Here is a 288,358-nt window from a genome sequence, read left to right on the forward strand (position 1 = left end):
TCTGGATGGTTGTATGGCTGGATGATGTCTGGATGGCTGGATGGTAGGTCCTGTTGTGCCAAGGTCGAGTCTGCCCGGGTCCTTCACCTGTGATCCGCTTTGTTACATCACGTGTGCCGCCCTCACCTCCTCCATCACCTCCTCCTTCCATACCTCCTTCTCCAATACCTCCTTCTCCAATACCTCCTTCTCCAACACCTCCCCCAACACCTACAATACACCTATCCTACACCTGTCCTACATTTTTCCTACACCTCTACACCTGCCTTACACCTCCACACCTCTGGGCACACACACACACACACACACACACACCTGCGCTACGCCATCAATGAATAACAATATATTCTTTAAGCTGTCAACCATGAAAACCTAATTTAATCGAGAGGCAGGTGACCATGGGCGCAACTGATGCATAAGTGAAGAGTTAGGAGTCAGAAAATGGTGTAGGAATATTTGTAAAAGGTGTTGGAATCTTAAATCAAGGTGTTTATACGTGTTTTGAGTCGTTTTTATAGATGCAATTTTGTTTGCGTTTGTATATCTTTGTGTCGTTTATACCGATGCGATTTTGTTTGTATCTGCTCGAGTCGTTTATACCGATGCTATTTTGTTTGTATCTGCTCGAGTCGTTTATACCGATGTGATTTTGTTTCTGTTTATATTTATTCGAGTCGTTTATACCGATGTGATTTTGTTTCCATGTGGTGATCGCTTCTTAATTAAACGCCATTCATAATAGACAACACAAACATGTTTAATTGATGAGTTGAAATGCATTGTTATGAAAGAGTTGTATGTACTTCATGGCAGTGTTCAGTGGTTCATTAGTGAGGAGAGTGTGAGGACAGGTAAGGACTGGGCCTACCTGTCCCGAGCCTTACCTGCGTCATCATTAAAATAAGGAATATGGAAGGTAATAAGGGTAAGGTATAGTTAAATTGTGGTTAGGGAACGTAAGCCAATTAGATACGTTATTTTACCTTAGAGAACGTGAACTACCTAGACAGATGTTGTTTAAGAGTGAGGAGACGAAACGTTCCTCCCAAGTCCGTCTGTAAGTTGGAGAGAACGACTACACAGGTGTGAGAGCTAGTGGCAGGACAAGGTGTGTGTGTGATGGGAGGTGCTAGAGGTGTCGGTCACTGAACTGTTGATGTTTCTCTCTCTCTCTCTCTCTCTCTCTCTCTCTCTCTCTTCTCAGGTAAGTATGCAGGTATTACACACACACACACACACACCTGTTCATAAGGACCAAATAGTATGTATGTATGTGTGTGTGTGTGTGTGTGCGTGCGTGCGTGCGTGTGTGTGTGTGTGTGTGTGTGTGTGTCGTCGGTTATTATGATAATTAACTTGACCTTGTACACCATAGTGAAGGTAAGGTTGGACCCCCATAGTGTGTGTGTGTGTGTGTGTGTGTGTGTGTTACCCTTAATTTATCTACACCTTCCCTTATCATCATCATCATCATCATCATCATCATCATCATCATCATAATCATCATTATCATCACTAATTTTGTTATTATTGTAATTATTATTTGTTATTGTTGTTATTATTGTTGTTGTTATCATCATGTCGTGATTCTGATTGGTAGGGAAGGACAGTGAATTGATCAATCACCTCACGTTATATTAACTCTTTAGTGATTCTGATTGGCTGAGACATGAAGCTTCTGATTGGTTAGGAGTACCAGTCTGCATATTACAGCTGACCTTGAAGCTTAATCTTCCTCCTCTCTTGCTCCCTCTCTTCCCCTCCTCTATTTCCTTCCTCTCCTCTCCCTTCATCCTTCTCTCCTTCCCTTCTCCCCTCTCTCTTTTCTCCCCATTTTATGCCCCATTCTCCCCTCCTTCCCCTTCCCTTCTCCCCCCTCCCCTCCATGCCCTACCCATTCCACGCCCCCTTTATCCCTCTACCCCTTCTCCTCTCTCATTCTCCCCTCCATGCCTCCTTCTCCCCACTCCCCATTCTATACCCCCTTCTTCCCTCTCTCCCCCACCCACTCCTCCCCTCCCTGCCCTCCCCCCATACCCCATTATAACACTAATATCGCCTTATGATAGGGACCAGTTTACCTATGACTTGTTCCTACAGGTCAATGAACCACGGCACTGCAGGCCCGCCACACGACCACTGCATACCTGTATAGGGGTAGAGTGGGTAGTGAGCGTCTCTAGGGGGTACAGGGGGCTCCTTTATGTAGGCATATATAGGGGTACAGGTAGTCTTTATACGGGAAGCGCCTTTATACAAGCACAGGACCCCATTGTAAGAGGACTGGGTGCTTTTATAAGGGATCGTGGGACCAACCTCCTCCACCACCACACCATCAGAAGCTATGTGGGTCACCATAGGCATTTCAGGGGCATGGCGCCCATCCCCAGCACGCCTATGATTACCCCCCACCCTCACGCCTACTCACTCACCCCCTCTCCCCACTCACCCCCCCACCACCCCCTCTCCCCCAATTAATTCTCTCCCACCCCCTCTCCTCCTCTCCCCCACCACCCCCCTTCCTCCCCCACCACAGTTTGAGGAAATAATCAGAGCCGCTGTGGTAATATATCCGTTACACCACCCGGAATTAACCAGCCAAACCACGTAATGTAATCTGGAAATAAAACCCGGGGAAGAATTAGTGAGTATTTGAATATCTCCGCCTCACGTAATGGATTTTTTGGCCACTGATATATTTTTCGTTATTGTTAATTTTATTTCTTCTTCTTCTTGTTCTTGTTCTTCTTGTTCTTGTTCTTCTTCTTCTTCTTCTTCTCCTCCTCCTCCTCCTCCTACATCTTCAAGGGATAACTTACTGAAGGTCAATATAATGTGTACTCGTATATAACCTGTCTGATGCAATTGAGTTAGGTCAGGTTAGTGTTAGGTTAGGTTAGGTTAGGTCAGGTTAGGCTTGGTTAGGTTAGGTTAGGAAGAACTATTAATTAATGCAATAAACAATCAGTAAACAAGGAACATAAACAAACACACAGAATAAACCAAAGAAAAACAAACAATAAAACAAGAACTAAAACACCGGAAATACAACAGTAAATAACGAAAAAAAAAATAAATAAAACACTCAACACTCGATCGGTTTTCCAAAAATCACGATGCGAAATTTGCTCATTAAAAAAAAATCATGAAATTCGAAGTAGTGGTTTTCAAAGGGACGAATTTAAAGTGGTGTTAAAAATAAGGTCACGAGGCACAAGCGATGAACCTTAACGAGCAGTTAGGACCAATTCACCCCCCTTCCACCCTCCGTCTCCTCCTCTCCACCTCCAACCTCCTTTTTTTTTTCTTTTTAGGAGGGAAGGAGGAAAGAAGGAGGAGGAGGAAGAGGAAGAAGAGGAGGGAGGAGGGGGAGTAGAGGAGTAAATTAGAAACAGCATCCTTTACTCTTCACACACACACACACACACACACACACACACACACACACACACACACACACACACACTGGTGGTAAGACGATACAAATACATAATAGGTGGTGGATACAAGTTGTTACAGGTGGATACAGGTGGATAATACAGGTAAATACAGGTAGATTGAAGTGGTGGATAGAAGTGGATACAGGTAGATACGGGTGGTGGATGCAGGTGGATAATATAGGTACATACAGGTAGATTGAAGTGGTGGATACAGGTGGATACGGGTGGTGGATACAGGTGGATACAGGTAAGGGAGTGAGAGGGGCAAGGTTGCGGTCATTGTACCTGCTCACACGACCCTTGTACACTAACTCACTACCCACACCTGACACGACCCTCACACCTGACACGGCCCTCACACCTGACACCCTCACACCTGTCCTGGCCCTCACACCTGACACGGCCCTCACACCTGACACCCTCACACCTGTCCTGGCCCTCACACCTGACACCTGACACCTCCATACCTTACACCTGTGTCTGTCTGTCTGTCTGTCTGTCTGTCTGTCTGTCTCACATCTTCTGGAACAAGTGGGAATATTGTACTCTCTCTCTCTGTAAACATTAATCGCTTTGAAATGACACGATAATGACGTGACACGGTAATGACATGACTTGCAGTAATGACATGACACCCCCACAGGTAACATCACCTCCGCGACATGCAACGGTGAAGTGGCTTCAGAGTCTGTCACACCTGGCGAGCATAAAATGGTGATTCTTACGTCGTTTGTACTCTCTCTCTCTCTCTCTCTCTCTCTCTCTCTCTCTCTCTCTCTCTCCTCACAAGATAAACTAATTCCCCAACCTGTCAAAGAGGTGCTGATAATGTACTAAAAGTGACTAGCTGGCAACTCCAACATTCATTAGCGTTATGTTATTTTGACCAATACTTTCTTGTCTTGGTCTAAATGGAAAATAATAATTAGTTACTCTCTTACACGCTTTTAGATCGTCATTTGTTTGAGCTCATCGACACATTATATACTGAACGTCACTGGCTAAATTTTCCGGGAGAATCATATCAAAGTTATTATTATTATTATTATTATTATTAATGTTATTATTATTATTATTATTACTATTATTATTATTATTATTATTATTATTATTATTATTATTATTATTATTGTTATTATTATTATTATTATTATTATTATTATTATTATTATTATTACTGTTCTTGTTGTTGTTATTGTTGAGTTTGTTTACATGATGACGTCACCCAGTTCATCACCGACCACTCTTCATTTTAATCTCTCTCTCTCTCTCTCTCTCTCTCTCTCTCTCTCTCTCTCTCTCTCTCTCTCTCTCTCTCTCATTCATCCAACTTTCTTTTTAATCTACATTCTTCACTTTCTTCCTCCGCCTATTGTCAGTCTCCGTTACTCAATGCAATACCATGAATTTCCTCTCTTCCTCCTCCTCCTCCTCTATTTGTTCTTCCTCTCTGTCATTAGTTTCTCTTCCTCCTGCTCCCCCTCTTCCGCGTACTCCTCCTCCATCCCCTGCCTCCTCCTTCCTTTCTTTCCCTCTCCTCCTTCTCGTTCCCTTTCTCTCTTTCCTTTCCCTCTTCCTCCTCCTCCTCTTCTCTCCCCTCCTTCTCCTCCCTCCCATTCCGCCTACTTCTGCTCCTTCCTTCCTCTTCCTCCTCCTCCTCCCAGGCGTATGGGATGCATGCTTCACCTTCCCGCCGGCGTATATGAAAAGTAGAGCATTGTAAGCCTTCCTCCTCCCTCCTTCTTTCCCCCCCCTCCCTCCTCCCTCATTCCTCCCTCATCAAGCACCATACCCACCCCCTCTCTCCTCTTCCCCCCCCTCCTCCTCCTCATTCCTCCTCCATCAAGCACCACCACACCCCTCCTTCCCTCCCCCTCCCCTCCCCCTCCTGGCGTACCTGGCCCCACTTGTGGGAGGGGTCATTGGCAACAGCGTTAGCCGCATGCTTCTCACTCTCGACTATATCTGGGCCAACCTGTGTACAACTTTCTGCAGCAGCGTCTCCTCCAGGTGTCCTTCCTCACCCAGACGCCTCCTCCTCCTCTCCCTTCACCTCCTGGGTCCTCCTCCACCACCCCCACCCCCCCTCCTCCCCCCCACCCTACCTCCTCCTCCACCCCCACCTCCTCCTCCTTCACCCCACCTCCTCTTCCTCCTCCTCCACCCCCACCCCCTCCTCCTCCACCCCCCACCTCCTCATCCTCCACCCCCACCAAACACTTGAAGGAGAATAGAAAGTTATCATTCTATCACGATCTATCCACTTGTTGGCTCAGGTCTATTCCCCTGGTCATTGGTTGAGACTTGTATCTGTTGTTGTGGGGGAGGAAGAGGAGGAGGAGGAGGAGGAGGAGGAAGAGGAAGAAGTGGAGGAGGAAGGAGAAGAAGTGGAGGAGGCTCTCTCATATCAATTATTCTCGTAAACAAACATTAAAACTCATCTTAAGGTTAATATTTACCTTTCGTCTGTTTGTCTGTCTGTTACTTCTCTGTTAAACGGAAGTAATCCCCGTTGTGGTAGTATAAACAGAAGGTTCTATTTTGTGGGGGAATTACCGTTTTGGTCATGATCTGTTTAGCTTTTATACTGTTAACGGGAGTAGCACCAGGTAGCTTCAACAGGTAGACAGGGTAAAGTCTGTCTGTCTGTCTGTCTGTCTGTCTGTCTGTCTTGTCTTGTCTTGTCTTGTGTTTCACGTTACTCTGTCTATAACACGTAACAAAAACGTAGTCCGTCACGTGACAATACATCCAGGTAACACGTAACACCTTTTCTACATCACGTGAGGAGGTCCCGTAACACGTAACACTGGCTGGACTTCACCTGTAACACACCTGTAACACAGAGATAAGAGAGAGATGGAGAGATACATACATACATACATACATACATACATACATACATACATACATACATACATATACTCACCCATCACTATCTCGTACTCAAGGGGTTAAGTCATCGTACTCAAGGGGTTAAGTCATCGTACTCAAGGGGTTAAATCATCGTACTCAAGGATCCGGTAGTGTTGTTGAGCAGAAGTTAGTGCAAGTTCTCTCTCTCTCTCTCTCTCTCTCTCACCCTTATACGCGTGCATTCTACCAAAGTGGATGCGGTAAAAGGTGGTGGAGGTTGGTAGTGTTTTAATGGGAGGAGGGAGGGGGGGCTGGAGGTTAAGGGCTGGTGGTGTGGTTTTTCAGGGTTAAGGGAAACGTCACCACAATAACAACAGCCCCGCCCCTTCCCCCTTTCTCCCCTTCACCCCTGTCAATGTTTTCAAAGGGCATGTGGATTTAACCTACTGCGGGCTGTCCTATAGTGATTATAAACACACACTGTCCCCATAGATTGAGAAAGACACCTGTTAATTGTTTTCCTATATACTTTAATTAATTAGTCTGTTACACCTGTGCCGTAGAGACTGATAATAACAACAAAGTGAGAGAGAGAGAGAGAGAGAGAGAGAGAGAGAGAGAGAGGTTATTACAGCTTGTGACGAAAGAAAGGAGGAAGGAAGACTAAACCGTTAACATGGTATTGGTGTTGAAAGAGAAAAGTAAGAGAGAGAGAGAGAGAGAGAGAGAGAGAAATGGGGTGAGTGACATTCAGAGTTCATTTCCATGGTGTTTGTGATGAAAGAGAGAGAGAGAAGAGAGAAGAGAGGTTCAGCAACAAGGAGGTTCCATAGTAGAGAGAGATGGGAGAGGGAGATGGAAGAGGAGAGAGAGAGAGAGGAAGGGAGGTGAGGGAGAAAGGGAGGGAAGAACGAAGGGTAATGGAGAGTGAGGGATGGAGAGAGGAAGGGAGGGAGGGAGGGAGGGAAGGTGATTGTGTGTGTGTGTGTGTAAGCAGGGAACCTCCCCTCACTCCTCCTCCTCCTCCTCCGTCCTACTTTTGAGGTCACTGGCGTCCGTTGCCCGGGCTGACACTTGACTACCTCCCTCCCTCCCTCTGTTGCTATACACTGAGTGCTACCGTTGCTGTACGAATGCCGTTGCTATAATGTACTGTTATTAGTAGTGTTGTTCTGCTACTGTTATTGCTGTTCTGCTACTGTTATCGTTATTATAGTGGTACTGTTAGGTTAGGTTAGGTTAGGTTAGGTTAGGTGAGGTTAGGTTAGGTTAGCCGCCAGTAGGATCAGTATCTGTAAGCGTGTGTGTTGAAGTCTCCAGCTCTGAAATCACTTGTCACCCTCGAATTCTTAACTCCACCTTATAATTACATGTCTGGTTATTTTAAATTTAGGACGCAGATCAAATATTTCCCACATTACTCCCAGATTTCCCACACAAGCTTAGAATAACGATTAGAAATAAGAAATCGACTGGGGAGCGAGGTAAAACGAGTGTTAGAGTGCGATAATAAAGTGAAAATGTACGATTTCTTTACTAGGCGTCACGGTAGTGTAAACAAACCCGGACTTGGAAGGTAATACGAGCGTAAATTATTTATAGCTAATGAAATATTAAGTCCGCGCCCAAAAGAATTAATAGTTACCTTATTTTTATATTCGGTTAGATTTTTTTAAAGTTAGATTTTCTTGGTTAATTGGGTAAAACTTTTAAACTTGTAGCAAGAACATGATTGTCTCTTCCGGGAACTTAATCAATGTTTTATGTCCGATTTTACCGGGAACGAACTACACCGAATATTTATCCAAAACTTTCATCTATTCCTGTTAAAATGAGACGTAACTCGGAACGCGGAAGCAGTGGCGTATTTCCCGCCAACCTGGAGGTTAGTTTAGTCGTTCGTTGCTAAGGTTGATTTATATACGTATCCCCCCTTTCACTCCACCGTGTTTACATGACTGCAGCATTTGGTGGAGATATCGTATATACACTTTCATCTTATTTTCATACTTTTATTCTCGTTTCTTCCCTGATCCAATAAAGAATTAGTTTTTTTATCTTATTTTATTTCATAACGAAGAAAAATATTACATTATCAGACCAGAATTATAGTTGTCTTTAAAAAAACGGATTTTCATTTTCATTTTTTGTTCATTACATTAAAAAAATCACATCAATTTCTTTTGATTTCAAACGTAAATTTAAAAAATAATTATTCATTATACAATCAGACGAAAGGAAAAAAATCAGAGGTGAGTCATTCTTTTCGTTCAACATACAACTCGAAAGATTAAAAATAAATAAAAATTCTACTCACGCTGACTTCCCACTCGGCCTCCTCACACTAGTTACCGGCACAGCATTTTTACACATTCCCGCACAGCACAACACAGCACCTTGATATAAGCCTGACGTCACAGCACATCACCTTGAAAATAGCAATACGTCACAGAATACGACTTTTAACAGCAATATGTCACAGTTTAGCATTTTTCACAGCAATACGTCACAACACAGCAATTCCTAACACAGTAAGCCACAGCCGCGAACTTTTTACTAAATTACTAAAGATTACAGCATATTACAGCCCATGACAGCCTGGTACAATACAGCACATGACAATACAGCCCAGTACAGCACAGCATCTAACAGCACGAGTGAGAATGAATATCACAGCAGAAATCGACAGTAAAATAATGAATAGATATACCTGACGCTTTATTTCCCCCTCCCTCCATCTACCTCCCCCTCCCCATCTACCTCCCCCTCCCCATCTACCTCCCCTCCCTCCATCTACCTCCCCTCCTCCATCTACCTCCCCTCCTCCATCCTACCTCCCCCTCCCTCCATCTACCTCCCCTCTACCTCCCCTCCCATCTACCTCCCCTCCCTCCATCTACCTCCCCATCTACCTCCCCTCCCCATCTACCCCCCCTCCCCATCCACCCCTTAACAACCATCCACATCATTCCACTTTCCCTCTTCCTTCCATCGCCCCAGCCCTCCACTTCCAGGAACTCCATCCACCTATCCATTCCATCCACTTTCTCCATTAACCTCCTCCACTCCACAATGTCAAGTCAGAGGGGTAGGGAGGGGGTGTCTCTTCATCCACCAAGTATTAATGTTTAGTCCACGTAAGAGTATGAGGGGAGGGGAGGGGAGGGGAGGGGCTGAGGGATGGCCCCGGTTCTAGTCGACGAGGACCTGAATACTCAGTTGGCCCCAGACCGCCTTAGTGAGCACACGCGCCGCCGCCGCCACACGATCACTACCCCCATACGCTCTCCTCTCGGCAGACACGTGAATGGTGTTTGCCCTTCCTAACCACCACGACTACCCATAACAAATCTCCCTCATTTACGTGCTGACTGGGTACATCTACGTGCTCCCGTACCACCACTACTACTACTACTACTACGTGCAAAGATTGTGGTGTTGTGTGTTGTTACGTGGCAGCAAAAGAGACTCGTGGTGACTCGTGGTGACTCAACTGTGTGTGTGTTTGTGTGTGTGTGTGTGTGAAGGTGCTGTCCAATGTCTGTACCGCAGTGAAGTGCTTTACGTGCCCCGGGATTCTTGGGACTTCCTTATGGATATTCTACAAACTCAAAACCTTATCCACCAGCCATCCACGTAAGTACAATCCATGTAATCTACCTTTATTCTACACCCTCAAACTACCACCCCTTAATTACCCAACAAACTAGTTCATCTAAGTAATGTTTTGGGGGGACGTCTATTTTTCCTTCCTAAACTTAAATCTTAAACATTACAGATTAATGTTTATAGAAAATGTTTGTGTTTTGTGATGTTTGGTAGAATCAGGGAAGGGGACCGGTGTGTTGCGTGTGTTATGTTGTGTTGACACCTTGAGAAAAACTCAAGTCTTACATATTAAGTCGTATAGTAACTACCGTAAACCTGTCACATCTCTCTTATAACACCTCCTCACCTGTCTCACAACACTGATAAGCCAATTACCTCACCTGTCAGCCAGTTCTCACCTCTCAGCCAGTTCTCACCTCTCAGCCAGTTCTCACCTCTCAGCCAGTCCTCACCTCTCAGCCAGTTCTCACCTCTCAGCCAGTTCTCACCTCTCAGCCAGTTCTCACCTCTCAGCCAGTTCTCACCTCTCAGCCAGTTCTCACCTCTCAGCCAGTTCTCACCTCTCCAGTCCTCACCTCTCAGCCAGTCCTCACCTCTCAGCCAGTCCCTCACCTCTCAGCCAGTCCTCACCTCTCAGCCAGTTCTCACCTCAGTTCTCAGCCAGTCCTCACCTCAGCCAGTTCTCAGCCAGTTCTCACCTCTCAGCCAGTCCTCACCTCAGCCTCCTCAGCCAATTCCTCACCTCTCAGCCAGTTCTCACCTCTCAACCAGTCCTCACCTCTCAGCCAGTCCACCTCTCAGCCAGTTCTCACCTCTCAGCCAATTACCTCACCTCTCAGCCAGTTCTCACCTCTCAACCAGTCCTCACCTCTCAGCCAGTCCTCACCTCTTAGCCAGTCCTCACCTCTCAGCCAGTCCTCACCTCTCAGCCAATTACCTCACCTCTCAGCCAGTTCTCACCCCTCAGCCAGTTCTCTCAGGCAGTTCTCTCACATCTCCTGTTCTCCCACGCTGTCTGATACTGTACACACACGGTGCCGGGTCCCACTGAAAAATTCCAACAGGTTCTAGATGGAATGTGTAGTGTGAGTGTGTAGTGTGAGTGAATGAGGAGGAAAGAATGTGTAGTGTGAGTGAAAGGGGTAGTGTTTAGTATGAATGAAGAGAGAGAGAGAGAGAGAGTGCATAGTGTGAATAAATGATAAAGAGTGAAAAAGAGGAATAGCGTATATAATATAAAGTGTGAGAGAAGTGCGTGTGTGAGAAGTGCGTGTGTGAGGAGTGCGTGTGTGAGGAGTGCGTGAGAGTTGGAGTATGTCACTGGTGGGGTGGGTGGGAACAAGGTTGACAGAATGAGTCAGTCAATGTCAGTGAACAAACTAAGGTCAGGTAACACGGGGAGGGGAGGTAGAGGGCTGAACAGTGCTATATCTGGAGCTCTTATAGGCCTACGGGTCCTTATATGCGTTTTACAGGTCACAGGTCTTTACATACGTTTTACAGGTCACAGGTCCTTGTATAGTTTATGTCTACAGGTGTTAAGGTCATTCAGTATATACCTACAGGTCCTGCGGTCATACAGGTACACTAACAAGGCTCCAGGTCGTGACTGGTACCTGAAGGACATTGACACGTTACCCTGGTATTAAGGTGATGTTGTAGTGTTGATGTTTGCTGCCAGGATGAGGCCTTTAACACCGGACCTCGTGGCCTCTTGTGATGTGGTGCAGACTCCAGGAGGTCACCCGTTATGTGGCCATTTATCCAAGAGGCCGCTCGAACTGATTTTGTGGTCGGTGTTTTCTGTTGTGGCCACTGTATTTCTAGTGTATTGTGGCCACGGCCTTCTCAGTCTTTTATGGCCACGGGTACCTATGTTTGCTATGGCCACGGCCCTCTCTGTAAATTATGGCCACGGCCCTCTCAGTTTGTTGTGGCTACGGTCCTTTCTCTATATTATAACCACGACCTCTGTATATTATGGCCATGGCCCTCTCAGGCTATTGTGGCCCAAGATTTTGTTTACTGTATCCGGACTCCAGCGCCAACACGGCCTAACATAGATAACAAACAGATCAATATTTACCCTCATGGTGTTGTGGTTAGGTGAGGGCGGTGGACAGTGACCTCGGTGTGGTGGACGGAGGGGAACTCATGGTCAGGGTCAAAGGTTACGTGAATGACCGTAACCTGGGTCAGTAACCTGTCTCTCCCGGCTCCTCCACCTCTCTCCCTCTTCTCACTCCATTCAGTTATCTCCCCTCCACCCCCCTCCCCCCCCCCCCCCCCTCCCCCGCCCCTCTATCTCGCCGCTGGGGGACTCCAAGACGTACCTCTCATGGCAGGAAATAACATGATAGGACTCCCGTAGGATCATTAAATTAAATATATTGTTTTGGATCTTGGTTGAAGGACTTGACTGATGTAAGAAGGTGGTGGTGAGCGTGTTAGTGAGGCTTCCTGCGTGTGTGTGTGTGGTCAGGGTCTTCTCCTCGACCATTATAGGGCCCTAGATGCCTCCCGGGCTATAGTGGTTTACGGTACTTCTTCGGCGCCAGCTCGGTTAGTGGCCGTTAAGAGGGATGGGGTTCGCGCGCGTTCCTTAGCTGTTACTGTTACCTGACACACCTGTTGCTCCCCGCTCCCCTTCCCCCCGACTCTCCACCTGTCTCTTTTACGGAACATTAAGTAACCGCTCTTCCTTGGCTACTCCCTGCTACAGTAACACCACAAATTGTATTAAGAAACTTGTGCTTCTTTTTCTCTAAATATTAAATAACTAATATTACTTTGTTACTTAGTCATCCCCTGTACGGGACATTAAGTACCTGGTTGGTGCGACTTGTCCCCCCCCCCCACTCTAGGTAACCCTCAGGAACATGCTAACTAGACGTGCTACCCTTCAGGAACTAATGCTCCGTAACTTCTACAGTAACCATTTAAGGAAGAGCATCTTAGCCGCCCGGAGCATTGAGGAGGGATTGTTTGAGACTTAGCTATGTTCCTTGGCCACAGTGTTTCATGTTCCTTGGCCACAGTGTTACATGTACCTTGGCCACAGTGTTTCATGTACCTTGGCCACAGTGGTAGACAGGAGTGGACCAGAACGTAACTCCGGGGTGAAGGTTGCAGCAGAGTCTTCCGGGTGACAGCTTAGGTTAAATCCGTTCAGCTCCATCCACACACATCCACACACACACACACACACACACCCCTCGACCTTCTTTTGTTTCCCCTCCACGTTCATTGTCCCTTCCTCCTCTCCCCCCCTCCCCCCATCCTTCGTTAGGGGTCACAGGTGTTCGTGTGTATAGGAACAACACCTCTTTATACACAGGTGGGTGACGTCAGACTGTTACTGTTGCTGTGTCATCACTGTTCCGTGTGTTGAAAATAAGAGTAATGGCCACAATAACAGTTATTCCTACTTCCTGTCCCTCACCTGTGGCCACCCCAGCCCCCCAACTTGGCCATACCGTTGAGTGCTAACATGGCCACCCCAGCACTTCAGTCATGGCCATACCGTTCAGTGTTAACATGGCCACCCCAGCACTTCAGTCATGGCCTCACCTTCACTACATCCGTCCCCAGAGTCACACAGTTACCTTGGCCACATCATGACCACCACCTTGGCCTCTTCATGACCACCACCTTGGCCACGAAGAGAGAATGTAAAGGTCAGGTGAGTGGTGGTGTGTGTGTGTGTGTGTGTGTGTGTGTGTGTGTGTGTGTGTGTGTGTGTGTGTGTGTGTGTGTGTGTGTGTGTGTGTGTGAGAGTGGGGTGGTGTGTGTGAGTGGTGTGTGTGTGTGTGTGTGTGTGGTGTGTGTGTGTGTGTGTGTGTGTGTGTGTGTGTGTGTGTGTGTGTGAGTGGTGTGTGTGTGTGTGTGTGTGTGTGTGTGTGTGTGTGTGTGTGTGTGTGTGTGTGTGTGTGTGGTGTGTGTGTGTGGACGAGGAAAGTGTAAAGTTTTCCTGTATTTGTTTGTGTGTGTGTGTGTGTGTGTGTGTGTGTGTGTGTGTTTTGGACAGGGAGAGTGTAAGGGCCACGGTGTGTGTGTGTGTGTGGAAGGCGTGGCCGGCCTGGACGGACGGATGAGGGCTGCTACGGTCCCGTTAGCCGGGTCGGTCGGGTCGGCCACAGGTCCCGCTACCCGCCGCATCGATCGCTCGTTCTTACCTCCTCCTCCTCCTTCGTGGAGTAGCGCCGCCTGGCCACGCCGGCGGCCTGGCACGTCAACGAGCACCGCTGGTCACCAACCCCAGGTGTGTCACCCTCACACTGTCACCAGTTGTGTCCGACAGTCACCAGTTACCTCCGACAGTTGTATTGCCACGTGTCTGACAGTGTTCCCAGACACCGTGATCCCTGAGTGTTAGTGAGGACAGTGTTACCACGTCTGGTGGGGGGCCGTGGTCGCCAAACCTCACATATGGTGACGTCACCTTGACTCATATTGCCACATGACTGACAGTGTTACCAGAGTCGTCACACACACACATATGTTGCCACACACCGCATGGTACTATGGCAAGGTTGTTCATAACTTTTTAGATGTGTTCACCAGATTTCATAATTGTTCTGAATATTCCAAATATTTACAATGATGGAAAGTGTTCAACAAGATACTGTAACGTTCAGAAGATTATGTTGATATTCATAATACTCTAAAAACATGTTCAAACTTCTTACTGAACATATACCAAACCTCCAGACTTTGTTCAGAGTCTCGTACAATTGTTCCAAACTCTCCCCCAACAATTAAAAGATGTTCACCCGGCCGTGTGCGTCACTGTGGAGGGAGGAACACCCGCGCTAAGAAAGTAAGTCGAAAGGTGACTGACCGGGAGCAGCCACTCGGCCACCACCAAAACACGCGGCTACAGTCCTCCATAACTTTCTCAACCACTGTCTTTATCAACGGTCTTTGGGTTCGACTCCAAGGTTATATGTCCCTGTTGAGTAATTATTGTATATACTCCCCTAAATAGTGGTGGGGAGGGGAGGGGAGAATACCGGCTGGTCGACGGTGCGGAAGTGGAAATTCCATCACGGCCACAAGTAGTTATCCACCCCGGCCTCCACAAGTAGTTATCCACCCCGGCCTCCACAAGTAGTTATCCACCCCGGCCTCCACAAGTAGTTATCCACCCCGGCCTCCACAAGTAGTTATCCACCTCGGCCTCCACAAGTATGTGCTGGTGGTACACTCGTTCTCCTCCTCCACCACCCCCTTCCACTACCTCCCTATCCCTCTACTACGTCCCCATCCCTCCACTTGCTCCCCATCCCTCCACTACCTCCCCCTCCACTACCTCCCTCCTCCAGTTAACATGATGTCTGCTTGTCAAGGTGAGAGGGAGGGGGGCCATCTCACCTTGCAGTCACCAACACCTGCCTATCAAACAACCTGCCATTATCACCACAAACACACTGAATCACTTGTAACATCGAATCAATTGACGAGTCATTACGATTCACAGGTAGACAATGCAGTGTGACAGGTGGACAGTGCGGTGTGACAGGTAGACAGTGTAGTGTGACAGGTAGACAGTGCAGTGTGACAGGTAGACAGTGTAGTGTGACAGGTAGACAATGCAGTGTGACAGGTAGACAGTGCAGTGTGACAGGTAGACAGTGTAGTGTGACAGGTGGACAGTGCAGTGTGACAGGTAGACAGTGTAGTGTGACAGGTGGACAGTGTAGTGTGACAGGTGGACAGTGTAGTGTGACAGGTGGACAGTGTAATGTGACAGGTAAGCAGTTTGGGATTGATTATCATTAAGAGTTTACTAATCGACAGGTGTGTGAGGGTGGCAGAAGTCTCTGATCACAAATAAGTAATACAAGTTTAGCCACTAAGGGTGTACGTATACTGAGGGAGGGGGAGGAGGAGGGGGAGAGAGAGAGAGAGAGAGGAGTAAGAAGATAAGGAAGGAGAGAAGAGAAAGAACACGAATTGGTGTAAGTGTAAATAAACTTTTGAAGAGACGAGAATTGTGGGAACACGACAACAACAATGATGAAGAGAGAAAGAAGAGGTAAGGATGATGGTGACAGGTGTAAGGAAGGAAGAAGGGAGAGGGGGAGAAGAGTGGGGGAGAAGAGTGGGACCAGAGCGGGACCCAGCTAGGTCGTTGACTCTCAAGCCAGTAACAAAACCCTCACAACACTCCACTCCTCCTCCTCCCCCTCTTCTTATTCTTCCTCCTCCTCCCCCTCTTCTTCTTCTTCTTCCTCCTCCTCCCCTCTTCTTCTTCTTCCTCCTCCTCCTCCTCTTCACTTATGTTTCTCTTCCTAAACACAGACGTAAAAACACTTATTCCACCAACCACTTTTCTGCCTCCCTCTCCAACTCTCCCTCCTCCTTCATCTCTCTCTTCCTCCTCCTTCATCTCCTCTCTCTTCCTCCTCCTTCGTCTCCTCTCTCTTCTCCTCCTTCTTTCTCTTCTCTTCCTCCTCCTCCTCCTGTGGTGTTGTTTATATCATATATGACACCAAATAACGTGTGAGTGTGTGTGTGTGTGTGTGTGAGTGAGTGAGAGAGAGAGTGTGAGAGTGTGTGAGTGTGTGAGAGAGAGAGAGGGGTGTGTGTGTGTGTGAGTGAGTGAGAGAGAGAGTGTGTGTGTGTGTATGTGAGAGAGTGTGTGTGTGAGTGTGTGTGTGAGTGTGTGAGAGAGAGAGTGTGTGTGTGTGTGAGTGAGTGTGTGTGTGAGTGTGTGTGTGAGTGAGAGAGAGAGTGTGTGTGAGTGTGTGTGAGAGAGTGTGTGTGTGTTTACAGCTTTATAACTGTAAGTCATCTGGTATGAGAATAACTCGCAACAAGACAGTCATTTGTTTTGTGTTTACATTCTACGTTACCATGGTGATGTAACTTTTGCATAATAATGACAGACAGACACACAGACAGACAGACACACAGACAGACAGATAGACAGACAGACAGACAGAGAGAGAGAGAGACAGAGAGAGAGAGTAAAAAAGTCAAAATCAGTGGAAGCATAGAAGAGAAAATGAATAAAAAAAAGATAAAAAGAACGAAAAAAATCGAGAATAGGAAACACAGATAACGAGAGAGAGAAAAATCGTGAAGAAAGAAACTTGAGACGTCGAACAGGTAATGAGAGAGAGGGAGAGAGAGAGAGAGAGGGAGGGAGGGAGGGAGGGAGGGAGGTGTCCAATCCCACTGCCAATGTCAAGGCTTCCAGAATCTTACTGAGCGGGGAGGGAGATTTAACTCATTGTCTCGGTAATATAAGAATTTGGTGTGTAGGGGTGAGTGTAGTGGCCATGGGCGTGTGTAGGGGTCATGGGCGTGTGTAGGGGTGAGTGTAGTGGTCATGGGCGTGTGTAGGGGTGAGTGTAGTGGCCATGGGCGTGTGTAGGGGTGAGTGTAGTGGTGTGGGCGTGTGGGGGTGAGTGTAGTGGTGGGCGTGTGTAGGGGTGAGTGTAGTGGTCATGTGGGCGTGTGTGGGGGTAGTGTAGGGGTCATGGGCATTGTGTAGGGGTGGTGTAGTGGTCATGGGCGTGTGTGGGGGTGAGTGTAGTGGTCATGGGCGTGTGTAGGGGTGAAGTCTTAGGGGTCATATGGGCGTGTGTAGAGGGTGAGTGTAGTGGTCATGGGCGTGTGTAGGGGTGAGTCTTAGGGTCATGGGCATGTGTGGGGGTGAGTGTAGTGGTCATGGGCGTGTGTAGGGTGAGTGTAGTGGTCATGTGGGCGTGTGTGGGGCAGGTGCTTAGTGGTCATGGGCGTGTGTAGGGGGTGAGTGTAGTGGTGTGGGCGTGTAGAAAAGGATGTCCCTCCCCCACATGAGGGGCTGTGCATTTCTGGAGGGAAGGAGAGTGGGACAGAGGGTCCCGAATGGCGTAGGAGGGAAGGAGGGGAAGGGAAGGGGAGGAAGAAAGAAAGGGAAGGAATTATATATCTCTCTGGTCTCTCATTAAAGTTTCTGGTGCAGTGTGTGTGTGTGTGTGTGTGTGCGTGTGTGTGTGTGTGTGTGTGTGTGTCTATGTCAGTATTATCCATGGATGTTATGTATACAACCATACACACACACACACACACACACACTCTATAATGTTCCTGTGTTTGGTATGCTTGAAGGGCCACACCTGTCTCATTAATTACCTGTCTTGTATTCCTGTGATTGGCAACGATGAGAAAGAGAGACAGAAAAGTGAGAGAGAGAGATACTGAGAGAGTGAGTGAGAGAGAGAGAGAGAGGGAGACAGAGAGAGCGAGTGAGAGAAGAGGAGGGTCGCTTTAAGAAACTACATTCCGGGGTGTGGAGAATGACGCTCGCCTTCAGGACCCGTTGTGAGCTTCCGATCTCTAACAGCAGGTGAACAGGTGTAATAATGGTGGTAGTTGACCAATTGGGGGGGTGAAGGTAGTTGTGGTAAGAATTATTGGGTGCAGTGATTGTGGTTGTTGTTATAGTGCATGGTGGTGGTACTGGTCAACTATTACTACTCCTACTACTATTACTACTACTACTACCACCACCAGAGCCACACCACTACTACAACCATTACAATCACTAGGAAGAAGCCATCCACAACACACGCGCCACACCCCCCAGAGCCACACCACTACAGCCGCCAGAGGGAGCCACACCATAACAGCTTGAACTAGCCAAGAAGTGGAGCATCGCAGAGTTCAGTGACCGGCCACACCACCTCCCACCAGCTGGGGAGGGGGGCGGAGGTGAGAGAGGGGGGCCGATGGTGTTGATAGAGAGAGAGAGAGAGAGAGAGAGAGAGAGAGAGAGAGAGAGACACCTCACCAGGAAATACCACCTTGACAACACCGAGTCCTGAGACGAGGCCGGCACATTGGCCGTGACATTGGTCTCAGTAGCCGCTGGAGGAGGAGAAAGGTGGTACAGGGTGGTGAGCGAGTGTACAGGTGGCGTGAGACAGACACAGAGAGAGGGGTGGGAGGGGAAAGAGAGGAGAAAGACAGAGATAGCGAGAAAGGGGCAGAGGAGAGAAAGAAAGTGAGAGAGAGAGAGAGAGAGACAGAGAAAGCCATAGATTGAAGAATACGAGAGAATACGAGTGTAAGAGAGAAAATAAATCATTAAAAAAGACACAGAAAGGTAATGAAAGTGAGAGATAGAGAGAGAGCAGAGAAGATAGAGGAGGAGAAGGTAGATGATAAATGAGAGAAAGGGCGGAGGAGGAAGTTGTACAAGGTGACATACTTAGAGGTCAAACAGTCAGGGTCTTCCTTATATAGCCTTATTACACACCAGACAGGCAGACATGAACAGCTTCCTACACCAACCAGACTGTCTCTTTTAACCGGTAGTTATGACGGGGGTATTGTATATAATACCCCGGTTTAACAGACACACAGGTATCCCCCGGTTAACACACACTCACACCAGTACAATGACCGGGACGGCTCTGCCAAGTAGGACAGTCGCCGGAAAGGGAAGTGTGTGTGTGTGTGTTTTTATAGACATTCTTGAGGGTGAGGTAGTCCTCCAGAACTCCATCTCTGTACTCACACTGCCTATCCATATTCCAACTGTGACGTCGTGTATGCACTGGCCAATCACGAGGCGTCGACTCTATGAACTCTTCCGTTATTGGTACTTTCTCCACGACGTCATCGACCTCTTCCCAGTGATGGAACTCTCTTCCTGTAAATATTGAAAAGTTGTTTTAAGAATTGTCAACATTTCCTGGAGTTACGAACGCCTGTAGTTTTGTAGACGGCACCAGGAATGACTAATCGGGGTATCTGAGGTAGTTAGAGAAAGTTATATACCGTAGGAAGTGTAGAGAAGGAGGTATTAACATGTGTGTGTAGAGGCGGGAAGGAGGCGAGTGAGTGTGTGTGTGCATGGGAGCGATGCGACTGAGAGACCCAGTAACCTACCTAGAAGTTCTGCGGCCATCTGCGGGCATTGATCCCCTCTCAACCCACACTATCTCCCATTACCTCTCTCTCTCTCTTTCTCTTCTCTTCATTATCTCTTTCTCTAATATATCATCACTCATTATACCTCGCATTGGTGTTTATTAAATATTTGTTACGTTGTGGTCTTTGGGATAATTGTTGCTTCTCGTGAGTCATTTGTTTTTCACGAGCCTAGTTATATTTTGGGGGGTATTTCCTGTGTTTATTATTTTGTTTATTGTTTTATATGGTGTTTTATTTCCTGTTTTAATTTAGTTGTTTATTGTGGTATTTTTTATGACGTGTTTACTTGTTTGTTTGATGTTTCATGGAGAAAGTTTTAGCCCAGGTGACAGTGTATCTCTCTCTCTCTCTCTCTCTCTCTCTCTCTCTCTCTCATCAATACACATGCATCCACACACACACACATGCATTCATACTTACACACAGACACACACAGTCACTTTCACACTTACATACAAACTCACACACACAGATTCATGCTTACACACACACATCCACTTCTTACACACACACATCCATTCATTACTTACACGCTCATTCATACTTACACACACACACACAGTAACACACACACACACACATAGTTACACACACATAATTACACACACACACACACAGTTACACACACAGTTACACACACACACACATAGTTACACATAGTTACACACATAATTACACACACACACACACACACACACATAGTTACACACACATAGTTACACACACACACACACACACACACACACACACACACACACACACAGTTACACACACACACAGTTACACACACACACACACACACACACACACACACACACACACACACATAGTTACACACACAGTCACACACACACACACACATATTTACACACACACACACACATAGTTACACACACACACACACACACATAGTTACACACACACACACACACACACATACACAGTTACACACACACACACACACACACACACATAGTTACACACACACACACACACACACACACACACACACACACACACACACACACACACACACACATTACACACACAGACATACACAGTTACATACACACACACACACACACACAGTTACACATACACACACACACACACACACACAGTTCGCCAGTACAACAAAATTCAGCCCAGAGCCTGCACCGATAGATATAAGAACAGCACCATCCCATCTATTGTTAAAATAATAAACAACTCTGATTTATGTACTGTACAGCCCTGTAAATGTATTCAACATATTATATCATTATGTCTAAATCAAATGTAAAGTCTGTATTTTTCAGCCACTGGCTGCAACTATATTGATAAACCGTTTATTATTATTATTATTATTATTCATTATTACACACACAGAAAAACTGGCACCGCGTACAGTAAGCTGGACTCACCCCCCGGACAGGACAGATGACCCTGGAAGTCACCTTGTGTTAAGGCGTGGCCCCCCTAGTGGTCCTTCATGGTCCTCTCTGGTCCACCTGCAAGTCTTATCGTCTAATGGTCTTAGTGGTCCTGATATCTCTCTCTCTCTCTCTGTTAATACCAGTACCTAACACACACACACGCACACACACACACACACACACACACACACACACACACACACCATCACTAATATATTGCGGGTTTTTTGGTCACGTCCACTCAGGGCTTCTTCCCCAGCAGGAGTGAGGCGCCCCCACTCCCCCTCCCCCCTCAGTAGCGTGATGGGTGTGTCCTGCCCCTGGGAACTTCAAGGACCCTCAACCACACCCTGACCAAGGCCAATTGTGCCCCCTTCTCCTTCCCCTCCCAAGGTGCCACACTAGAGAAGCCCTTTACCCCCTCCCCACCCCCTCCCCACCACCCCCCCCTGTTATCTCTTAGTATCTCTCCTGGTGAGATACGAGACGAGAGAAGTGAGAAGTCGGTACTGAGAGTCAGTTATTTTAAGCTACTTATGGAAGGAGGTAGGTGTGAGGGAGGGGCGTGGTGGGGTCAGGAAGGGGGAGGATGGGGGCAGTGGGTGGGGTCAGGAAGGGGGAGGGAGGGGGCATCACGAGTGGTCAGGGCGGGTGAACGATGACAAACTTGTGAACGAAAAATAGAGGAAGAAATTGCTACGGTTTTTACCCTTGTCTTCTCAATGCCATCGTCTGGTGTTTTTCTGATGCATCCTTGTTTGTCACTGACTCTCACTGCTAAAAATTCGTAAGATGTTACTAAATCCATATTGCATTAAGGCAAGCAGATAATTCCTGCCTCTTCTTCTTCCCCCAAGCAGGATGAACAGCGCAATAAAATTCTTTTCCTTATTTAGTGTATAATATGTTCCTATTTTAAGCTAGTAGTAGTTACATAAAGTTCTATTTTACTAGATAAGTACATCTCAACATCATAAACTGGACAAGCGTATACGCCGGCCAAGTGTCGGGTCATTACGTAACATAGTAACTGGATACTTTAATAATTACACTCACTTAGCCACTCATAAAAAAGTGTTGTTCACTTGCAAGAAATAATCGTCGGTTTATATTACTTTACATTAAGTAGCAGTAACACTACCGCAACTACGCTATCCGGAAGTGTCAACAGTCAACAAACTCAACACCACACACCCGGAAGATAATGTTTCTCTCATTACCATGTCAATATTACATACTTAAACACATTTATAACACTCAAGTACTTTTTATATGATGTAAATATTAACAAGTAACACTTCACTATAACTTAATAAAACTTAAAACATGATCATCATTAACTTAAAAAGAGTCTGAACCGTTAATTAATGCGTTATTTACAAACCTCTCTCAATTATTTATGACTTAATATTTTAGGCTTTTTTCCCCTGGTAGCCGTGATGAGTGAAGACCTCGTACCTATTGCACAAACATTTTTCTCATGGTCATTACAGTGACATCTTGCGCGCGCTTTTTGTCTATTGTGTGAGGATGAGAGAAGACGACGCCAGGCAGTTGTTGTTAACCTTGAGGCGGCGCAAGTAGAGCATCGTCGTCCCTGCCAGCCGTACGATGCTACCCACCCTATTCTCATCTTACACCTGATTCACCTCTTAAAAATTCATTATAATTAAACCTCAACACCTTATTAAACAACACACGATATATTTTTTTCTATATCCTTACACAAGTCTTGAAAATACGTAAAATATTCCCTAAACTATAATACGTCCAATGCCAGGTGTTGAGAGATGCAAATTGTAAACAAAGAATTCAGGGCAAGATCGAGTAATGGCGTCGCGACTAATAAGGAAATATTACCACCAATATGATGACAGTTGGAGATGGGAAGGAGGAGGGTGGGGCCAATGGGTTTTAATTATCTCGTTTACCTTCTTGGTGTTAGTGAGAGGTCACACCCATAGCCACACCCAACACGTAGTACATGTCCCAGGAGCGTCCACACCATGTCCAGTTATAAGGAAGTTCACAACGTCGGATCATCTGAAGATTCACCCCCCTCCCCCCCCAGCTTATTTCACCTGAAGATTAACCACTTAAGCTTTAATCTAACCTAACTAGCTAATAGAACTCAATCCTTTACCACCGTCTTGTAATGATGGTACCAGGTGTTGACTCTGTCCGCGCCACTAACAACAAGGTCCTCAGAGCGCCACTAAACTGGATATATTCTGACCACGAACAAATCCCCCCCTCCCCTCCGCCTGGCCGCCCCCATAATCTTGTCAACCCATAGAAATGTCTCCCCTCATCTCACCCATTACTCTGCCCCACCCATCACCCGAGCTTGTTTATGGGTGTATTTGAGGGCGTGGTCGGTGGCTGTCGCTATAAGAAGTGGTTTACCCGGGCGTTGGGCATCACCGACCTTGCTACAGCGGGAAGGACGTGCACACACACACACACACACACACACACCCTTGTTGTATTTCTTTGTTTGTTTTAATGTGTGTTTTATGTATATGTGTGTGTGTGTGTGTGCGTCTGTAAGCGGATGTTGGTGTGTGTTTTATATGTATTCTTTTGTGTACATGAGGAGCGCGGATGTGTATACCGGGTCATAGTTGTGTCTCTACACTGTCATAGTGGTCCCGGTGCGCCTCTATATGGCTGGGGTGTGTCAAGGTTCAAGTAAATCCCAGCGTCTGCCTCATCCTGCCCTCCAAAGTCACCTTTACGCAATGCTACGGTGTCAAGTGGGAGTGAGGGTGGAGGAGGACGTCTACCTCACTTCTCTGTCTTCGTCAGTTTAGTGTTGAGGTACAGGACCAGGCTGTGTCCCTCACGCCGTCGTCAGGTGAGTTCCTGAGGTAGAGAGAACTAAGTGTCCATACGACGGTAGTGATGGGGAGAGGGGCGAGCACCAAGGTGTCTTTTTGTTGTGGGTGGAAGCAAGGCTCTCTGATGCCAGATTTCCTGTGTTAGTCCTTGTGACCTTGAACAAGCTCAAGAGTTTTCCAGTCAGCCTTGTTACGTAAATATCTAAGTTGTGAATATATTTGACTGTTTTCCTGTACACGTTGGCGAGGCCGACCTGGTGAGTCATTTTAGGAGTAACACGAAGACATCGGAAACGCCGCGGCGTTATAACCTGCGTCTTGGGTTAGCAAGATGCCAGATGCATGCAATGCTTCTTTCCTCACGGTAGTTTGTCAGAGTGTGGCGAGGTACAGTACAGGTGTGTGGTGGACACTTGAGCCATGAGGAAGGGGCGCTGAAAGGCGTGTGACAGTGGCACAGTACTGGGTGTTCTACCGTTCCCTGCCAGGTGATAACACGGGTGGTGGTGATGCGCGTCCCAAGGTGACCTTCAGCTCGCCCGCGGCAGCCCAGGACCTCCTTGCTGCGCCGGACGCCAGGAAGGAATGGTGAGCCTCGAAGGTGCCGTCAGGACCTCTGACACGAGATGCCTCTGGGGGTGAGGTGGTCAGCGCTGGTGTTGGTGTTGTCTCATCCACTCCACAACTGGACTGAACCGCCACACAACTACTTGACCTGTCCGTGTTGTTACGCCACACTCCAGCACCCTTGTCTCAGTCACACACACACACACAGTATTTGTAACATCCTGCTTGATGCTGTGTAACCTTGAATACTGTCATACCAGTTGAAGCGTTGGCGTGTATTGCTAGGCTGGAGGGAGCATTGCGTGGGCGGGTGGGTGGGTGCAAGGCGGTAAGTGAGGTATGTGGATGGGCGGGTGGGTGGTGAGTGAGGGTTTCAGGTGAAGCAAGGACTTGACACAACAGGAAGACCTCAAGCAAAATACATCAATATTTGCTTTACCGAGTCTTATATGTTGCATCATTCTGTCATTAATGGCGCTGGACAACTATGCACCATTATTATATCCACTACAATATAACATTCATGCTTAAAAAACTAAACCAGGTGTTATGGATATGATTTTTATTCATTCCCAACACAAGGACACGAGCAGGAGGTATCAGTGTGTAAGCGAGCACATTTTAACCCCATGAATGCTCTTGATAACAACTCAGTATAGTGAGGGGGGGGATTCTGACGTCACTCCTTTCCATCAGGTAAACACAGCACACCTGGAACACCTGATTAGAGGTTAGGTTAGGTTAGGCCAGGTCATAGCTAGTCTCAATATGTCTAACACAACTAGTAGACTCACAGTGCTCCACTTAACGAACAGTCACCCAAAAAAGTCCTGTAGCGAACCACGATACATTATTCCGTCCATAAATGCTTCGGATTCAAGAGTCTGAATCTCGGGGTTCATGGTTCGCGACAGAACTTTTTTGGGTGACTGTACGTACAATCTGTTTACGTGCATCCAGTTTAAGTACTATAAACGGTTAACCTACATTCTGTTAGCGTACATCCGTTTACGTACATCCGTTTACGTACATCCGTTTACGTATATTCGGTTAACGTACAGCTAAAGAAATGGTTGTGTCTCCCACCTAAATAATGTGTTTCAAGGACCAACTTTTTTTTTCAATATCTCGTCTTGGCCATTCAGTTTCCGCCACCGTCTGAGTGGCTGTGTGTCTACCTGGCTGAGTGACTGGCTGTCTACCTGGCTGTCTACCGAGTGACTGGCTGGCTACCTGGCTGAGTGGTTACCTGGCTGTATTTCCGCGCCCTGGACCACGACGGCCTCCAGGGTTCTCCTCGGGCCGAAAAATGATGCCATGCTCAGTGGAGGACCACCCACGCTCCACTACACCTCCACCTCTTCCACCTGGACTTCCTCTACCTCCACCAGTTCTCCTCCACCTGTCCTCCTCCACCTCCCTCCACCTGTCCTCCTCCACCTCCACCTGTCCTCCTCCACCTCCACCTGTCCTCCACCACCACCTCCACCACTTAGCATCACAGGTTCTAGTCCAGTGGGGTAATACAGGCTACAGTCCAACACAGATTTGCTACAGGTTACAGGCCAAGGTGCAGGTTGGGGAGGTGACGTGTTCATGGGTGTCCTTCGGCTTTTCTGAGGAGAGTAAAGTGTGACACAACAGAACACTGACGGTGTAAAAAACGATATCCCAAGGTCGTGTGTGTGTGGTGAAGTGTGGTAGTGTGTGGTGAAGTGTGGTGGTTGTGTGTGGTGTGTGTGTGTGGTGTGGTGAAGTGTGGTAGTGTGTGGTGAAGTGTGGTGGTTGTGTGGTGTAGTGTGTGGTGGTGTGTGGTGGTGTGTGTGTGGTGTGTGTGGTGTGTGTGTGTGTGTGTGTGTGTGTAGTGTGGCAGTGTTGTGTAGTGTGGTAGTGATGTGTGGTAGTGACGTGTGTAGTGTGGTAGTGTTGTGTGTGGTGTGATGTGTGGTAGTGACGTGTGGTGTAGTGTGGTGAAGTGTGGTGGTGTGTGTGTGGTGGTGTGTGGTGTGTGTGTGTGTGGTGGTTGTGTGGTGTAGTGTGGTAGTGTGTGTGTGGTGGTTGTGTGTGTGGTGGTAGTGGTGTGTGGTGGTAGTGTTGTGGTGTAGTGTGGTAGTGATGTGTGGTGTAGTGTGGTAGTGTTGTGGTGTAGTGTGGTAGTGATGTGTGGTAGTGACGTGTGGTGGTGTGTGGTAGTGTTGTGGTGTGGTGTAGTAGTGTGTGTGGTGTGGTGTGGTGTGGTGGTGTGTTGTGGTGTAGTGTGGTGGTGATGTGTGGTGTGGTAGTGTGTGTGTTGTTGGTGTGTGTGTGTGTGTGTGTGGTATGGTGGTAGTGGTGTGGTGTGGTGTGGTGTGGTGTAGTGATGTGTGGTGTGGTGTGGTGGTGTTGTGGTGTGGTGTGGTAGTGATGTGTGGTTGTGGTGGTAGTGTTGTGTGTGGTGAGTGTGTGTGGTGTGAGTGGTGTGTGTGTGTGATGTGTGGTGTAGTGTGGTGTGTGTGTGTGTGGTGTGTGTGGTGTGTGGTGTGGTGTGGTGTGGTGTGTGGTGTACTTGATAGCAATGCTAAGGTTGATCGAGTAGGTGAGTGCTAAGGCCACACACGCACACACACACACACACACACACGCACACACACGCACACACACACACACACACACGTAACCTAACCTACCCTCACTTGTACTGTTGCTCCTGTAGAAGTAGCAGCAGCAGCAGGTTGAAGATACAGTAACTCACGACGAGGTTTCCTTTCCCTGTTACTGGCAGTCCGGACCTCCTCAAGGGCGGCGGGAAACAAGATCAAGTCATACCGAGACGTGGGTGAGGGGGGGTGGTGAGGTGAGGGGTGAGGGGGTGAGGGGGGTGGTGGATGGGTCAGGGAGGGAGGTGGTGGATGGGTGAGGGGGGGGAGACAGGTGAGGTAAGGAGGGACTTCGCTATGGATAAAGACAGTTCCAGCACGGGCATTCATTCAAACAGCAACATCCGCCTGGCGTTCACCTTCTGTCTAGTCACACACACACACACACACACACACACACACACCTTAACTTACGATCATGAGAAAATCCCGGCTAAAAGGTTATATACAGGTTGTTCCCAGGTCAGGTTAATTAAGGCCATCACCCACATTATTGCACCTGAGAATCCCGACTACATGGACACGAGTGGTACAGCTTCTTCTTGACCCTACAACCTCTGCCACCTGTCTGTCCGGATTAACTTGATTTTAGTTTTTAGTTCTTTATTTTTACTTTTTTATCTTAATTTTTTTTTTTATGGGTTATTCATTTTATTCTTTAATTTATTTTTTTTTGTGTTTCTCTCACACCTCACTCCGCCAGGTGAGGGAGAGAGGGGAGGAATGTTTGCTCCCCAGTCAAGGTTTTCGTTAAATGGGCGGGGCGGGGTGAGGGTGAGGATGAACCATGGAGGAGCTTAGGAGGAGCAAGGATGGGCATAGGAGGAGCAAGGATGGGCATAGGAGGAGCAAGGATGGGCATAGGAGGAGCAAGGATGGGAGGGGCAAGGATGGGCATAGGAGGGGCAAGGATGGGCCAAGGGAAGCAGTTTGAGGATGGTCTAGGATGGTGACGACAAGAAAGGGGTCGTTGGGGTGAGAGGGAGGGCAGGGTGTGATGAGATTAGGGGGGTGAGGGGTGTGTGGTGAGGGGGGTAGGAGGTGCATGGGCGTGGTGATGGGGTGGAGAGGAGGGAGGGAGGGGTGAGGATAGAGAGGGGGTGAGGGGTGGGGATAGACAGGGGGTTGAGGTAGGAGAGGGAGGAGGGGTGAGGGTAGGAGAGAGGGAGGGAGGGTGAGGGTGGGAGGGGGAGGGAGGGTGAGGGTGGGAGAGATACAACAGTCTGCTACATCTGACCAACATCAATCTGAACAACTGTCAAGGTCATGTGTACATTTTATCATCATGAAGTAAGATGATTTTTGTGCCGCTTCTAAACCTTGACCTTTAGTATATGCCCACTCCCTCCTTCTCTCCTCCCCTCCCCCTCCCACCAAAAACAACCACTGGGTGTGTGTGTCTTTCTGCCCCTGTGATGTTCCTCCCTGTTTGTGTAGTCTCCCCCCTCCTCCCTTCTCCTCTCCCCACCCAGAGTTCATCCTCACTACCCCTCAGTGACCCCTTCCCTCTCCCTCCTCCTCCCTCAGTGACCCCAGACCCCCAACCCTCCTCCCCCTCAGTGACCCCCAACTATATCTCGTCATCATTATCACCCCAACAATCTCTGGGTCTTTTCTTCAGTCTGTTCCTCCTTCTGCAGTATTTCAACCCCAAACAGACTTCTTCAGGGTCTCACTTCCTCTTCCTCAATCCGTTCAATTCTTCCTCAGTTCGTTCAATTCTTCCTCAATCCGTTCAATTCTTCCTCAGTTCGTTCAATTCTTCCTCAATCCGTTCAATTCTTCCCCAAAGCCACAGTTCCTCGTCCCCTAACTTCCTCTGCACCATCCTCCTCCTCCTCCTCCGATTCCTCTTCCTTCTCCTCACCTCTTCCTCCTTCTCTCCCGTAATCCCCGCCATCTCTTAACATCAAGTCGTGAACAACAAAAGAGAGAGAGAGAGAGAGAGACAGAGAGGGAAAGAGAGATTCCTACTCGCCCAAATCACCAACATCAACATTTATACTCACGCTCCCTGAACCCAAATACTTTCACTTGTCTTTTTCAATATAAATGTTCTATCTAAATGCTTGTTTGTGACTAATATATATATATATTCTAGTACGTTATTTTGTGTTTTATCTTAAGTTAATTGGTTAGGTGTTTTCTTTACAGATTTTAATTACGATCTTTTGTGAATCTGGTTCGTGGTTACTGTCTTAACATTGCACAGGACTCTTAATGTGTAAACAACTTCTGCCAACGGACGTGTTTATCGTCTATCAATAGTCTCGTATTATTAATCTTTTCACCCTCTCGGTGCTCAATTTTTGCATAAATTAGAGAATATTTATAAATTTAGTTTTGTTTTCATGTTGTGTTTGTGTGACGTAGGAGTTAATGTTGGTAAGAGAGTCGCCTCACCTGGCAGCGTTTACAAGGTAGTCATCATCATCGTCGACCTTCTCCCACCTGGTTCCACAATGCTTCACAAATCCCTAGTTATCCCCTATAGAATCCTAAAGGCCCGAGCCTGTTCTATGAGATCCTCGTAGATCCTATAAAGTCCTCTACGTTCCCAGTGTTGTCCCATAAGCCCCAACAGCCTCAGGATTCAGTGTGTCAGTATATTTCCATAACAAAAAGCGCGGCTGCATTCACCTTGATCTGCATGTGAATCAGCTGTGTCGGGTGATGACAATACCCAACCGGTAGGGTGACTAAGGCCCAGAATCCTTACTTAAAGACGAGGGAAATTGGTCCTTGAGGCAGTACAGATATAGGAGGCCTCTTCTAGTGACCAGAATCTGCATTGTCAACCTCCTCCCCGTCCTCGCCCTGCAACACAAAATGCTTCTCTTGTTGCAGACTTTGCCTCGCGAGACAAAGGCAATGCACCTCAACTTTCCATGAATGAATCCCGTATGCATCTGCGCCTCTGACAGTCACTGCAGGTCGGTGAGCATCGCGGCCAGAACACCAATGCAGATCTTTATTGTTAGGCTGAGCGAGATTTTGTTGTGGTGGTGGGAACGGTACACAGGGGACGGATGGAAGGAATGATGGGGGAGGGGGGTGAAGGATGATGGGGCGGGAGGGGTGTGAAGGGATGATGGGGGCGGGGAGGGGTGTGAAGGGATGATGGAGGCTGGGATGGGAGAGGTGTGACGGTGATGGAGAGGGTAGGAGATGAGGCAGGAGAGATGAGAACTGCATTATGAGAGGTAACAGTGAGAGAGGGAAAACTGAAGAGAGGAAGGAGGAGGGGTAAGGTATTGCGTGTTAGCTGTGAGAAGGAGGAGGAAGACGAGGTAGTGGAGAGGTGAGGTGACGTAACTACCCTGTGAAGACAAAAGTGGGAGAGACAGGTGAGAAGTAAGGGAGGGCCTCGAGGGTAATACCAGGAACTCGAGGTGTGAGGATGAGGGCCACGAGGCCTTAACACACAACCACACTCACTTTCTCAGTCCTGTATTCGTCTTGCTGCAGAAATTCCTTAAGTGGAAATATGTTGTGTGTGTGTGTGTGTACAGGTGAGCCCAAGGCGACCCAGACCATAAAGAGAGACTCCTCCGTGAAGACTCCAGAGCCTCCGTGAAGACCCCAGAACCTCCGTGAAGACCCCAGAGCCTCCGTGAAGACCCCCAGAACCTCCGTGACTACATACATCACCTGCCAACACGTAGGTAGTGGCCACGCCTCCTCCTCGCTATCACCTGGAGTTCCCAATATGGCGGAAAGGACATCAGGGTAGGATGGTCGGGGTGTCCTTGGAACGGATGCTCCAGTTTGGCCGTGCAGTAAGGACCTATACCACCAAGGGACAACACACAGGGAAATACCGCCCTTATTCTCACCCACCACCACCAATTCACGTCTTCGCGAACTTGTTTTTGTTAATATTTTTTTTCCCCGCATAGATTATCCCCCATCGTTCCTTTTACCCCGCCATTTTATACTTATTCCAGATGAGAACTATTGCCATTATAACCGTGGAGCTAAAATGACCCTTATTAGTGAGATGCATAAGAGTAAATATCCCATTGGGTTGGGTCGTGTTGATAGAGGCCATGTTTGTGTGTCTGAGGGAGGATGAGATCAGGGAGGGAGGGGGGCGCAGGAGGAGGGGGGAGGGGGCGCAGAAGGAGGGAGGGGGAGGGGGGCGCAGAAGGAGGGGAGGTGTAAAAACTGGTTTGTGAGTTGTGAGCAAACTGTGGCTCCCCCCCATCACACTGTTCATCACTTGTTCTCACTCACACTCGTTCATACCTGGCGAGTTAATCAGATCCACCTTGAGGCAGCTATATGGTACCAGCAGGCAGTGTGTCCCAAGGCCTCACCTGGTTACCTCCTTCTTGTTCACAGTAATAATATGAATGACGTGCCACTCCTACTCTCCCCTCCTCCTCCTCACTACTCGAGCTATGTTACTCTCTGATGTAGTCACTCTTGCTTCTCTACCTCTAATATAATTTTTTTCTGGACGGTAAATCCCCTCTCTCTCTCTCTCTCTCTCTCTCTCTCTCTCTCTCTTTCGTGTTTACTTTTTTATCGCCAATTCACACACACGCATTTATTTATCTCTCCTCCCCCCCACTCCTGAATGAGAGCTATTACTATGCTCCACTACACGCACACGGGACTAAACATGCACACACTCACATACACACACTGTAAGAAATGTACACCACAATACACGCACATGTACGATAATCTACTGTGTATCGTACGTCTGGCATCGTCTATGGGTGCGACGGTAGGAATACATCGATGTAACTAACACTTCAAATACTCTTTAATAACTCTTCTTATGAATCCTTTAAGCCGTATTTATCATGTCTTATAAAGCCCCCAGACTGTATATAGGTAGATAAAGGAAGAAATGTGGGAGGAGGAAGCGAGCAGGACACACACCCTGACCTTGATCTTGAAGTTGCTCAACGCTGCCGGCGACGCTGGGAAAAATGTCGTGTCAGGGTTGCGGTGTCGACATTGAAATCAACAAACATTAATTTATATTTTGGCTGTTATATATTACAGGAGGTGTCTTTAACGTGATGCTTTGATAACAGTTATTGTGTTTAGTGTTTTATTTGATGTTGTTTAAGTAGAGTTTGTAAAGATATGATACGTAATAGAGTGTACCCAGCTTGTGAGTCCCCGGGAACAAGATAACATTCCTTCTTCACAATATTTTAAATCCGGATTCCATAAAAGTTATCCATTAGAATTGTTTATTTTATTATTACGTTATTAAAGATAAGAAAACGTATCTCTTTAATGGTATTTTTAATTTAGAAGAATTTTTTGAAGGGGTTGTGAACGTCGTCATTAAATTATAAGTTAGGATTTTTTTGAGAATATGGTTCCACTATTGACTGTCTCTGGCCAAACACTCAAGGAAAAGACGAGACGAGGGCGCTATCTTGTACACGTATATCTTAAAATAAAGAAAAAATTAACTTACTTTTCGACGAAGAGAGAAAAGAGAGAAAAGTTCCACTCAAAGATAAGAAGAATCATGTGATATATAAATACGTTATCCTTTATCGACGCCATTATCTGTGTTTATCAGTCGTTCACCTCTATTTGAAGGATAAACTCAGGGTGAAGTCAATGTACTGTACTTTCTCCTAAAAATTCCCTCTATTGATAAGCCAACATCACTTGATAACAGCAACACAGCAACACACCGCTACTGGAGATATTTTTAACCCAGCACCAGCTTAGTGTTATGATTGACGTCACCTAACACCAGCTTAGCGTTACTATTGGCGTCACCCAGCTTACTAATTCACGGTTTCAAGCTGATTCCAACTTCCCCAAGATGTTATAATTGAAAAAGACTTAGAAAAACAGGTTATATGCGCTTTTCTATGAGTTATTTCTGCCAGTGACTGACTTGAGGACAGTTGGACTTCATTACTGGGTCAAGGAGGAACGTGAGGTCAGGGGGGGAAAGGGGTGTGGCTTTGACCTATATTGGGTCAAGGGAAGGAGGGAGTAGGGGAAGGGTTGGTGGGACAAAATGTAAACAAGAGAAGAGGAACAGATTAAAAATGGAATCACTCGCAACAATTTGGTCATTTAGATTTTTTTTTAAGATGAAAAACATTTAAAAAAAGAAAGATAATAAAAATAAAATATAATAAATTAGATAATGATGATCACCTGAAGATTAGTCACCCCCATTTTACCTGATGATTAAATACCTTAATGGTAAATGGAGGAGGTTAGGTTAGGTTAGTATTAAGGTATTTAACATCAGGTGAAATAAGCCTCTTCCTTTTCCACCTCCTCTTCCTCATTCACTTTCCTCTATTGCTCCTCTTCCTCCTCATAGACGCGACACACCAGGTCACACACTGCCTTGTTCCAGGTCACTCCAGTTTTCAATAATCCAGGCTGTGACCCCCGACCTCACATGACCTGACTGAGCTATAAAAAGTAACAGAGGAGAAGGTCAAGACGTGAAACTGAGGTCACTTATATACCGCAAGGTTGACCTCTCATGACCTGACTGTTGCCATGGCGTCCTTTGGGTCAAGTATTGGTTGACCTCTGTCGCTCCATCATTCCTTCCTGACCTGACTGGTGGAAGAATGACGCGCGGTGGAAGAGGGAAACAGAGAGAGAGAGAGAGAGAGAGAGAGAGAGAGAGACAGACAGACGGAGTTAATACAACTATACGAAGTTATTCTTAGACCCCCCCACACGCACTCACCCCACACGCACGCACTCACCACACACACACACACACACACACACACACACACTCACACACACACTCACACACACACTCACACACACGCATATCCCCCTCACCCCCACACACATGGTATAGTCTTATGTACACACGGTTGGTCTGGTCAGGACAGCACATGACTGTTGCCACACCTGCCTGGGGCCTGACCCTGCCTCACCTTGGCCAGTAAGTCAGCGAGAGAGAGAAGTGAGAGTGTGTGTGTGTGTTGTTATAACCCAGTCCACCAGGTGTTAATCTACCTGTGTTGATTTTATGGCCAGTAATTAGCAGAATAACTTACCTGGTGACCCAAATTGTAGATCACCGGAAGACTAACCTAACCTAACCTAACCTAACCTAACCTAACCTAACCTAACCTAACCTAACCAAACCCAAGCATTTTAGTTGCCAGTGAGAGTGTTGACGAGGTGGTGATCAGGAGGCGTGTACCTGAGCTGCGGCTGCGGCCTTGGGTGCTACGTCAACTTCCCTCTGACCGTCATTACACATGCGGCCAGCAGAGCGTCGAATAGTTTATCTGTGGCGAGGATAAGTGTTAACAATCTGTGCCGCTGTTTGCCTCCGTCCATGGCTGATGATGCAATGTGTGTATCCTAACGCTCTACTTATACCCCCTTCTCTCTCCCCTTCCTCCCTCTCCCTCCCTCTCTCTCTTCCTCCCTCTCTCTCCCTCCCTCTCCCTCCCTCTCTCTCCTCTTCCTCCCTCTCCCATTCCCCACCTCAAGTCCATTCCATTCTTATTCACCCTCTGTCCGCTCTTGCCCCCCCTTACTCCCTTCACGCCTATCCTCTCCCCTTCTTTCACCCATTCTTACTTCCTTCCTTAACGCCACCCCCCACTTCACCTCCCCTCCTCCTCCCCACCCTATCACCTCCCCCTCCTCCTCCCCCACCCCCACCTCCCTCCTCCCTCCCCACCCCATCACCTCCTCCTCCTTCCTCCCACCCCATCACCCTCCTCTCTCCCCACCCCATCACCTCTCCTCCCCACCCCATCACCTGCCCTCCTCCTCCTCCCCTCCTCCTCCCCACCTCCTCCTCCCACCCCATCACCTGCCCTCCTCCCACCCCATCACCTGCTCCTTCTCCCTCCCCACCCCATCACCTGCCCCTCCTTCTCCTCCCACCCCCATCACCTGCCCCCTCCTTCTCCCCCTCCACCTCCTCCTCCCCACCCCCCTCCTCTTCTCCTTCCCCACCCCCTCCCCCACCCCCCTCTCTTTCTCGCCACCACCCCATCACTCCTGCCCCTCCTTCCTCCCCACCCCATCACCTGCCCTCCTTCTCCTCCCTCCCTATCACTCCCCATGCTATGTCCTCGGCCCTACAGTAACATAACACAGGTTCACCTTTGAGTGTATTTGATTCACCAGGCTGAGTGAGGCACTACCTCTGGCACCCCTCTCTCAGTGCCAAGGTATGCCACGTCTCTCGAGGCCTGTGTTCTCTCGCTTTATTTGGACTCTGGTGCCATAACAAACATATGGAAATATTTAATAAATTTTCTTAGGAAGTCTCGTGAGATTTATGGTGTGTGTGTGTGTGTGTGTCTGTGTGTGTGTGTGTGTGTGTGTGTGTGTGCGCGTGTGTGTGTGGAGTGGTGTATGAGTAGTGATGATGCAATAATATTGTTATTGTTATTATTGATCAGGTAAATGTTCACTAACAAAAAAGAACAAATATAGAACACGGTATGATGCATCAAGTTGGTTCTAGAACAAGGTTAGAACACGGTGGTTGAGGTAGTTATCTCCTGTAGGGGGGGTGGGGGGCAGCAACAGCAGGAGGGAGAGGTGGTAGCTGGCACCTTCACCATGACTGAGGCGCGATGACTGCCCTCCACTCCTCTCTGACGTTCCAACACTGGGATCACTCACATACACACACTGGCCGGGTCCTCTCACAACAGCCGCGCCCCTCACACCGTCTCTCACTTCTACCTAGACAAAGTTCTCCCTTACTACGACGAGGAATTAACCCTTAATCTCCTACTTGTCTTAAGGATAATGTGATAACTTTAATGCGACTGAAAACATTAATGTGGTTAAAGCTATTGATGGCGGTGGTTGTGGTGGGTGGGAGTGTCGAGGTGCTGAAGTTGTGTTATGGACAGAAGGAACGACAGAACGACACTTTACTGGATCTGTAGTGATGTGATATGTGACGGTACGTGACGGAACAACGGTACGAATTTATGAGTGACGGAACAACAGTACGGGTTTTATGAGTGACGGAACAACTGTACGGATTTATGAGTGACGGAACAACGGTACATCTCTATATAAGTGACATACTACGGTGCAGCTTTGTAAATAATGAGTGCCACTGTAAACACCAAAATAAGTGACGGGTACCACTGTAAACACCATAATAAGTGACGGGTACCACTGTAAACACCATAATAAGTGACGGGTACCACTGTAAACACCATAATAAGTGACGGGTACCACTGTAAACACCATAATAAGTGACGGGTACCACTGTAAACACCATAATAAGTGACGGGTACCACTGTAAACACCATAATAAGTGACGGGTACCACTGTAAACACCCTAATAAGTGACGGGTACCACTGTAAACCCCCTAATAAGTGACGGGTACCACTGTAAACACCATAATAAGTGACGGGTACCACTGTAAACCCCCTAATAAGTGACGGGTACCACTGTAAACCCCCTAATAAGTGACGGGTACCACTGTAAACAACAAAAGTGACCCTATTTCTGCCATGTTTACAACTCACACAGGTAAGGAGAGAGAGAGATCCAATCACCTGTTTGTAAATAGATCTTTGAGATAGTGTGTCATGTGTACGTGTGTGTGTGTCATGTGTACGTGTGTGTGTGTCATGTGTACGTGTGTGTGTCATGTGTACGTGTGTCTCATGTGTACGTGCCTGGTCGCCATCTGTGTGTGTGTGCCGTGCATGTAAGGTCTCATGTGTACGTGTACTATGTGCATGCATCTCATGAACGCCTGTCATGCATCTGTGCGGTTATGTACGTGTTCCATGTACGTGCCTGTCATGCATTCGTGTGTGTGTCATACACGTGTGTCCCATATGTGTACGTGTGTCTCATATGTACGTGTGTCCTATGTGTAATGTGCCTGTCATGCATCTGTGTGTGTGCCTATGTGTACGTGTGTCCTATGTACGTGCCTGTCATGCATTCGTGTGTGTGTCATGCGTACGTGTCTCATGTGTACGTGTGTCTCATGTGTACGTGTGTCTCATGTGTACGTGTGTCTCATGTGTACGTGCCTGTCATGCATTCGTGTGTGTGTCATGTGTACGTGTGTGTGTCTTGTGTACGTGCCTGTCATGCATTCATGTGTGTGTGTGTCATGTGTACGTGTCTCATGCATACGTGTGTGCGTGATGTGTACGTGTCTGTCATGCATTCGTGTGTGTGTGTGTGTGTCACTCATGCACTCTCACGCAAACACCCATTCAGAGTTGGCATTCCTTGGCACCCTCTTCAGTGCCAGCGTCCAGGAGTGGAGTCAGAAGCAAGGGGGGAGGCACAGTGTATGTGAACTCGTGTGTGTGTGTGTGTGTGTGTGTGTGTGTGCGTGTGTGTATAAGGGCACTGTAATACCTACGGGTCATTAAACTGAGAGAAAGAGAGAGAGAGAGAGAGAGAGAGGACATCTTACGTTGAGAAAAATATCAACTCCTTTTATCTTTTTCTGTGAGAGACTACTGACAGCGAGGAACCTCTCTCACATACAAGAAGAGGGTGGCAGGGTAGGGACTTAAGGCGCGGCAGTCTCTGGGTGCAGGAGGGCGGCGAAAGTCTGGGGTGTAGTAGGAGGGCGGCAACAGTCTGGGGCGCAGATCAGGGGTGGAGGTGCCGGTGCCAGGGGCGGCAGGGCACGAGACGAAGGGAGGGATAGGAGGAGAGATGCCAACCTGAGTGCCAAGTCAGGCAGTCTCCTCCTCCTCCCCCCTCCTTAGTGCATGTTCTGCATCACATGGGTGAAATGGACCCCCCCACACACAATAATACTGACACACTGCACCTGGCCCTGAACTGCGTAGTGATGATCCAGGTGAACACAGGTATATAGTCAATCAAGGCCACTCACCGTACTCTGCGTACATGTGGGCGTGGAGGTGGGCGGGAACAAGCAGTCGCCTCACACTGTTTACTGAGGCACAGGTCATGGCTCTCTCTACTGACCTAACCTAACCTGTAAATCTAATAAGTTCAGCAGGTCAGGTGTTCTTAGTAACAATGGTGGGTGGAGGTACACACGTGTGGTCGTATACATAGTCCTCTTCCTCTTCTTCCTCCTCTTCCTCTTCACTCTCACTCTCTTACTCTCTCTCTCTCTCTCTCTCACTCACTCACTCTTCAACCAAGGAAATATCTACTTTAGCTGAGATATTTCTATTTTGTTGTTGTGTGGTGATGGTGGTAGGTGGTTGCTTGTTGTGATGGTGGTGGTGGTGGTGGTGGTTGTTGTTGTGATGGTGGTGGTGGTGGTGGTGGTTGTTGTGGTGGTGGTGGTGGTGGTTATTGTTGTGAATATTGTTATTATTATTGTTGTTATTATTGCTATTGTTGTTGTTGTTGTGGTGGAAACATAACACCCTACAACACCTTCATTGTTTTGCTATATCCCTGCCGCCATGATAGTCTGTCTGTCATGTGTAGCCCAGGTGTGTAGTCCAGGTGTGTAGTCCAGGTGTGTAGTCCAGGTATGTAGTCCAGGTGTGTAGTCCAGGTATGTAGCCCAGGTATGTAGTCCAGGTGTGAGGTCCAGGTGTGTAGCCCAGGTATGTAGTCCAGGTGTGTAGTCCAGGTATGTAGTCCAGGTGTGTAGTCCAGGTGTCTGTCTTCTTTTCTGTCACTTTCTGTCAACAGAACTGTCCAAGAAAGGATACCGGGTCGTCTTGTGTGGTTTACAGGGGCCCCAGGTCGTGGTGTACAGGGGCCCCAGGTCGTGGTGTGCAGGGGGCCCCAGGTCGTGGTGTACAGGGGGCCCCAGGTCGTGGTGTACAGGGGCCCCAGGTCGTGGTGTGCAGGGGGCCCCAGGTCGTGGTGTACAGGGGGCCCCAGGTCGTGGTGTACAGGGGGCCCCAGGTCGTGGTGTACAGGGGCCCCAGGTCGTGGTGTGCAGGGGGCCCCAGGTCGTGGTGTACAGGGGGCCCCAGGTCGTGGTGTACAGGGGCCCCAGGTCGGTACAGGGGCCCCAGGTCAGGTGTACAGGGGCCCCAGGTCGTGGTGTACAGGGGGCCCCCAGGTCGTGGTGTACAGGGGGCCCCCAGGTCGTGGTGTACAGGGGGCCCCCAGGTCGTGGTGTACAGGGGGCCCCCAAGGGTTGTGTGGCACCGTCCTGGAAGCAGAGGAAGTATCGTAGTTGAAAAGGGTTACTTTACTCCGCCCCAAGATGTTATCGTTGTAGAGATAAGAGAAGATATCGCAGGGGTTATATCCACCTGGCCAGATAACAACAAGAACATCACACACACACACACACACACACACACACACACACACACACACACACAATGCGACCGCGAAAATGATAATTGAAGTCCTGAGTCTACATCACTACCTGAATGCCGCCCCCCCCCCACCTTTGGTAATATGTGTCGTGTCGTATCGTGTTGGACTGTCGTGTCGGTTTGTGGCCTTCGTATCATTAAATAGATATTATCTCAACTATCTGACCATTTTTTTACATAATATATATATATATTTTTTTTTTTGAAGCAATTTATTTATCATTAATAATTATTGTATAAGTAAACACAAATGCAACTAACAACAACACAAGCGTACAACGACAAGCATTATGCATGCAGTCAAGCGAGCTACACTTGGCGCGCATCCCGCCGAGGTCTGTGCCAGGTGCGTGGGTCGGGACGCGCTGGCACTGAGGGGTCATTCACCCAGTGGCACTCGTGTCTGGTTTTCAAGGTCTCACGGCAGACCAGGTGACGCAGTGCCACTCGCTTGTGTAATCATCGACTCTATCATCTTATTCCGCTGTGAGGGCTGCTGGTAAGGGCCCTGTGCTTGTGGTGGTGAGGGCCTGTGCTTGCGTTGTAGGGGCTCTGTGCTTGCGTTGTAGGGGCCTGTGCTTGTGTTGTAGGGGGCCCTGTGCTTGTGTTGGTGAGGGCCCTGTGCTTGTGTTGTAGGGGCCTGTGCTTGTGTTGTAGGGGCTCTGTGGTGGGAGGGCCCCTGTGCTTGTGTTGTAGGGGCCCTGTTGTGTTGTAGGGGCTCTGTGTTGTAGGGGCTGTGGTGGTGAGGGCCCTGTGCTTGTGTTGTAGCCCTGTGCTTGTGTTGTAGGGGCTCTGTGCTTGTGGGGTGAGGAGGGCCCCTGTTGTGGTGGTGAGGGCCCTGTGCTTGTGTTGTAGGGGCCCTGTGCTTGTGTTGTAGGGGCTCTGTGCTTGTGGTGGTGAGGGCCCTGTGCTTGTCATTATAAATATGTTAATCTTTCATATTTGTTACACCACCGGCAGAACGATCCTGTGTGTGTGTGTGTGTGTGTGTGTGTGTGTGTGTGTGTGTGTGTGTGTATGTGTGTGTGTGTGTGTGTGTGTGTGTGTGTGTGTGTGTGTGTGTGTGTGTGTGTGTGTGTGTGTGTGTGTGTGTGTGTGTGTGTGTTTTATCAGTACTTGGCGCCTCGTTGGGTCAGTTCAGGTTCTGGTGACCACGAGCGAACCTGGTGATCTACTCTGTGTTGACGTGGATGGAGTGATACAGGTTACATAACATCCCTGTATCCTGTACCTCACCTCACCTCACCTGCCACTGTACCTGCACCTCACCTTACTCCGCCGCCACCCACCACCCCACCTGCCAGCTGTACCTCACCTCACCCCTCCTGCCACTGTACCTGTACCTCACCTCACCTGCCGCTGTACCTGTACCCCACCTCACCTGCCGCTGTACCTGTACCCCCACCTGCCGCTGTACCTGTACCTCACCCCACCTGCCACTGTACCTGCACTCCACCTCACCTGCCGCTGTACCTGTACCTCACCCCACCTGCCACTGTACCTGCACCTCACCTCACCTGCCGCTGTACCTGCACCTCACCTCACCTGCCGCTGTACCTGCACTCACCTCACCTGCCGCTGCTGTACCTGTCCTCACCTCACCTGCCATGTACCTGTACTCCACCACCTGCCGCTGTACCTGCACTCACCTCACCTGCCGCTGCACTGTACCTCACCTCACCTGCCACTGTACCTGCCTCACCTCACCTGCCACTGTACCTGTACCACCCCACCTGCCACTGTACCTGTACCTCACCTCACCTGCTGTACCTGCACCTCACCTCACCTGCCACTGTACCTGCACCCTCACCTGCCGCTGTACCTGCACCTCACCTCACCTGCCGCTGTACCTGCACCACCACCTGCCGTTGTACCTGCACCACCCCACCTGCCGCTGTACCTCACCTCACCTGCTGTACTCCTGCACCTCACCTGCCATTGTACCTGCACCTCACCACCTGCCGCTGTACCTGTCACCACCACCTGCCGTTGTACCTGCACCTCACCTCACCTGCCGCTGTACCTGCACTCACCTCACCTGCCGTTGTACCTGTACCTCAACCTCACCCTGCCGTTGTACCTGTACCTCACCTCCACGTGTAAAAAACCTCCAGTCAAAGGTGTTTCAATTATCTTTGAGGCCATGAACTTCTATAAGGTGTGGCGTTGAGAGGACACACACACACACACACACACACACACACACACACACACACACACACACACACACACACACACACATGCCCTTCCGTACCATGAACTGGGCTATCCAGGTCGTTGACTGTTCAGCAAACGATTACTGTAGTACTGTATCTGTTGAGGAGATACTGTTCTCCTCTCTCTCTCTCTCTCTCTCTCTCTTTCTCTCTCTCTCTTCTCTCTCTCTCTCTCTCTCTCTCTCTCTCTCTCTCTCTCTCACCTAAGTGTGTGTGTTCTGTGAAGGTCCTGCAGCGTTACATGACATGCTTCTCCTCTGAACACCTGTGGAGGCTCTAGGAGGGGCACCTGAGGATGGAGGAGGAGGAGGAAGAGCACAGCTGATGACGGAGGAGGAAGAGGAGGAGGAGGAGGCGACACCTTATCCTCTCTGATATTTACCCTCACCACCTCCCTCAAGCTAACACCTGTGTGTGTGTGTGTGTGTCTGTAGGTCAATCGGGCGCCTTGTCGATGGTAATTAAGGGTGCTGTGTGTGTATATAGTGTTGTATGGTGTTGTGTGTGTGTGTGTGTGTGTGTGTGTGTGTGTGTGTTGCTGGTGCAAGCAAGAGTGAGATAAGCAATGAGTAAACAAAGAGGGACCCTGAGTATAAGACCCACCTACTTGTAAACAAAGAGGGACCCTGAGTATAAGACCCACCTCCACGTGTAAACAAGGGGTAAGAGGACTGAGTATAAGACCCACCACGTGTAAACAAAGAGGGAAAGACCCAACTCCACTTGTAACAAGAGGACCTGAGTATAAGACAACTCACTTAAACAAGAGGGATTATAACCGTTTACATCCACCAGAGTACTATGATTAGACAAGTGGGACTCACGGACGGAGAGTACGAGCGAGTGTAGGAGAGAGAGAGACGGTGCTGGGGAGTAGGAGGGAGAGAAAGGAGGAGAGGGAGAAGGAGGAAGGGGGAGAGAGGAGGGAGAGGGAGGGAGGAGAGAGGGAGAAGGAGGAAGGGAGGGAGAGAGGAGGAAGGGAGAGAGGGAGGAGGAGAGAGGGAGGAAGGAGAGGAGGAGAGGAGGAAGGGAGAGAGGAGGGGAGGAGGGAGAGAGGGGAGGGGGAGGAGGAGGGAAGGAGAGAGGAGGGAGGAAGGGAGAGAGGAGGAGAGAGAGCACAGATGTTCAGTTTGGTGGCAATGAACTTGGAACAAAAAAAAGCCTCTCACTCACTGACTGTGACATACAACCCAAGGTGAATTTGGGTCACCAGATGACGGCAATGGCGCGCGGGGATGATGACCTCTCTCTTTTATTTACTTCATGACAAACTGGAATATGTTTTTTGCCATATTGAGACAAAGATGATGTGAGACTTTAATAATGTGGAATTTGTGTATGTATGTGTGTCTGTCTGTGTAAGTATTCGTGTGTGTGTACAGGTGTATGTCCATAAGAAGACACCGCATAGCTACAGTACAATAAAACCCCAACACCTCTCAATCTACACCAAAATAAACAAACAGTGGAATGCTCATCTCTCATCCTTAAATTGAAGAAGATTCCGAAACAGTTGGACGAGTTTCACGCGCGCGACATGCGCCGCCCTCACCTGAGCTGTGTTGCCGCCTCCCGCACCTGGGTCTGTTACGCCTCCCGCACCTGAGCTGTGTTACGCCTCCCGCACCTGAGCTGTGTTACCTCCTGCACCTGAGCTGTGTTACCGCCTCCCGCACCTTAGGCTGTGTTACCTCTCCCGCACCTGAGCTGTGTTACCGCCTCCCGCACCTGAGCTGTGTTGCTGCCCACCTGGGCTGTGGCCACGCCTCCCGCACCTTAGCTGTGTTACCCCTCCCGCACCTGAGCTGTGTTACTGCCTCCCGCACCTGAGCTGGGTTGCTGCCTCCGCACCTGGGCTGTGCACCCCTCCCGCACCTTAGCTGTGTTACTGCCTCCGCACCTTAGCTGTGTTACCCTCCCGCACCTGAGCTGTGTTGTTGCTGCCCCACCCAGCCAGGCGTCTGCACTTTCCAATGCCTTGGTGAACAACAAGTGTTCTGATTGTTGTACCATCCCAAGTGTAGCGCCTTCACGGTCATGTTCAAGTGTTCACAGTAAGACATAGTGTTGTGTTTGTGGGTGTAGAATAAGGACTGTGGGTGTAGAATAAGGACTGTGGGTGTTAAATAAGGACTGTGGGTGTTAAATAAGGACAGTGGGTGTTAAATAAGGACTGTGGGTGTTAAATAAGGACTGTGGGTGTAAAATAAGGACTGTGGGTGTTAAATAAGGACTGTGGGTGTAAAATAAGGACTGTGGGTGTAATACTAAAACTGTTTACAATATTGCGACTATTTCTCAAAACCACGATGTTATGTCCGTGTAAAAAAAAAAATCCTTTACAATATGTACACCAAAAAATACACTTTTAATCCCGCAAGGTTATAACAAATTAACAAATAATAAACACAAAGAAGTATATTATTCACCATTTAAAAGCCACATCTGTATATATATATATCTGTTAAGTATTTTTTCTTCACGGTTCTAATAATATTTTTTCTTTTGCCCCACCAGGAGTGTTTGTGTGTGACGTCAGACCAACACCTTCCCTCCGGCATGTGTGATTGTCGCCTCTAAGACCAAGACAGATGGTGAGAGCAGTAATACTCTTTATAATTATGACCCTTTATGTAGATGGTATTAATTGTAGTTGTGACCTTTTATGTAGATGTTATTAATTATTGTTGTGGCCCCTTGTGTAGATGATATTAATTATAGTTATGACCCCTTATGTAAATATTATTGATTATAGTTATGACCCCTTATGTAAATATTATTGATTATAGTTGTGATCCCTTGTATAAAAACATGTTTATCATACGTAGACAAGACAGGTATACAAACAATATTCATAGACAGTACAGATATACAATGATAAACAACAACTCTACCTACCTATATCACCCATAACACACTCTTGTCTACGTAAACAACAACAATAACAACAATAAATTTTATCTTCCCTCTCCCTTTTTCCTCCCTCTCAGCCAGCCAAGATGGGTGAAGAGTGGGATTTGGACTCCATCAAGGAGGAGGAGTGGGAGGAGAGGGCAGTGTACCTGGTGCCAGATACACCCACGGAGGAAAGTTGTCCTAACCATGCTACACTCTCCCTGCCTCGCAACCTTGTACTCAAAGCTTCCCAGACTATATCCGATGTAAGTACCTGACAGTTTTATTAGTCAAGCTTAAGTTATTCTAAGCTTGAAAATGTTATTGGTTAGGCTTAAGTGAATCTAACCTTAACAATGTTATTGATTAAAGGTATGTGAATCTAAGCTTGACACATCACGATTATTAAGCTTGATAGTATTATTAACTTACGAGTAACTACTGTGAGTAATGAGTCATTATCCTTCATCTTCAACAGGTAATGGGCATATGGAGTACAGATTATATCCCCAGGGGCACACGCTTCGGTCCTCTGGTGGGCAAGTGTTATGCCAAGGATCAGGTGCCCAAGACAGCAAACAGAAAATACTTCTGGAGGGTAAGTTTCTATAACGTGTAATTAAACCATATAATTACCTCACTCTGTTTATGTTGGGTGATGTGTTTGTTTGTTTGTTTTTTCATATATCTGTATTGATGACGATATTGTTATTGTTAATGTTATTGTTATCATTTATTCTTATTGTTGTTGTTATTTATTGTTATTGTTATTATTGTTATTGGGTGTCAGTGTAGCAGAAAAGTTACTGTTAGATATTACCTGGTGATGGTGCTCTATGGGGCTCTAAAGTGCTCTGTGGGGCCCTATGGAGCTTTATAGGGCCCTGTGGAGCTTTGTGGGATTCTATGGGTGCATCTATGGTGCTCTGTGGGACTCCGTAGTGCTCCTTAGGGCCCTGTGTAGCTCTGTGGGGTTCCTTATGCCTCTGTGGAGCTCCGTGGGGCTGTGTAGGGCTCCGGGCTCCATCTACTTTTTATACTCAGGGTGTTGGTAATGTCTTGCTGGTGACTGGGCTTCTCTCTCTCTTGTTTCCTAGGTGGATCTTGGCGTGGGCAAACGTTTAGAGGTAAATAACTTAACCCATCTTTAGTTGATTTTACCTGTGCCTGCTTGCTTATCTTACCTGTACCTGCTGCTGCTTCTTACCTGTACCTGCCTCTCTTACCTGTACCTGCTTCTCTTACCTGTACCTGCTTCTCTTACCTGTACCTGCTCTCTTACCTGTACCTGCCTCTACCTGTACCTGTACCTGCCTCTCTTACCTGTGCCTCTCTTCTGTCTCTTACCTGTACCCGCCTCTCTTACCTGTACCTGCCTCTCTTACCTGTACCTGCCTCTCTTACCTGTACCTGCCTCTCTTACCTGTACCTGCCTCTCTTACCTGTACCTGCCTCTCCTACCTGTACCTGCCTCTCTTACCTGTACCTGCCTCTCTTACCTGTACCTGCTTCTCTTACCTGTGTCTGCCTGTTCCCCCCACCCTCTCTCTCTGCACGTTAGCATCACACACACACTTCCTCCAAGGCGCTGTTCATTCTTACTTTGTCCTGCCAGTCTACTGCTATGCACTCTATTATTTATGTAATTTACTCTAATAAATTCGAACATTTTATGATTTATTTCTACTAATTAACTCCTTTTGTAGTTTATTGTATTAGTAACCTATAGTGTAGACTTGTTTTGATTCTTCATCTTAATCCAGGAACGTATTGTACTGACCCTAGAGAGTTCCAATAATGTGTGCTTAGTGTTTGCTTATATTCATAGCTGAGTCTAACATTCTTTTAAAAAAAATTTACCCTGCAGTAGATTTTATCACATGGATCCCTTTTTGAGTGTTTTATTTGTATTCTAAGCCTCTGTTAATTATTTGAAATGCCTGTATATTCAATCTGATGAGGCGATCTTTACGAAAATCCAAATAAAGTTGTTTTTTTTTCGTCTCTCTTCGTCCTCCCCTTGAACTCTTGACCAGCGTCTTGCATGTCATCTGGGTAAATAAAGTGCTCGTGTGTCTCAGGTATACCGCGGGGATGAGCTGTACTACTATATTGATGGTTACGACACTACTAAGGCCAACTGGATGCGCTATGTGAACCCTGCCTACAGTTCAGAGGCTCAGAACCTCATCGCTTGTCAGTATAAGGTGAGTGTCATCTCCCTGATTGTTGTTTTTCTTCTTTTTCTCGTCTTCCTCTTCCTCCAGGTCACCACTCTCTGTTATTGTGTGTTGGCTGACTCTTCTAATGCTCTCCCTGCTCACACACACACACACACACACACACACACACACACACACACACACACACACACACACACACACACACACACCACTCATTACATGTTTCTCTGTCCTTATCACCAGTTTATTTTATTCATGTTACAGACCATCAAAGAACGTTTTACTTTACGACCTTTACAGTTTATTAACATCTTTGACTAATATTAGTGGCAGTTGTGTCTGTCTGTGTGGGTGCGTGAGACATGTGAATGCTGGTTGTATGAAAGATATCTAAGAGGTATATAACAGATGTGTGACAGGTGTGTGTGTATGTGTAACAGGTAAAATTAAAGCACCACTAATTCTCTCCCTCTCGTCTCTCCCTCACCAGTCAAACATCTACTTCTACACCATCAAGCCCATCCTACCCAACCAGGAGCTGCTAGTATGGTACTGCAGGGAGTTCGCTACAAGACTTAACTACCCGCTAACTGGAGAACAAATGTTACTCAAAATACGTAAGTTGGTTTTAGCAATGTTAGTTTTCATGATGTTAATTGTTAGAAAGAATATTGATGTTAGATGTTTATTGTAGCTCCTAAAGGTGACTAACTCGTGTCCTCTACAACAGGCCAACAAGTGGGTGACTCAGATGTGAAGGAGGAACCAGAGGCTGTCCCGTCCAAGAGCTCGACGACTCCCCCTGCAGCCTCCACGACTACTGGTTCGCTTCCTGTCGCCTCACCCACCCAGTTCGAGACGAGGAACGGCCAGTTGACTCCTACAGAAGGGTCAGTGAGGTCAGATGAAGGCTATGACAGCAACGGTTACCATCATGACTTTAATATGCCCGAGGATTCTTCTGATTCTGAGGGAGATAATAATTACGTTCTCGACTTTAGGTCAGTTTGTTTACACTCTTTTATTATGGTTGGTGTTAATATGTTAAATACGTTGTTTTTGTTGTTTGTATAGATAGTTTAAGGTTAATTGTGTGTCTTTTGTTTTGTAGTAAGAAGAAGAGAAAGGAATTCCCAACAGAGGAAGAGGAAGTTGAGCTTCGTAATGAATACCGGAAAGTGAAGATCAAGATGTCCCGCGCTTATCACTACCGCTCCAAGTCCACAGGTTCTGACACCTCGGAGAAGGAAAAGTCAGTCTCGCCCCCGCTGGAACGTCAACAGGCGGCCGCTGAGCCCCCAATGACGCCTTTGCCTGAGACCCTCCCACAGCCCCTCCTTCAACAGCACCCACAGCAGCCCCTCCCACAGGCAGCTCCCCGGCCCTCCCCGACCCCCGCCCATCCTGCTAAGCGAAAAGGTCCAGAGTCGTCGCCCAGTCGTCGGTCTCCGCCATACTTGCCACCAACACACTACACCACCTTCAGCGAGCAGACGCCCCGGGTGGACTCTGTTATGGAGAAGGAGCAGCGGCCAGAGAGTACACAGAACCAAACGGCTCGGAGGTACCCCTTGCCAGACCAGCCCCTACACCCAGCCCATGAGGTACCCCGCCCCACGGAGGTGTCCCGCCCCGTAGACATGCCTCGTCCTACAGATATGCCTCGTCCTGATACCCGCAATGCCCCAGTGTTCCCGGACTCGCGTATGCCGGTCCTGCCAGACACTGCCCTGCCCGGCATCACCATAACAAAGCAACATGTATCTCCAGACACACGGCAGCCACCCATGCCGGACACACGCATGGGTCTGCCACCTGTGGTCCGTCTCCCACTGCCTCATGACTCTCGTCTTGCCCAGGGGCGCCTCCCTCTTCCACCAATGACAAGACTGCCAGGCCTGCCACCCAATGTCACCACCATGCCCCCACGCCTCCCTGTCATGCCACCTCAGGACCCCCGCATCACCGTCGCCCCTGATCCACGCCTGCCCATGCCACCTGACACAAGACACTCTGTACAGCCTGACACACGACACCCTGGGCCACAAGACACTCGACACCCTCTCTCAGCCGACACGAGACTCTCCGTGCCACCAGACACTCAGATGGTGTCTCCCCGCCCGTCTGGCTCTATCTTAGAAAATATTCTGTTAAGACGACTGGGCGGGAAGGATGAGGCGGACACCACTCAGTCAGCCGTCACCTCACACAGAGACCTGAAGGAGCCCGTCCACATCGCCGTGCCCAGCGACGCCCATTACAAGCCTGACAGTGCCACCAGTAGTTCAGGGCCTTCTCAGGACTTCTCTTACAAACGCAGTTATTGTAATTCAGATTCAAGTCAACAGATATCGCCTGACTCCTCCTCGACGCACCAAAAGCCTGGGTCAGCGTGTTACACCTCCTCACACCCGCAGCCCCAAGTGTCCTACGCCATCCAGCCACCTGTCAGTAACTCCTCTTACCGCACACCTGTCACCCAGATGTTCTCCTCGCCCCACTTCAACATGTACTCCTACAGCGGCTACAACGGCACGAACACTAATGGGTTCCCTCCCGTGAGTCAAGGTTCCATGCCGATGGACCACCGCCTGACCATCTCCATCCCCACCACGGCGTCAGGACACTCTCCTCCCTCCAGCAACTCCTCTCACTCCTCTCAAGGGTCACCATCCTCCCAGGGCTCCACCTCCCCCACCAATGGTAACCGGGGCTACCGCTCCCTCCCTTACCCTCTACAGAAGAAGGACGGTAAGATGCACTATGAGTGTAATGTATGCTTCAAGACGTTCGGTCAGTTGTCTAACTTGAAGGTGCACCTCAGAACCCATTCTGGAGAGCGACCTTTCAAGTGTAACGTTTGCATCAAGAGCTTCACCCAGCTGGCGCACCTACAGAAGCACCACCTCGTCCACACAGGCGAGAAGCCCCACCAATGTGACATCTGTAAAAAGAGATTTAGTTCCACCTCAAACTTGAAGACTCATATGAGGTTACACTCCGGCCAGAAGCCTTACGCCTGCGACCTGTGTCCTGCCAAATTCACACAGTTTGTCCACCTCAAGTTGCACAAGAGACTGCACACCAACGAACGACCCTTCACGTGTAAGACTTGCAACAAGAAGTACATCAGTGCCTCTGGACTCAGGTAAGACACCTTATGCCTTCATCTGTTACATTATCTGGCAGTACTTCACAATAAGGCTGGAATCAAGTCATACTAACATAAATAAACTCAGTGTAATGTGCCAAGTTATCAAACATAAAGTAAATCTTACAAATTGAAGGTCAAACTCGAGTATTAATCCAATATTAAATACTGTGGTAGTGTGGTCATGACTGGTAGTGTGGTCATGACTGGTAGTATGGTACTGTAGTGTGGTCATGACTGGTAGTGTGGTACTGTAGTGTGGTCATGACTGGTAGTATGGTACTGTAGTGTGGTCATGACTGGTAGTATGGGACTGTAGTGTGGTCATGACTGGTAGTGTGGTCATGACTGGTAGTATGGTACTGTAGTGTGGTCATGACTGGTAGTGTGGTCATGACTGGTAGTGTGGTCGTGACTGGTAGTTTGCCATGTATAACGTTGGTATGTTTTGTCCAGGACACACTGGAAGACCACCAGCTGTAAGCCCTCCACCCCCGAGGAGGAGCTGGCAGTAGAGCGTTCACCCACGGGGTCCTCAGGCGGCTACGACTACTGTCCCTCAATCGCTTCAGGTGAGACTCTCTTCCTCCTCTTCCTCTCCTTCCTCTTCTCTTCCTCTCATTCTTCTTCTCCTCCCCCCAAGTTTGTTTCAGCCTCCTCAAATAAGACTCACCGTCCCTTTCTCTCTTCCCTTTCCATATTCTCATTCTGTTTATCACCATTTATCTTACGTTTCCTCGCCGCTCCCTGGTAGAGATGATCATAACAGGATATACTGATAAATATTCACTGTTTTTCGACTTTTCTGAACAAGATGACCAACTGTATTGTGTGTGTGTGGTGTTAACTGGTGTCCGTCACTCAACAGGGAGCAGCCTAGATACAGTGGACACCTGCAGTATGGATGGTCTGCAAACGTCCCCGAGACACGACCTCCATGACAGCGGTGACTACGACCCGAAGAGCCCCTCCTACATGATACCGGAGGAGCTCATCAAACAGTCCCAGGAGGAATTCAAGTCCTATAACCAAGATATTAAGTGTGAGTCAGATAACAGACCTTCGGTGATTGAGTCCTCAGCCCAACACGCCATTGAGTGCACCTAAAACTCTGTGATAACAAAGTGAACAGGTTTATTATTGTTTGTGTGTGACCTCTCGCTTTGATGTCAAAACGAGTGGGGTGAAATCTCATGGAAAACACTCAATTTCATTTGTTTATTCCTTGATATGGAAAACACTTGGCAATATTTGCTTTATATACGTGTGTGTTTGTGTGTGCGTATAGCGGAAGATCTTGTCGCTTATCTGAACTCTGAGAACAGGATAGAAATGTATTGTATTGGTGTCACCTGGACGTCCTTCTAAAGCATTTTGTGAGGACGAGAAGTGGCCATATAAGGTCTTGTGAGGACGAGAGATGGCCATATAAGGTCTTGTGAGGATGAGAAGTGGCCATATAAGGTCTTGTGAGGACGAGAGATGGCCATATAAGGTCTTGTGAGGACGAGAGATGGCCATATAAGGTCTTGTGAGGACGAGAAGTGGCCATATAAGGTCTTGTGAGGACGAGAGATGGCCATATAAGGTCTTGGCCATACCAGGTGTCGTTGGACCAGCCAGTGCAACACATCGTGGACATGGCAGACTCTTCTACACGCTAAACGACGAGACTGGATTCCATTAATTTTTTCACTGGCTTCTATCAAAACTTCAAAACAAAAACATATGAATCAAACATATCTCAACTTCAATTCCAATATCGGCATTATTTTGTTTTTAATTAATTAGTTGATCTTCCGTGGCATTCATTATTATTATCATCATCAGTAAAGACTGTTTTGATCACGGCTGGGGGGTCACAGCTGGGGTCAAGGATTGGGGGTCATCATACCACCACTCAAGGACATATCATTAATATCTTAGTAAGGAGCTATGTCAGGGGTCTTGTTAATGACTGTAAACTATCATCCACCACCACACTCATCCACCACCACACTCATCCACCACCACACTCATCCACCACCACACTCATCCACCACCACACTCATCCACCACCACACTCATCCACCACCACACTCATCCACCACCACACTCATCCACCACCACACTCATCCACCACCACACTTATCCACCACTATCCACTATAATGACTGTAACACTAGAATGACTATAATACCATAATGACTGACACTATAATTACTGAAACTATAATGACAGTAACACTATAATGACTGTAACACCATAATGACTATGACACTACTGTATAATGACAGTAACACTAATGACTGTGACTCTATAATGACTGAAACACTATAATGACTGTGACACTATAATGACTATCACTATAATGACTGTGACACTATAATGACTATCACTATAATGACTGTGACACCATAATGACTGTGACACTATAATGACTGTAACACTATAATGACTGTGACACTATAATGACTGTAACACTATAATGACTATAACACTATAATGACTATGACACTATAATGACTGACACCATAATGACTGTAACACCATAATGACTGTGACACCATAATGACCGTGACACTATAATGACTGTGACACAATAATTACAGTAACACTATAAAGACTGTGACACTATAATGACTGTGACACTATAATGACTATCACTATAATGACTGTGACACTATAATGACTATCACTATAATGACTGTGACACCATAATGACTGTGACACTATAATGACTGTAACACTATAATGACTGTGACACTATACTGACTGTAACACTATAATGACTATAACACTATAATGACTATGACACTATAATGACTGACACCATAATGACTGTAACACCATAATGACTGTGACACTATAATGACAGTGACACTATAATGATGACTATAATGACTGTAACACTATAATGATGACATGACGTAACACTATAATGACTGTAACACTATAATGACTGTGACATTATAATGATAACAACACTATAATGACTATGACACTTTAATGACAGTGACACTATAATGACTGTAACACTATAATGACTGACAATATAATGACTGTAACACTATAATGACTGACAATATAATGACTGACACTATAATGACTAACACTATAATGACTAACACCATAATGACTAACGCCATAATGACTGGGACACTATAATGACTGACACTATAATGACTATGACACTATAATGACTGTAACTCCATAATGACTGTAACACTATGATGACTGTAACACTATAATGAGCGTGACACGATAATGACCGTGACACTATAATGACTGTGACACTATAATGACTGTGACACTATAATAACTGTAATAATATGGTGACTAACACTATAAAGACTGTGACACTATAATGAGTGTGACACTATAATGACCGTGAGACTATAATGACTAACACTATAAGGACGGTAACACTATGGTGACTAACACTATAATGACTGTGACACTATAATTACCGTGACGCTATAATGACTGTAACACTATAGTGACTGTGACACTATAATGACTGTAACACCATAATGACTGTGACACAATGTGACACTATAATGACTGTGACACCATAATGACTGTGACACCATAATGACTAACACAATAATGACTGTGAAACTATAATGATTGTGACACTATAATGACAGTGACACTATAATGACAGCGACACCATAAGGACTGTGACACTATAATGACTGACACCATAGTTACCGTAACACTATAATGACTGTGACACTATAATGACTGTAACACTATAATGACCGTGACACTATAATTACTGTAACACTAATGACCGTGACACTATAGTGACTGCGACACTATAATGACTGTAACACCATAATGACTGTGAAACTATAATGACTGTAACACTATAATGACTGTGACAATATAATGACTAACACTATAATGACCGTGACACTATAATGACTGTAACACTATAATGACCGTGACACTATAATGACTGTGACGCTATGATAACTGTGACACCATAATGACTGTAACACCATAATGACTGTAACACCATAATGACTGTAACACCATAATGACTGTGACACTGTAATGACTGTAACACTATAATGACTGACAATATAATGACTGACACTATAATGACTATGACACTATAATGACTGTAACTCTATAATGACTGTAACACTATGATGACTGTAACACTATAATGAGCGTGACACGATAATGACCTTGACACTATAATGACTGTGACACTCTAATGACTGTGACACTATAATGACTGTAACACTATAAGGACTGTAACACTATAGTGACTAACACTATAATGACTGTGACACTATAATTACCGTGACGCTATAATGACTGTAACACCATAATGACTGTGACACAATGTGACACTATAATGACTGTGACACCATAATGACTGTGACACCATAATGACTAACACAATAATGACTGTGAAACTATAATGATTGTGCCACTATAATGACTGTGACACTATAATGACAGTGACACCATAAGGACTGTGACACTATAATGACTGACACCATAATTACCGTAACACTATAATGACTGTGACACTATAATGTCTGTAACACTATAATGACTGTAACACTATAATGACCGTGACACTATAATTACTGTAACACTATAATGACCGTGACACTATAGTGACTGTGACACTATAATGACTAACACCATAATGACTGTGACACTATAATGACTGTAACACTATAATGACTGACAAAATAATGACTAACACTATAATGACCGTGACACTATAATAACTGTAACACTATAATGACCGTAACACTATAATGACTGTAACACCATAATGACTGTAACACCATAATGACTGTAACACCATAATGACTGTAACACCATAATGACTGTAACACTATAATGACTGTGACACTATAATGACTAACACTATCATGACTAACACTATAATGACTGTCACTATAATAACTGTGACACCATAATGAATGTGACACTATAATGACAGTAACACTATAATGACTGTGACACTATAATGACTGTGACTCAATAATGACTGTGACACTATAATGACTGTGACACTATAATGACTGACACTATGATGACTGTGACACTATAATGACTGTGACTTCATAATGACTGTGACACTATAATGACTGTGACACTATAATGAGTGTAACACTATAATGACTGACACTATAATGACTGTGACACTATAATGACTGTGACTCCATAATGACTGTGACACCAAAATGACCGTGACTATAATGACTGACACCAAAATGACTGTGACACTATAATGACTGTGACATTATAATGACTGTGACACCATAATGACTGTGACACTATAATGACCATGACACTATAATGACTGTGACACCATAATGACTGTGACACTATAATGACTGTGACACTATGATGACGGACACCATAATGACTGTGACACTATAATGACTGAATCACTATAATGACTGTAACACTATAATGACCGTGACTATAATGACTGACACCAAAATGACTGTGACACTATAATAATTGGTGACACTATAATGACTGTGACATTATAATGACTGTGACACTATAATGACTGTGACACTATAATGACTGTAACACTATAATGACTGTGACACTATAATGACTAACACTATAATGACTGTGACACTATAATGACTGTCACTATAATGACTGTGACACTATAATGACCATGACACTATAATGACTGCGACACCAAAATGACCGTGACTATAATGACTGACACCAAAATGACTGTGACACTATAATGACTGTGACACTATAATGACTGTGACATTATAATGACTGTGACACCAAAATGACCGTGACTATAATGACTGACACCAAAATGACTGTGACACTATAATGACTGTGACACTATAATGACTGTGACATTATAATGACTGTGACACTATAATGACTGTAACACTATAATGACTGTAACACTATAATGACTGTGACACTATAATGACTGTAACACTATAATGACTGTGACACTATAATGACTGACACTATAATGACCATGACACTATAATGACTGTGACACTATAATGACTGTCACTATAATGACTGTGACACTATAATGACCATGACACTATAATGACTGTGACACCAAAATGACCGTGACTATAATGACTGACACCATAATGACTGTGACACTATAATGACTGTAACACTATAATGACTGTCACTATAATAACTATGACACAATAATGACTGTGACACTATAATGACTGTAACACTATAATGACTGTGACACTATAATGACTGTCACTATAATGACTGACACCATAATCACTGTGACAATATAATGAATGTGACACTATAATGACTAACACTATACTCACCATTACACTATAATGACTAACACTATAATGACATTAACACTATAATTACTGTGCCACTATAATGACCGTGACACTATAATGACTAACACTATAATGACTGTGACCCTATAATGACTGTAACACTATAATGACTGTGACACTATAATGACTGACATCATAATGACCGTGGCACTATAATGATCGTGATACTATAATGATTGACACTATGATGACTGTGACACTATAATGACTGTGACACTATAATGACTGTGACACTATAATGATACTGACACTATAATGACTGTGACACTATAATGACTGACACCATAATGACTGTGAATAAAATGACTGTGACACTATAATGACTGTGACACTATAATAACTGTAACACTATAATGACTGTGACACTATAATGATTGACACCATAATGACTGTGACACTATAATGACTGTAACACTATATTGACTGTAACACTATAATGACTGTGACACTATAATGACTGTGACACTATGATGACGGACACCATAATGACTGTGACACTATAATGACTGAATCACTATAATGACTGTAACACTATAATGACTGTAACACTATAATGACTGTGACACTATAATGATCGTGACACTATAATTATTGACACTATAATGACTGTGACACTATAATGACTGTGACACTATAATGATCGTGACACTATAATTATTGACACTATAATGACTGTGACACTATAATGACTGTGTCACCATAATGACTGTGACATTATAAAGACTGTAACACTATAATGACTGTGTCACCATAATGACTGTGACACTATAATGACTGTGACACCATAATGACTGCGACACTATAATGACTATAGCACCATAAAGACTGACACTATAATGACTATAGCACCATAAAGACTGACACTACAATGACTATAGCACCATAAAGACTGACACTATAATGACTGCGACATTATAATGACTAACACTATACTCACCGTGGCACTATAATGACTAACACTATAATGACATTAACACTATAATCACTGTGCCACTATAATGACTGTGACACTATAATGTCTGTGACACTATAATGACTGTAACATCATAATGACTGTAACACCATAATGAATGTGATACCATAATGACTGTAACACCATAATGACTGTAACATCATAATGACCGTAACACCATAATGACTGTGACACTATAATGACTGTGACACTATAATGACTGTAACACCATAATGACTGCGACACCAAAATGACTGTGACACTATAATGACTGCGACACCATAATGACTGTGACACCATAATGACTGTGACACCATAATGACTGTGACACCATAATGACTGTGACACCATAATGACTGTGACACTATAATGACTGCGACACCATAATGACTGTGACACCATAATGACTGCGACACCATAATGACTGTGACACCATAATGACTGTGACACTATAATGACTGTGCCACCATAATGACTGTAACACCATAATGACTGTAACATCATAATGACTGTGCCACCATAATGACTGTAACACCATAATGACTGTAACACCATAATGACTGTAACACCATAATGACTCACCATAACCGACACACCACACATACGACTGAACTCTTGACGTGTTATTTGTCTTATTTATTTATGCTCAACACTGTGGCTATTATTGGTGGATACTGACCTCCGTTGACCCCTGCTGACCCCGCCGTGATGAGTCAGCTGGTTGATCACTTAGGGCTTTTTTCACTTCCGCTTCTGTGCTCAACATTTCCGTGACCTGACTCGTGGTCATCGTGTGTGTGACCCTCCTTGTCGTACCGTCCGTAGCGGTTACTTCACTGCCCTCCACGGGGTGAGGCTGGGTGTACCGCCGCAGCTTGTACAGTACACCCAGTCAGACAATCCTAGTTAGGACTAAAGAGGCGGTCATTCTCACAGCCATATGTCTCCCTGGCTAGACTGACTCTGTGACTTGTTGTGTATACGTCTACTGGAGGCGAGAGTCACACTGTTGCGGTCCTGCCCGCTAATGTGAGGCTCGTCCGTCCATGGGCGCTTCCTGCCCGCCCAGTACTGGGTGGAGGAGCACCTCTGCCCGCCCAGTACTGGGTGGAGGAGCACCTCTGCCCGCCCAGTACTGGGTGGAGGAGCACCTCTGCCCGCCCAGTACTGGGTGGAGGAGCACCTCTGCCCGCCCAGTACTGGGTGGAGGAGCACCTCTGCCCGCCCAGTAGTTAAGCCACCCGCCTCTTAAGTCCTCAACTGTATAAAGTGTAAAGTTCAAACCTTGTATAAATGTAAATATTAACTTAATTTATTATTATTTTCCAAGTGGAAATCACTGATGACTGTGATTTTAGAAGAAGTACAGTACAGACTGATTCAGGATTGGGCACTGTCTATATAGTTACTACACAGAGTGACGGCACTGTTATATTACCCATTATGTTATTAGGTTTTGACGTCTTTATTTGTTGAAAATTATTAGTGGACGTCCTCCCACCGATGACTGATAGTAGTCCCCTGGAGAAAGACGACTATCAATTCAAAAAAGCTTTTGTTATTGTTGTACGTTTGGGAGGGAATGGTCTTAAATATCAAGAAAAAACTTTTATTTTGTTTCTAAGCTGTTAGAAGTTGTTATCTCCAGTTTTTAGAAAGATTTTAATCCATTTTGTGTGTATTTACGGTCTCCAATTTGATGATGTACTTGTTTTATTTCCTAGAAGGGGACGGTCTCACGTATCAAGAACCCTGTAGTTTTTGTTGTTGTATTTATAAACTAAAGACAATCTGAAATCCTCCAACAGGCATTGAAATAGTTTAATAGACAATAATTATTTACCGTCAAGAGATTTTTACCATAAGACACTGCTGCCATGGCAATAATAAAGTGACCTTGTGGCCCTGCAGAGTACATGTACCTCAGGGTCACACAACGTCATTGATGAGTACAAATTCCCTAAGAGTACGCCCTGAAAATAAGAAGAAAAAAAATCATTTATCTGTTAATAGTTGTTCCTAGAGATTATATTGATAAACCTACTGTATGTGATGAAGGCAGTGTAATGATTTTTGTTTAGTAACAGACAGATTTATTGAGTTTATTGGGTAAGGCAAGTGATCTCAACCCTTGTGGCTCTTTCTCCCTTTACAAATAAATTAACTTTGATGCAAATTATCTACATATATTATTATTATTATTTGATGTTTTTTTTTTTATTTGTACAAATTGGTGTTTTTATTATTATTTTCCCATGTTATTAAAGTTGTGTTTAATCAAGGATGCCATTTTAAAGAAATAATTGTTTTTCTACAACGTCTCAGTAATGAACGAAAAAATAGATGATCGATTTATTCATAATTTCCTCTATAAGACAGTGTGAGAAATACTTTATTATTAATCGATATTATTTATTTTTATATGCGTGCCCATCTTCCATCCATCTATCCATCCACCCATCCACCTTGCTCACTCTAGTTGGCATTAGAAAGTGCAAAAAAACTATAAACTGCACATATTTTGTTTCAGTATTAAAAGAGTTCGTAACCCCCACAGTGCAGCGCAACACCCGTGCTGGCATCTATTAAACGATGCTCTTTTGTTTTTACTCTTAAAATTCGCCTCCTTATACTTGCTGTTCCAAGCAGCAAAAAAAAATTGCACTTCCTTTTCTTATTAACAAATTTAATATCATATTGATATTAAAAGGTGGAAGGTGATGGCGCTTGACCTCGTTACACATAGATATACGAGACTAGATAACTGTATAACAAGAGAGATTAAATAAAACCATATACAAATAAAATAATTTGTTTCTGTATTTACCCAATTTCCTGTATTGTTGTATTATTGTAACATAAGACCACAACACTGACTGCCATAACCATAACAATAACTCATAACCACCAGCAACCACAACACTACCACATTCAACCATCACAACTCTCCTCTAATGATCGTCAGTGACAAGTAAACTAGCCATCAACTTATTTATGGCTTTTCCCAGCTCTCTGAATGGTCGTGAGCTTGGGGGAGGAAACTCTATATAAAGGAGAAGATTATTTTACAGACTCAATACAGTGTGGGACCTAGGGGTTGGTGCACTGGTGACGTGTTGGTGACGTACTAATGATGTCTTGGTGACGTGTTGGTGACGTACTAATGATGTCTTGGTGACGTGTTGGTGACGTACTAATGATGTCTTGGTGACGTGCTGGTGACGTATTAATGATGTCTTGGTGACGTGTTGGTTATCTGAACAACAGTATTTCAAAAGACACTTCAGAGTAAACACACTGATGGAATAACTGTATCGAAATTTCGTATTTATATTTTCAAAGAAACGAAATTCTAACTAAAATTATGTATAAAACTATAACTCAGTTTTTTAGGACACTGCTTCAAGTAATGAAAGCGACACAGACTGAAGACATTACATTAACTCATAAGAGCAACTATCGACGAAATAAGGTTAGTACAGTACAAGTCATATGGCAGATACCTCCATATGGATTAATGCACAATAGTTTACCATCAGGCCATCAGAGGGCAGTAGTTATGGTGATTCTCCTCGTCAAAGATTTTAAAATTAAGTTATTTAGGCAGTCATGTGTGTGTCGTAAGTTCGTGTGTGTGTGTGTGTGGCCTCGCAAAGTCAATAGTTAGCCAGTGTAGTTAGTAAGTTGTCCGGTCATCCTGGGTGTCTCCCTTGAGTTTGGGTCCCTTTAACTCCTACGGGACATCCGCCCCTAACTTCTGCCCCGATAAGGTTACATACACGACAATGATAATATAACCTTTTATTATCATCATCTAGTTATAAGGTATTAATAAATAAAATGATTATCTTTGTCAACAATAACAAACATAGTCCAGAAAGTACAGGTTTATATATGGTGACCTTTCCTCCCATCACGTCAGTAGCCGTTTAGGGAAGTACATGTCAGTAGTTGGTCAGGGAAGTTCTGTACATGACAGCAGACTTGCCAAGATTTACTCCCTGTAGCTGCCGTCAGGAGGTTGTTTCAAGTGTCAGTAATACACCCAGACGGACCAGGCAGTGTACACACCGTCAGCAGGCCAGTAAAGAAAATTGTCTAGAGAGGTGAGAGAAAGTTAAAGTGAGTCGACGAAGGAGGACCTGAAGGGGTGGGTGTTGAGAGCTGAAGGAGGAGCTGAAGGGGTGGGTGTTGAGAGCTGAAGGAGAACCTGAAGGGGTGGGTGTTGAGAGCTGAAGGAGGAGATGATAGTTCAGGTAAGGTTCTCTGATGGGCCGAGGGGCGACACACACCCGAATCTCTTGGCGAAGGAAGAAGGGAATCAGAAAGAAAGACTCGATATTTCTGTGGGACGTAAGGATGTTAAGTGTTGTTAATGGCCGCCATATCTCCTTCAGAAGTCTGTGGATATCTGTTTTCTGATGCGCTCCGCCTGTTGCAACATTTGCTGCTGGATACACTTGAGCCACTCCTGCTTGGTGGCCGCACTGGACGCCCGGAACTCATAAGTGACCGGTTCCTTGCCTCCCCCCTGACGAACCTCCAACTTAAATGTTAAATCAGAGTTGGTGGGAGGACCCATGTTGACTTGGTCCAGCCAGATTTCCCAGAGATACTCGTAGAGGGGAGGCCTTTGTCTGGTCAGGATGATGATTTTCTTGAAGAGCAACGCGAAGTAAGTTCCTCCACGACCTTTTTTCTTCGTCCTCACTTCCATTTTGTCGTGTCGGATGATGTCACCGCTCCTGATGAAGTCTACCCGACAGTTGATGATGGCCTCCGTCAGTAGCCTCATCTGTGCTCTTCTTACACAACTCTGGAAATGTTTTAGTATTGTCTCAGCGTCTTCCCGGAAGGTTGGATTCCGGCACAACTCCCGCAGCCAAATGAGGTAGAAGATGAGGTGCTGAACGGGCGAGATGTAGAGTCTGGCCTCCGTGCCCTGGTCCAGCTGTGTGGTCATCTGGCAGCGGATAACAAGATAGTCGATGTAGACGTCAAACAACTCGAGGTTTTCTAAGAAGCAGTTTAAAATTTCCCGTAGAGAATGTGGCTTGTCTAGAGAAGGGAGAATATTTCTGCTGTGTAGTGTATATAACTTCCCTAGGAGAATACACAGACTTTCTGCTGGGGAGAGAGCATCGGGGTTAAGGAGAGACGACAACTGACTTACATACGTCTTCTCCTGAGAGACGAGTTGTTGGCAAATCTCTTCTGTTGAGAATGACCCAGGTGTGCTTAACGTGTCGTGCTGTGCCATGGTGTTGTGAAGCTGTGGGTACACTGTGTACAGGTCCAAAGGGAATAGCTGAGACTGCTCCTTTGTCGCCAGAGTGTGACACTCCCTCTGTTTGAGAGTTGTGTTCTGCTGTACAATCTTCTGCAGCTCACTAACCCACTGATCTCTGAGGGAGGAATTCTTTGCTTTGAATCTCATGGTGACTCGGTGGGACTGTTCCTCCGTCAGCACCTGCAGCAGTACCTCAGTCTCCCCGGCGGCCTCCACCTGTTCCAGCCTCTCAGCACGGTAATGTATTTTGTACTTAAAGAACTCCATCTTGGAGGAGGTAATGACCAGTAAGTTCTCGAACAATATTATGTAGTATTTTCTCTTCTGGAGGCAGCCGCCACTCAAGCAGAAGAGGTCCCCAATTTTCAGGACGTCGCCTCCCAGTCGCAGGTCGACGGGGCTGCTGGTGACGTTGGCGATAGTCATGAGGGTGTTAGCTTTACGCTTCAGTTGGTTCAGGAACTCGATAGCGGAATTTAGGTCTGACTTCTCCTTTTCCGACGCTTGTTTCCTGAAGCTGTCTAGAAGCATAACATAGAAGTTGATCCTCAAGGAAGGCTTAAGTATATTTCTCTTCAAGTCAGGAAAATGTTCACTGAAATAAGAAGCATGTCTCTGAAAGTCTTTCTGAACATTTGGCGTCATCGTCATATAACGGCTGTAAGCCTGGAACTGCTCGTCTTTGAACACCTTCGCCAGCTTCGTCAAGTCTCCCTTAGTGTCTCTTAACTCTGCGTGTAACACAATTTGAAACTGATATATCACTTCCATTTGTTTAAAGAAAACATCAAAATGTTGTCGTATATGTGATGGTGTTTCTCCACACATGGCCCCATAGATCCTTAACATATCCTGAAGGCATCCAATATATTCGGTATCATTTTCTATTAGAAAAGAGAAGTGGTCACGGTGCGGGTCCACCGCCTTAGAGGACTGTTCAGCAGCAGCGTCCAGCCGGTCATCGATGTACTCTAAGACGTAAGGTTCAGCGTCCGAGGAGGCGATGGAGCTCTTCCGATACAAACTAATACTTCTCGAGCTCTCGGGGATCTCGTAAATAGAGGAGAGATTGTCTCTTGGTGATCCAGAATACCTCCTCTGCCGGCTGAAGGAGTTGCTGTCACTACTACTGCAGTTACTGCTGCTGCTTTCACTACTGTTGCTACTGCCGCTGTTGCTGCTGCTGCCGCTGCTGCTGCTGCTTATGCCACAACTGCTGCTGCTGCCGCTGCTGCTGCTGCTTATGCCACAACTGCTGCTGCTACTGCTGATACTGCTGCTGATGCTGCTACTGCTGATGCTGCCGCTACTGCTGATGCCGCTGCTACTACTACTTCTGCTGCTTCTTGGTGGTGAAGGTGTCAGGTAGTCACTGTCCCTGGGGATAAAGAAGTGTGTCAGTTTTACATCACTTGAGCCATGATGTCTGACGAGACGGGCAGAGTTAACTCCAGACTCATATATACAAGTAACATCGCCCCACACAGAGGCCGACGAAGTAATGTGTCCGTCTTGTCACTTGATCAGCTGGTTTTATCCCCCGCCTGACCATGACTGCTGTGGGAAACCCTTTGACTGATCCTGGGATCGAACACGGACCACTAAAGGGACACGGTGAAGTATTAACAGTGACAGTCCCCAACTTTTCGTAAAGTATTTGAATATTCTCCGAAGACGAATATAACTTTGTGTTAATCTGTGTGGGTGTGGAGGGAGGGGGAGGAGATGATGTAACTTGGATCAACACAATGGTTGACCAGGTAATGAGGTGTGGCCACAGGTGACACAGTACACAGGTGTTTCTGGTGATGATGTACTCAGCGACAGGTAGGTTGTATGTAGAGGCGGATCACATGAAGAATAGACACCCTAGCGTATTTCACTCTGATGATCCAACACCTCAATGAGGAGGAGGAGAAAGGGGAAGAGGGAGAAAAAGGGGGAGGAGGAGAAGGAAGGAAGGCAAGGCATCGTACACAACAGGAAGTTATGAACACAATACTAATTCCTTCATGTAATAATAGCAACAACAAAAGGAAATATATTTCCCCACTACACTCGCAGGTGACGTAATAAAGCTCCCTTGATAATCTCTACAAACAGTTTATCTAATATTCTGTCCTCACTGCTAAAGGCGGGGAATGTAAACAAACAGTGTGACTCAGGACTCCTGTACGGGCGGAGAATATGGGCTCGTGACACTTACCTCAAGTCTGTGGATTTCCTTAGCGGTCTCGGTAAGGTTTGAGGGAGGTCTGAGGACGGTACGCCGTCGTTGACTGGGAGGTACAGTCTGGACTCCTGCACCAGCTGTGAGGGCGAGAGAGAGAGAAAGAGGTCACTAACTAACAGTGTTCTGACGGGTTTGTTGTAACACTGACGGGTTTGTTGTAACACTGACGGGTTTGTTGTAACACTGACGGGTTTGTCGTCACCATCATTGTAGTGGCCGTGAACATTATCAGGAAGGCGTTACAGAAACAAAAATATGAAAATGTTCCAAATTGTGTTATAAATCTCTGGGGTGTGAATTATAATCAACATTACTCTAGTTTATATAAAATACTTGGCATTATATATAAGAAGTATAATAATGTTTATGGTAAAGTGAGTATGGAGGCAACATGGCTACTGTAAAGACTGGCCAGAAGAGATTGACTGATAGAAGGTAAACATATATATATACACAAGAGTATAACAAGGTTGTGTCTGAGAGAGAGAGAAAGAGACGGACGAGTGAATGTGTTCCGTTAGATGGACAACAGTCAGTCAGTGCTGTACTTACCGCACGATTCACATCTGAGTTGGTCCCGAAAGGTTGGCTGTGGATACCTTGTAGTCGTGGCCTCGAGGATAGACTACACCTTGATCCTGGGCGGTCCTCTTCCTCCTCTTCCTTCTCCAGAGAGTGAGGATCTTGTTCTTCTGCTGGCAACACCGTAGAAATCGTCGCCACACCTGCTTGCCGAGGTACTGCTCTCCGCTGGCCGTCTTCCTTTCTGCCCCTGTTGAGGGTTGTGTGTGCCGAGTTATTGCCGCCATGATGTTGGCTTTTGTTCGTCTGTAAATCGGTCTCGGTGTAAGGTTTTAGCGGCCACAGCATATATGAACCTTCTCCCCAGGGGTTAGAGGGCCTCACTTTCTCAGAGGTGGATCTTGACAGCCTTTCTTTCGACGGGGAAGTGTCCTTACTCACTCGAGGCTGAAGATACAAGTTAGAGTTGCTTACGGGTTGTGTTTTCGGTATGGGTAGACTTCCACATCTTCTAAAGCTACATTCTGAATGGGTGTCGGATGGGTGAAGAGATCTCCTATAAGTTGTGGAAGAAGGTTGTGAGGCAGTTCGGTGAGGGGAGGGAGTGAGAGACCTCTGCAACCTGCCGAAAAATCCCCTAGAACTGCTTCCAGAGTTATTACTAGTCTGGGAGACCTTAGAGGGTTCAAGGTATGTGCTGGATTCCTCGCTGGAGGGCGTCACTTTTCGACTAGGAGACTGTGAGTTCCCCTTCCTAAACCAATGCTTGAGGTCTTTCCGGGAGTCATTGCCAGGAGTAGGTGACCGTGACGGAAGGCTGTTGGAGGGTGAGGTTACCTTACGCTGTGGAGGCGGGAGTGTTGCAGGCAGCAGTTGACTCCAAGAATCTTTGGAGTTGGTGTTAGAACGAGAGAAATCTTGCGGCAACTGGTGACCCCCAGCACTTGAGATGGTGAAAAAATTGGCATTGCGTTGAGATCCATTGCGTGGCAGCAGATTTGGTGGACGATGATTTCCATAAGTAAAAGATTGTGAATTCCTCGCCGAATCGTGACCTTGAAGCTGGTGGCCTTGTGGGGAGTGAGGGGTGGGCGAGAGTGGGGAGTGAGGGGTGGGCGAGAGTGGGGAGTGAGGGGTGGGCGTGAGTGGGGGGTGAGGGGTGGGCGAGAGTGGCCTATGGTATTGGGCTGGCACTCTACTGCTCCCGATGTTTCCTCCGTAAGCCTCTGAATGTGACTTACTTACCTCAACATACTCTCTGGGTAGGATGTTATCAGTGTGTCGGGGAGGCGGGCGTGGCGGCCTGACCTGAGAGGCAGTGTGTGGTGGACGGTCACTCGGCTGGGTGTGGTGAAGCTCAAGCGGCTGAGGTTTAGAGGTAGTTGAACTGTGTGGTTGGTGGTGGTAGCTCAGTGTGTTGGAGTTATTTAACCTACGTTTGGTGATCCTGAGGTGGCTGTTCCTGACGAAGGGTATGGGTGACTCCTGCAGCAGAGGTTGTTGGTCCTCCTCCATAGCTTCGCTCTCACCCTGGAAAAGATCAAGTCTTTTAAATTCAACAATATAAATAACACTGTTCTTCCTGTACGTTGTAAAATGTTCTTCCATTCAGTCACTAAATACAACACCTTTTACTTATATTATATTAGTGCACAAACCATAGTATTTCCAGGTTGTGAACTATAAATATGTTGTTAAGAGAAGCTTGTCCTCATCACAACCCGGAGACAAACACTCCTCACAACATGAAGAAGTGAGAATGACTTATACACACAAACATACAGTAAAGGACACGGTGGGCAAGGGAAACAGCACATGTCCTACGTATAAACTCTTGGCGGGAACATCAACATAACAGTTTATTCTATTAAGTGAGGATATAGAGGGAGAAAAAGGTAATGATTTATCGTACAGCCAAATCACCAGTTATCGCACAACCAATAGCACAATAGCCTGATGATACACCCCCCTTCCAGTTATAAACAACATCTTTGGGATTTAGAGAACTCAGTAACGAGCTTAGACAAAGACAGTACCGAGACACCACACACACAAACACACGCACACACACACTGAGTCATACACTCCTTTAGCAGCCATAGAGATAAGATTTACTGGGGCGTCAATTAGATATCGTTTAAGGGTAATAATAATAATAATAATAATAATAATAATAATAATAATAATACGTGTGTGTTTAGGAGTCTGAACAAGTAAGGCATAAAATAAAAACCCACAAGTATATGTTATTAAATAGTCAAAATTATGTGTGCTTAGTGTAGTCACAATAAAGGATAATATTCAGTATACTTACGTTAAAGCTGAGGAGTTCTGAGAGCGGTGAGAATTATATAATAATACACCGTCACTTGTCACGTAGTCTGGCCTCTCTACGGTTCTGGTGCACTGTGTACATGATGTATTGGCCAGGACGAGGTAGAAACACCAGACTATAACAAGATACCGTCCACACCGTAAACAGCGAGGAGATGCCTAGTGAAGAGTTGGCACCGAGTGTACACAATATTAAGTGTTTGTCTCGTAAATAAGCAGCCAGAGGTAAGTAAGTGTACATCTGCTGTCAGAAGTTCACCCCACACTGAGGGTAAACTCTCTATCTTATCACGATAACTTATCTCGACTAGTTTATCGTCTTTTTAACCGGAAGAACTATAGACATCGCTTTTATCACAATTCTAGATACTGATAACACGACGCTATGTGTTATGAAGAACCTGTAAGTGATATTAGTTCATTCTCGCGTAATAAAATATTCTTCACCGTTTTATATTATTAATGTTTCATGATCTATCTGTCTGTCTATGGCAACTGAGAGAGAAATTCGTATTAACATTGTGTCTCAAATTGAGTTACTTTTCTGTATTACTAATAATTTAATGTACAGTGAACAAGACACATCATTCTCAGTTTTTCGAGATACAATAAACTTTTTATTACATAAGTATCAAGAGACCATATATTCATTATGTTAATTAACTGGATTAAGATTAGTTAACCCTCACAAGAACAATATCATTATCTGCGGTTAGATTTCATAGTTATCTTTATATTAACGTGTGTATTAGACGACACTTTACCAACCCCTTCTCATATTCCTATAGTTACCCAGCACAATATCTAAGGAGAGATTTTACGTTTTCTTCAAAGATATAAACTTGAGTCATAGAAAACTATTTATTCAAATCGTGGGACTAGCTCTAATATTTATGAAGAATTACTTACGTATTGTGTCACAACATATATCATAAGCAGGGGTGGATCCTGGAATACCAAAAGGAGGTTCCAAGAAACTTAGGGGGGGAGGGTAGGGAGGGAGGGGTGGGCGCTGTAAGCCCCCAGAATTTTTGTTTTAATCTGACCAAATACCATGGGTATTTTGACGCCATTTTAAAGCCATGTGCATTTGATATTAGGAGATATTCTGAGGTCAATATTAATTACATTTTACGATATAAAAACACCTGAGTACAATACTGCATTAAATAAAAGGTTTTGAATTTTCTGATGAAAAGGGGGGTCCGGGCACCCTGGACCTTCCCACTGGATCCGCCCCTGATAAGTCTGTAGATTTTACCGCCATTGTTTTTGTAACTTGTAGATAGTGAAGTGTGTGTGTGTACAGGCGATTTTCTGTAGCTTAATAGTGAATAGTTAATCGCCTTATCATAATCACAAATCCTCCTCCTCCTCCTCCTCCTCCCTCCCTTCCTTCCTTCCTCTTAACTTTTTACTTTTACTTTTATCCTCTTCGCCACTGATCGGCTTGTTAGCCGCTTGGGCGATCGGTCACGTCTCTTTTCCTTTATATTCTTCACCAAAATGTCGGCTCGCTAGCCGCCCGGGCGATCGGTCACGTCTCTGTCACGCACTGTTGGCAAATACTGGGCATGCACCGGCTCCTGAATGTACCTGAACCCGCTCCAGTGTTGGTCAAGTCTTGTCTTGAAAGAGTTCACACTCGGTGCCGTCACAACACTCTCTGGTAGATTGTTCCAAGAGTTTACAACCCTCACTCCGAAAAAGTTTGCCCTCACGGTTTTCCGGATTTGCGGCTTCTTCAATCTTGAGCTGTGACCCCTTGTGGGGCGAGCGTCCGCCAGCTCCAAGTAAGGACACTCAACTGAGTAGTGCCCCCTGAGATGCTTATAAACCTCAACTAGGTCCCCCCTTGCCCGTCTGTAGTATAAGCTAGGCAAGTTCAGGCGCTCCAATCTCTCAGGGCAGCTGAGATGCCGAAGTGCAGGCACCAGTTTGGTGGCCCTCCTTTGAACATTTTCAACCAACTGACAGTCCCTAGCATATCTCGGGGACCAGATGGGGTGACAGTACGGTATTTCCACCACAATAAAAAATATTATACCTGCGTAGAGGTTAATTAACGCTCTTTATATTTCACAGGTGTTGGTGATACAGGTGTTAACTCGCGTATTTTTCACAACCGCGCCCTGGGTTCAATTCCCTCCTCGGTACAGATGTGAGAATGGTGTTGTACAGTATGACCTTACAAAATAACGCAACTAGTTCTCTTATTTTCGCTCCTGTACTAACCTTGGCCAATAAAGGGAGGTGGAATAGACCAACTCCCCCGAACGGTTAGTCAAACAATAAGTGGTGTAATGACCAATGATAAATACGTGTTCAAAGAGAGAAATACCATATATGTGTTTTAACATAAGAATCTTGACTTCAGTATGACGTCACCATTCTCATAATAGTATAATTATAGCATAATATAATCAATCTCTCAGTAGTATGGCCAAGCATCCTTTAAGAAGTATAATGACATTGTAACTTGATCATCCTGGAAGGTCTACTATTGTTATGATGATATACGTGATTTTATATTGTACCACTTAAACTACCGCTTGGATGGTGATGGTATGTTGCATACGTCACCTTGGCAGTAATGTGGATCATGAGACACCAGGGAATATATGTTTTGTTGCACTAAATAACAATATATCAGTCTACGGTGTCCTGAAGTGTTGTGGGGCGGCAGTTACCTCGTCTACTGGAGGAAATAATCATCTGTGGTGTAATGTGAGTCCTCAAGTAAACATAAAACAATATTGAAGGTGTTTGACGAGAAGGTTAGCCACAGAGAAGGAAGAGGATTGGCTGGTCAGAATACTCCTCCCTTACCATGTTAACAGTAATGGCGGGGCAGTCTTGATGCAACAATAAATGACAAAATATACGACATTAATGAACCATCAGATGTGACACAAGATGGCGTCCATGGGGTGTTATCTCTCACGTTATCGTCAAATATCAGGAGATGATAGTGTTCTTTCGGCCAGGTTTGTCGTCAAGAAGGTGGCCTGGACGGTGAAGGGGGTACTACTAGGGACCGTGTTGGGATAGTGACGCTTAGTGTAGACAGAGTAAAGTGACTTACTTGCAGGAGAGAAGGTTAACAGCAGGAGAAGCAACTAACAGAAGCCCACACTATCTTGGGTGTCTTATCTCAGTTTGCACCTATACAGTACCTATCTTGTTATCAACTCTTATCGTGAATGACCTTGCAAGTCGGCTCATCCATTATTATCAAGTGATCTGTGATGGTTGTTTGTGTGTTTGTTGCTATATATTTACGTTTACTTTATCCTCTTCGCCACTAATCAGTTTATTTGCAGCTTGGGCGGTCGCTTACGTCTCTGTTACACACTCTTGGCAAGTACTGGGCATGTACTGGCTCCTGAATGTATTTGTACGTGCGCCAGTGTTGGTCAGGTCTGGTCTTACTTGAGCTCACACTCGGTGCCGTCACAACACTCTGGCATTGTGAAGTTGTACTGGACGTTTAAATTACGTGGACTGTGCAATGGTACTGTCAGGCCCTTGTAGACAGACGCATGTTTCAGGGCCACAAGGGCACATTTACATGTGTCGTTGGGGTGTGGCACGTGCCCCTCAGCCCCCCTCTTCTTGGGTCCAGGCCAAGCTGGTGTGTGTGGGTAGGTGATGTGCATGGATAGGTGGGGCGTGGGTTGGTAGGTGATGTGCATGGATAGGTGGGGCGTGGGTTGGTAGGTGGGTGGTATCATGTCGTTATTTCCATCTTGACATGAAAAAATATTAAATCAACAAGGTGACTGTACTGTGACTATAGTTGGTCTACAACTTTAGTGGCTGCTATACTGCCACTGTAGCCTATGTCTTCTTTATATTTTTATCATAACTTTTTCGCTCCTTCGCTTATCACTGATTGTCTAATGCACTTATGTTTACGGCGTAGATCAATGTGAGATATCCAACACACCACTTTACTACGACTTCCACCTGGCGTCCCCCTGACACATCACATGAAGCTCATCCAAAAAGGACCTAAGAATGGACAATATTTTGAACATTTTTCATGCATTATATATAACTACCAAGTGAATCATGTCTATAATGATCATGTGCATATGTACAGTACTTGAGTTATACAGTACTTACTTGAGTTATACAGTACATGAGTCCCTATATCAACTTGTAAGCTATGTTATCTATCCGTAATCAGGCAGGATGAGTCAAACACTTCCACATTTTACGTTTTTCTATTGGGGGGGGGGCTACTATGTGCCTCCTCAAACAATATTCTCAAAGCTTCTCACCTCACCTATGGAAAGTTTAGTGAGGTTTGACATTATATAAGGCACAGTAGCGAAGTAAAATTGACCTTATGTTAGATATAATTCATATAAACCCATTAAATATTGAATATATAAAGTTGTGCAAGAAAAATACAAGAAAACTGGCTTATGTAAGTACCAACAGCAATATATTCTGCTGTTGTTCAATAGAAAGAAATAATTTGAGAGATAATAACTAAATGAACTCAATATCGTAGAAGTATGTATATTATCTCTGACTAATAACTTAATATTTGTAATTAATTTATTGGTTACTATTTTGAATATAGCTTTTCCTTCAAATTAAATACTAAAAGTAAACTGGTACGACTATTTTACTGAATATATTGCAATACAATTTATCTATCTCAAGTCTATCTAGCTTATATTAGACATATATATCCTTTAAAATAGCCTACCAAATAATTATGATAATTATTATTCGTTTTCTATGAATACAACACAAAGAAAATGAAAATGTATAGACGACGAGGAAAAGAAGGACACGATATAGAATCCAACTCACTATAAAGGATCATAGTCTTTATTATAGAGGTTTCGGATCCTCTTATGTCTCTCTCCCGTCATAAGGTGTGTGTTGTGGTGGTGGGGGAGATAATGTATAGACGACGAGGAAGAGAAGGACACAATATAGGATCCAACTCACTATAGAGGATCAAAGTCTTTATCATAGAGGCCTTAGATCCTCTTATGTCTCCCTCCCGTCATAAGGTGTGTGTTGTGGTGGTGGGGAGATAGTGAGTAATATTAACTAATTTAGGAATGATGAAAAGCTTCCGTAACGTCATTTAATAATACTGTGGTGAAGAGGTAGAAGGTGTATGGATGACCTAGAATCACCTAGTAGTTTAAAGGTAATGGTATGGGTTTAATAGTTTTTGTTTTAATAGTTAAATACAGATGGTTGATAAAAATGGTTAACAGTTAACTCAAGGCCGGATGAAACTACGATCTAATATTGGTATTATTGATGTAATTTATATCTGTCATGGGTTAATATTGGTGTGTTATTAATAGGGTGAAGGTAATGAGGTGAGTAATGAAGTGAAGTGAGGGACATGTGAGGGTTATGACTCATGGGGAGATGATGTGTGTTGTCACTTCCTGTTTTACATCGTCATCTATAATTGGGTTTTATTCTCTTGGTATGTAGAGAAACACTCGATTAGTTTGTTATTTTTGTATTGTTGTGTGTTGTGTGTGGTGAGTAATGAGTGACAAGGAGTGTGTTGAAGTGTGAGAGTGACAGACACACACATGTAGCCACCACACTATGTATGTCAAGTGTTAGGTTATTAGTGGTGTCTTTATATCCTAGTTTTTTATATAGATTTATGTAATTAAAGAGTTTAAGTATCATGGTGTGAATATATTAATAGTGAGGAGGTTTTGGTGGACACTTCTTAAGCACATGGAGTGTTAATGCTGTTACCCGGAATATAATGGTGAATGATGAGAACAAATGGTAAATTTGCAGTAGCTCACTGTTACAAAGTCAAAAGTTATGGTTTTTCTAGTGTTTTTTGTGTGTGTTTTGATTGGTTTTGACCTTGATTTCCGTCGAAAATTGCCTGTTTTTTTTTTTTAGTTATCGGGGGTTTTGTGTGGGGCGTTTTCCAACAAAAATCATGGCCAAGCAAATGCATAATACACAAAAAAAAAACACTAGAAAAACATAAACCGAACCTTTTTTGGGACGACCTAACCTAACCTAACCTAACCCTCACCATATGTTGGAATCACGTTTCTTACCTTAGTGGCCTGGTTCTGGTTTGTCGTTGGATTTACTACAATGCCAGCTATGTTGGTCTTGACAATATTTACACTCATTCTTACACTTAGGACACGTTACTGAGGTTGGAAGAACACCATGAGATCTAAAATATGCTATAGTTTGTTCGTTTTTTCCACAAAACGCGTATTCAACTCCATATGATTGAGAGGGAGGTCGGGTAGGCGATAATGGCGGAAGATTAATGGAAAAAAATAGAGAAATATCTGTCGTGCGCTATCTCCGTTATTATACGTTTGCGACGGTAATGTAATAGATGAAAATTATCTTAAAATTAGACGTCTTTTTTCGAATGCTGATAATAGATTTTGGGGTACAAAAGTTGTCTGAACTACTGAAAAATTATTGTTAATGAGTTATGGTCCAGAGAACACTAACAGAACAGAACATGAACAATGTCTGTTATAATTCTTCAAGATTTATGTCCTAAATTATAGCTTTGTAAGTAAATTCAAAGCCTTTATTTTCTTAATCTTTCATTTGATTTGTATTCAATGTTATAAAATCATTTAGTGAATAAACTAACTAAAACAAATTATTTTGCACTTAAACTAACCTAACCTATTCCTATACATTTCCAACTAATACAGTGTAAATAGGGATCAAAAGACTTAAAATAATGAGATCTAAATGTTTCAGTAGTTTTAAACTTTGGGGCGCGCCAAGTCCGAAAGTACATTACCCTAGTTAGAAGTGGAAAGACCAGGGATAGGTTCAGGGTCAACCTCTGATGCTTGTTCTTTCTAAACTTACACTGCTAGCACTCAACAGACGTAGGGAGAACACCGGGATTGCGTAGGAATTGGATAGCTTGATCGTCTTTCTCGTAAAACTCCGCAATAAATTTAAAATAATCGTAGGAGCCCGATTCACACCCAACCTCTGCCACGGCCATTGTCACACTGGTAATTGAAATTGAAATCCTTCAAATCCATACCTTAGCTCCTCCCTTTGAAAAAATTCAAATTTGATTGATCGAAAAAAATTTGCGTGTTGAGATCGATACATCATTGGTCGCGACTGGAAGACGTCACGAATGCGTGATGTAAATACGCTCATAATTAGCTCGCTTTCACGACAATAACATCTCCTCACATAGATGAAGACTGAAAAGCACGTAAAATCAATTAAATTCAATTGTGTCGCTATTATCCATTTCTGCCAGATATATATGGGGATCAAAATGCTCAGAATAGGGAGATGTAAATGTTTCAGTAGTTTATAACCTTGGGGCACGCTGTGTCCTGAAGTAATATCATACCAGAAAACTTGTAACTAACCTCTCAGGTACCCAGAAAGGGTTGGAGGAAATGCAATTTTTCGACTTTTGTTTTTCCTTAAGTAAAACTGTTGACATGATTCCCATTGCATGATCCTAGCGCTTAGCAACTGAACGCTTCCCAGCGAACTTTCCAAGTTATGTTACGATAAATAAATAAATATTTTTTCATCTCTACATCATCATTTGAGTTCACATTGGTTCAACATGTAGGCTACATCAGGTGATTTAATATTTTTAGTGTTTTAGTATTTATAGATGAGGTTAGGTTATTTTTCATTACATTAGGTTAGGGTTGGTTAGGTTTGGTTGGATTAGGTTAGGTTAGACTAAAGATGTCTTTGTAAACCACACGCTATAGTAGTACCGTTGATTCAACCAAGGACTCCTCGGGATGCATGATCATATTGTACTTAGAGGCAGATCAGTGACAAAACCTTCATTATAGCAGAATTCCCAGCATTCTGGACCATTCAGTGCAATAATTACTCAAGTAAAGTAATGTATTACAGAAAGGTCTTGCTTGACTAGTGATGTGTGTTCCTCAAAGTGTTTATCCGCTATATTCTCTCTAAACAAAACTCATTTTCCCTCTACATTCTGTCATAACAACTGAGATGTGTTCCAGCCCAATGAATTTTGCCCCCCAAAGCTTAACCTAACAACAATATGAAAATAATACTGATATGCAGGGCTGTAGGAATTTCCGACTCTTGTTTATCGAACACGCTGATTGGTTCAAATCCGGTACTTCGTCTCTTAATCAGTAAATTAATGACGTAGTCGGTAAGCCGTGACGTCACTGCTCCGACTGTCGGTAAATTACCGACTTTAGGAAATACACTTGTTCATGGCTATAACACCATATAGAATACACAGAAATAAATTGTAGATGTATTTAATTACCTTACCTACATTTTAGCGATATTTTAGCAGAATTATATCCTGCTGAGTCACACACGAAGCGATATCGATACCATGTTACAATGTGTAAAATAAGGTCATGTATATATTTCTGGTGCTTAGTAATGCTTCTAGATGTTTATATATTTGTATTTTTTTATGTATTGTCAAAATGAAATTGTTGAAATGTTTTGGTTATTTTTGTGTTCAGTATTATCGAAAAGTAATACAAATTACAATTGATAAAATACAAATCTAATGTGATCTCATATAACACTGTGAATGGTGTATAATGCAGTGTTTATTATTCAGAAATTTATAAAACTAAAGACAGGAACAATGAAATTCACTGAGTATGAGGACAACTCTAATATAATTACTGTATCTGGGGTCTTCGTTACCCCTCACCACACATTATATTATAGGAAATAGTAATATTACGTCATGTTCTCGCAACCAATCACAACGCGAGCAGTTGAACCAATCAGCGTGTTCGGTTAACAAGAGTCGGAAATCCCGCCAGCCCTGCTGATATGGTTGTGGGAACTCTCCAGTCACCAGAGGCAAAAGTTTATGCTGCCTGTGTTGTCTTCACATTATTATTATCATCATTTGTCAACACCACTGCTTCCCACCTAAGATATTTTGCTTCAGTAATCTTCAATACAGTGCTGTACTTTAAGTCTTGGTAATGTTTGGTTTCATCTCCTGTTCCTCGCACTGTAAATAAAACAATGAGTAAAGGACAACAGAATTAATAAACCAAAAACTATCTATCATTTTTAAGTTATATATCCTGATTAAACCACTTACAGTTGACAAATACTAGATATAAGAAATATTGAATACACCTGTAATATAAAATAAATAGTCAAGCTGCCACAAGACCAGGCCAAAAGCCTCTGAATTCAAAGCAAGATTATAACATTTGTTCTCTTGTTGTAGTGTGTTGCTTAATTATTTAAAGTACTGCACTGTATTCACTTACAGTACAGTACTGCACTGTATACACTTACAGTACAGTACTCTCCCTTCACAAGTGTTCTCTTCTTTCAGATGGTCCTAAGTGCGTGACCACATGACGATGTACCACATGGCAATGCCTCCCCACATGGGGGGTCCCCATCCCCCCACTGTTCACTCCCCCCTGTTTTCTTCACCCATCCTCCCCCCTCCAATGGCCCATAATTATACTATGCATGCTTTCCCCCAAACTCACATACCCCACCCTCCCCACTCAACTCACCAACCTCACTCCACTCACCAGTCCCACTCAACTTCTGCAGCAGCTGCTGCCGCCGCCGCTGCAAATGTGTCTTTGCCGATAGGTTCTGGAAATTCTGCCATGCTGACCCACCCATCACCTATGTTGTCACAGCCGTCACCAGTGTATCCTCCACAAACCTCCATTTATGTCAACCCTTACCTTGGCCCTCAGCTGCCACACACTCATGCCCACTCCCACCCTCCACACCAACACCCATCCAGTATAGTCTACGGGATGCCCTCGGGCATGCCCGGAGGTCCGCCCCCCGGGATGTTGCCGCCTCAGCAGTCTGGTGGACAGACTGCCGCTGCAGCAATGATCTCGGGTCCAGTGATGTCCATGGATGAAGAGCTGATGGAGGAGATGAACACACTACACCTGGGCTATATTGAAACAGAAGATTCCCCTCACAAACTTGAGCAACGAGAAAAGTTGGAACGTGAGTAATTGATTTACGGTTCTTAACGCTGAAGTAAGATGACTGTAATATTATGTGATGTACTTAAATGCTGTGTGTTTACCCCTTCATTCAAGGTAATTTGTAATTTGAAATGTTTTTCCTTATGCTGCAGGGGTAATAATGGAATACCTGGCCATCACCCCTCATTCCCACAAATTCATGTTCCACCAAATATCTGATGTTCTGGAGACCAGCATAAACACCATCAATGAATTTAGTGCTTATAGTGCAGCATGTGCATTTGATTCCTTGGCCCAGTATGCAGCTAACCTCATCGCACAACCTTGGAGAAAAGAATTCAGAGAAGTGAAGGTTAGTTTAATGAAAATATTTCATTGAAGTGAGATAACTTACAAAGGCTAAAAGATATTAGTAACATCTTGTAATGAAAGTAACTGAAATGAAGAGATGACAAGAACAACATAAATGTGCATAAAAAGTACTGTACTGTACACACAACTTGTAAATATAATACAAATTAATGCTAAACCTTTTTAGTCTCAGGTAAATGGTCCCTGTTGCCTTTATTGTAAGAAATACATTGCTCTTAGAACACAGTCCAGTACCTGTACAGTATATATACCATAATGTTAAAATCTTTGTTATGGTTCTGTCTGCAGCTATACAGTGGCTTTTGGATACATCAAGTGGCTCGCCATTTGGGTGGTGCCGAGTCTGTCCTCTCGTTGATGGGTTATGTTCCTCGGTCCAGCCCTCCTGCCGGCTCATCTGACTGTGGAGACCTGGCTTGTCTGCTGCTGGAAGGGGTGCTTGACCCAGACCTCATCTCACGGCTCGCTCTTGACTGCTTGATTGCTTACTGCGAGTGTCAGGTTAGAAGATAAAACTTACCCATAATATTGCCTGATTTAGTATGGATATATTTCTATATTGTACAATACAACTGTCAGGACTGAGATCTTGCGACATACTTATAAGTTTTCTACTTTTCTCCATAAGATCAGTTGCCATATGTCACCAATACAGTCAACCATTGTCTATTTTAGAATGAATATTATATATGGGTATACTGTACTCAGCAATATACTGAGTACTTTTTCTCAAATAATAGCAGAGATTACCAGTAGTATCAACAATTGATTTTGGTACAGTATAGTCAATCCACACAACTAACTAACTAACGTGCATAACAACATTGTCTACACACCTTCAGTTAACACATACAGGTACTATGTTCAAATCACTCACTTGGTAAACCCTGCAGCTGGTACACCATTATCCAGAGACTTGATCACTGTTTCTCCTGTTATCACCTCAGGCTTCTTCAGGGCTTCTTTACTTGTAGAAAATCTTAAAGCATGTTTAGGGGAGGAGGGAGGAGACATTATCAGTGGCCAAAAGGAAATCCCAAGCTGGTTGAATAGAACAGATGTGTTTACGTACAAAATGCTGTAGGTGCATTCTGGCCTGCAAGATGTTTTAGCATAACGTATATTTGATGAGCTCCGGGCCATAATCTGATGAGTGCCAAAATAGAAAATGGAGGAAAATGCTCAGGTAGGAATGTGTGACATACAATAATCTTTTCAGAGGACTCTCACCCACATGTACAGGTTCTCAATTAGCTCTCTGACTTACCCAGCGGACAGAGAGGTTGAGGAATACAATGCAATACATAACACGCCTCAGCGATGTATGCTCTTAGCAGGGTATGGCCCAGAGCTCCTCATATACAGTACACCTGTTTTATGAGTAAGCCTTAATCTGGCATAAATGTATTTGAGAAATGTAAAAAGTAAATTGTGCAAGTGTGTATCCAGGCGAGTGTTGTGAAGCCAGCATAACAAAGGGGCCTGTATGCATATAACAACAGGATATTCTTTCATTCATTTTCATCTGAATGTTCCTGGTATGTTTTTCTTTCTTTCTTTCTTTCTTAAAATTGATACATCTTCTTTCCTCAGGTACTAAAGAAAATCAGTGAAGGAGTCCGTGAGTTTGGCCTGACATGGCGACAGATTTTACAGTTTCGACAGTTGCACGTTGGGGGTATTGATGTAACAGTTCGTCATCTGCTGTTCACCCTCAGACAGAATCTACAGCCACAGATGCAACAAGAATCAAGTCGTAGACAGGTGTGTTCTTGATCTGCTTTCTGTTATGACAAAAAGTATTCCACTCAACAACTTAACACTTTGTGAGGGAATACAGTTAAGATTTTATTATTTTTTGGGGTTGGGAAGACAGTCACACACATTTATGCACACACACACACACACACACACACTCACACACACACACACACACACACACACACACACACACACACTACTCACACACACACACACACTACTCACACACACACACACACACACACACACACACACACACACACACACACACACTCACACACTACTCACACACACACACACACACACACACACACTACACACACACACACACACACACACACACACTCCTCCACCTACACACACACACACACACACACACACACACTACACACACACACACACACACACACACACACACACACACACACACACACACACACACACACACACACACACACACACTGCATATACAGGTTTTATTGACAAATATTTATGATAATAATGAGCTTATTGTCAGTTTTGTTGTTTTCTAAGGATCACCCTTCTAGTATTGTGAATACAGGTCCTCCTCAACCTACGACATACGCGACTTACGACCACCCGGACATACGACCGCCTCGGTCGTACCAAAAATTTTTCAAATTACGTATTTTCGAGTCCCGACGTTAGTGATTGTGCTTTGTACTGACAAAATTTTCATTTGTAATTCCCTTTAAAATTCCTGGCAAGCTTAAAAGTTAGATTTCTGTGGTGCTGAGAAGAAAAAGAGACACCCATTTTAGATTTTCTATGTATTATTTTCGCATTTTTGACTTACGACCTGGATTTAGGTCCCTAACCCCATCGTAAGTCGGGGACTGCCTGTATATTGCTGGTAACAAGAAGTACTGTACCACATTGGTTACAGGCGATTGGTTACTGCAGTTACAAAATACTGTACCGATAGATTTAGAGATGGATGAATGTGTCACACTTGTTTTAGGTAAATTGAATGAATTGCTCTTTTGTAGACACCATCATCAGCAGGACCTCCGCTGCCTGTCCGTCAGTCATCCACAGGAGCCACATCCACTTCTCCTGCCACCATACCCTCTGCACTCCAGCCAACATCTACCCTTCATTCAGTCCAAGAGAAGTCTGTTGGAGATCAGCGGAATGCCCTCGACCAGCAACAACAACAACAACAACAGCGCACAAACGGAATTGGGATGAGCGGTGGCGCCAGTAACGTGGGAGAGCAGCGAGGAGGCTACCATCATCACCATCATCACATGCACCATCTTCACCATCACCCCAGTAACCAAACTCCTCAACACTCCACCTCTACAGTGGGTTCACCTCACACTTCTGTGGCAGCATCTCAGTCTCCTGGCCCACAGCCTGCACCACCACTCTCATACTCACGTAGTGCTGACACACCCGATACAGGTTGGCTTATTTCTCCTCTACTTTTTAGATGTGGCAGCTGTTTTATTGGTGTTTTACTTTATACCAAAAAGTTCCTTATATGCTAGGGTCTGTGTTAATGGTCTTGAATAGTTTTCACAGGGTTAGCAAATATCATTGGTTAAGAAAAAACATTGTTTAAAATTTTTTTTATGTTTTCATGCTACTTTTCTCACAGTATTGGAATTTAAGGGTTTAACTAATTAAGTACTTCCAGAATAACACAAGGCACCACACTCGCACCTCAGAGACCCATAGTTGCCGAGTGATTAGTGGTCAGGTGTGGCCCGCGGGATGACAGTAAAATTTATCAGCCCGTGAAATTATGAAAGAAATAGATATAATCATGTTTATTTAGTAAAATGAATTTTACATACTTAAGATCAGACAAACCCAAGTGAGGTATTCCTGGTAAGGCAATGTGTGAAGCTGTAAACTTCAATCCTGCAAATATGTGATATAGCACTTGTGTTGGCCCTGAAGAGGGTAACTACAGTAAGAATTGGCCCTCGAAAAGTATTGAGTTTGACACCACTGATTTAGACCCACTAAATATATAGATAATGCTATGGTAAGTATCAGAAAAACACATAGGCATGGCTAGGTGCATTACAAAGTTATGAAAAGGGTATGCTCAATACTGTAGTTCACAAAACATGAAGCTATGCTTTCTTTATTTGAGTCCCCCGTCTGAGGAGTCTGTCTGCTCATTGCTTCAGGACGCCTGAGTCTTCCGTTTTCTGTCAATCTTAAAGTGCACCCGAGACTTCGTTATTCCTTAGTAATGACAGAATTTGAAATTGCAACTGGGGTTGCAATTGTTGAGGCAACTTAGATATGTCTGATTACAGCCAATGTGTTATTGTCAATTTGTAGGTAAAAGATTTTATCCTCAATAGATGTAGGTGAAGCAAATGGGTTAAAACACCTGGAGGCAACTGCGGGATAACAAAATTCTCGGCTTGAAAAATGCGCTATAACAGCAGGTGTGCAGATTTTGATGGAGGCGTTATAACAAAAATCGCGATAACCAAGTGGGCTATTACCAAGGGATGACTGTACTGAGGGGTATGTCATCACTTAGGCTGTACTTGCAAGTGCTGGTCAATGCAGATCAGTATGGTGTTCCAAGAAACAACAATACTGTACTGCATAAATTGTCCCAGCACAAAACTAGGACAGGATTGTGAGTCGGTGTTCACCAGTGCGAACAGAGGGCTGGTCTTCACAGCATCACTAGAGAGGGCGATCTCCCTCATGGCGGGACGGGCATCCCCGCCACCAGCCGAAGACCGTCCACTCGGCAAAACCAGGACTTGTTTGTAAACACTTCTACATCTGGCGAGGTCACAGGTCGAAAGATTTAATGGCATCACAGGCCAGCACTGTAGCTGAAGCCAGCGGCGATAACAGACACATTAAATTTCAAGTCTGAGAGAAAAGGTGTAAGGCTTACCATTATGGCCATAATCTTGATCTCACTGATTTTGTTTAAAGTCTCAACATATGTACGTACGTAGGGCGGTCCTTATTTTGGGGCAAAAAACAAAATTTGCCATTTTTTTGTCACAGACCCTGGCAAAAGTTTTCATTTGGGGTAGAAACATTGCCTGTAAAATATTTTTTAAATATCTTAATAATTAGAGGTTGCTCAAGTCAAATGAAATTTAACAATATTATGCCTACGGTATGCTTAATGTTCATAACACATCATTTCCTAGCCCCCAAGCCTGGGTATTAGCTGCTCAAGGCAGGGGTCGCATGAGGACCAGTCTCACTCTTTGTCACCCAGTAAGGTCTACTTGATGGCATTAGGGAATGATTTCCTGTGGTCAGGAACTGCCTGCAGTACAGTACCACCCTAACGTACAGTACTCCTGAAAAGGCTCATTAAGGATCTGTTGTCCAAGATTTGATATCTGTATGATTACTTGTCCAAATGACAACTCAAAATTTTTTATTGCTTTTCTAACACTAATTACTCACCACCTATGGTTTTCCATTTTTCACCTTATTTGATCCACAAAGTCCACTCCACTGTAATACCATAGTAGTTAAGAGATGCCTAAATTACTTTGTCTTTACACCATAAAGTTGTGTCTTCAGTGTTGTATCCACACTGGTCTGAGTGAGCCTCCAGCCGTAGGGCCTCACTCTCACTTGTTTTGCTTCATTATCATACAAACCACAGTATTTCTTTGTTTTAACCACTACCCACCACCAGTACTTCTTACCAGTACAATATTTACCGTTGCCACTAGTGGATAGTATGTACAGTAAAAAGATAATTAACAGAAATGGTTGTAAATTAGGTTGAGGGAAGGGAAAGAGATAGAGGAATACAGAAGCACATGTTGATGATATTGTGGTTGATTGACCACCAGAGGACTCATAGGCAGTGTGAGTAATAGACACATAAATAGTTCCTTTACTCTACTGTGGATTTTCCTTTTCAGCCAAAAGTGTAAGCAGCTTGGGGGTTGGGATGTCCGCTGGCCAGGTTCCTACTGCCAAACTAATAGACTTAGACTCCTCCCATGAAGCTCTGCCATCCCTGAGAACTTCGCAGCTATTACCTAAGGTTTAAATGTTTGTTTTGTATTGGTGGTAATACAGTAACTGACCTCTCTGATGGATACGAGGAGTTTTCTTCCTCAATTAACCCAGAAAGTGAATTAATCAGGGTCATCATCACTATGTCTGGCCACTTATCAAAATCCTCATTCAAGGTCATTTCATTTCATTTCAGGTGTTGCCACATAAACGAAGTTCTAAGCCTCCCGGAGCCAGCAGTCGTGTTCTACCTCCTTTGGAAAATTCTGAGTCCTGCCCGCCTCCCCCTCCCCCCCCAGAAGTGTTCCAGGCAGGCACCTTAGATGAGCATTTGGAAGCTACTCTTTCTATTGTGAAAGATCCCAACCGGAACTCGGCTAATTTCGGCACACCCAACGATCAGGGTGCCAGCTCGTGGGAAACGTGGGACTTTGTGTATCGGGGTTTGGAAAAGAGGGGATACAATAAAGACATTGGTGATCGTGGGGACATTCTTCACCAGATAACACGACAAAACCTTTACTCAGATGCTCTAATTCAAGGTAAGAACAACAACTTAAACAACAAGAAAGATGTGACAAAGAGTAAGCCATTATCCATCAACCAAGCTCTGCAGGCTTTAGCTCTTAATGAAACCCGAGAAAGAGTAGAGAGACCTTCCAGTTCCAGTAAAAGTTCTCATTCGATATCTCACGGTGCTGGTCTCGATGTCTTCCCAAACCTTACCAAAAGGAATAGCCTTTATGACAATATATCTGCAGGCTTCGAGACAGCTCCCCAGGACAGTGACGACTACGAGGACAGAAAACCCACGTTGAAGAAGACCAGCAATCTATTAAGAACCGACAATAGACTGGACGTCGGTAACAAAAACAACGTGAGCAGTTCGTCGTCTCCGAGGAGCATGAGTATGAGCAGTAAGGGCTCGCACTCCAGACAAGAGCTGCCCTCAGAGACCTCGCACTCTACAACCACAGCCCCTACCCTTCAACCAACTAGCGTCACTACCACCACTTCTCAACCTAGAGAAATACTACCTCCTAAAGACAACTTATTCCACACACCATGGTCTTGCACCACCTGTACCTTCCTAAATGACAAGAATCGCACTGCCTGTGACATGTGTGGAAAGTCGCGCATGCCAGGCCCGGAAGCAAGGCCTCTCATCTCGGGGGGCCGACAGTGCCCTCAGTGTACACTAATAAATGAGAGAGAGGCTCAGGATTGTTCAGCCTGTGGTGTACATCTTGAGGGTTCTTCCACATATATATAAAAAAATTATGGGAAAGAAAATTAACAATGATAGCCAAAGCAATCATATAGTTTCCAGAAATATCTGGGTTTGCCAAATGAACATTTAAGTGTTTACACAGGTTTTTTTATCTTGGTAAGTTACCCACATGAGTGTTGTGTTGTATTACATTTGCTGTTTAATACTAATTATTTTTGAAAACTTAAATTGTGTCTCGTGGTTTCTGAAATAAGAGTTTTTCCGTCGTCGTCGGCATCATTAAGTCGTCTTATCCCAGGTCAGTTGGCATCTGTTGGACTCTAGCAGTGAATGCTTTTGAAAATGCATCAAGGTAAACCACAATGGGCTCGAGTCTTTCATCACATACTGTGTATCTCTTCTGTTGAGTTATTTTTATCGTTAGAATAGTACATGCAATGGCGTGAAGCCAGATGCAACACCACTTCCATTCTTTTACTAAATATTTCAGAATCTTGATTATTTAGGACTCCGGCTTCTACCTTAACTCTACTAGTTGTTTCCTCGTGTGTGAAACTGTGAGGCCGCTTAAATCTTAATAGTTTGTCCTTGATAATGAAGAGTACAAAACTGCGAGAGAATGGAAGCAAATGTTAATTCATAAAAGTAAAGTGGTGACTACATTAACTCCTCTGAGAACGCGAGTCGTCACATTCAACTCGCATTTTCTGTGATGCGAGTTGAGCCGAGTCTAACGCGTAAGAGCTCAATTCTCAGTTATTATGTAAGTGGCAGCACGGGTATAAAACGAGTGCAAATCCTTGTGTTACCTTATTGTAAATTCATCATCTAGATTGACAACCACATATATTTTGGTTCATAAAGAAACTGCTGATTATAACTAGATATATGTCTAATTCTCAGTTCAATAAGTGCCACTCTCCAAAAAGCCAATTTGCTTGTATGAATATCTATTTTTAATATACAAGATATCACATCAAAATATTGACTATATTTTCACAAAATTGTTAGTAATTTGTAGTAAATAGCAACCAATACGAAGATGGCACGGCTTAGAGCCTCTGTTTAAAGATAGTGTCTTCAGCAATACCATTAGTAAGTAAAGTGACAATCTCTCTTCACTAATGTAAAGTATAAACTGTCTTTGTATTTTATGGAGAACCTCGGTCTAGAATCTGGCTTCTTTTATTATTTCTCATTTCTTAAAAAAAAAAAATTGTCATTCAAGGAATTTTGTATTGAGAAGGACAACAGTAGCCATCACACAGTCCTTAAAGTGCATTAACAATGTTTATGAAGTTTTATATATGCAATTGACCTCTGTTCATTCACTTTTTAGAGCCAAGAATTTGTATAGGCTAGGTAGCAACATTAACGCGTAGTTGGTATACCTTCTGACCGTCCTGCTACGTTACGCCCTCGAGTGTAGAATGTTTGGAGTGTCTCTGACCCTCTTGATATATATACCTAACTGATTTCTTATTGAGGTTTTGTTTTATGTAAAATAACTTTGTTCCTTTAAATATACAATGTACAGTACTGTGCTATTAGTACTGGAGGAATTAGAATGTTTAGTTGGTAACTTTTTGTTAAGCCAAAAAGGACATAAATTGTTTCTTTATGAACACTCTCCATTTCTTTCTTTCTCTCTCACATTGAGACAGTCTAATTGTAAAAACTTTGGTCTAACTGCATTATGTTACACTCTAACATAATGCAGTAATGTTTGGAGCTGTGTTTAGGCTGTAGGCTGTGTATTTTTTTGGAGTACTTACTGTACAAAATGTGAATCTTTTTTTTTTCTTTAATTTTTCTGTTTTTCTTTCATTTTATGTTGGTCTTTCTTCAATTCATACCTAACGTAAAGTGAATCATTAATTTTGAACTAGAAACTTAAGATACGTTTTCTGTTTGGTGTGATTTACCAAGACACATTACAGTACTCAAGATGTGCTTTATATATTTATTTATATATACAGTGAAACCTCTATATAATGGACTATATGGAGATAAAAGTACGTTATATCGAGGGACCATTAGATGTGAAACCCCCATCTAACAAACTATATACAGATGGAAGTCAGTTATATCGATGGTCTGTTGGTTGTATAACCCCCCATCTAACAGTTGATATGGAAATAGAAGTGTGTTATATAAAGGCTTCACTGTACAGTATATATATATTGAGGTTGTTGGGTCCTAATTTCTTTTAAAAAAATTCTCTTGAAGAAAAATCTTTTAGTATGAGTGGAGTGTTCATAATGTTATTAACTGATTAATAGTTGAAGCTGGGGATTCAACCGGCTACCTTGTTTTTATTAACTTGTTCTAGCCGTTATAACGCAGTATTGTGAGGGCATGTGGGCTGACTGCTGCGTGGAGTTTGACATTAACGATCTCTTACCACAGTCGTGTTCTTGGCTAATTTCCTGTTTTGTGGGAAAGGTAAAAAAAAAATCTTTCTAGAGGAAACGTTGAATTCTCGTTCTAGTCTTTTCTTAGTTGTTTTTTCATTGCTTATCATTATTATATCACCATATATGACATTATCCCTCACTTGCACACTAGAATATAAAGGTGTTTAGAGACGCACATTATTTTTTAGTATCTTTTAAGGAATTCATTTTTATATTTTTTTATGCCGGAGTAAATTTTAGTAGGTGGGGAGATGACAAGAGGGGCACAGTACAGTACAGTATCAAGAGAAACCTGGAAAAACATCCTTAAATGTACGTCAATGAGTTTACCATTGTAATTATATGTTGACCATCAAAACACAATATGGTTCAGTTATATGGATAATGATTAGTAATTTCATGGCCATTAGTACAGTAAATGTTATTTCTATCTGTACAAACATTTGGGTATGTGAATCATCCCTTGGCATGAACTGGTCAAGATTTACAGTCCTGTGGGTGTTAGTCTTTCTGTGGTCTTAAGTTATTGGGATTACAAGAATATTAATGTGCTATGGACCAACGATAATATCCTCTACTGCATGTTGAGGATTTTTTTTTTTTTTTCTCAATCTTATGTACAGTATTTCTCTAGTGTATAGCATTGTATATGGTCAAGATTATAAATTTGTAGTGTACATATTGGAAGGGGGTAAAGTCTTAATTCGGTGAAAAAAAAAGCCTCATTATTATCAGGAACAGCAGTAAAGTACAGAATTGCACTTTGCTCTACTTCTTAGGCTGCAGCTTTGTTGAGATTTTTTCACCAATATATATATATATATTATATATATATATATATATATATATATATATATATATATATATATATATATATATATATATATATATATATATATATATATATATATATATATATATATATATATATATATATATATATTAGAATTCCTAACTTATGACAAATTGGTTCAATGGAGTTGTTTGTTGAATCCAGTTTACATTGAAATTCTCAACATGTGAACTTACAGATTGTTTCGTCACAAATGCCTTTTTCTTATATCGATAGTATTACATGAAGAGCCTTTCCCATTTTTGTGTACCAAGTGCTTATATCTTTAAACGTAACAAGTTCACCGAGTAAGATGAAAATATTTGCTTGAAAATCTTGCAGGTGAATAGATTTACACTGGACAGTGACAAAGAGTTAAGTGGTGATATATAAGTTGAGTGGGTGTACAGTATTGTGTTCACTTTAGGAGGTGAAGTAGGTGGTGTATTCTGTCATAGATTGATTTAAAGTTATGATGTGGTGGCAGAAATCTGATTTTCCTTTCACTTATTTAGAGATGGAGTTTGAGTAGATGAAACAGGCAGATTTGGCATTACTGTAATTTTATCAAAGCAATATTGTGAAGAACTGCATTTATTTACCAAAACTCTCAGAAATTCTCTAAATTGACAGCATCCTTAGCAATGTGTGTCAAAAGAATAGTGGGTGTTGGTTTGGCTAGTGTGGGACTGAGGGACTGTAAGTTGTTCAGTGATCATTTGCGATATTCAGTAAAGAAAAGGAAAATTAAGAGTTATGGTTATGTTTACACAGACGCACAACACTTACCCCCCAACACTGTAATTGGACACACACACACACACACACACACACACACACACTATTATAGAACTTGCATCCCAGACATGAAGAATATTTTTTGGGTACACATTGTTTACAGTTCTTTATATAATATTGAGAGAATTGAACAGTTTTATGTTGATAGTAATTGCTATTATAAATTTTTCTTCTAACTTGTATACGCAAACAAATGCAAGACTGTACAACTAACAGATATGTCACTCTGTTACCTAGTATGTGTTATATATTTGTCGTGTTGTATTTAATTTCTCCGTAGAACAAATTTCCATTGTTGCAATTTAATAAGCTTCTGTTACCCGCAAATGTATACAATGAAACTGCTTTTTTTATTAGTATTATTTTAAAATTTGGTCAACTGATAGGAATTTGCCTTTGGATTTGAATTGTGGAACCGAAATGCTGTAACATAGGAGCCATGTTTGGTTATGGCTATATTACTGGGCTGTATTCATATCTGTAGCCAGTACAGTAATTGCCTTGGTTCCTGCATGTTTCTACCTGTTTATGGGCTATGGTGTTAAGTGTTAGGAAACTGCCTCTTAAATATTGTCACCATTTACTGTTCAACTCTACAAGTTAACTGTTCCCACCTGCAATTAGAGGCATTGTTATTACCTTTCTGGAGATCAGTACGTGTTAATACCCACAAGTGGTGATGGCGTTTAGAAAGCAGTTTCATAAATTTAATCACCGACCCCAAGACTACCACATACCGTACTCTTTGATTACAACTTGAGTGATATATAATGTATATAACTTCATGCAAGGCCTAAGGCTGTGGGCCAGTATAACAGACACAGTTTTAGTTTGGAGTTTTAGTGTGTTTTTCTAATATTTTGTGAAAATATTTATTTATTTAGGAAAACTTGTCATGAAACTTTTGCTTTTTAATTCATTTTTCCCTAGGGTATTATAACATTAGTTGTATGTAAATAATTGGTAATGAGTCATCACGATTGTTATGTTACGTTACATTACAAGGAAAGTTCAGTTTATTTCCAGCCGAGTGGTGTTTGTTACGCAGCCAGTTCAGGTAACCAACACATTGTATTATAGTCTGATTCAGTATGTATTAATGATTGTTATATATACACACACACAACTATATATATATTATATATAAATTATAGTAATACTGTATCATTACCAAGTGCCCATAATAAAGAGAATATCATGACACAATGGCAGATGCCTTTTGTTCAATTTTCATTACTGTTTAGGGAAGTGTCACAAAAAAATCACACATTGTATAGTTCAAAAGGTTTAATACACTTTTGTCTTTGAGGGTGTTGCCTTTGTACAGTTTGTTGACATTCAAGTGGTCTCTCATAATGTATTTTATATGTCGGCATAAAGTCATTATACACGAACTGTAAATTATCTTATAATCTATGATGTACAATAATTAGGCTTCTACAGTAATCAACTTTTAACTTGCTAAACCATCCCTAATAATACTTTGGTTCTCAATCATAAACAGGGAATTTATGTTCTGATCATATCTTTATGGGTTACATATCATCATAGGATAATGTCTGGGAAACTTATGTTACCAATTCTACAGTGTTTGTTACCTGACTGCTGTAAACCCGTGTGTGATAAACAGCCGTTTTCTAAGTCGTTCGGGAGCTAACTACTGCACGTGACTGGGGTTATTAAACATGTTTCCAAGGCCTATCACACATCAATGATCGGTACGACTGGTGTGAGAGGCCTCGGAAACATATTTTTAATAACCCCAGTCACGTGCAGTAGTTAGCTCCCGAACGACTTAGAAAACGGCTGTTTATCACACACGGGTTTACAGCAGTCATGGTAACAAACACTGTAGAATTGGTAACATACGTTTTGCCACAAGTTAATCCTTACAAACATAATGAAAGAAGAAGAATCATCTAAAGATAAAATATAAATAAATCTACATTGTCTAAGGAAGAGTATTGACTTGTAAACTTTATCTGCAATACAATAGAGAAAATCTGAACTATAATAAAAGTCAAGTGTATTCCCTCATCATTGGCGAGTTAAAATTTCACTTATCAGTATAATTTGGACCTTTGCAAGTGGCAGTTGTGTCTAATATTTATGGAAATAAACAGATATTAAATGTTTTGTCAAGCCATATTCATTGCAAGCTGTAAACACTTCCTTGAATTGAATTAACTGAGAAGCATTTGCACTACAAAATACAGAGATATTCACTTGTGTTACTGGAGAGAAAAAAACTTCACATTTCTCATAAAAATAGACAAGAGACTTTCAAGGAATCAATGTACATTCTCTCCAACAAGTATCATAACGATTTTGTGTAAGATAATCTGACAATGGATGAAGGATTTTGACAACCGTTCCCAGACAACAGGAGTCCCAGTGTTCATTGTGAAATTCATCAAAGCTCTCCATAAATTTACTTTCTGGAGCGAGTGTACAGTCGCTCAAAAAATATCTCTACTGTTGTCTCGGTGAGGCTTTCAAAATCTTCATGTTGTACGGAGTCATCTGTCACACTATCAACTGAACCCCTCATTGTCTTCCTTTGTTTTCTAGCTTCATGTTCTTTTAGATTAGTTAAATACTGGATAACTTCATCCTAGTTAACTTATTATAGATGCAATATAAAGTAAAGCTTGTTATTGGCAATGTAAGATGACTCATAAAATGTTGAGTTGGCTAACAGTACACTTAGTTCTGTTCATCGGTTTTTTCCTTTCTTGCTTCTTCCTGACCAAAAAATTTAACTAGAGATGAGAGCAACTGTGGTGAAACCTTCTCTTCATGTTGACGAACAAAGTTCAAGACATAGCGATCAGCTCCAGTAATGGTGTAGCGCCTGCCCCATGTGTCCAGAGTGGCTCCTGAGGAGTTGAAGTCATACATTACAGCAAGAAATTCTAACATAATATATACATAAAAGAAGGAAATCTAACCTATAATAAAATAGAGATTAGAATTCCTTGTTGTTTTATGTATCAGTGGTCCCTCCATTAACGAGCACAATTGGTTCCACAGACTTCCTCGTTGACTGAATCTATTATTTCATTGGGATATTGGGTGATTGATTCCAACTCAGAATTCCCCCAGGGACAGTGGCACCCCAGCGGCCCTCCTAGGGATGGCGGCGCCCCCAAGGGCCCTGCCTGGGGCGCTGGCACCCCCAGAAACCATGCCAGGAGTGCTGGTGCCCCCAGGGACAGCAACGCTCCCAGGGACGACGGCTCTCCCAGGTGCCCTCCATGGGACAGCAGGGCCCCCAACGGCCCTCCCAGGGATGGCAGCACCCCCAGAGGCCCTCACAGGGGAGCTGGCACAGCCCCAAGGATGCTGGTGCTTCCAGGGGCGCTCGCGCCCCCAGAGGCTCTCCCATGGGCGGCAGCGCCCCCAGGGGTTCTTCCAAGGACAGCGGCCCCGCCAGAGACCCTGCCAGGGGTGTTGGCGCCCCCAGGGACAGTGGCACTCCCAGGGGCCCTCTCAGGAACAGCGGCCCTCCCAGGAACGGCAGAGCCCCCATGCACTCTCCTAGGGACGGTCAAGGCCCTCGCAGGGCCGGCGGTGCCCCCAGAGGCCCTGACAGAGGCGCTGGCGCCCCCAGGGGCTCTCCCATAAAACAAAAGGTAATTCTAACCTATAATATACATAAAACAAAAGGTAATTCTAACTTATACATAAAACAACAAGGAATTCTAACCTATAATATAACAGAACAAAGGGTAATTCTAACCAGCACAACACCCCAACTTATGTTTTCCTGTTGGATATTTAGTCTCCTTTACAGTGTTCGGGAAGCGATGATACTGGAAATGCGGTGGGCGGTGTACTTATTCAATGTCATATCTCCCAGAGTTCTAAATAGTGCAAAAACAACTGCCCCCAGGGGCCAAATAGGAACCGATCCTTGGAGCCCTCCCATTTGCTCTATCAGGTGCGGCACATCCAGGGGCCCTCCCAGGGGCGTCTGCAATGCCACGTACCCTAGCAGGAGCTTTGGTGACCCAAAGGGCTTTTACCGGGGCAGCGGGGACCCCAGGGGCCCTCCCATGGGTGACGGCAACCCTAGGGGCATTCCCAGGGTTGGCGGCAATTCAAGGGCCCTCCCATGGGTGGAGTCGGTACCAGGGGCCCACCCAAGGGCGGCGATGCCCCTAGGGGCCACCCAGAAGCGGAGGCATGTTCGGGGGCGCCACCAGGGCCCATCCCAAAGGCGGCGTGGCCACGGGGGGTATCCCAGTGACGGTGTCGTCCACAGGGCCCCTCCCAGTGACGGTGTCATCCACAGGGCCCCTCCCAGTGGCCGCAACGATCTCAGGGACCCTCCCAGGTGCGGTGGCAACACCAGGGGCCCTCCGAGAAGCAACGGTGACCCCAGGAGTCCTCTCACGGGTGGCGATGATCTCAGGGGCCCTCCATGGGAGGGAGGCTACCCCAGGGGCCCTGCCAATGTCGACGGTGACTCCAGGGGCCCTCCTACTAGCGAAGGCGACCCCAAGAGCACTTCCAAGTATGGTGTCGAATCCAGGGGCCCTCCAAGGACAAGCGGGGACCCCAGGGGCCGTTCCACGGGTGTCAGTGATCCCAGGGGCAGCGGTGACCTCAGGTGCCCTCACAAGGGCGAAGGCGACCCGCGGGGTCCTCCCAAGGGTGGAGGTGCCCCCACAGGCCCTCCCTGGGGTGCCTGCAATCCCAAGAGCGATGACGACCCCAGGGTAGGTGGCGATTATATGGGCCCTCCCATGGGTGGGGTCGGTCCCAGAGTCTCTCCCAAGCATGGCGGGGTCCTTAGGGGCCCTTCCAGTGAAGGAGGCGACCCCGGGGGCCATATCACGGACGCCCCCGTGGCCCTACCACGGGCCTTATAACTTTCTTGGTCGTGGTGTCGTACATATTACATATGTTAAGTAAAGTAACTTTCCCAGAAAGTATATATTTCCCATTTTCTGTGGAAATATTACCTAATTTTCCAAAGTAAATTATCATAGAAAACGGGAAATTTGTATCACAGAAAATGGGAAATATCTACTTTCCGGGAAAGTTGGTTATCTACTTTTCCGAAAAGTAGATTATCTACTTTTTGGGAAAGTAGATTATCGACTTTTCAGGGCAGTAGATTATCGACTTTTGGGGAAATATTACCTAATTTTGTGAAGTAGATTATCATAGAAAACGGGAAATTTGTATCACAGAAAATGGGAAATATCTACTTTCCGGGAAAGTTGTAGTTATCTACTTTTTGGGAAAGTAGATTATCGACTTTTTGGGAAATATTACCTAATTTTGTGAAGTAGATTATCATAGAAAACGGGAAATTTGTATCACAGAAAATGGGAAATATCTACTTTCCGGGAAAGTTGGTTATCTACTTTCCCGAAAAGTAGATTATCTACTACTTTTTGGGAAAGTAGATTATCGACTTTTTCGGGAAATATTACCTAATTTTGTGAAGTAGATTATCATAGAAAACGGGAAATTTGTATCACAGAAAATGGGAAATATCTACTTTCCGGAAAGTTGGTTATCTACTTTCCCGAAAAGTAGATAATTTTATCTACTTTTCAGGAAAGTAGATTATCGACTTTTCGGGGAAGTAGGTTATCGACTTTTGGGAAATATTACCTAATTTTGCGAAGTCGATTATCATAGAAAACGGGAAATTTGTATCACAGAAAATGGGAAATATCTACTTTCCGGGAAAGTTGGTTATCTACTTTCCAAAAAGTAGATTATCTACTTTTTGGGAAAGTAGATTATCGATTTCAGGGCATAGATTATCGACTTTGGGGAAATATTACCTAATTTTGTAGTAGATTATCATAAACAGGAAATTTGTATCAGAAAACGGAAATATCTACTTTCGAAAGTTGGTTATCTACTTTTCGAAAAGTAGATTATCTACTTTGGAAGTAGATTATCGACTTTTCAGGGCAGTAGATTATCGACTTTTGGGAAATATTACCTAATTTTGTAGTAGATTATCATAGAAACGGGAAATTTGTATCACAGAAAATGAAATATCTACTTTCCGGGAAAGTTGGTTATCTACTTTTCGAAAAGTAGATTATCTGGGAAGTAGATTATCGATTTTGAAATATTACCTAATTTTGTGAAGTAAATTATCATAGAAAACGGAAATTTGTATCACAGAAAATGGGAAATATCTACTTTTCGGGAAAGTTGGTTATCTTCCAAAAGTAGATTATCTTTGGGAAAAGTAGATTATCGACTTTGGGAAATATTACTAATTTTGTGAAGTAGATTATCATAAAACAGGAAATTTGTATCAGAAAACGGGAAATATCTACTTTCTGGGAAAGTTGTTTATCTACTTATTATAGAAAACAGGAAATTTGTATCATAGAAAATGAAATATCTACTTTCCGGGAAAGTTGGTTATCTACTTTCGAAAAGTAGATTATCTACAAAGTAGATTATCGACTTTCAGGGCAGTAGATTATCGACTTTGGAAATATTACCTAATTTTGTGAAGTAGATTATCATGAAAACAGGAAATTTGTATCACAGAAATAGAAATATCTACTTTCCGAAGTTGGTTATCTACTTTTCCGAAAAGTAGATTATCTACACAGGGAAAGTAGATTATCGACTTTTCAGGGCAGTAGATTATCGACTTTGGGAAATATTACCTAATTTTGTAAGTAGATTATCGCGGCGAAATTTGTATCTGAAAATGGAAATATCTACTTGGGAAGTTGGTTATCTACTTTTCCGAAAAGTAGATTATCTACACTCAGGAAAAGTAGATTATCGACTTTTCAGGGCAGTAGATTATCGACTTTTGGAAATATTACCTACATTTTGTGAAGTAGATTATCATAAACAGGAAATTTATATCACCAGAATATCTACTTTCTGGGAAAGTTGGTTATCTACTTATCATAGAAAACGGAAATTTGTATCTAGAAAATGGGAAATATCTACTTTCCGGGAAAGTTGTTTATCTACTTTTCCGAAAAGTAGATTATCTACTTTGGAAGAGTAGATTATCGACTTTCAGGGCAGTAGAATATCGACTTTTGGAAATATTACCTAATTAAGTAGATTATCATAGAAAAGCCATAATTTGTTATCTATGAGAAATGAATCTACTTTTCCCAGGAAAGTGAATATTTCTGAGATACAAATTTCAGATTCTGAAATTTCACAAAATTAGGTAATATTTCCCAAAAGTCATTATCTACTTTCCTAAAAAGTAAATAATCTACTTTTTCGAGAAAAAATGAATAACTTTCTAAAATTTATTTTCTGAATTTCCCAAAGTCGATAATCTACTTTCCTGAAAAGTAGATAATCTACTTTTCGGAAAAGTAGATAACCAACTTTCCCGGAAAGTAGATATTTCCCATTTTCTATGATACAAATTTCCCGTTTTCTATGATAAGTAGATAACCAACTTTCCCAGAAAGTAGATATTTCCCATTTTCTGATACAAATTTCGTTTCTATGATAATCTACTTCACAAAGTAGGTAATATTTCCTCAAAAGTCGATAATCTACTGCCCTGAAAAGTCGATAATCTACTTTCCCAAAAAGTAGATAATCTACTTTTCGGAAAAGTAGATAACCAACTTTCCCGGAAAGTAGATATTTCCCATTTTCTATGATACAAATTTCCCGTTTTCTATGATAAGTAGATAACCAACTTTCCCAGAAAGTAGATATTTCCCATTTTCTGTGATACAAATTTCCCGTTTTCTATGATAATCTACTTCACAAAATTAGGTAATATTCCCCCAAAAGTCGATAATCTACTGCCCTGAAAAGTCGATAATCTACTTTCCCAAAAAGTAGATAATCTACTTTTCGGAAAAGTAGATAACCAACTTTCCCGGAAAGTAGATATTTCCCATTTTCCGTGATACAAATTTCCCGTTTTCTATGATAAGTAGATAACCAACTTTCCCAGAAAGTAGATATTTCCCATTTTCTGTGATACAAATTTCCCGTTTTCTATGATAATCTACTTCACAAAATTAGGTAATATTTCCCCCAAAGTCGATAATCTACTGCCCTGAAAAGTCGATAATCTACTTTCCCAAAAAGTAGATAATCTACTTTTCGGAAAAGTAGATAACCAACTTTCCCGGAAAGTAGATATTTCCCATTTTCTATGATACAAATTTCCCGTTTTCTATAATAAGTAGATAACCAACTTACCCAGAAAGTAGATATTTCCCATTTTCTGTGATACAAATTTCCCGTTTTCTATGATAATCTACTTCACAAAATTAGGTAATATTTCCCCAAAAGTCGATAATCTACTGCCCTGAAAAGTCGATAATCTACTTTCCCAAAAAGTAGATAATCTACTTTTCGGAAAAGTAGATAACCAACTTTCCCGGAAAGTAGATATTTCCCGTTTTCTGTGATACAAATTTCCCGTTTTCTATGATAATCTACTTCACAAAATTAGGTAATATTTCCAAAAGTCGATAATCTACTTTCCCAAAGTATAATCTACTTTTCGGAAAAGTAGATAACCAACTTTCCCGGAAAGTAGATATTTCCCATTTTCTGTGATACAAATTTCCCGTTTTCTATGATAATCTACTTCACAAAATTAGGTAATATTTCCCAAAAAGTCGATAATCTACTTTCCCAAAAAGTAGATAATCTACTTTTCGGAAAAGTAGATAACCAACTTTCCCGGAAAGTAGATATTTCCCATTTTCTGTGATACAAATTTCCCGTTTTCTATGATAATCTACTTCACAAAATTAGGTAATATTTCCCCAAAAGTCGATAATCTACTGCCCTGAAAAGTCGATAATCTACTTTCCCAAAATAATACATAATCTACTTTTCGGAAAAGTAGATAACCAACTTTCCCGGAAAGTAGATATTTCCCATTTTCTGTGATACAAATTTCCCGTTTTCTATGATAATCTACTTCACAAAATTAGGTAATATTTCCCCCAAAGTCGATAATCTACTGCCCTGAAAAGTCGATAATCTACTTTCCCAAAAAGTAGATAATCTACTTTTCGGAAAAGTAGATAACCAACTTTCCCGGAAAGTAGATATTTCCCATTTTCTATGATACAAATTTCCCGTTTTCTATAATAAGTAGATAACCAACTTTCCCAGAAAGTAGATATTTCCCGTTTTCTGTGATACAAATTTCCCGTTTTCTATGATAATCTACTTCACAAAATTAGGTAATATTTCCCAAAAAGTCGATAATCTACTTTCCCAAAAAGTAGATAATCTACTTTTCGGAAAAGTAGATAACCAACTTTCCCGGAAAGTAGATATTTCCCATTTTCTGTGATACAAATTTCCCGTTTTCTATGATAATCTACTTCACAAAATTAGGTAATATTTCCCAAAAAGTCGATAATCTACTTTCCCAAAAAGTAGATAATCTACTTTTCGGAAAAGTAGATAACCAACTTTCCCGGAAAGTAGATATTTCCCATTTTCTGTGATACAAATTTCCCGTTTTCTATGATAATCTACTTCACAAAATTAGGTAATATTTCCCCAAAAGTCGATAATCTACTGCCCTGAAAAGTCGATAATCTACTTTCCCAAAAAGTAGATAATCTACTTTTCGGAAAAGTAGATAACCAACTTTCCCGGAAAGTAGATATTTCCCATTTTCTGTGATACAAATTTCCCGTTTTCTATGATAATCTACTTCACAAAATTAGGTAATATTTCCCCAAAAGTCGATAATCTACTGCCCTGAAAAGTCGATAATCTACTTTCCCAAAAAGTAGATAATCTACTTTTCGGAAAAGTAGATAACCAACTTTCCCGGAAAGTAGATATTTCCCATTTTCTATGATACAAATTTCCCGTTTTCTATGATAATATACTTCACAAAATTAGGTAATATTTCCCCAAAAGTCGATAATCTACTGCCCTGAAAAGTCGATAATCTACTTTCCCAAAAAGTAGATAATCTACTTTTCGGAAAAGTAGATAACCAACTTTCCCGGAAAGTAGATATTTCCCATTTTCTATGATACAAATTTCCCGTTTTCTATGATAAGTAGATAACCAACTTTCCCAGAAAGTAGATATTTCCCATTTTCTGTGATACAAATTTCCCGTTTTCTATGATAATCTACTTTGGAAAATTAAGCAATATTTACAAAAAAGTCCATAATCTACTGATTGGTGGACTAAAATGAAGTCCACCAAATAACAACCAATAGGAGAACAGAGTAGTCAGTCAGCACAATACCCCAACTTATGTTTTCCTGTTGTATATTTATTCTTTACATTGTTCAGGAAGGGATGATACTGGAAATGTGATGGGCGGTGCACTTATTCAATGTCATATCTCCCTCCATACCATACCGTAGGGTTACAATTATTTCCTGAGCTAGAGCTGGGTAGAAAAAATGCATCATAATAGCTGGCTCAGGTTTACGTTACTTAAATCAGAATCTACTAGCTCACTTTCCCTTTACTGATATATATTTTTCCCTGCAATGCTGTGATGGCTGCTTCACAATAGTATTTATTCACTCAAGAGCCAATATTTACATAATCAATACGGGCACTTTTTAATTACTCCATGGACACATATTCAGGTATAATTGGCTCTTTCTTGGCTTCACTGCAGATGTCTTTTAGAACAGAACAACCATCAAGAATAAATTTTGAGGTTTGAGAGTCATTATCTTTATCGTCTCCCCTTTCGTATTAATGTTGCTTCTCTTTTTAGTTTTTATTTATTTATTGTGTGAAATGAATGATTTGTATATTTGTTTTCATAGTGTTTTCCAGCATTGTCAGTTATGTAAACCTCAGACTTTGTTAAACAGTATACCACAAATACATAAGTTTGACGATACACAAACTTACCACCTTTTAACATTCTAATGATTCTGAAATAAGAATGCACCAGTGTTTTGGTTTTATTTTAAGGAACAACTTTGTATCAACAAGTTCACACACACACACACACACAGTCTCCTGGTACAAGTGCATAAGGATACTCAGATCCTGGAGGAGGTTCCCTTCAGCTCTCCACTGGGGATAATATATGGATTCATGACCTTAGTTCCATTGAGCAGCCAACCCTAAACACACAAAAGATGGTCTAAATTGGGGAGAGAGAGAGAGAAAAGTGCCATGTGTATGTTAGAGAAAGAGACAGTGAGGTGAAGATTGAGGAAATCTCAGGTGATGGAGATTGGGTGACCGGTAATAAAGTCACAGGAAAAAAGTCACAGGAAAAAAGTCACATTTAAGGTAATAAAACTAAAAATATTTTAAAACAGTTATTAACTGACAATACATGACTTTTACATATTGACAACACAATTTATATATGATGCACGTAGGTTAGGTTGGGTTAGGTGACCTTTTTCTGTAACTTTTTTCTGACTTTTTTTCCTGTGACTTTTTTTCTGTGACTTTTTTTCCTGTGACTTTTTTACCTGGATTCGGAGGTTGATAAAGGTGAGTGAGATAACATTATTTGGATATTAAGAAGAATGAGGATGGTGAGGAATGGTGAAGTGTCATGTGAGCACTGAGGAGATGATAGAAGTGAGACAATGTTATGGGACGTTCAGAAAATAACAAAGTGAAAGTTAATTCTAACCAATAATACAACAAAACAAAAAATAATTCTAACCTATAATGCAACATAAAACAACAAGGAATTCTAACCTATAATATGCATAAAACAAAAGGTAATTCTAACCTAAAATACAACATAAAACAACAAGGAATTCTAACCTATAATATACATAAAACAAAAGGTAATTCTAAACTATAATACAACAAAACAAAAGGTAATTCTAAACTATAATACAACAAAACAAAAGGTAATTCTAACCTATAATGCAACATAAAACAACAAGGAATTCTAACCTATAATATACATTAAACAAAATGTAATTCTAACCTATAATGCAACATAAAACAAAAGGTAATTCTAAACTATAATACAACAAAACAAAAGGTAATTCAAACCTATAATATACATAAAACAAAATGTAATTCTAACCTATAATACAACAAAACAAAAGGTTATTCTAACCTATAATATACATAAAACAACAAGGAATTCTAACCTATAATACAACAAAACAAAAGGTAATTCTAACCTATAATATACATAAAACAAAAGGTAATTCTAACCTATAATATACATATAACAAAAGGTACTTCTAACCTATAATGCAACAAAACAAAAGGTACTTCTAACCTACATATAACAAAAGGTTATTCTAACCTATAACATACATAAAACAACAAGGAATTCTAACCTATAATATACATAAAACAAAATGTAATTCTAAACTATAATACAACAAAACAAAAGGTAATTCTAACCTATAATGCAACATAAAACAAAAGGTAATTCTAACCTATAATGCAACATAAAACAAAAGGTAATTCTAACCTATAATACAACAAAACAAAAGGTAATTCTAACCTATAATGCAACATAAAACAAAAGGTAATTCTAACCTATAATACAACAAAACAAAAGGTAATTCAAACCTATAATATACATAAAACAAAATGTAATTCTAACCTATAATACAACAAAACAAAAGGTTATTCTAACCTATAATATACATAAAACAAAAGGTAATTCTAACCTATAATATACATAAAACAAAAGGTACTTCTAACCTATAATATACATATAACAAAAGGTACTTCTAACCTATAATGCAACAAAACAAAAGGTACTTCTAACCTACATATAACAAAAGGTTATTCTAACCTATAACATACATAAAACAACAAGGAATTCTAACCTATATTATACATAAAACAAAAGGTAATTCTAAACTATAATACATCAAAACAAAAGTTAATTCTAACCTATAATACAACATAAAACAAAGGTACAGTAATTCTAACCAATAATACTATATGTAAACAACAACCAATTCTAACCTATGTAGAAATCGTTCAAAGTGTAGAAGTCTGGACCAGAATATCTTCCTGCTCCTTCCTCGTCTCCTTTTACCTTTGGCTTCGGAACGCGGGTTCTTGATAATACGCGTCCACCCAATCCCCCGGGTCTAACCTGACGAGGAAGGCGAGTGTGGTCACGTGTGTGCTTATATAGTGATATGAATCTATGTAAAGTGAGACTGGTGATACATACAATATTGTTTTAGAAAGTCTGTGATGCATAATTTCATACAGTTATTCATTAAAACTACATTGTGCAGTTTTTCTACAAGTTTGGGCAGTAGAAAGACTAGTTAATAATCCAACCATCAATATTAGTATTTTTTAGTTTATGAGATTTTTCACATTATTAAATGATTCAAAGAGAACAATTTCTGTGTTTTGTGTCAATTTAATCTGTTTAACCACTTCCTTTAAAGTGCATATTACGGAAATTCTGACAAACCAAACGTAAGATTAGGAAAAGCTTTAACATAAAAGAAAAATCTTACTAATTCTGTGAGCTCAAGCGTGTCATCTATGACGTGGTATGTGAAGATGAAGCTACGATCACATTCTGTTTCAAGGGGAGACTCCAGCGTGGCCGAGAACCTGAGAACCTGACACAGTAAAATGGTTTATTCTGTTAACTATTTATACACGTAGAGTCAGGGCCAAAAGTGTGTGTGAAGCAACATTGAATCCAAATGAGACAAAACCACACACCCGCAGCAGATGACAATCAGGAGATGTAACTTCAGAAACCCTTTCTCGTAACACAGTTTCACTGCACCACAAGAACTTTTGACCCTGACTGTATCACATATGAACATTGATCTTGAAATGCCATTCTAAAATGAGCAGCATGAGTTGAGTGACTCATGTACAGAATTAAAGTGCTTACGGTAAGAGGTTTAACCTAAGGGTTACCAGGACCCCCTAACTGCTGCACAATACAGTGTATTACTTTACTGTACTGTAAAACTAAAAAATAATGAAAGGATCTCTCATAGTTCAACAGTATCTCTCCCTGTGAGTTTAGAATGCTGTGTCATAGCACACGCTCTAGTGACCCAATAAACTATAAAATATGTCTCGGTCTCAGTCAACCATCACGCACGCACGCACGCACGCACGCACGCACGCACGCACGCACGCACGCACGCACGCACGCACGCACGCATACGCACACACACACACACACACACACACACACACACACACCTCTGTAACTCTATACAAAATTAACACACTGCCACTAAAGGTGTAAGCCACCCTCCAGTAAGTGCTGGCTAACAAGCCGATCAGTGGCGAAGAGGATAAAAGTAAAGTAAAAAGTAAATGGGCCAGAACCTCATTTCTCACCACATGTGTCCCACCTAACAACAGGTTTGCCAAAGTTTCAGACACATGGTAATACTTTTAATGTCTCACATACTGACCAGTGTAGGCTTGCAAAGTTTAATTTGATTTAGAGAGCAGAAACTGTTCAGCATTTTACAAGATTTGACCACTAGTATTTCCTAATTATTCAAACTTTTAAAATACTTCTGTAAAGACTGCGTGTGAGCAAACAGTAGTTACAGCACAGGAACCTAACCTCATGACCCACCTGGTCTCTATTGCAAATAACACCACCAGACTGAGAACAGACAAAATTTTATACAAAACTAAAATGGATTGATACACCATAAGAGAAATAACTCACTGTGGCGTTCTCAGAGTGTAATAGTCCAGGTCGGGGCTTGGGTCGTGGAACAATGTCTGATTGGGTCTTACCACTGGAGCCTGACTCATCTGGCTGCAAATTAAGTGCAAAAACGAACATTCACTTTTTTCCAGGAGGATGTCCAATATTTATTTGGGATCATATGCAGAATTAAACACAATTATAACATTTCAATATCAACAATTATAATATCACTTGAAAGTAAATTATGACAGTCGTAAATACTATGATACTTGTAAAAATATTTTACAGTCATCCCTTGGTAATAGCCCACTTGGTTATCGCGATTTTCGTTATAATGCCTCCATCAAAATCTGCACACCTGCTGTTATAGCGCAATTTTCAAGCTGAGAATTTCGTTATCACGCAGTTGCCTCCAGGTGTTTTAACCCATTTGCTTCACCTACATCTATTGAGGATAAAATCTTTCACCTACAAATTGACAATAACACATTTGCAGTAATCAGACATATCTAAGTTGCCTCAACAATTGCAACCCCAGTTGCAATTTCAAATTCTGTGTCATTACTAAGGAATAACGAAGTCTCGGGTGCACTTTAAGATTGTGAGAAAATGGAGGACTCAGGCGTCCTGAAGCAATGAGCAGACAGACTCGTCAGACGGGGGACTCAAATAAAGAAAGCATAGCTTCATGTTTTGTGGACTACAGTATTGAGCATACCCTTTTCATCACTTTGTAATAAACCTAGCCATGCCTATGTGTTTTTCTGATATTCACCATAACATTATCTATATATTTAGTGGGTATAAATCAGTGGTGTCAAACTCAATACTTTTCGAGGGCCAATTCTTATTTTAGTTACCCTCTTCAGGGCCAACACAAGTGCTATATCACATATTTGCAGGATTGAAGTTTACAGCTTCACACATTGCCTTACCTGGCTTACCAGGAATACCTCACTTGGGTTTGTCCAATTCATTTTACTAAATAAACATGATTATATCTATTTCTTTCATAATTTCACGGGATGATAAATTTTACCATCATCCCGCGGGCCACATTTGGCCCGCAGGCCATGAGTTTGACACCCCTGTTCTAAATGGTCGTAAAATGGGAAAATTGGGGTTGGGTCTTGGGTGTCTGGAACCAATTATAATAAATCCCATAGGTTCTGTACTTTCGTTATCGCGTTTTTCATTATCACGCACTAGGCGCGGTCCCAATTAGGCGTGATAACCACGGGATGACTGTATATTGTTCTAACCTTAGTCGTCTCAATAATCTTCATGGGTGGGACATTATCGATGCCATAATGGTCCAAAAGGAATCTCTGAGTTTGGTCATCACACCCCGTCACCATCACCCTACACCATGAAGATAACTATTGTTTATGAAATTTAAATTTTGGTACAAAGATCATTGACCTATGTACAGTACAGCATACTGGCAGTGCTATGATTGTGCTGCTCTACATACCAAATAATTTACATGTTACACTACTCCCCAGGTGATCATACTACTGCTAGTACACTGTATTACCTATACATGTATACAAATTTTTTGACCACAGATCATTAATTAGCATGTTCAGGAGTACAGTACTGTACCTACACTCCTTGATAATCTTTTAGCTGATAGACACTTGTCTCTTGAATTTGGAAATTAATGTGTTTAATTACGTTAGTACATCCAGAATAACACAAAACCACCAAAAAGTGTCACTGTAAAATTATAGCTAGCAACTAATTAGTGTTACAAACTAACTGAAGTTTTACAAGAGCCATAACGACAACTCTCCCAGTCTGTTTCCCATACATCATTCTCTCCCAGAATTCACTCTTAAATGAAACATTTTTACATAGAAACTCTCACAAATATTTTATCCTTCGCCACAAATATACTTTTCTAATCCATGTGGTACTATACAGCACAGTATATCAAAATCTGTCACATCAGTTACATCCCATTTTGAACAACACTGACTGAATGATGTCAAGTTGTGGCCACTTACCTCCTTCCAAAGACTGTGACGGTGGTCGGGGGAATTAAGTGACGAGGAGTCAGCCACTCCCTCACCTCCCCTTCTTCGCCTATGTCCACAAACATTGCTGAATAAAGTACAGTATGTATATATTTATTTATTTATTTATTGAAGGCTATTACTTAGTGTAAATTTTCACAATGTGGACATACCCCCCAGGAAAATGTTTTACACACTAAGTGGGTTCCCCATTTAACTACAGTACTGTGTTAAGAACCTGTCACAACTGACTATAACAAGAGGGGCGTCCAGACCTAAGTTTATGTATAAAGTCTGCTATCCACCAGCCAACTTACCTCTCCTGGTGTCCCTAAGAGGCACCTTGACTGGCCTGAGTATAATGGGACTAAACTTCTTAATCTCCGTGTGATCGAAGTAAGATGGTTGACGCATCTCCACGGTGAGATCTGCCGGGCGGTACAACAACACTGCAGGGCTTGCTCTTAGCTGCCTACCCTCCACTTCCTCCACCATAGCATCAAACCTTAAATAAAAGAAGCATCAACAGCACCCAATCTTTTTCTCACCCCACTCTGTCATTAACCCTCTTCAATAAATAGTTTACACTTTATTAATAAGGTAATCCTCATCCTTTCCACTTACTTTCAATACTTTTTTCATACTTAGTTCTCTTTTCTTCTTCTCTTATCAGTCAGTTCTCTTGTACAGTACTCTACTAAGAGTCATTTAAACAATTACTAAACAAAATCCTATATAACTTACTTAAGCACAAGGCCCTTAAACCTCAGTGGGACGGCAGGTGCAGAGTGTGGTCGAAGGTCTGATGTTCTGGTGGGGGATTCAGCACGAGACTGTCTGAGTAAGTTGTATGGGTCTGTAGGTATTGGCAGCGGGTTGTTCAGTTGTGTTCCCTCACTCAGTAGGTATTCCTGAACAAAATAAAGAACTTTGTTAAAACATGATCCAAAAGCCCTAAATTTCTTTCGGGCCATTCCCTTGAAAATTATTATTTAAATGCAGAACCGACCCTGACATTCCTTTTTGTCAGGGTCCAGCATGTAGTGTACTCATGGTTGGTGACTCCAGTACAGTACTCAAGGCAGCTAGAACAGGGGAAGATGTGGGCAAAATGTGCTTCAAGTGCCAGTGCAACACAGTAGATGTGTCCCAAAATGAGAGAGAAAACCTAATAAAAGTTGTTGGAGAAGAAGCAAAGACTTGTCAATAAGTACAGATGTAAAATGTTGTACCAAACACCTACTACAAATTAAACTGGCATAATTGATCCTCATTTCCCCCCTGGGTATAAAATATAAAATTACTGTATATGACTCACACAGTACATATTTACATGCTTTTATTAACACTGTACTGTACATACCCTATACATTGATTAAACGAGGTCTTTATTATGACTGTTTAGTACCTTGGTGAAGGGATCACAGTCACATATGACAAAGTGGCGGCCATAGAGTGAGAGAGTCATGCCAAGGTTGAGATGTGTCCAGTGCCAGAAGCCACCATCAGGGTGAGGCACACGTTGACGGCTCAGGAGACGTCCCTGATCCAAACCCGAATTCTGTGAAGAAGATACGAATAATCTACACCAGAACGTGTGCCGGTGTTGGAATAACATGTAATAAAATCAACTTACAGCAGGAACAGTTACAAGACACAACTTTAATAAACATGAATGAATGAACACGTACCGGTGTTCTTGGTTCAGTGACATACAAGGCATCATCAACCAGGTAATAGCAGATAACGACAGGACGAATCCGGTAAACTTGTGCTGCTCCACCTTCCACGTGTTCGGTGAAATATCCTCGGAACCGCAGAACCTGATAACCACAGACGATGAAAGTAAATTCTTGTTGAGGTCAAACATAAACGGGTGAAACAAGTACAGTATGCCCCTCTACCTGTACATTCAGTATAGAAAACTTCTTTATCAATTTGTTTCTGTGTATGACATGTTTCAATTTACTGTATAGTGAATACTCATACCTGTAGTGTCATTAACAACAGAGATAGCTCAAAACACTAACATTATCACAAAGGTTTCATCAAAATAAACAAAAGGGTAATTGTAATTTTATACACACATCAAGAGAAAATTTTCCAACATCCACTTGTGTTTTCCACCACACTCCCCATCTGTCCAAGTGAGTCATATTAATAAATGTGAGGTGAAGCCTGTTGATACAACTGAAGGAATCCATACAGCATATTCTTAAACCTAACTATCTTTATATGTGTCTCTTAATATATACTACTTTGCTATTTATCCATTTATCTACCTAATAATCTAAAATATTTCAAACTTAAGAGCAATTTAATTCCCTAACACACTCCCCTTTACTGCTAACCTCATGTATGATCTTTTCCTAATCATCTACAACAACTACCAAGTGACCCTCTCCGAACCTGTTAAGTTTCTGACACCCAGGAGCAACACAGACACAATTGATGATAAATTATACATACTATCTAAAAAAAACACAACAGAGAAGCACATCAACAACTATCCACTTTAGGAAAGATAAACATAAGACAAGAATCAAGTTTTGTACCGGCAAGAGAAGACGGGAAGGTCAAAATAGGCAATGAAAAGGGAGAAAAAGAGACCTACTATAGCATTACCATAGATGAACAAAGTGAATGCATTGGCTACCTAAAGGATATAAATACAGGATAATACTATGGAGCCACAGATACTCACTAATAGCTTGAATATCACTAATAAAATAAAGTACAATAAGAGTGTAGCCAGGAAGACACATGCAGTAGTAAGTTATCATCCTATATAAGTCATCACAACTCGGGTTCATCTCAGGTCTCCGGTGGTGGTGTGTGTGTGTGTTGTGGGCAGGAACATGTACAAGAGTCATCGTTCACCTTCTTATCCAACACCGCCCAATCTGGTAAAAACTTGGGAGGGGTTTTTGATCGACGGCGGGTGCTGAACTGCAGTTGTCGCTCCTTCCTACGTGAATGATAGTAATGTGATGATTTGAGACGTGTAATGGCAGCTTGTACTGTATTAAATATCTTCACTGGTGGATTTTAAGATTATTAAGGACATTATATTTATCCCCTTCCTCCCACACACACACACACCTGGTTAAGTCCCTCAAATCTTCCTCAGACAAGAGTGGTGTCGGTGTAGGAGCAACAAGTGGGGCGCCTTTCTTCCATCCCAGGCTCTGACGTATGGGCCTCTGCAGCTTCTGTGACGAGAGGAAAGGGGGAGTGAGTGAGCCTAACCAAGCCTAACCAAACCTAGCCTAACCTTAAACTAACATAACTTAACCTAAACAGCTATACCCTCAAGTCAGGTTAGTTCAGGTTAGGTTAGGTTGTTCAGGCTACGTTAGATTGGTAAGGATAGATTAGATTAGTTTTCCATTAATATATATCAGAGAAGCAAGAGAATGCATCATAGGGGACTGCATTATGAGGGAGGGGGTGTAGAGAAGGGAAAATTACCAATAAAGTCCTCGAATGTGACAAGGGGGGAGGGGGTGTAAGATGCTCTCCCCTCAAGCTATACTCACCGTTGGGTCAGAGAAGGTAAAGCCAGGTATCAGCGGTAGATCGGCCATATCTTTATCCAAGTTAAGCGTCTAATTTATGCTGTCATCTCTGGAGAATAAAAATTACATCTACATTATAAATTGTAGGAGTTTTCTTTTTTAATACAATACTGTCCAGCGTGTAAATTGTGGACTATACTATACATATTTATTTTATTATTGTCAATCAGTTTGTTGTGCAATACTGGCATCAAAGTACTCTGTTGCATATAGTCATTACCAGTACAGTAACACTTCTCCATCCACTCCCAGGTTATTTCACCTAAATATTAAACACCGTAACACTACAGCCGCCTAATTAACACAGTTGTCAGGCTAGGTGTTATGTTAAGATATGTAATTTCAGTGTATGTCTAACACAAGAGCAATGACCTATTAATTTATGATGATATTGACAAGGTAATATTGATATCGTTTACATACGAAGTACTAAGCTGTCCCAGGTGTGAAAATTATCAGAAATCAACAAAGAATAATTATTTTCCTTCAATATATAAGAATTATTACCTAAGTTTATAAGTGGCGAAAATTATATTAAAAATAATGAAGGTTAGTGTCAAGGGGCAGTGTGGATGCGCCTCATAATATTCTTCTATTGATACTAGACAAAACACTAAAACATAAATTATCAAACAACAAAAACACAGTTAATTAGCTACATAGTGTGTACCTACAGGGGGATAGAAGTAATAATGTAGACGTGACCAACTACAGTCCACCTCCTAGTGTGGTCCTCAGGAGACTAAACCACTCTTGCCAGCCACCGTTACCATGGCGACGGTGACGCTATTGCCATCCATACGCCCGTTACCATGACGACGGGGACGCTGCTATCTATACGCCCGTTACCATGACGACGGGGACGCTGCTATCTATACGCCCGTTACCATGACGACGGGGACGCTGCTATCTATACGCCCGTTAACATGACGACGGGGGTGTTATCGCTAGTTATACGTCACACTGGTCATATTTTGCCCTGAATATTCCTCTAATAAATAAATGTAATGTGTACAGGAGCAATTAGGGGATACCATGTTTCTAATCTAACAACCAAACCATGTACATTTATTTAAACCTGGCAGATTATTCATGATTACCATTGTTAGTCATCAGATTTAGTACCATGAATAATAATAAGTTTCAGGGATAATAGTAAATAAATTGGTTCTTTGTTGTCATTCTGGATCACCTGAAGTATCACCACCACTGCTAATTTCACCTAAAGATTAATCACTCGAATGGTAACCAAATCTAACCCCAATATTAACCAACCTAATGCTAATCTAATCTAACCTAACCTAATAATGGTTCCCCTCATGTAACGTGGATGGCCGGCTGAAGGGCCACCGAGGAGTGAATTTGTTTAAGGTGTAGAAGCTGTCGCCAACAAAAAACCACACCGTGAGTTAACGAGTTGCACGACCCAGTGTCAAGGAATAGTCCGAGAAGACCGGACAACTCGCCAACTGCACTGGCTAACCATTACCCCGGACCACGATCCGCAAACCAATTGACATCCAGGTTCCCAATTATTGCTGGGTAGACAGAGGCAAATGGTGTAAAGAAACTTGCCCATAGTTTCACCCTGCCCGGGGAACAAACCCGGGTCCACTCACTAGCGAGGCGAGCATACTGACCATTACACCACTGGTCGCCAACCTATCCTAACCAAACCTACAAAACCCTGACCTATCCTACACAGCCCTCATTAACCTAAACAACCCTAACCAAACCTATACAGCCCTAGCTATACCAAAACAACCCTAACCAAACCTGAACTAACCAAACCTAACCTAACCAATCCTGAATTACTGTAACCAAACCAAACCTACCCAACCTAACCTAAACAAATGTAACTTTCCCTACCCTACCCTCATCAAACCTAACCCTCCTGGAATAAACAGCTGATAGCTTTGTTGACTATTTAGCTTACCTGCACTGTCTCGGCACACAGGTAACTGTATACATCCACTGTCTACCTGCACCGTATACTGTACCTATATTGTCTATATTCGTGCTGCACTGTATAACTGCATAGTTTATACAAATATTTATTTAATTGTAAGCCTATATGACAACTTTACTCAATAAATATTATTAGTATTAACCTAACTTACCCTAACCAAACCTAACTGACCCTAATCAATCCTAACCTAACCTAACCAAACCTAACCAAATGTACCATAACCAAACCTAACTTACCCAAACCAACCCTAACTTCATGCCCCAAATAGCATTAGGGTGGTTAATCTTTAGGTAAAATAAGCTGGGGTGGTGCTTCTTCCGGTGAGCCGGTGAAATTGACCTTGACAAACTTTGCCACATATTCAGATAAATTCAAGAGGCCGTACATACCCAGTACTTACCAACAGTGTGTAAGAGGCCTCGTACATAGAATTTAATATAAAAATAAACTAGAGTACAGTACACTACAGTAAAGTAACACTCACCAATTCCACGTCAGCAGCAGTCATCGTGTGTCCTCTCCAAGGCTGGAGGAGTAAGGGCCCAGCACATCACTCATTCTCAGGGTTGGAAAATGAGGCGACACCATTCAGTGTTGATGCTTTCACCTCCTCCCACAATGCACTGATGTTGTTCATCACCTTCTTAACATTATAGTTGTGCCAAAACTCCTTGATGGTTGGCTTTTCCTTTCTATCTGTTTCTGTGATGAGTTGCTGCATCTCATGTAGCAGATAATAAGCCTTGAAGGTGCCGATGACACCCTGATCCACGGACAAGAACACATCCGATGCACATTAGTTCGGGCTCACGAAGAAAGAGTTTAGTAGCAGCATGCAGGTAATAACTCCCTGCACAAGGAACAATATATATGTTTCTGCAGATGGTGGTCATTTTGGGATGACAAATCAAGAGAAAGTTGCACACAGAGCTGCAGGGGAGTGATTTTTCTTTCAATATTCTGACACAACAAACATGAGACCAGGAGAGTCCAAACATATTAAAAAGAAGGGGTGTTAAAAAACTTAAATCACTAAACTAAAGAAACATAAGTTGGGAAATCAGATATCAAGTGATGCCTGACAGTACTGTACTTCCAAGATACCTGGGATCTTTCTTACACCTTGTCTCACACCATCATCTCTCCCTCTTAAGCACCAACACCTTGCTTGTTAGGATTCATTTTAGCTTCCCAACCTCACACATCTTTCCAAATTCTTAAAAAATATAAAAATATACATTAACAAATAAACATTATGAACTCAGTATGGCAGGTTAATAAAACAAGAAGCTGCTACAGTATTGCTTCAGAAAATGCATTAAAACATTTCTCATAAAGTTAAGATTATCAAGGGTCATTTTTATAACCAAAGACTCAATTAAATACAACATTTTAATAATCTTTAACATTATTCATTTTCCTTTAACAGATGTCATGACTGATAACGCATTACATTAACAGTAAAATATACATAAATATTTAACATTATTTTAAAAACTTTGAAAAATCCCTCATGTGGGACCCTTGAAAAATGAAGACTTGATCTATAAAACCCGCTTATATTGGCACCAGCTAGGCGTAAGCTATAAATATGTTGCCTGGGACAAATGGCTTACAAAATGACAGATAAGAAGTCATGGTTTGATCCAGGACAATAGGCTGTGGCTACCAATTGCCATGGCCAGCAAGGGGGAGGGGGGACAGTAAGTAGCAAATAAAAATTTTATTCTTGACAGCTTCTAAAACCTCCCCTCATACTATATGCATAAGAACTTCAGAATTAACACCTCAGTGGAAAAAAAGGTAAATTAGAGACTTAAAGAGACATCGTGTTAAATAATGTTAAAAGAACGATTACGGATTGATTACAGAGGGATTTCTTTTATATGTAATACTGTACAGGTAGTTACAGTCTCAATAAATCTGGTGAATCAACTTGGTAAACACAGTGAAATGCGATGTGGTGTTAGAATCAGTGTAGAGTTTTCCGATTCACTTCTGTACAGGTTCCAATGTACTTTATATGCAAGTTGAAGATGTGAGGAAATAAAGCGCTTGTATTGTTCCTATTTGTGTATTACGTTAACACTCTACCTAGACTTCCCTCCTGACATCACTTTCTTTTTAAGGTTTATGCTGCCATGAATCCATCATATTGTACACATGTGGGAGTAAAATAAGAGACAACAGATATATATATATACAACTCTCTCTAAACCATACTTGTGTTGAACAATATAACCACTCTAATATATATTACTATACAATATAAAATTGTGTTTAGAATTCCCTATGATTATGCCATAAGGTTTTGGATTACTTTTATATTTCATCGACAAATCGACTTACACCACTTTCCTTTCACTTTTGTTTCCTGTGCAGAAAACCCCCCAAAATAAACAGAATACATATTACTTATTCCTCTTAAATGGAAACTGTTAAGTCACTTTGAATTCCAGATCAGCGATAAGTGGAATGTGGTCTGAGGGAAAAGTGATGCTGGGTAAGGCGATGTGCTCTGTCACTTCCTCGTGAGTAGGCATGGGTATGACCTGAAAAGATATTAATTACGGGTTAAATGGAAGCTTTAGTTTTACATTCTATTCGTCATGTAAATGTTCAATGAACATGAACAGGCCAAAGTCAGTCTATTTCTTCAACAGCTGTACAATATCTAGGCCCACAGCTGTACGGTCGCTACTGATAAAACAGACTGAAATACAATGCCTATAAACTAACATGACAACAGCACTTCTGGCTTCCACCACCTGCCGCATCTTCTGGTCACATGTGAGGTTGGCATCACTTGCAAATCATAAAAGTAATTATCCTAATTCTAGACATAAACAACACACAATTAAACTACTTAATACAACTCAATTTTTATTTCTTTTAAATCTTCTTTTATTTCTTAGTTTTACTTTTCTCTAAATTTTCCTGCTTTCCAGTTGCTCTCCTGCCATTGTATATTAACGGAGGTACAGCTTACACCTCACAAGTGCCTCACTCTCTTAGCTAACAAGTCAGTGATAACAACTACAGTACACTTAAGTGGTAGTCAAGCCAAGATACCTGCACAGTACACACCTGCTTAACCGTAAACTTGTCGGTTTGATAAAATATATAATCTAAACAGCCGTAGAAGCCAGTGGTGTAGTTGGTATATGGGGGACAACCACAGGCACTCTCCAGCTCCAGGTCATGACTCAGGCTAATACCAGTCACATGTTCACTCTCCTCTGAAAAAGAAAAAAGAAAAAATCAAGACTTAAGTGTTGAGTTACTCCAGTCTTAATAAAGCACCAGAATTACCATAAGCTCAACTCCAGACCTTTTTTACTAGGTACCGGATATCTATGCTGGATAAAAATTTGGAAAAAATGAGGGACTGATCCTGAATTCCATTTCATATCCAAGCATGGATCACATAACTCATTTACAACATGAGCAAATCTATGGATTAAAACTCCATGGTCCCAAAGACCCCTAATTTGTGTGACTGGGACTACAGGTACTGCTGTATAATCCAGAGTTACAAAATAATCAGAAACCCACAAAAACATCATCTTTCCCAACAAAATTTTGGTCCCTGAGAGCAACAAAGTGTTAAACAAATACAGGCATCCCTCAAATTACATAATGGTTCTTAAGAGTTCTATGCTACCAGAAAATATAACCTTATCTTACTTTTACTCCAGTCTATGTCATCAAAATCCACAAACTGTGATGTCATGAGACGGTAAACCTCAAACTCGGGTGTACTGTTGAAGTCCCCACAGAAGATTAATGCCACGTCCTTATCAGGATACTGAAGAAAAAAAAATATCACGGTAAATAAAAATAATTGTAAGTGTTGATTTTTGTTCTTTATAAAAAACACATACTGGAACAATCATGTAGTTAACTATAATACAAAACAATAAATAAATAGCATTATACTACAGTACTAATTAATATAACATAACCTACCTTACCTAATCTATATTATGGATACTGTCTATTTATTTATTTTATTATACCTGTAGCAAGATAAAGGATAACAAAAAGGTCATGATGATGATTTGGCAAAAACATCATTCATGTTTTAATATTTAATTGGACGATTATCCCTATTCAGCGTGACAATAATATCAAAATACTGTACGTACTGTATAAATATACCATACCTTGGTCTGATAAAGAGTCATAACTTGCTTTAAAATCTGAATGCAAATGCCCGCCTGCAGAAGACGAATGTGATCAGCATCTGGGTGAAAGTAGAGATGGGTGACACCAACTACAATCACCCTCAAGGGGTTCTCCACACTCTCCAGCACACACACCTGGAGGAAAGACATTTTCTCTTCAGGTACTGTTTAAAGACACGGAGTCTAACACTTTAACAATTCTCCGAACATCATCAACAGTGCTCGTAATAGACCCATCTCTCCTCTAACACTTCAATACCAATTTCATAACTAACTAATATGTCTTCAGCGATACACCAACACTTCCCCATCATATCTTTAACAGTCTAATGCACCTCCAACACTAAACACAACTACATCTTTACATGCCATCCTCAACAACTCTCTTCTATTATCCCTTTAAGTCATTCTTGTTTTCCAAGTTCTCCATCACATCACCTCACCACTGAGTATCTTACAGGTTCTTGGGTAGAGGTTCAAACAGTCACTTGGGTTCAAACACATCCACAAAATTAAATAAATCTAAATCAATCAAACCAAACTAGAAACAAAACAAAACAGTGACACTTTAACATAATTTTAATCACTTAGAAATGGATGATAAAATTTTTGGGAGAAATAAATGATGAAATAAACAAGAAATACATGGAAGTGTTCCCACCTGTAAAGTAGTGCTACGCTGTGACATTTTCTCAGCCATGTCTGGGTTAGTCTGCACCCTCTCCCATATACCGGCAAACAATATGTTGCTCTGTAGCTCTTTACTCAGAACTATGCGAGTCGTCTCTAAAATTCTGAGGAAAAGTGAGATGCCAAACATTAACTCTATTTACATCAGCGGGTATAAATGACTCGTCTAAAATTCTGAGGAAAAATTAAATACCAAACATCAAGATTAATTATGTCAGTCTAAATTAGGAGCAATACAGTACAGATCATCACACTACATACATAATAAACACCTTTTGGTACACAAGGAGATAATACACTATGCCTCCAAAAGGTTTCATTTGTCTGACTCTACACAGTATCAAACCTCCACATAAACATATAATTTACACATCAAGTACCTTTTAATTACTCTCTAGCTACCTTACCTTAGCTTACTTTGCCTGAAGAACACAGCAGCACCTTCAGTAACTTGTCCTCCTTTTGCAGCATAAAAACCCTCGAGACCTTCACTCTTCAGGGCTGGTATCAGGTCTCGATGGAATACCTTCTCATCCACTTCTTGTAAGCATATCAGATCACCATTGTAACCTGAGAAGGAATACAGTATAAAGCTATTAAGTACTGTATTTTCTATATACTGTATATAAAACATACATACACTGTCCAATATTCCTTTTATTTTTTAAGTATGTACAGAAAACAAAATATTTCAACCCTGTGATTCTTACCTAATATTTCTTTGATGAGGAGCTGTTTACGGTAGTCCATATCAACAGCATATGGGGGGCAAGTAGGAAACAGGTAAGTTCTGGCGTGATCCGTGTCAGCGTACAGTTCGGCGAGGATATTGTAGGAGATGACCCGGAAACTGAAATGACAAGAATATCGAGGATTCATCAAGGGGAAAGGACAATCCATACTCAGCCATTTATGTCATAATTAGCTGCCAGTTCAGTTTTGTTCAGTAAAATGGTCATACAAGTTTACACTGATTCAGCAAGTGTATAAGCCATTCAGCAAGTACAATACATGGTATAGAGACAATGCAGATGCAGTACTCATCTGGATATGGTACCTAACCTGTCCTGACCTAACCTAACCTGACTTGATCTAACCTAACCTAAATATCTAGTAGACTGCACACTGCAGTATAACTTATTTTTCTTGATATCCACTTTGCAGATGCTGTACTACCAGTGAGAACCCCTTACCATCACCCATCTGTAATCTCATCGTAAGCTCCGTCTCTATGCTTGACTATACCTGTTTTCTGCAGCCATATCTTTGGTAAACTGATGCCTCCGCTCAAAGGGACATTCTCCGGGGCCGGCAGAAACCAAAACTGTTGAAACCACCTCTGTATCTTCTCCCCTCCGCTCCCCCATCCTGGGAGTAACAATAACCTAAGGAAGTAGACAGAATGATAAATATAGTAATGTAACCTTCATTATAATATTTCAAGATTCATTAAATTCCTGTACCTAAGGAGATAATGTACAATACTATCTTATCCAGTAAGGTAATCTCCAACAGACACAAATTATTGATATACAGTAAATATATAAATCAACAACCATGAAGCTCTCAAAATGACAATAAATTTATGACCATCAGAAATATAATCCCAATATTTACTTACTGGTGCCATCAGGGTTATGTTCAAAAAATATATTAGAATGATCAAAGTACTACACCTGGGCTTCCTAGTTTATTTTTCCCGTTTCTGTCAACTGTACTCTAAAAATAGTATATTACCTGGATGTCTACTAAGTTAATGACCACTGAAAGTTACTATACCTGAAGATTACCATAATATGCCACCTGGACACAGAAACCATTTTTTTTTCTCCAGAAACAGTGATCTGAGATGAGGTCTGGCCTAACCTACCTAACTTAACCTAACCTAACCTGGGATGGAAATTCTTCAGGTGATATTATAACATGACTGAATTAGGTACAACCCTTTCAAACATTTACCAAACTATAATCTTTCATTAGCAAACATAAAGTACAGTACAGTAATTCTTCTGTAACCATTAACAACCAGATATTGTTGGATAGTTACCTTGAGAAGTCTCCCAACATCACCACTTGTAGTTCTGCAGGCTAGTCCTTCACCAATTTCAATCCATTTTATTTTCCCTAGATTAGTTTGAGCAATTTTATCACTTTCAAACTTTATATCACTTTTATACCACCTCAATATACACATTTCCTTCTCTGCAAACATCACCTCAAATTTGTTGGGATAGACAGCATATCCAGCCATAAAATTTTTAGATAGGTCTACAGATTTAACAATAGGTGGGTTAACATCAATTATATACCGGGTGTTACCTATAACTAAATTATGTTTCTCTGAGTTAACAATAAATGAATCATAGCATGTCATATCACCTCTTGCATCTCCTTCCTCATCCACTTGTACCATCCTGACTGAGAGTTCACCAACATCAACATAATTCTTCTTTTTCTTCTTTATTAGAGATTTTAGGATATTCACACTAATCCTGGTTAAGGTATTTGTTAACAGGTCTTCTGTGGACCGCTTCAGGTTAAAACGTCTATCAATACTTCGGTTTTCATCTTTATACCTAAAAGCTAATCCTACCGTCAGTGTGTCACTCTCATGGGTCACCACCATTCTCTCCACCACAGACATGTTGTTAATAACTCTTGGTGACCTGTAATGGCTTAGTCTGTGACCCAACACCCAGATGAGGTGTTCACATCAGCTGCTCAGTCTGTCCTCCTCACCAATCATCCGGATTTATGTTCACAAATATCCGGATTTTGATCATAAGTAATCCACACATATGTCTGGTAAATCTGAAGGTTGTGAACATTGTACTATGTTTTCTATGCACATTATCCACAATATTTTTACTAATAATTCATGTATTTTATCTCCTCCACAGCCCTAAAACAGACTTGTGGTAGTCTTGTGCATCTTTCCGGATATTCTGAAGGGACTAACACTCCTGGCTAAACCCTCAACTCCATGACTTGTACTTGGAGGCCTTGGTGTGAAGAAGACACTTGTGTATAATGAAGAACATCTACTAATCGGAAGCTTGTAACTGGGACGGGTCTCTTATGTAGGACTTAACAGGCTCACCCATGATGTCAGCTGTATCGTATCACCGCCCAATATCCTTCAAAATCTTATTAAAGTAAGATTTTTTAATACGGCGGCTATTACTCAAGATGGCAGCTATTACTCAAGATGGCGGTGATTTTTCAAGCCGCCATCTTGAGTAATAGCTGCCATATTCAAAAAACTTGAAAGTCAAATAATTGCTAGTGTTAATTATATAGAAAAATAATATCCACTCCAAGTTGTTCTAAATCATTCATAGTTCCCTATTAATCTTTATGTTATTAATACGAGTTTGAAAGATATTGGGCGGTGATATAATAAAGTTATGGATGAGCCTGTTAGGTCCTGCCCTTAGTCACAACTGCCACTGAGGTAGAGAAGTGATAGCTGTGGTCAGAAGCTAGTGGGCCATACAGGTCAACACTGACAGTCAGCTCATGTTAGCGGTAGACAGAGTTGACTCATGCAACAGATACACCTTTGCATCGGTCACATTTTTTTGAGCCATGCAAGTGTATCAGTCTGGCCCTGAAACTTGGCAGGTTTTGTCCTCTTGTACTGACCAAAGACATATTGAAGGTGAAATTATGACGTAGATAATACTCAGTGACGCAGTGTAGATTTACAGTGTACGTACAGTGCTCAAGAGACAGGGCAGGTACACACTGAGCTTAAAGACATACATAACCGTATATACATAATATACTAGACAACATAAGTACACATTCCATTTAATAAACAATACGAGTTTAAAAATAATAAATACACACATACATTTACATATAAATAATGATAAATAAGAACTTGACCTGAGCACTAACTAACCTAGAAGTAATTAAATACCAACTATCATTAGATATTTAATAACAAACAAGTCATAAGTAATAATATCCCAGTAAATAGAAGTGTATAAATATCTCCCTAATTAACTAAAAACTGATTAAATGAGAGAGTGCGCATGGCCAGCCTCAGTTACCTCACCAGGGACAGCATTGTAGTGGTTGTTTTCTCCCGCCATTTCCCGGTACATGTAGTTGAGTGTGCAGTAAGCAAATCCTAATTGAACATTTATCTGGCATTATGTCCTCCATTATTATAGACAAAGATGCCTTCTTCCGCCGGATGAATAAGGTTTACACGGCTTGGAAGGTAAGATATGAAGTTTGTGTTAGGGGAGGCCACAAAGGGGACCCAGAGCCTTGTTTTTATCTATTATATTAACTAATTTATGGCTGTATGAAGTAGTTTGTGTACTGTTAGTATAGGTAGACACTATAAAAGGTTATATATATCACCAGTTATGGGATGAGTCTTTAAAGAGGTTTGATTACTGTGGTGATGGAGAGAAAATTAAGGAATTAGATGAAATGGATAATTTAATGAACTTGACAAGCCTCGTAATGTAGTGAGGGATTAATTAGTGTGTAGATATATTAATACTGGGTTGTTATATGTGTTATGGTTACCTGGTGTGTCTATAGAACCAGTAAAGGTCATCCTCCAAGGTTTAAGTGTTAGTACAGGAGACTGGAGTGCTGTAGTGAGTTAAGTGTGATCTTGATATACCTTAAGACGTAATAGTTACAGAATTACTTGGTTTAATGATTATTTTGACAAAGTTCCTGGAAATAAAGGTTAATGTGTTGTAACTGTAGGATGGTTTTGCCCATACTTCTTGTTAGTTACTCTGGTTACTGAAGTTTTGTACATAATTGAGAAAATGGTTGGTAGTACTAGACAAGAGTGGTCCAGCAACCTGATGACATTTGAATTTGTTACCACCAACTGAATCCCGGGAATTTTAATTTTGACGGTGGATATTTTGCCGTGACCAGCTTAGTTCCTATTAATACTATTTTACCGTGAGTGAGCTCTGATTGTTTAAGTACTTTCTGTTTAATATGGCTGGGTCCGCCCCCCGGCTAGGAAGTTGGGTAAGGTTAGGTAGGTTGGTTAGGTCAGGTTCTGTTAGGTTTAAGTAAATGTCGCCTCTTTTATAATGAAAAGTTTCCATGCACAACAGAATTATGGTTAGGTATTTTTACAGCTTTATAACATCAATTCACAGCGAAATAAATGCTTCATGCCGCCAGAGTCACGGTCACATAATTTTTGCATTGTTTGCCAGTAATGGACAATTAGGCTATCTGAGTGCACTCACGGTAAAATAGCGTGGTGAATTTTTCTTTATTCACCGATCTTTCTCTCGCTGTTATTAATATGTATTTCGTAATGTTTAGACAACTCTAAGACATTTTTCTAATATCATTTCCATCGGAAATTAAGGATAACTGAGGTATTAATTTTTCAGTATTACTACATTCGCTCTGTACAAGTATTGCCACGTCTTGCTTACTTATGGTGTAGAAGGTCTGACACCTGCTCATGCATCACTCCAGACCTCCGTCTTCATTTCTTAAGCATCTACAGCGCATGTGCGAAGGGGGAGCGTTGGGAGTGGAGATTCTAATTTTTGGTACCAGATATGGCTGAACAGGGGGAAGGGATGTGCCGACATTGTGATAGATATTATTTTACGTCAATTGCCGATTTTTATTAGAAAATAGTGAGGTAATTTTTTTTTTTTTTTAGAAAACAATGCGTATTTGTAATAATCAGTGTACACTGCGTGAAGAACGACACATTTGGCGGTGTCATCAGTTTTCTTCAGCCGAACAGAAATGGAAGAGGTGCAACCCTGGTTAGGTTAGATGATTCATTTTCGTTTTCTACCCCACCCAAAAACCCTGATTTCCCAGGCTCTCCCCCCATTATTGTTGGGGGGAGACTTGTGCATAAGTAGAAATTGACCAATAGCGTTATTAGGAACCAAGCTGGTCACGGCAAAATATCCACTGCGATTTATTTTTGTAATCAATAGTTTTCCCTGAGGTAGGGAAGGGCCCCATGCATGTGCATTGTTGAACAGCATTGCAACATACGAACGGAAAAATTACGAAAAATGAAATAACTCCGTTCTAGGTCGTATGCAAGGGAAACGTCATGGAAGTATAATGTCATGGAATTATCTAAACAATAGATTGTAGCGATAAAATTTCTGATATTTGGTTGGTGGCAAAAAATGCAATAATACTGAAGTTTTTCGAGGAGAAATGGATTTTTTGTTGTTCCACCATTACTGTTTTTTTTTTTTTTTTTTTTCCGTCCGGGTAGGAGCTGTGTTTACTGTACCATTGCTACAATCTCTAATTTATTGTTCATAAAATTAGAAAACTAACCCATCAAACCTAAACAACTTACTGCAGCTAATTCTTTTTTTGTTCTTTTAAAAGATAATAACATTCCTCTGCAAAAAAGAACCATTCCTATAGTCTAAATATGGTGCTTATAGCAAGGTCGGGTTTGTCTTCGTCCTCCGCCCATATCACACTTTAAAAAAAATTCACACAAAAATTAAATTCCTTCTGCATAGTTTGTACATTTCTCAAGGTAAAACCTTATATCTTCACTGGATAAATCTAATTAGGTTACGACTATGGTGGACCACTCTCGTCAAGTATTACTAAATGATCTTGCCAAGTGATGAATAATATATAACAGTATTGTACTGCTAAACTATACATTTTTATTTTGTGAATTTATTAATAAGATCTTATACTGGTTGACAATCCCTTATCCAAAATCCTTGGGGCCAGAGGCATTTTGGACTTCGGAATTTTTCGGTTTTTGGAATGGTTAGGGTTTTTTTTTATTATTATTATTATTATTATTATTATTAGCCCACCCGGGCATAGGTCACTGACCCACATCGGGGCCTGGGGGGCGAAAATATAATAAAAATTATAATGATAATAATAATAATAATATTAATAATAATTCATAGGTCTAGGTCGTGTTTCTAACTTTTGATCTTTTTTTCATTCTTGTACGTATTTCTTTATTATTATTATTATTATTATTGTTATTATTGTTGTTGTTATCATTATTATTTTATTTTGGTGTATTTTTATTAAAAAAATTTATTTGCTATTAATAATGATAATTATTATTATAATTATTATTACTATTACTATTACATTTTCGCCCCCCAGGCCCCGATGTGGGTCAGTGATCTATAACCGAGTGGGCTAATCCCCGTTAAAAAAAAAATGCCCCACAAAAAAAACTCGGTTTTCAGAGCTTTTCGGTTTTCGGAATTTCGGATAAAGGGTTGTCAACCTGTATTACTAAATTGTGTTTGTAAGCAATGAAACTGGTGTTTGTCTTTATACAGTTCTTGAATACCAAAATGTCCAATATTAGTTTGGTGCTAACCAAACTAATATTGGACATAATATAATTGAAAAGGCGATCATACATTTGGATGGATAACACCACTTGTTCCCTGTGGATGTAGCACTTGATTAAATTTAAAGAGTTGCATTGTACCCGAGACATCCTAAGTTGGCCCAGCTGTGAATGGGTGCCCAACTCTCCGGGCATGGAAGTGAATGCATTCTTTTAGTTTATTAATGAGTGTGCTGCCTCTATGACATTTTATTCCTATGGGACACACATTCATAATACTGTACATATTAATAATGAACTGACGTATCTGTTTCTTTTTGTTCAACAGAAGGCAGAAAGCAACAAGGAAGATGGCATTGGCAAAGTTGATTCTCTGGTCTCACATGTGGGAGCTGACCAGGAAGTTATATATTCAAAATCAACTGCTACACAGACTTGGCTCTTTGGTTATGAGCTGACAGACACTATCATGGTTTGTTGTGAAAAAGCTGTGTACTTTCTAGCCAGCAAGAAAAAGGTAAGAACTCTGTGAAAACAACTATTCTAGAACTGTACTACTGTTTATATGTTAACTTGCACTGATCTCAATTTTGTCATATGTGGAGCTTCTTACACAAACTTGAATAATGAATTAACACCACTCATTAGCTCTCCTTCTTCCTGCCTACACTCGGATATGAAGTTAAACCACTACCAAACCTAACCTAACCAACTGCAGTCAGTTGTTTATTTGTTGTGTTAATGCTCGGGAGTTTTTATCGAAGATTTATTAATTCTCTCGGTTATGCTTATTACTGTTTTTGTTTCAGATTCAAATTCTTGAAGGTTTGGAGAAGAATAAGGATGAGAACAGCATAGTACCGCCAGTTAAGTTACTGGTCAGAGATAAAGTAAGTCGCCATAACTCTTGCTGGTCGATCAGTTAGGTTACTGTGTCTATGCCATAATATTGTCGGGGAAATGATCATACAGGCAAAGCTTTCCTTTATTACTGATAAGATAATACTGGATGTCTATTATTTCAGTTAGTAAGTGGCTTAAAATATCAAACCTTTGTTATATTTTCTGCATGTTTGATTTTTTGTATTTTCCTTTCCAGAATGACAAAGACAAGGCCAACATCAGCAAGCTTATTGAGGCCATCAAGGGTAGCAAGAATGGATCAAAGATCGGTGTGTATGCAAAGGACAAGTTTACATCAGACCTCATTGATGCCTGGAGAAAAGCCGTGAAGGAAGGGAACTTTGAACAGGTGCGACATTGACTTTGTTTTGTTGATTTAACATTTACATAAGAGAGAGAGAAAGTTTTATGGGTGTATCTTGACAAGTTTAGGGAGGGGAGGCGGACCTGTACAGTACTCTTATTTGTTACATAATGACCTGTCCTATTTACAGTTTGATATGAGCTCACACATGGCCATTGTGATGTCGGCAAAGGAGGAATCCGAGATCATCACCATTAAGAAAGCCTGCAATGCAACGGTGGATGTGTTTTCAAAGTACCTCAAGGAACAGATCATGGATATTATTGACAGAGATAAGAAGGCAAGTGAACGATAGTCTTTTTTTTTCTACAGGTGTGTTACTCTAGGCAATACAGTGTTTTTTAATTGATTTAATTTAATTTCTTTTTTTCCACATCATAAAAAATGGGATTTGTCTTAGTGGATGGTTGAATGAGGAGGTAAATAACTAAGTTTAATGTATCCTGGATTGTTGCAGGTAAAACACGCCAAACTTGCAGAGGGCGTAGAACAAGCCATGTCAGACAAGAAGTACGTGGGAAATTATGATACGCAGCAGATAGAGCCGTGTTATCCGCCAATTATCCAGTCAGGAGGCAACTATGCTCTCAAGTTCAGTGTGTCCAGGTATGAATGGATCTCGTCTTGTAGTTACTGTACTTAACGTTTAATATTTATGAGTGACCAAATTACCATAATTTCTCTTTGCTACTATAACGTGCGGTCTACAAGATATTTAGGTTAGGTCAGGTAAAGTTGGGTTAGGTTTTGTTAGGTTAAATTAGGTCATTGTCAGTTTAGGTTAGGTTAGACTAAAGATGTGTTAGTAGACCACACACACTATAGTAGCACTGACTTCTTCCTCTGGGATAAAATTAAAGAAATTGACTATTTGTAAAGAATATCCTGTACCCTAATTATCTGTGGAGTTCATCAACGCACCTTGTTTATATGTGTATCTTTATCATTGACACACCCTGTTCCTTTAGTCACACCATATTCCTTCAGTCTCACACACACATCCTATTTCTTCAGTCACACACCTCATACCTTCAGTCACACACCCTATTTCTTCAGTCATACACCTCATACCTTCAGTCACACACCCTATTTCTTCAGTTACACACACTATTTCTTCAGTCACACACCCTATTTCTTCAGTCACACACACCCTATTCTTCAGTCCTCTCCTACAAGCATCATAATCAACTTGTACTTACTTGTTGCAGCGATAAGAGTCCCATGCATTTTGGTGCCATTGTGTGCTGCATGGGTGTACGCTACAAGAACTATTGCTCCAATATTTGTCGAACGTTTATGGTCAACCCGCCGGAGAAGATGCAGAAGGAGTATGAGCTGCTTTTAGAACTCTTTGATAAGCTCATCAGTACCCTCAAGGTAAGTGGTTTCTTTCCCGCTTACGTTCATAGAGGATCTTCCGTAAATTCTGTGGAATACATAACGGATAAGACAAATTTGAACTCGATTTCACTTTTCTCAATGTACTGGAACCGTAATAGATGACTTTGTTGTGTAATATTAATTATCTTTTTTTTTTTTTTTTCTTTCCTTTACTGTATGAGATTGAATTTATGTATTCTTTCATATAATTTCTATGTCATGGGGAGAAGATTGGTGTGTGTGTGTACGTGTGTAATGATGAATGTCACGTCTCAAGATCTAACTCCTCCTCCCTCGTGTTCCAGGCTGGTGTCAAACTGTGTGATGTGTACGAAGAAGTCTATAAGCACGCCAAGAGCAAGAAACCTGATTTGGTGGATAGGCTAACGAAGGCAGTTGGGTGAGCACCTTGCAGACTGTTCCTTTAAACTATGAGAAGATTTTGGGGAGACATTGAAATTTTGGATAATGTTTTGTGTCTTGGAGATTAAGGTTTACTGGGCTTCTTGTAATTTCCTCTCGGTAAAAGATCAGTATGTATGCCGGTCACCTAAGATTTTAGTGTTACGTTTGCAACCTTGCTGGGAGGATGACCCACAATTGGTAATCTTGCTTATTTCTCCATTCTGTAGTCTAAATAGTTTTATCATCAATTGCTAATGGTATCATATGGGTTAGCAAGAAATTAGCTGTAATAAATCTCCGTACATAAGAGCGTAAACAAGCATGTCTATTTGAATAATATCTATATACTGTATTTTTATTTAGATTTGGTACTGGTATCGAGTTCCGCGAGTCTGCCCTTCTCATTGGCCCAAAGACGACAATTACTGCGAAGAAAGGACAAGTGTTCAATGCAAATCTTGGGTTCTCTGACCTTAAAAATAATACTGCCAGTGACGAGGGAAGCAAGAAGTACGCTCTCTTCATCGGCGACACAGTAGTTGTAAATGAGGTGAGTTATACGACTGCAATATTTTCCCAGTTTTCATAAATATTAATTTTTATAACCTGACAACAGTACTGAGGAGACTGGTTTATTGTGTCTGTCAGAGTACAGGTCACAATAAGAGTAAATGGGAAAGAAAGTGAGACATTTTAAATAAATAATTACTTGTCCAAATGACATCTCAAAGGTTTTGATTACTTTTCTAATGCTAATTACTCACCACCTGTGGTTTTTCAGAGGTGTTGGTGGTGATAAAGTATCTAGAGAAAGATAATATTTGTATTTGAGTGAAGTGAGCAAGAGAAGGGCAGGTGGCTGACAAAGAGGACAGTTGTAGGACAGTGTACATGTGTGAGAGGGAAACTAGTTGGTAAACCTGATGTTTCGTAGGAGAAAACTATCAAGAAATAGTCAACTTACTGGAAACTGAAAGACGTGTTCCTTTATTTCCTTCAGGATCTGCCCGCCACGATCTTGACGGCGTCCAGCAAAAAGAAACTAAAGAATGTCGGTGTCTTCCTGAAGGTAAGGAAACCAACAGAGCAAGGTGGTGCCTGGTGTTACTTATGTAGCCTGTCCTAGAAGCTATGTTTTTCATTTAGTATCATGAATTTATATGGTCTCTGTGTATAGGGATTTTGTTTCTGTAACTTTGACCAAATGATAATCTTTTCATCTTCCATTTTACTTTATTCTTTTTATCCAGTCTATTCCATTTTGCCTTCTAGTGCCAAGCAACTGAGATGCTTCCTTTACCCATTTGAAGTTTTATATATATATATATATATATATATATATATATATATATTTAACTCAAAGTAGCATAGCAAAGGATGTTTAGCTTTGGAGTAAATGATTTTATCCAACTTACAGGATGATGATGATGGTGATGATGACGAAGAAGAAGACACTAAGGAAGATACGTCAGAGCTCCTGGGTAGAGGGAAGCGTACTGCCATCCTCGACTCCAAGCTTCGGGTGAGTTATCCGGACTCTCAGTTGTCAGTGTTTCACGAGTTATCATAAGTGCAGGAAGTTAAACATTTATTTTTATCATAATTGGCAATTATTGTAGATTCTCTCTCCCTAAACTAAAAATGAAGGTGGGTCCCGTAGGCCTGATACCCCAGGGTCAGTGTAGGTACAGCGCTGGAGACTAAGCCTTCAGTAAAGAAGGGGAGTTAAGCCGCCGCTGCATTTCACTTCCTCGCCTGTAAAGTTAGGTGCCCCTTCTGCTGCCGAGTCAACTGGGGGCACCTCCCTCAGTGGTGGGCCACGGTGCTCAAACCGGCAACTCTTGGGTCAGGAGGCGAGTGCTTTATCCACTCGGCCACTGCACCACTAAACTAAGCCCAGGTAATTGTAAAACTGAAGCTGTGTAAAGATGGAGTTGCTTGATCCTTATTTTGTAGGTTTTATTTTGATAAACATTACTTGAGTAAAAACAATAATTGAAATGTCTACAGTATTTTTATTATGGGATACAGTTCAGTATCTGTTTTAGTTCAGTGACCCAATTAACTTTAGAAGGGCAAAGGTCAGAGTCACACGGACCCGAGAATAAAAATATTGGTTTCTTTGTGTTAGTGTAACTTTTTTATTATTGATCTCTAAAAGTTAATGTGAGGTAGGAAGAGCCAGTTGTGGGTTATAAGTTGTTTATGGTTTCATGGGTTGTAGTGGTATAACTTTTTTACCCATGTGAATTGCAGTATAACATTTTTGCTTCTGATAATTTTGTTTTGTTTTTCAGTTCAATAGTTTCTGTTTTGTTTACTCCTATTGTGTATAATACAGATGGTTTACTCTGGAGTGATGGTGCCAGCTGCTGCTAAGTTGTGTACCTTCTTTAAACAATTATTGCAAGATAATTATTCTAAGGAAGAATCTTGAGACAAACTGTACCAAGGTTGCATATGTGTCTGGAGGTTGTCATGAGCTACTGCTCCTCTAAACAGTGTTAAAGTTTGTCCGTATCTAATATACTATAGGACTAGGCGTGTGTCTGTTTGTGTATCTGTTCTGGGCAGCCTAAACGGCACAATCGTTTTTCATCAAACTTGGTGGAAAAATCGCAAAAAATTCGTGGAGTGGAACAAACCTGGTCACATGTCGATGGTTTCTTTAGGAAGGCATTAATTAACAATTTATTTACGATGGAAAACGATGCAAGTCTGCGGACTTGGCGCACCCTAATTAACCATGCAAGTCTACAGACTTGGCACACCCTCATTCGCTGTCACGAGCGTTCAAACTCTCACAAGGGCACGAACGTGCCCGCGATCACTTGTGATTGTCTAGTTTGAATGAATCACCTTGTTTCAGTGTTTGGCAACCATGCTGGCTTATGTGATAGTGATTAAGATAGTAAGAGATGAATTGGTTGCTGTTTTTAAGGTAATGTGTCCATCATGCTGATTAGGTGTTTCACACAATGTATAGAATCTAGTAGAACTGTCCTATGGGTGATCCTTGTACTGTAGCTTTATGACTATACTAGACAGGTGTCCTCCATTAGCAAGGTTAATTATTTCCTTGAGAACTTCCTGCAAAATGAAGAAAACACTAAATGATAATTGATTTATCTTAGCAGTACTGTAGATATAATGTGGGTGAATGAATTCCTGAAAAAATGGGGATATAGAGACTGAAAATGTGCTGTGTAGTTTGGTATAAATTAGATGCTCAGACATTAAGAAACTGTGTTATGGCAAGTCTTTGGAAAATTATATATATAAAATCATTTAGTTAACACTTATCAATAGCATGATAAAACTCTGTTGTGGTTGTTGAGGGTTAGTACAGTACAGTAGTTGGCTTGAGCTGTTGTTAGAGAGTCAACATCAGTGCCTCTGTGTAGAAGTTGTTGGAGGGATGGTTTTGTACAGAACATAACTACTGTGAGATAATCTGAGCATGTTGTATATCTCATGGGTGTGTCGTTATGTTACAGAACTGTTAACCCCTTGTGTATGGAATCCTCTCTGAGCTCAGTAAAATTATCTGGGGTTGAAATAAGATTGGTTTAAATGTAGTACAGTACTGTGTCTGTATTGTGAGGTGTAGGGACTTGCTTTTCCTCACCACAATCATTTGGTGTTGTTGCTGGTGATGGCATTCATTTGCTGGAATAGACAATTTGAGTTTGTTCAGGGGATGTTGGTTCCTATGGTAGCTCTAACCTACTCTAAATAAATGTTTTTAAATACATATTTACCGATATTTAGGGATAATAAAATTGGTTTCCTTTAGGTGAGGTATTTATTACTTGGCCTCTCTGATTTTTAGCATTTCATTTATTATCTTTACAAGGAGAAAATTACCATAAACGCATCTGTGAGTGAAGTACAGAGTGGGGATGCTATAGAACATGTGCAGTAACGTTCACATTATACAAAATTTTCATTGAAATTTGTAGTAGCTACAGTATTGTATTTGCCTTCACCAGTCTTGGGGAAACAGTTGTACATGTGGTGGTTCTTTAGGGTTTGGTCTGTGTGTTTGGGATCATTTTTTTTTTTTGTGTGTTTGGTATGCTATGCATGCAAGCACATGTACAGTCGCCTGCACTTCTACTTGGTACAGTGGCTTGCACATTTGTGAGATGTGACAACTCTGTGTTTGTTTACATGGTATTAAAACTCCCGGCATGGCCTTAAGGAACCTCACAGACTAAGGATAGTAGATAGACATTCCACATAGTTGCCACATCTCACAAAATATGCCAGTCACTGTACCAGGTATCAGTGCAGCCATCTGTACAGTTATGACTGTGATGCACATTATACAAAAGTGTTATATGTGTATCTACGGTTTGGACTGCGTATAACCTAGTGTGTGTGGGTGAGGTGAGTCATGTATTACTAAGGTGGTGAGTTTAAAGCTGAGGAATGCTTGACCTTCCCATCACCAGTACAAGTTGAAGGCAGTGAGTATAACCATCACACTAGTACAATATGTCTCCACAAGTTCACAAAAGTAAATTTCCAAATTTGTCTTCAGTTGCAGTCACGAGCAGTAACTCCTCGGCTTGTTCACATCTCCCTCCCAGAAACTAAACTCACCCTAACCTTCTTACCTCTTGGATTAGTTATGACTGCAGTGAAGGGTGATTTTTGCCTTTATATATGTTGATGAGTCTTACCAGTCTTAAGTTTAATGACTCAGTTTGATAATACTATACTGTAACTATAAGAACATGAGTCACCACTTCCAGGCTCGGTTATAAAATGGGATATCGGGATCAGTCGGTCCTTCATTTCTCACTTATGACATTTATTGTAAACATCATTTTCTGAAACTTTTCCAGAACTTTCTAAAATATGGAAAATTTTAATAAATACTGTACTGTAGTTAAACTTGACCTTAATGTGAAATAATGGTAGTGTCCCTCTTTTTTACATAATGAATACTATTTCCTTTTGTTACATGTGGGTGTAGCATCAAACAGTGAGTATATATACTTGTCTTAACTCTTGTCTGCATGAAGTAGACTAGTAACATTAAAACTTCTCATGAATATTCTTTTCTGGCTGACCAGACTCATAAAAGTGCAGTGATGTAGATATTTTAGTTTAATTTTGGCTCAGACCACAGAACATCACCCTGACTGGCCTGACTTAGTGTACTGTATGAGGAGAGGCAGGCAGTGGATGAGTAAAGTCTTATGATATAAATGTGATGTGGAATGTTAATTCAACGAGTTTTCTTGAGTATGGTTTGGGAGAAGGTAGAATATTAGATGGTGTGGTTGACGATGTGACAGTACATGAGGTTTCAGAGCTGTTGTGAATGTCGTCCACCTTTGTACGCGAGTTCTTTCTTGTATCCGAGCTATAAGAGAAGACTTTTAGGGTTACTTACCAATGGTGGAACAGTCCGTTATGGGGTAACTTGTACAGTATTTATCGGGAAAAATTGGGTTGTTGAAATTCATTTTGTTTGGGTTGTACTTAATAGGTTGACATTTAAAGATGAACTCAAGACATCCTATTTAGAATTCTATTATTTTGTAACACGTACTGTGCCCTGTACTGGTATTTTAAGTTATGTGTTATCTGAATATTTTATTTTTTGCTTTATATTCCCCTGCTAGTGTTTTTAACTGAATTTCACACCACTTGTAACAAATTTATAGTTAATAGATGGATAAAGCTGTTGTACCAAGATGGTGTGACTCTTAATGCCTTGTGTACAGAGTCCTCTCTAATGCTGAATAAAATCATTTGGTGTTAGCCACATGAAATATCAAAGGTGGCATCCTCATAGTGAAGAGGTTAAGTAGTTTATATATCTCATTATTCATCCACAGTTAATAAAACCAGCTCGTGTAACAGACCTCCCTAGTCCCTGCCCTGTGGTACAAAATGTGTACATATAACAGGTTTCGTTCAGTACTGTACTTGGACCTGGGTCAAGTAACCTTTTTATTTCCCTGCTTGACTCTTATTCTCTTATCCTGACTTCCAGTAATTACATCACTTTCTTATCATAACTTTTGTTTGTTAGGAAAAACCTGTGAAAGGGATGGAGTCCTTGTATATTCCAGGCCTTGATAAGGTGCTATAAATTGACTCCCTTGAGTGGATTTTCAGAACTGTATGACGTTCAGTCAGAACAATTATCCTTGATGTACTCCAGAACAATAATTTGACTCGCCATTCCCTCAACTTTCTAAAAGTTGAACCTAGAGGAACTTGTAAATGTATGTGATGCCATCTCTAGGTACAGTACTGCACTTCACAGGTTGGTGGGGACTGGTAGGTGTACAGTATGTGTGGTACATTACAATAGTACAACCTATGAATAGTTCATTAGTATTTGAAAATCCACACAAACTTTACAATGCTGCAGCTTAGAACACTGTCTTGTTATATTGCTCATTATTTTGGAGAAAATTTTTACTTTAGAAAAAATTAATAGAATCTTTAATAAAAAATGGTGCAACAATTCCACGTGAAATGCAAGTCATCTTTCTCTCGGCCGCGCGCTCGGTGAACGAGAACGGCATAAACCGATTACCGCTCAGGCTTACCAGTGCACGTTGTTGTCACTATTAAACTGAAAATGTATCGTGTTTTGTGAAGGATGTTCCCCAATAGGTGAATACTATATCGTAATGTAAAAATGGAATTGTGTTGTGCAAGTGTGCGTTAACTAGGAAAAACCCGTATAGTGGTAAGTGTCGCCCAGCGTGGGGATTTAAGGGTCTCGGGATTCAAGGAAGGGAGGAGGATGCTTGTGGAAAAATAAATTTATTGATCATGGCTTTTAACATGTGAGGGTCTTCTAGCTGGTGGAGATGATGGTTGTGGGTTATTGGCATCTTCCCCTGGGGACAAAACTAAAAACAAAGCCATAAAACAGTTAAAACAAGTATAATGGTATACTGTATTAAACACACCTCAAGCTGCTTTGTCACTTGTGTTGTGTTGTTCTTGCTCGGAGTTTCTCGTATGGTGCGAGCAAGAGACCGACTTCTTAATACGTTACAATTGACCCCGTGTGGTCAGTGCTCCCCTCCCCCCCTGCCCTGAGGTGAATGAAATGTGGTGTTAGTGTATATCATATCTCAGTGAATTCTGGTCAGTCTTAACAATAGATGCCATATCGCGCTCTCTTGTGTCATATTGTGCTTAAGTTTTCGGCTATATATATATATATATATATATATATATATATATATATATATATATATATATATATATATATATATATATATATATATATATATATATATATATATATATATATATATATATATATATATATATATATATATATATATAAACCTGCTTTGGTCTGTCTATATGTCTTATCTATATCTCTTTAAATTTAGGATTTTTGCATGATTATTTTTACTCCTCATACACATTGTGCTGTACCTCTATCAGACTAAAGCTTGGGAGATCTTCATGGGGGTAAACAGGGATGGTGTTGGGTTCATAAACTATAAGATTCTATGGTTAACATTCCAACAAACATATGTGCCCTCTCTAATACGCTTCCTTAGTGTATTGTGTCTTTTTTTATGCCACTGGATGAAATTTAGAACCTTCAATATACAATATGATTAGGTGGTCATGTACTATCACTCAAAACACTATCTCTACAAAATTGTGTTGAGAAAATGTGACACAGCAGAAGAAGGATGTTGGCAACCCTACCGAGACAAGAGGAGTGGCAGTGTTCATTCTGGAATTCATCGATCCCCTCCAAGTAGAGATAGTTTTTTGGGTGACTGTACACGGGTGAGAAGGATTAAAATGATGCTGTACAGGTATATCTAATTTGACATTAATAGTCTCCTTGAGCTATGAGTGATTGATTTATGTTGACATGATAAGCACTTACACACACACACATGGCTGACCAGTACCTACCACCTGAGGCAGTGTCACCTATTGTCCACAACACACACACACACACACTTGTCAAGAGTTTTAAGCTCCAGCACATTATCACTACCACCACCAGAGACTATAACTGGATCACCCCTCATAATAACCCCTTATGTTTTGTGTCACCACTCAGCTGAATAAAATTATCTGGTGGTGGTCAAAGAACATATTAAAATAGGCTAGTGGAGATAGTCTACTAACCCCTTATGTCTGGGCTCCCTGCTTGAGCTGAATAAAATCATCTGTTATTAGCCCCATACTGAAGGAGTTGAGAAAGCCACAAACAGGAGCGGAACTGGACCATAATACACGGCACAACTGACAAAACACAGAATCAAACCCACCTGTGTGCTGCATCCTAGTGGAGCCCTTACACTCAGCTTTTGTTTCACGGGCTAATTGTCCGTTTGTGTTCTCGGCTAGAAAAAAAAAATCTTGATCTCATTCTTTGACTTACTTTCTCAGCATTGGAGAGAAACATGTTATTTTGTCTTATATACTTTGACAGCAGAAATCATAGCTATACCTTACAAAAATACACTTAAACTAATCTCTGTAGTATAGTCAAGGATGGTAATTTCTCTCTCGTCTTGGTACAGTACACAGAAGGCCAATATGGAGAGGTGGAAGGTGGTTCACGGGGGTCGGTATTCACACAACTCATTATTGTCACCGGCCGCGGTGCGTGATGTAGTGTACAGCACCTACACATTTAAAACTAAACTATGGGACAATAACTAAACATTATATTTTCTTTATTTACTTATTAGATTTATTAACAGCAATTGACTGTAGCTTTAAATTTTTACTATTTACGTTGTGTAGTCGGGTAATGTTTCGTGATGTGTGCTGTACATCTCCTGCACATTTACAATTGGATATGACTGTCAAGAGGGGTAGGGGATGCAGGTTGGCCAAGTGACATTAGGTTGGCCAGGTAGGACATTTTGGTATGGCCAGGTGGAACATTTTGGAACAGTTAGCACCGTCTGTCAGCAGAATTTGGGGGTGACAGACTGGTATCTTGTATAACGAATTGCTTTTACATATTTAGAAGGTTTTTTTTTTATTATTATTTTCTATTTAAACTCATCATTATATGTTAGTCATGGCTCGTTTGTTCTTGGGGTCATAATTATGGTTTGATATAATGTGTTGGATCTTAGGAAAGGTAAGAATTAAAAAGAAATTAAGAATAAAGTATAACGAACAGTATTGCGGAGTTAAACGATGTTGTTCTTACGGCCGTGGACTTGTGCACGGAATAATCCAACTAACGGGGTATTATTCTTGTAGTCAGAACAGTCGACAGAGGAGAAGCGTAAGGAGCACCAAAAAGAACTGGCGGTGGCGATGAATGAAGCAGCCAAGGAGCGTCTAGCACTACTCAAGGGAAAGAAGGAGGACCAGAAAGTGCGTAAATCTACCGTGTCGTATCGGTCGTCGAACCTCATTCCGCGGGAACCTGAAATTGCAGAGCTCAAGATATATGTTGGTAAGTCCTTTGGGGTGTGTGTCAGTTAGTGAAGTGTACAGTACATGTATTAAGGGTTTTTTTTAACACACACCTCTTTTAATTTTCAATTCATGGTCCAGACATTACGTTTTGTTTCAGACCGCAAGTACGAGACGGTGATATTGCCCATCTATGGCATGCCAGTACCATTCCATATCTCTATGATCAAGAACATCTCCCAGAGTGTGGAGGGAGACTACACCTATCTACGTATCAACTTCTTCCACCCGGGCTCCAGCATCGGGAAAAGTGATGGCATTTTCCCCAACCCAGACGCCGTGTTCCTAAAAGAGGTGTAAGTATTCGAGAAAAACCTTAAATTTTTTCACATATTGTCGTCTTGGTTTCTTTGGTACAGTGATTATATATTTTTTATACAACCTGAAGACTTTTTTGACTTGTATGATAAGGTTAGTACTAGAGGGAACCATCAAGTGAATAGCTGTGACAAGTATGTGAGGATTTTTAGTGGAATTAAAAGTTGCACGAATAGATTTGTTACCAGATGAAGCTGCGTGTATTTGCCCTCAACGAAAAATAATTGATGCGATATTGAAGTCCTAGATAATATAAGTTTACTTTGTTTGGTCTTTCAGTACGTATCGCAGCACTAACACCAAGGAGCCGGGAGAACTCTCGGCGCCATCCTCCAACCTCAACACTGCGTTCCGACTCATCAAGGAGGTGCAGAAGAAGTTCAAGACACGAGAGGCGGAGGAGAAGGAGAAGGAAGATCTCGTTAAGCAAGACACACTCATCGTATCCAACAACAAATCCAATCCTAAGTTAAAGGACCTTTATATCCGGCCGAACATCGTACAAAAGAGAATAAACGGGACGCTGGAAGCTCACACTAACGGCTTCAGGTGAGTGCCGGAGACCAACCCCGAGATGTGTTTGATGGAGGAGGACTTCTACTCGATGGAGATTATGTGGCACAGGAAAAACATTGTGGTAGAGTCCCAGAATGTTAGTTGGAGTTGGCCGAGAATTCCAGAATGTTAGGTGCAGTTGGCCGAGGTTTTACCAATTTTATTATTAAGTCTGTAGGCCAAATATTGCTTCTGTATATATTTTCTAAAGCCATGCACTTGATAGACTTGTGTGGGTTGTGGTAATTGATCTGTGCTGTTGTTGAAAAAAAACATTTATATTACCTTCTCATAAATTGGTCGTAATCTAGTGAGGGAATTTAGTAATTATTTCATCTGGCTGTTGTTTCCACAGTGCTGTCTTAATTACCCGTTGTCTCTATTAAATTTATATAATTATCTCTCATTCTCTCTCTCTCTCTAAATAAATAATTAAATAGAGTAGCTAACTGTTGTATTCCTCCCTCCGTCAGGTATACAAGTGTCCGGGGTGATAAGGTGGACATTCTCTACAACAACATCAAGAACGCCTTCTTCCAACCATGCGAGGGAGAAATGATTATCCTGCTTCATTTTCATCTCCGGGTAGGTTACTCCTTGTGGGGGGGAAGGTGGTGTGTAATTATTAGATATGTGACCTGAAGTTTTCTGCTAGCCATGATGCTCACATCCTCATTGGTCACTTACACTAGAGTGGTGCTGTTATGATTAAAGTATTGGAGATGGGCTGCAGTACTGTACACATTACAGTAAGGTCTAGAACCATGGTGACTTGGCTATTAATGTCTGGATGACAAATGGGTGTAATTTTTTATCTTTGAAATTTAATCTTTACAATTTAAGATAACAGTAATTATAACATGATCTCTATGTCTTGATACATTTTCAGTTAGACACTGTTGCATTTAGGGCCTGGGTAGCCAAGGGAGGAGGGGCCTGATGGGACTACTGGTTTGCATTAGCTCGCAGTGGAACCTGGGATGATGGACTGTTTGTTGAGCTCTCATTTCTTATACAGTATATATATGTTTACACACTCATGTACAGAAGTTGTTGCATAATATTTGTTATTTCTGAATACAGGAGAGAGTTTGAATTTCGATCTGTTGATAAAACTTACTTACACTGGGTTAGTTACCATGGTGTGTGGCTGCCATACTGAGCATTATAACATGGCTCTACTGTAGTACTTGATGTAGAGTTGTGTGATACTGCCACTGCCTTACACAGTTCTACCCCAAGTATATTGTATAGGTCACAGCACACATGCAAATACATTCATAAAAAAATTGGTGATTATCAGGAACTCGCACCTCTCCTATGATCTCACTGCCCACGGACTAATTTGGACTTCGCTAGTATGAGGGAACTAAAAAAATAATTACTCATGGCTCATGGTGTTCACTTGTGTTAATATTTGACCACACAGAGACTCGGAAGTTGAACTTAATAACACACTGGCTACTTTATCCATTACTGTATAAATATCATGTCACCATCCCAACTGTTTTTCTAAGAATGTGTATGTACAGTTTGCATGTTTATATACAATTTATAAGGCCTTTAGATATTCCTGTGTCTGCAAGTGAAGGGATTCATACTGTGGACACTTATGGAACTCTCTTGTCACTAATAAATCTTCCTTTGTCTCTCCCTCTAGCATGCAATAATGTTTGGCAAGAAGAAACATGTTGATGTACAGTTTTACACAGAAGTGGGTGAAATAACCACAGATCTGGGTAAACACCAACACATGCACGACCGTGATGATCTGTCGGCTGAGCAGGCTGAGCGAGAGTTGCGCCACAAACTGACCTCTGCGTTCAAGAGCTTTACAGAGAAGGTATGCACCCTCACATAGTAAGAGAGTGAGCATATGGGTGTTAGTGACTTGTGTGTGTTAAAGAGATGGACTATGACACTGGTAATTGTGACGACTAAATGTTTATCTTTTCTCAGGTTGAAACTATGACAAAACATCAAATAGAATTCGACACTCCATTCCGTGAACTTGGATTCCCTGGTGCTCCCTTCCGCTCTACAGTACTTCTGCAGCCCACCTCAGGTATGGTAGCCATGTACAGGGTTTTGCTGAAAAAATAAGTAACCTATTGTTTGTTATCAGTATTTGGGAATGAATAGTTCACTAATTAGCAGTGTGGTACTTGAATTGAACCATTGTTGCCAAATATGAAACTCTTGTGGTTTTCTTCATATTAGGCTGTGTTGTAAACTTGACGGAGTGGCCTCCATTTGTCATCGTGCTGGATGAAGTCGAGTTGGTTCACTTTGAGCGAGTACAGTTCCACCTGAAGAACTTTGACATGGTGTTTGTCTTCAAGGATTACTCCAAAAAAACCTCAATGATTAATGCCATCCCAATGCAGATGCTTGACCATGTGAAGGAGTGGCTAAAGTAAGTGTTCCTTCTAACCCCTAAAGTTGGCCCGGCCCCACTTGTGTAAATTAGACTGGTGTTTACGTTTCACTAACCCAACTGGTAGATCAGAGATTATTGTTGGAAGTAATGTACTGTGCTATTCTTATCCGGACTGTACTGTATATAAAACCAACATAATGACTTAATAGTATTGCTTATAAAGAATATTTGAGAGGGAGACATTGTGGGTACTGTAAGTATTATCACTGATATGAGATACAATTGAATGTAGAATAGATTAATATTTTTGAACTGTAGATGAATCTCTCAATAAAACAAAATAGGAATATAATATATGTGATATATTTATGTGTGTGTGAGTGACTGTTGTGATCTTTTTTGTCAGCTCTTGTGACATCCGGTACTCTGAAGGCGTGCAATCTCTCAACTGGGCCAAGGTCATGAAAACAATTATCGATGACCCTGATGGCTTCTTTGAACAGGTACGGTTAGAAAAAATTCACTGTTTGTATTGAAAATTATAATTGTTTTCAAAATTCCGGAAGACTTAGTGTTATAAAATATTGTTATAACTCGGGTCAGGATCTCATGACTATAGTCTGTCATCGGGTAGTCTTATGGATGTAACCCCAAGCCTAGGGTCCCCGACTTATGATTGGATCAAAAGCCAAATAGACTTTGTAAATTATCCTTCATACTGAGAACCTAAATGATGTTCACTTAATAAGGTGACCTGAAGATGGACAAGATATGAGAGTTTGTGTGAACATAAGTCATTTATTTAGCTCCCCATCACTCACTCTCTTGTGCTTAAGTTTTGATTATAGATAAGCAAGTCTTCTCAGAACCTTTCTTCCCTATTCTTCTCACTCATTGGTTCAGGATTGGTCATTAGGCAGTAAAATAAAAATTGAAATGTACTTAATGTTTTAGGGAGGATGGTCTTTCCTGGATCCCGACTCCGACGCAGAGAACGAACAAGAGGAGGAGGAAGACTCGGAGGACGACGGCGCGTACGCCCCAACCGACGAAGAGCTCGGGTCCGAGGAGGAGAGTGAGGACTATTCTGAGGGTGACTCGGAAGCCTCTGACTCCGAATATAGTGAAGGTGAATTAATTTTATAATAACTAGTCTGGGGAGTTTGTTTCTGAAGTTTTGTATTAGTTTAAAAAGAAGGACTTGATATGTAGGAAGTTCACTGAGAGAAGAGGCTTGTGGAGAGATGTGTAGTAAGTAGAATAAATATAGTGTGGTGAAGTTTTTTATGTACAGTTTGATAGAGAGTTACAGACTTAATAATTAGTGTACATGTTCATATTTTTACCTTTTGATTGAATATATATTTATTACAGGTATATAACTCGTGGGGGTGTTAACGTTAGTAAGGGAAGGATGTTATATATTAAATCATTAGTTGAGGAAATGGATGTGACTAATTGAGTTGGACTAAACACTATCCTGGGAGTTGATATGTTCCGTGGACTAGCTGAATTATTTGTGTGTGTCTTGTGAACGCTGCCTCATTAAGTATAATGTAACTGCAGACTTGGGAACGAGTGAAGAGTCGGGCAAGGATTGGTCGGACCTCGAGAGAGAAGCCGCCGAGGCCGATAAAGACGCCAACGACTTCCAGGATGAGTATACCAAACAGAAGAAGGGAGGAGGTGGCGGCGGCAGCAGTTATCGCGACAAATACAACGACCGAAAGAGGTGACACCCAGCGGGAAATACTGTAGTTACATAGCGTACATAAGTGATTCACTCAGTAAGAACAGTCAAAGCCGTGTAGTCTGGCTTACTTAATAATTTTTTGTGAGTGATAAACCATAGAATTATTACTAATCTTTAAGGTTTTTGTATATTACAATTTTATCGCTATATTGTGTTTCAGGTTAAACCGCAAGTCCTCTCTCAAACTCGGCAAGGACAGACACATGAGCAAGTAAACAATTTATGGGCTAGTTCCCTCATAGGCTCGTTACACATATCATTATCACCATTTGTCAAAGCTTTATAATAGCTGGATGGATTTCTCCTTTCTTAGCACAAATGGCATTTCATATTGATTTCAGTAATATCATCATTAACCTACATAATTCAATAATAGATAGAGAATGGGTTCTTTTCTGTTATAATGAGTAATATCAAATATTCTGGCGTAAATATTTCGTAAGGCTTTCAAGGGTACGATACAGTAATGTGCTTCACTCATGAATAAGAAGCTTCCAGTTGTAAAAGATTTTTCCTCTCGCGAGAACTATCAGAAGCCGCTTACAAACAATCTCTGTGTTACACCTGGCAGCTAACATTATTACAATACTGTCTTATGTTGATTAGATTTATTAATTTTTTAAGACCAAATTGCTGTTGCATTTAAGTTCATTTGCTTAGCTCATGATCATTCATTGTATTTGCACAAAAGAATGCTTCATAAAACATAGCTAATTCTATACATTTGTCAGTTCCCTGTCAATACCCTGTAAGAAACCCTGGTTATGGTTTGTGATTCAGAGGCAAGGTTCAGAGAATCTCAGTCACTGCTGCAGAGAGAGCTCTTGTTTATTACTTGTTTATAATACTGAAAACTGCAGATTCATAATAAAACAACTTATAACTGAAGCAGTGAGTTGGGTGACTCATATTCTGCATCAACAAGCTTGTAAGTTGATCCCAGGCTTCTTAGAAACCTTTCAGTTGTGCAGAGATCCTACAAAACTAGTAAGGAAGGGACAGCTATCTCCTGTTTCAACTGTAACCTTTATGAATAGAGAAGATCTGTGGTGAAGCAGCACACAGTACAGTACTGAAGGCCCAAAAGCTGTCAGCCTACACCACCGAGCTACATTGCTTGATGGAGCGTTAAGGCTCTCACAAATCAAACTCCTGGTGATGGGCCTCGAACTTTCTCACTCTTGTCATCTCTTTGATCTTGTAAAGGCAATTTATGCTTAATTTGATGAGCAAACCAAATTAATCAAGATTTGGTTGTTGTTTTTTAACCATGGGTCATAAGGTAGACCCTTTTGGGCATTACTCTGTTGTGAAAACCATGATTCCCATTGGACGTTAGAGGGTGTCCCTCTCAGGATAACCCGAATAATCTGTTTGGATAGTTGGCCTGTACGGCACCTGTGAACCTTTGGTGGTCTATCCTCAATACTGTACTAGGATTTGAGTTCGTTATTAATGAGGGATTGATCCAGAAATCCCAGTTTATAGTGAGTGGGACATGCAACTTGGATCCTATCCTCTTCCTTGGGTATGTTGAGGAGCTAAGATGTAAAGCGTTTGGTGTAGGATGGCAGAGTAGACTGATGACAGTGTATTCCTCAAAGCTGCCCATTATTTATTGAGCCTGTAGTATAAATGTGAGAGATCCAATCTTTGGGTTATTAATTTTAAAAAATTTCTGGAGTGTAGCCCAAGTGACGTAATCTGCACACCTGGAGGTCAACGCACAAGCTTGTCAACACTGTACACAAGCCGCCCAATCCACTCTCAGTATCAAATAGGTTTCAGGATCAGTTCTTCATTTCTAGTTTGATTCCCTTTACCAGGTGGCTCTTGTTAATGTGCAAGCTGTTCCTGGGTCTAGTACAGTAAACAATAGCCCCAACTGACAGCTGGGGCTGATCTTATGATGATCACTCATCCCTCTCCTTTGTAACTTTCTCACTTAAATGTTTGTCCTTGAGAGACAAAAGGTATAATTGTAACAGACATCAATACATAGTCAGTTAACACGTTGCATCTTTTTGCTTTCAGTCAGTCTGCCATATCAGATTCAGGTTGTGGCTGACTATCTGAGAAAATAGTTCTCTTCAAGCACTGCCTACTGAGCTTGTGTTTTACTATATAGTGTAATGCCTCGTTTTATGGATATCAGTAAGATAATGGCTCACTAACCTGATTACCTTCAATCACACCTAATGTGTATGTATACAGTACAGTACATGCAAAAGAAACTCTTACTACATTCAGAAAGACATAAGTTTGGTATAGGTATTTAATTTTATTCAATGAAACTGTATTAGACAAAGAGTACACCTCAAGTGTCCTTTGGGGTTGTGGGTAGTCAGCTGGAAACTAATCCAAAATGGCTTTAGAAGCACGACGGTAACACATAGCTCACATGAAATGTGTTTACAAGGGAAATACTACAGTTGTAAAAGAGGAGGGGTGAAGATCCCAGTTGGGGTTGCTGGTTATTGTCTTAGACTTCTCAAAATGGTTTGTGTATTTCCCAGCGGTGCTTTGCTACAGGCTTAGCTAGAAAATAGCATTTCAGAGTCATTCCTCCATTTTTGGAGTTTGATTGGCTTTGAAGTTAATTCTTTGAAAGTGTTAACCAAACCATAACATTTTTAATATTCGTTACCTGGCAACATCAAGGGCCAATAGTCATTGAAAGTCAGATTAAGTATATATCATAAATATGTGGTTATCTGCAGGTAATTTTTGAGTGAGATTTAATTTACAAATAATATGAGTATTTATTAAGTGATTGAGTTTATCCAGCAAAATTTTATTTACATTGTGCTAGATGACTCACAGGTCATGCTGGGGAGCTGCATGACCAAAGGCATGTAAATGTGCATGCAACCAACCACCTTTATACATGAGATCACTTTTAACAAGGACTACTTGTCCTGTTACAAGTGTAAATCTTTGAACACATATGACCATTTGTTTTTGTTTGAGGCACCACCATATACAGTATATGGAGTATCTTTGGATTGTGTGCACTCAAATAGTTTATGTGGCAACACCATAAAAGTTAAATTACACCTTGGATATGTGTGTGAGCTGGGAATTTGAATGTCTCTGTTAATGCCAGATACAGTATTACCAAACAGATGTTTTTAATTCATCAAAATCTTTGTTGGAACAATATTAAAAACCATTTAGGTACAAGCATGGCTAAAGATTCAGTGAATAACATACTGTATGAATTGAGTTTGTCCCTGGCAGTGTTTTTGATGTCCCAGTTTTATTATGCCACTTCATTTTATCCATGTCAGTTAACAGATTCCATGTGAGATGTATTTTCTGTGTTGTGTTGGTGAGGGAAGAAAATAATTGTCTTTTACCACACAACATCGTCATAAAAAAGTAAAAAAACAACCTGCATGCTGGGCTTATGTGCTTTAAAGGTATTAACTTTGTAGTTTAGGAAGTAAATGCATGATCATGAGTACACAAGTAAAGTTCAAGTGTATAGTTTGTGTTTAACAATTGGTGTCTTGAGCATGAAGAAGCTTTAGTTTCAAGACATACAGCGCTGTACTGTACTCAGTCGCCAGGAAGATAATGCTGCTGCTGTTCCTGACAGTCAGCATTATTTTCTCTTGGTTATGTCTGTAATTATCATCATACAAGTTAAGGGAAATATAGACTCTCCCATTACTCTTAAGTTTTGTTTAAGGTTTGATCTCTTAATTCAAATGCTGCTGCCGTTTTATCCTCGGCAGCTCGGAAAAATCTGACAGTAGGTTATAGCAAGTTTATAAATCTACGGTAATTAATTATTTAGGCATTTATAATAAAAATGAGGAAGTCGTATTTTTTGTCTCCTGTCGGAATTGTATTACTTAAAGCTTCCAATGATACACAGGACAAATCTTTAATTAATGTACAGTAGGGTTTTGTATTGGAAATCTTAAAGGTATTCTCATATCTACTTTGAACTGTAGTGTAGAAATGATTGACAGTCTTGTTCATTCATATTGGATAACCCATTTATTGATATAATTTATATTTTAAATTATCGCAGTAAATCTAGTTTCTAATATTATATTCGTTACTCACTCTGCAGGGTGCTTCTTATTGAATAATTTCCAAATTCTTTATTTGGGTAATACTACAGGCACAAACCTATTACAGAGAAGCCACATCACACCTTGAAGATTACTTAATATTATCTATGTACTGTTCTCTCTATCAATTCTTTTCAGCTTCATTAGTTCTCCACCTTACACAACATTTAAGAGTGTACTGTACGGTGTAGATAATGTTAACTGAAGTCTTGAGAGAGGGGATTGTTGTCCCAGATAGTGTTGTCTTAACCAGGTCTAACAAAAGGTTAATGTCTGCTTTCTCATCAGTGTGTTTTAACTCCTGTGGTTGAAGGTTTTATTTACTTTTCTCATCTTTCAGAGTCTAATACTTTTCTTCCTTCGTATGCAGTATTGTCGTATGTTGGTGATTTTTATAGAATATCCAGAAAGGCTAATTTCTATTTGCAGTTTTTGTTTCCAAGGTGACCTATACATGGTTCTTGACCCACATTCAGAATCCCAGTCATCCCCAACATTATTATTATTATCATTATCATCCACTTGTTTATTTCTGTACTGGAAGAAAAGGTGGAGAGAGTTGGTTAGTTTTGTTGTTACCTTGGTATCATTGTTGGCATGTGTTTCAGTTTAAGTATTGCTCCAAACATTTTAATAACTTGAATAAGGCAGCTGTGCTGTTTGCCCGTACTTCTGTATATGGTTTTTACTGTATAACTGAAGCGTTTTAATTTATTTACAACTTAGTGTTAATTAATGACCTTTGAAATAATTAAAATGTATTTATAATATTTAAGGAGTCAGTTATGCTGTGCCTTGTAAGTTTTAGATCACCTTTATATACGTCTTATTAAAATTATCATCTATCTTTACCATATAAGCACGTTAGTTTCCAGTTAAAAAAATATATATATTGATTTACGTCAAAAAGTACGCCTTGGTTTTCAGCACTTGGGGTAAAAAAAAAAATTGGATTTGGTTTAAATTTCATACAAAGGAACTGCTTTACATGCTGATTAAGGATCTTGGTTCACAATCTAAATATTCAAGTCATTAGTGTTAATTAATTACCTTTGAAATAATTCATGGTATTTAGAATGCTGTATTTAAAAAGACAATTATGCTGTGTCATTGAAGGGGGTGAGTGGTGGGGCTAGTGGAGGGGGTTGTGTTGGGTTATACGTGATGTCTTGTGGGAACAGGAAATTGACTGTTGTCTTGCATGTTGTGGATCTTGGTAAAGTCTTTCTGATGGATGTATTTAAAGGGTGAAATATTACAATAAAGAATTTGGAATAAGTCATCCTGCAGTAGATGTAAGAGACATATCCACCAAAAAAAGAATTAAACTGGTCCAAACGAATAATATAAACAGACTGTTGTAACTTATATTTTATAGCTACAGGTAATATTTATGGGTAGCACTAACTATAACCTGTGTCTTCAAGTCATTACTCTCCCTGTGTTAGGTCAGTGTTATTAGATTATACGACTTTATAATTCACTTTTAGAATTATAGAGATATTAGTTGTTACTGAAGCATATTGTAATAATTTTGGGTGTTTTTTATTTCAGTTCCAAACACAAATCTAGGCATGACAGGTGAGTTTGTAATTATTATCATTATAGGGGAATCCCTCATGTCTCAACCCAGATTTGTAGTTATAAAGAGTAACATCATTTAGGAGTTAAACTTAAAGACCACGTTATTCTCTCATGAAGCCGCATTGCTGCTAGACATTTGAGCCATTTCACTTCTCTGATAAAGACTAATGCAATGTCTCCCTGAGTTCATCCTCAGTACATTAGCATGGTAGGATAACTATGTCACTTGGTAGCTGAGGACGTAATAGCAAGTCATATAACACCGTGCATTTGTGATGGTGGGAGTGTCCTTAAGGGATGACGATTAATAATTATGGTGAGTCGTAGGAGTTATAATTCTATTGTAGTGTAGTTCATCTGCTCTCCATTATTTTTGGGAACTAGGGATCATTGGTAACATTTATTTGCAGCACAAGATCTGAAGACTGTAAGAAAGGCCTTGTTGTGTATCCTTCTCTCTCAAGTAGTGTAGGGTATTCAGTACAGTACAGGGTGTTAAGGTTTAGTCTATAGTACAGTTTGTGCAGGATGACAGTAATCAAAAACTAATGTGTGAATTTGCTTCTACACTCACAGCAGTAAACACAAGACCTCGCACAAATCCCCACACAAGTCGTCCTCCCACAAATCGTCTCACAAGTCTCCGAACAAAGGTAAAGATAAGGGTCGGCATCACACCAGCTCCAGCAAACACTCGGACAAGAAGAGGTCTCGAGAAGACTCCGGTGATCGCCACCACAGCAAAAAGAAGAGCAGGTGAGTGATTCCCTTAAAGTTTCTCTTGTTTAACTAAGATAGATATTTATGATCCTTGGATGATATCTGTGCTGCAGCGTGACTTGTCCCTCTAAATATACTTGAATATAAAGATAACTCAAGATTAGTAGGATTATATTGCCTCCTGGGTGCTTCTGAAATATAAGAGAGCGAGTGATTGCTTTAGGTTGGAGGGGTAGTGTCAGGCATCCATGTGTTTTCCCTTGATTCCCCCAGGCCAGGTTAAGCAGTGATAGCTACTCCTCAGTTACTTGTGGATATCATTTGGGGGTGACCTAGATATCACCTGTTGCTTTCATCTCTCCATATTTTTCCCCCACAGGATATACCACTTTCCTATTCATTAGCAAATTTTCTCTTCTTTATCCTTTTGGTAATGTCACAATGTGCTTAGTACTGTACCATCTTCTTCCTCAGGTGTCTACACTCACAATATTTTACTCAATGGTTGCTATTTTGTTTCTGAAGTTCTCAATCATGAACTGTTTACATTTTACTGGAATTTTAGTGTATTCCACACACTAGCTGGTTGGCTCAGTCAACAAAATAGAAATACAGTATATCCTCTATAATTTTTTCCTTGTAATAAAATTGCATAAAGTTCAAATAAAGGGTTTTTACAGTAAATGGGAATGAAAACTTGTAAAGCAGCACTATAGGAAAACTTTGTGATTGCAAGAGTATGTTATCGGATGTGTATGGGGGACATAGTTTGAACTTAAAGAATTTATAATTCATTGTTTTTTATGGACCAAATATTATTCTATAATCTGTCTACTCCACAAAATGTTTTTATATCTTGTCTGTCACCTGTATTTTTTTCTCATGTCAACAGGATTAAAAAGGTTTTTACCAAATTTCACATCAATAGTGTATTTATTTTTCTACTTCCACAGGAAGTAAATATGGTTAGGTCAGGCTGTTAAACAGCTATTTCCTGCCATGAAGAGGAGGGAGAGGAGAAGAAACAAAATATAAGTGTTGGAATTCACTAGTTATATGGTGATGCTACACACTACGACATTACCTGTAGATCTGGACCTACTTCCTAGACATAGGATAGCTACCCAGGATGCTGAGGAAGAAGCATGACTGCTCACATTCCATTGGTGTTGGGAGGTGCGACTCCTACCTTTCACTCGTGGATTTTTGCAACATGTGAACCTACAAATTAGCTGGTGACTTTGGTGTTGTCGTGAGTGCCCAGTGCTCTTACCTTGCCGCTGTCTGAAAGGAAGGTTTTCGGTGGAATTTCAACTCGAACAAATGATTGCCGTAGCGTAAATATGACGTACAATTATGAGATAGTACACATTCATTCATTTCTTCAGCCCTGTGTTTGGATCCTCTAGTAAATTCTTGTATAGAAATGGTCCAAGTTGTAATGTATTTCATCATTAAATATACATGATTGTTATATAATGGGATCTTTATTATAAATTCATGTAAGTAAATTATAAGTTTTATGTCAAATCTCAAAGAAAAATCAGCACTTGGCGAGACTTAAGGTTAGGTTGGATGTAGTAGTTTTGTATACTTAACTCTGAATGTATTTTTCACCGATGACACATTGAAACAAGAACTGCAATACCTCCGAAGATTGGGTTTCCAGCGAGAAAATGTCAAAAAAAACCTTTCTTCTAAATTTTAAAAACTTCAGAGCATAAAGAATGGATATTTTGTTTTTTGTGGAGTTATAAAACAAAATAACAGTGTTTTCTTTCATATGAATTTGCTGAAAGGGTATTAGTTTTAATTATTTTTATACCAGATGGACACTTATTTTATTTTTGTTTGTTTTTAAAAAGGTGTTAGTTCTTTTGAAAACAGAGAAGAAAAGATCATTCACTCAGCTCCTTACAAGTAACCACAGATATGTACTCTCTTTAGTTTACAGTCGCTAAGCTTAAGTGTCTTCGTGGGGGTACCAAGGTTTGCTTCTTCACATCCACAAACACTTCCTCGTGTAAGTAATATATATTTGCAAGACCATGAAAAATGTGACGAGCCAACCCTTGCTTAACCCTATGAAGACCACCCGGTGTACATCATAAATCTTTAGTAATGATTGCTATAGATCCAGTGTACTAATTGAGATTTATCGCAAATTCGGGTTTTTGAAGCATTAATGATGTTTATCTAGCAAGGTTACTGGAGAAGAGGACATTTTTTTCAGGTATGTAGGTGAGTGAACTAATACTGTATTGCATTTTATATTCAATCCTTGTGAAATACATTAAAATTGTTTTCGTAGATTGGATATTTTTTGTTAGTGCCTTTATAGACATCTAATGAGAGGAAAAGACAAAGTGATGCTGCATAGACGATGATGGAATGGATACTGGACATTGGATCCCACAGCCAGGTAGTACATGATCTCTCTAAGGTACTAAGGAAAACATCCAATATTCCTCTTAATCTCTTAACATCACGGCATAGATCGAGTATTATGCGTAGTGATATCAAGGCGTTGTGAGGATATGTAAGAGGTAGAAAGAATATTCAAATAAGGTGGTAATTAATCACATGAAGATGATATGAAGGTCTTTGATGATATGTGTGGCTGGAAAAATGGACTGGGTGGCCCTCGATTGTCTATACTTGTATGTACGGCAGCGCAGCTTAGAGGGAATATTAACAGCAATCTTAAAAAAATAATAATAATAATAATATAGAGGAATAAATGTGTTAAATATCTCTCAAAGAACACAAGTGGAAAATTTCTGACTTATGACAGCAGATACATAGTCGGGATGTATTGAAATTGGATGAAGTAAATTGGAAACTCAAATGCTGCCTTATGTTTATACAGTAGAACGTCGATATTACGAGATGCATTCCAAGAGACGTCACTTTAAACCGAATTCGCACTAAATCAAAATGTTGTTTCAATGGAATAATTTAGTTTGGTACTTGAGAGAAACACAAAATACTAAAAAGACTGACAGTCTACCCAGATGCACCTCAGCCCATCTCCTAGAATAAACAAAACAATGTATTTTGTAGTATTATGTTAAAACAAACACTCGTAAGTCAACACAGCTAACATTAAGGGATGCTTATTTATTTATCAGTCCCTAAGAGTGACTTAAGTTTTCTCTTATAAAATGTCACTGAACTGACCTGGGAGAATATTATTAACATTGCTGGAATTCTTATAAGATAGTGATTAGTTTGAATGCTGTATATACATGCTATAGTTTGCATTAGACATATAAATTTTAGTTTTAACTAATTTTATTACAAAGGGCTAAAAATTTTATCTCTTGCAAAATATATGACGTTTATATTCAAATTATTCGCTGTATTGCAAGGATTCTGGCATTGCAAATTGTATTCTAACTTTAGACTGTGGTATTATATAAGATAAAAACTGTAAGCCTATAACCATCCAACCCTGGCTGAAGATGGGGGGGTAGGGGTGACAGTGACACGTTTGACAGTTGGGGCGGAAGGTCTAGTGAAGTATTTATTTGTTTATTTATGTCCTTTAGATCGAGTTTTTGTTTATAAAATGTCAAGTGACCGGGGAGAATATAATTTACATTGCTGGAATTCTTATAAGATAGTGATTAATTTGAATATAATTATGCTATAGTTTGCACTAGACAAAAAATTTAGTAATCATTTAGTACATTATTTTGAGTACATGTACAGTAAGCTTTGCCCATAGGACAGTGTAGCGTGCCCAGAGAAACATTAGGCGCGAATTTTAAAATATGATGTGCCAGATTGACTCGCACAAAATTGGAAAGATTCGCGTTAAATTAAAACATTGTCCTTAATTGTGGGTGTCTCTTTAAATCAATAATCTTAAATTGAATTGCTTTAAATCGACGTTCTACTGTATAGGGAAATGAAGCATTTGTTAAGTGTGCATTAGGTTGAGAAAGTTGTACAATGTTGAGGATGTTTATTATCTTAGTTATGGATGGTGCATCATAATTATCATCACTCATTGTCATCATCATTTTCCGAATTATCGTCATCGTAATTATAAAAGTTCTAGAAATCTGACCATAATGTAGAATTCTTAAAACATTAATTCAAAACATGTTCCTATTATGTTTAGATTTGGTTTTCTATTTACAGGAAAATGTTGTAATCAGGATAATGAGGAAAACAAGACAATGATTGATGTAGCGATAACATAAGGTGGGATCCAGCATCTTGGAGTGTACAGACTGTGATAAGGTGAGCCAAGTCAGAGGTAGTGCCTGGCGCTTCTACGGGAAACACTTGCGGGGGATTCAGGCATGGGCAACCCGCAGCCATGGGGCCCGGACCATGTGTTTGGGCGGCCAGTAGAATGATTGAGAAATTCTATGCAGCCAGTTTATGGTTGAGTAAAGCAACATTTATTTAAAGAATAATATTCACACACAATTCATTACTGTTTCATCACCTAAGAGTAAGAAACTACAAAAATGTAACAGTGAAATAAGTATACTGTATAGAGTCAACAATATAAACATTTTAACTTGTGTGAGTTTACAGGCCAACATCAGCACGGTCTGTTTGGTGGATTAGCTGCTATATGGCAGTGGGTCACTTGGGAATTAACTAAGGTTGGGTAAGTCCAAGTGGGGTCACGGGCGGTGGTCACACAGGGTTGAGCTAATTAGGTGCTTCCAGAATAACACAGAAACACCTAAATCGCACCTCGGAAACCCATAGTTGGCGAGTACAGTAAGTCCTCACTTAACGTCGTCCCGCTAAACGTTATTTCTGTACTACGTCGCTAAACTTTAGAGAGCAAAGATTTTTTAACATCCCGGTGATCTGATACTACGTCGTTTTGCATCATCAGGGACTACTTTCTACGGCGCATCACCCGCTCTTGTCTGGCCGCATTACTCTCTCTCGGCTCGGATCGCTGCCCTCACTCGCCGAACATCACAGTGTTCCCAAGCGACGTCAAGCCAATCTCTGTTACGACTTCACATCATTCGTGTGCTTAAGTGCTTTTGCTCTAAAACTGTACTATAACCACTCGAAATGGCTTCCAAGGGCCCATCAAGTGCTACTGATGCTAGTGTAGTGAAAAGGCAATGGATGTATTAAACCGATTTGAAAAAGGGGAACGTGCTGTGGACATAGCCGCTGTGCTAGGTCTAACCCCCACAACGGTGTGTACTATCCGGACCAACGCTGACAAGATTAAGGTTAGTGCTGGAAGTGGTTCTTCTCTGATTGCAACTAAGACAACTCGTACTAGAAGCACTGTGATAGAAAAAGTGGAAGATGCTGGCTATGTGGATGGAGGACCAGACTCAATGCAATGCCCCTGTGAGCCTTATGGTTATCCAGCATAAGGCCAGATCCTTGTTTGACGACATAAAGGCAGAAGAGGGTGAAGGATTGAAGGAAGAGACCTTTACGGCCAGCCGAGGCTGGTTTCAACGATTTAAACATAGGTATAACTTCCATAATATTAAGATGACTGGTGAAGCTGCCAGTTCAGATACGGTTGCTGCCGAGACATTCCCGCCAGAATTCAAACTGATTATCTAGCAAGGAGGCTACACATCGAAGCAAGTCTTCAATGTGGATGAGACTGGTCTCTTTTGGAAGACGATGACTGAGAGGACCTATATCTCCAAGGAGGAGAAAAGAGCGCCAGGTTTTAAAGTGGCAAAAGACCGCTTGGTGCGAACGCTGCTGGTGACTTCAAGCTGAAGCCTATGCTGATTTCTCACGCTGCCAATCCATGGGCCCTGAAAGGTTACTCTAAGGATCACCTTACTGTGATCTACAGGGCAAGGTTAACCGGCACCATATTTAGCCAGTGGTTAAACATGTAAGCCGTCCCTGCACTGAAGGAATACTTCAAAATTCTTATGATCCTTGACAGTGCTCCAGCTCATCCTCCTTATCTCGACGACTTGCATGACTGTGTAAAAGTTTTATTCCTGCCTCCCAACACGACAGCACTGATGCAGCCTATGGACCAAGGCATCATCGCCACATTCAAGGTGTATTATTTACTCCATACCATGGCCCAGTTGCTCAAGTCTACAGATGGAGAAAATAAACCTACGATCCGAGAATATTGGAGTGGCTTCAACATTCTTCATGCAATTGACAACATTGGCAAGGCATGGGAAGCGGTCTCAGAAAGTTGCCTGAATGGTGTGTGTCGTAAACTGTGGCCCGAGTGCGTCAACAGTTTTACGGGATTCACGGACTTAGTCCCAGCTGTGAGTAGGGATATCCTCAGCTTGATTAGACAGGCAGGCTTTGATGAGCTGGAATCAGAGGATATTGAGGACGTCCTGGCATCCCATACAGAAGAGCTCACCAACGAAGATCTGCAACAACAAACAGAACACAGTCCTGTTGAAGACGACGACTACGAAGAACCTCAACGAACGCTAACTTCCAAGAGGATGACAGAATCGTTCAACATGTTCTAGCAAGCAATGCAAATCCTTACAGATGACGACCCAAACAGAGAATGTAGCTCAAAGGTTCAACGCAGCATTGAGGACAGTCTTTGTTACATAGAGATCTATAAGGAGAAGATGAGTAGCATCAAGCAGTCAACACTGGATTCAGTTGTTCATCACAGAACAGCAGAAGCAGCTTCTTCACAACAGCTGGCAGCCAAGGAGGAGCACAAAGCAGCCGAAGAGGAGCAAACTTCAATGGAGGAAGAGCAAACAGCGGTGGAGGAACCCCAGTCATAACAGGAGGAGGCAGCCGCAGAGTCTCAGTGACTCACCACCCTCCTTCACTCCACTACCCACCACACACTCACTCTACCTCCTCCGCCCATCGATGAGTACCAATACAAACTTAGTACAGTACTGTAGTTCTATGTACAGTACTGTATATTGTATATACTATTTTCTAAAGAAATGGCAATGGTTTTCTGCATATGTAATGTTTTCATGGGGCAAAGGGGGGCTCGGGAGCGTAACTCCCGTATTTTATCTATTCCTTATGGGGAAAATCGATCCGGTTAACGTTGTCTTGTATAATGTCTCGTTTTTAGGAAAGTAACCCTGAAGTTAAGCGAGGACTTAATGTAATTGAGATTTTTAAAACTTAATTAAAATATTTCAAGCGTCATTACAGCCACTAATAACCCCTCAATCAATTTGTGGACCATAGATTTGAAATTAGCATACTCAGGAGTACCTATACTGCAATTTTAAAAGAAATCAAATTTTTGGCCAAAATATTAAGGCTAATGCCTTGGTAATTTTTCGACCAAAATATGCTTTTCTCTTGGAATTGGATTATAAAAGGCTTAACTAATTAAATACTTCCAGAATAACAAATAAACACCAAAATTGTACCTCAGAAACCCATAGTTGGTGAGTAATTAGTGTTGAAATAATGTAATTAATATCTTGCAGGCATCATTACATAAAACAAACAGTTGGGAAAAATTATTTTATTGATCACCGATATACAATTATTTCTTACGTCAAATTTGAAATACCCGTGTAGAGTACAGTGTGATCCTCCAAATGGATATAAAAACATTACTAAATAATTCATCTATAATATACAGTGTTCCCCTCCATTATATGTTTATTTGTGGGAGGGGCATCATCTGGGATTTGGTCAAAAGTATTAAAATTACTCCATAAAAAATTAAAACAGTCTATGCCAGATATCTTTTATTGTGGAAAACAATATTTAATACTTTATATATAAATTTAATGTACATACTGTTTAGCCGTTTGTGTACGTATACTAAGAGGACTTAACAACTAGCGGATTGGAAACTCTGAAGATGTTGGGCAGCATGGCGGCCAGGTGTTGGAATAAATCCTCGGAGATGCCCTGCAAATTTATAAAGAGCTGTAAGTTGCCGAGGCTCTTCAGTACTGTATGTATCTGACACTTGGATGACTTACCGGTATGTACTTCAATAGTTACATGGCTTAATTACGTAGAGTCCACAGCAAATATTACCCGTTTCTTATACAGTACCACAATGGATCATGAGTCATCTAAGGGTAATAATTATTGAATGTTTTTTTATATATATCAAAGACATTATGGAATATTATAATCTGGTGAAAAGTCGTGTTCCCACTCATTTAAACTGTTGGTGAAAAGTCTTATAAAACTACAACATAAACAACATTTTCCAATAACAATCATAATTACCTTTGGCACGAGAAACTGCATGTTTTTCATTTCAGCTCCGCCCCATGATGCCATCTCCATCATGAAACCCTTGACACACTTGTACACTAACTCTGCACGTTTCTGGCACCAAGACATAGTCATTTCCTTGATTAAAAAGGTAAAAAAGTAATTAGTTTAAAGATAATGTACAAAAGAGTTCAATTATATTTTTGTTCTTTTCTATATGTTCATACTTCAATTTATGTGTAGATACGGAACAACACTTCAGCCTACAGCTTATTAAACTCCTGTCTCAAAAGATTCATAAGTTAACTTTTGCTTTTCAAATTTCAATCATTCATTTCTCAGTTTGTCTTATGTATTCTGTGATTTTTATTGGAATTAAAATTTTTACTTGTCATTACTGTATGTGCTTCCAATAGAGACAAGACTACAGGCATAAATGCTGATGAATATTAGACCCAAGACTGATCCCTGTGGTACTGCTAACTCCACAGAGGCAGGTTAGGAATCATCATCAAAATGAGAAACTTAAGCTATGGTTGGGGTGAACTTTTCTAGGAGCACGGCCCTCTGTACTGTATAGAGAAGGGACACCAGTACTGTATCTCCATTAACTATATATTGCAGTCAAACAATTGATTTATATCTTAACTTATAATATTAAACACTATATGAAAGGGTAAGTAATGTTTCCACTCACCTCAGACATGGTGTTTGTAAGAAGAAGAGGAATGGTGAGTGTGGTGATGTCTCCAAGGCAGGCCACCTGTGGGTGACAACAACATAATCATCACCGTGACTCTCTATATAAGTTACACCATTTACAGTAATATCTCTTATACCTTTTTATTATGTTACCTCACGTCTTTTAGTTAGCCTCCACGGCCTGTGGAAACTTAACAGCAAAATTGTTGAGGATATAAATTATAATCAGCTTCTATTATTTAAATTAATAACTGTAGTAGACAACTAAATTATTCACAAATTTACCTTTAGAACATTTCTAAGTCCCAGGATGACAGGATGGCGGGAATTGATGTCCCCCGAGTGTAGCGAGTCGTCAACAATCATGTGGAAGACTACGTGAACATCAGCAAGATTGGAGTGTCGAGTTATGTAGAAATCCCCTGCTTTAAGATATTGCGGGACTGGGGGTGGAGGCTGGAATAAATTATTAGTTGAAGTTTAATACAGAGCTCAACACACAAACTGACCTCCAGAAACATATATTCCTGCATAGTATTATTTTGAAATAAAAAAGTAATGGTGTATTATTATGTCTTAATAACCTTAATTTGTCACTTTATAATTACAGTACTGTATTAATATACTCTTTAGTATCTTGTTTAGAAGGCTACATAGAACTGCAGACAACAAAAACACACAAGTGAAGCCACCAAGAATGTGTCTTGTGTTCAAATATTATGAGATGCTGGAATAATAATTTAGACAATTTCCTTAATATCATCAGTCATAATGCAAAGTTTCAATTGTTTTTCAAAATAAATATAGTGTACTGTACTGTAGAGTAAACCTACTGGAGCATCTTCATCACAGTCATATTGTGGAGGTGGGTGGTCACGGCGCCACTGTACAACCTGAGGAACAGTATCTCGGACAGACTCCAGCTGGTCTTCTAAATCTGGGAAGTGGAGTTCTGTTGATCTGCTACACACACGCCCAAAGTCTGGTTAAGAGTAAAGAAAGTGTACGGAACAGTAAAATCAGCTTAAACAAAGCTGTACGGGATACATACACCGAAAACACTGTTTCAAGGGAGGACAGTCATTTAACAAGTTATGAATATCCTAAACTTATTTAAATGAAATTTTTTTTCGGGTAATAATGCTTAGTGAAGTTGTACGCTCTGCTCTTGCTGTTATATCTTCATACTTTCATTTTAGTTACCTGTCCCTCCCAGTTATATAAGGTGAAAGAGACTTACGCCCGTATTAAACAACATCTTCCCTTGAAGAGGGTCGTCGTGTTTCAACCCGAGTTATAAACTAAATGAGTCCTGAGGGACACCACAGTACAGTACTTAATGGGGTGGTGTGGCGGTAAAATTAACTAATTCCCATAAAATTAATTTACAATACTATTGGAATTAGTTTATTTTACCGCCACACCACCCCGTTAAGTACTGTACTGCAATGTCCCTCAAGACTCATTTGTTTAATAATATGGGCGTTAGTATTCTCGTTACTTTTGTTAGAATATAATCACAAGAGAATCCCCCAGACCATGCTTAAGACATTCCAGATGAGCAGTTGTCCAGTAATTCAACAAATTACTGCATTAGTCATTACTGAGGGGAGAAACTGTGTAATATCCATCATCTGAAGAAATCCCTTATCCTACACCCCTTGAAGGTTCTCATCACAAGGGACAAAAGACCTCCTATTGTATTATAATAAACATAAAGAAAGTTACCACGTTTTATTCCAGAGTAGGTGTTAATGCGGTCGTCCACTAGCAGCACCAGGCCGTTCAGGTTATGGGAGTACAGGCTCATTGATGTCTGAATCCTCTGTGGTGGGATGTCACTGAAATATTCCCTCACTCATTACTATCTACACGGTCATCATATACTTCTGTACAAGACCATATATAAGTGATACAATAATATCAACAAGTCAGACCATATCTACAACAAATACAATGGTACTGTAGTTAATAAAGGTGATTTAGATCCTTGGGTTATATGAACTGGTAATGCTGACCTGTGATGAATTACAATGAGCAGTCTTCTACAATTCTCAATATAAGAATAAAATACTGTAAGAAGTCATTGGTTTTTATACCCTAAAGCAATAAATGTCGGAACACTATAGTATGTATTGGGTGTACAGAATCATATATAAACAAACCTTGCTTCATGTGATTGATATTTGCAAAGCTGAAGTACGTGTGCCGAGAGAAGACGTAAATTGTGCATCTGCTTCATCTGTGCCCCGAGGTGGATGGTAAAACTCTCCTCTTGTGTTGGGTCTGCTGTCTCAACCACCACAGAATCCGAACCCATCATTATAAAATCTCTATTGAGGGAATCAAATTAGAAATATAGGTTGACAGAGTGATTTACTGTTGTAATTATATTAACAGTAACACAAAAAAAGCATATATCAGTTAAATTTGAGGAGGAATTCTGGACACCCCATTTTAAGACTAAAGATAAACTGAATGATTTACAACTCAATAATCAATCAAGATGTTTCTTTTGTTGTGTTTGGATACATCAGTGAGGTATAGTACCATCAAAATAGGTAATCTTTCCATCATTGAGAGAAAAGGAGGAGGTGGAGAGATGTTTTCTTACTGGTGAGTTCAGTGAATGTCAAGAGGCACATGGAGGACCTAGCTAACAGTTCAGTGGCACATCCATCTTAAAAGCTAATAGGCTTTTTCATGATAATTATTTCCAATTTTGAACTATGAGACCTGGTAATGGCTGGAAGAGAAGCTGTTATAACGGCACCTTATTACTGTAGCCACATATGACAAGGCAGCTTTAGCACGACAGATAATTGAGTTTCCAAAGTCATGAGTCCTTAACAATATCCATCATCATATAAGGGAGCCTTACACACAACACTCATTACTCTTTTAAAGGTAATACTTATTATAATAGGGGAAGGTTGAGCTATTGTTTAAACAGCATCCAGTAAGCAAAAGGGGGTTGTGGTATGCTAGGTACAGTGCTTAAACAGATTATATATACTGTACTGCAATTTATTAAAGGAAAATATAGTCATTAATGATTGATAAAACTAACTTCATTTACATTAGGCAACAAGATCTAATATATTCAATTTATTAATTTGTATAAGCTTTATGTTTCCTTTGACTGATACAAGCTGCCAATAGTGTTCAAGCCTTCAGTATATTTACATGAACGACATAAAACATACTTGGGAGTCACTGGTGTGGTCACTTCTCGCCCGGCAAACGACTCCATGACGAAATTCATAAACTCCCGTTTCTGATTTTCTCTCAGGACTGAAATAGTTGAATCCCACTGAACCTCCATTAACTGAGAGTCTTCAAGGTGATGGGCAGCGAGGTCATTCACGTCGTCGTCCGTTAGATTCACTCCAACTCTACTCACTGTGTTGCTCATCTCCTTTGTCTGCCTGTTGATGTTAAAACTAGTTACTTGTCTACTAAGTCACCTAAACATACATTACTGCACTGTTCTGTTTCATGTTATTTCTATGCTCTACATGGTCATAGCCCATTCATACAGTAAGATAGGCTTTGTATGATCATCTCTTCATAAAACAAGTGCTCAAATTGATTCATTATACATCATAATATCATCGTTATTTAATCTTGCCCTTATTATACTATTTTAAATATTGACAGTCAAACACACAAAGAAATTTGAATTAAAAAATACATTCTCTCAAAATTCTACAATCAACACAAGATACATGAAGACAATCAAAGAATAGAGCACATAATACCTTTCACTGATTTCCTTCATGGCGTATTCCCTCTGAGACACGAGGGAACTCATGGCCCCAGCAAAAGAATGTTCCAAGCTGAGCAAGTTGACCACCATAGGGGAGTGGACTAGTGAGTGATACATTGTGGCCAACATCTCATTCTCACATCCTTCATCCTCTTGTCTTTTACTCAACTTCAAAGGGAAAATAGTACAACCATTATAAATACATAGATCTCCCAATGGCAGAAAATAGAAATTGAAAATCTTTGCATGGGCCATTTAGTGGAGATATAGAGGAACAAAACCCAGAAACAATGTGAAAATGGCCGTTTGGGTAAATATAACAGGCTAATTCACAAACACCTTAAAACAACTAAGATAATGAGACAAAACAGCTATCTAAAGAAGTGTGGAGTGACCAGATTGACCACCTGTTTAGTGTGAGGGTATGGCTGATCAGTGTGAAGGTATGGCTGGTCAGTGTGAGGGTATGGCTGATCAGTGTGAAGGTATGGCTGGTCAGTGTGAGGGTATGGCTGATCAGTGTGAAGGTATGGCTGGTCAGTGTGAGGGTATGGCTGATCAGTGTGAAGGTATGGCTGATCAGTGTGAGGGTATGGCTGATCAGTGTGAGGGTATGGCTGATCAGTGTGAGGGTATGGCTGGTCAGTGTGAAGGTATGGCTGGTCAGTCAGTGTGAGGGTATGGCTAATCAGTGTGAGGGTACAGCTGGTTGTCTTTACCGTACAACTGATGACAGGGAACTAGGGATAAAGCAGAAACTTGAACAAATGAGAAATTCCAACAATATCATTACCTGTATTTGTGAATATTTGTTCGTCCACGCAGAAGCAACGTCGTCAATATTCACTTTTCCATCTCGTAGACTTTGGATGGCACGTTGGTCTTGTTGGCGGTAATATCCCTCGGTCTTGTCCTGGATAAACACCTGAAGCTTCTCACTCAACTCTGGAACATTCATCAAACACCACTTAATCCAAAAAGCTGTTACCAGAGTCTTTGATGTTATGTACACAATACCCAGCATCTGTAACAATGTATACAAGAGAGTAAGTTGTGTAGCTGTACACAAGACAGTTGTGTACAGTACTCACTAAGCTGTACACAAGACAGTAAGTAGTGTACAGTACTCACTAAGCTGTACACGAGACAGTAAGTTGTGTACAGTACTCACTAAGCTGTACACAAGACAGTAAGTTGTGTACAGTACTCACTAAGCTGTACACAAGACAGTAAGTTGTGTACAGTACTCACTAAGCTGTACACAAGACAGTAAGTAGTGTACAGTACTCACTAAGCTGTACACTAAGTAGTGTACAGTACTCACTAAGCTGTACACAGACAGTACAGTACTCACTAAGCTGTACACAAGACAGTACACACACAAGACAGTAAGTAGTGTACAGTACTCACTAAGCTGTACACAAGACAGTAAGTAGTGTACAGTACTCACTAAGCTGTACACGAGACAGTAAGTTGTGTACAGTACTCACTAAGCTGTACACAAGACAGTAAGTTGTGTACAGTACTCACTAAGCTGTACACAAGACTGTAAGTTGTGTACAGTACTCACTAAGCTGTAAGATGCCAGTACAGTACATTGAGATTTGAGCTTAATTCCAAAATACAACATCATTATTTTATTCAAGTAACAAAAATAATACAGTATTGTATTGTATTGTGGTCTTACCAGTGTGAAGGTAGATAGGTAGGTTGTGGTGCAGGACCAGACGGTGGGCCAACTCAACGTGGCTGATGCCCGAGGGGATGGTTATGGGTACACAGACCATCATCACCCGAGGATGTGTTCCAAGTGTCACCTCACACATACAGTCTTCACTTCTAGTAGAACCCATCATTTTAAGTAACCTGAAATACATATTATTCTTTAATATATGATCTGAATAATTCCAAAATTGTACAGGAAGAATTTTGAAAGTATGAAATGCTGTATTTCCAAGGATGAAACAAAGCATTCAACATGCATACAGTGGATGATGGCATCACAGCACGTCAACGTAGATTAGTGCTCGGGGTGGAAGAAGCACAAAAACAATATTACGCAAATTGGAAATGTTGATCACTTCAAGAGGTAAGAAAACATTTATCTGCTGGGTAGGTGAGGTTGTCTGTCAGCCATGTTGAACTGTAGTACTGTACCTACTATTATTATTATACTATTTTAGGAACATAATTACTATGAAAATAGAAACTTATATGGTGGACACAGGGAACTTGTCGGCATCACTTATCAGATGTAATGGAAAATGATCACAAAGTCAAATTACGGTCAACGTTTACTTAAGTGCTGTGAGCGATTTTGCCAGCAAAAACATTTTTTTTCCTGCATGAATTTTGTTGCTTTTTTATTGAAGATATTTTTTTCTGGGAAAAAAACAAAAAACTAATGTTTTCATTATTTAACCTAACCTAACATAACCTGACCTAACCCCCCTAGTGGGAGGGGGCTTTGCCCCCCTTGAGTGGTTATATAATGCCAGTATTTAACTTATCCTTATTTAACCTAATGTAATGTATTCCCATATTGGGGAAACACTATTTTTTCAGAGTTGGGTCATGTATTATTGCATGGTAATGTGATTCAGACGACCCTCACACTACACACGCCCCCTCTCATGGCTCACCGACGGTATTATAGTATAAATTATAAAAAAGAAACACTTCCCCAAAAGAGAACACCGTCACTAGCAATTAACAACAAAAATTATGGTGTAAAAGCAGTGTATTCTTGTTACAATCATTTGGAGTCCTGTATTACTCTACACATTAACCCAAATTACACCAAGTGTTTGCCTCGAGCATTTTTTGTCATTTTATCGGTAATATTGCCGTTTACAGCAACCGCAGAATTCCGAAAATTCACAACACTCAATCGATAGAACTATTTTTTCTATGATCATTTTCTTATATTACAGTAATGTCACAAATTGAAGAAGTTATTGAATTTTAAAAAGTATAAAGTCAGAGTACCCGTTGCCCCTACGCTGTTGCTCAAATTGTTTGTGTTCGTACGTTCACTTACCTCCTGTGCAGGTGTCGGGGGGCGTCGCCAATCAAACTTAGGGGGAGGGGCGGCAGCCAATCAAATCCAATAAAAAATCTCAACATTTGATTCAACCAATTAGTGTTCAATATTCAGCGTGGGCGGTAGGATGCGGGACATTCTTAATCAGTTGCAACATGGAGCCATTATGTGCTGGGTGCGATTTCGATTATTGGAAGTTTTAGAGAACAGCGGAACCCAAGAGGCCTTCTGGTCCCTGACTCAGACTCTGACTCGGAGTAAGGTAAGAAACACTGTAACGGCTATTCATATTCTCAAGGAGGCTGACCGCGCGACTATAGGGCTATTATTTTGTGTTTGTGGGAACAGGGGCGAAGCCCCCGGCTAAGGTCAGCGGGGGTCCGGGGGCGGAGCCCCTGGCTAGGGAGGGTTTAGTTTGGTTATATGGTATAAGTTAGCAAGCAAAGAGTACCGGGAATTCAAAACACGCAATTGATGGAACTATTATGAAGGGGGAGGGGGTAAATTCAAAACAAGTGATTTCCGATAAAAACGAATGTCAGATTTGAACCAATCGCCTCAAAATACATCAGACAAACACACCTCTTTAACCAGACTCTTTGGTGCTGTAATCTGCAATATAACCATTTTATCAAGCTAAGAAAGTTTTTATCATCAATGGAGAAATTTCCTCAAGTTGATATGAAGGTCATAACACAGTCGTGAAGTATTACCTTCTTGTTTTGATTATTCTACACAGTAAAGGCTGTTATTGAAGGTAGAGGTGTGGTAAAGGTGTCCCTGCTAACAGCCTCTAGTGTCAAGTGTCGTCCTCTACAACACCCAACTTGTCTTAATCTTTTTCTTCAGTCGTTGAGGAAGAACATGCCAGTGTTGGTTCTCCTGTAGCGGTGTAACAGACGGTAACAACAGACGGTAACAGACGGTAACAACAGACGGTAAGAGCCCCAGGAGGCGTCGCCCCTGTCACCCGTCAGCTGATCACCCTAAACAATCCCCAAATAATTAAATACAATAAAATGTCTTAAAAATAACTAACTGAAAGAAATACTAATATTTTACCTCTACTGTTACTAAAAATATTATTTCAAACAACAACAAACATCAGTTCAGGTATATATGCTTCAGTTTATATATTCATTTGTGTATTTGGTTTATTATTATTATTTGTTCCAATACTTCAGTAAGGTATGATGGCGGACGGTGTAGAGGATCATCTAGGAGTGTCTTCACCTAAAGTCACTCCTGGCGAGGCTGTAGGAGATGAACTAAAGGATGATACTCCTGGGGTGAGCGGGGAGGTTATGCTGGTCAACACAGACAGTTTTGAGGAGTGTCACCATGAACTGGACACTCAGTTTAGTGGTGGTGAGGATGGTCCGGTCCCTAACTCCCCCATCAGGAAGGTCCAGCAGGAACAGGTGGGTGGACACACTATTCTTTCCCTATACTATATTGAGGTTTATAAAGGGACATAGAGCATAATAAAAGAGAAAAACCGGTACATTACGTTACTTTACTGTTTCTGTACCATGTGGGGTGTAGTGGAGATATTGATATTTTATACTGTAGGTGTGTGTATATGTTCCTTGTCAGACCTCAACTACTCCTTCATGGTACAGTTGTATTATCACTTATTAACCAGCCACTTGAGGACTTTTTCACTAGAAGGTTAATGAGCGATATTTAAGGATGTAATATTATACATGTATGTAATATTTGTTGTGGCGAGCATGTGGTCAGAAGATTTTGATGGTGATAGCAATTAAATTTATTCCAGATTTTAACACAGGAAAATGAACTTGTTGGAGGAATGGGCAAGGTAGCTGTGACAGAGGATGAAGACAAAACCGACTCAGAAGACAGACTACAAGAACTGGTCCCTTCAGCCGCATACGTTGAGGAGGAAAATCTCGACGAAGAGTATCTGCAAAACCCAGAATGGATCCGGAAGGAGAAACATGTCTTTATTTTGAGTGAATCGGGCAAACCTATTTACACTAGGTATACCACAATGTCTAATATGTTTGCAGGACTTGAATGAGTATTATGAGTGGGTGAGTGGGTATTGTGAGTGAGTGGGTGGGTGGGTATTATGAGTGAGTGGGTATTATGAGTGAGTGGGTACTATGATTTGATAATTTTCTTAGCACCAGACAATATATATGTGGAAACGGTAGCAAATGTATATGTGTAGTTGTTAGCTCGGTATAGATATTTTTATTAATATTTAAACTTAAAGTCTTTGGTGGTACTGCACACACACTATCTGAGGCTATAATAATGAACCTCCTTCCTTAGCATAGTGTTTATTATTATTGTATTTTATCACTTTTTTTTCAGATATGGGAAAGAAGACAGATTAGTGACACTGTTTGGGCTGATGCAGGCACTCGTATCCTTTGTGGCGGACAGTGATGATGTGATTCGGTGCATCGTTGCGGGAGACCACAAGTTTGTGTTTTTAGTGAAGTCTCCTCTAATACTGGTGGCCGTATCTCACTCTGTTGCGAGTATAGCACAGCTTCTAATGCAGCTTACGTAAGTACTGTACTGTGTGGAGACTTATTTTTCTGTATCTTATGAATAACAACAGGGAAACTAGGGGTCACTCTCCTTGGCTCTCACTTATTTTACCATCCTGCTGCAATAGTCACAAGGAATCAAAATTGTGTTCTCTTTGCAGGTATGTCCAGAATCAGATTGTCAGTGTACTAACAGCTTCTGCCCTGACACGAATGTTTGAAAAGCGACGCAATTACGACTTCCGTCATTTATTAGGAGGAACTGATCGATTACTGGACAACTTGTTGAACATGTTGGACTCTCATCCTTCTTTCCTCCTGGGAGCCATTCAGTGCCTCCCACTGGCTACCTCTGTCCGGGACACTATTACACAGACCATCATCCAGTACTGCTCCAAGATTAAGGTGATTTATTTGTATTTCTAGATGGAATAACTAAAATTTGTAAGATCTTAGGGTGTGTGATTTCCAGGAGGAAGAGATAAAGAGGAAGTGTACAGTGAAGGCTCTTGTACAGTATGATAAGACTTCATTTTCAAAGGATTTTATGTGACCCACTTTCACATTTAATGTCCTTAAAATCTTGGATTTAAATTTTTTGCCGTTCCCGCAAATCACATTTATTGAAAGTAAACATCTTAAATAATAAGTGAACTCTATTCAGTCCCACACATGTACTGTACAGACTAAACACACACTGCTGGAGATGAAATTTTCCAGTCTATCAGTGGTGTATGTTGTAGCTCATAGATTCATTAAATGTCAAATATGAGATGGAAAAATACATTACGTACAACAAGATCATGATTTAGTGTACAGCAGTGTATATAAGAGAGTGGCTGATTGGAAAACACTAAGAAAAGTGAACGTTTTTTATTACATTAAGCAAGTAATGACGATGAAATGTTTTGACGTTGACAGAATCTGGTGTTTGGTTTAATCATCTGTCAGAATCAACTCATCTCTCTTGTCCGTATGAAGAAATTCCTCCTCCATCCAGCAGATCTACATTTACTGTTTAACCTTGTAAATGCCACTGAGTCTTTGAAGACAAGTGAGAACTGGATGCCCATCTGTTTGCCCAAGTTTGACCCAAAGTAAGTACAGTAGTATCTGTGTACAGTATATATCACTGTGACTTCTTGTCTTTTTTAAACCTTCCGTTGTGGCTGATCTGTCAGGTGTACCTCCAGTGCAGCTTTTGGGATATAATGGATTTATTTCCCATATATGGCACAGCTGCAGTGAAAGGGTCAATAGCTTGATGATTTTGGGTGTTCTATATCAGATCAAATGACAGTAAAGAATGTACATACAATACAGTATATTAATAATATTACTGTACTGTATTTGTATTTTTCAGTGGATACTTATACGGCCATGTTTCATACCTGGCGGATGATTGTGAGGCCTGCCTCTTATTGCTCTCCGTCGACAGAGAGCAGTTCTTCACACTGTCTGAGGCAAAACAAAAGATTGTTGATGTAAGTATATATTTAATTTCAGATCTGTTGTAAAATGTTAGACTGGAGTACAGTACAGTATTAAATGGTCTTACCAGTGAAGGAACAACCTTTATGTGGAATAGCATAGTGTCGAGAGGGGTGGGTTAAATTACTAACTGCAACATTTTAAGACTTGGATTACAGTATCAGGCATCTATCTGGCCACTAAGTGTTATACCAGTAAAAAATTATATATGTACATCAATTAAATGTTAAAACAGCAATGTGTATTATTAGTGGTAAAGTAAGATGACTTATATATTTCTTTTACATTAAAAAATTTTCAGTTGGGTTATATTTTCTCTCAATTATTCCAGCGGTTGCGGAGACACCATTGTCTAGAAGGAATAAATACGGCAATTCGTACATCTTTTTACACGGTGAAGGCAATTGGGGCACCTGAACTAAGACACTTCCTCTACAAGTCCAAGACAACTGCACAGTTCACTTGCCCAGAGTACACAGCTCCGTAAGTCTATAAATATCAGTTTATGTAAAAGTGTTGTTGTTTTGGAAAGATTTTAGCAATGCATGCCTGTGGGGAAACCCTGGATGGAGTGTGTTCCTGTTGATGCTGCCTGGGTGAGTTCTTTGTTTAAAGATTATTTTTTTCTGTTATTCTGATTAATTCACACCAATTGAGCGCCCCCCCCCCCAATATTATCACTTAAAGTTATATAGAGTTTGGGCTGGATTTCTTTTTAGCACCGAAGGAGATAAAACAGGGTTCATGAAGTAATTGTCCCCCGAGGAAAATATTACGTGGACGTTGGTGTGCTAATGGCACATTAGGCTCTTGGTGGAATTGACTAAATGATGCTTTGGTAACAGATGTGTTACTCTTCTGAATATTGCATCCCTCCACAGAACATTGTACCTTATGACACCCATCATAGCAGGATGTGTCATTGGGTGTTCACTGGTTCCATCACTTCAGTCTCTGTCAACTAAATGTGATTTCTTGCCCCCACAATTTTCTTAGGTATCACACAGAGGCGGAGCAGCGACGTCTGTTTGGGTTGTATCAGCTGCTACACCACCGTGTACACTCAGTGTCTAGACCTCTGAAAATGGTCTATATGGTCATGGACACACAGACTCTCTTGGGATGGGTGAGTTTACCAAGTTCCACCGTTTTACTCTTTAAATATACCTTCAACTTTCTCCTGTTAGTTATTCTTAATGTTTTACAGTTTGTCTACATAAAACAGCCTTTTTTATGTAGACATGTTATGCCTCTTGCTGGAGGCCACACCCCCTCCATTGGCTTCAATTCCCCTACTACAGTACTCTATGGAGACATTGCACAGTTAAAGGCACTAATTTTCAGTAACCAAAGAAAAGGGATTGATATACAGGCTTTCTCACCAGAGTAGTAGTATTTTTTTTCTCAGGGTGATAAGGGCCTGTCGAATAGTCAAGGTTTCCTCTTGGGTCACCTAAATGGTTCTTGGACAGTTTTGGTAAATGAAAGATTTTAGGTGATCCCAGAGGAAGACATCGGGAGGAGTGAGGTCCAGAGTTATTGGTGGCCATTGTTTGGTCTTTGTTGAGAGTTCTTCACCTGGCAGAAAAGAACATTAATTATCCTAAAGTGCACAACCTATGAGAGACAACCTGTACATTGCACAGTTGCAGAAATGTGTTCTACACCCCTTGTGGTAACCCGTGTCTCCAAACAGCCAACCTTTATGACCTATAGGAAACCTATCCACCAGTCACTTCTGTAGTGACACAACCCATATCCATTCATAAAAAATGATACTACTGTGATGTTGCCGTTTGGAGATGTGGGTTATCACTGGACGTAGGAGCACATTTCTGCAACTGTACCAAGTGTGACAAACTAAAGCTTATTTAGTGTGTACAGTATAGTGTACTGTATATTGTGTTAAGTCTTCAATTATATTGTTTCAGGTAACGAGGGAGTTTGAGTTGTATGCTGCATTAGAGCCGCTGGTGACCAAGCATAATGCAATTATCTATGTCAATAAACTGCTTAGATGGATCAAATCTGATGAGAACAAATTGTTCATACTGAACTCTCCTACATTTTAACTTATTACATTTTGTGTCCATTAATGTACGTTAGTACAAACTTGATCTCCTTTCCTTAATTTCTTTATTGTCTACAGTTTATTTGTATTTAACTTAAAAATCTAAGACATTTGTAAATAGATGTATGCATTGCAAAGTTAATTTTATGAGAATATACATTCCCAGATAATATTTGGTGTTATTCTTCACATCAACTGTTTACTTGGTAGTAACATTTAACACAGAGGAGTCAACTTACAAGACAACAAGTGGAGCCAAGAATTACCTACAGATGTACATCACTACAGAACAGTTAACGTTCCAGTATACAGTATAACGAGGGGTCTTACCAAAGTGATGGTCATTGGTAGACAATCTCTCACACTTGAAATGTAAGTTGCAGACACTTGTTAAGAGAGACTTGTTACAGAAGGTGAAATTTGCCTTATTGCAACTTGTCTATAGTACAACCAAAAGTAATACAGTATTGCTGTCGTCTTGCCAAGGGGGTTAAGTCTTGTCACTCTGGCAATAATAAAAATATATAAATAAAAAAAGTCCTACTGTCTCAGAAAAATTCCATTGGTGTTGCAGGTGTAATTACTTGCTTCTAGTTTTTCTAAAGACTTTTTTATATATTATTCTAGGTGCACTTTACTGTATGATAACAATTAAACAGGGTAAAAAAAAAAGTTGGATTTGGCACAATTACTTGTCCTAATGACTTGGATTTTCATTTGTCTTGCTACCCTATTTACTCACTTCCTATAATTTTTGTTTTACTCTTAAGCTGCCACACTGTTGTCACTCCACAATTACGATGCTTTTAAAAAGGTAATATTTAGTGATGTATTTCTTGTCTTGATAGCCATTTTCACATAATGAGTATATTAGACTTTACTCTTTAACTTTGTAACTCAAGCCTAGGGTCAGTTTGTAGCAAGGCAGCCAATTCACTGACGGGTGGCACAAAAAATCATTCCTTTTCTTTAGTATTTAATTATCTTCTTTATATTCTAATATTTTAAGGGATAATAACTATTCTCTGTCAATCTCTGATAATTTCCACACCTGGAGAAGCAAAAACTAGCTTGTAAAATGCTCTGATTATGAGAACACAATCATGATGAACAAGTTCCGGGACGTAAACTCCTCACTGTGGAGGATGTTGCTAAAATTTGGTAACCTTTTTCTTGTTCTCTATGATGATATATTACCATAACACTTCACAAGCTAGTTTTTTTATTTTCCCAAAGTGTAGAAATTAGAGACTAGCAGTTAATAGTTACTACCCCTTAAAATATGATAGATTAAATACTAAAGTACTGTAATGACCCTTCTCGTATCTGTCCACCAGCCAATCATCTGCCTTGTTACAAACAGACTATGCCTCAGTTACAAAGTTTGAGTTAACAGACAATGGATAGATTTTCATCCTATTCCACCATTAGAAGAACTTGTTGGTTATCCATTTAGTGTTGAATGGATCACATAAAAAATTACTGAAGCATTTATTTGTACAAAATTTACACAGAAAGCTATGTTACATAACTGACAAAAGTCAATACAAAACATATACTCATTAATGGTAAGTATGAATAAAATGAATGACAAAATAATGAAATGCTAACACATATCTGGATTACTTATCTGGATTTTACTATAATGCAAATATTAATACCTTTATAATATTTAAATAATCACAAAGGAATGTCTATTTTAATGAAAATTTGTATTAATGCACAACAACAAAGGAAGAGAGTGGCTGAGACTTACACTGTATTAAGACATTTTCTATCAAAAATACTAATCAATCTGGGGTAGAGTATCAAGGCTCTCTGGCCAGTACAGTATGAACACAGCTGTTGTTAATACAGTGCATGGAGAGTAAACAATAGAAACCGTTGTGCTCTGTAGTGTATGGAGAAGGTAGACACAACTGCGTTGCCACTGCAAAAATCATTATTTTTCAAATCAATAGGAATGTTGATAGTATACTGTACAGTCAGCAAAAATGTTAATAAAATGCTGTGGAACAGCTGGACACGACATATTTCAGAATGGGCACTACGGCTCGTGTCATCTCAGAATGGTTGGTTGGGAAGTGACTCTTATTATATGATGCTCGTCTTTATTGTACGTACAGGTGAAAAGAAGTACGTACAGGGTAATTTAATTTATTGTACAATAAAACTTTCTCGGAGAGTAATGTTCAGATTTCTCGTTAGTTTTGTTCAACCGTATGATGTTTAGAACTTTTGAAAACTTTGCCGACTGTACTAGTACAGTAAACTCATAAATGTGAACCAAGTAATGTACAGTACTGGTGGTACAATAAATGTTATGATCTTGCTGGATAAAGTAAACCTCAGGATAACAGACAGCATAAACCTATGGACAAACCCCCAGGTGAGAGGAGTTGTCTGACAGTTCATTACTGCAGGTACTGTAAGTGGTAGCAGAGCGGAGCTTCTTGTGCTTTCTCTAGGTAGTCCTTTATCCCGAGGGTTTACTGTACAGTGCTGTAATAACTTTACTCTTGATGACATCTTTTGAGCTTTTCAAGGAGTAAACTGAAGGTCAGGTGCGAGTCCTTATTGCGTAATACAAAAGTTTCTATTATATACTAATTATATCATGAACTTCAAATATCTTCAAGGTTTCTCTAATAGTACAGTATATTAAAAACTGCTAGAAAATGGTAAATTTTATTCAAGCTCACTTGAAAAACTGATGATGCCACTTGTACTTTGGTCTCACAACTAGAATAACTGTTACTTCAATACATTCATATTTCCTTGATAATGCAAACAACAAAATGAAGATATTACCCAGATGATGCACCAGTGCATCACCATTTTATCAATTTCTTACATAATAACCCAGCATACAGTGTTCAATACTGACCTTATATTTATTTTTGTAAATTAATTTTTGACCTAACCTGCTATTTCTGTTACATGTAGTTTGTGAAGAGGTGGTGGGATGGGGTGGGGTAGGCTTAATAATAGTATGGCTCCTGGAGTGGATGGAATCAGCGTGGAAATGTTATGGGTGGGACGAGGAACAGTGAGAGCGGAAGACAAGTGAGTACAATAGAGACTGCCTGACAGAGAAGAGTATCAAATGTTTGGCTGACAGCATATTATATAGTTCCCTTCTATAAAAGGAAAAGTAAGATGAATGAATGCATTAACTATAAAGGAATAACTGTTAGATATACAAAGGATAAGAAAAAGTGTTTGCCTTAAGGAAGTGTATTTGAAAATATTTTGGAAAAGGAAAATAATTTGTTTAGTATTTTTGGTTCAAGAAAAAACATGAATGTCTACAGAAAGGCAACATGGAAGGATTAAATATGTACAGTTGCCTCTAGATAAACATACCTCGGTCTAGGAGTGTGTGTGAGCACATTTACAAGATGTCGTGGGCATGAAACCGTGGATTACCCTGTTTGTTGATTCCCCGTAGTTCAGTCCTAGTCACTCGGCTGTGGATACACAACAATGCTGCATAACACATTATAGGGTGTGTTTATCTGTTCACCCCCGATGTTGCTTGTATCTTATCACAAACAAGGTAATCTCACTGTTTCACACCCGTATTCATTCAGACCCGACTATGGCTCTGCGATGCCACATCTCATACCCGAGACCTCACACTCCCAGGCTGTGGTTCGTTCGTGTGGAGGCAACTGAACGTAATAAATGGAAAATAATTGTTGAATACCTCTTGGGAGGAAGACGGGTAAAGGAAGTAATGTAATGTAAGTGAGGAGAACCGGTCAGCCAGGAAATAACAGAGCATATGAGTGACAGGAGAGCATAGTACCGATTCATTTATGGGGATGGCACAATATATTATTTCTTACATCATCAAGAACATATTACTGTACAAGGTCATCATATAAGAATGCCCACATTTTAATATAATGCAAAACCATTTAAATTTAGGGCATTCTTTTTCAATGCCCCTAATGCCCTGTATTATTATTATTATGATCAGTGCAGCAAAAATAATCCCCTAACAAAGACATCATATAAAAGACACCTGGAGGACACTAACAAAAACTTTACAAATACATATTCTTAACACCTGGATCTTGAGGAAGGAAGATGAATAGAAACTGGAACAAACTCTCTTTGTTGTTGTATGTTTTATAAGGTAAATGTCTGCTCTCTCACCAATAGTGTCATTCAATTATCAGAATCCTTCATCTTCCGATTCCTACCCCAGTTTTAAGAGGTTTTCCGCAGTTATTGTTCGCGGCCTATGTAAGAGGTTGGTGATTTTTGGGGAGAGGTAAGTGTGTGTGTTGTGATTGAGTGTGTGCAGTGATTGAGTGAGTGTATATGCGCGTATGTGCATTTTTCTCGTCATCTCTACAAAATGACCCACGGCTCTGAAGAAAACACAAACATTCAAATATATGACAAACATAACTCATCTATGGTTGGCTAAGGGTGAGGGTGTCTAAGGATGGACAGTAATAAGAACATGTGTGGTTCATTCACATAGGAGGGATTCACTGCTTGAACTTCCCATTATACTTTCTCTACCTAGTCAACCTGATGACCAAGCCAACCTGATGACCTAGCCAACCTGATGACCTAGCCAACCTGATGACCTAGCCAACCTGATGACCTAGCCAACCTGATGACCTAGCCAACCTGATGACCTAGCCAACCTGATGACCTAGCCAACCTGATGACCTAGCCAACCTGATGACCTAGCCAATCTGATGACCTAGCCAATCTGATGACCTAGCCAACCTGATGACCTAGCCAACCTGATGACCTAGCCAACCTGATGACCTAGCCAATCTGATGACCTAGCCAACCTGATGAAGCTACAGCCGGCACGATGGAAAATAAAGATGTGTTTTCTTACAACGAAAGGTACCGTATCAACTAGACCTAACTCAAAGTATTACTTATACCAATGGGTCAAATTTATCGACAAAGAGACATTTTTCATCAGGTAATAAAGACTTGAAAAAAAAATGTTGGCACTTAGTTGTTAATGAGGAATATATACAGATGGGAGTTGAAGGAATGTCTACTTAATAACTTACTACTGGAATGTGCATGGTAAATATTCTAGAACCTAGAGAGAGTGAGCAACAGCCACAAAGAGGTTAACTGTACCTGGAATGCTCAATAACTTAACAGATGCACAAAATATTACATACTACTGTACTGTACTGGAAAGTAGTGACAATTGAACAAGTGAAACGATTTAATGTATCCAATTACAACCGTGCCTTTTGGGCATTTAAATTATCTTATTGCATGAAATGTTCAGTGATAATTATTTCTGATAGGAACATCATTTATTATCAACAGTGATTATACCTGTAGTAGTATACAGTTTGTATTAGGGAACAAAAGCACCTCTGTGTTAATGGCCCCATTATCCAGGGAGTTACTACAGGGCCAGAAAGGTTGTATAGAATTTTAATACATAATAATACCTAAATATAACTAGATGTTTTACATATAAGGATCAATTTTAATAATTTATCCATAAAATCTGAACATACTGTGGAATGCTCAAGGTCGTAAGAATGTATTTACGGAAGGAAAAGTGCAGAAAATCTAAATAATTTAACCTAATATTTTTGCTTTAAGATTCGCATTGGAATCTCAAATGTCCAAATTGCACAATCGCGCAAAATGGCATTCCAAATATATGTCACAACCAAAAACTTAAGACAACTCCTTATATTCAGTCAACAGTTATAAATGACCTAGAATGTGGGTTGACATTTTGGTAGTGACATAACCCTCATTGGAATACCTCACATGACTGTACATTGGTCCACAAAACTTAAGCACATATATATCACATTGTTCATCGATCACAGACTCAGGCTGTACCCCAATTACTGACAAGCAGCAGAGTCTAGGCAAGAAGGTATCAGAGGTTTGAATGGAGGCCTAAGGTAAGACAGGTAATAACACAATCACGTACAGGTACCAACAGAGGACAAACAAGTAGTGGTGGAGCAAACACGTGATGGGGTGGCCTAGCAAACAACATGATGGGGAGGCCTAGCAAAAATATGATGGGGCGGCTGAGCAAACACATGATGAGGTGGCCAAGGAAACAAAATTATGGGATGACCAAGCAAAAACATGATGGAGTGGCCGAGACAGAAGTAGCAGCACATGACACACATACAATGGTTATGAGGGAAAAATGAAGAACTGATCTTGAAATATCCTCTTGTAACTGAGGCCAGACTGAGTGACTCATATTAGTATATTCAGCTAAGTATCTAGGGTAAGAACTCCTATTAACTCTGGCCATGTTCCTATTTACCGTAAAGTTTCACCAGAGTGTAGAGCTGTCTATAAACATATTAAACACCCCATGAGGTTCGCCAGCTCTCCCCGACTACAAAATGGCCGCAGGTATCCAGTAAGTGGTGTCATCTTCCCGCACCAGGGTTAAGGTCGCAGCATACACAATGGTAATGTTCGACCCAATACACAAACTGCCTTCTGGCATAAAGAGAATAAAACTGAAACACAGACAACTCACAAAACTATGCTGGAAGGGTAATCATGTTGTCAACCAATGGGAGTGACTGCAGGTACTATAATACTGTGTTCGTAATAAATATAAAAAAGGGATAGACATGGTGATAAACCATCTGCCCTGGTACTGTATTATACAACAGTACATGGGAGGTGTTAACAGATGTGCTCAACAAGAGAACAGTACAGCAGTGTGGTACAGTTGCCTCCATTTATAAGGGTTCAGTGGCTGCCGTGTTTTGTGAGATGTGGCACCACTGTTTGTTTACATCGTAGTAAAACTTGCAGAATGGGCAGAACTACCCTCAAGAGAGCTCAGGCTAACTGGCTCAGCCGTGTTAATATTATGATTTTTAATCGACTCTGTATGTGTGTTCTTCTGGCTAAATAAACTGTAACAATATATAGAAACCAGACCAAGATGCTAAATAAGCAGTCCTCCTCTACCTGTAAATGTATGTATTTCCTGTACAGTAAACCCTTGATAACTCGGCACATGTGGGACTCTGGCCTTGCCGAGTTCCGACTTATTGAGGCACTTCCCCCTCCTACAAAAATACAATAAAAAATTATTGACCCATATATTTGTACAATGAAAGACAAAAGTCGTGTCGTGAAATTTGGTGATAACATATGCCAAAGGGCTAAACTTTTAGTGCGCTCTGCCTTGTGGTAGGGGCGGGGCTCTCATAATGTTTCCCGAGTTATATTTAATCTTCGGACAAAACGGCGACATGACTTTTGTTTTTGATTGTACATGTAATTACTAAATGTAAAAAAGTAACACTTACCAGCACTGCAGGCAAAGAATGAAGCTTCATGGTAGGTGACACAGATGGCTAGATTTGCAGAGATTTTCCCAGATAATTTTATATATCTCGGCATTTCCCAAGTTATACTATAATACATTCCGAGTTATATGAAATTCCGAGTCATCGAGGGTTCACTGTAGTTTTAATATAGATTACCAAGTAGAACATCATTGGCTCCTATCTGGTGGGTGGTGGTGCCACACCTCACACAACACGCCAGCCACCTGTACCAGTTATAAATGGAGGCAACTGTACCAGACCCACATTGCCATCCTATACCTTTGTGTTCTATAGTTGTACAAATAGAAATGGCAAGATTGTACTGTTGTTTCCTTTACCTCATGTCAAGCTGAACCAAAAACAAATATACTGATGAATTTTTACCTAAAATAAAATACAGTACAGTACACTGAATCTTCACTTAACCTGAATTATTGAAGTTATCACACAAAAGAAAGATAGGAAGAAAATACAGTTCATATTTCACAATATTGAAATAAGTACTACAGTATAATGGTATAAACACATACTACAGTACTGTACATGTTAACCACTTGAGATCAGGCCCAGAACAGCATGAATAGTACAGTCCTGTTGCCTTTAAATGACCTACCTTCAATAAATCAATCGATAAGCATTGTAACGCATAATAAAAAAGAATCAAATAACCAAACGATAATTACAACAATGCAGCAACAGTAATAAACAAAAATTTTGTATAAACAAAGTTACCTGACAAAAAATTTTGAATTAGCCCATAACATCAAATTAGTGAGTGTTCAGCGACTATGGTCAGTACTGTACAGTTATCCGAAGTATTCGCAACTACCGTATTCAGTGTATCTGAAACGGTTATGGCCAATTACTACAGCATTAACTGAAGAATCCATATATACTGTACTATATTTTTAAATAAAAAATAATAATTTAGACCACAAAAATATCTTTAAAAGAACAAGTGGAGGCACTAAGTAATTTATATACATTATGAAACAATAGGACTCAAAGTTGGTACCACAAACTGACTCATCGAATTGGGTCATACCAAAACAAACTGATGCATCATGAAGGCAGTAAAAACCTTCTTACCTTGAGAAGTCTTTGACTATATTGACCCAACCATGAATGTTATACTGCACCTACATGTACAGTACATTAAAAACAGATACCAAGGCACTCAGACACCTCACTTGGAGCCAGTGTATATGGGGCAGCATCACCACATCTAATACTCAGAGAGCTAGGACTGAAAGTTGTCTTGTTGACATGACTGAACAAAGGACTGGATTTATGGAGAAATATGGCTTATTAGCTTTCTGCTTTAAATGGCAGCAGCTACTTCTAAAACACCTTTCACAGCACTCTGGTAATAGCCAGACAAAGTGTCAATAATCCTTAGTCCCTAACTCGTGCTTCATGGTGTTAATATGGGCTCTAACCCTCCAGATTTAGCTGAATCTTTTATAAATAAAGATAAAAAGCAGCACTGATAAAAAAGTATAAATTAAAGGAATGATAATTATTAGAGGCTGAGGAAGAAGGTATTATAAATATGCAGACTATGTATATACAGTACAAAGGTATGTATGTCCTGTTAACTGTGGTTCAACAAAAGGAGGAACTATACTACTTGAGCCAAAGAGCACTATACTGTACAGGGAACAACAAATAAAATGAAAGGCAGACAGTTTAATCTTAAGCCATATATGTGACTATTTACCTCAAACTGTCACTAGAATAAGGTAGTAAATATGTTTGCAATTAAAATGTCAAAAAATTGAGAATTGGTACAGTAAACATAATTTAAAATTTAGTGAGCAGAGATGTGAAGTGTTGGGAGTAATGTGGGAGTCTTGGTTTACTTCATCTAACTGAAGATGAAGGAAAATACTCAATTATACTCATCCTTGCTCTCTCAGACTTGGTGCCCCTGTGAAACCACATTTAACTAGAAAGAGATATTATAATGTTTGAATAACTTACACATGACCAGGTTGGTAGGAACAATCCTTCACCGCTGTTATTGTTACTGTGGCTTCACCCAATAACTGATGAGTAGCTGAAACTTGCATGATGTACAACACCATTAATGGCCAACATCAAGATGTAAGAGAGTATAGAAAAACTAAACCAAAATAGGGGAATGATTCTGAAATTCGTCTTCCAGCTGAGCCCACCGCCAGGCAGCACCTGTTCCTACAGATGTCTGGAATAGAGGTTAATCCATGACACCTTTCCCCACAAAGTAGCTGAGGTTGAGCTTCTGGTTAGGTATCCCTCCCCATCACACCCAGTGGCCTCAAGTGGGAGATTAATTGGAAAGGTTGTCATCTAAAGGCAAGAGGTCTGAGCTCATGCTTTCAAGGGGTAACTTTTGTATTTTTAGGTTAATGGGTGTGATGGGGAGGATCACACCTCAATTGCCTTGGGGGTTAAGGCATGGTCACCCAACTCCCACATACAGGGAATGTACAGTAACATAAACCACCTGGCAGAAGACAATTACCTAGAATGTGAAGGAATTGATGTTCAAATCCTGTTTTCTAGTAAAGCTAGGTGGCCTTCATCACAGCACTTACCATGTTTAGCTTGTCAAGGTAGTTGTGGCTGTTCATTTAACATAATTCAAGATGATCTGATTGCTTTGTCCTCTGTCTCACCTATAGCATATCCTACAAACAAAGGAAATCAGGGATAAAGTTTACCCTGATAGGCAGAAGGCCATCTAAAGCCAAGCCTGACCAACTAGCTCTCGTCATACCAAGGCTACTGTCCTCCCAATTAGTTCCAGCAGAATACTCCACTAACCCAAAGAAGCTGGGTGAGTATATGAACTGCCTGGTTATTACGTTTACTGAAAACAAGCATTTCAGGAATGGTTCTTTAATTTTAGTTATGTCCTCCAACATGCAGCTCTTGCTATAAAAAATCAGCCAGGTGTTAGTGGGGAACAGTCAAATATTATCTGATTGGATGATAATACTGTACTAAGAACTTCAGTAAATTCTGCTGACCATTCTTTATGTCTTTAGTTTAAATGGGATTTGATATTTTGATTTTATATAAACAGGCAAGAGATAGTTAGACTGGAGCTTCAATTTTAATGAGTGTCATTGAAGGACTAAATTTCAAAGATGGCAGATTGGAAGGACTGCAGCCTTGGTGCCATGAGAGCTGGTTAGGTAGACTCCCTTCTAGAGAACCTCCTGCCTTCTGAGGCAACCTTTGTACTTGACCTCCACCTATTTAAAGGAAGGAGATGGGAGTGATGAGAAAGACTAATAATAAACTAATAATATTGCTGCCATATAAGAGTGTAGTTTACTACCATCAATACCCACACAAGGCAAGTGCTGCCATGAGTGGCATAGCTAGACAACAGTCAATCTGCTAATATATAATATTTTAGAGTACTGTAATACAAGCACACTGACAAGGACAGGGAATGATTCAAAGAATGACAAAGTGGGTTGATGATTGATGAAATGAGTGACAACCATAAGCACTGTATATGTGGCTGGATGAGTAAGTGGACATGTGTGTATGTATATATATATATATATATATATATATATATATATATATATATATATATATATATATATATATATATATATATATATATATATATATATATATATATATATATATATATATATATATATATATATATTATTATTAAAGGAATTATCTCAAGTAATGACAAGACACTGAATGAATGATATATGAAGATGATATGCATCATTTTTAAATATAAAGAAGGCTAGTTTTTCACACCAGTCAGCAGCTTTTCAACTCCAAACGGCCTAAACCACGACTAACAACGGCCTTTTCTCATTAAATTGAGAAAATATTTGCCTTGTAATGAAAATAATAAAGTGTATTTTAACTCATCCCCTGGGAGGAGCTCGTCACGTGGAAGTGCTACTACTATAACTTTACGGTTCCTGGCGGGAGACTAGCATTGCAGGTGCGGTAGTAGCGGAGATCGTTGATGAACCGCTGCACATTTTGCGTAAAAGTTGGAAGGTCCTGTTAAAAGTAAACATATGGAGGTCAATTTCTAACACTGGATATAATCTTCAATAATATTTATAGTTTATCAACACACATAAGTAATAAGTGATTAATAACCAATCAAGAAAAAGTTCACACATACACTACAATGTATTAAAAAGTACAGTACAGGTTTGTGTATCAAGAGCTACAGTAACCAGATAGGGAAACTTACTGTATCAGTCTTGAAGTTTTGTTTTAATGTGGTTCTCTGATCATTATCCAGACCATCCATGTTCTGTAGAAAGTGAGGGACAAATGCAGCAAAAAAGGTGTTGAAGTCCACTGATGCCATGTTGTATACTGTGATGGTGATCTGTGGAAGGTGAGAAACAGAGGGAATAATTATACTCTCAGACACCAGACCACTGAGGCGAGAAAGCTCTTTTTAAGGAGTGATCCTGCCTGTATTCTCCTTGTCTTCATATAATTAAATTCTTTCTACATTATACTAACAATGAGTCTTTAGTTTTGAAGTTATATCCACATATTATGAGTGATTTGTGTAAGACAAGTCTGTTTAATAGGTATGTACTGCACCACTAAAAAGAGTACTGTACTGTACCTACAAGTCCTAAAACACTGTACTGTAACTTATGTCTCACCGAGGTACCAGGTTCACCACCGAGCTTAAATTGCATTCACTCCGAGTATTATTTAATCATAATGTAATGACTATATAATTCCCAGTCCAGTCTTACAGTATTCCATATGTGCAGTGACCCAGTAATTCAATGTATAATAATGTCCTGGTGTGACTCAATGTGGAGTGTGACTGCTGAGTGGATACTGGACTAACCTCCTGTTCTAAATGTTGGTGGTTCAATCCCGGGACACTTCTAGTTCACCCCGTTGTAATGTCTACCTACTGTAACTTTACATGCAAATGAAGTAAAAGTAGTCAAGTGCAATGCTGGCCAGACTGTCTCTTTGTGTGCTGTATCCACAGTACACCTAACTAGCAGTCATGCCTTGGGTTCCCACTTTAATTTTCATGCACTGTAACTATTACAGAAATATCCAATGAAAATTATAGTCCTTGGCACCCTCCTGACACACTCTACCACATATGGCACTGTCTATATAAAAATCTGGACAGCATTAAGCAGTTTCTCATTTACCTGACCTTTTCAGTACTCCCCGTGTTGCTTTACACCTACAGTACTCCATCATATGTTTTTTTTCAGGTCCATAAATGTAACAAATTCTTTCCCATCACCAAAATTGTCTTTCATTCTTGTTCCTTAATGCAAAAACTTATTTTATTATAACAAAACTATAAAACTAAACTTACTTCTTCCTGCAGCAGATCCTGAGAGCGATGAACCAGCACCTGCAGTAGTACGGTGATGAACTGACCCAGCATCGAATTACGGAACACTCCCTGTGGGGGGGAAACAGAGGTGTCAAACTGACCATCAACCTATAATGTAAAATGTATCCACTACCATTATTCTAGTCATTAAGGTAATGTCTCCATACTGTACCACCTGGACACAGACAGACCCTGATCCTCTCTCTGCTCAATACTTCCATATCCACATTTCCTCCCCATTTCTGTATTATTTATTCAAGAAACTACAACTTGAGAAAGAGAAACATAAGTCAAACATAAGTCTGATTCTAACCTCTTCTTTCTTTTACAACTAATGGAGGGAACTTCACCTGACACAAGAAGGTAGAGTACAGTTTTGTGATGGGGTCGACTTCTTTCTTTTACAACTAATGGAGGGAACTTCACCTGGCACAAGAAGGTAGAGTACAGTTTTGTGATGGGGTCGACTTCTTTCTTTTACAACTAATGGAGGGAACTTCACCTGGCACAAGAAGGTAGAGTACAGTTTTGTGATGGGGTCGACTTCTTTCTTTTACAACTAATGGAGGGAACTTCACCTGACACAAGAAGGTAGAGTACAGTTTTGTGATGGGGTCGACTTCTTTCTTTTACAACTAATGGAGGGAACTTCACCTGACACAAGAAGGTAGAGTACAGTTTTGTGATGGGGTCGACCCTTCTCTAGCCTTCCCGGATGTAAAATAAAAACACTTACCTTATGATATAACTTATATTTAGAATTGAGAGATTCCAGAGCCTCCAGGTTATATTTAAAGATGGTGATATCCGGCTGCATGAAGGACTGACCAAACGCCTGCATGATCTGAATGAACTGAGCCTCGTTTTCTATAGAGTCCCAGTTCCCGGCTCCTAGAGATGTGTGGACTGAAGGTCTGCAAAAATATATTAAAATGACTAAATATATAATACATCGTATATAAAAAATTAATAATACACCAATATATTATAAAATACCACTTAAACCATTCTTAGATCTTCAACAGTTTCATTTCAATCTTATGTTATTAATTCTCAACACCACTTACCTGCAGCAACACCCCTCCCCCTCTCCTCCTATTGCACCAGCCACAAACAACAACCAAATACAAAGAATGTATAAAAAAATTTTTTTTTTTTTTACCTTTGGTCATATTTGACTTCTTTACTACTGGTTACACTCACTCTAGTTCTATTAAATGAGTCTGGTAAATATACATATTGTACCATCCATATACCTCCTTATGAAAGGGTTAAAGAGGAATATGTAATTAATATATAATCAAAATAAAAGATGTTTTTCAAAGTTAAAAAATCAATCAAAAAAGTCACTAAATACTCACTTAAAAAAGTATTTCCAATTATGTTCCAGAAGGCATCGTAACAGCTCAAACATTGGCCCCTTGACCTCAGGAGACGCTCGCTCGGACACCACGGGGTAGATGTGGTCCATACACAGAGTGATGGTATTTGGTATGAACCGCTTGAACGACTGCCCCGGCTCACTTACTATCAGCTCCAGCAACTTCAGAAACCTACGAGCAGTAGAAAAAGTTGAATAACTGTCTAACAGAATATAACTTATGTACAGAACTGTAGGTACAGCTGTCTATATTGAATGTATGTATCTAAATTTCAGTTCTAATACATTACACATTATAACATTACATTAATTATATAAAGCCTTTTAATGTGAGACTCAAGAATATAATTATACTTAAATAGTAACAAGAAAATTAAGGAATAACACAAACTAATACCCCAGTCTATGCCCTTGTAAGTTTAACCCAAATGATATAATCTTTTATCTTTCCACTAAACCACCAATATATTACTGATATTAAATGCAAAAAACAAAAGCCTCACTTGTCAACCACTCTAACAGCAGCAGGATTATCTGCACTGATGGCAAGCTGGAGGTGATGCCGAGTGGTGAAGACATCGAGGAAGGTCTGTATGGTGGCCTCTACCCTGCCAGGTCCCAGCTGAACCCTCAGCACCTGCATCACTACCACCATCAATGACAGTATCTCCTCACACACACCTGGTGGATAAAACCAAGTCAGTCACAGTGTTCTGTTTTCTTCAATACTCTTATCATTAAGTAGAAATGATAAATATTGTAATCATTGTGTATAATTTAATTAACTCTAAAATATAATAAAACAAAGAATAAAAAGGGTGAAACTTTCTTTTGAAATATAAATGAATTGTGTGACAATGAAAGCAGAATAACCTTTGATTATTTATTGCTGTTTTACTGTAAATTTATCACTTAAATGAAGAGTTATTAGTTTATATTAAAAAAAACACTTTAAGCTTGGATATTATGTAAGTTAAATTAAAAGCATTAGCCAGAAATTCTGGATGACTATGCAAACATTTGTTCTCCAGGTAGAGCATTAGATCGGAACACGTTATCAAATATAATGTCAGACTGTTGGCTTAGTTATTCTGACAAAACAAGGACAGACTCAGAGTCATTTATTCCTGTGTGGGATTAGTGTTAACAAAACAAATAGCAACTGTGTTATGATTCAGAAAAAGTCACATTTAATCTGGTTGAGATGTAAAATGCCAAGAGGATTTAAAGCCTGATGACCTCCAACAGGTAGTTTGAGTACTGTAATCCACTCACTTTGCTTACCAAGGTGGCTCTAAGTATTAATGGAGGGTGGGTACTATCCTGACTATATTTACCTTTGGAACAGTTCAAACATTATTTCTGCCTCCCCACCACAACCATCTCCCACAAAATAGGAAAACTGTACTGTACTAGAAGCAAAGGTTCCCATCAAAGGTAGGAGGCTGTATAGCACCTCCTCTATCAGCTGTTACAGGTCTCAGTATACTGTATTAGATCTGGGCTCAGTCCTCCCTCCTTACACTGGCAGCAGATGCTTGCTACCAGTCATCTCTTGCTTCTTGCAGCAAATTGTCAAAAGCATCTTTCTCAGCTCTTTGGAAGGTTATAGTTGAGGCCACAAAGTTCTTCAAGGTGTATCAAAACTAAGACTGAATATTTTACATAAATTTATGCCATTTTGCACTTGTTGTTTACACATTCACTAAAACCCTTCTTGAGTTTACGACAGTGGGCAGTCAAACACCTGGCAGTGTTAGGGAGGAAATCAGAGACTCAGACTGTACCAAGGTGTCCTCCTCCTTGATAGTTGTACTAACTAAGCATCTAGGATTAGTACCATGTCATTTCTACCTGTTGTAAGCTGAGTCAGGTTGTCAAGAGGGTTGTGTCCAGTTTGGGGGTTCACTGAGCAACCCCTGGTGGGAGGGAGCACACCTGCATATAACACAACTCACTTAGGAATATTGTCTGCTTATTTCTGAACTTTGAAATATAGTTTATGAACAAATTCTCAAAGCGGTCTACTATCAGGCTTAAAACAGTAATCTAACAGGCTTAAAATAACATTGGTTGAATCACACAGTAGAGCAGAGATGACCCAGTACAGTATAAGGCTATATAACTGTTCTTACCCACAAAACTGAGGGAGGAGACTAAAAGTTATCCAACAACAGGAGGATACAAGGGTACAGTAGTCTCCATGTAGATTAAATTGTTCTTATTGGCATCAATGTTCACTGGTTTCTCTTGGGAGACTTGTCTTACTAAGTTTGTAAGGTAAGTAAACTCATTGAGCTTCTGGATAACTAATAAACACTATATGTGATTGGATGTAGACTTTCATTTCAGCCAAGGTGAATTCCCCACAACTTAAGGGCCAGCGTACACTTGTCCCTCAAATTGCACAGAGTTACCAATACGTACAAGCTTTGTTTCCTAATATCAAAAATTTGCAACAGGACTGGAAAGTTTTCAATTACACAGGCTTAACGGTCAGAGTCTGTGCTTCGGCCTGAGCAAGATTCAAACGCACGCCAAGCCAAGCATTGTGGGAGTATGGTGCATCACAGGGTAAGGGGTACCAGATGTACGATGCAAGGCCACGCTAAAATCAGTCCATATGTTTTATCTGTAACATCAACTGGTTTCTCACTCACCCGCCCACCCGATCACTCGTGTACAATCGAGAACAAAAGCTTTATCGTCCCTTCTGCTGCTTCACAAACCCTCGGATTTAACTCGTGAATCCGAAGCATTTATGGACAGAATAATGCATCAGCGTCTACTGCTTTGGGTTCACGAGTCTTAATTTCGGGGGTTTATGGAGCACAGGAATGGTGAATGACTTTTGTTCACGACTGAACCTAAATACACATGTTCTACTTACTGTGATCACATACTGGCACCACCTAAATGTCTTGCCAGTACAGTACTTCTCCTCAGTGAGATGTAAACCTAGCAAGGGAAGCAACACAGTATTTATACTGAAATCCAAGTTAGAAATTGAGGACTGATACAAATTGCTTCTCCCCTGAATCTTGTTCCTCAAGACTCACATACAGAGAGCTCCTTCCCACCTCACCCCAACACTTCTCTCACACAGTAACCTCACTCACATCCCTCCCTCCTCCTGACCACATCCTGTCCCTGGCAGCCTTCCTCTCCTGAAGCTAAAAACATATTTTATGACGACACATTGTTCAAGCCAGTCAAGGATTGCATCTGTGATTGTCCTTTCATTTTTAGAATTATATCCCGACCATTTTTTACCTTGAATAGAATATTTCCAGCCGCTCTTAATAATAAGACTACAGTGACTAGTTTTAAGTTCACTCTTGTATCAACATTATCTGGAAGAACCACAAGATGAAAACATTACACAGGACCCTATACAGTACCAGGAGGAAAAATTATCACCACTGGGACTTACCGGCATGTTGGACATAGATAGGGAAGAGGAGGATGGCCTGGTGGATAAGGTCTTGAACACAGTGGTAGTAAAGTTCCCGGCTGGTTTTATCTGTGTTGTTCAGCTCCTCCACCTGGTACCGGATCACCGACAGAGTATCACACAACTTTGGCGCCACTGATGAGGGAAATAAAGTGATCAGTCGGTACAGTAATGCATAATACCAATACCTAAATTCATAATATCTGTATGACTTACATGCAATGTCTAGTGTGGTTACAGTATAAACAATAACATAGTACAGCTGAAATACCTTTGCTTCTGTTCTAAAAGAGGAACTTCCTAAAATTAAAAAATATAAAAATACACTACTCAAAGGCCCTGTAACTGAGGGACACCTACACTCAACAGAACCATACTCAGAATACACCCCAAGAGCCACACTCAGGATACACCCCAAGAACCACACTCACTGTTCTCCTGCATGGTCTTGTCATCTACTAGGACCTGTACGTCGATTTTCCGCACATCTGAGGTGAAGGAGTTGATGAAGGACGTGAGCGAATGTTTTCTAGTCTCTAAGCGGTGGTCGACGACGAAGCTCGGCCACGGCAGCAGGAGAAAATTGACTAAAGCCCTTAAGATTAATCCACGCACCTGAAATAGAACAGCAATAACCAAGAAAAAATTACGAAAAATATAACAACTCGTCACAAAATCCACGAGTTTGGTATTTACAACACAAAATTACCACGGGCCAACACGAACCTTTACATCGGAGGAAATCGACGGAGCTTGGACGTACAGAGACTGGACCTGGTTCATCTCGAGCGCCACGGGGGATCGCACCATCACAGACAGAGAGAGAAGAAGCTGTACCCCACAATTAACGATTAGCAGAGGAGCCTGTGAGAGAGCAAGCGAGAGATAGTTAATACTTTATCCATCAATAACAGCGAGTTAATTACAAAATAAAATATATAATTATTTTTTCTAATGCACAGTAGAGGCCATTAACTCACCCCAACATTGAGAACATTAGTGGCAGCAACAAGCATCTGTTTATTTATGGTATGACAAGTGTCTTGGTGTTGGTGCGTCTGTGTTCCTCCGGGAAAAACCTGAACAAACTGCTGCCCGTACAGTTGAGACAGCCAGTGCACCCACGCCCTCAACGTCGACAAAACTTGTGCGTGACTGAAAAAAACATAAGTCGATTTTCAAATTAATGGGAAAAAAGTAATGCATCATCAGGTAAATGTTTGCCATGGGTGGCTTTCACTTCAAAATTAACCACCCTAACACTAACCTAACACTAATCTAACCTAACTCTCCTAACACTAATCTAACCTAACAGTATGATAATGGAAAATACCTCAAAATACATAGTAAAATATGTTCATGGGGGAAATTATAACATAATTAGGTACATAAAAGCCTCAAGTAAGTATACAAGTTACATGAAACGTTCTCCATAATGTCTTGGAGAGAGAGACATCATACATCAGCAGTACTGTATAGGTCTTGCTTACAACATCAACACTAAAATCCCAAATACACTCACTAACATGTTGGTAAATAAATAAAATATATAAATTAAAGTTAAATGAGATTCACATACATCAAAAGGCCATAAACCATGACTATAAATGTTAAATAAGCGATAGGGAAATTATAAATGGATATACGAGACTCACACTTCAACAAAATCTGAGTGCAGGACGTCAACCGCAGTTTCTACTTCAAATAGCTTCAACCCTGTGCTGTAGTTTGCCATCTGAACTAACCTGAAAGTGAACAATACAAAATATAAATATGTAATAATCATCAACCTGCCAATAGAAACACACAGACACTGTCTTTATCCCCGAGATGGTTCCTTCAACAGAGCCACTATGGAGCATCACTGGGAGGTTTCATGTATATATCTCCAAAATCTTCTTTATAGTTTAGGTAAATACTATAATACTCCAAGCTCTTCAATGTTCAAAGTTACTCTAGAGTGATGAAGAGTGTTTAGACAGTGTTCAAGTTTACCCCCACAGTCCTCAACTAGTGTACACTTATCAATACACAACATATGTTATGGAAAAATAAAAATCAAGTAATTAAGACTCCAAAGTAAAGATATGTTTTATCTAAGTTATTATTTAAGCCTGGTTCCTTCTCTAAAAGCAATGTTGATACAATTATTAATTATGGAACACAATATTTATGCCCTAATTAATTCAACCTTACTTTTCAATAACCTCAATTGCTGTGGTTGATCTCTTAGGCAGTTCCTCTCCCAGAAACAGCGTTGAGAACCTGCCGATGGCCTGAAGGAGGGACGACAGGTCTCTCAAGAGGCAGTGAAGCCGCGGACACTCGTGTTCTGCCGAGATGTTGAGACGACGACGACCATTTTGTTCTATCATGTTAGACTGGAGGGTGAGGTATATCTTTGTGGCTTCGTTCCAGGGCTCGTACTAGGAGAGACCAAATTGGTTTTGTGAAGTATTGGTCTTAAACATGTAAACACATTCATTCTTAATAGTTCATTTTAGAGTTTTCCATTAAAAATTAAAGCTCATTAAATATTCAGTACACACAAAAAAAAGAGTCAGTTTTCACCTACCACCAGGGTAAAGATCTGATCTGGTAAAAGGTCAGCAATTTTGGCCAGAAGTTCAAGGTTTCTGGTGAAGAAGGAATGCCACTCAGACACCTCCTCACCGGTGCCTATTTCCCCATAGTGACAAGTGCTGTTCTCTGATATTTCCTCACAGATTTCATGATCCAATTCTTCCAGTTCAGCCTAGGGGAAAAAAATTTAAAATAAATTAAACAATCAGTGATAACATTCCTCCATTTTAATCACTAATACGACTGACTTAAAAGAACTGTGCTAACGTGTCTGTAGCCCCAAGTAACCCCCTGCTTGTGGCGTTGGGCCGGGGCTACACTCCATAAATCCAATACAACTACACAACTGTACTGTACTGGAAACACAGCCACAATATGTAATGATTCTGTCTATTCACTATAATATCCACGAGTTTTAACGACTGTATACATAATGAAGGCCTAACTTGTGATCAATGCAGGATCTAGGCAGTTGTCCTCAAAGGTCACATGGTGTGGGAGAACAGTGTTAAGTTAGATTAGACTGCACCAGGAGTGACCATAACATAAGCATCTCATAAATCACAACTTCTTAATTTAATAAGAACAATAAGCTGACCTGGTTGTGTCGTAGTTGTATCTTGTGTAATATTCCTTGTGCTAGAGATATCAAGGCATCCTCGTACCTGTCAAAAAAAAGAAATAAAATTAAATATTACTCCATTTTCTCTTATCACTCTCATGCTTCTTACTTCCTTAACTACAGAATGGCCAGAATAACAAGCAGACGCATACAGAATCACGCTTCATTTGTTTTCCTTTAGTTAGTCTCAGTTTTGTAACATATTAACACAAATAACAAAATACTTTAATAATTACTCTCGGGATTAAACATCTCACGTGTACCACAACCCAACAGTGTCAGACCCTCTCACACCTCAACACCACGATACGAAAAGTAAATAAAAATGGATCATGAATCTCCAGCTCACTTCTTCTCTATCCACTGAAATATAAGCTAACAAGAAAGGATTACAGAAGAAGTAATACAAAAGCAAACACTAACAAGCAGCTCAAATGAAATACAAAAATAATTACAGGAAAAATGTAATGGGAAAGCAACGATGACAAGACATTAATAAAAAAAAAAGTAATAAGATAAGTTTGTGTTCATTATATACCTTCCCTCTCCTATGTGATCTTGTGTCCCCTGAACCTTGGACAGTAAGTGGTCCAGGAAGATACTCCACACGTCGAGACAGTTGAAGTACGCCTCCACACAGTGCTGGTGGAATGTGTAGCGGAAGAGGAGCGCCAGGAATTCCAGGACGGGGAACTGAGAGTTGTTTTCAAATCTGCGCAGGTGAACGCTGACAAACAGCCTCAGAAACTCCGTGAATTTATCTATATAACTGGAATAGAAAACACAAAAATGTGGTTATTCACAAAATTCAGCTAAATATTCTGGCTATACTGGTATAATATACACAAGTCACTCAACAACGCCTGATTACCGATGATTATATGATAAGACAACCACCACTGTACTGTTATATGGTGTAAGGAAAATGAGTTAGATTACTACAAGGTTTTGAGTTCCCACCAAATTATGACCTAGTTCAACATATTGTACTCACTAGCAATTAACTGTTAACTCTACCACAGATATTGTAAAAGATAAGTGTTAACTCTATTCTCTATGGCCACTAAAACCATCACAAAAAACAACAAACCTCGGGTCTAACAACTGGAGGCGGGACGTGGTATTTGGCTCATCTCTCACTAATCTTTGTAATAGATGGAATGTGTTTCTAAACATCTGCAAGAGGAAGTCTTCAAAGTCGTGCGGGACACAGTTCTTGCTCATGATCTCGTTGATGGCGCCCATGGCCAGGACCCCGAGGGATTCTCCCGACAGGAAACTCTTTTCCAGCGACCCATTGTGTAGTTTGTTGTGCTGTTCACAAATACACACATCACATAATTTTTTTTGTATTTGAGTGGTAATAAAAAGATCTATTCTATTTGGGCATGTATTTTATGAACGAGACTTATCCATTCATAAAATAATCCTTGTAAAGTAGAGGATTGATTCTCACAGGCCAATTTATATCCAAGCCACCATCAAGCACCTTTGTATTTATACTGTACAACAAGCTAAGGGGTCAAAATCTCAGGCCTCAGACTTGTGACTGAGACCTTAAAAAAGAAAAATAATAATATTCATTTCTTCCTCTTTGTCTAATTTCATATTTTATCCAGACTTTAAAAAGAAAACTTAATGCCAACATACATACAACATAAAGACATACCTGAAATATGTCCTTATTCTATGTCTCAGGAATATCAACAGTCTCTAACCCACCCCTACTTCCACTCATTCCTCCATGGTAACTCACACTCAACCTAGTACATGTGTATCTGATCACTGTGAAAGTTTACACTGGTTTCCTGTATTAAGAAATCATACTAATAATTCCTTCAATGATTCTAAATAACTTAATACAGCTACAAAAATTTAGAGTTCACTGTAGTAATGGGACAAACATCATAAATGAAAAAGAATTGAGTTGTAATTAAGAGCTAAACAGATTGATTAGTTTAGCAGTACTGTAATTATTTTTTGTCCATGTACTGTAGCAAAGGGAAGGTTTACTGTACCCACTCACACACTCATCAATACACACACACACACAATACAAAGGAAGTTTTTAAAATTGAAGGACATAGGCAGAGAAACCCATTTTATAACTGAGGGGACAAAACAATTGGTCTATGCAATACACCACAAATGAACCTCCCTGGACACACCCCGCCACTGCCTATAAGCACACCAAGATCAGTGGCAGGATTACAGTTTCAGCATGGACAAAGTTTATACTCTACACTACACACCAGCAGTCCTCTCACCAAGTGCTGGTCTTAAGAGACTAGTGGGGCTTCAGTTTACTAGTTTTTAATGCTAGCAAGTCCCTCCATTCTGAAACCCAACCTCAATTGTATCTAATCATGTCTTTCTGCTCTTTTCAGTTTCCTATTAATTTTGAACCCCACTTTAAGAGAGGAAATTAAAGTCACATAATTCCTAAACTTGAGCATATTGGAATTTGTGCCTCAATTCATCATTTAGCAACTGTAACAGAAAGAGCATCAATTACAGTACTGATCTTGATGCAAAAACTCTGGCTGATGATTGAATAAATTGTTCCATTATACACTTTACACACATTCCTCTCAAGAATGTCAAGGAAATGGCCTTATATTATGTGGTCTGACTGAGCAACTTGTTAGTGTGATAATGAAACCTTCCTCAACTTTATCATCAAATGGGATCTATTAGAACCTTTTCATCTAATTATACTTAGACCCCACACAGAGAAGGCTGCTTGTGTCACAGCTCAAACAATGTCCATTTAGATGCTGTAATCATCCCACTAAGCACTGATTTATTCTACTGTACAGCCCTGTAAATGTATTCAATGCATATTATATCATTATGTCTAAATCTAATGTAAGTCTGTATATTTTCAGCCACTGGCTGCAACTCTATTAATAAACCGTTTATTATTTTTAGATGGTTCCTGGGAAATGGCAAGCTCTGCCTAGAGGTATTTAGTGGTCATTAATAAAGGTAATTATGACATTCACCTGTGGATCAGCTCCCAAAGAAGCAAACATGAATATAGTATTGAGCAAATGTGGTGTAATGAGAGAGGAGAGAGGGATCCAGGAGAACAGATGCGTCAGACAGTTGAGTGACAGCGATGCTATGGTCTCACTCTCAGTGTCCAAGGGAGGCAACACCCAACCAGTACGTGAACTAGTGCCACTCTCTAGGTTGTGAAACATGTTGCTCAGTAGTGTACCTGTAAGAGACAAAAATTAAAATATATTATACTTACAACAACACAGTTTGGTGATTTTTTGGATATATACAAACAATTCCCTTTTTTCTCCATATAAATAATCCCCAAAGAATACTCAAGTCTGAATAAAGTGATGTTATCTCTGTGAAAGTACGTCCCACAGGCTTGATGGCCCACTTAAGACAAAAGGAAGCTTGGCCAACATGGTACTTGACCACCCCAACTATAAAGTCAGATATTGTACCTAGTCACAGCCCAGCAGATTAAGGGAGTTTAAGGCACAACCCAGTGTCCCATGAGAGAGGAAATAAGCACTTGTATCCTCATGGCTAGGATGTCTAATACAGCTTGTGTTCCTCAACCTTTCACTGTGTAAATCATCTCCCACCAGGATACCAGCTCTGCCCCTCCTGATAGGTCTACAACAGCAGGAATATGACATGTGTTAATGCTGTTCATGGAATCTAACCGTAAAACAACTAGGGAATATTTTGTTATGAGAATTTACTTGTTTAATGCAAAATCAAGGCCACTGAACTACACCACCAATCATCATCATCTTACCTGTTTGTATCGGAGAAGACGAGAGGCCAGAACGTGTAGGAGAGTGGCTGTGGGAGTGTGTCGGGGAGGGTGGAGGTGTAGCAGTCACAGCGTTCTTGTGTTTCTCGACTACACCCTCTAATAAACCTGAAAAAAGAACCACACACCACAATTGTTAAAGGAATCGTCTACTTATTCATTAAACAGTACCGTAGCTATACTGCTTAAGACACGTTCGCTACCCAGTTAGTCCTCTGGTGTTAGTTTTGTCAGAGTATTATTACTAAAGAGTCCCCTGTCAGTCTTATGATGTACACATGATCAAAAACTTCCCTTACAAAATTGTATGAAGATATTATGACAACAGACGACGGACTTTGACAACCCTACCAAGACTACACGAGTCGGTGTTCATTCTGAAATTCATCGACCCCCAAATACAGAGTTGTTTGATCAACTTTACATGTGCTGTAACTAAACACACTACTGTACTGGATAATACAGTACTGTATATCACCAAATTGAAGTTACACCACTCACACATACACCTTATACTGTGCTGTACTGGTTTTAAAATGGAGTAAATCAAATAAATAAATTAAAAATAACATAATTACTGACTAGATAACAGGGTGAGCATAGTTGGGACTTGCTGGGACAAGAGGCGCCTCAGTTCTGTGCGTCGGGAGTAAGACAGTTCTTCACGGGGACACGCCAACTCCTCACTGATCGTCTGCAGGAACACGATGCAGAGAACAACTGTGTCGGGATTTCTCGATAACTGGAACAACATAAAACTATTAGATACAGGTCTATACTGGCTCATCATGGTACAGTACAGAACATTGAAACCTGTAAACCAACCCTACCAAGCAACACATCTAATATTAATGTTCCTCACTACTCACAGACAATACATTAGTGAAGAAATCTGGGTAGAAGTGTGGCCAGGAGAGACGAGCGATGTCCACGACCAGCTTGACTAGCTTGTTTCTGATATAATAGGGGGCGGCCTTATGGTTCTCCAGCACGAACCGGTACAAGGTGGAGCGAATCTCCGTCCTTTCTTCTGGCATGAGGCCGACCCACTGTTTGTTTATGATATTCTGGGGAAGTAAAAACAAAATCTATAAGAGGGAGAAAATAAGACACGGATTCGTTCTTTTCGGGAAGGGGGGAGGGGGGGGGGGCATAATTTGTATCACACGCTCTAAGAACCACCCTAACGTAACCTAATCTCTCCAAATAGCGTTAGGTTAGGTTAGGGTGATTAAACTTTAGGTGAAATAAGCTGTGGCGGTGATTCTTACGGTGATTCAAAATACTGTGTATGTAAAAACGTGACTCTTGTGGCTATAACTACAAAAAACTGATGTTCCTTTACCTATACTACATCAATAATTAAGAATATTATACCTCATGGAAGAATCAGTGTAGTACTAATCTGTGGAAGGTAACAGGTCAAACACAACTAAGACCTCCAGACACTTTACCTCGAGGGTGGTGAGACAGTACATGGAGACGTAGGAGTTGTGTGTGTGGGCCACGTAGTAGAGACATTGTTTCCAGGCGCCGCGCTGCTGTCCAAAGTTTCCCAAGATTGTCTCGATGTCTCTCTTCCTGGTGTTGGTCGTGGTCGGGCCGAAAAATTCATTCATTAACCCTTCTAAAGCACGGAGAGATTCTTGGTCTGTGGCCTGTGGAGAAAATAAATGTTTGGTCCCGGAAATCGCACTTTATATTAATCCTCCACAGTCAGTCATCCCCGAGGCAAAACCCTTGGGAAAAATCCTTTACTTGACAGCTCCAGTCATGAGTCAACCAGCTGAATGTATGTAATAAATAAAAAGACAATAATAATATTTTCCCTATTTTACTCACCATTTTTATATTACAATCAACTGGCAGATTCCCAGGTAGATTTGGCTAGCTCCTGTAAATGAAGAGAAAATATACAGATAAGATAATAATGATATACCGTGTAGTTATATACGGTAAACGTTGAACACCACCGTGAAAAAGTTGTTTGAGATAATGGTATTTTATGTCGAGAATTCAGTGTGTTAAAACAGTCACACAGGGCAATAATCCATAAATTTACTTCAATATTCACAAAAATATTGGTGTAAACATAAACACCAAAAACCCGTCAAAAAGTAGTAAAAAATAATTGGTGATCGGAGAATTACCAGATTATGACGGAGGCCAAAGGAATGGGTGAAAATAGGATATCGTCACTTTCTGTATGACTTCCCTTGTGGACGCCATGCTCGAAAACATCCTCTGTACGTCCCTATCATGTGTGTGAAATAAATTGGACCAGCCCTCAAGTACTGTAGCTACATTAAATTATATAAAAAGATAAAATAAAATTAATTAAGGTTCATGACTTCCCTTGTTAGGCACATTCAGAGGTGGCAGACCAATGGGACTTGATCTTTAAATTTCTTAGAATTATGCTGGATAAGTAAACAAGTTAAGAAAGACAACACAAATGAAACTAATCTATCTTTACTAACCTAACTTAACCTAACCTAACCTAACTTACCCTAACCTAACTTAACTTACCCTAACCTAACTTAACTTACCCTAACCTAACTTAACTTACCCTAACCTACCTTAACTTACCCTAACCTAACCTAACTTAACTTACCCTAACCTAACCTAACTTAACTTAACCTAACTTAACTTACCCTACCCTAACCTAACTTAACTTACCCTACCCTAACCTAACTTAACTTAACTTACCCTAACCAAATCAAAAAGTACAAGTAAGTTAAGATAGTTGGGTTAGCTTAACTCTTGACATCATTTATAATGCCAGAGCGTCACACATCATCAATTGTCATCGAGTCAATTCCTCTTATTCACATACATAGTTAAATCTGAGGTTAATCCTATGGCTGATATCCCCAGGCTAGCCATACAGACATATAAGCAATAACCAAGACCCGTTAAATTATTCCCGAGAAATGTAAACATTAGAGTGAAAACATCGAGTATTAATTTTCGCCCGTTGAGAGAATCAATCGTCACCCCATAGAATCCCGCATTCGTGAGGTTATCCGGGGAAATTGTCCGTACGCCTCCGTTACCTTAGTCACAGTGCCTAACGGTAACTAATCAAACCTGTCAATTTAAACACCTTTCATTTACCTAAAGAATTAATTAATATTCTTGGAAAGTTTCAAGTTGACAGATCAAGAGATAAATGACTGATATTTCCTTTCCAGTACCTCACCAACCTAACCACTACCACACAACCACCACACCACAGAACCACTATACCACACCACCACCACTATACCACACCACCACACCACCATAAAGTACAAACTGAAGACAATCTCACATTAGTTCATCATTCATAGACAGTCTCAGTATATATAGTAAATTATTTAAACAAGTGTAAATTATTAAAGACATTACAATTTCATTTCTACTACAATATTTATCTAAAGGTTTGGATAATTTACCGGATAATAAATAAATAAACAAGAACAGACAATTACACTAGACAAAAACACTGCCTTTAGATTATGTCTTGCAAATACTAAATAAATTATACAGTTTTATGATGGTAAATATTTCATAAATTAATTAATAACCAGTCAGGAGGTGTTGATATTGTTCACCAAATTTAAAATATATTATTAGTGAGGGAGGGCCATACAGGTGCCATCATTAGCAGGCACATGAGGTAAAGCTTGTGCCAATATAGTGCCAATTATACCTAACAACCTCATACCTATAATCACCTCAATCATCATAACTACCTCTAGAGACATTATACACCAGTTAACACCAATAATCACCACATAAAAAATCAACAAACATTTATCACTACAAATCTATTAGAATGATTATATATATACTCGTTTAGTCAACCTTAACTACCACCACTGTTATCTCTTTCTCTCTTATCTCTAGGGTCTCTAAGGTTATATATCTAGTGAGTTAATATCCCCTAGGTGTATTAGAGTAAGATACCTGCTAGACTGGGACGAGGAGAGTCATTTTAGAGGTGTAATAACAGGTTTAAACTGTAAGGTAGTGTGTGTGAGGCTGTACTGGCGTCCTCCTTCTGACAGACGACAACACCTTTATCTCTCTTACTCTCTATTATTTCCACTATCTCTCATTTTATCTTATATTATTTATAGTTTATTATGTTAGTTATTAATATATATCAATGTCTTTTATATAATTTGATTTATGTGGATATTTCACACCGAGGGATATCTACTTGATGGTAATTTCCTGGGGTTTTTTTAGTTTATAATCGTTATTTAGTGATTTATATAGATATTTAATTACTCTTTATAATTTATTGATTTAATTTTGTGATATATAATGGATATAAATGTATTAAAACAGGTAGAGAGAGTTATAATAGAGGGGGTCATGAATGGTGGTGTCTCCTCCGCCATATTGGACTCGGCCAAAACAAAATCAGGAGCCTCTTGTCTTTTCCACGTTTTTGTAGGTGATTATTGCCTCCTTCAACTACCTACTGACCAATTAAGGAAGTAGTTAGTGTTGGGATGTTAAATAGTGATGGTATAGAGGAGTTAGGGAGCTAGAGAGATATAATAATCATATATAACATATTTTACCCAAGAGGTGATATTGGTATAATGTTTCTCCTTGTGTTTGTTGCTAAGTCTTTTTGTTAGTGGATTTTTTGTGTTTATTGGGAGGATGTTCCCTTAGGTCTACCACGCCATTAGTGAAGTATTTCCTTTTATTGACCCTGGTGAGGTTGTAGTTGGTGGTGCATGACATGACAAAGAAATGGCCAGGGTTCATATTTTCCATAAGTCAGGATTTTCAATTTTTTCGATGAATGATGAGAACTACTCTATTGTGTCTTGTCTGAAGTGGTTGTTAGTCCTAAGGCCTCAGTTCTGATTTAATTGTTCCAGTCTGGTATATATTCTGAAGAAGGTAAATTTAAAGGGATTATTACTCACCACATTCTGCTACCAAGGTGCAGTGTTCCTACAGTAAGAGAGAGTTTTGAGTACTACACTGACTTGGTACATTAGCACTTAGGGCAGCCATTGTTTATATATACAAACAGTATTATGGTAATTCAGGATGATGATAGCTTATGTTATACAACGACTATGGAAATTTTTCAGTAATTCTGCCAACAATTTAAGGTCATTTGCTGGTTTTTGCAGAATGTCATCTTAGTTCTCCAAAGAAGATAAAAGCTGTCTTACTTCACAAAAATTTCCCATTAATGGTCATTTACTTTCCTTTCACGGTTAAAGTATCGTTTTGGGCATCCACCTATTTGGAAGTTGTTCAAAGCCCATCAAAAACCATTGGAAAAACATAATTTCAACTTAACCCAAACTTCAAATCCTAAAATTCGCAGGATGACCGAAACAAAAATAATGCCCCTTTCACATCATGATATACAGTGTCTTGAATGTAGCAAAATATTACACCATAGGCAAACTTTATCATCGCCGGGGAACAGAAAAGCTTACCTGACCCGGGACGCAGGAAATAGTGTAGTAAATATTTGTCTGTTGAATGCTGTAATGATGGTGTTCCCTTTGTCTCTTGTAGAGCCAGTGGCTGACGGTCAGCCATGTCACATTTCATCGACTCGGAGGCAGAGGAGAGTGAGGAGGAGGAAGAAGAGTATGAAGAAAGTGAAAAGAAGAAACTGAAGAAGCTTAAGACTGCCATAGCTGATTCGTCGGAAGAAGATGATGAAGATGGTAACTTTTTTATAGTATTGAGATTCAGTCGTCCGGTCGTTGTTGAGGATCTTATTGTTATTAAAGGAAACAGTGATGTGTTTAAGGACCATATATGTAATACAGTTTTATGATATTGAATTAGCTACTGGAATAAATTTGTAATGTAAGGGAAAATAACTTGAAAAATTTGCAAACTTAGTCATGTTTGATTCTCTTGTTGAAAAGTTAACTCTTGAGATCTCCACCAATAGTATAACTCATATTAATATTTTTTCGTGACAGATGAAGAAAAGATCCGAGAAGAAAACAAAGACTTTATTAATGACGATGAAGAAGAGGAAGAGGAAGGGGGCTCAGGGTCGGACAGTGACATGGAGCGTAAGAGAAAACGCCGTCACGATTACGACGACGACGACCTGGAAGCTGACAACCTCGATGAAGACGACCTCGACCTCATTGAAGAGAACATTGGTGTAAAGCTTGACAGGAAGGTTAGTTACACCGCCACCACTAACAGGGAGAACATTATGGACTGATATTCTGATAACAAAATAGAATTGAGATTTGGTATTACTGGATGATTTTGGGTTGAATGTAATATGCCTCTTGATTGAATATTCCTTCATGGTGTAATTAGATATTGGACAAAGGATACAGTGTACCTGCCCTCATATATTAGCTTAAGTATCAACTCTAATATATTTTACAATAACCAGATTAATGGTCTGTATTTCAGAAAAAGTTCAAGCGTCTGAAGAGAATCGTGGACGAGGACTCCGACGCAGAAGCAGATGACGTCCAGGGCCAGATAAGAAAAGAGATCTTCGAGGGTTCTGATGTATGTATATTAATCCACCTTACTCTAACTTCTGCCTTGTTTCTATGCATAAGCAGACGAGTGTAGAGAGGGCTTCATTGTCTTGTGTTATTTATATTAATAGGCCAGTCCTATAGCATAGAACCTATCTAAAATACAGGTCCATTGGTGCTTAATAACCCAAGCTAATTAGACATTACCCTCTGCTACACGAGATGACGAAACGTACTCACACAACAGTACTGGACATTAAATGGTGTATAAATGGAAATTGGTTTTAGAATGCAGATTTTTTTTCCTCCTCTTCTCTCCAAAACTTGTCATTTAAGATTGGATGTTTTGATTCTCACATATATTGGGCCAAACTTCCTCCAAATGAGAATGTGAGGTTAGGTCGAAGTATTTTGAGAATTTTTTAGCATTTAGTCATAATGCAGAGGTTGTTTGGTAATAGATGTGGTGTCTGAGCAGGAAGAGACAAGACCAACAGAGATGGGAATTAAAAGGGAATTATTCAGCTGGTACCATACAGGAGCAAAACCTATCGGGGCTTGTGAAGATGGCTGTCCAGTTGTGCTTTGGAGAATACGTATTGGCGAATTTAGCGGACTTTCTCACTGCTGTTGTTGAGAATTTATATCGTAGTGTAAAGGTGAAAGATGTGATGTGGAATGACCATGTTTTGATAGAAAGGTGTATGTCATGTAATATAGCTAGTTGTGGTATATCCTGTAAGATAGTTGTGGTTGTGTTACAGGTATTGGGAAGTTTGGCCTTTGTACAGTACAGTGTGTCAGTGGAAGGAGTGCTCAAACAGTCTAGCATTAGGTTGAAATTAACACAATACAACACAGCTTAATATTGGTTTTAAATGTCATTAAATTCTCACAGTGCAATTAGATTGGCTTTGCATCCCCAATTTATTTTACTTGAATTAAATTTTATTACTTTTTACAAAGTGTCTGATGCCATAAGATGATAATAGTGAGGCTGCTGTAGTAATTTAAAATTAGAAGCTCCAGGGCTGTGATATTTTTTTATCTTGCTATTTTAAATTTCATGCTTTTCATTTCCCCTGCAACTTGCCATCTTTAGGAAGACCTAGTAAGTCAGTGACCTTTATTTTCACCATTTGTCTCTGTGTATAACTACAGTCTTATATATTAGTTATCCCTACCTGTAGACAGATTCTGTTTACTGTACAGTATATTATTGTTTTAAATAGTCTTTGATGTGTACTAAAACTGCACTGTAGTTTATGTAGAATTTATACCATATCACATGTTGCTTCTGCTATGTATAATATCAGTAGGTGTCAGCAATCATGGCCAGTTGTTTAGTGTTTGGGATTTTTTTCAGTTAAAGGAAGTAAGTTTTGCACAATGGTATTTTTATAAGCGAGGTCAGACTTTTGGAAAACTTAACCCAAATGCTCAGGTGTACGAACTCTCTTCTCTTTTTTTTGGAGGGGGTTAAAGAAAATTTTGCAACACTTTTTGATGGGTAACTACTGTACTGGCCTTCTCTGGTAGGAAGGGGATGGGGGCTACTTATATAGTAGTAATGTTAAACAAGGTCCCACTCTTTTACTTCTGGAATTATTGGATTATTGATGTTTTGAAGTAAAAAGTGTACATTTTTTATTAACTAATTTCTGTGAAAGACTTTAAAATTTGTTTTGATTGAATTTTAAATTTCTTCAAGCATAGTTTTAGGTTGAGTTTCTTTTAATAATGTAAGTTTATATTATAGTTGAGATTCAGGAAGGTTCTTGAGGAGTTTGCTGCCTATTGTGAACCCCCAACCAATAGCCCCTCGTAGGTGGAAGTATACTGTAGTGTTATGAAGGAATTGATTTACAGGAAACAATACTACAGAATTTCTTAGCCAGTGGACTTGATATATTGGGAGGAGATGTTTACTGTATTAAGAAGTGTGTGTGTGGGGGAGGTGTGTCTCATCAGATAATGGATACAATGAATGAGTTATTATAAAGGAATCAGGGAAGATAATGTGGTGATCCTCATAGTGGTGTGGGTGACAAGAGTAAATTTATAGGATATGGAAACAAACAATGAGTAATATTGTGGATATAATGTAAAGGGGAAATGGATAAATATTCTTTTAGATGTGCAAATACCAAACAGTACCCACAATGTACAACAGATCAGTGGTAGTTAGAAATGGGGAATTGGGGGGGGGGGATGGCTAATGGTTGTATCCTTGAGACTTGAGGGAGAGAGAGAGATTGACAAATAATAGTGTTAGATAATGGTGATGATGGGAGAGGGTAAAGCAAATGTGTTGGGAAATGAGTGGTTGTAGATAGACATTTCCAAGTTAAGATTTTTGTTTCTTCACAAATGTTTTTATTACTGAAGAGGAGTACTATAACACTGTTCTCACATCAGTACATAATCTGTTGCTGTGTTCTACGGCTATTCTTGTGGTATTTGTTGACGGTAAAACGTGGTTGGCTTAACTTTTACGTCGACAGTCCTAACAGCTTCCCGTAAAAGATGTGATGAACTTTTTATTTATTTTTGTTTATTATTGTTATTATTTATTTATATATTTATTTATTTATTTCTACATTAACTAATCTATGTAAATCACTCCTTGACCTCTCAGGATGAGGAAGATGACGGGGCCTCCATACCACACCCTCCACAGCAGCCTGAAACTTACGCCTCGGAGGAAGAAGAGGAATTATCTGATGGCGAAGAGAACTTTATTGTCGACGATGAAGGCAAACCCATCGCCAGGCAGAAGAGGAAGGCCGTGTTTGAGGACGAGGGACTGGAAGCCGCTCGTGATATCTTCGGTTGTGATTTCGATTATGGGGAGTTCGAGCAATATGAAGGTATGGAGTGAATTAATTAATGTATCAGCCTCTCAACTGTCAGACAGCACCTAAACTAATCCTACTTTACCTTACCTTACCTTGCCTCACCTTACCTTATATCACCTCACCTTACCTTACCTTACATTTCATGCCCTTGTTCTCACACTCCTTCCAACCTTCCCCCCAAGTCTTCCTCACTTTAATCAACAAGCTTTCTTTCTTTATGTTCTCATAAATAACCTAACTGCACTTTCCTTTTTGTCACTACATCAGAATAAGATTATATGGCTAAATTTATTCAGGTTTATGTGGACGGCTGTGGGTCACTATAGGCATAAGACATGTCCTTTATTTTAATTCATATTTTGATGAAATTTGATTGAATGTTTTCCTAAGTAAGTTTTCCTAAGTCCTGGTAACTGGTTCATTGTGAGGATCTACTTCTACTTTACCTTTTATTGTAGGCTGGGAAGAAGGTGAGGAAGAGGAGGACGATGATGATGATTACGAGGAAGACGAAGACGGTGGAGAAGGAAAAGAACATCGTCGTGGCCGCAAGGAACGCAGGAAACAAATCAAGAAGTCTATCTATGAGGTAAAGGGATGATACTATGAACAAGTAATGATAGTTGTTGTACTGTATTTCATTTCTGTCTCACATATCCCATACAAAATAAGGTTGGAATTGTCCAGACAACTTATTTCTTGCTTAAAGATTAATTTTCTGTTGTTAACCTTAATCAGCACAAACATAAAGTTCATCTTTCACATCGAGGTCCTTACCATTTGGGTTAACATCCCACCAAGATAGCTCACCCTTCTCTCTATGAGCTAAAACTGTTCTACACGATATATGTATTTACTCTAAAGACTGAGTCCATAAAATTTGTTTTGACTTTTTCAATTCTTAAGTATTGTACATTAAATTATACATGTAGTGTAGATACAGGTAGTACACTGCAATGCATATAGCAAAAATTGTGTTTGTTTGGCAGGTGTTTGAACCTAGTGAGTTGGAGCGCGGGCATCTTACAGATCAAGATCACGAAATCCGCAAGTTGGATATTCCCGAGAGGTTCCAGCTCCGGCAGATACCCGTGACGCGTACCCGAGGCGAGGGTGACGACCGCTCTACTGATAAGGAGTTGGATCACGAGGCCAAGTGGATATACCATCATGCATTCTTCAGGCCATTTATATCCAATCAGGTTGTTACCTCTTTTTTTTTTATAGATAATGAGTAGCAGGATCATCCAGTCTGTTCTGGCTACCTGCTGTACTAAATAGTGGGGACATCTTTGTCCTTTACAAACTGAAAAAGTGATGGTGGAATCTTATCTTGTTTAAAGAGGTTGGTTTCATTGCTCAGATTTCTTTTTATAAATATCATATTTTACTCATTTATCCAGGTTACTATACTATTATTATATAGGTTATAGAATTATGTGTCCTGTAGAATGTACTCCTGTAGGGACGCTATGTTATACAAGTACTTTAGCTGTATATAGTACCATGTAAATCAGTGATGAGTGAGGGTAGACTAAACCATGATCCACTTGGGTCTTGGGGAAACAACCCTCACATTTTTCTGTTGACTTCACTTTTATGATTATTGTTATTATCATTACTACTACTACACTACTACTACACTACCACTACACTACTGCTACACTACTACTCTACTACTCTACTACTGCTACACTACTACTCTATGAATACTTTCCTTACAACGACATTGGATTTGAGTCTTTGAGCTGATTCATAAGCAGTCAGTGACCACCACACTGTAGCACTGGCTCTTCTCTCCATCATTCTGCATGAATCCCGATACACACTATAAATTTACTGGTTCCCACATTAAGGTTTATAGTAAATTTTCAACATTGACTTGTATTTTTATGACAGGAGGGGCGCGAGGAGGCGCGGCAGCGTTCTCGGCGTGACGTCAACATGATCCAGAAGATCTACAATGCCCTGGACCTGATGAGGAACTCTACATGTGAGGTCCCATTCATTGCCTTTTACAGGAAGGAAGAGGTCCAGCCTGAACTGAATATTCATGATTTATGGAAAGTCTATCACTGGGATGAGAAGGTAAGTCACTTTAGTATGACTTCCAACACACAGACACACACACACACACACACACACACACACACTCTTCCTCATGTAAGAATGGGAAGTTGATCGTTATATTGCATTTTCCTCTATGCAGGCAGGCAGGCAGCTGTCATCAGCGGTGGCACGTGTTCACTTTCCTATAATGAACTATCAAATTATAAAAATATTCAGTTTCATTATTTAGTTTGTATATAATTGGAGTTTCCATTCTCTCATTTGCCTCACATTGTAGTTATAAACCAGTCAGTCCATCATACCATTCACAAAATCTTCATACCTTTAGTCAACTCTTTTTGCTAAGGAATACTAACACAATACTGTATATGTAATATATTTTACTAAAGTATTAGGTTAAAGTTCTGTTAGTTAGCATCATTACGTTAAATTTTTCTCACAGTGGTGTCAACTGAAGCACCGTAAAGAAAACTTGCGGGCCAGATTCCAGATGATGGGAGAATTCCAGGGAGACCTTATCATGAAGGACCTAGATGCTCCACTTCCAGAAAATATGCGCATGCTTAAGGAAGAAGACATTGAAAGGTAAGACAGTACAGAGTGGATGTACAGTTGAAAGCTGCAGTTCACTCCCTGTGGTGAAACTGAGTCACGGTAATGAGTCTCCGATGTTACTTACCCCGACTGGCATCTGGTACGGGTGTGTTGTTTTATTTTAGTTGGGGTCGATGCTGCGACACTTTGGGAGGGAGCAAATTTTTGACCCCGACTTTACATCAACTGACTGATGCTGATGTGAACATTAGTGATATTAATTTTATGTTATACAGAGGAATAGGTTTTGGTTGTGTTGAGAAAACTACGGGGTATATGATTTTGTGTGTGTGTTAGGGAGATAACTCTGAATATGTGAAACAGTGTGTGTCAGTTAATGAACATGAGTCAAGAGTTTGTGGAACATCAGGGTGTAATAAGCTGCAGTAATGAGTGGAGTGTCCTTATTTGGCCCAAATTCCATTATGGTGAGAAAATACCTGAAAGTGAAAACAAATGACAAGAAATTTTTAAGTGACGAATCACATCATGAGTACCAACGATATGATGTGGGTCAAGATGATATACCTTAAGTGATGTCCTGATTAACACCGAACTAAGTGATTGATTCTTTTTTCACAGGATTGAAGAGATCGAGACTTCAGAACAATTCAACGATTACTACAAGTTCTTCCTGCTGTACTATGGCAAAGAACAGCCATCGATGAGAGAGCACATGAAGGCCAAGCGCAAGGAGCACAGGACCATAACAAAAGTCACCAGCGTTGTTAAGGTGAGAGAGTGAAGGAGAGTCGTTCTGTGTATTACCTCCATCACCAGACTTAGCCAGTGTTATCAAATGTCTTTTAACTGGCTCATTCCTAAGACAGCGGGATACATTCATGTTTATGCCTTCATTACACCATAATCCATCAGTGTTTTTGTTAGCTGGCATTTCACGTAATAGGAATAATGCCAGATATCTTTTTCTTCTTTTGTTATTTACACAGATTTTCTTCCCCAGGTCATGAGAAAGGTTATGAGAAAGAAGAAAAAGAAGAAGAAGAATCATCTCGTCATCGAGGACGACGACGAGGACGAAGACAGGCCCAAGGATAACGAGACGGAGAAAGACAAGGACGATGAATCGGTGAAGGACGCGGATAGTGTGATAGAGAAAGACAAAAAGGGCGACGCTGAGAAAGACAAACAGGTGGACGCTGAGAAAGACAAGGATGGCGACGATAGTGACATGGATGATGTTACTGATATAGGCATGGATGTTGATGATGGTGAGAAGGACAAGAGTGATGAAGAGAAGGAGAAGAGTGATGAAGAGAAGGAGAAGAGTGATGATGAGAAGGAGAAGAGTGATGATGAGAAGGAGAAGAGTGATGATGAGAAGGAGAAGAGTGATGATGAGAAGGAGAAGAGTGATGATGGTGCTGAGAAGAAGAGTGATGATGGTGCTGAGAAGGAGAAGAGTGATGTTGGCGCTGAGAAGGAGAAGAGTGATGATGAAGGAGAAGAAAAGGACAAGAGTGATGATGATGAGAAGGAGAAGACTAAGGAAAGTGCTAAGAAAGGTAAAGAGGTTGAAGAGATGGGTATGGAAATAGAAAAAGATAGAGAGGAAGGACAGAAAGACAAAGAGGATAAGGAAGAAGAGAAAGAGAAAGCAAGGAGTGATGACGATGACGACGACGATGATGATGATGAGGAAGAGGTAGAGACAGAAGTGGAAACAGAGATAGAGGAAGAGGTAGAAGAAGAGAATAAGGTACCTGAAGAAGACGCAGAGGCCTTGAAGAAAGCTGTACGGAGGCACGAGTACGAACTGCTGAGGAGAGCTGGCATTGGTGAGTAGCTGATGTGTATGTCTGTGTGTAAGATTGACGAGTAGGTAATAGTTTATGATGCCCACCACATTACATGATTTATTTCAATACGTCTCATCCTCATGTCATTTAGAAAGAATATAATAATAATCATTTAATCTTTCAGAGTCACTCACAAAGAAGTTTGGTCTGACACCTGAGCAGTTTGGTGAGAATTTGAGGGATAACTATCAGAGGTTTGACGTTGAGCAGTGCCCAGAGGACCCAATGAAGGAGGCTGAGGAGTTCCAATCTAAGTAAGACATCCAAGTGTTATTCTCTCCATGGGCCTGTCCTTAGCTCTCATGTGTGTGGGGTTACAGAGTCACACTTACTGGGGGTCCATTTAACATAGGGAATATAGAGGTTAAGCCCAGGAATAATAGCGGTCATCCATAACCTGTGATTTGTACCACTGTATGTACTGTAGTAGAGACCTCACATAGTAGCATCAGTTGTCTCCATGATCAGTACTGTATGTTCTTTACTATTATGTACAGCTTCAGGTTTAGACGAGTAAATAAAGTGTTAATGCATGTACAAAACTAAAAGGCTTATGTTATTACTCCACCCTGAGGCCATTTTGTAAATCTCTCTCTTTCATTTTATATTTATTGTCGTTCATAAATACCCTACAAAAGCCACATTGATCCCATTTCATATTTCATTTGAGTCTTCAGTGGAAGGTTTTAATTTTATCATTACATGAATCTATCCACATAATAATGCCGAGGACAAGACAGTATTAACTGTACTCTACCAATTTAAAATTTTGGGGGTTGTATTTGTTAATGTCCTGTGGTTATTATTGGAAGACATGATATTTTTTTTTTATTACAGAATGTGCAGCACCCCAGAGCGTGTACTTGAAGCAGCTGTGAGAATGGTTGGTTGGCAGTTAGCCTGCGAACCTCTGGTACGCCGTACAGTTCGTGAGGCGTACTTTGAACGTGCTAGAATCGGTGCCAGGCCCACACCACAGGGCGTGAAGATCATTGATGAACATCATCCAATTTATGCCATTAAATACCTGAAGGATAAGCCAGTCACAGATCTGCAAGGCGACCAGTTCCTACGTCTCAAATGTGGAGTTGAGGACAAGCTGATGACAATTAGCTTGTCTGACACCATCGACGGGAATACCACAATTAGTTACCTTGATGAGATGAAACAGCTGTATTATAGGGATGAATTTTCACAAGTTGTTCAGGATTGGAATGATTTGAGAGGCAGAGCTGTAACTTTTGCCTTCAAACGAATTATCGAAGATTTAAAAAGAGAACTGTCTCAACGTTTGCTCCGGGAGGCTAAAGACCATGTGACAGAACAGTGTTGTAGTAAGCTTTATAACTGGATAAAAATTGCACCTTATAATCCTGGTGACTTTACTGATGAGGATGAGGACGACTGGGACACAATAAAAGGTTTTAGAGTCTTTTCCATCGCCTTTGTTCCAGACCTTTCTCAAGCTGCCTTTGGTTGTTGCATTGACATTGACGGTGATTGTTGTGAGTACATTCGACTTCCTCACTTGCTCAAACGGCGTAATGCTTACAACGAGAGAGACGCTATGGCCAAAGAGAACGACATCAGACGCATGCAGGACTTCATCTTTCGTCGTAAACCGCACGTCATCGCTGTCAGTGGAGAATCTCGGGAGGCCATCATGGTTAAGGAGGACCTGATCCAGATCCTCAAAGATCTGGAAGAACAGGAACAGTTCCCCAAAATTAATGTAGAAATAATTGATAATGACCTTGCTCATATTTACTCCATGTCCAAGAAGGGAGAAGCAGACTTCCTAGATTACCCTTCCCTGTTGAGACAAGCCGTGTCTCTTGGGCGCCGCGTTCAGGATCCGCTGGTTGAATTCTCTCAGCTGTGTAATTCTGATGAGGAATTGCTCAACATTAAATTCCACAGTTTACAGGATCAGTTAAATACAACAGAGTTACTCGATGCTCTGTATACTGAATTTGTTAACCGTACAAATGAGGTTGGTGTGGATCTTAATCGTGCTGTAGCATACCCTTATACTCAGAATTTAGTTCAATTTGTTTGTGGTTTGGGTCCTCGAAAGGCCAATCTCCTCATAAAGACTATGAAACAAAATAATCACCGTTTAGAAAATAGGAATCAATTGGTTGTTAACTTCCACATGGGGCCAAAAGTCTTCATAAACTGTGCGGGCTTCATTAAAATTGATACTAATGCATTGGGTGACAGTGACAACTACATAGAAGTTTTGGACTCTACCAGAATTCATCCAGAAGCTTATGACTGGGCCAGAAAAATGGCTGTTGATGCTCTGGAGTATGAGGACGAAGAGGGCAAACCTGCAGAAGCTTTGGAAGAAATCTTAGAAACTCCTGAAAGACTCAGTGAGCTTGATTTGGAAGCTTTTGCAACGGAACTACAGAACCAGGGCTTTGGTAAGAAGAACACAACTTTGTATGATATTAGACACGAACTCAACCATCGATACAAAGATTTCAGGCTGCCATTCAGGTCTCCCTCTCCTGAAGAAACCTTTAACATACTCACCAAGGAGTCACCAGAGACCTTTTATGTCGGTAAACTTGTCCAGGTTTCTGTTACTAACTTTATTCATCGTAAACCCCGCGGAGATCAGCTGGATAATGCTAACCCAGTCAGAAATGAAGACACTGGACTTTGGCAGTGTCCATTTTGTCTCAAGAATGATTTTCCTGAGCTAAGTGAGGTGTGGAATCATTTTGATGCAGGGGATTGTCCCGGGCAAGCCATAGGTATTAGAGTGCGGTTGGACAATGGAATTTCGGGTTTCATCAGCATCAAGAACTTATCAGATAAAACTGTAACCAATCCAGCTGAGAGAGTGAGAAGAGATGGTCTTGTGCTCTGTCGTATCATGAAGATTGATCCTGAAAAGTTTTCTGTGGAGCTGACGTCAAGAACATCGGACCTGCAAGACCGAGACAACAAATGGAAAGTTCCCAAAGATCCTTATTATGATCCCGATAGTGAGGAGAAAGACATGAACGTAGATAAGAAGAAGAAAGAGAAAAAGAAGACCCAGTATCAGAAACGTGTTATTGCACACCCCTCCTTCAGGAACATTGATTATAATGAAGCAGAAAAGGTGATGCAGCAGCTAGAACAAGGCGAGGTGATCATTCGGCCCTCAAGTAAAGGTAACAATCATCTCACTGCCACTTGGAAGGTCACCGATGGGATCTGTCAGCATATTGATATACTGGAACAAGACAAACAAAATGACTTCTCTCTCGGTCAGAAGCTCTGGATTGGAAGTGAGGAATTTGAAGATTTGGATGAAATCATTGCCAGATATGTGTCCCCCATGGCAAGTAATGTGCGACAAATATTAGAATATAAATATTTTAAGGAGTCTATCATGGGTAACAAGGAGAAAGCAGCTGAGTTTCTGAAGGAGGAGAAGAAGAAGAACCCTAAAACTATCCCTTATATCTTTTCACCTAGAAAGGATTTGCCTGGAAAGTTCCTCTTATCTTATTTACCAAGAGTGAAAGTTATCCATGAATTTGTAACGATCACTCCTGAAGGCTTCAAATTTAGACAGAGAATGCAGTACCCAAACCTTGCCGGACTTCTCAAATGGTTTAAACAGAATTTCCGTCGAGCCGTACCGAATGTAACGCCAGGGATGATGTCTGCAAGAACACCCTACATGGGTGGCACAACACCTAATCTTATGGGTGTTGATGCCTCCACAATCCAGAAGGTTGCTCAGAACCTCAATCCACACATGTTACATAATCTCTCCCAGGCTGCCACTAACACTCCTTACGGTGCCCACACTCCCGGAGCGTTCTCTCAAGGCTATTCTAATTATGCCAATACGCCTTATACGCCATCGGGTCAGACGCCGTTCATGACGCCGTATGCCACTCCTGGACCGTCGACCACGCCTCGTTACAGCGGGTCACAGACCCCAGTGTACGGCAGTAGTGGTAACAGGACGCCATCGCACAGATCTTCCAGTGGACACTCTGCCCAGCCCTCTCGGTCCGCGCCCCCGGTCAGTAGTCGATCCGAGCAGATGGATTGGAAGATGGCAGCGGCTGCTTGGGTCCAAGCAAAGGGTGGAAGCAGCGGACACGACAGTGGAAGGATGACTCCGCGACACCACGACGGCGGCCGCTCCACTCCGCGGTATTCCGACTCCCGAGACTCGAGGTACCCGTCTAGTCCCAGGTATCCCGACGACGGGTCTCGCCGCACGCCACGATACGACGACCGCACGCCTCGCCCCTACCACGATTACGACAACCCCCGCACCACCCCTCGCTCGGCTCGTTCTACGCCCAAGACCATCCACTCTCCCGCTAATATGAGTATTGGCGGAGACCAAACGCCACTCTATGACGAGTAGCATCTTAGACACCCTTACTTGTGACTATAGATCCTGTCCTTACTATAGTTTGTACTGTACAAGGCAAGATTAGAAATTTGTATTTAAGGATTAGAAATGTAATTTAAGTTAATTATTCACATTTGTATGGGATTTTTACAAGGGCAGTCTTGTTGATGTGTAAAAAGGTACAAGTAGTTATCTGTATTTTCATTCATTATGATTTATTATTGCATGTAAACATCATCATACACTTCATAATTTTTTTATATATAAACTTAAATTACTTTGGATATATCAGTTGTCCAGTGGTGAAAGTCGCATAGCTATAGCCCATTTGGGTGCTGTTTAGCCTTTGCTTCCAGATGAGAGACTCTGTATTACCTGTGCTCCTGTAAAACCGCTACTGTGATCTGAGAAATAAAGTTAAGAAAACACAACTTAAGTCTTTACATTATTGCCAGGAGGAGTGAGTGAGAGGAATCCAAGTAATATAGGGAAGAGAACAAAGGATTAATATTTTTAACTATCAAATTAAATATCGTAAGTTGAATTAAAGCAAAATATGAGGATTTATTCAACTGTACCTCAGAAATTGAAGGTAACTGATCATTCTCAATTAAATATCCCCAAATTATGATACATTACAAATACATATATACATCGCACTAGATTACTAATTATTCAGTAGTAAAAACTGAGAAATATATAAGTCCATGAGTTTTCATTTATTTAAGCAAACTATGTATCATCAGCGTTGACAAGGAGATGGATACATTTATTCAGTGTAGTTAACAAAATGACAACAGCAGTAAGTCAATTGAACATAGGTGAGCTGAAGAAAGCTATTTTAATCCTCTACCATAGATCTTAAAAGTTGTATAGTTTAGTTTAGGAACAATAATGGTAATATGTGTCAGCTAAGTTTCCCTATTAGATGTTCTATAAGAGAGTTAAGAACATACATCTGGCAACTGAGTCAGAGGTAAACATGTTCGTTTACCTCGACTTTATTAGTTTCACCATTTTTAGTTTAACGAACAGAATTTAATTGAAATTTAAAAAATATAAAAATATTTCCTTTTTGTAATTTAATCCTTGGATGATATAACCTTTTTATTATCTAAAACATATTTCTTAGATATATAAAATAAATAAATAAGTTTCGTCAGGAGAAACGAACACGTGGACGGTCGGTGTAAACATTGGAGTCATGTCGTCAGTGTGAACCTCGGCGAGATGTTCCTGATGTGAGGAAGAATATTGGACAACTGAGGAAGAAAGGATCACTCAACCTCCAATATGATGGTGAGAAGGTGTGTCCTGCGGTTGGCTGACCACTATAGCCTGGCACCATCCTTGTTCACTCGTTCCGGATCATCACTACCTGGTCCTGGGGGTGAGTGTCAACTGTGTTCAGGGCGACTGGTAGTTAGTGTATATAACCAATAGATGTAATGGGATACTTAAATTTTTGGTATATTATATATTTTAAATGAAAATTATAATTCTTCCGTCCAATTTCGTTTATTCTTAAGGTACGTGGCAGGATGACCTGAACCCATGTCTTATAGTATTACCCAGTACAGTGTTTAGCGTTAGTGACATAAACGATTCATATACCTTGAAACTAGATTGAGGAGTATATTAACTTCATTTAAAATTGTTAATTGGTGCCAGTTATATATATATCCAGAGTCTGAGAATATATATATTTTTTAATAATGGTTAGTTTTTATTGTAGGTAAAATCTCTAGAAAATTATGTATGGCTAAGATAGAAAAGGGAAGGGAAAATTTAAGATGTCTGTGTAAGCTAAAGACTTTATGAATCATTTATTCAGGAGACTTGATGATGTGGGAGAAGATATACCAGCGTGAGGTTCCCAGGACCATGGAGGAGATGGGATCGATGCTTCAGAAGGAGGTGAACTCCCCGCCAGATGCTTGCCTTCTGAAAGTAGCCATTGTGGGCGTACCAAACTGTGGCAAGAGCACACTCATCAACAAGCTCATGGGCTGGAGAGTAAGTTTGGCAGGGATACAGTAGTAAGGTTTTGTGTCTACAGGAAGGAATGGAATATGGGGTGATCAAATAATTAAAAGGCTAATAAGTGATTTTGATGCTAAATTTTGGTGAATTTGTGATATTTTAGAGTAGGGTTTTTTATTATTTTTTAAGTCAACCAGTTGGTCTCTTTATAAATGATATGTGGAGGTTATTACTCTCCGTATTATCTGCAATATTGAGAATTTGTTAAAATCAGTTTGTCGTGGTAGTTCAAAATCTCAAACTTGAAGACTGGAAATTGAGGGTTGACTGTACATTATCTCTGCTCTTCTTTATAGCTGGGCGACTTTAACCATAAGAGAACAAAGTGAATGGAAGTTGCTCTTCATTACAGTACAGTATATCTGAAAAGAATATTAGGCCACAGTTTCAGTAAGATCCTAGAGGAGTTAATTAGAAACATCCGAATTTAAGATATGTTGTATACCTGTACATGTACTCTGTTCTCATAATGATGTGTTGAACAGGTGTGCAGTGTGTCATCAAAGGTCCACACCACGGAGCTGTGTGCTCGAGCTGTCCGTAACATTGGCTCCACGCAGTTGGTCTTCCTCGACACCCCAGGACTGGTCACTCCACAGGAGATAACAAAGTACAGTACTTGAATAATTAGCTAAAAATATTGTCACTAATAAATAAAGTTCAGTATTGGTACTTATGAAACAGGGAAAATTAAGTTGGAGGGAAATAGATGTTGTAAAAGATTACTATTTTTACTGTTACTCCATCTTGTATTCAGGAGCCAGAAACATTTATATTAGTTACAGTGTCTGGTTTACTATTTTACCTGACTACTGTAATATTTTGCAGTGTTTGTATATTACATGTGCAGTACCAGTAAGACAATTGATTTTTCAGACATAATTTGAAACGATCTCTGATGACTGAAGCAGAACTATCACTTCAAGAGGCTGACCTAATGGCAGTGGTTCACGATGTGTCCAACCATTTTACCCGATACTGTCTCCAACCTAGGGTGCTGCGCCTGCTGGCTCTTTACCCAACTATTCCCAGTGTGTTGATTCTTAATAAGGTAAAACTTTGGTGTCTGTCATTCACCCACACCAGTATGAATTCCATAGTCTTTTTAAATTAGGAAGGAATTAACATGACAGCTAAATTAATTGGGTATTACTTAACATTTATTCAAATATTTGTGCTTGTGGGTAAAATACTGGAGAGCAAATGAAGGCATAGAGTTGGTATAGAGTGACAACAAAATTACTGGCAGTGATATGTGATGCACCTGTAATGGATATAGCTACTGTTGTTACTGTATACTATATTGTATGTAGAGTGAAGGAAGACTTTAATTTTATTTTCTTTACAGGTGGATAAATCAAAGTGCAAACAGAATCTACTAGAATTAACACGAATGTTAACAGAAGGTGTTGTTGGGGGTCAGAAGTCACATTTGGTAACGAAAAAAAATGAATCATTAAATAAAGAAAAATTGATAAGAAAAACTCTTGAGAAATTTTCCGAGACCCTAGATCACGACAGCAGCTTAAGTTCTCGTTCTGTATGTAAAAGTGATACCTCGAACAATAAGATTAATAACAGTGGAATACAGAGTTTAGAAAAAAATTCACATGTGTCTCAAGATGAGTCATTATACGGAGATGGACTTTTAAATACTTCATCTGACATCAGCCATTTGAATGAAACAGACATTCTGGAGGGAAGAGTCCACTTAACAGAACAACAAGTTAATGCATTTATTAAGGATCGGAAGTCATGGCCAAAGTTTGATGAGGTTTTCATGATTTCTGCACTGGAAGGAACTGGAGTTGATGACTTGCAACATTTCCTCTGTTCCAGTGCCTTGAGTAATCCCTGGATTTTCAGTTCCCAGGTATGTACTTTCAGGAGTAAGTTTATTTAAGTACGGCAACAGTTTTGAAGCAGAGTTTTTGGGGATTATTGTGTAGACTTTCACCTTATAATGAAGTGGTGGTGTAGGTGTTCCAATTCTCCATTTTCTAATATATTCACTACAGTAGGTGACTAGCAATACTGGGTAACTTGCCAGAGGTCTTCGAGTCCTGAGATATAGCTTCACAATGTTAGTCAGGGTAAATCTGTTAATCCTTTTGATAGATTACTGTCGGTGCTACTATAGCATGCAGGCTACAAAGATATCTTCAGGCTAATCTAACCTAACCTAAATATCTTGTAGACCACACGCTATAGTAGCATCTTATGTCCTTCTTTAGAAACTGCATACATGGTGGAAACCTGTAATTTTTTGGAGTGTGAAGTAGAGTGCTGTAGGTGTTTCAGTATCAGGAATCTTGGCATCTAATATCAAGACACTAGTAACACTAACATCTCTACAGGTGGTGACTGACCAGAACCCACAGGAGATAGCTTTAATGACAGTGAGAGAGAAGTTCCTGGACACCTTCCATAATGAGATTCCATACACACTTCGCTTCCAGGTTGAACACTGGGATCTCTCAGATAGTGGTAAGTTATAAATTAAGAATGACAATAAAGTAGTAGATGTAATTTAGAATAGTAGTGACCTTTCTTCCTTCTGTTAATAAAGTTACTCGGTGTGGTGGAGTTTGACAGTACAGTAATGCCTGATAGAAGTGTACTGTATGTTGTTCAGAGTAATGGATGTAGATAGTTTAGATCATTAACATTATATTCATATTTCCTACATGCACCTTTTAGCTTGAGAATTAATTACACTGCTGGCCTTCCTAAGTCTTTGTCCTGCACCCTATTGTGGCAGCTGTACATAGTTGATTTATAAAACGCTTCCCCATGGTGGTGAGATAACAGGACTTGTATACTGGGGTGTACCTAAGCTGATGTAAGAGCTAGGTGATGCCTGTGTCGACCGATGAAAGTAAACGGGAATTTTTGGCAACACATTCATATGGATAGACTAGTTAATGAATCATGTTACAGAAAACGTCATATTAAAAGGGTTCACTCTTCTATTTTTCCCAGTCTGTAGTTTCCTTTTATATTTGGTTAAGTTACACATCAACACATTTGGCAAACTTCACACAATAACACGTCCTAGATACAGTATTGGCCCCTTATGTTGTCTTTCACTTACAGAGTTGCTCTACATCATGATCAAGGTATCATGCAGGAGACGTGGTTTGACTCGCTTGATGGTGGGAGGAGGTGGGGGCACTGTGTCTCGGATTGCCAGGGAAGCAGAACAGTCATTGAGGAACACATTTAGGACTGAAGTCAGACTCAAGTTAAATATTGTTTATGACGCCAGGTTGAAACATATAAAGTACTAATATCGTCAGTCTTGTCTTTGTTTTAATACTAATATCCTTTGTATGATAACAACCATGTTTTATAGTAGGTGTAAAAATAAATGTAATTATTATGTTTACTTAGTTCCATCTTTTCCTCTGATATCTCACATGTAGATCTTTATTAATTATCTGTAGTACAGTATCAAGATTTTACAAAGCTGCTTCATAATCTCTTTGATAGCTTGAGTCACCTGTAGGTCCACTCTAAACATGAACTGTGATGGTTCTTGTTTGTCTGCTGGGCTTTTTTTTATTTATTTTTTTTTTAAGGTTGACACTCCAACTTGTAGTAAGGTACCGTACATCCCAAACAAGAAAACCTAAAGTTGTGGTGTATGTGTGATCACCACCACCATTATCTGTTCTAAGAAGAATGGTTTTTAAGAGTTCCTTTTAGTGTGTTGTGTCCTGCACTCAGCCATAAATGAGTACACAATAGATAAACTTTTCAATGGTGGTTCAACCCGACAGTTGACTAGCATTCTGTTAAGGGGTTCGGGAAAGCCAATAGCTGTTGAATGCTAAGCAGTAGTTGCTCCTCAGTTGCCAAGAATTATGAGTTTACAAGAAGGGCGATTCCTGTCTGGTGCAAAAAGATATACTGTACATATAATCTAACACACACTCATACATCATCAACATTTTTCAGCTGTGCTACACACTTGCATGAGTTAGTCATATCTTAAGGCTGCACTATCTCTTGCAACATTTTTCTAGTCGGGGCTTTTCCAGGAGATCATTTCTCAACCTCTTATACTGCCAGATTCTGGGGTCACTAATTCTAAAGGGATAACTTAACTATAGTCTTAATTTTAAAGGTTGCTGCCACCAGACCCCCTCTGGGTAGTATGTAGCTCGTTAGGTAGCGGCCAGAGTGGACTAGGCATAGGGTTAGGTGTTTCATTGACCAGATCGATAAGGGGAAAAAAGGGTGAAACCATAACATGTCTTAACTAATTTATTCCTTATAAAACATACTGCATTCCATTAAAATACAAGTGAGTTGGCCTTCCTCAGAAGAACAATAATGATTCTGGTTACCCTGCTCGACAACAGACGTCGTACATTAGTGGCGTGTCATCCACATACTTATTGCATAACAATGAGTGACCTCCTTACCTCGGTCATTTCTTCTTACAATAACCCTCAACACGTCAGACTGCTCCACCTGTATGGAATATAGCCCCTTAGGTTATCATACATAGTAGCACCAGCTCACCACACCTGTTACACTCCACACCTGCAAGTATGGGACTCCTTGTAATTTCTAGATCCACATATCAGGCACCTCGTTCGCACACCGCCCTCGGTGGGTAGAGACGAGGGTTTCACCAAGAGACATACCAGTACTGTACTGTTTCTACGCCTGGTGTTATAGGTCGCTCCAAGTGACGACCGTGGAGTTTCTCGCTTATTTCATTATGTATTCCTACTCATTTGGGGTGGTATGCCGGGAATCCACAGGTTCACAGTGGAATAGCATAGCTGGGGGTAGTCCTCTCACATGGTGGGTCGCTCACGGGGGTAATGGCCGCCGTGCTGGTGAGGTCAGAGCGCGCGGGGACCTGAGTTTGATGAGAGAGCGAAGGATACTGAAAAATAATGCCTGATGGGCCGTTATCACCCACCCCAACACATCACTATTTCACTTTATACATCAAGCAAAGTTTTAAACTGTAATAACTGCTATATAAGTCTCTTTTTAGGGCTGAATACAGCCCAATGAAGTTCACTGACCTGAGTTTGATGAGAGAGCGAAGGATACTTAAGGCCGATGCCCCCCGCTCCTCTCTGTTTAGGCCTACAGTTTCCAATCTTTAATTTTCCCTTTGATTTCTTACGGTTCTCACATGAACACTTCCCTGCCTATTGTAACCTCATGTCTTATAAATACATATTTTAATCCTAACTTACATACTAGAATACGGTTCGGGTTTGACCGTTCTTGGGGAAATTAATTGGGCTATATCGTCAACCCACACCTGGAGTCCAGGTGCAAGGGACGCCACCCTGAAACAAAAGCCGAATGTTCATAGCGTGGGTATATCCACTTCACTTAAAACCATAATTAGGGATCCTCCTCTCACACATTGCACTACTTGAACACAGACATAAGATTCTCTGATCACTGTACATGTCGTGGGTATACGTCACCCGAGGAGACGAGGTATATTAAGTTCACACCGATGCATACAAGATATTTCCTTTCAAGTATAGTTTCTGGGTCACTTCCAACACCTCACATAGTTCTGATACATTTATCCTTTTTCCAGATCATTGTTCTCATGTATTTTCATATGATATCTGCGGAAGTTATGTTCGCTACAGGTTCACAGACGCAAATAGTATGACCTTCAAACCACGGTCTACACTTAGTCCTAAAGTACACTAGTCCGGATCAACTGGACTTTCCCAATCATCTTATAGATACTTTGAGTTCTCCTTAATGCTATGAATACATACAATTAATATTATATAACCATACCTGGGTACAATTCAACAAATGATTCAGTAACATTGAGTAGGTGAGTTATCCTTTATCAATGTTTCCCGTTCTCTGAGCTCCTACAAGCGCGGTGGATTTGAATGTTATGTAGCGCAATATGAATTAGGGGGGGTTCTTAGGAATGACTATGATGTGTGCAGTACACTCTCCCCTTATCATTCTTGGTCTACCACCTGGCTCTCCTCCCCTCCAAACTCCACCATTCTCTCTACATGGCTGAACCAGCTCTGCTATGCTCTCAATACCCAACTGCCCTCATAAGTGATACAAGGGTTTCCTATCTCTTAGTGTCACATTACACACCCAACTCACCCAATGTTGGGTTCAGTACAATTCTATATTTACTGTACATTTAAGGCAATATGTAAAGTCTCGTGCATTCAGGCAAGGACAAACTAATTACTGTGGTATAATAATTACCAGTAGTAGTATTAGCACTGTAGTACTGTACTGTACTTTAGTATTAGTAGTAACATAGTACTGTACTTTAGTATTAGTAGTAACTTAGTGCTGTACTGTACTGTAGTATTACTAGTAACAGTACTGTACTGTAGTGTAGTAAAGTAGTACTGTAGTATGACTTTAATGGTTCCCTTTGCTACCATACAACAACCAATGCTGTATAGACATCTACTTGTGCTCAGCCATCATCCAATTACTTGTGAAGTTTCATTACAAATTGAAAAAAATTTGTCCACAGAAATATGTCCCCAACTGACGACATGACATAAGTTAAATATACTAGCAGTAATTCCTTGTTTACTATATACAATACTAACAATAGATGTAATAAAATATAAGCAATTACTGTACATCTGGTTGGTGTGGATGTGAAATGTTCTAAATGTGATATCATGTGCACGTCACACCACACACACACCGTCCAACCTCCCTCACGGCCTGCCCCACACTCCTCCATCACAAGGAATCCAATAATCTCTCGTTGAAAGCCAATTATCAGAAAACTGATTTAAGTTTAATGTGGCCTGGGGGACGGGGATACCTTGGGGTGACTAGGGGGCATTCACGATGACTAGGGGGGCACTCAGGGTGATGGGGGGAGGGAGGGGCCACTCAGGGGAGGCTGGGTCTGGGGGTTGATAAGTACTGCCTTCATCATATGGTGAAACTCTTAACCCAAATTTATCAATGAAAATCTATCTCTTACGACACGCCGTCAATTATCATTTAAGAATCAATGAATGCCTCAGGCTGTATCGGGATAATGCCTTTCATGTCGTTATTATTTTATTTTACATCGATAATAAGATAGACAATACTGTACATCAATAACACTCTACAGGGAAGATTATAGACACTACAGCAATGACTACAGGAAAGATTATACACAATACATCAATAACACTCTACAGGGAAGATTAAGACTCAGAGAACATGACAGAACACGTATACTGTTACACTACACCAGAATTTATTGACGAGGCATATTATAGGGCTTCAGGGTGTGTGTGTGAGCCGCCCACCAGTAACACCACCACAAGCGGCTCTTCAAACACACAAACAACCATTCATTATAACTACATTTCAAGATCACAATAGGGTGATTAAAATAAAGATAATAATTAGTGTCTTATAGTTTTTAGTATATATGTGACACTGAAACGAAGAAGGTGAAGAGATATCCAATAGGAAGAGATAAAGAGAGAAAGAAGAGGTGGAGATAGGAAATGAGAGAGGGAGAGAGAGATAAGAATAGACAAGGCTAAACAAATCTTACTGCTTGTCTCTCGTTTCCTGTCCAACTTAGTAAATTATATTGTTTTCTCCTTTTGTGTGTAAGAGAGAGAGAGAGAGAGAGAGAGAGAGGACAGAGAGAGAAAATATATACCTAATATTTTGCTTGTGTGTGTCTCTACATATATACATACATACGTACATACTTACATTTAGATTAAAGTTCAGAAATCATGACCCAAACCTAACCTAACCGAACTTAACATTAACCTAAGGTAACCCATAACCTAACCTAACCCAACTAGGTAAAGGAGTGTGTTTCGGTAACATTAGCTAACATTACCTTGGGTCGGCCCTCCACCACATTTCTGGGGCTTCATCCACCAAGCTGACCTACTCAAACTTCATCCACCATCCTACCCTACTCAAACTTCATCCACCATCCTACTCTACTTAAACTTACATCCACCATCCTACCCTACTCAAACTTCATCCACCATCCTACTCTACTTAAACTTACATCCACCATCCTACCCTACTCAAACTTCATCCACCATCCTACTCTACTTAAACTTACATCCACCATCTTACCCTACTCAAACTTACATCCACCATCCTACCCTACTCAAACTTCATCCACCAGCCTACCCTACTCAAGCTTCATCCACCAGCCTACCCTACTCAAGCTTCATTCACCATCCTACCCTACTCAAGCTTCATCCACCAGCCTACCCTACTCAAGCTTCATCCACCAGCCTACCCTACTCAAGCTTCATCCACCATCCTACCCTACTCAAGCTTCATCCACCAGCCTACCCTACTCAAGCTTCATCCACCAGCCTACCCTACTCAAGCTTCTACGTAGATTTAGCGTTCACAAAGAGAGAGAGAGAGAGAGAGAAGATGATGCAAATTTACCCGACTCAACTTTTTCTCAGTTAAACTCTACGATAATAATTTTGACGAGATAACATAATAACCCAAGAGCTTCAACATCCACCATTACAACATAACGTCACTGAGCAATGTCGTTGTTGTTAATAGTGGTTGTGGCTGTTGTTAATAGTGGTGGTGCTAACGTTATTTGTGCTAGGGCAGGACTTTATAAGTAAGGGTAAATCTCTCTCTCTCTCTCTCTCTACACGTCGTCAGCTCCCGAGACACACACACACACACACACACACACACAGTACATAGTGTATTTTGGGTGTGGAGTTTGGCTGCTGGCTAAACTATTAACTATGATTTGCCGGGTTGGCTCTCTCTCTCTCTCTCTCTCTCTCTCTCTGTCAAGAATAGTTAAACCGGGCAGTATCGTTCCTTATAAATGGCTTCCCGATTTCACTGGTTTTTTTTATCATTTAGGAGAGAATTATGACTTAAACCCTTCGAGAAATTGGTTTATTGGTTTATTTTCCTGATGATTTGGGTTTAAATTTTCGTCCAAAAGAGTATAGTTTAAACCATCGTCTTCAGAGGGGTTTAATATAGCTTAAACCATCAATCTTTAAGGTTTATCATTTATTTAAACCATTATTCTCTCGGGGTTAAATCGAGTCCTTTTTTTAATTGATCTCGTGTTCCTTATACGTGACCTCCAACACGCACACCTCAACACGAGAGGTTAATGACTAGTAGTGGACTAATTTAATGACCTAGAGACACACTTACACTTTAAAAAATATATTATTTCAAGTGACAAGTATAATGAACCCAGATAATAGAGTTTATCCCATCGATCTACAGTGGACGCACACACACACACACACACACACACACACACACACACACACACACACACACACACAACCTTTATAGCCTACTTTTACGCGAGAACAATACATCATCTTTCTGTAACTACAACCTTTATTTTACTATAATTAATATATAACCTCTTATAAAAACGCTATATTTCTGATGTATATAATATAAATTTTATTTTACAGATTTTAAGAGACTTTCAATGTCGTCTTAATGTATGACGTAACTCACCGACAATGGTACGTGTTGTCACTTTTTCTTTTCCACTGATTTATGTATCTGTGTGTTAGTTTAGTCTTATCCATCAACACTTCCTCCTCCCCCACCAGTCCTCCATCCCCTAGTTCTCTTTTTCTCTCTTTTTTTTTATTTATACTCACTTCAACATCAAGTATCTTCCACCTTCAGCGCCTTCGTCAGTTGCAATTCTCACCACCTCGCGTCTCCACATTCACCAGTAACTTATAACCCTCCCCTACCGCCCATCCTCCCATGTTAACAACTTACCATACAAGTACATCATCCTCGTCCGTGGTTGGTGCAGTGTCGGGCCAGACGGACGTGAATACAGACAGGCTATTATTAATAGTGTCCTTGGCGGCTCTTACTGGCAAAAGGTCCCTCTCGTCCATCAGTTAAAAATCTTAAATCAATAGAAAAAATTTAGGTGATAAGGGAAAGTGGGTCACACGGGCCTGACAGTGTGTTGAAAGCGACGTGAACATAAAAGACTTATATTAACTATTTGTTACCATTATCAGTCACTAATTGACCTTCTTCACTTCCACAACTGTAAACTTAAGAGACTATGTGTGATTTTGATGTGTGCCCCCCCCCACCCCTGGAACGCGAACCAGTGACACTTAGGAATAGAAGTCGAGAGGATGTACCCACTCTGCCACAGATTCAAAGTAATTAATCGTGGAACAAAATAGAGACGAGCCTTACGTTGTTCCTTGTACATCCAGCCCGGAGAACACAACTGCTATTGCTATTATATATTAAACTATAGGCAAATGGGAGTAATTTTTTTATATAAGGAAAGGAAAGAAAGGATGAAGGAAGTTTAGAGGAGGAAATAGGGTTAACAGGTCAGAAATTGAACAAGTTTATGAGTTAGAGGTTATTGGGTTGATCACACAAGCTGAGGTAGCAGTAGGAGAGGAGGGGAGGGTTGGGGGGAAGGAAAGCCGTCCCTGAAGGATAGCAGAAGAGATTTATTGGAAGGTAGGGTGTAAAGGGGAGAGGCATACGGGTAAGGGAGGGCAGAAAGGGGAGAGAGAGGTGGGGAGGAAACCACACGTGGGACCATCATATCACACGCTAAACATGTGCTCTTTCTACTATCACTCCGGGGACACGTGGACACACACACACACACACACACACACACACACACACACACACACACACACACACACATTCTCCTCCCCTCACCAAGCTCTCCACCTGACTCACCCAACCTCGTCTATATATCTTCATGCCTTCGTTTTGCTATCGTATGCCGGTCAGGGTTATCGTATGCCACTCTATCGCATGCCACATCTCAGTATCTATCTACAAAGGAAAGATATGAGGAAGCAGTGTGGTGAGGGCAGTATAGTGGTGAAGGGGTAGTATAGTGGTGAAGGGGTAGTATAGTGGTGAGGTCAACATATAGTGGTAGTGAAGTGGGTATAGTGGTGGTGAAGGGCAGTATAGGTGAAGGGCAGTGTAGGGTGAAGGGCAGTATAGTGGTGAAGGGCAGTATAGTGGTGAAGGGCAGTATAGTGGTGAAGGGGCAGTATAGTGGTGAAGGGGTAGGTCAACAGTATAGTGGTGAAGGGCAGTATAGTGGTGAAGGGTAGAAAGGTCAATAACAGTATAGTGGTGAAGGTCAATAACAGCATAGTGGTGAAGGCAGTATAGTGGTGAAGGGGCAGTATAGTGGTGAAGGTCAATAACAGTATAGTGGTGAAGGTCAATAACAGTATATGTGGTGAAGGTATAGTGGTGAACAGTATAGTCAGTATAGTGGTGAAGGGGTAGTATAGTGGTGAAGGTCAATAACAGTATAGTGGTGAAGGGTGGAAGGGGCAGTATAGTGGTGAAGGGTAGTATAGTGGTGAAGGTCAATAACAGTATAGTGGTGAAGGTCAATAACAGTATAGTGGTGAACAGTATAGTGGTGAAGGGGCAGTATAGTGGTGAGGGTCAATAACAGTATAGTGGTGAGGGTCAATAACAGTATAGTGGTGAGGGTCAATAACAGTATAGAGGTGAGGGTCAATAACAGTATAGTGGTGAAGGTCAATAACAGTATAGTGGTGAAGGTCAATAACAACAAAATACTAGAATTCCCCACCAGACACAGTTCCCATTTGGCTGCAGATTGAAACACTTTTGGTAATTCCACATTTTTCTCTTTTGATTCGCACTTCCGGATTAACACACACACACACACACACACACACACACACACACACACACACCTCATTCAACGACCCACTGGCCTCAAACTATCTCTGAGTGGTCATCACCTACACATTTACACATTGGTCTAAATTTATACTGAGTTGCTGCCCCTCCTCACCTCTCTTGGGTCACCTGAATATTAACCCCTCCTAGCTTATTTCACCTGATGATTACGCACTCTAATGCTACCTGGGGGGGGGGGGTTAGGTTAGGTTTGTATTTTCAAGGGCGGACCCCCTCTTTTTACCAGAAAATTTCAATACTTTTTCTTTAATGCAGTATTATACCCAGGTATTTTTGTATTGTAAAATTAATATTGACTTCAGAATATCTCCTAATGTCAAGTGCTCATGGGTGGACTCGCCATGTTCCCCTACCAACAACTTCTTGGACCCCCCTTTTGATATTCCTGGATCCGCCCCTGGTTTTGGTGGTTAATCATCAGGTGAAATAAGGTGGGGTGTCTATACTTCAGGTGAGTCATATAGTTTTAAAGCTTCCACCCTATAAAAGAGTTGAGGGTGTTGTCACCTGTCACCCATACACACCTGTCAGCCATACACACCTGTCAGCCATACACACCTGTCAGCCATACACACCTGTCACCTGCACTCACCTGTCACCTGCACTCACCTGTCACCTGTACACACCTGTTACCTGTACACACCTGTCACCTGCACTCACCTGTCACCTGTACACACCTGTTACCTGTACACACCTGTCACCTGCACTCACCTGTCACCTGTACACACCTGTCACCTGCACACACCTGTCACCTGCACACACCTGTCACCTGTAAATACCTGTGGTCTTCATTTCATCAGTATTTGTGTCGTGTAAACTTATTGTTCCATTGTGGAGTTGACAAGTCTCCTGTTATCACACACACACACACACACACACACACACACACACACACACACACACACACACACACACACACACACACACACACACACACACACACACACACACACACACACACACACACACACACACACACACACACACACACGTATATACTTGGCTTTAATGAAGTTATCCGTTCCGTTATCTCTAATTCTTTCCCTTTCTTCCTTCTTCTCTCCTTCCTCCTCCCCTTCTTTCCTTCCTCCTCTACATTTTCATCCTTCTCTTGTCTCCACCTTTCCACCCCCTCTGTCCTACCTCCTCTCTCCCCCCTCTTCCTCTTCCTCACAGCTCCGTCAAGGTCTTCTGGCTGCCTCGTCAAGTATCTGTGAGACGATGTGCCCGGCGGCAGGTTGTGTGAGTCTACGATGTTGTAAGAACTATGTGTGTCTGTGAAAGACCTCAGGGTCGTGTACTGTGGTGCCAAGTGGTGGACCTCTCTCTCTCTATCTCTCTCTCCCCCTCCGGTCACTGACACCTTCACTCTCTCTCTCTCACCTATATCTCCTCTCTCTCTCTCTCTCTCTCTCCTAGATACCTACACTCCCCCACCACGTCATAACTTTACGTGTCTCGCTAAATGACAGGTGTTTAAAGGTACAGCTGTGTGTGTGTGTGTGTGTGTGTGTGTGTGTGTCTCCTCGAAGCTCACGGTGACTAGAAATAAATGGCGACTGTGTGACTGTGTTTGACCTTAGGTGAGGGAACAATAGGTGAGGGTACAAGGAGAGAGGAGGGGGGGGGGAGAAAGAAAGCACAGGGGGAAGTAGAGGGTATTTCCTATGCTCGTTCTGCATGATAACTTGGCGAGCTTGTAGTTATGTCCTGTCGTGTTGGTGGTGCGCTTTATTACATAGAAATGTCTCTGATTCACGGTGTTGGTATTATGTTGTGGAGACGGTTAGGGTGGGTGGTGGTGGTGAGCGGATATGGGTGGGTCACGCGTACTGTGATGTGGGTGGCTGTATGTAGGTGGGCGGCGGGTCTATGGGTGGACAAATTAATAATACCCTCACTAACTTAACCCTTTTAATAACCTTACCATATCGTATAAAAATTATTTGCACCAATCCTTCATGAGTGTGGTAACATACTATTGAATGTTTCCGTAGCGAGGTATAGAACCGTTGACATACATACCAAAAATATTTCACAATTTAGTTAATATATTCTCTCTTATTATCTCACTAAAGAAAGCATCTCATATTGTTTATTTATGTCATATCGTGAGTGGAATTGAATCTACTGAGATGTGATAAAAATTCAAGGGGAAAAAAATCGTTTGAGTTGAGGGGTGGCTGGCTGGCTGGCTGGGTGGGTGAGTGAGTGAGAAGAGGCGGCCACCACACCCAAAATAACCTCCCGAGTCCCCACACTTACCGCCTATACTGTCTCCCCCACACCTGGGACACTGCCCGGGAAGCTCTATTATTATCTATACTGTAGTCGTTAGTCAGTCTCTTTTAAAAATAATCAAATTCTTAAAATATGTGAGTCAGTGAGTCATTATGCCACTACTGTTTGGGATTGTCCTACTAACCGACCCCTAAATAAACGTCTCCATTCCTGTCGTGTATACGTAAGCTTTAACTATTACCTTAACCATGTTGTTCTGCTAACCATGACCCAGTTCCTATTACAGTATTTTCCAACTGTTAAAATCCATTTTTGTTCCTCTCCTAAATATAAATGTCTGCTCTGCGGGTTGCTTATGCGTAAAACATCACACATATATTTACAGACATCAAAGCGTGTCCCCAAGTTTTGATAATTAATTTTATTTGTCATTTGTCAGCTCAGCAGTGGTCGATCACGCCTCAGTTTCGCGCTGGGGGGAGGGGACAAGATTCATCCTCACATCCTGTGTTTGTGTATTATTATTACCCAAAGCTTTGTATCTAGACCCGTGCTGTTATGTCTGAATTAATTTCTGACAACCTGATAATAATCGCGAGCCCGAGGAAATACTGCAGAAGTAAGTCGACGATCCACAATACCTGGTACTGGAAGTGACATGTGGGGTCTGCCCCGCTGTCAGCCTCGAGTCATATCACCTCACAAGTTCATACTAGTTCAGCAAATACATAAACAATGCAGGTATACAAACAATATACGCAGACTGCAGGTATACAAACAATATACATAAACTGCAGGTATACAAACAATATAGACCCATGACAAACTGCGTCGATTTAACTAGGGACAGTCCGAGGAATCTGCTTGGTTTATTATTTCCACTAATGTTCTTAAGAGGGGTAAGTGTCTCCTCCTCCTCCTCCTCCTCTTCCTGTCTCCTCCTTTCCTTCTCTCTGCCTCCTCTCACTTCTTCATCTCTCCTTCCCTAGTCCTCTTAGTTTTCATCCTTTTGTTTTTTTGTCTTTCGTTTTTCTCATCCTCTTATTCCAGTTTCTCTAATCTTTCTCCTTTCTTTCTTTTTCTTTCTTTCATTTCTTCTCTTTCTCCTTTCTCTTTGAATATTCTCTCCGTCTCTATCTTCGGTCTTTTATCTCTTATCTCTCTCTTTCTCTCTCAGTGGACCAGTTCCCCACCCCTGATTACCTTTGATGTTCTCCCACCATGAAGCTCTCAAGCAGTCGCAGATCTGCCTCATTACGCCTCCATCCTCCCTACACACGATTTAACATGGGGGGTAACTCGTGCTAAAATTTCAGAGACTGTGTGTGTGTGTGTGGATAGGTCGTGACTTGTACATAGGCCTTGTCAATATTACTAAGGTCTTTGGTGAACTTTCAATTGCTAACCTAACCTAATCCATATATAATGTCACCCAGGAGTTCTTTCCCATAAGCGAGAGTAAAAACAAGGAACGTGTACTGGCGCCAACCGTCTTTTCCACTTTCTTTGCTGCCTTCATTTCTCGCTTTAGTGCTAATCTAGCCGGCGGGGAGGTCATCCAATACCTGAGGAAGGGATATTTTAACCTAGGACGACCACCAGGCGAAGATAGGGGTGGCGGCCGTTTCCAACACTGTGGACCACTATGCAGACGATCTCACCCTCGTCTCTTAAACACGTGAACCTACACTACAGCGCTTCCCAAACATTTGAGCCTCGAGATGAGCCATTTGCAAGACGCAGGTTCTGTTCCAGCCCGCCAGTAACACCTCCACCAGGTTGACGGCACCATGCCTTCTCCAGTGTTAGTTATTTCCCTGGCAGACTTCTCACCCGAGTCTTCAAGTGTAGGGAGCTGAAACTACAGTATATACAGGGGAGGCAGATGAGCCACGGCATAGGAAAGACTCCTCAGCCCACCACATACACACACACACAGAGTGAACCATACTCTTCATGTGCAGAAGTTCAAGGGTTCATCTGTTTATGGCCTAACGTTGGTAGGTCACTTTTAATGTCAAGTGCCAAAGTTGGGAGCCACGAAGCCACACAACTAAAAACCTGTTGAGTATATTTTGGTAAATATTCAGATATTTACATCATATAAATAAAGCTGAGAATATTTGTTTTTTCAGAAACTCGATCTAGTTTTATCACTCACTTTTATATTGATGAATCCTTAAGTTAATAGTTTCAATCAATGAACTTACGGTATCTGTTCAATGACGCCTTTATAAGATAATCCCCATAACGTTTAAACAGTATACAGGGTATGACGAAGTGAAGTGAGAGTTGTCCGGCACCAGTGGTGTTGGCACCCTGGGCCGTCAGCCTAAATATTTCTCCCTCCTATTATAAGGAAGGCAGTCACTGGGTTCACTGCCTCCCGACCCCCTCAATGAAAAACAACATTACAATAATATATACAAATATACTGTATAGTATAAGGCTGTAAGATGTATATAAAGTTATGCAAACCATTTCTTTAACAGGTGATATTGGTCGTTAATGAATAATATTAAGCCAATAATCACAACGTAAATATTAATATTGTTTAGACAACACACAAACCTAAAACAACTGTCCGTACCTGATGCGGAAAATAGTGTGTGGGGGGTAACCTAGTTTTAAGAGCATGGTGTTTTTCCCTGCCTACACTGTCAAGACAAATTGTGGCCCAGCCTGTCACCACACATTATTTATTCATGTTAGCGTGCAGGACGGAACGATAACATCATAACACACATTTGTTTCTACATCCTCTACATTACCATTAAATCTCAATAACTATGAAGCGTCTTTTAATCTTTCTTCAGACGTTGATGTTTTGATGTACAGTACAACATGCCCAATATTTCTTCACAATACAGCAATATTATTTTACGGGCTCGATGTGTAGCATCGTGGTTGTATTTTTGTTTTATCGCTTGGTGTCCACTGTGTTGGAACTTTTAGAGGAATTCCCTGCTTCACACAAATAATATCGACAGTACAGGTATACGTTGAGGAGACCTTGTTCATGGTCACACACAGATGAAGGTTCAAGGTTCCTGCAGAAAAAAAAAACAGGGTGGCGCCGATCACCCTGAAGTGTTGACTGCTGCCCCGGCGGCGAGGTGAACCACATTCTTGTGTTCTTGGTGATGGCCTGGCTCTTATAACACCTCACTACAGTGTTGCAAAAGTTATACTGTAATGTACTACTAATGTCACGGCTATTTGCTAATATTGCAACCATCAGTGTACTCAGACGAGACAGTGATCATGTAGCCTAGCCGACAGAACCTTTAGAACTGCGTTTCAGCCTCTTGTAGTGCTGACTCGTTACTGACTAATTATGAATTTATGGAGATTGATGTAGAATGAAAACAAACGAGCTAGCCTTCCTTTTGGCATAATTCAACACAAAACATCTAGTCATATCTGAAACAACAGAGAAAGAAAAATATGTCAATAAATAACATTCAATCGCAATAGTGATCACAATCATGTTTATCGCGGCGCTTTTACTGCTTGTGATGCCTTCGCTACCTGCCACCCGACAATGATTAAAAAGAAAGATGGAATCACATAGAGATTTGTCGCACAGCTTATTTCAACTGAAGATTAACCACCCTAACGTTCCCTAGTGTTAAGTCAGCGTTATGTTGGGTAAGATTAGCGTTAGGTTTGGTTAGATGAGCGTTAGGTTAAGTCAGGTTAGGTTTAGGGTAGGTTATTGTTAGGTAGCTTAGATTAGCGTTAGGGTGGTTAATCTTTAGGTTCTGCTGGCCATCTCGCCTGGCCAACAGCTGGCCAGGCCCTGGGCCACCTGACCTGACTTAGCAACAAGGACTGGACTAATCAGTGCCAATGATGGAAATCTGTACGCTGCACTTTGCTGCAGCTAAAACCCCTTACATTAGCACCTCCATCACAACAACATAACAGTCGGCGCTTTTCTTGGTCAACAAATTATATTCACCTTCGCCCACAGCTCACCTCAACTTGCTGTGGCATTTCCCAAACTTTCCTAAATATCAAAACTAGATGTCCTTAACACAACCAGGATCAGACAGGGTAACTACACTTGTTCCCGGATGTCATGTGGCCGGTGATGTAAGTTTGTCCAGAAAACAAACACAGAACAAGATTACCATTTTTTTTTCCGGAAAACTGGTCCAAGTTATGTAGTGAGGGAGGAGGTAATGTGTGGGTCAGGCACCTCGAGGCCTCGTGACAGTGCGTTGACCGGTGCACTGAAGGTCGCACACTCACTGTGTTATGAACCATCATGGTCTGTGAACTACAAAAGGACTTAAGAGGATAAACGTGATGATGACTATATTTTACGGATATTACTTGTCGTGAACACTGAATGGGCTGGGTGGTGCTGCTGACGATCCTAGAACATTTGAGGCCAAAATGTATTACAGATTTTGTTATCACATTTGACTATTTTGAGCCAAATGACTGACTGAAGCACTACCCAGACTGTTAAATGAAAGCATTAGCTAGACGGCGTTCGGTTCTCTTTCCGTCAACAACTGCTGTTATCTCAGTATCCGATTGATAACTTTATTTTTGTCATCGAATTTACGTGAATCTCAGAACTGACTCTTGGTAACCTCATAGCAGGAAACCCTGATCAGTCCGTGATAATTTCAGGCTCGCTGAACCTTTCTTCAAGTAGGGATGATGTGTGGCGGGGATTTTTTAATCTCGTACAGCTGACAAGGTCCATCCTCACTTGCTAGGTGCTATAAGACCAAGAAGAAGGTTTATGGGCGTTGCAACGTAAGAAAATAACATTCTTCTAGTATGTGTGTGTGAGGTGTGTTTGAATAGCATCAAAAAGTGTCCCTACACTCCTTGGCTCCACCTGTCAGCTCTTCAACTATACCTACTGTTACTTCAATTATTTAATGTAATTCTTCTTCACGCGTGACATTCAATATATCTTTGCTGTCGGCCTTACTGCGTCTAGCTTACCTAACATGGTTGTGAATCTTTCTTAGTAGTTATTGAGTTGCTCAGAAATGGATAGTGTGGCTTCATGACCATGTTTATTCCAAGCATAGTTTTGTTGTTTTGAAACATGTTGGTCAATCCATTATTGTGTAAGTCAGTGATTCTCGCCAGCTCATCGAGACATTACTGGAAATAAGCATTTGACAGCTTTGTTGGCTAGCATTTGTCCACACAGTCTAGATACATTTTGTGTAATTGCACTGTGTATGTATATTGTTTGCCTATATTATCTATATACATACTACACTATACTTGCATTGTCTACATACATAATGCACTGTATACCTGCATTGTTCATATACATGAATTGTATGCCTGCAGCGTGTTTACACTTGCTTAATCAGTGTAAAATTGTATAACTATTTTACTGAAAACTATAGATCGCGACATAGCTTAAGTTTTGCCATTTGCTCCTCAAAACACACTCCGCCCTGCCTATACTTGGACAGTGGTCGTTGGTATAAATTTATAAAGGCTATATAAACTAAAGGTAATGATAGCAACCCATAATAAATGAAATACAATCACGTGTTCATAGATGTGTGATATATGCATAACGCTTATGTCTGAAGGTTGGTGATAATGGCCTCCAACTCAGGAATTAGAACCTTTCATTTCATCCATCTATCACAGTTTCTACATACCCCTGGCCCTCTTACCATTACTTTTATCATTTCGCTGTACTGGTTTTACATTGCATTACAATAGCCAATTTAACTGATTATAATGAGTGTCTTTTTAACCGATGCTTTTATTTTGCTTGACAGTCTTGTTTTAATTTTTCTTCCCCACATTTACCATCACAACTTATATTACTTCCTCAAATACCAAAGCTTTTCTAGACACTACTGTACATTCAGGGGCGCGGAGAAGCCCCAGTACTTGCCAACAGTGTTACAGAACTGACCCAGTGGAGAATAATTGGATATATTTATTCAGTAAATTCGTAAAATTCTCAGTTTCGAACCATAACTTCTGTCTTATGATTTGTCATTTATTATGATCATATGCAATAATTCAGGCACCCGCGGCGCTGAATAATTTACCCCCAAAATGCACAGGGTAATGCAAAAATCTTACTAGAAGTTTTTTGAAAATATATACATTTATATATTTTTTAATTTTCGTGAAAATCAGGTTGAGGTGAAGTAAAGCACCAGCAAGGCTGCCAAGACAAGGCACGAAGGTTGCCTGCAGTATGGCTCCTTCCTCAACCACCCACCCCACCCACCCACAGTTATCTTCTACGACGTTATACTTCTCGGTAACTCCCTCACCCATAGTGTATACTGTTAGGGCCAGAGAAGCTTACAACTCTTGTCTACCTGAAAAAAAATAAACACTAAGTAATTATTCTATTTTTGTTAGGCCTGGCAACATTTAAATATATTTCATCTTAGTTGTAATATGGTCGTACAACGTCTTAGTGGAATGACACCAAGTTCTAGGGATTGCTTGACACATGGTTTAGGTTGGGTGTAAGTCGCCAAAATTCTCTGGCACATGGCATCGTCTACTCACTAAACTATTTCCAGATGAGGTTTGATACACAACGAATTTCAAACTTCCCGCTTCTTCCGTTGCTTGGCAACAGGTGTAGTCAAAGGAAAAACTATTATATAACCAACTTCTAATGACTAGAAAAAATAAATTATTATATTTCAATACTTTATATATATTCAAAATATGATTTTATATAAATAAAAATAACTAACTATACATTAGTGAATTTATATTTTCTTAGAGAAGGTAGTATAGTGACGGATGGTATTTATCGGAATCGTGTCTCATATTGTGACTCTTGTGAGTCGTCGACTCGTCGTCCTCTTCAGTTGGGTCCACGCGGTGAGATCTGGTGGACCGGAGAGCGAGGCTGGCGAGCTTTTAATACAAAAGCGTAACATTGTGTAATGCGTAACTCCTGTCATTATACTCTTAAATAAACGTTTATAAGAAACTCGAAGATGGCGGATTATTTGATTTGTGGAGGGACGAGCTACGTGCCCGAGGATGGCAATACCGGCGCCCAGTTGTTCGCCACAGGAGAAGGCCTCACCTACCAGTAAGTGACTCAGATCTTCAACACTTTGTCAGCTTCATGCCTCCTTGTATCTCATTATTTACCTCACATTTACCTTTTCGCTGTATTACCTGGTGGTTATAAGTCCTTCATCTTGGCAGTTTAGAGGCAGTTGATGGGAATATAACCGTAGTTTTAAGAAGTAATGGAGGAAATTACGCGCTAAGGGTCCAGGTGAGGGTGACGGCGGCCTACTGTACTGAACCAGCCTGGGGTCCCTGTCACCCTCTATGGCCACTGTCACATGGCCACTGTCACATGGTCCCTGTCACCCTCCATGGCCACTGTCACATGGCCACTGTCACATGGTCCCTGTCACCCTCCATGGTCACTGCCACATGGTCCCTGTCACCCTCCATGGCCACTGTCACATGGTCCCTGTCACCCTCCATGGCCACTGCCACATGGTCCCTGTCACCCTCCATGGCCACTGTCACATGGTCCCTGTCACATGGTCCCTGTCACCTCCATGGCCACTGCCACATGGTCCCTGTCACCCTCCATGGCCTGCTCACATGGTCCCTGTCACCCTCCATGGCCACTGCCACATGGTTCCCTGTCACCTCCATGGCCACTGCCACATGGTCCCTCTCACCTTCCATGGCCGTCACATGGTCCCTGTCACCTTCCATGGCCACTGTCACATGGTCCCTGTCACCCTCCATGGCCAGTCACATGATCTGTCCACCCATGGTCCCTGTCACCTCTATGGCCACTGTCACATGGTCCCTCCACCTTCCATGGCCACTGTCACATGGTCCCTGTCACCTTCCATGGCCAGTCACATGATCTGTCACCCATGGTCCCTGTCACCTTCCATGGCCAGTCACATGATCTGTCACTCCATGGTCCCTGTCACCTTCCATGGCCAGTCACATGATCTGTCACTCCATGGTCCCTGTCACCTTCCATGGCCACTGTCACCTTCCATGGCCACTGTCACATGGTCCCTGTCACCTTCCATGGTCAGTCACATGATCTGTCACTCCATGGTCCCTGTCACCTTCCATGGCCAGTCACATGATCTGTCACTCCATGGTCCCTGTCACCCTCCATGGCCACTGTCACATGGTCCCTGTCACCTTCCATGGCCAGTCACATGATCTGTCACTCCATGGTCCCTGTCACCCTCCATGGCCACTGTCACATGGTCCCTGTCACCCTCCATGGCCAGTCACATGATCTGTCACTCCATGGTCCCTGTCACCCTCCATGGCCACTGTCACATGGTCCCTGTCACCTTCCATGGCCAGTCACATGATCTGTCACTCCATGGTCCCTGTCTAAAATTCAGTATTATTGTATTAAATCATTTCCAACAGTCACTCACCTTGACATACTGTACTAAAAGGTAACCTAACTTAATGATGATTTTAGTTGAGAATGAACCACTAAACAATGTCAAAAATTCGTAGTTACAGTAAATTTAAGTATAGCTTAGGTTAGATTGGGTTAGGTTAGGTTAGGTTGAAATGATGGTTTTTGATGCATTTTGAAAGATTCTGACCTTTGGAAAAAATGCTGCCTGACCTAAACGATAATTTTACCCGAAAATCATTTACTTTGGTTTTAAATTGCTGAAGGATGAAGAGGATAGTACAGTAATTATGGGCCTGGTGGCTTCAGATCTTGTCATCTTTAACTTTATCAAGACCTGCTGGCCATGAGAATACAATAAAATTTTGGTATTGGTCATCCCTGTATTTACACATCCAGACTAACCTAATCTAATGTAATGCATCATAACCTAACCTCACCCAATGTAACCAACCTAACCTAACATAACCTAACCTAACCTAATCTAACCTAACCTAACCTAATCTAACCTAACCTATTACCAGGATCACCGAAACTAAAATAATACCGAGAATCCTATTTTAGGTTAGGTTAGGTTTGGGTGTAGTGAGATGTGTTTACTGTAGGAATGTTGTGGACTGTATTCTCGTTTCACAGCTGTCAGTGGTCTTTGTATGGGAACAACAGATGATTGATTTAAAGAATGTTACAGGATTACAGTTAATACTTAAGCTATTTTCATTAATTTGACAGATTTTTTTTATTTTACAGAATTACTTATAAAAAAAAAACTTAACAGATTGTTTTAAAAATTTTAGTAGAATGAAATAGAACTTTTACGAATTGTGTTAGTTATTACAGTGTACAAGGTAGCTAGTAATGGTAGCACCAAGTTTGTGATTGATTTTCATTCATTGGTGCTATAGCATATCAGTTTGTTTTAATTAGACACACACACACACACACACACGCACACACACACACACACACACACACAGACTCACACACACAGACTCATACTTGTCAGATCATAGTTCATAGACTGTGTACATTTTAAGGATGTGTTCATGGCCTCACTACATGTCACACAGGCACCACTACACTACACAAGATCATCACACACCAATAATGTTCTTTAACTTGTAAATTGTTTACATACTGTACCAGACTAAGAAATATTTACCGTTTGGATTAGTGGGAATAACTTTGCATAATAATGTGAACAATTGTAGTACAGTATGATAGCGTACAGTACTTGTAGTTTGGTAAGTGTTCAAGAGTACTGTAATTAGATTATTAAGGAAATTAAATTCATTAACAGCTGGTATTGGCTTGCTACATAATGGTATATAATAGTTCTTTAATGAATTGAGAAGATCGTGAATACTGCACACACAGTACTAGCAACTTGTCTCTTAGAAACACAGCTACTATTGTATATAAATGTCTGTGTTCAGATCTGTGAATGAATACAGGTACTGTACTGTATACTGTAATGTACCGTACCAATACAAAACCTAAATACAGTACAGAATATGAATTACATTTCCTAGATTGAATGTTTATATTTGAGATGAGGCAAAGTCAACCTAACCAGAATATTATCAGAAGTTAAGGGATAAATTGGTTTATGTTCCTTCATGTTATTTATGGGTGTGGGTGTAAAGACTCCCTGTGGGATTATTTCTTTACAGGAGACAAGTGCTTGTTCCAGTATTATGAGGGATATATTCAATGTGTGTGTGTTATGGGGAAAAATGAACCAATCAAACCCATCCTTACTGATTTAGAATTACCATCATCGCAAACACACATCAGGGATATATAATTGGAATTTGCCTGTACTGTACTTACGGAAATTGGAACCTTAAGGGATTATTAATGTACATGATATGCATTTATATATACCTGTACTGTATTTGCCTATAAACTGTAATTTCACCTGTATGTATTGGTAGACAGTATTGTGGGCTGTAAAGAAAGGTGTACAGTACTAATGCAGTGTCTCCTCTCCTCAACAGTGACTTCATTATCCTCCCTGGTTTCATTGACTTCGCAGCTGAGGAAGTGGTTAGTGATAAATAGTTCCTCATTTTCTTAATTATCATGTAAGGTGTAATATATTCTGTGATGTACAAGAGGTTAATGTGTACAGGTATTTAATGATATCTTAGTTCAGGTGCTTAATGAGATTTTAGTAGAGCAGACCAATAATGATAATCTGGTTTGCTAAGGAAATTTTGGTATAATATATTATTTTTTACTACTGTCAGAGGTTTTGATATGCCGACCTACTGTAACTTTTCCTCAGAGGATATAAGTTATGTACCTGTAATCTCCTCTTGTATTTCCCCCTATAGGACTTGACATCAGCATTGACAAAGAAGGTCAGCCTCAAGGCCCCACTGGTGTCGTCTCCGATGGATACTGTTACCGAGTCAGAAATGGCCATCGCCATGGCAGTACGTAAACATTCAACTCGGGTGTTGGGCTGTATATTGCTCGTGATAGTACACAAGTTACAGTAGAAATATATCTAATTACTTGAAGTTCTTTGTAATGTCTTGGTTCTTGTCTCTGAGGTCCATTTTAGAGCATTATATTGCCTAAGCAATCAGTAAATTTTATGGATTTTAAAAATGGAAAAGTTTACTTGTGTTTATTCTGAGTGTTAGTTTACTTTAGGAGAGGAGTCAGTGTTTGGTGGGGAGTTGATCTTTCTCCAGAGATGCAATGTTTACAGCTTTGTGGAGGCATTGGCATCATCCACCACAACTGCTCCCCAGAGTTCCAAGCACAGGAAGTCATGAAGGTCAAGAAATACAAGCACGGATTTATCAGAGACCCTGTCTGTCTCACATCCAACCATAAGGTCGGTAGTCCCTGTGTTAATCTTAATTTGCTTTTGTAAATTGTTTTATGTGTGTTGTATAATACTATACAGTATATGCATTGTTTATAGTTTACATAGACATTTTTAAATCTAAATGGAGTGTGTTACCATTAAGCCTTTACAAATAAGGTAGTAGGCAGCTATCAAACAGGGAGGTACTACCTCCTGGGAAGGTATTAGAAGCATAATGTGTTGTCTAATGGTAGACCTTGCTGCTATATGGCATCACAAATATTGTGACCAAGTCCCAGGTTGCTGATCTGACTTTCTGCCTCATTTACACAATTGTAGGGTCTCAATTGTTTCTCTTACTATTGACAACACAACATACATACTGTTTATCACTTTTGATTTTTTTTTTTTTTTTTTTTTTTTTTTTTTTTTTTTAATTATAAATTTAATTTACTATGAATAATTATAATTGTTGTTATTATTATTATTATTATTACAGTATTATTATTATTATTATTATTATTATTATTATTATTATTATTATTATTATTATTATTACTACATTGTTGCCCCCCAGGCCCTGATGTGGGTCAGTGACCTGTGCCTGGGTGGGCTAATCCCTGTAAAAAAAAAATAATATAATTGTGGTTTTGGCAGGTGTCAGATGTGTTTGATGTGAAGAAAAAGCACGGATTTGGTGGTATCCCGATCACAGAAGATGGCAAGATGGGCACCAGATTGATTGGCATTGTAACATCCAGGGACATAGACTTCATGGAGCCAACCTCTGACAAGCTATTGTCTGAGATAATGACCCAGTTTGATGACCTTGTCACTGCTCCAGCGGGGGTCAGCCTTGACAAGGCAAATGAGATACTACAGCGATCTAAAAAGGGTAAAATATGTCTGCCCTGCCATGTACTGTATGTACTTTACATGAAGAATTCCTAAAAATGTCAAAATGGAAGATATTTTTATACCTAGCACTAAATTAATGGAAGAGGTTAATGGTTAGTTTGTAATAGTCATCACCTGCAAATGTTCACACTGGCACAAAATATGGTCATAAACTTTTATTATTATTATGGGTTATATTCTGGTACCTTTATCTTGCAGGTGTGAATCATTTTAATACACAATGAACAGACAGAAAGTATATACACAGTACAGTATAGAAGCTTTAACAGAGTGACAGTTTATTGACAGTGACAGTAAAAGTTGCATGATGGCAACTGATGCTGCTGCTGTCTCTTGTAGGAAATTATAACCTGTATTTTCACAATCACACAGAACCAGAGTTGGTCAGATATGTGAAACTCTTGTATTGATTTTAAATAAGGGTTCTTTTTAACTTGATATTCATGAACTGGTAACTGAGTTTGCCGGGGATGACTATATGTTTTACCTAACCATGAAAGACAGTCTTTTTAATGCTGGAGGTATTGATTTCCTTCTATTTTGCCAGGTAAATTACCAATTACCAATGAGCAAGGAGAACTTGTGGCTCTAATAGCACGCACTGATCTTAAAAAGTCGCGAAATTTCCCAAACGCTTCGTATGATGCTAATAACCAGCTTGTTGTTGGGGCGGCCATTGGAACGAGAGACTCGGACAAACACAGACTCGAGTTACTGGTCAACGCAGGTGTCGATGTTGTGGTCTTGGTAAGAGTTTATTGTTTTCCCTTTATTATAATCTTCATCGTCAGGCTCTTTATGCAATCATTTAGGTGTTGATATTGTCTGTTAATTGAAGGAGAGATTTATATGAACTGGCTGGAATGTCATATATGAAGAAATTTATAATACTGTAAATGGTTTTGGAGATCAAATATGGTTTATAAGTTACTGTGGTCATGTAACTGAAGTATTGTATTTTTTCTTGTAAATTTTTTTCCAGGACTCTTCCCAAGGAAACTCCATCTACCAGATTAATCTTATTCGTTATATCAAAAATATCTATCCTGAACTTCAAATCATCGGTGGCAACGGTAAGAGTTGTCTGTTGTATATTTTTTTGCAGGTTAACACGTTCATGGAAAGATATCATGACTCGTTTAAAAATGTGGAATGAAGGTATTTGTTTTTGTATATTTTAAGATTAACACTCAAGAAATCCTACTGGCACACTAACAGCAGCATGCATCTTCCATTCTAGTGGTGACAGCAGCCCAGGCCAAGAATTTGATCGACGCTGGTGTGGACGGTCTACGAGTGGGTATGGGCTCGGGTTCCATATGCATTACCCAAGAAGTGATGGCTGTTGGCAGACCTCAGGCCACGGCAGTGTACAAGGTGAGTTACTTCCTAACTAGTGAGCAGTTTTTGCATGTAATTTGGTATAAAACAAAAGTATTGGTTGATGTCGGTTTCTCTTTTCCGTGGTTATACACTATGCAGTCTCTGATGGTGAAATTTAAAGCAGCATAGTGACGAATACTGTATACAACCTTGATGGTGTTCCAGGTTGCAGAATATGCGCGGCGTTTCGGTGTGCCGGTCGTGGCGGACGGCGGAATCTCTTCTGTTGGTCACATCATAAAGGCACTGTCTCTTGGGGCATCTACAGGTCAGTTTTATGTTCAATTGTTAGTATTTTGTTTGTTTAGTCTGTGGTAAATATACATCATCTCTTTATTAAATTGTTTGAAGTTTGACCATACAGTCGGCCCTTAACATATGCGGGGGTTAGGTAACAGAGATACCCGTGAATGTTAAAAATCCGTGTACTTTTGCTGCCCCCCCCCCTCCTCCTAAAAAACCCCTGGCCCTCATGTCCTTATTTACTGTATATACCTGTGTGTAGTTCGAGTTTTTAAGACCAAATTATTTGGCAAAAAATTGGGGGTCTACCTCTAAACGGGTAATAGTTTTCGGTTAAAATACTGTTATGTTAGTGATATTCTATTCATACTGTGCTTGATATAATACATTCACGGAAATGTAATATTTTTGCAACTACAATGCTGATGTCAACACAAGCGTGGTTACAGCGAGATTGACTGAGTGAGGGAGCGCGAGGTGGGGTGACGACGCGCTATGCATGTGTGTGTGTGTGTGAGGTAGTGGGAGCAGGCGGTGTGCAGTGTGAGGTGCCGCACGCGATTTGAATGTACTTCAATGTACAGAATATTCCTCCGGCGGGACAATCCGCGTATTTGCGAATCCGTGAATGCTAAACCCGCGTATGTGAAGGGCCGACTGTAATTTGATTTTCTTTATTTACGTTTGTTTATTTACGTCTTAACCTCTTCTTGTAGTAATGATGGGGTCGATGTTGGCCGGCACTTCGGAAGCTCCTGGTGAATATTTCTTCAGTAACGGCGTCCGCTTGAAAAAATACCGAGGCATGGGTTCACTCGAGGCCATGGAGCGCAAGGATACCCAGGGAGCAGCTGCTGATCGCTACTTCCACGGGTAAGCTAGACCCTGGGGAGGTGTTGAGCTTGCACCAGATATGTACTTTGATCCTTTACTAATACTGTACATGTTTTTCTCCTCTCTGGTCTCTATTTTTTTCTTTCCTTCTTCTTTTGTCTTCTTGCTTTCCTTCCTTCTCTCTCTCTCTCCTTTCTTTCCTTCTCTTTCTCCTCTCTCCTCTCTTTTTCAGTGTGGCATCTTTGTTGAATGTAATAGTCTTGCCAAAAGTCAGTTATCCTCTGTAATAGAAAGTACAGTACATTATTTGTCACCTCCCCCAGCCTCTCATCTAAACAGTATATCTTAACAACACACAGGATTGTCTGCGAACTTGGCAACACTTTTGTTCTGGCATGATGACGTGTACATGTGTGTTGATGTATCACCCAGGTGGCTATATACCTGTATATTATAATAGAAAAGGTGTTATCTTGTTAGTGATGGAACCTTAGATTTGGTGCGTACAATTTATTTTCCTTAATCAAGCTCTTCGAAAAATCCTGGAGGAGGAGTTTTTGTAATTTGATTTGTATTAATATACAGTATATGCCAATGGACTGTAATTGATGTACCATATTTTTTTTTTTTTTTTGGCATCTCTATAAGTTAAACTTTTTTTCCTTGATATCTTTTCCCTGATAATAGTGGGTGGATGTCGACAAGATATGATACATTGGTTTGTCATCCTTAATAGAAAAGAATATTATAGGTTTGGATTTTTTTCGTCCATATTTCTGCCTTTTTCCACTATTATATAACCATGTTAGTGTTTCCTCCATCTCTCTCTCTCTCTCTCTCTCTCTCTCTCTCAATGCAGTGTCCATGTTTATTAGTAATGTTCTCATACAATATTAATGAACTATGATAGGTAACATAATAACTCTCCATTTACTCATTAAAACTTGAAGATTCTGTGTGTACAATATTTACATGGCAGGATATTTTTTATGATTGTACAGTAGTTGATATTAATGTTTGGATGTCTTATATAAGTCTTTCTGGTTTTATTGATACTGTAATTTAATTTGTTTTATAGATGAAAATAAATATTAGTGTGCAATTATATATCCTCGATTGAGAAGTGTTTGGTGGATATCATGAGGAACTACTGTACATGTGTGTGACTCTCCTAGAGGTGTGTCTAACCTATGATACTTGTGCTCAGGGGCCCACGTAGCGGGGTCAACTGTGCATGCAAAAATCCATCGGGCCCAACTAATCCTTCATCTGTGGCCCACAGTCCAAACTGTTTCATGTATTTAGGGGGGTAAGACTAACCCGTAGAGCAGTTGACTATGTATTTAGTGTGTGAGCGTCTCATCACCAGTGGACGCCTACCCATGCAGGCAGTGTCTCTAGGCTCCTTGTAGCATGCTACGATAGTGTTTATTTGTGTGTGAGTAAGTATGTGTGCTACTTCTTGGATTACATGTCATGACTCCATGCTGTTTTAATCATTTATACAGTACAGTATTTGGTATTTGTCAAGTTGGTATAAGCTTTATATAAGGAATTTATTTTGTTGTCAGAGGCTTGAATTAAAACGCTTGAGGAGTAATATGCAAGTATTCCCAAGATACACAGAATGTGTAGCAAAAGTTGTGCTTTTTAGGTTCTTGGCTTATAATGTGAATGTACATCTGAGCACTAGTCACCAGCCAAAACTCTCACCCACAGGGTCTTATTATAACAATATTATATAAAGTTCACCAAGAAGAATAAACTTGTCAAAGATGGCCAACTGTGTTTAAGGTTTAACAAACTTGAATACAGGTTTGAAATGTACATTAATTATTACTGTTCCACTGTACAATGTTTGAAGGGAAACATGTAAGATGTGGGTGAGGACGATCCTGTGAGGAGTTATGAGAGTCACTTTAAAATATTTGCACTAACCAGCACCATAGTCATGTAGGATACTTGATGTAATGTTGTACTATACAGATTATGTAGGCTCTTGAATTATTGGATATTACTGATAAGTTACACTAAGCCTTATTCTTAAGAGTAAGTTTTTATTGCACATGTGGTGAAATATAGTACAGTAATGTTAAAAAGATAAATGCCTCTCAGATGTAACATTTATTAATGAATACCAAGTCATTTATATACTGAAGGTATCAATGGTTAATGCTTCACAACAAAATAATGATAGATCATCATTATTCAGTTTCTTTATTTATCAGTGTATCATGATACATACTCCATAACATGTGGGTGTCCATCCCTCCATCAGAGAGACTGTGTGTAATTGTGTTAGGTTTTTGCCACAAGAATGAGGAAGGTTTAGATGTTTGCTCCTCTCCCTTGAACTCCTTCTGTTCTGCAGTTTTTAGATATTTCATCATTCTTGTACTGCTCTCTCTCTCTCTCTGTCTCCTTTACACTTGTAGCATTTTATGACATTTAAATACATAATGGCCATCATATTTTACTATCTATATGCCTGTCTTGGTCTGAACTGTCCTGAGACTTGTCATAACTCACACACAGACATTACCTTGATTTATTTATATACATAGAACAAATGCTCACTGGGTCTCTCAACATAACATAACTCTGTATAGTTTGTCATCACATCCCAAGGGAGGATTAAGATAGAATTGGTAATATTAATTTAGGTATTGGTGTTATTTTTTACTTTGTCATTGGTGGGATATTTTTATAATACTGTACATTGTTTGGCCTCAGTCAGTCACACTTAGTGGGGTTCATTTCTTGGCCATAGTCCCACACCCTCTGATGGTCTGTTGTGTTTTTCTAGCACTGGTTTCCCATTTATTTACTCTGCCCTCTCAGTAACTGCAATCATAACAGTGTCTTTTGTTTACCTAACCTCACCTTTGTGTCTACTCTCACTTGTATAAATTTATCATCTTGGCAGTTCCCGGGAGCCGTGGCCATTGTTGCTTTCTAACTGGCAATGTTGTCTCTTAGAAATCCCCCAATTTATGGATGTGTTCCCCCAAGAGTTCTTTAGCTTTTGGAGGTGAATAATATGTATGGGACAGAATTGACCAAAGCAGTTCTGAAATAGTGCTTATGTGAGGATAGATAGTCATTGTCTGTTAGTATCGAATCCACTCCCATGAAACTACTCCCCCTCCCCTGTCCCTCTCGCCTGCCCCTCCTCCTCTGTCCCCCCTCCCACCTACCCCCTTTCCCCTGTTCCACCTCATCTGCCCCTCCTCCTCCCCTGCCCCCTCCTCTTCTCATTCTTCTTGGTTCACTCCTTCCATCAGTGTAATACAAATACCACATACAGTACTTGATTTGTGTCTGGAGTTGATTTATCAGTTTCCCCTCCATTCATTTTCACTCATTTCTTGTTTTATATACAGTACGTCTGAAGACACTTGTAACATCCATTGTGCATTTGATTTAAGACATTTTTTATTTTTTTCTAGTTTTAGTTTTCAAATGTCAAAGAGGGAGTACTGTAGTATTTTTTCTATTGTGTTTAGATGTTTATAATTATTTAGCTAACCAGTCCTCTCGCATCGTTACCTTACAGGGAGGGCGATGGCATCAAAGTGGCCCAGGGGGTGAGTGGCTCCATAGTAGACAAGGGCTCCATCCTGCGCTTCCTGCCGTATCTGGTCTGTGGGATCCAGCACGGTTGTCAGGATATCGGCTCAAAGTCGTGTTCCATGCTCAGGTGAGTAACGGCGCTTCCTTCCCTGGAACGCCACTGTACCGGAGATTGTTGTATTTTTTTAAACTTCTGTAATTTTGCTTCCTCGGGGCATAAACACGTAAACTAGACTTCATGATTAAAACATCCTGTAGCTGTCGGTGTATTTGTGTTGGTCATTTAAACAACCAGCCTCCCTTTATTGCATTGATGGTCAAACAAATCTTGATCTGTATTGATAGCTCCTCCTGGCAGGTAAATTACAGAAGTTTATAGTAAACTTTGCCCTAGTAAAACATGAGGTAGGAATATTGGGGCTTGTGTTCATTTATTTATTTATTTAGTGCATGGAATTGAATCTGCTGGTACAGACTCTTGTTTACTGCATTCCTTCCCTTCTGCTTATATCTTATAGGTGTTAACTGTACTGTTCTTAATATCTCTTCAGTGGGTGGGGTGAGATGCATGCTGTTGTGGCTTTATGGCAATCATGGTCTAGTACAGTATGGTGTGTAACAGCCTACTCTGCCTTGGTTAAGTGGTGTGTGATCAGGACAACAGAACAGTCACAGTACTTTGGTAATGTGTTTGTAGGTAATGGGAATACATTGTGGAAGAAATCTTGATGGATTAAAAATAAAAGATAATCTATTAACAGTATTGTGATTGGTCGTTTCAGTGTCGGTTATTTTTATATTTTGCTGTGATGGCGTGATTGAGTGTTAATATTATTTGTAGTACTATCTATTTTAGTTGCTGTTTCTGAATGTTGGATAGGAAGTTATATCGGCCTTTTTTTTATGAGTGTATATACGTACATGTATTTATTTGACGCTTCCCTCTGTGTAAGGTCTCTCTTGCTACCCCTTGTTGCATTTTAAATTGCTGTTATATTTTATTAAAGCAGTGAAGAATGATTATTAGGCATAGTGAATGGTTTTGTATTGATATATTTCAACCTCTCCTTATCCTAGACATTCCTAGTTAGTACATTGCTGTGTGTTGTGTGAAACTGTAACTTTAGCTTATTATTTGGGTTGAATATTTCATAAACATGGATTCACTCATTAAGTCGTGCTTGAGAAAACTGTTACTGATGCTATCATGTCGTCCACGGTTGTTCTCCATTACAAGATGAAGATCGGTGGACTGGGCAGGATTTACTGTTTCTTGTATGAGTAGAGCTTAGAGACACAGTAAGGAACATTTCACCACCACCACCACCATTATACAGTCATTTTCCACAGCTATATGGTTTTGGGTGTGTTTACCTGATGGCCTGGTGTCCCAGTTGCCATCAGGTGAGTTTGAAGCAATTTTTCTACCAGATGCTCCTCTTCTCACCATCCTACATCTACAGAATGGGCTGTAGATACAAGTACAGGTTTAGAAGTCCTCATTATTTCTACATCACATCAACACCACTTTCTTCGTGGAATCAAAGTTTTATTCATTATCATTTAGCTCGGCATCATTCATGTTGCTACAGACTAAAACAGTAGTCAGAATATGGTGCCAGATTCTATTAGGTGCAATTATTGTCTCTCATAACTTACGTATGAAAAGAATTGCCAATTTTGGAAGCAAAGGGGGGCCCAAAAAAATTAATTGGTATTTGCTGTTATCGGTCAGGAAGAAACAAAATACAATCCTGAAGGGAGGAATAAAAAAGTGAAAAGACGTGTGTGTGTGTGTGTGTGTCAGCACTCACTAGCCACTAGTAGACTCGGCCCATAAAATCTTTCAGCTTTTGACAGCCATATCTCAGGGTGGAGTGAAGGTCACTGCCACGAAGCCATGGTCTAATGGTGCTAGCTTGTTACATAAGGACTCTAAACACAATATGTCAGCTTTTTCGTTTACTGGGAAAGGTGCCATGAATTTATATACAGTACTGTGCTGTATATAAACACACCAGCGTGCCTCTCGTGTGGAATATGATGGTTAACTGTTAAGTCTTCAATAGGGGTGTAAATTATTCTGTAACTTTTAGGGAGCGGCCTCGTCGAGTCCCCCTCCCTGGGTCGTCCACTGTCGGATCAGCTTTTTGTAGATGTTCATGTTATTTCTTTCATTTGAATATTGGTAACTATAGTGTCTGTTTACCATGATGGTCAGCTTTAAAATACATGAAGTATGAACCACATCTTGGCCCTCCTGGAACAGAACCCTGTGTATGACCGTAAGTGTTGCATACCAATGAGGTTTTAATTTCCGTGTATTAAAGTGACTACAGGATATAGACCTTCATAGAATAGTTGTATGTTAGTGTTGGTGAACGGGCAAGTTAATGAAGGGCAATCCTGTGTGTGGTACAAGTCATCTGTGCTTGTGGTTAGTTGTAGTAGAATGACCATGAGGCATTAGTAATCACAACCTCACATCTTGCTGCCACTTGCCAAGGTTTTATATTCACCATCTCTCTTTGTATTTGTCTTAGTTTCATTGTACACACACACACACACACACACACACACACACACACAGACACACACACACACACACACACACACACACACACTTTACCTCACTCAAGAATGCCCAAAGGTCTCTTAGATGGTACTTTATATCTGCAACCTTCTTCACTGTTATAGAGACATATAATTGATAAGTGTTAAAAGAGATACATTACTCCCGAATTATAGTACGTTGTGTGGAGAATATCATCACAGTTACCAATTTAAGATGTGTGATTATAGAGAAATATATAAGAGACGAGGACACTGTACAAACCTCTCAATTGCTTCTCAAACATAAGTACAGTAGATGTTAAGTTGTTGTTGTTGTTGTCGTCTTATGCTTGGAAGATGTACCCTCAAGTTTATGCATGGACGGAATATTTAATAGATTGTAAAGTGAATTTGGATGAACGAATTTGAGAATTGTGATTTGACTTACGTTTGGTCATGGAGAAATACTGTACCATTCCAGTATCTAAACATAGTCCTTGGTAATGCGTGTGTGCATACTGTATATATAAATAGGTACTGTAGATCTCTGTAGTTTGTGTCTGCATGAAAAAAATTCTTGTTCACACTGTCAATAAAAAGCTTGATTATTTTTTAATACTTTGTGCATGATGGTAACGCTTGGACAGGCATTGAGGCATCAGTTATTGCCCCATTATTTATTTTTGGCTTTAGATACTGTAAATATTATTTAGTGGAGGTAATTTATTCACTGGTGTGGCTACTTATTCATTCACTCGCAAAATTTCTTTCTTGGAGATGCGAGCCAGTCTCATTATTATACACTGTACTGTAAATGTTAAATTACTTAGTTTTTCTTTATGGCAGATCATGTTACTTGTGTGTAATAATTTTAAGTTTAATTGATATGAGTTTGTGTGGGTGTCCAGTTTCACTACTGCAGTTCTGTAAGAAATCCACTTCATGCACACTGACTCCTGTTACAGCCACAAGAGGCACATACCATACATGCACAGTTTTTCATTCGTGTCATATTAACTTTGCCTGGTGTGTCACTAAGCTTATCTTTGATACACTGATTTATAGCCAAGAATGGAACACTTCATAGATGGAATCAATGTTGACGTTTTTTTGTGGATGATTTTGTCATGGATTGCCTTTGAAATGTTTTTATTTATTTTTTATTTTGGTAGAAGTAAAAAATGTGTGACATCACGGTTGCTTCTGTCTGCGAGATGTATCCATTCTGAGTGATTGACTTTGTACATAGGTCAGCTAAAAAACACATCCCTCTCAACTGACCAGGGCTATGCTGTATAGTGGCGAGCTGAAAATTGAGCGGCGGACACTTTCGGCTCAGAGAGAAGGCGCAGTGCATAGTCTACACGCGTTCGAGAAGAGGCTTTACTAGAAGAAAGCCAACACTTGCCCAAAAACTGTGTAAATGTGGTGTATGCATCTCTAGCCCTTGTCTTATATTTGCCAAATTATTTATTTATTTTTATTTATTTTTTATCAATTAATGGTAGTTTTGTCTCATGTAAGCAGTTGGCTGGGAACTGGCTCTCCTGCTGAGTCTTATCTTCCCTTAGTATTCTTCTTCGGGTGTATTGGAATGCTAGCTGGCACCTGTGTTCAAGATGCCAACAATTACCATCCATGACAAACAAACACTTCCCATCATTTATATCTCTGTAGGATGATGATATTATATAGTAAACCTCCACTATATCACAGTACTATAATGTGTCCTGGTTGTTTCCTTCATGTAGCTGACCTCGGGATTCAGAGACAGAGTATTGATTCACACCCGGGGAAGCTGTGAGACTTGAGATCTTAATCTTCGGGTGAGGTTTGGGTCCTCTTCCATAGCTGACGTGTTATTGTTGTCTCCTAACTGGTGATGAATGAGTGTATCTGGTTAATGGGAGTCTCACTATATTTCTTAGGTTATTTTATGGTGTTATTTTTGCGATTTAGTTTTTTTAATTAATCAGTCGGGTACATTGTTACATCATCGGTCAAAGGAATACTCAATGTATGAACTTTTGTGAGTCTGGGAGAGGTCTGTCATGAGTGGAGGCATTGCGACAGGAATGTTAACCAACCCCCAAATTCAAAACAACTAGATAAACATTCCATATTTGTAATTAATATTAATCAGTAACATTCCCTTCCTCTCCTGCCTACCAGTCAGAAAAATGAAGCTGCAAAGACTCAATATAGCCATCACCAGCATGATAGCTTGGTTGTCTGCCCTCGTTGTAGCTCCCCCAGACATAAAATGATAAAAAAAAAAAAAGGCACCGAAGAATTTTCTTAACTTCAGTGTGGCCCACTTACCGAGTTTAAGACCCCAGTACAGTAATAGCGTGTGTGGAAGATGAAGTGGTGCCAGCCAGGCCTACCCACAGTTTGTTATTAGATTTCCTGGTATCCTACAGACAGCAGTACAGTACGTACCAGATAACTAACAACTGGAGAGGGGGACACATACACAAACACCTAAATATTGACAACACAGCTAGTAGGTACGCTGGCCTTGGTAAGGGCTGAGCATTGATTACTATAGGGGCTCCTCCACGTTACCATAAAATTAACAGATGTCCTCAGTAATTAGTAGGAGTTGATGATACTTGTGCCAGTGATGTAGCCGGGGTGTTAACGAGCACAATCCGTTCTAGAAGGTTGCTCGTTAACCGAAACCATTGTTTCAATGGGTTTTTGGGTAACATGTTCCAGCTCACCGAAAATTGTAAATTCAACAAAAAATGTAGAAAAGTACACTTACTTTGAGGTGTGTATGTAGAAGGCTCCTGGATGGTGATGATGATGATGATGATGGGAATTAGAATGGGGGTGGAGGAGAAGGCATTGGGGTGGAAGAGAAGTCACCCCATGGTGCCATTTCACCAATAAAATTTTAGTTCTCTTGGTGTAATTCAAGATTATTTTCTTTAAATCAACACTGCACTGCATTATATATTGTCAATATGTAAAATAAATTTCAAAATGACCAATAATTTGCTTGCAAACACAGAAAAAAAGTGTTTAGTTGAATTGAGTCTCAAGGAAGATGTTACCTCCACTGAAAAGACACAAATACTGACGCCTGTATGGTGTGTTGAGAGGCTGGATGGTGCGCATAAAACTAGTCACTTTACCTTCAATTATGTTCAATAATTGTTAAAATTACTAAAAAAAATTTAATATTAAACTTTTAAAATTATTGAATAGTGTGAACTTCTTGATATTTACTAAAATAGTAAGGAATTTAAGCCCTAGAACCGATTACTGTATTGGCGGATTAATACTACAGCTGGTTGACCGCCAAGTGCAAGCGAAAACTTGTTGAGGTCGGCTCGTAAGAAACTCGTTAACCGAAGTTAAGAATCTTATGGGAGGTAACTCGTTAACCGAGGGATCACTGTATAAAAAGGAAACTACACAACAGCGTCCCAGATTTTTTTCAACGTGTTTTTGATCTGTAGGTCTTCTGTTCCTTATTATACATTGTGGGTCAACCAGAGCTGCCTCCAAATATATCTTATACTGTATATTAAAAAAAAAACCCATTCTTCTCTCCAGTTACCATTGTCTTACACTCACCCACTTATGTTAATCCTTTTTCCCTTTTAGTATTTGTCTCTATACAGTACTTCCTCTGCCAGATTATTCTCCTTGTTAGACCGTATCACTAGTCTTTATAAAAGCAGTGCACTTCATTATAATGCTGTATACATCTCTTGCCTGTAAAGTATTGTCCTATTAATTCAGAACCACATCATGGGTATTGTGAGTATACTAGTGAGCCATCAGAAGGGTATGGGTGAAGTTAAGAGGAGGATTTTCACTCCTACCGGTAATCTCCCGTGGCTAGATGTAGAGTTACCGTACTCTAGTAGATGGTGGGAACTGTTGGATCAGATGCCACAAGATCTTATTCACTTAAGTACTGTACGTACACACACACACACACACACACCCCTAGTTTGACCACTCACCACTGTGGGTTTCAGAACACATTACATTCACTTTCATTTTCATAGTTCCATCTGCCTTTCACAAACATCATAACACTGTGTACCTGGAAATCAGTATTGCTAGCAGAGGCAGTACGCAATTGACGTTATGTACGACTGATGCTCTTCGTCCAGCTTGCGTAAATGAAAATGGTTTTTAAAAGAGAATACAAACGTCTAGTGAATGATTCCAATAGTCTTTAATAATTGCTATTTGTATGAGCAGCTCGAACTTTATAAAAACATAGTGATTCCATCTTTAATCTTCAGCCTAGTATATACTGTAGACATTCTGTAGTGTTCAGTTGTTCCTTACTGCACAACACTTGGCTTTAGTGATAGTTTTCCAGCAGATGTCAATTATATAAGATTTTTTAAAACATTTCATCTTCATTCCTGGTTTTAATATGTATTTTATTCTGGGGTTATTGCTCAGTTTTACGAACCACTCGCGTACGGGAGGGTATTTCCAGCCTCTTGACAAAATATACGACTGCATGGAAGTTTATAACTGTAGTTAGGATTTCAGTACAGATAATTATACGCCCAGGGGCTTTTGTATTATTTTTATTAGTCGAGGTAAAATTATTGTATTATGTTTGACAAGTAATTTATTTATTGTTAAGGGAAGTTGTGTTACAGAGAAGCTTCATGTATTTTGCTGTATTTTTGTACTTTTTTTGTTTTGGCTTGCCTAGATGAATGTATTGTGGGTAACACTTGTCACGTCTTTTATTAACTTGTGTGGTATTTACTATTTCTTTATGCTTCAGTTTTCTTATTTCAAGTAATTCAAAATGTATGGTTGTTTTCAGGGAAGCAAGAGTCAAGAATAAAGACTTGATTCTTTTGTTCTCGGCGAACCCAAATGGCGGAGAATGTTGAGAGTTGAGATTTAAAAAAAAAAACAATGTCGTAGGTATGGATGAAGTTGGGGTATATAAATGTTGTTTTTTTCTTGATATATAAATTGGATAGGGTTGTTGTTGCTTTTCTGATCTTTTTCTTCTTCTTTTTTATAATATTGTAAAGAGAAAACCTGAGCCATTTACTGTACAGGTGTGTGGAAGAAACTTTTTATTAAGGCATTAAATATGTACAGTCTCTCTTTCTTAAAATGTTTTTTAACTTTAGTAAATCCTTTTTTTTTTCTTTTTTTTTTATCACATCTATAATTTCCTGTACATGATGACGATGTAGATATATGTCAGCTCAAATATCTAAACCATGTGAGTGTTGCTCCAAGTATTGTGTGCAGTGAAAATTAGAGTATTGTTGGGTTTTTTATGGGGGTAGAAAACACTTGACATTCCCAGGAGTTCTTTGCATAATTAACTTGGTAACTAATGATAAACACGGGTGACCAAGTTGCCTCTCTGTATTTTATGTTGTCTAGAAGATTTAACATGATAAGGAAATGTTAAAACCTGGATGACTTTATCTGTGTGGATAGAGATTTACACGACGCTCTACTGTAATCGAGTCTTATAAAGATTTTTAAGTTTGCCAAGGTACTATTTGCCAAGGTACTGTAGAGGATTCTGAGTTTGCCAAGGTACTGTAGAGGATTCTGAGTTTGCCAAGGTACTGTAGGTGATTCTGAATTTGCCAAGGTACTGTAGAGGATTCTGAGTTTGCCAAGGTACTGTACTGTAGATTCTGAATTTGCCAAGGTACTGTAGAGGATTCTGAATTTGTCAAGGTACTGTAGATTAATTGCAGAAGTCACTGAATATATAAGTACACTGTAGTAGTAATAAGTAGGGAGATTTATAGAAAAGATATGGTGTTGATGGATGCTAGGTTCCTCACCGTAAACTGTTGCAAGGAAGACAAGAATACAATTAAACCTCAAGAATTGGAACTGTATGGGGGCCCCAAGGTGTGGTCTGCATTTGTTGATTTAGATTAAAGGAATGAAATTGACAAGCCTTCCAGCATGCATGGTGTTCTACAGTAGGGAACCTAGACATCTTAACCCCTTGTGTATGGGTTCCCCTCTGAGTGTCAGCCAAAAGAAATTGGGGTTAGTGGGTGACTGTGAGCTTGTCTGCCACCTTTACCACTCAGTAGTTCACCTTCCATTATATGACAAAGAGGAACTGAGCCAGGCATCATGGTGAAGCATTAGATACTCAGTAAGGAGAGCCAGCTAAATGTACGCCACACTGTAAATCTCGTGGGTTCGGGTTTAAATTTTATCCTGGTCATATTTTAATCAAGGTATTCGTTACACTTAGGTAACTTGTAGACGGTTTTAAAGAAGTCTTGCAACATTCTCGAGTTAGGTTGGGCAACACTGTCCTCTGCCCACCTAGGCAAGATAAACATGAGCAACAACCAGTGATGTGCACCCATTGTTGAGTGATTAGAGGAATCCATATTAGTTTATATATATTTACTGATAACATACACAATAAAGGAAGTATTTTCTTAGGAGAATACTGGCTTGTTTTACAGGGTGTGTTTATGGTAGTCCAACACAACCTAACTGACCAACCATCAACAGCCTCCGTTGCCCATTAACACTGGCAATGAAACACCCAAGAAACATGACTATGGTTCTGTACAAACATTGACATATACACTAGTGAAAATATTAAATGATGAGGAATATCTATTTTTTGTGCACATTAGAGCGAGAACATTCCACTACTATACAAGGTACCTCAGGTGACTAGCAGCAGCCTCTCACTCAGTAGTTTGACAATAACACATCAGGGAAACTTTCCACGTATACAGGAAAGTGAACTTTAGTACATGCAGTATGTTATAGAAGAAATATGTATACGTACACAGTGCCCTTCTCTTACAACTGCATATCCACGCGGCATTCTTATATGCGTGGGTGAATGTTGTGTGTGTAGTTACCACGTGAAAGATTTTGTATTTGAGGCCAAATTTAGACAAAGTTCATATTATCATAAGAGTTTCAGAATTTGTCAATTTTGTCTGAATTATCCCAAATCTGAATTAGTGAGGTGGTGTTACTGTACTTATAATTTCCAGAGATGTAATACAAGAAGTGTACTGTAATGGCCAAAGGTCTCCCCATCTTGAACATGATGTACAAATGTTCTGTAGATGGTCTTTATGGTTATATAATCTGTGAATGTTTGATGTACCTCTTGTTATTGTTGAAGTGCATGAGTTTTTAAAGAAACAATTTATGACCAGTGTGTGTGCACGTGCATAATTAACCCCATACACTGGAGTGGTACTATAACAATATTTAAAACACACATGGATGAATAATTATTACGTGTTTGGTAATGATGTAAGTGAAGGAATAACCACTAAGGCAGAAGACTGTAACAACAAACATTATAGGGTGAATTATACACATAACAGTTTCACCAGCCAGAGGTCGGCTGGTTTGGTCTTGTGGTAAAGATAATTTTTTAAGAGAATTGACTGTGGTAAACTTGGTGTATGGTTATTACTTTCTTGTAAATGATGCACCATATTTTTTAACAATTACATAATGTGTGTCATATACCTGTAGAGGGATTTAGGGTGATATTAGTATATTTTAAATGAGTAGTCCTGTATGTGTTATATCTTTGTTCTCGCCAAGACTTGTTGCAACTGTTGAGTGGATGTAGAACTCAGTACTGTACTGTATTCAGTCTTTATAACCTTGATAGTAATGAAGATATGGCTGGTCAAGTACTGTACTGGTTCAAGTCACAGAAAAACAACAATATTAGTGTAACTTATATACTACCATGATTACACAGGTTGTGGAGCAAGATTTGGCTTGAGCATTAATGTCCTCTTTAATTTCATCTTCGTAATTAAACTGGAAGAAGTAAAATATAACTGTCTTGTGTATGTTGCTTTAAGTGACTGAATAATGATCTGATGATTATTGTGCAATACAGTACAGTGAACACAAACTAACCTCGGTGAATAAATAGTGGTGAACAGTACAGTCGCTGAATAATGATGATGTACAGTGCAGTAGTGTGGTACAGTACAGCACAGCACTGATCTAAGTTATCTAAAAGTTTTCTTGTCAGTTGATGTAATAAAGACTGATGAAAATGTATTAAACCAGGTTGTAAAGTGTATTTTGTGTAAAGGAATTATGATTTTGGTGACCATGTGGATCAAAATATAAAAGATATACAGGACTAGTCCAAGAATTCCTGACTTTGTACCATTTACAGTTTGACAGGTTTTGAATGTTTAGTTTTTAATCCTTATAAGAGGAGCTTGAATGGTCTTCCATTGTGTTATGTACTGAGTAGGACCTCTAGAACTCCAGATAATGTTGGACCCAAAACCCATAATGACTTGATTATTGAGGTTAGGTACGACAGATTATATAGTGATCAGTTATGGCTGCGTCCATAAAATGGGATGGCCCGTACTCTAAGAATTCTTCCTGTGGCGGAGTAAGAAGCATTCGAGTTAGCATCATCTATAACCATCAGTAATCAGGAAATAAATAAATTTTTTGTCTTTGCTCAAATTTTGGTTAAATTTTGAGTGGCGAGTATAGCATCTTTCACTCTGATTGGCTGGCTGATGCTCTGCTTAGCACTTTTTCATGCCCCCTTCTATAGTCTATAAGAGGAGCACTTAATATTACCCTTGTCTATCCATCGGCCCACATGAAATGTTACTTTGAGAAAACCTTCAGAGATAAAATTAAATTGTTATACAGCTTGGTATAATTGACGTCTCGGCTTTGTTTTCAATAGATATTTTCCAGTGATGGCCTAGATTTTTCTAAAAGATTTATCTACCATATAAAGAAAAATGCTGTTTCTGCTTGCTAACTTGAAGAATTTAGTACTGTATGCTATACAACTTTGTCATTAATACGGTAGAGTGATTCCCTGCAAATGTGCAACTTGGTAAATAATGTCCCTCCCTCCCTCTCCTCCCCATTCACCTTCACCCATCCAGACTTTTCCCATTGTGCAATATCTGATTGGGCTGGGAAGTTCTTGGGGGGATGTAGAACTATGATAGCAACCTTACAAGAAACAAGTGGCCAAGGCCTTCATTATTATGGATGAGGTCGTACAGGTTTTTATGACGAGAAAGGGAGTCTTCTCAGCCCAATAACCTGTCAACCAAACATTAGCAGGGGACCACTGTATCTAGGCTGGAGGCTTCACTAATAGAACTTCCTTATTTATTTTTGTGTGCATATTTGCCAGAATTGTAGCTTTAAAAAAAATTCGGATGAGATATAATACAAATTTTTGGTGATTTAGAATATGAATTTTATTTTCTCACTTTGAGTGTGATGAGAACATTCCTCTGATTCAGTTTGTGTCTTAGTTAATTTATTATTTGTTACTTCTTCAACATTGCTGCTGGTCGGTATTTCCGTGAAGGAAACTATAATATATTATTAAAGTTCTCTAACTACATGACATATTTGTTTACAGATCCATGATGTATGCAGGTGAACTGAAGTTTGAAAAGCGCACAATTTCAGCTCAGCGTGAAGGAAATGTACATAGCCTGTTTTCACACGAGAAGAGGCTCTTCTAGGCTCTTGAAGTAGGACAGTTATGATTTTAAAGCAGTTGTGCTCATTTATGTATTACCAAAAGTTACAGTGAATTTATACTGTATTATCTAATTCAGCTAACAAACTTGAGTATGATTTTTTTCATGGCTTAGATAGCAGTGTTCTGGATGTATGGAAACATTATATAAAATAGTGAATTGGATGTTATGTGTTTATTAGGCACAGCATATGGGTAATGCAAGCAATATTAATGTGTGTGTGGCAGAGGCTGTGAAATGTAGATTCAGGTAGTTGTTGACAATTGCTGGCAGGAGCTACATAGATTACTGGGTCCTCGTTAGAGCTTGTTCTTCTGCGCCATACTTATCACAAGGTACAGTACAGTACAAGCAATTTACTTCATAATATAGATTTTTAGAATGTAAACAATTGTACAAGAGAAGTCAGACTGATTACTGTACAATAAACTTCTGATGAACACCCATATCATGACTAAATGTATTTTAACCTCTTCTTCTGACTTACTATTATTGTTTTTTGAGAACTAAGGAACTAAACTGCTGCTCAAAAATGTGACATTCAAGAAGTGACATTTGGTTTTTAGAATTACCGTAAAGCCACATAGTGTAGTGGGGAGAACTACACCATTTCCTTTATAGTCATGTTAATATTTTACAAAATGTATTCATTCCACTTCCCATTTTTTTAAGAATTTGTTTTCAGATTTTTTTTTATATATACTACTTATGCAAATATTAAAAGTTAGTATCAGATAAATTCACCGCTTCCATACTGTGGGATCTCCGTCACAGTCAACCTTTTTGTTCTGCTGTGACGCGACACAATGATGGAACTCGGCACTGACATCCGGTCTAACACACACTTTTATTCAGTACAGTATTATTTATTGTCAGTGTTTGATGTATTTCCTTAATCTATTTGCTGTTAGTCTTCAATAATTATTTTTCTAAGTCACAGGTGCCAATTATATTGAAAATATTTGTATCGAGAATTCTGAAGAATGGACTTCATGCAAAGGTGAACTTTAGTAATAATTTATTAAATACTACCAGCTGTTTATAATGAATTTAATGTGTATATAGAACAAAGATTTCTCAAAGTATTATATTACTCTGTGAGGTTTGTTATGTCATTTGTCTACCGAGGAATTTTATTATATTCCTGGTACGTACGGAGGCCATGCCATCACACAAAATAATTCAATCGTTGGACGATGGATGGCAGAATAATGGAGTGCTATCAAAAAGTGTGATAAAAGAACACAAATATCTCAGCTTTATAAATTTCTGCTTGACAAGGGTCCAAACTACATAAATATTTTCTGATACATAGATGATAAAATTATCTTCCATCTCAAAGTAGAGAGTAACATTAGTAATAAACCTTTGCCTCACTTATATAGGATGTGGCAAACCAGATCTGGGAAGACTTAAAATTTTAATCTTTCATTCCTTTTTTAGGCTAATTTGAAGTAATGTTTTATACAAGTCATAAGTAAAAAAAAAAGATGTGTAGTAATTTGGGTGAGAAGATGACCAAGTTTGCCCTTCTGAGCTAAGTAAGGTAGTGTATTGATGTAACTTGTTTTTTCCTTCATAACATTTTACATTATAAAGAAAATTGTCTGCCATGTTCATTACTGAATAAATGATCTGATATTAATGTGCTTTTATGTTTGCCTTACTGCAGTTTTTTACTAAAATTCAATATATGGAAAGTAAAACTCACTACAGGACAAAGCATGGAAATTTAGGTAAAAACAAATTGAAATTTTAGAATAAAAATATAGTACTTAGTTTTTCACCTGTCTCCCACCGAAAACAAACAAACTGCTATACTGTATAAACAATAAAAAGTTACACAGTCCTTCATATAATACAATACTGTATTGTAGGTGCTCGGCTGAATTATCTGTTTATTTGAGAATGGTTAATGGTCTGTGAGACTGGCCGATAAAAGGTGTAAATCTATGGATTAGAATTCATTTTTATTTGTAACAGCACAGTACAGTACTAGCAGCTCAGAATGTAAGCAATATGGCAAAGATCCATAATCATTAAGCAAATACTGTGCCACAAATGGGTGTATGTTACTTTTTGCACTCCCATTGTTAGTTTCTTTATAATAAATATTTAAAATCAGATCAGTCACCTTGTATATCTAGACTTTGCCAAGGCTTTTGACAGCGGACCCCATGAAAGACTGAATATTAAACTGGAAGGGTACGGGATCCGGGGAAGCCTTGATTTTCTCAACCACACGTGGTGTCTGGTGATTAATGGCACAAAATGTGTACCCGTGACATTGTAGTGTACTAGGCCAGTTGTTTGTTTTATATATGATGTGCCAGAATCTATAGACTCCTACATACAAATTTAGCAGGAGTGTATTTCCCGTCCTGGCAATCCTGTGTGTGGGTATGTGTTGTGTGAAGGGTGTTTAGTATGGGAGTTTTAGAGAGTTGTCTGGTGTATTTTTAGTTTAGGGTCACAGATTCCAGATTCAAATTTACTTTATCTTCTTTTCTTAGGCTAGTTTATTGGGCACAACCCTTCCATATTATATAAGGGAGAGCATTCCAAAGAAGCATACATGTTTCCCGCTACAGACGCACGTGTGTCTGTTTACTCCACACAATTGTCAAGGTCAACATGGGCGTGGGGCTTCATCCAGTACTCTTCCAATATTGTATTATATTATATTAGTGTGTGTTTACAGCTTCAACAAACAATATTTATTTAGTAATAATGACAAAATCTAAACGTACATTCAATATTATTTTCTGGTGAAATATCTTGATAAACAACGTATACAAACACGGACTATACTTAGACAAAGAAATATATTTAGTTGTAGAAAATTCAGATCAAATTGATCATATATAGATAGAAAATACATAAAAGTGATATTATGAAGTTACAGCAGCAGGTTATATAAGGTGAAGATAACAACAACACGCAGGTGAGTCTTGACAACGAGGGCGGCGTCGTTAGCAACCACCTCCACACTCACTCTGGCCTCAACAAATGGCTGAATTACGCAAACAAGAGAGCATAGATGACACCAAAAAGATCGTTCATACATATCCTTTATTGCGGGTAAGTATAATGTTACATTGAATATCTTTAATATGTTGTGGGTTAGCCATAAGACGTCTACCAAGTATAGATGGTTACCCCAGACTCAACTCAGTGGTGACAAGGTGTACTGGACACTTCTATAGCTATGGCTAACTGGTATTCTCAGAGGTCCAGTGGGGGGCATCTCCATGGGGCAGTGTTAATGTAAGAGGAAACAGGTGTACTGTAAGATGGTGGAACAGTGAGACATACTAGTGTAACCCTAAGTAAATCGTTGTCAATTTGGAATTTGACAAATTATTACATATTTTATTACTAGTTATGAAAACCACCAAAATGGGCCTTTAAATAATAAGGATTTTTTTCTTTTACTCTTAACCTTTATCCTTTTTGCTACTGTAACTATAAAACAATGTACACCAGAAATAGTTTATTTTGCTTAATTTATATTTTCTCCAGCATACAGACATGTCAGAGGAGATGAAGACAGAGACAATGGAGCTGATAGTTACTGCATGTGAGAAACACCAGACAAACAATGAAGTGAGTCACTTATTGATCCTCCACTCGTATATCATCACAGATCACCATCACGTTTTTATGGGTAACACAGTAGTATGTAATTGTGTCATAAAGTCCTGTACTGCCTCACCTTTTCTTCTTGGATCTTCAAGTTTGTGATATATGAATCTGTACTTATGAACCTCCACTGCCTGAGGCCACTTTTTACCAGAGGACATGACTAATTTAACAATTTACAAAGCCAAATGTTTTCTCCTATAAATGGGATTGATTTGGCCTTGAGCTGTATGGATGATGAAGTGCCACCTCTAACAGAAAACAGTATCTGTCGTTGTCTGTCTAGTTATTGTCACTATATCATATCCTTTGATCAAAGTTGAGTTCAGCCAGAGGTTGTTCAGGAGTATTTTTGTGTATAAATATATCCAAAACAAGTCATTAGAAATGTCATGTGTTCAACTTTGTTTAATTTTGACCTTTCAGATACTGTATTTATCTGCGTCTTGTAGGCTTTATTATTATGACATTATCTTTTGACTTGTCAGAGTGCAGCACGGGTCATCAAGGAGACAATGGACAAACGGTATGGAGCAACTTGGCATTGTGTTGTTGGAGAAGCTTTTGGTTTTGAAGTGTCATATGAAGTCAAGAATCTCCTGTACATGTTTTTTGCTGGTAATCTTGCCATAGCTGTGTGGAAGTGTTGTTAGGGTAAAGTGCTAACATCTGTACTGTACACTGTTAACCTCTTCACCAATGCCAGACGTTTCATTCGGCAGAGAGGGGAGTCCATACACAAGTGGTCATGGATAAAATTGCATTCCAGTTTTCTGATGAAATAAGTTGTTTCAGTATACAGTACAACATGTGGATCACCTGAAGAATCTCCATCCCAGCTTATTTCACCTAAAGATTAACCACACTAATACTAACCTAACCTAACCAATCAACTCACACAACCTATCCTGAAATAAGCTGGGATGGATATTCTTCAGGTGATCCACATACTGTATAGCACTTGTAGTCAATAATTGTGCAATAAGTTGATAGTTTCATGTGTTAAATAGCATAAGGAGTAAATTAACCTTGCTTACAATCTTTTGCTATTTTGCATTAACCCTTAAACAGCGGCTAAGGATTCCCTACTCCACCTTCATATGCACAGAAAATAGAACGTAAGGAACATGAAAGTGTTACTGATGATGGCCACCGTCCCTCCATCTATCATCCACTAGAAATGGCCGCTGTTTAAGGGTTGATAAATCATGATGCAGTTGAAGTAAAGGCCAAATAATTAAAGCTACTTTTATTGTTTTGTCATGTTTTTGGTGTGTAATTTGATCTGTCCTTTGGTGCTGGAGTGATGTTGACAGGTGGGTTAGTTACTTGTTTTTTATGTCCCAATATACCTTTTGTGTGTGTTTAGAAAAGATTTTGGTGGCATTATTTTAGCTGTATGTATTGTACATTATTGCTTCGGGTACTACAGTAGTTTTGAACTCATGCCTTACACAGAAAGGGACTTCAGGATATTATATGTAAACAGAATGAGGAACTGCTGATGTGGTTAAACAGGGCAAGATTTAGGTGTCTGATCTAGGCAACTAAAGTAATTTTTAGTTGGTCTCAAATTCTTAGTTGTCCATGTGTGTGTATGTTGTTTTACTTGTGTTATTATCACTTCAGACATCACATGACATTTCCTTAATTCTTTACAAAATAATCTTTGTAATTCTGCTTAATGTGACCTTCAACTGCCCATACAAATGCAAAGTCTGGGTTTGGGAAACGTTCCATTAACTCAAGATATTTTGCCCTCATATTTAAGAGTCCTGGGTAGAGTTACTTTGCCAGAAATGTGACACTAACCAAATATCAGTACAATATTTTTAATTTATTGATTTCTGAGTTGTTTTATGTTTGAGCTGCAACATGTGCTCACTGCCAAGCATCTCTGGCCAATGCTTGAGACACATTGTAATGCATGACAGAATGAATTTTCTCTATATATTCACTGCTTTAGCGTGCAACTATCTTACATAGATAAACCTGAATCCACTGGTTGTCTCACAGACCAAAGAGGTTTCAGCAGTTGTTGACAGTTTAACATAGTTGTACACTCTCATTCACTTTGAATTCCAACTTGACTACATGGGATAACATGAATCAACTTCAGTCTTTGTTTACAGCATGACTGTCATCACCTTCCTACTTAATCTCTAGAATAATCATTGAAGTTTTAATTGTGTTTCTTACACTTTACTGATCTTGGTTTTTATTATTACACAATACAAGGAATATGTCCCACAGTTTTTGTATACCTGTATATATTATCTTGGGTTTTATGGTGCAGTGGCTGAGGAGAGGCAGCACTCACCTCTTGTACAAAGAGTGACTTATTTGCACACCCAGCTGTGGATGGTCACCTCACTTTAGATGAGAGTGTGAAGGTGAATATTGTTTGTGTCCAATAGCTGACATTATGAATTTAGAAAAGCTTTGTCTCAAAAGTAAGTCTAGTGATTCAGTGTTGTATGATAAAGTGACAACAACATCTAGAACAGCTTGAGAACAATACCTAACTGTTTTTTGGCATCTTCTCCTCTTAACAGTTTTATGATGGAGTAAAATCCCTGTGACACTCTTTAAGACCAATTTCCATAGGTAGATAGACTACATATTGTACAGTCCTTTTTTAACTGTCAGGTGCTGACTAACACAGTGATAAAGTCTACATTAACACAGGTCAGTTTTAACTTGATTCTGTGTTCCAAACTGTGGCATTACGTATACACGTTTCTCTGTCCATTTATTTGCGAGTTATTTAAATGATAAACAAATTATGATTCTATTCAAAACAGCTCTTGTATTTATGAGAATTTTTAAACTGTAGTGTTTATTACTTTTCTTGACAGTGACTGGTAATCACACACATTCACGAGCTCCGTCCAGTTTTGGCAGCATTCCAGTTTAATATGCAAACACTAACTTAGGTAAATATATATTTTTACATGTGTCATAGTTTTGTTGAATATCATGATGTACAGTCACTCAAAAACTATCTACACAAAATTGTGTTGAAAAAAATCTGACACTGAGACAACAGGAGTCACAGTGTTCATTCTGAAATCATCGACACCTCCAAGTAGAGATAGTATTTTGAGTGGCTGTACAGCATCTGATTTCTGTGATGAGGGTAATGTATTGTACCTCAGAGTGTGGATAATATACGGTTCAGTGCCCCAGTGGTTAGAATAGTGGTCCTAAAGTTCATGGTCTTGCCAGTGCCTTCATCAGAGAGGGACTTCAAAAAACAAACTTCACCTCATCTAGTTCACCAACATTGACCCATAAGTCATTGTTTACCACTTATCTGAATTTACTGTTCATTTATTTTATTTTTTATCTTGTTTGATGTATATTTATGTATTATAAACTGATGCATGGGAGCACTATCCTATTGAACCATGTTTTAGAAAATGAATCCCTTCACAATGGAGATGCCACTTTTAATATTTTATTTGGCCAATGTCAGATTATTTTATTCAGCACAAAGAGACTCTCATACACAAGGGGTGAATGAGTGTTTTAGTCATTTGTTTAATATGATGGTCACATATTAGACAAGGCCAAAGGACTTTTACACAGTATTCAAGCAAGCAACTTCAAATGACTCCAAATCTTATTAGTTTATCATGTGAGAAAAATCTGTGGAAAAAAGTGAATGGCTCTGTATAAAGGTACAGTGAATGTTTCAATTACAGTATCTAAAAAGTGAATATGTGGTAATTCAACTTGTCCCAGCAGCTTTTGAGAAGTAAACCTTCATTTAAGGGGCCTTACTTGAATTGATTTCGTTTAATTTATGGGAGACTTTTTTAAAATATAAACTGTAACTGAGTTAATCATGAGTACAGGATAAGGTTCAGTATTTATACTTGATCAGACTTAATGTATGAAGACCATAATGAATTTATACATATACTGTACCAGTACTGTAGTGAGATGTACTGTATGTGTAAGATGTATACTGATTACTGTACTGTAAGATGTATACTGATTACTGTACTGTACCTGTATATGTACAGTCAAAGACAAAGCTTGTGTCCTCGTTCTGTCCAATGATCACGGTCCATCTAACAAACCGTATTGAAAGCCTTGCCACGACTACATCCTGGCAGTAGGGAAGCCTGAAACCAACTGTTCCAATGATACGAGGAAGCGTGCTGAAAGGTTCACCATGTGTGAGATGCTTTCACCAATTTTCTGGCCACGATTTTTGTCTTTGACTGTACATTGGTTTTATTAATAGACCAAAGAATTGAGAATTTTAAGATTTTAAAACATAAACAAGTTCTGTACCAGTGGTTGGCCTGATGAAAGTATTATAAGTAATTGTCTTCCAGTTCTCTGGGCTTAATTATCAAGAGGTTGAATCTCCAAGGTGACTTACAGGGAATGGTGCAGGTAGATCTCAATACAGTATATAGAAGGGTTCTGTAAATTGAAGTGTATTTTCCCACTGACTCCCATTGTACTGGGCTGTTCATTAGGAGATACATTCCTATGAAACAAAAGGATTCCTTTGACACAATAGAATGACACTATCCTACATGGGCCACTGGCCTCCTTCCTCCATCAAGATTGTCTCTAGTTAGGGTGGCCATGAGGTAAATCAGGCAGGTAAACATGTTTTAAGGGAGAATAATAAAAAAAAAATGATGATAATCAAACTTGTACAATACATGTAATGCTAATGACTTCAATCCAAATCAAAAGACAGATATTGTACCATACAATACTGTAATTACCAGGAGTCAGTCATCTCGGTACAACTATGGAAAACGAGATTATTTTTATGAACATACTGTACATACAGTATTTGATTCTATTTTAAGAATGGAATGTGTGATAACTGTATCCAATTCAATACAGTACTGTACCTGCCTGTAACTAAAACAAACTAAACAATACTCTTTTGGCCAGGAGTTCAGACAAACTATCATCGTAAATGTTATTGATGTACTGTACATGACAGTACTGTACTTGGTGCTAAACATTGTCTTGGTGTTTATTGGTGGTACGCTATTTCTACCAACCTGTATTATTTTAATTCCACACCACAGTACTGTACTTGAGTCATGGTGTTGCAGGATGCCAAATTTCTCAAGCATAATTATCACATGATAGAAAGTTGCATACAGTAAACAACATATGTGTGTACGATGAAATTTTAATGGACTAATAAGAATAAATAGTGTCCGGTAACCTGACTTCTGAGTTGATATCACAGGTTACAAACTTAGATGGTGTACAGTATTACCAGAGAGGCACAGCACTGTACACCTAATGGTAACTAACACAAGGCATGAGTGTGAACATTATTATAGTGTATTAGTTTAAGGTCAGGTACTGTATATTTCTGGTACATATTTAAATATAATTATGAGATATCAGGTAGTTTGTTTCATTAGCAATGTTTAAAAATTAATAGAAAAAAGGTACAGTAATGCAGTAAAAGTTTGTACGATGACCACAGTATTTAAAAGAATAAAGACATACCCACACTTAGAAGGATGGAACGAGTGATGTCTTAGAATTGATGGGAAGTACACATGTTGATGAATGTATGGAGATCATGGTATTAAATGGTGTCTGAGGAAGAATATGATGGCTGATGCTGGGATTTGTGAAGTAGAAGAGGTGCACTAAACTTGAAGGCTTGTTGTGGAGGGGATGCATCTTTTACAGTGGTTAGGGGGATATGTGTGTGTGTGTGTGTATACCTCTGTGTGTGCCTCTGTATGTTTGTGTGTGTGTATGCCTCTGTATATGTGTGTGTATGCCTCTATATGTGTGTGTGTATGCCTCTGTATATGTGTGTGTATGCCTCTGTATATGTGTGTGTATGCCTCTGTATGTGTGTGTATGTATGCCTCTGTATATGTGTGTGTGTATGCCTCTGTATATGTGTGTATACCTCTGTGTATGTGTGTGTGTATGCCTCTGTATATGTGTGTGTGTATGCCTCTGTATATGTGTGTGTGTATGCCTCTGTATATGTGTGTGTGTATGCCTCTGTATATGTGTGTGTATGCCTCTGTATGTGTGTGTGTGTGTATGCCTCTGTATATATGTGTGTGTGTATGCCTCTGTATGTGTGTGTATACCTCTGTATATGTGTGTATGCCTCTGTATATATGTGTGTGTGTGTATGCCTCTGTATATGTGTGTGTGTATGCCTCTGTATATATATGTGTGTGTGTGTATGCCTCTATATGTGTGTGTGTGTGTATGCCTCTATATGTGTGTGTGTGTGTGTGTATGCCTCTGTATATGTGTGTGTGTGCTTCTCATTTCTGACCACCCACATTAAACAGAAAACGACGAAATAAAAAAAAATATATATAAAGCAGAACCTCAGTACAGTATTCAGAACACCCCTGGAACTCCACCTGACTGTACTCTGACAAGGGCTGTACTCATTGTGCTTAACTAGGGGGTAACCAGGACTCCATATTACCAATAGTACTTCACATAGCTTCACTGACACCTCTCCCTTGTACTCCAGATTACCTAGAGTACTTCACCTAGTCTCCCACAAACTAATGTGCGACTAGTCAATAGGTAAGTAATATATTGTATATAATTCAAAACTCTCCATACGCTGATTACTGATAAATTTTATGGTATGTAGAAATAAAGGAACCTCTGTATTTATTGATGGGTGACGTGACCACATACTGTAGATGTTTCATGATCTGGACTGAAAAAATCGTTTGAATTCAGTAGGTATCCTGATTATGAAATGTGTCAATACAGTATTATGTTGACAGTTTGAGTTGTGTTATCAGTGAGTTGTGTTGTGTTGACAGTTTGTGTGACAGTGTAGTCCATTCAACAGTTAAAATATTATGAGGTAGAACTCTTTTGGGATAGAGTGACAGGAACCAAGTTGCTCACGTATTGACACACACACACACACCTACACACACACACACACTGTTTCCATCACAAGGTTTACAGTAATGAGAGAGGGTCGTTCATTGGTCCATACCTGTTGATTGTTTACATGTCAGAAAACGTCTAACCAGTTTACGAATCGCTTTAAATTTAGCCCTCAGCTTATTTCACCTTAAGATTAGCCACCCTAATGCTCTCTTGGAGAGGGTTAGGTTAAAGATAAGGGGGCTAATCTTTAGGTGAAATAAGCTAGAGGGCTAATCTTCAGGTGATCCCAGTTTATCAGACATGCAAAATACTCCGGCGGTCAGTGACCCTCTGCCCTAAAATGAAAATATGTAAATTGTAAAGAAATCGTCGATATTTTTTAATATCCTGGCATTACTAGAATAGAATCGTATATAACTCTTGGCACTCTCCAACGCCTGGTGAATGTTAGTTTAGGGTAGGTTAGGTCAGGGTAGGCTAAGTCAGGGTAGGTTAGGTTAGGTCAGGGTGGTCGCTTCTGCATTTCATCAGAGTTTGGGAGAATTCACTTAAAAATGAGTTAAGTAAGAGATAACACATTTCTGGAAGGATTCTGCTGGGTGTGGAAGTGTGTCACATGTTAGTTGGCTGGTGTGTGAATGTTTCCACAGTAATGAATAATTAATAACAAACATTTATCTCTGGGGACCAAAGAATATTTAGTACGATATTAAACTGTTTCCTGTTGTGGTGATTGAATAGTATTGTCGTAGTTAAATGAATAGTAAAGATTTTTCGCAGTTAAATGAATAGTAACGAGTTGTAGCTAAAATACTGTTTGGTTCAGCCGTAAACACAGGTTATGATGATGTTTATTAAAGGTGACATCATCCACAGGTTCAAATAAATGTCAAAGATATGACCCGACACTGCTACCAGGTGAGCTAGGTGGGTGGGCTGCCCCGCGTACAGGAGGGAGGGAGGGAGGGAGCGAGCAGAGGAACTCGAGTTATCTTGACACGCGCATAGGGCATGTTATGACGAAGGCGTGGCACAAACAGGGCGTGGGGCAGGGGCGTAGTGTGAGGGCGGTTGGCGGTGGTGACACAAGACATATAGGGAGGCGCGGCTGGGTGGCAGAGGAGCTGGCTACAGTGGCGGCGCCTCACACACCTTCCCCCCTCCACCTCTCGGTATCGACCACTCCTCCGCTCACATCACTAACCACACCTTTTTAGGACACATCCTTAAGCGGAAATTGAGGTAAACCTACCTGAGCTGTGTGTACATCCAGTGCTCAGCTGTCTTATTATGTGAGGAAAACCATTGTCACCTTGCCTCATCCCTGCCGGGGGTCGAACCCGGGACCTTTGGATTAGAAGTCCAACGCGCTTTCCACTGCGCCACAGGGACAGCTGATCTCCGAAGTGCCGGCCTGCCAGGACAAGGGGAAGCACTCAGCACCATATTAAGGAAAAATACATAACTAGAAGCTGTAACATCAACAACAGGTACTAGCAGGAACATGTCAGGTGATGTTCAACCTACTGCCTGGAACCTGTAGCTACCTGTGTGTAGTACACCTACGCACACCTGTACAACATTACATGTACTTGATGATTCCGACAGACACTAAACAGTACAAAACAACATGTAAAATTGACTGACAATTCACCATGACTGGCCCACACACACACACACATGTCTGTCATCCTCTCATTCGCCTGCCAACCACACACGATTCCCATCCTCATTAAAAATCCTCCCTGACACAATACCTTGCTGTTATTATCACCGCTCAAACTTAATGTCACCGTGCAGCTTGTATCATCACTCAAGATTGTTTACAGATTAAGTGTGATGGTGGGATGTGGTCTCAGATAACAGGTGAGGGAGACATGAGAGGTGAGGCGTGGCTGATCAAGGTCTCGTGTTGACTCTTTAATCAGCAGTAAGTGATAGGCTACTGACCTCGCTGCCATCCATCATCTCAGTCATGCATGCTGTTACCTCTACTACCACACCTGGGATCACCTGAAGATTAGGCACTGCAGCTTACTTCACCTGATGATTAAACAGAAAGGTTAAGTTAGGTTAGGGTGTTTAACCAATCATGAAAAATAAGTTGGGGTGCTTAATCTTCAGGTGATCTCCATTTCTAACAGTATGTGTCGCCGCCATGGCAAATAGTGATGCCATCATACTACTGGTTCATGACAGATTGTAGACATCATACTACTGGTTCATGACAGCTTGTAGACATCATACTACTGGTTCATGAAAGCTTATAGACATCATACTACTGGTTCATGACAGCTTGTAGACATCACACTACTGGTTCATGACAACTTGTAGACATCATACTATTGGTTCATGACAGCTTGTAGACACCATACTACAGGTCCATGACAGCTTGTAGATATCATACTTGTTGAGGATAACAACTTGTAGACACCATACTACTGGTTCATGACATTTTGCACCTGTATGTCGTTCAGGTGTTGGAATCCCACATGAATCTCTGATAAGAAATGTCCACAAGTGCTGGGTTTTTCAATTATAATATTAAATGAGTTAATACCGAGTATCTGCTGGCGCCTTGTGTCTAGTGTATGAAAATTATATAAAGCAGACCGACCTTTCCAGCACTGACGACACAACGCCACAATGACGCAGTGACAAAAGATGACAACAGCGCGCCTTACTGTCCCGCTGAGATCACTGGAGATGTATCCGTCCCCCCTCTCCTCTCACCAGTTACTTCTACATGTAGTCTCTTAAAACATATCTCTATTTGTGAGGGGGGGGGGTTGAATTTCAGAATGAACACTGACTCCTGTTGTCTTGGTAGGGTCGCCAAAATCCTTCGTCCGTTGTGTCATGTTTTTACAATACAATTTTGTATACTACTACTACTACTACAACAACTACCGCTACTAATAATAATACCAATCTTACTACTACTACTACTACTATAATAATAAAGTCCTTAGCTAGTTTTATTTCAGCATGTGGGTAGATAATCATGGTCGATTACTTGGTGTGGATTAGCAGGTGAGACGCCGCGAGGACTGACTCACCTGTCATCGACCACATATTGACCACAGGTATTGACCCAGGTAACCCCCTCACAGGTATTGACCCAGGTAACCCCCTCTGGACACCACTACTCTGATTTAGTGGAGTCAACCTTATACTCTACACTATCACCAGAAGGTATTATCTCAGTGTTGTGTTAGCTAGCAGTTGTTATAGATCTAGACAACAGGTATTGGTTGGATCATCTGAAGAATCTCCACCTCAGCTTATATCACTTAAAGATTAATCATACTAACACTAGACTAACCTAACCTAACACTAACCCGCACCTCACCAAAGCAGCCAATCAGACGTTGTTACTCTACAAATATATACCTATTGTCTATTTACATGACAACAGGGTTACTAGCTTAATATGGGTAATAATGTTAGTGTTTTTATGATTATTATAGCATTTAATAAAACAATATTGACTTACTACATCCTGACAACAAGAGTGATCGCAAGTCTTTGTAGGGCTGGTAATAGTGCGTTCATCTGAGCCAACACTACATGATTGTTCTTCTCACAATAATGTATATTTAACCTGGAGACACTCGGCTAAAAGACACTCTCCTGATATTATGTTGTGCAGTAACTATATAATAAAACCTTTACTGATCGGCAGACAGCGGGAGGTCACTGTGATGGCCTTGATCGTTGCTCTCATGTCTTCAGTTTCTTTGACATGGCAATTTTTTGTCTTCTTCTTCACTCATGTAGACAATATCTCACTCACCTGACAGGAAGAACGCGCAAACAACCGTATCTGCCACATACCTGCCAACCGTTATCGATTAGTTATACCGATAGTGTCAGCGAGAGAAACGATCATTTACCATGTGTTGGCTCCCCAGCTGCTTGTCACCTGCCCTTGTAAACTGCTAGTACACACAGGTAATAAATCAGGTGTTATAAATATTATTGAGGTGTGTTCAGAAACTATCTACTTCTTGGCAGGAAACATATTGTGGTCGTGACGCCGTGAACAACAAATATTTATAATAGTTTACTTGTTTATTGGTCTGGGTACAGATTGTGACAAGTTTGTACAGTACTAGGAATTTTCCTCATCACCTGAAGATTAAACACCCCCAGCTTATTCCACCTGAAGATTAGACACCCCCAGCTTATTTCACCTGAAGATTAGACACCCCCAGCTTATTTCACCTGAAGATTAGAACCAACTTATTTCACGTGAAAATCAGACAACCCCAGCTTATTTCACGTGAAAATTAGACAACCCCAGCTTATTTCACATGAAGATTAGACACCCCAGCTTATTTCACATGAAGATTAGACACCCCCAGCTTATTTCACATGAAGATTAGACACACCCAGCTTATTTTCACATGAAGATTAGACACCCCAGCTTATTTCACGTGAAAATTAGACAACTCCAGCTTATTTCACATGAAGATTAGACACGCCAACTTATTTCACGTGAAATTAGACAACCCAGCTTATTTCACGTGGAAATTAGACAACCCAGCTTATTTAAATGAAGATTAGACACCCCAGCTTATTTCACAAGATTAGACAGATTAGACACCACATGAAGATTAGACACCCCCAGCTTATTTCACATGAAGATTAGACACACCCAGCTTATTTTCACATGAAGATTAGACACCCCAGCTTATTTCATATGAAGATTAGACACCCCAGCTTATTGATAAAAAGAATCTTATTTTTTTGTGATGTGGGAAATCATAGGAATCGAACCAGTGGCCTCTATGAAGTGAACGCTGTTTCTACTCTACCACCGCACATTTCCATCAAAGCTTAAGCAAAACTTTAGTGTAGATAGGGCGTGAAGGGGAGAGAGAGGAGGAGAAGGTCGGAGATTAATTAGATATTGTTGTTCAGAAGACAGAGATATTTACCGTACAATAATCTATGGCGTTTGCTATTGTTGAACTCTGATATTTCAATTTGTTTATACATCATAATATTAACGTGTCCATTTTTTATATAATTAAACTAAATTTACTTTCATTTCATCTGTGAACGCCCATTCGTGTTTCATATAGTAAAGAAAATAAATTCCTGTCTTCTGTAGATTTACCATGATAAATAAATTTCTTATTTCACTCATTTATCTACAATGTCCTATGTTAATTTACTAATTTGTTAAATGAGCTGTAAATCATTTTAATTTATATCTTAGAAAGAGAGTCTTAGATGGTGGTGGGGCTGGATCATCTGGTCTACATCATTCACCAATTATAATGTTTGACAGTTTTATGATTATATTATTATCATGGACGCCACTACCCTCTAACTTTATATCTACTATCCCTCCATAACACCATAAGGTTAAAGAATAAGAATAAGAGCCATTTATGCCATCATCATCCTCTGTTACCATTAAACCCACATTTCGTGACGGCATTGGACTTGTAATGATGACGTCACGATAAACAAACTTGTGTGGTGGAGGGAACTACCTCGTCCTCCTCCTCTCCTCTACTGAAAGGATTCTCGACTTTTTGTGACGTCATCAACTTCAAGCGAATACGTCACTGGCATCTACTCGCACGTGCCTGCATAATTTTGCGTTATTTATTTCCAACAATTTAATGCTACATCACTGGCATTATTTTAAACATTATCCTACATCTAATACGTACCAGAGACATGTTGTAGTCTACCCATGGAAGTTTTCGTATTCTATGATGTCATTATCCGATATCTGGTGCCATCATCAATGACGTCATATACGTAAACACGCCAAAGTATGAGGTGGACTGAACCAACCGCGCATTTAAACGCCCGGGTAAGGAGCTTATGGCTAGTGAGGCCATCTTAGCTCATCTGTTTAAAATTTTAATGGTAATACAGGCACGAAAACCGTGTATTATCCCCTGCTCAACTAATGGGGAGCAATAAGTATGATGACGTCATATACTGGCGGATGATTGGCTGGAAATACGAGATAGGGGGGCTGTTTGTTATGGTTGTACAGTGTGTGTGTATGGGTGTGTGTGGGTGGGTGTGGGTGTGGGGGTGTGTGGGTGGGTGGGTGGGTGTGTGTGTGTGTGGGTGTGTGTGTGTGTGTGTGTGTATGCATTACTCTACAATATATATATAGTGTTTTTTTCTCTAGATCAGTAAATACATTATGACTTATGACCAGATGTTGGCAACACTGATACACCTCTGGACAAAATCACTCCAGGTCATTTACCATTGGACAAAATATCATTACCTTGAGTTTCTATTTGTATTATAATGTCCAGTGAAGTTAAGTTAGATTAAGGTGCATTGAGTTAGGTTAAGTTTAGGTAAGGTTATTTTTTATTAGATTAGGTTAGGTTAAGGGAGGTTAGATTAGGTTAAGGTAGGTTAGATTAGGTTAAGGTAGGTTAGCTTAGGTTAGGTTAGGTTAGGTTCGAGAACACGATCTCAGTTACTCTATACACTGTCCCCACCACACACACGTCTCTCCCACACAGAGTCGAGAGCCTGTGGGCGTTAGGTGGTAGGAGATGGGTGGGGGTGTTAAGTGGTAGGGGGCTGGGGTGAGAGGTAGATGGGAGAGTGGTGGGTGGGTGCTGGAGGAGGGCGGAGGCGGTGGTGGGGTGAGGGTGATGGCGGATGAGGGTGGGTGGAGGGTGCAGGGGGTGAGGGAGGAGGGAGCACATGAACTCTTTTTCTATTATTTAACAACACACATTTTCCGCTGAGTCAAGAGTATTCCCCATTTCTCTCTGAATATATAATGTAATTACTTCTTGTTATTAAATGTGATAATAATATAATCCGGAATGTGAATCGTATTAAGTTAACAGTGAGGTGAGGTCCAGGTTGCGCCACCACGTGCATACCTCGCCCCAGGAAGCCACCGCCACGCTCCCTCCTTCATCAGTAGCGCCACTCACTCATCACACCAAGAAATGTTTGTTTTAGGCTAAGGCTGACCAGTGATACATCTCATTAAAACAATGTATCAGTTTGCCACCACAGATAGTCAGTCCCGTGATGACTTGCCACGCGCGAGTTCTCCCGTGATGACTGATGATGATGATGTGTGGTGACGTCATGAATCAACAAAACCCTACCATTATCTCAGGTTGATTGTCACCTGAAACCTTTTGTCACAGGTAAGTGTTTCTAGCAAGCGTCTTCACGTCTCATATACGGTGTCATATCGTTTCCACGTGCGTCTTATCTTGGGAGTTTAGTGGAGGGTGATGACGTCATAAGTGCGTCATCACCATTGACAGCTTGTCGTCCGCCTCCACCAATCACGACCCACTTGTCTCCCCATCAAAGAAAACGGACCCACCACTTATATACAGCCGATTTTAGCTATTGTTTTAATTGATATATCCATTCAGGTAATTAGTAATGATAAATACTAAAGATCAATGCTATTTGAAGTAAGAAAAAAGGTATTGTGTTGTGATTAACGCCGATAAGGGTTAATACATGGATCGCAACAGTGTTTAGAGTGTTGGTAATTTTTTTTGTGGCTCGCCTCAACCCGGGATCTGCGCGGCAGCCATTTTGTTATGTCTCCGCTCTTTGTTGTGTGTGAGTGATGTCGTGAAATATTTGTGATTTATCGCGGATACACTCCGTCTAGCAGTGGTTTATATTGACTACAAGAAATTAGATATTACAGCGATTATATAGGAAATCTAAGAATGTGTTTAAGTGAATATTAAGGTGGATAAATAGAACAAGAAGTGCAGCTGGCTGTGTCGCTTCTGTGTGGACGGGTAAGCTCTACGTATCCTGGTTCGTTGGGCTTATTTTGGGGCTCTACAGGGGTTGTCGGTGCCCCTCTTTCTTGATTATATGCACCGACTTGAGTGAAGTTATCAATCTGATGGCTTGGTGTCTTACTGAAATTTTAATTTGTGCTTCAAAATAGAACAAGATAATGAGGAAGGCAGTAGACTCCACGAAAAATGGCGTCGCGCTTTGAGGTTTTGGATGGATTTCATGCGGGCTCTTCACCATTGGCTCGGCAGATTATTCCTGTACCTTAAAATATCCATATGAACTTTATATCTCGTGTTATAATTGTTGTGTAATGTTTGTTAAGGGATAGAGAGGTTGTGGTGTGACGTCCCCAGATGCCTTAGTCGCATTGATATAATCATTATTGCATTATAAGCCCTCCATATTCTCCTGAAGGATCCCGCCACACGTTGGAGGAGGAACAACGTATAAAATAATTTTATATGAACGGAAATCCGCTTCTCAGGACATTTCCCTCATCGATTTGAAGCCAAACTAGCCCAGTGTCTGCCAACTGTTGGTGGCGGGAATGTTTCGCGCGCTCTGCATTGGCGCGCTTTCAAAACCCATCATTCACACCGTTATTCTACCTTATATTTGCATTACTCTGAGATTTTATCGTAGAGAGAGGTGCTACATTGCATCTAGAACCCTGTGATGTATGTTGTGTTCCCCTGGCAGAGTCCCGTGGTCACGTTGGGTCCCGCAACAAGGTGAAACATTGTTGGATCACGGACGAAAGTATTTGACATGGGTGCTAACCCTTTCTTCAGTGAAAACAAAGATAATAAAGAGTATTTTTAGCTGTCAGTGATGAAGGTTATTTAAACCTAACTAGTTCCATACAACAGTTGTGATGTAGCCACGCCTTAGCTCTGGTTGTCCCGTTATTCTTCAAAACTCGCTGTGAGAAAATACAAGTCGTCAACTGCTAGGGACATTGGTTGTTAGCATTTGTTTGGCGCGAAATTCAAGTCAGCTGTCCACTGTGTCGTGGGCAGCTCTCAACGTTCACTGGACACCAGCCGGAAGGGATACACATAATTGCTTGTATTTATGTATTAAAGAGTGTATGATGATGTATTTCATTGTTGCCAGTGTGAGAAGGTCAAGCACAAGTTGATATGGAAAGGGAAAGGGGTTACTCTGATAAATGTGAACTCCATGTTAATGTTGTCGAAAGTACCAAGTAATATTATGTGCCAGTTGGTTAAGAATGTTCTAGTTTACCCCGTAAGGACCACTTGTGCTTGGGGAGAGAGCGGACAGAAAATGAGTGAAACCTGAGTGTTGTGTGCGCGCGTGCGTGTGTTGTATGTGCGTCATCCCTCGTTCGTACACAGGCAGGCATTTGACATTTCCTGCTGTCTGAGGCGCCTCGTACGTACTATCATGATGTTTTCACCTCATTAGTAAACACACTGTGCCTTATTTACTGTCACCAAGCCATTAAGTCTGTGGCCATAAAGCGAGGTATAACTTCATTTTTTATTTATAACTATTATGTCTTGAAATATGATTCTTCTCATGTGACATGTTCCCTTCTTCGCATTTTTCTAACGTTATTGTTAGTTGTCATAAAAACTAAAGCTAATCTACATATATCTTACTAACATAGCACTGTCCTACATATTCTATCACGCAACGAGATACGTACTGAAAAATTCATGTATCAGTTTTGCCAAAAAAAGTACGTACTGTTAAAGAGTAATCGCGACAGGAACCATTTTGTTTAAATATGTAGGTGTGTATGTGACTTTACGCTCTGATTATCATGACATTAGGGCGAGGGGAGCAAAGTACAGTAGTATGATAGACATGTAATTTGCGTATTGAAGCACGATTTTAGTTTTTGAATAGATGAGGCAGTGCATGATGTTCAACTTTGTGTTAAGAATAGTCTCCTAAGTGCATACAGGTAACAGTCATCGGTAGAACTTTTCTGGTTACCGCTAAGCATGCAAAAACACGGCCCAACAGGATGTATGTTTGTGTGCTCCCCCTCACACTTCCGGCTTAGCGCCCCACCACTCCCCCCACTCTCTCCCCCCGTCTCCCTTGCCACCACCTATCCGAACACACTCGCTGAGTCGCACTTCCCTCACCTCGGCCGAGCTTTGGGACGCTGACAGGTCACGTGACTATTTGTCTCGTGTTTAAACGGCTTTTAAATTTCGCGGAATGAGACACCAACACGCCAGCTTTTGCGTTTCAGTTCGTTGGAATATTTTGGCGTGTTACATTGTGACGATAAAAGAAATTAAAGGTTTTTAGGATTGATATTTTTAATTTATATATATTCGTAGTTAACTATGACTGTTAAGCGAGCTAAGTCAAACATTTGACCAATCACGAATGCTCATTGATTTGTTTATCAACACGGGAGGTTATGGAGAAACGAGGAGTTGCCACAGTGGTTATCTGCGGTGGCTGATCCAATTCTTTATACGTGGGTTAGCTTGCTATGAGGCCATCATGCTCTATCGAGGTTACAGGGGAGGTTGGCAGATTAAGGGGAGGGGGTGAGAGCTTTTATGCCACGGGGAAGATATAATTAGCAGCCTTACTCTACAGTATCGTTGAAGTTCAGAGCAGATGTGATGGAAATATATGATTCAGAGTCAGGACATTGTTGTGAAATATGTGTTTAGTGATTCCGTTTCAGTGATTCTGTGATTGTTAAGTGTTGAGGTGAGGTGATCACTCATACTTCTCTTGAAAATGAATGTAATCGACCTGTGGAATGTGTATTGTGTTGACACCTTGATGTATACTTCCACCCAGTCCATGATTTACTACAACACGCTGCCCTGTAACTACTTGTGGTACGTTATGGCATAGTTTAGGGGACTTCATGCTAATGTTGGTTTATTGTAATTCATAGAATGCAAATCCAGTGGTGAAACAAGGAAAAATAATGACTGAATTTATTTAAGAGCAGGAAGGCAGACTGTGGCCTCCGTGCCTTCAATGTTTCGACTGAAAACATTGTTGAATTATGTCTGAATTTAACAGGAACAAACCACTGTGTGTAATAATGTATACTCTGGTTTAACATTACTCAGCGGTTTATTTATGCTAAAATTAGACATAATCAGTTATGGTTTTTCTTAATTTCACTGAAGGCACAACTGTCGTGGATTCCTTGCTGCTTCCTAAATACAAAATTATGATTTTCTGGTTTAACTTTTGAATTTAATTTACGTGTGCATTTAAAGAATAATTGTTTGTGATAACTCCTGATAAAACACCGTTACTCCACTGATATTTAATACTGTAAATTATATAAGGGTATACTTTGTGCAACTGTATTATATATTTGTTTTTTTTTTAGGAATTTTCACTGGTATTATATATGGTAATTATATTTAAGTATTCATTGTCCAGAATATTATAGACTTTGATAGGTAAAGAGTGTTGTGTTAATACAGCACTGTGTTAGTAATGTACGTCGTGTGTATTGTAGATAGTGTCATGAATATTGTTGAAACATTAGGTACAATAGCAAAGAGTGTGTGTGTGTGTGAAGAGGAGGATACCAGTTTGTTGTTGCCTAAGCAGTGTTTATAACAAGTTTAGTTTTATTTATACATATATATATGTAAATTCCCAGTGACCACACAGTCCTGATAGCGATATAAATAACAAACATCAAATTTCCTAAACAGTAGAAAACATGTGAATTGTTTATAGTACAAGGGTTATGGGTGTTTGCTTGTGTGTTTACTTTTAAAGGTACTGTATGTCAGTCTGGATTGTCTTTGTTTATTTGTTTACTTGTTTGAGTGGAGTGGCCTCATTAGCTGCATTGAGTACATTTGTGTGAGTGTGTGACTAACATGGGTGCGGGTATAGGAGGAAATGACTGGGGAACAGTGTCATGGGTTCAGGGGTTCCTAAGGAAATAACTCAGTACAGAACAACATTTAGGTGTGTTCCAATACTATACTTTGCCTCTTGGTTCCTACAGGGTGTTAAAGATCTCATTTTAATGTTGTATTTTTCATATCAAGTTTGATGGAAAGTTTTTAGTGAATGTCGATTTTTTATTATGTTTTTGGGGATCACCTGAAGATTCTCATCCCCAGCTTATTTCACTTATAAGACTAACCACTCTAACCCTAACCTAACCTAACTTAACCCTAACTCATAAATCACCTGTAAATTGTGTAAATGTCCAGGAAACTTGGTCATTATTCTCTTGGTTTTAATTCACTAAAAGCTGTACAGTACTGGGATTGGTTTAAAGACTCATGCTGTAGTAATTATGTTTATATGTTTAATAACGTTAATTGTAAAGATTCAGAGCTTTGTAATGACCTATTGTGCTGTATTAAAACAACCATAATAAAATACAAATATGAATGTTGATAGCAAATTTACATATATTTTTTTTATATAAGTTAATTTTTTCATATGGTATTTAATGCAGTTAATCAGGGATGTATAATTTGTCAGTACCGTACATGTGTGGGATTTGACTGACCCAAACTTAATGCTGGTTTGAGAGATGGTAATGTTTATGTTCTCGGGGGTTTGTAGAATAAGCTGCATCTCTCTTATATGTTGTGAGGGATTTAGTACTGTCTTGTAGCTAATTAATACTGTAGTCTATTGCCGGCGCTATCTATTGTACGGTAATTAACTTACGCCGATGCACCTTCATTGTTGTCATTAGAAGATTAATTAGCCAAAGGAGTAGTTAAGTGCACAGTACAGTATTAATCTGATTAGAGACTGGGGGGGGAGAGTGTGTTTGAGTATTTTACTATTAAATATTTCTTATATGTACAGTAGATGTTATTTATACACTGTTGTTCCTCGTAGCCAATACCAGCCAAGCTTTTTTCTACCTTAATATAGTGTGGTATGGTCGTTACAGTACAGAGTGTTATAAAAGATATCCTGTACATAATAAAATCAGGGTTAGGTTGGTCAGGGGTCACCAAGTTGCATCAGTGAGAACCTTCAATAGTTTTTTATGAATGGAAGTATCAGTGTTTTTTTTGTGTGTGTTTTTTTTATTGTAATATTTTTTATATATATATGCATTAGTGCTTCTGGTTATTTGTTGAAGCTCATGTTTTATTCAGAAGTAATGTTGAGAAATGGTGACAAGGTTAGGACAGTGGTGGTAGAGTATTGTGGTGTGTGGTGTCGTAGTGTATGGATTTGTCTATTCGTGGCCTGGTTAGTGTTGGTGTTAGCTTAGGTGAGATACTGTTGAATGTACTACTACTACTAAGATAAAGAAAATGTTTGTAACGCTTTAAATGACGCTTGTAACACTTGTCGTTGTGTTTGTTGCTGTCCGTGCGCTGAGTCTGTTTATGCGGCTGAACACCTAACATATCATAGCCTGCGGATGTGTCTGGCAATACCTGGAATATTTATGTCATGTAAAAAGATAGATTAACTTACAGACTACCAACTATAAGTGTTCAGCGTTTACAGACTCACACAGCTGTCATATTAGTTACCAATACATGTATAGTAACTTTTATGCATGTTTGACTATTGGTTAAAAGGTTATTAGTACATTGATTTAATAGGTTTGCTGTATAGTATCAGTGAATTATTAAAAACAATCTTATTAGTGTTGTCATCAAATGTTTAGCTTTGTGTTGATACAGAGTAATTCTTTTCCTTGATGAGGAATGTTTACTACAGTAGGTAGATGAGGAGGTACTGTACTCTGTTGGTAGTGTACAGTACAGATAATACATTGTGAATAGTCTTGCTTGTAATGTAGCACAAGATAGTATTGTACTATTGGGGCAGTAGCTACAGTATTGGTGTAGTTGGGTAGTACTGTATACATGTAGCTTAATGTAGTACAGACAAAATATTTATACTGTAGGTACTAAGAGGAGATGTAGCTTTCTGTATACCTGGTGGACAGTAGAGCTACCTGTGTGTCACCTCTCTATGTCAGTGTTACACATAGCTGCTGTACCTCAGGTGGTGTGTGAGAGTCGTCTAGGTGGTGACTGGTAGGTGGTACCAGTCTTTAAAGTCTCGTAATATTGTTTTAAACTTGAGATTTTTAGATACAAGGTTTGAGAGACTTGTTATAGTAGGACCTGCCAATACCAGCATACCTCCTGTACAGTATGATAAACTATATATGGCTTCCTGACACAAGAGTAAGAAGACACCATAGGGAGTAGGTGGGACAGCAGGGAAGTGGTGTGCTGTAGGTGATGTTTGTGCAGAGGGAAATGACCTGATGTGATATATGCTGCAGTAGGATGTGTTGTGATGTGTAAGGAAGAAGTGTCGTGATGGGTCGAGCTGCCGCCTTCAACTGGCTGGTCTTTGTCTGGGGAAGAATGCATTGAAGGACAGCAAGTTGTCATCTTCCATCTTGGGTAGAAGCCCATCGGGAGGAATGCGCACGAGGGAGGGTTTAGGGCGTTGGAGTGCGCAGGATATTCTCAGCCATGTTTGGATTTGGTGTGTCATGTGATCGTATGCAGAGGCAGCGTCACGCCCAAGTCTCCGGATATATTTATAGACTTGCTGCTGTGGGACCTGGCATAAAAAAAAAAATAAATGTGATTTTCATTGACTATCTGCATCTCCAATTTTTTTAGTTCAAGGCTTCAGTAGATTTCTTGTTGGTGAAATAACCGGTGTGTATTTAAAGTACAGTATATCATATTACAGTACATGGTGAAAGTATAAACGCATGATGTAAATACTGTTTATTATATGGTACAGTATATATATCCCAGATTGGTTCCTGAGATACAAAACTTTTATTCCACAATTAATTACATGACGAGTAATTTCCAGTCGGTAATCAAATTTTTTTCCTTCAAGTTAAATGAAAGTGTACAGTATGGTAATTAAAATGCTCTTTTGCTTCAGGATCTTGGGGATGATTAGTATTAGTTAGTGGCATTTGATATATTATACTGATTAAATAAGTTATTGGTACTGTGGGTAATATATCGATGCACGTACCACTAAAAGGACTACGTAGCTTATATACACGGCGTTCCTTCTGTCTTCCACTGGTGTTGCGGCGGCTCTTGGCTCCACTGGGTCTAATTTTAGTCCTTCCTCCCTCTCTTTTTAACAGCCTGAAAAAATAAAAGGTTCCAATGTGCCTCTCCTGTGATGGCGGTACTGTAGCCCGTGTCAATCGTAGTGTGAGGAGGGGGGGTGGCTGTCTTCTCTGCCGTAGATAATTTGTTCTCCAGGTTATCAGCATCACACTCCAAGAAGCAGTTATATTGAAAGCAAGCAACATCAGCTATATTTACCAGGACCTGAAGCTCTTTTTATACGTGTCTGTTCCTATGTTATAACCCCGTTGTTGAAACACTGCCGTCGTGTGTTCCCGATGGGATGTTTACCGTGAATTTATGAGAATATGTGTACTTGAAGATCACCGTATTTGGCAAGGCCTCCTCAGGGTTAAGTCGCCTCAGTTGCTAATTTAGAGGCTATGGGCTGTTGCTAAGTGATATGTTTCAGCTGATCATCTCATTAACAAGTGGTAGTGTAGTTAGGTCCTGGTGTTGGGGAAGTTACCGTTAGTTGCGGCTGGTGGGCTGATATTGGCTACAGCTTCTGGTAGGACGACACAGTCTGGAAGTCCTTGAAGGGAAAAGCCACTACTGACTAGATAATGTCTTTGTATTTAAAAAAATTATTGTTTTAGTTGAATTATTTACCTGTTGACTCTTCAATTTAGGTGAGAACATTTCCATTTGATTATAAGATATTGGTGTCTGGTTAAGCGAGTCATGTTTGATCATGTAGTGCCATGCCTATTAATGTTTGCCACAATGCATTTTGGGGCTGAGGTATAGTCTGGTGCCAAGTGCGCATCTCGCTGCCTTGTGATTGGTCCTCGCAGGAGCTGGTGTTGCCAATTTGTTTCATTGTTGCCGTGTTTTATATATAACTATTTTGGAAGTCCATTGTAAATACGGATATTCTACTAATGTACTTAAAGGTTGTCGCCGTCCCAGCCGTAAATAGACTAGCTTGGGGCTAAAAAGAGAGACCCTCGATAAATCATTTTTTTAAATATAGTAACAACCGTCGTACCGCAGAAATGAACATTCAATGTCATAGTGCTATGTGTTCACAAGCATTAAAAAAAATGTCAAAAGGTAACGCTAATACAGTTTGATGCAACGTCACAAAACATGGACGCATCACAGCCTGTGTGTGTGAGAGAGAGAGAGCAGTAGTCGTGGCCGGGTCATTTCAGGCTCGTGCCAGACACAGCTCACAGTCGTGCCAAGTTGTTTGTTATCAACTTTGTGGCAGCTTTTCTGTAGGAGCTCGTGGTGAGATAAACACGGACGTCTCCCCCGCGGGAAGATGATCTACTACAGATATACATACTTAATTGCACTCTGGAAGTAACTGTGTGTTTGCAGTTCATAAGTTATATTTAATTAAGTCTCATTATTGTGCAGTGAGTGAATTAATTGTCAGTGTTAGTGGAACATCATATTTTGTTGTTGAAAAGTTTGAGCGTTAACGTATTGGTGACACGTTAAAGGTTGTGACGGTACATTACTCGACCAGAGAGCCGTCAGAGTCGTGGCAGCGGTGTATGGTAGCCACCCACTGGGCAACCGTTCAAGAGTACTGTACTTACTTGCCCAGTTTACAGGTAAGTTTTTCTTAGCTCAGAGTCTGGACCCGTGCCATCTATAGGACCTCGCGTATGTGTTGGGAAGTGTTTAGCGACCATTATCTCATGGTTTACTTTTGGCGTGTCGTGCGGTGTTTAGCGACCATTATCTCATGGTTTACTTTTGGCGTGTCGTGCGGTGTTTAGCGACCATTATCTCATGGTTTACTTTTGGCGTGTCGTGCGGTGTTTAGCGACCACTTATCTCACCATTATCTCATGGTTTACTTTTTGGCGTGTCGCGGTGTTTAGCGACCATTATCTCATGGTTTACTTTTGGCGTGTCGTGCGGTGTTTAGCGACCATTATCTCATGGTTTACTTTTGGCGTGTCGTGCGGTGTTTAGCGACCATTATCTCATGGTTTACTTTTGGCGTGTCGTGCGGTGTTTAGCGACCATTATCTCATGGTTTACTTTTGGCGTGTCGTGCGTGACCGCGTCCCCGGCCCCCGTCTCACCGCCGTACACTACGCCCACCGTCTTGTTCAAAATAAATGTGAAGAATATTTACCTCCCACCTGGCTAGTTGCCCCGGTGACTGCGGGACGTACGTGTTCCCTGGCAATTAGCGCCGTGCAAGTTTTTTAACGTTGCTGCTACTGTTTACATCATTAACAGTAGCGAGGTCTTGGGTGGCTGCATATAGCACAGTACAGTAGGATGGTAGATGCCTTCAAGAATATATTTTGAATGATTTAATTTGTTAAGTGATATTATTGCTGTGATAACATGATGTTTCTTACTTGTTCTGTCTGGTTATATTGACAAACTTCAGTCCATCTTTATTGAATCATTTACAGTATCTGTTTATTTAAAGTTTTCTTAAATTAATGTATGTTTTACACCTGAACAGTAATTAAAGTCTTGCATAGGACATTTTGGGGTAGAGATTTGTCTTGTGTTGTGTTGCTGATCACTTTTTATTTTTATTTATCTTTTTCAGTTTTAATGATGTGAGAGTGAGCCACAATGGGTCCTAAAGAGCGGGACCGTGGTGGAGGCGGCGGCGGGGGGGGTGGTGGTGGTGGTGTTAGCGCCGGTAGCAGCACCCCCTCGATAACCTCCGAAGAATGGCTCCAGCGCCTGCTCTCGGCCATAGCCAAGATCAAGTCTCAGAAGCAGCGGCCAAACCTAGAACGCATCACCCAGACCATGAGGCAGCTGTACACCGTGCCGCCCGACCTGGTGGTGACCAATCTTCAGGCACAGGTGAGATAGTTGTCACAACACTATGGTCGCCTCTGAGCTAAAGTATATCATTTTAAGTGAAAGTTATATTAATGCAAGTAATAATAATAACGGGATGTACAGTCAAATACTAAAGTCCGTTAACCTCTCCCTCTGAACCACGAACCCAGAGATTCATACCCGTGAACCCAAACCAGTAGACCGATTCTTTATTCTCTCCTTAAATGCTCAGGATTCATGAGTCTGGATCTCTGGGTTCATGATCCAGGAGGAGAGGTAAACAGACATTACTAATTGACCACATAATGATTCCTTGCCAACTAGACCACTACAGTAACTTTTTGGTGTGTGGGAACTTTTGACCTTCAAGATAATTATTTCCATTAAGACGTAGCCTCCAGTTCTGTGCCTGATATATACAGTACCAGTACAGTACAGTAGTGGGAGTTATACCATAAATATATTTCATGATGAGTCTCTTAAGAACATAAGAAAATAAGGAGTCTGCAATAGGCTGGTTGGCCTGTGCATGGCAGCTCCTGTCGAGAGTTACTACCACTCTCTTATCATCCATGAATCTATCTAGCCTCCTTTTAAAACTTTCCAGCATTCCAGCACTTACTACAAAGTTGCTAAGCTTGTTCCACTCGTCCACCACCTATTTGTGAACCAATTCCTTCCTAACTCCCTCCTAAACCTAAACTTATCCAACTTAAATCCTACGAGTCCTATCCTGCTCTGATATTATAAGAACTTTATCTATATCCCCTTTATTGATTCCTTAAATACTTCTATCATATCTCCCCGCACTCTTCGTCTTCCTAGGGAATGCAAGTTTAGTTTCTTTAACCTATCCTGATATGGAAGGTTAAGCCTTAGTTTATTTTCTCTTTTTCTTATTATTACTGTATTATTATTATTATTATTATTATTATTATTATTATTATTATTATTATTATTGTTATTGTTGTTGTTGTTATTATTATTGTTGTTGTTGTTGTTGTTGTTGTTGTTGTTGTGGTTGTTGTTGTTGTTGTTGCTGTTGTTGTTGTTATTATTGTTATTATTATTATTATTATTATTGTTATTAATATTAGGTTAAACCATTGTCCTCAAAGGGTTAAAGCATTGTCCTCAAAGGGTTAAACTATTATCTAACCAATAAACCTGTACATAGATAGGACGGTCCATGTAAGATTATGTTCTGTACTCATCTGTATCTCCTTCAGAGAGAGAGTCCTGGGATCCACAGTGGGTTCTATCATTGAGGACATCTGGGGTTGATGTTAAGTATGAGTTCAAAGTCAGGATTCTGTGTAGTGCTTCGTGGTGTAGGTAGGTTAGGTTAGTGTCAGGGTAGGGGTAGGTTTGGTTGGTGTCAGGGTAGGGGTAGGTTAAGTTAGGTTTGGTTGGTGATGGTTTGTGATGTGTGTCTAGTTTAGGTTGGTGTCAGGGTAGGTTGGGCTAGTGTCAGGGTAGGGGTAGGTTAAGTTAGGTTTGGTTGGTGTCAGGGTAGGGGTAGGTTAAGTTAGGTTTGGTTGGTGTCAGGGTAGGGGTAGGTTAAGTTAGGTTTGGTTAGTGTCAGGGTAGGGGTAGGTTAAGTTAGGTTTGGTTGGTGTCAGGGTAGGGGTAGGTTAAGTTAGGTTTGGTTGGTGTCAGGGTAGCAGGGTTAGGTTTTAGGTTTGGTAGGGTAGGGGTAGGTTAAGTTAGGTTTGGTTGGTGTCAGGGTAGGTTAGGTTTGGTTGGTGTCAGGGTAGGTTTGGTTTGGTTTGGTTTGTGATGTGTGTCTAGTTTAGGTTGGTGTCAGGTTAGGTTGGGTTAGGTTAGGAGCTTTTACCTCTTGTTCTCGTCTAGTTCCATTGATTCTAGCCAGCAACAGTTGTGGTGGACAGGGAGACAGACAAACGGGGATAGATTACCAGGGATACAAAGGGAGATTGGTTGACAGGGAGACAGCAAAGGGAGATAAGTTGACAGGGAGGGAGTGTGGTGT

The 288,358-nt window shown here is 40.5% G+C and overlaps 14 protein-coding genes, 1 long non-coding RNA gene and 1 other non-coding gene across 32 annotated transcripts in view; 9 read left to right on the top strand and 7 right to left on the bottom strand.

Annotated features, from left to right (window-relative positions):
* Positions 1-9,527: 9,527 nt before the first annotated feature.
* Positions 9,528-52,386, top strand: LOC121873683. Of its 3 annotated transcripts, none has more exons than XM_042377370.1 (11): positions 9,528-9,932; positions 44,288-44,364; positions 44,761-44,931; positions 45,144-45,263; positions 45,763-45,792; positions 46,747-46,872; positions 47,339-47,465; positions 47,579-47,849; positions 47,960-49,996; positions 50,456-50,571; positions 50,868-52,386. In XM_042377370.1, the coding sequence occupies exons 2-11, from the start codon at positions 44,362-44,364 to the stop codon at positions 51,104-51,106; spliced, it is 3,240 nt and encodes a 1,079-aa protein (XP_042233304.1). In that variant the 5' UTR covers positions 9,528-9,932; positions 44,288-44,361; the 3' UTR covers positions 51,107-52,386. The 3 variants fall into 3 exon arrangements, with proteins under 3 accessions (XP_042233304.1, XP_042233307.1, XP_042233306.1); XM_042377372.1 differs by lacking the exon at positions 9,528-9,932 and adding an exon at positions 35,907-36,786; XM_042377373.1 differs by lacking the exon at positions 45,763-45,792.
* An 8,477-nt stretch (positions 52,387-60,863) lies between these two features.
* LOC121873714 lies at positions 60,864-68,729 on the bottom strand. Its single transcript, XM_042377417.1, has 6 exons — positions 68,703-68,729; positions 66,759-66,852; positions 65,353-66,392; positions 64,774-64,877; positions 61,488-63,759; positions 60,864-61,453 (listed from the first exon to the last, which is right to left on the bottom strand). Exons 1-5 carry the CDS (start codon positions 68,727-68,729, stop codon positions 61,671-61,673), a joined length of 3,354 nt encoding a protein of 1,117 aa, XP_042233351.1. The 3' UTR covers positions 60,864-61,453; positions 61,488-61,670.
* Positions 68,730-72,679: 3,950 nt separating this feature from the next.
* On the top strand, positions 72,680-90,253 carry LOC121873685 (protein tamozhennic-like). Its single transcript, XM_042377379.1, has 8 exons — positions 72,680-72,835; positions 77,012-77,661; positions 77,795-77,994; positions 78,303-78,515; positions 79,608-79,778; positions 80,786-81,203; positions 83,678-83,802; positions 83,971-90,253. Exons 2-8 carry the CDS (start codon positions 77,034-77,036, stop codon positions 85,045-85,047), a joined length of 2,832 nt encoding a protein of 943 aa, XP_042233313.1. The 5' UTR covers positions 72,680-72,835; positions 77,012-77,033; the 3' UTR covers positions 85,048-90,253.
* Positions 90,254-90,334: 81 nt separating this feature from the next.
* LOC121873688 (EF-hand domain-containing protein 1-like) lies at positions 90,335-112,493 on the bottom strand. 2 transcript variants are annotated; one of them, XM_042377384.1, is made up of 14 exons: positions 111,704-112,493; positions 109,212-109,299; positions 108,775-108,884; positions 108,553-108,640; positions 107,364-107,495; positions 107,081-107,233; positions 106,417-106,583; positions 105,990-106,177; positions 105,664-105,760; positions 104,917-105,016; positions 103,670-103,762; positions 102,474-102,581; positions 101,962-102,094; positions 90,335-91,931 (listed from the first exon to the last, which is right to left on the bottom strand). In XM_042377384.1, the coding sequence occupies exons 2-14, from the start codon at positions 109,257-109,259 to the stop codon at positions 91,759-91,761; spliced, it is 1,590 nt and encodes a 529-aa protein (XP_042233318.1). In that variant the 5' UTR covers positions 109,260-109,299; positions 111,704-112,493; the 3' UTR covers positions 90,335-91,758. The 2 variants fall into 2 exon arrangements, with proteins under 2 accessions (XP_042233318.1, XP_042233320.1); XM_042377386.1 differs by lacking the exon at positions 111,704-112,493 and adding an exon at positions 109,925-110,071.
* A 104-nt stretch (positions 112,494-112,597) lies between these two features.
* On the bottom strand, positions 112,598-119,323 carry LOC121873686 (2',5'-phosphodiesterase 12-like). Of its 4 annotated transcripts, XM_042377381.1 has the most exons (10): positions 119,197-119,303; positions 118,144-118,220; positions 117,342-117,481; positions 116,807-116,946; positions 116,504-116,666; positions 116,068-116,200; positions 115,386-115,541; positions 114,907-115,027; positions 114,307-114,458; positions 112,598-113,771 (listed from the first exon to the last, which is right to left on the bottom strand). In XM_042377381.1, exons 1-10 carry the CDS (start codon positions 119,198-119,200, stop codon positions 113,658-113,660), a joined length of 1,200 nt encoding a protein of 399 aa, XP_042233315.1. In that variant the 5' UTR covers positions 119,201-119,303; the 3' UTR covers positions 112,598-113,657. The 4 variants fall into 4 exon arrangements, with proteins under 4 accessions (XP_042233315.1, XP_042233317.1, XP_042233314.1 ...); XM_042377383.1 differs by lacking the exon at positions 118,144-118,220 and having other exon boundaries at positions 119,197-119,323; XM_042377380.1 differs by lacking the exon at positions 119,197-119,303 and having other exon boundaries at positions 118,144-119,190.
* Positions 119,324-120,155: 832 nt separating this feature from the next.
* Positions 120,156-149,644, top strand: LOC121873684 (FACT complex subunit spt16-like). Of its 5 annotated transcripts, none has more exons than XM_042377374.1 (26): positions 120,156-120,327; positions 123,755-123,943; positions 124,236-124,316; positions 124,526-124,678; positions 124,824-124,973; positions 125,151-125,299; positions 125,902-126,070; positions 126,379-126,473; positions 126,842-127,028; positions 127,479-127,547; positions 127,896-128,000; positions 131,463-131,471; positions 135,719-135,917; positions 136,038-136,233; positions 136,535-136,804; positions 137,284-137,395; positions 138,471-138,653; positions 138,770-138,875; positions 139,031-139,226; positions 139,597-139,693; positions 140,145-140,319; positions 140,757-140,922; positions 141,104-141,150; positions 146,583-146,609; positions 147,189-147,368; positions 148,286-149,644. In XM_042377374.1, the coding sequence occupies exons 1-26, from the start codon at positions 120,259-120,261 to the stop codon at positions 148,300-148,302; spliced, it is 3,396 nt and encodes a 1,131-aa protein (XP_042233308.1). In that variant the 5' UTR covers positions 120,156-120,258; the 3' UTR covers positions 148,303-149,644. The 5 variants fall into 5 exon arrangements, with proteins under 5 accessions (XP_042233308.1, XP_042233312.1, XP_042233310.1 ...); XM_042377375.1 differs by having other exon boundaries at positions 120,157-120,327; positions 141,104-141,154; XM_042377378.1 differs by lacking the exon at positions 131,463-131,471 and having other exon boundaries at positions 141,104-141,154.
* A 5,132-nt stretch (positions 149,645-154,776) lies between these two features.
* On the bottom strand, positions 154,777-164,010 carry LOC121873690 (protein C12orf4 homolog). 2 transcript variants are annotated; one of them, XM_042377389.1, is made up of 12 exons: positions 163,732-164,010; positions 161,663-161,841; positions 160,769-160,920; positions 159,968-160,143; positions 159,413-159,634; positions 158,372-158,539; positions 157,935-158,047; positions 157,040-157,188; positions 156,492-156,662; positions 156,202-156,267; positions 155,517-155,642; positions 154,777-155,186 (listed from the first exon to the last, which is right to left on the bottom strand). In XM_042377389.1, the coding sequence occupies exons 2-12, from the start codon at positions 161,829-161,831 to the stop codon at positions 155,097-155,099; spliced, it is 1,602 nt and encodes a 533-aa protein (XP_042233323.1). In that variant the 5' UTR covers positions 161,832-161,841; positions 163,732-164,010; the 3' UTR covers positions 154,777-155,096. The 2 variants fall into 2 exon arrangements, with proteins under 2 accessions (XP_042233323.1, XP_042233322.1); XM_042377388.1 differs by lacking the exon at positions 163,732-164,010 and adding an exon at positions 163,016-163,422.
* Positions 164,011-164,188: 178 nt separating this feature from the next.
* On the top strand, positions 164,189-169,275 carry LOC121873691 (vacuolar fusion protein MON1 homolog A-like). Of its 2 annotated transcripts, none has more exons than XM_042377391.1 (9): positions 164,189-164,439; positions 164,811-165,022; positions 165,362-165,559; positions 165,705-165,948; positions 166,465-166,640; positions 166,907-167,027; positions 167,366-167,517; positions 168,031-168,160; positions 168,966-169,275. In XM_042377391.1, the coding sequence occupies exons 1-9, from the start codon at positions 164,209-164,211 to the stop codon at positions 169,104-169,106; spliced, it is 1,605 nt and encodes a 534-aa protein (XP_042233325.1). In that variant the 5' UTR covers positions 164,189-164,208; the 3' UTR covers positions 169,107-169,275. The 2 variants fall into 2 exon arrangements, with proteins under 2 accessions (XP_042233325.1, XP_042233324.1); XM_042377390.1 differs by having other exon boundaries at positions 164,190-164,439; positions 164,799-165,022.
* On the bottom strand, positions 167,023-176,207 carry LOC121873692. Of its 2 annotated transcripts, none has more exons than XR_006090295.1 (2): positions 172,472-176,207; positions 167,023-168,612 (listed from the first exon to the last, which is right to left on the bottom strand). It is a non-coding gene; the product is annotated as an uncharacterized LOC121873692 (long non-coding RNA). The 2 variants fall into 2 exon arrangements; XR_006090294.1 differs by lacking the exon at positions 167,023-168,612 and adding an exon at positions 170,582-171,035.
* A 3,895-nt stretch (positions 176,208-180,102) lies between these two features.
* Positions 180,103-197,703, bottom strand: LOC121873689 (exportin-6-like). Its single transcript, XM_042377387.1, has 23 exons — positions 197,607-197,703; positions 195,498-195,549; positions 195,110-195,313; positions 194,525-194,722; positions 194,238-194,397; positions 193,638-193,763; positions 192,856-193,073; positions 190,941-191,164; positions 190,389-190,619; positions 189,827-189,893; positions 189,221-189,400; positions 188,842-189,071; positions 188,301-188,390; positions 187,626-187,800; positions 187,372-187,509; positions 187,077-187,260; positions 186,625-186,780; positions 183,695-183,872; positions 183,172-183,363; positions 182,547-182,724; positions 181,790-181,879; positions 180,671-180,811; positions 180,103-180,471 (listed from the first exon to the last, which is right to left on the bottom strand). The coding sequence occupies exons 2-23, from the start codon at positions 195,498-195,500 to the stop codon at positions 180,370-180,372; spliced, it is 3,465 nt and encodes a 1,154-aa protein (XP_042233321.1). The 5' UTR covers positions 195,501-195,549; positions 197,607-197,703; the 3' UTR covers positions 180,103-180,369.
* Positions 197,704-198,029: 326 nt separating this feature from the next.
* On the top strand, positions 198,030-212,297 carry LOC121873693 (transcription elongation factor SPT6-like). Of its 2 annotated transcripts, none has more exons than XM_042377393.1 (13): positions 198,030-198,098; positions 199,200-199,354; positions 199,619-199,827; positions 200,073-200,174; positions 202,785-203,016; positions 203,463-203,593; positions 203,994-204,206; positions 204,904-205,092; positions 205,517-205,659; positions 206,251-206,401; positions 206,633-207,467; positions 207,613-207,742; positions 208,326-212,297. In XM_042377393.1, exons 2-13 carry the CDS (start codon positions 199,222-199,224, stop codon positions 211,876-211,878), a joined length of 6,021 nt encoding a protein of 2,006 aa, XP_042233327.1. In that variant the 5' UTR covers positions 198,030-198,098; positions 199,200-199,221; the 3' UTR covers positions 211,879-212,297. The 2 variants fall into 2 exon arrangements, with proteins under 2 accessions (XP_042233327.1, XP_042233326.1); XM_042377392.1 differs by having other exon boundaries at positions 198,038-198,102.
* A 750-nt stretch (positions 212,298-213,047) lies between these two features.
* On the top strand, positions 213,048-217,293 carry LOC121873695 (GTPase Era, mitochondrial-like). Of its 2 annotated transcripts, none has more exons than XM_042377394.1 (7): positions 213,048-213,256; positions 213,701-213,882; positions 214,395-214,519; positions 214,786-214,960; positions 215,258-215,782; positions 216,267-216,396; positions 217,006-217,293. In XM_042377394.1, exons 1-7 carry the CDS (start codon positions 213,160-213,162, stop codon positions 217,197-217,199), a joined length of 1,428 nt encoding a protein of 475 aa, XP_042233328.1. In that variant the 5' UTR covers positions 213,048-213,159; the 3' UTR covers positions 217,200-217,293. The 2 variants fall into 2 exon arrangements, with proteins under 2 accessions (XP_042233328.1, XP_042233329.1); XM_042377395.1 differs by having other exon boundaries at positions 213,048-213,165.
* Positions 217,294-234,726: 17,433 nt separating this feature from the next.
* LOC121873696 (inosine-5'-monophosphate dehydrogenase 1b-like) lies at positions 234,727-259,814 on the top strand. 2 transcript variants are annotated; one of them, XM_042377397.1, is made up of 12 exons: positions 234,727-234,973; positions 238,309-238,357; positions 238,648-238,749; positions 239,031-239,159; positions 239,790-240,027; positions 240,598-240,797; positions 241,033-241,123; positions 241,291-241,427; positions 241,599-241,701; positions 242,393-242,549; positions 246,067-246,210; positions 253,453-253,569. In XM_042377397.1, the coding sequence occupies exons 1-12, from the start codon at positions 234,876-234,878 to the stop codon at positions 253,520-253,522; spliced, it is 1,518 nt and encodes a 505-aa protein (XP_042233331.1). In that variant the 5' UTR covers positions 234,727-234,875; the 3' UTR covers positions 253,523-253,569. The 2 variants fall into 2 exon arrangements, with proteins under 2 accessions (XP_042233331.1, XP_042233330.1); XM_042377396.1 differs by lacking the exon at positions 253,453-253,569 and adding an exon at positions 258,046-259,814 and having other exon boundaries at positions 234,728-234,973.
* A 1,178-nt stretch (positions 259,815-260,992) lies between these two features.
* LOC121873697 (dynein axonemal light chain 4-like) lies at positions 260,993-267,210 on the top strand. The gene is made up of 3 exons (XM_042377398.1): positions 260,993-261,250; positions 261,692-261,775; positions 262,300-267,210. The coding sequence occupies exons 1-3, from the start codon at positions 261,179-261,181 to the stop codon at positions 262,462-262,464; spliced, it is 321 nt and encodes a 106-aa protein (XP_042233332.1). The 5' UTR covers positions 260,993-261,178; the 3' UTR covers positions 262,465-267,210.
* A 2,814-nt stretch (positions 267,211-270,024) lies between these two features.
* Trnar-ucu lies at positions 270,025-270,097 on the bottom strand. The gene has a single exon. It is a non-coding gene; the product is annotated as a tRNA-Arg (tRNA).
* A 5,356-nt stretch (positions 270,098-275,453) lies between these two features.
* LOC121873715 (histone acetyltransferase KAT6B-like) overlaps positions 275,454-288,358 on the top strand; it is a 67,348-nt gene continuing 54,443 nt past the window's right edge. The window contains exons 1-2 of the mRNA XM_042377418.1: positions 275,454-275,868; positions 286,121-286,386. Coding sequence (XP_042233352.1) covers positions 286,147-286,386 — 240 coding nt within the window. The 5' untranslated portion in view covers positions 275,454-275,868; positions 286,121-286,146. The remainder of the gene's footprint in view (positions 275,869-286,120; positions 286,387-288,358) is intronic.

The sequence above is a fragment of the Homarus americanus genome, unplaced genomic scaffold (genome assembly GCF_018991925.1).
Source record: "Homarus americanus isolate GMGI-L3 unplaced genomic scaffold, GMGI_Hamer_2.0 scaffold43895, whole genome shotgun sequence".
In the NCBI taxonomy this organism is placed as follows: Eukaryota; Metazoa; Arthropoda; class Malacostraca; order Decapoda; family Nephropidae; genus Homarus; species Homarus americanus.

Bases quoted from the DNA above. Each gene is read 5' to 3' on its own strand.
- LOC121873683 (XM_042377370.1), top strand. The intron at 45,793-46,746 runs GTAAATAACTTA...CGTGTGTCTCAG, and splicing joins GCGTGGGCAAACGTTTAGAG to GTATACCGCGGGGATGAGCT. The intron at 47,850-47,959 runs GTCAGTTTGTTT...TTTGTTTTGTAG, and splicing joins AATTACGTTCTCGACTTTAG to TAAGAAGAAGAGAAAGGAAT.
- LOC121873714 (XM_042377417.1), bottom strand. From the start codon at position 68,729: ATGGCGTCAAAATACCCATGGTATTTG. The intron at 66,853-68,702 runs GTCAGATTAAAA...GATCTTTTCCAG, and splicing joins CAAAATACCCATGGTATTTG to GGTGAGAGCGAAGCTATGGA. The intron at 63,760-64,773 runs GTAAGTGTCACG...AAGCAGCAGCAG, and splicing joins AGGAAATCCACAGACTTGAG to CAGCGGCAGCAGCAGCAACA.
- LOC121873685 (XM_042377379.1), top strand. From the start codon at position 77,034: ATGACGATGTACCACATGGCAATGCCTCCCCACATGGGGGGTCCCCAT. The intron at 79,779-80,785 runs GTGTGTTCTTGA...GCTCTTTTGTAG, and splicing joins AAGAATCAAGTCGTAGACAG to ACACCATCATCAGCAGGACC. The intron at 81,204-83,677 runs GTTGGCTTATTT...TTTCCTTTTCAG, and splicing joins TGCTGACACACCCGATACAG to CCAAAAGTGTAAGCAGCTTG.
- LOC121873688 (XM_042377384.1), bottom strand. From the start codon at position 109,259: ATGGCCGATCTACCGCTGATACCTGGCTTTACCTTCTCTGACCCAACG. The intron at 105,017-105,663 runs GTAAGTGGCCAC...TTCATGGTGTAG, and splicing joins GTCACAGTCTTTGGAAGGAG to GGTGATGGTGACGGGGTGTG. The intron at 102,582-103,669 runs GTGAGTTATTTC...TTACTGTGTCAG, and splicing joins TACACTCTGAGAACGCCACA to GTTCTCAGGTTCTCGGCCAC.
- LOC121873686 (XM_042377380.1), bottom strand. From the start codon at position 118,740: ATGTCTGTGGTGGAGAGAATGGTGGTGACCCATGAGAGTGACACACTG. The intron at 116,947-117,341 runs GTATAGTCAAGC...TTGTCATTTCAG, and splicing joins GATATGGCTGCAGAAAACAG to TTTCCGGGTCATCTCCTACA. The intron at 115,028-115,385 runs GTATGGTATATT...TTTTTTCTTCAG, and splicing joins TGACTCTTTATCAGACCAAG to TATCCTGATAAGGACGTGGC.
- LOC121873684 (XM_042377374.1), top strand. From the start codon at position 120,259: ATGTCCTCCATTATTATAGACAAAGATGCCTTCTTCCGCCGGATGAAT. The intron at 126,071-126,378 runs GTAAGTGGTTTC...CTCGTGTTCCAG, and splicing joins AGCTCATCAGTACCCTCAAG to GCTGGTGTCAAACTGTGTGA. The intron at 146,610-147,188 runs GTGAGTTTGTAA...CTACACTCACAG, and splicing joins CACAAATCTAGGCATGACAG to CAGTAAACACAAGACCTCGC.
- LOC121873690 (XM_042377388.1), bottom strand. From the start codon at position 163,101: ATGTTGAGATTTTTTATTGGATTTGATTGGCTGCCGCCCCTCCCCCTA. The intron at 160,144-160,768 runs GTAATGATATTG...TTCCCTTTGAAG, and splicing joins ACAAATATTCACAAATACAG to TTGAGTAAAAGACAAGAGGA. The intron at 155,187-155,516 runs GTAATTATGATT...ATAAATTTGCAG, and splicing joins TGCAGTTTCTCGTGCCAAAG to GGCATCTCCGAGGATTTATT.
- LOC121873691 (XM_042377390.1), top strand. From the start codon at position 164,209: ATGATGGCGGACGGTGTAGAGGATCATCTAGGAGTGTCTTCACCTAAA. The intron at 166,641-166,906 runs GTAAGTACAGTA...TGTATTTTTCAG, and splicing joins TTGCCCAAGTTTGACCCAAA to TGGATACTTATACGGCCATG. The intron at 167,028-167,365 runs GTAAGTATATAT...CAATTATTCCAG, and splicing joins CAAAACAAAAGATTGTTGAT to CGGTTGCGGAGACACCATTG.
- LOC121873689 (XM_042377387.1), bottom strand. The intron at 187,510-187,625 runs GTGAGTTAATGG...GCTCTCTCACAG, and splicing joins CTAATGTTCTCAATGTTGGG to GCTCCTCTGCTAATCGTTAA. The intron at 180,812-181,789 runs GTAAGTTTAGTT...CACCTTCCACAG, and splicing joins AGGATCTGCTGCAGGAAGAA to ATCACCATCACAGTATACAA.
- LOC121873693 (XM_042377393.1), top strand. From the start codon at position 199,222: ATGTCACATTTCATCGACTCGGAGGCAGAGGAGAGTGAGGAGGAGGAA. The intron at 199,828-200,072 runs GTTAGTTACACC...TCTGTATTTCAG, and splicing joins GTGTAAAGCTTGACAGGAAG to AAAAAGTTCAAGCGTCTGAA. The intron at 205,660-206,250 runs GTAAGACAGTAC...CTTTTTTCACAG, and splicing joins AAGGAAGAAGACATTGAAAG to GATTGAAGAGATCGAGACTT.
- LOC121873695 (XM_042377394.1), top strand. From the start codon at position 213,160: ATGATGGTGAGAAGGTGTGTCCTGCGGTTGGCTGACCACTATAGCCTG. The intron at 213,257-213,700 runs GTGAGTGTCAAC...TCATTTATTCAG, and splicing joins ATCACTACCTGGTCCTGGGG to GAGACTTGATGATGTGGGAG. The intron at 214,961-215,257 runs GTAAAACTTTGG...TTTTCTTTACAG, and splicing joins GTGTGTTGATTCTTAATAAG to GTGGATAAATCAAAGTGCAA.
- LOC121873696 (XM_042377396.1), top strand. From the start codon at position 234,876: ATGGCGGATTATTTGATTTGTGGAGGGACGAGCTACGTGCCCGAGGAT. The intron at 239,160-239,789 runs GTCGGTAGTCCC...TGGTTTTGGCAG, and splicing joins GTCTCACATCCAACCATAAG to GTGTCAGATGTGTTTGATGT. The intron at 240,028-240,597 runs GTAAAATATGTC...CTATTTTGCCAG, and splicing joins ACTACAGCGATCTAAAAAGG to GTAAATTACCAATTACCAAT.
- LOC121873697 (XM_042377398.1), top strand. From the start codon at position 261,179: ATGGCTGAATTACGCAAACAAGAGAGCATAGATGACACCAAAAAGATC. The intron at 261,251-261,691 runs GTAAGTATAATG...TATTTTCTCCAG, and splicing joins ATACATATCCTTTATTGCGG to CATACAGACATGTCAGAGGA. The intron at 261,776-262,299 runs GTGAGTCACTTA...TTGACTTGTCAG, and splicing joins AACACCAGACAAACAATGAA to AGTGCAGCACGGGTCATCAA.